Here is a 288,358-nt window from a genome sequence, read left to right as displayed (position 1 = left end):
CACATCCCTCCAGAGTCTTTAAGAGCTTACACTGGGGCAGCTAGATGGTGCAGTGGATAAAGCACCAGCCCTGGATTCAGGAGTACCTGAGTTCAAATCTGGCCTCAGACGCTTAACACTTACTAGCTATGTGACCCTGGGCAAGTCACTTAAGGCCAATTGCCTCACAAAAAAAAAAAAAAGAGAGAGAGAGAGACTTACACTTCTTGATTTCCCCTCCCCATTCCGCACCCCAGGGGAGGAATGTATAGGATGTTATTAGAGGAGGAGGGCCCTGGAGAGAGCTTGCCCATCTAGAAAGGTCACATTTTTCTGGGATTTGGAATTGTGGCACTGCCTTTGAAAGGCTTCTTGCCATTCGGCAGATTCCCCCCACCCCAAATCCCCTACCACCCCTGCCAGGTGTGAAATCAGGATCTTTGGAAACCATTGCCCAGGCCTACTATCCAGGAGGCCTTTCAATTTCCGCTTGCCCTGACCTTCTGCTGACCCAGGTGGTCAGACTGTGTCTGGCCTGAGGCTCTGCCTCTCCATGGTGATTTTCCAGCTGGGCTTCAAAAGAGGCGATCAGCTGCGGGGTCCCCCTTTCTTTCAAAGGCTGTGGGGTATTGAGCTTAGTGGAGCAACTGGAGGCTACCCCATAATGAGATCAGCCGGCCATTGTAAAGCTTTCTCCCAAGCTCCCATCCTCACAGCTGTCCAGGGAGGTAGGTGGGGCAGGTCTTAAGGAGGAATTCCTGAAATCCCTCATTTGGCAGATAAGGAAACTGAGGTTCCTGAAGGTGAAATGGTTTGAGTAAGATCCACAACTAATTAGGGAACTGGGTAGAATTTGAATCCAAGTCCAAATGCAGTGTGCCACAACTGCTTCTTAGTAACCTGAGGTCCATGTACTCAGTTTTAAATGGATGAAAGAAAGAAAGAAAGAAAGAAAGAAAGAAAGAAAGAAAGAAAGAAAGAAAGAAAGAAAGAAAGAAAGAAAGAAAGAAAGAAAGAAAGAAAGAAAGAAAGAAAGAAAGAAAGAAAGAAAGAAAGAAAGAAAGAAAGAAAGAAAGAAAGAAAGACGGAAGGAAGGAAGGAAGGAAGGAAGGAAGGAAGGAAGGAAGGAAGGAAGGAAGGAAGGAAGGAAGGAAGGAAGGAAGGAAGGAAGGAAGGAAGGAAGGAAGGAAGGAAGGAAGGAAGGAAGGAAGGAAGATGATAGAAAGATGATAGAAAGAGATAGAGATATGACTATATTTCAACAAAATGAATTTTCTTTGTAATCACATGTATTTTGTTTTATGCATTTAAAAACATGATTATGAGAAGGGGCCCACAGGTTCATGGGACTGTCCCTGGAGTCCACAACACAAACAAGGCTAAGAACTCCTACAGTAGTGGTAAGATGTATGAACATAGCCACAGATATGTATGTATATTTGCTTATATGCATACATACTTATAGCTATATGTTGCAAATGCACTCATAAATACATATGTGCAAAGTATAAATAAATATGCAAAGTATATTGCAGTGCATATACATGCATATGTATGCATGTGCATGTGTGAATACATGTATATATGTATAATATATATAAAGGCATTTGGCTTTGTGCGTATATGTATTTGTTTGTGCACATATGCATATAAGTATACATAGTATACACATATATTCTCATCTATGTATACAGTATTTACTTATCCATGAGCATATGATTTCCTCCACTAGAATTTCCTTTGCAACAAGGGCTATTTAGTCTTTTCTATCCCGAGCGCCCAGAGCAATGCCTTGCACACAGTAGGCATTCAACTGAATAGAACTGATTGACCCAAATTTGGTTTTCTCAGCTTGCCATCAGACACATTCTGTATGTGGAAGGAAGGAAGTGTCTGTTTTCCTCGACCTTCGAATTGCATTGAAAACACTCTCTAGACCTGATTCTTAATTCCTATCCTGACCTGGAATTAGGCAACGTAGCATGGAGCCCTAGCTGTAACACCAATGCAGTCGAGGATCCCAGTCGAGGCTCTGCCTGTCTTTGCCTCCCAATTTTTTCAGCTCTGTAATAAGGATAATAACACCTTCTCTAGCTACCTCTCAGCAATACTGTCACTTACTAAGATAATGTTTATGAGCTGTGAGCTTCTTGGAGAAATGCTATATAAATACCATGCGCCAGTATTATAGATGATCCCAACAGCTGCCCTCCAGGCACCCCCTTCTCCTTCCCCAACACACAGACATTCCTGCCCCGGAGGGGAAGAAAGATCAAGAAAAGCAAGTTGTCACAAAGGTGCTGGAGGGACGCCCTGGGCATCTCTGAGCCTCTCTATTAGTCTGCAAGCATCTGAAGAGCCTTTCTGGGGTTTGCCTTTCTTTGTATTCCCAGTGCTTAGCACAGCGCCTAGCACGGAAGAGGCACTTCATAAATAGTTATTGACTTAACTTCCAAATAATAGAAGCAGAATTGAGGAAGTGGAGCAAAGAAAGATCAGCATTTTGAAGTTGCCTTTGGTTCCAGGGAATGAATGCCCCAAAAGAAAATGGATTCAGAATGTGGGGAGATGGGAGACTTTCCAAGGAGTAGTCCCTGCTTCCCCCATGTCCTTACATAGAATTTTTCCTACCTGCACCAAAAATGCACACTTGACAGTGTGATAAGTACTCACCAGAAGGTGTGACTTTAAGGGGCATTTGCCAACTTTGCTTGCTGTAAACAGACACAGGCTGGACAACACCAAAGAAGGGAAAGGAACTCTGTTTTTTCTTGAAACCTGGAAGGAAACTTGACTGAAAAAAGAATTGAGTCTAATGTTCCCCATGGCCAAAAGGAATCATTAAGAATTCGATTCCAAAATTCAGTTTAATTCAATAAGTGTTTATTAAATACCGAGACACTTGGAACACTGAGACAATATCAAATAGTCTCCACACTCAAGGAGTTTACATTCTGGAAGTGGGGGGCAGGGTGACATAACAAGTTCACAGTACCTGAATAACAAAGGGAATCATTCTACACACTCCACTAACAGTCCCTCCCCTACTCTGTCCCCAAGTTTTCTCACCTCTCTACCTGTTAGAAGACTTTTATGCCCTTCCAGATGGACATGTTGTTTCCCCTTCAACCCAGATGAGAATAATGTTCCAACAGTACCAGCCCTCTATCCACACCAGCTTCCTCTGCATTAGTTCTTCCTTTTGCACCCCATTTTTTTTATTTTTGCAGGGCAATGAGGGTTAAGTGACTTGCTCAGGGTCACACAGCTAGTAAGTGTCACGTGTCTGAGACTGGATTTGAACTCAGGTCTTCCTGAATCCAGGGCTGGAACTTTAACCACTGTGCCACCTAGCTGCCCCCTTGCACCCCATTTTTATACTATAATCAGTCCCTTTTACCTTTTCCTACCCACCTTTGTTTTTAGAATCACCCCATCATACACAGCCCCAACCCATCTTTCAAACTACCTTAGTAATGCCAGTTTTAAGACTACTGTTAACATTTTCATATATATTCATTTATATAATATATATTTATTTATATAATAAGTGAATAGTTTCGCTTTAATGAATGCCTTATAATTATAGAGAACTGGTCTTAGAGTCAAGAGGACTTGAGTTCAAATCTCACCTCAGACACTTACTAGCTGTGTGACCCTGGGAAAATCACTTAACCCTAATTGCCTTTAAAAAAAAAAATTCTGGGTCCATCTCCAGTCATCCTGATATATATCTCACCACTGGATCCAGATGGCTCTGGAGGAGAGAGGGAGATTGGTGACCTTGCACAGCGCTCCCTACTTAAATCCAGTTCAGTGCAAGTCATGACATCACCCTGATGTCATGGTCCTCTTCAAGAATGAAGGACAAGGGGGCAGCTAGGTGGCACAGTAGATAAAGCACTGTCCCTGGATTCAGGAGGGCCTAAATTCAAATCTGGTCTCAGACACTTGACACTTACTAGCTGTGTGACCCTGGGCAAGTCACTTAACCCTCATTGCCCTTCAAAAAGAAAACAAAAAGGGGCAGCTAGGTGGTGCCGTGGATAAATCACCGGCCCTGGATTCAGGAGTTCCTGAGTTCAAATCCAGCCTCAGACACTTGACACTTACTAGCTGTGTGACCCTGGGCAAGTCACTTAACCCCCATTGTCCCGCAAAAAAAAAAAAAGAAAGAAAACAAAAACAAACAAAATGAAAGACAAACAACAACAATTAGTCTTTACTCTTTTCCTTACATTTCTGCTGAATCTTTTATATTGAATTCTCCATTGAGTTCTGCTCTTTTTGTTACAAATACCTGAAAGTCTTTCAGTTGATCAATTGTCCATTTTTTTCCCATTCAGGATTATACTCAACTTTGCTGGGTAAAGAAAGGCTTTATATAGAACACAACTGCAATTGTCTAAGAGAGAATTGAGGATATCAGTCAGGGTAGTAATTTTGTGAGTAGAAAGCAAAGGGGGAAAGACAGAGACATGGAGAGAAAACTTGTGAAGGAAGAATAGATAAAACTTGGTAGTTGATGAATGTTAATGGGAAGGGGAGAGTGAAGGAGAAGGAAGAGCTGGGAAAAGATTCTGGTGCCCACAGAAGTAATAAACAAGTTTAGGGAAGAGAAGCCTGAAGACAAAGATAGTAGAGGACGAGGGTGTGGGGGGGAGGAGATAAGTTCCATTTTGGATGTGTTGAAATTGAGATAGTAATGGAAAAGTGTAGCAGGCAAAACTGGAATTCATTAGAAATACTAGGGCTCGATATATCAATTTGAGTCAACAGTATACTAAAGACAGCTGAATCCTTGGTAACAAATGAGATCACCAAGAGAGACAGCCTTGGGTGGTACCACAATTTGCTAAAGTTGTGAAAGAAGAAAATTGGAGAACTTCCTGAACAACTAACTGGTATTTCCCATTGGCCTTGGTTTTTAGAACCAAAGTTCTAATTTGTGGTTAGAGATTGGTATTCTAAGAATGTTAGGGACATCAGGAGAGTTTTGTTACCTCCCATTGAGCTCATCTCTGATTTTGAACAACTTTATAAAACCCCTGAAGGAGCATCAGCTCTTCAAACAACATTCAAAGGCAAAAAACTGTGGGCGTGAAATTTGTCTTGACCCACTTCTATTCCACTGTCTTAACAAGACCATACTCTCCCCTGGCTCCTGCCAATCTCTTGTGTTCCTTTTCCAAAAAAGAAAATAGGTTTCTTAGAAAGGATAGGAGAAACTCCTTCACAGTAAATTGTAAATAACTGGTGATGTGTATAGAACTACTCTTCTCAGGGAAAATGTAAGCCAATGAAATGAATTCCAGGTACTTCCAGAGTGACCAGAGAAGACTTTGTGAGAGTAGAAGTCCTTCCTGATGCCTTTGAAACTCCAGAATCACTATTCTAGAACTAATAGTACTGAGTGGTAGTGGAAATATCATTAGATTTCAATTCAGAGGACCAGGATTTGAAATCTCCCTCTGCTACTTACTATGTGTGTGACCTCGTGCCTTGGTTTTCTCTTAGGGAAAAATGACCTGATCTCTAAAGATCTCTTTCCATTTTCAATCCAGGGATTCAATTCTGCCTCCTTACATAGGTGTCCTAGACAGAGGGATATTAAAGAAAGGATAACTATAACAGTATAGCGTGTATGTATTATACAATTGTATAATACATTGTATGTATTATACATACAATTGTATGTATAATAATATAGATTTGTATGTAATATCTGTAACTAAGTATAGAACTAAGGCTAAGACAATTAGGTAGGTATCACAGCAAATAGAGAACTGGAGCCAGGAAGATCTGAGTTCAAATCCTGCCTCAGATTCTTATAAGTTTTGTGACTCTGGGCAAGTCACTTAGCCTCTCTGTGCCTCAGTTTCTTCATCTGTAAAAATGAGGAGATTAGATTTCATAACTTTTAAGTTCCTTTACAGTGTTAAATGTACTATCCCATACTTATACAGTTCTTCCTGAGAAACTCATGACTTATAGTCTAGTAATATTTGATTAAGGATATAAAATGTCAAGCTCTGAATTCATAAAGCCTCAAGAAGTCATGGAAAATAATATACATAATGATGGCCACAAGAGAAATGGCAAAAACAAAAGGAAAAGCAAATACTGTGTAGCTATAGTGTAATAAGGCAAACTAAGTAGCTCAGTGGATAGAATGCTGGTCCTGGAGTCAGGAAGCCTCATCTTCCTGAGTTCAAATCCAGCCTCAGACACTAGCTTGTGACCCTGGGCAAGTCACTTAATCCTGTTTGCCTCAGTTTCCTCATCTATAAAAAATGAGCTGGAGAAGAAAGTGGCAAAACCACTCCGGTATCTTTGCCAAGAAATCCCCAAAAGGGATCACAAAGAGTGAGACATTACTGAAAAAATGACTGAACAACAACAAAGCAGCGTACTAACCAAGAAGATTGACTCTAGAGAATTAAGAAAACAAACCTTCCTGACTTCTTTGAATAGGTATAGAGTTAATGGATTTGCTTTGGAAATAGCTGGTACGGGGCCTAGGTCCAGTGACAGGAAGACTCTGGGAGTTCAAATCTCAAATCAAAGTGTCAAATCAAAGACCCTGGGACACTTTCCTTTTGTCTGCCTCGATTTCCTTAAGTGTAAAATGGGGGTAATAATAGCACCTACTTCTCAGGGTTATTGTGAGGATCAAATGAGATGATATTCATGAAATACTTTGTAAACCTTAAAGCACTATATTATTTGCTTTAACAGCTTTCTCTCTCTCTCTCTCTCTCTCTCTCTCTCTCTCTCTCTCTCTCTCTCTCTCTCTCTCTCTAATTATTACTGGATAGTGAACAGGGAGGGATGTATTTAGAAGTAAAAGTTATGTCAAAGCAAAAGACATAAATAATTTGTTTTCAAAGAGTCAAGAAAGGAAAGGACTCTTGGGTCTCTTAGCACATCTCCTCTTCATGCTTAGAATAACTCATATTTAGAGAGCTCATTAACTCAGAGTAGGGAATAGGGGCAGCAAGCTGTGGTGGAAAGAGTGATGAATGCAGAGTCAGATGACCTGAGTTTGAATTCCACCTCTGCCATTTACTATCAGTGTGACCTTGGACAAGTTCTTAAATCTCCTCGGACCTCAGTATCCTCATCTTTAAAATGAGAGGATTGAACTAAATCATCTCGAATTTCCCTTCCAGCTCTAAAGCTATGATCCTAAATTATAATACCCATTCTTCAGTGGAGGAAACTAGAGCCTAAAGAAGGAAAATGACTTGTCCAAGAGAACGCAACTAGTAAACCAGGATTCCAACTTCCTTCATGTTGTCTCTTTGAAGATAACTAGTAGAATCCTTGTCCTCTTGACTCATACAGTTCCATTTGCTTCCTTGGACATGGCTAATGAGGGGTAGATTCTTTCTCCCAAAGTCAGTCATATTTGAACTAGGAAGGTACTGAGGGATGACACTGAATTTCAGGCTAGGCTGCCCTGTATTCTGAGCCAGAGGCTCTTGAAAGAAGGATTCCTTATCCAGAGAAATGTATCTCTTCAAATAGCAGGGTTGTTTTTTTTTTTTTCACAAAGGAAGCCAGTCCTACTTTGAGATGTGAAAACGTTCTGTGAGCCTGTTCCTAATTGTTTTCTTTCCTTGTTACATTATCTGTGAGTATACAGATTACAGGGCTGGTTTGTTAAACACAGACACATCTGCCGACAAGAAACCAGGTAGGGAAAGATGTGAAGAATAGAAATGCAGCACCAATTTTCCAGAATAATATCTGCCTCTAAAGAGGCATAACTTCATGTAAAATCTGCTTCATCTTCTGAATAACAAAATAAGATATGCAAGCAGACTTCTCAGAAAACTGCCCTGTGAATGCAGGATGCAATGAGTACAATGATATAATGAACATTTCTTGGACTATTGTCAAAATGTTTCGTGAGAAAACAAAGTGTTTTGCAAGTAGAATTGACATATCTTCGTGTCCCCTACACCATCAAATAAGTTCCAAGGAAGATTTTTCTTTTAATTCTAAAATCCTGGGGGTGATCGCTAAGGCTGCCACAAAAATACATTAGATGAAAAGTAAATTTGTATTACAACTGACTGTCTCCAAATTGTCTGCCCTATTGGGGAGAAACCTTTTGTCAAACCAAACCTTCCCAATGTAGTTAACTTCAATGGAAAATCCTGGCATCATCTCTAGATATTTCTTCCCAGGCACTACACATTGTCACTCCATGGTTACCGTTCTAGGGAGCACCCCAAATTTGAGAAATAGGATGCTGGATCTTTAAGAACCTTCTTCCTTTCAAAAAGAGGCTGGAGAGGAGATTGAGAATGGAAGGGAAAGTTTTTCACCAGCCCACTTGGCAAGTCCTGAAGCTTCGATTCATTCATCTGAAAAATTCTTGCAGCTCTCTCAAGACCCAGTTGGAGAGCCTTCTGTGTGGCCTCTTGTGTGGTTTTAAAGTTAACCAACATTCAAGCCCAGTAGGTGGAAAGTACTGCTTTGTATCCTAGACAACAGAGTTTAATCCTTAGATGCAGTTGGAAGTCAGCATCCTGACTGCCTCCCCCCTCACCCCCAGCCAAACACACACACCTTTTTACTTGAAGAAGTTTTCTGAGAAAGAGATAAAGAAAATGGCCAGGAAACTTTGATAGCTAATATTTCAATGGATTTCCTCATTTCATAGGAGTGGTCATTCCTTACAGCAGAGGAATCCATGCTTTCCCATCTGCCCAGGAAGTTCTTCAGGGCCTTTTAAACATTTTATGGATGCTAGTGCATCACTCAGACTGTCCATCAGTTTCTCCCTCATCCTCAATAGATGACCAACCTATAGTACATGTCGACAACCAGGTGGCACAGAGGATAGAGCACTAGGCTTGGAATCAAGAAGACTCATCCTCAGGCGTTCAAATACCTCCTCAGACACTTACTAGTCATGGGACCCTGGGCAAGTCACTTTCAGGTTCCTCAACTGTAAAAGGAAATGGCAAACCATTCCAGTATCTTTGGCAAGGAAACCCTCAAATGGGGTCATGAAGAGTTGGACCTGAGTGTGAAATGACTCGACAACAACAACAACAGTTGTACATGTCTTCCATAATGACTTGGCCAAGCAATGCCTTACTATACAAATGACCTATACTAATTCCCAAATCACAGGATTTTAGGATTAGAAAGAGCCTTAATGCCCATTTAATCCAGCCTATATCAATTATAGTATATCTAGCCTCTGCTTGAAGACTTCCAATGTATGGGCACCCATTACCTCCCAATTATCCATTTCTACTTTTGGCTAACTATAATTGAGAGAGGTTTGGGGGTCATCAAGCCAAAAGTTACCCATTTGCAACTTCTACCCACTGCTGTTGGTTTTGCCCTCTGAGGCCAAAGAGAACAAGTCTAATCCCTCTTTCATGTGTTGTTGTTGTTTAGTTGTTTTTCAGTTGTGTCCAAATTTTCATGACCCCATTGGTGTTTTCTTGGCAAAGATATTGAAGTGGTTTGACATTTCCTTCTCCAGCTAATTTTACAGATGAGGAGACTGAGGCAAACAGGGTTAAGTGACTTGCCCAGCATCACACAACTAGGAAGTGTCAGAGGCCAGATTTGAACTCAGGAAGATGAGTTCCTGACTCTGGCCTGGCCCTCTGTGCACTGTGTCACCTGGCTAGACCAATTATCATATCCCCTTCTCCAGTCTTTTTTTCTCCATACTAAATATCTCCAGTTCCTCCTGGCAATTGGTACTCATGACATAGACTCAAGGTATTAGATACTGAAAAAATCTGTGTTCTAGCTTCTTCTGTAGTTAAACTGCAGTATTTATGGAATGACCATACCTGAGAATTACTGTCATCATTGTTATTAGCATTTCATTTTTCTTACCTTTCTTGAAGAAGTTCCCATAGAAATGGTTCTAGGACAAATCAATATGCTGCTATTATATATTTTTTATATTTAGTGTTCTTTCAAGTGCTACATGGTTGGTTAAAATAACTGCTTTTTGTAGTGGAATAAAATAATTCAGCTATAAGCTTATCCTCTGTAAGCTAACTGAAAGCATCCTCATTTCATTGTCTAATGGGACTGGGATAATCTCTACCATCTTATTCATGATTTTGATTTCCTCTACTAGACTGCTATGTTACTCTGAAAGCTTTTTATTCTATATAGATCGGAAATTAAGAGGATTTGGCACAACAATATCAATTTGAAATGTTGTTCTTGAAGTCCCCCACCCACCTATGGTTCCATGTGCATCCAAGCAATTGTGAGCAATAGTTAAATCTGTGATAATTGTCTGATTCCTCCTGTATATTTGGAGGTCTGTATTTTTGGTATAGAAATTTGTCAAGTTTGCATTCTAATGGGGAGTCAAAGGGTTGATATAAGCACCTCCAAGAACTGTAATGTCATTGGGATCACAGAGGGTGGGAGTCAGATAAGATGGAGGGCTTCCTGGAAGTGACTTTTATTTTGGTTTGTCAGTCTTAAAAAAAGAAAAGAACGTGAGGGAAACTAGGGAAGAAAAGGGGAAGATTGGGGGAGATTTATCTCATAAAACTGGAGGCCACAGGTAGAAATCCATAAAAATAAAGAGGGAGGTGCAGCTAGGTGGCACAGTGGATTAAGCACCAGCCCTGGATTCAGGAGGACCTGAGTTCAAATATGGCCTCAGACACTTGACACTTACTAGCTGTGTGAACCTGGGCAAGTCATTTAACCCTCATTGCCCTGCCCCCCAAAAAACAAACAAAAAAATATTGGGGGGGATCAGGTGTCATCTGAATTTCACTTTCATCTGAATTGGTCAAAGAAAAGTGGACACACAATACACACTAATGTGTGCCACACAGACACATACAAAATTTGGTGTGGAAATACATTCAATTCAACAGGGGGAAATGGGAATAGAGAGAGAGTTTATCTAGGGAGAGATTAGTCCTAAGTAAAACAAGAGGGAATATCAGGAAGAGGTTTAAAATGAAAGAAAGGGTAAAAACCTATCGCTGCAATCCAGATGAAGGGAAGAAAAGACAAGGCAGGCATTGGAAGCTGTTTGCATCAGTCTTAAACATTGAAAAGAAGGAAGGAAATAAGTATTAATGTAGTACTTACTGCTGTGCTAGGCATTGTGCTAAGTGCTTTACAGATATTATCTCATTTGATCCTGACAACAACCCTGGTAGGTGCTATTAGGATTCACATTTTGCAGTTGAGGAAACTGAGGCACAGGGGTGAAATGATTTTTCCAGGGCCTCACAGCTACTAAGTATTTGAGACTTCATTTAAACTCAGACCTTCCTGATTCCAGGACCAGTGCTCACCCCACTGTGTCACCTCTGCCATCATAGTGCTAAACACTTTCATTCCATGATCTTCTTCTTCTGTGTAAAGAGGGGTTATGGAGCTAAAAGAAGAAAATGTATAATAGGATAGAGTAGAAGTTTTTCTGCGAGCAAGTCTAATAAGGCTGAGATTAGAAAGGAAACAGTTAATTATGGGGGGAAATTTGCAGCAAATTTTTTTCTGATAAAGGTCTCATTTCCAAGGCATATAAGGAACTTATTCAAATTTATAAAAATAAGAGCCCTTCTATTTCCCAATTGATAAATGGTCAAAGGATATTAACAGGCAGTTCTCAAAGGAAGAAATCCAAATAATTTATAACTCTGAAAAAAACTGCTCCAAATCACTAATAACTACGGAAATGCAGCTCTGAGGTTCCACCTGCTACCCATCAGATTGGCAAATGTGACAAAAAAGGAAAAGGGAAATGGTGGAGATGCTTTGGGGACACAGGTACTTTGCTGTGCTGTTGGTGGTGCTGTGAATTGGTCTCCCCATTCTGGAAAACAAATTGGAACTATGTCCCAAAGTTACTTATCTGTACGTTCTTTTGGTTCCAACAAAACCATTGCTAGGTCTATATCCCAAGGATATCAAAGAAACAGGAAAAGATCCTATATGTTTTGGTAGAGACAAAGAACTGGAAATCAAAAGGGTGCCCATCATTTAGGGAATGGCTGAACAAATTATGGTATATGCATGTATTGGAATACTAATTGTGCATAGGAAGTGAGGAAAGAGATGGTTCCAAAAAAATCTGGGAAGACTTGTATGGACTGACGCAGAGTAAAGAGAGCAGAATGAGGAAGACAATTTATGCTATAATATCAACATTATAAAAACTAATGTTGAGGGGCAGCTAGGTGGCACAGTGGATAGAGCACCAGCCCTGGATTCAGGAGGACTTGAGTTCAAATCCGACCTCAGATACTTAACACTTACTAGCTGTGTGACCCTGGGCAAGTCACTTAACCCCAATTGCCTCACCAAAAAAACAAAACAAAACAAAACAAAACCTAATGTTGGAAGACTTAAGAACTCAAGAATCAATCATAATCCTAAATGATTGAAGATGAAGAATGATGCTCACCTCCTTTTTAGAGAGATAGTAGAACAACATGCAGGGGCACCTAGTTGGCACACTGGATAGAGTGCCAGGCCTAGAGTAAGGAAGACTTGTCTTCCTGAGTTCGAATCTGGCTTTAGACTCTTACTAGTTGTGTGACATTGGGCAAGTCACTTAACCCTGTTTACCACAGTTTCTTCATCTGTAAAATGAGCTAGAGAAGGAAATGGCAAACCAGGCCAGTATCTTTGCCAAGAAAACCCCAAAGTGGATCGTAAAGAGTCAGACATGACTGAAACCATGGAACAACAAAGGACTAATATGTAGACTAAGACACATGGTCAATATGGAAATGTATTTTGCTTGACTATGCACATTTTTACAAGGGTTTTGTTTTTCTTTTCTTTTTTTTCTTTTCCAGTGAAGATTGAGTAGTGATGGTGGGAAATAAATGCCTGATATATGAAAAAAGTGTTTAATTTAAAAATAAAATAATAGCCCTTCTGTCATTTGTGCTGACATTGACTTCATCCTGAATTGTCATCATCCTCCTGTTTCCATAAACAAATCTGAATGACTCATCCATTTGTTTGAAGTTTCTTTGTCAATCTATAGTAGGCAGAATTTATGTGTATATTACCTATGGAAGACTTTCTAATTCCATTCTTGGATCTTATCTGTTCCATGAAACCCCCCCCCCGCCCCCGCAAAATCCTTTTTTATTATCTTCAACAATATCAAATTATGTGTACCTATGATAAGTCATTGCTATGGCTTAGTGAAGTAATAGTTGCTTGTTCCAAAAGCATTTTTTGTAGATTTTTGACCTGCTTAACATTTGTTCTGAGAATATCTATTAATCCTCCTCCTTTTGGCAAGGAAGTGTTAATCTCCTCATAGCTGCCTTGGGGCAATAAGTCCCATGTTCCATTAATATTGTCTAGTTTTTGTTAGGATATTTTACACATCTGTTTTGACACACTTTATGGTTTCAAAAGTGTGCATTGTCTTATATGGTGTAGGCATAAATTGCTTTAAATGGGTTCTTGCAGCTGAGTTTTGAATTCAGAATGTCTGTGAGTCTCTTAACATATTTGGTTACAGGCTGCTCTTTGATATCTGTCTTGCCTCGAGAAGTCCAAGATATTTGCAGGCACTGCCTTCAACATGGGCTCTGGATTGAGATGCCTTCAGTCTCTTCAATCTTTTTGACATTTTGATATCATTGGGAACTGATCCCATGAAATGAAGGAACTGTTTAATATGTTTTGTAGTGAAGCCATATAGCTTGATGTCAATCACATACATCAAGGGATTGATCAGATGTTTTGGTTCAACTCCCTCTTTAATTTGGAAGTCATAATTAAAAGAGGTTCTAGTAGAGTGAAGTCTACTTAGAACCATAACCATTTAAAATATGTTCTGGGTCAATTGTTCTTGATATCATTCTGTTGGTGTCATATTTTAAATAAGATTTTCTGCAGGAATATCAAATCTCTAGTATTTTCACTATGTTTGGGTCTGTTTCATATATTTGCAGTAGATGAGAAAGTCATGAGTATGGAACTGAGTCAAAGGTATTGTAATGATCCATAAAGTCAATGCTGACATTATGCCACTTTGGGGTAGTTCAATAATTATGGAATAAGTAATAAATTGACCTTTAAATGCTTGGGACTCCTGCCACAATGTTTTTGTTTCTCTGCCAACATATGGTTTTCTTGTAAGTGTTGACAGATTTTGCTTTTAGTGATACAAGGTGTGAATGTTTTGTATAAAGCAAATAAATATACAGTCAGCCTATATCAGGAGAGATCGCTCACGTTCTCATTTTTTGGTACTGGAGATGTGTTCTTTCTGGTAAGAAATAGAGGATTAAAAAAAAGAAATATAGGATCAGGCTTACATCTGAGAGAATGCTGGTAAAATGCTTTCCTTATATTCAGACACCATTATGAAGTGCTCAAGTCAATTATTATGACTCTTATCTGGCCCACAGCTTTCGAGTTGTGCAGAGTCTAGACTTACAGTCACCTCCATTGATGTTCTGTCATTCATTATTGTAATGGTACCCTAACTTGTCTGTTTCTCATTTGACCCAACTTGCATTTTCCTAACCCTGGGCTTCTTGCAACCATATAGCCTACCAGAAATTTTCCACATCCTTCTTCAACTCTCTCACTTCTTTACTTCTCACACCTCTGCAATAAGGTTTTGATTGATGTTGAATTGCTTGTTTTATTCTTTCTACTGTTTTGAGTCCCTTAACCATTAGATTTTAATTTTCGATGACTGATGAGAGGAATGTGAAATTTTGGATATATTCCCATCTTTTGAATCTCATTTCCCCACATTCTATTTTTGTTGCCTTTAAATGGGCAATATGATACTCAAGTTTTCTAATGCAGGAACCAGCTAGTATAATCACCCAATGCCTTTTCACAGATCTTCACTAACTCTCTCAATTCATTTCTCTGCTGGTAGCATTAGGTGCCCATCCATTTCTTCCTCCTGTGATTCTTACCATGGCAACAGCTACCATCTATATTACTGTGGGCAGGTTCAGAAATGGTTTTTTATGCTTTCTGCCAAATACTGTTGAAGAATGAGTTCATTCATGATGCTTATAGCAAATGACAATTTTTTAAATGACTCTGATTTGGCTTTGGTCTGCTAATTGGATTTGTGCCAAGAGAACTGAAAAATCAGATTTCAAAATTCAAACCCAAGTATTCCCATCTACTTGTCAAAGTTATATGTAATGTCAATGCTGTTCATGATCTATTTCATCAGGTAGAATTTCTGGGGTTCATCCTAAATGAAGATCTTCAACAACTCTTGATTTTTCCTTTTTCACATTTTAGCCATGCCTCGATTTCACCTTTTACATGGTCTGACCTAGGCTTAGGGATGAAAGGTGTTGTTGTTTTTCCTTTCATTGGTTTTTATAATTTTTATAAATATTTTTATATTTAATATTAAAATATTTTATAAATATACATTTTATTGTTTTTATAATTGCCCTGTAGTTGTTGGCGATACCTGTGTGACTTGGAGTTGAGGGTACCATTGAAAAAAAGCAGTAGGAAATCCTTGACCATCACTAATAAGATGGTGTCTAATTTTGCTATGATAGAGTGCTGATACATAATGAAAGTATTCATGTCTTCAGTCCATTTCATGCCTGTTTGATGTTTGTCTACTTTCGTGGTTAGTGATGTGTGCACTGTAGGCATGAAGGCAGAAACAATAATTCATTAAGTGCTTACTATGTGCTGGGTACTGTTCTAAGTGCTAGAGATGCAGATACAAGCAAAAAGGACTATCCCTAATCTCAAGATCCTTACATTCTAACAGGTAAAGACAGCACATAAAAGTGAGCTGAAATAGAGGATGGGCAGAGTAAGGCATGGAAAGTGTCCAAGCAGGGCATGGAGAGTTAGAAGCACAGTCAGGGAAGGCATAAAGGTTTGCTTGGACCCATTCCCAAAATGGAAGCCCTCAGAAGGAACTCACCAATGGGACAAGGACTTGGCATGGTAGAGGGATGCTCCAGGATAAAGATCTTGGGTTTTGTTTGGTTGGTTGGTTTTTGTTGTTGTTGTTGTTGTTTGTGGCAACAGTTCACAAAAGGATATTACTATCTTCCTTGTCCAGCTGATATGCATCAAGACAGGCTTAATCAGGGCTTGCCCTTAGTCTTCCCATCCCTTTCCTTGACTTTTAGGAACAGTTGCATCATACTAATTGGGCTGCTAATCTAATCACTGTTATCCAGAGAGCTCAATTCCTTAGCATTTCAGATTTCCATCTAGTCTTCTCAACTGCCTTAAAGGTCTCCAGATCCTAGCAGACATCATGGATACTTCCCCAACTCAGCAGCATGGGTGAGCTTTGAAGGGATGACTATTTTGTCATTATTACTAACAACAATAACTCACATTTCTATAAGTTTTAAGGCTTACAAAGTTCTTTCCTCACAACAAGGTATGATAGTTCTAAGTCTTATAATCTCTAAGAAAAGAGACTTTCCCATCACCACCTATTAAGTCATTAATGGGGCCAGGATTTGAATCCTGCTCTCCAGACTCCAAGTCCAAGACAACATCTGCCTCTTTATAAGTGGCCGATATGATTGAGAATTCTTAGTAGTTTGGTAAAAGCTTCTGAGTTCACCTTCAGTCTCACCTCACAGGTACCTTTAGACCCCCAGCACCACCCCCCACACACACACACACACCTCTCCATCATCCCACCATTAAGCTCAAGATTTGGTTCACTTGATATGGCCTTCTTGTTTCTTCTCAACACCATTGCTTCTCTCCGAGTTTAGCCTAAAGGAGAAAACTAGAAAGGAAGCCACATTTTTCAGCCTGAAAAGACAAACTCTTCTTGATTTTTTTTTTTTGTTGTTGTTGATAAATATTATGCACTGGGGTAGCCAGGTGGCACAGTGGATAGAGCACTGGCCCTGGATTCAGGAGGACCTGAGTTCAAATCTGGCCTCAGACACTTGACACTTACTAGCTGTGTGACCCTGGGCAAGTCACTTAACCCTCATTGCCCCCCCCCCCCAGAAAAGAAGAAAAAGTAGTCTCCCAGACTCCAGTATAGGACAATAGATGTAAATTGTACTCATCTAGGCCCAATTAACTAACTTCTTATAGTGACTTCCCAATGGGCTATAACCAAATTAAACATCTTTCTTATTCTTCCCAATCCTCACCCTTTACCCCTACTACCTCAGATTATTTCTCCAAAAGAAAAAGCCACAGTCTAGTGTGGTCTCTGGAGTTGAAAACTAATTTTGGGGGGCGGGCAATGAGAGTTAAGTGACTTGCCCAGGGTCACACAGCTAGTAAATGTCAAGTGTCTGGGGTCAGATTTGAACTCAGGTCCTCCTGAATCCAGGGCTGGTGCTTTATCTACTGTGCCACCTAGCTGTTCCCTGAAAACTACTTTTAAAAATCAAAATGCAGATTTGCAGATTGGATAATGTTCCAGTAAAGCAGGGGTTCTTAAGGGAGTCATGGATCCCTTTCTCAGGCTAATGAAACATATGGAGCCTCTTCAGAATAATATTTTTAAATATATGAAATAAAACACAAAGGATTGCAAAGGAAACCAATTGTATTGAAATACAGTGACCAAAAAAAAAAAGGGGGTCATAAATCCCAGGTTAAGAATCCAGATCTAAATAAAGAATTTCCCCAAAGTCAGACTTTCCTAGTGCCTTCTACCTTTCAAGGCAGTCTCTGTCTAGGGACTGTGGAGAAAGAAGAGGACTCTGTTTATCTTTTTCCACATACCCTGTTGGGTTCCCCAAGTTCCTTCAGGTATATACTGAATGAGGTGAAACTGAGTCACTTCAGAGAGGGAGAGGTGAGTTGCTACCTATTTAAGCCAAGCAGCTGCTGAAATTGGCTAATGTCGCATCAATGAAGAGAAAGAAGGGAGATGAAAACAGTTGAGCAGGACCTGGGCTTGCCATAGTGCTTCCAAGAGCAGGGACTGTTTTTATCTTTCTTTGCATCCAAATCCAATGCTTAGGAAGGTGCCTGACCACAAATAGTAAGTGCTTAATAAATGCTTGTTAACTGGCTGAACAACATATTCCGAATTTCCTTTTATTTTTCCTCAGTCCCTGGGAACAAGTGGCAATCTTTTGATTTTTGTTTCTTTTGTATTCATTCTCTTAGTTCTCTTGATGTCTTTCTTCTTTTATATCATGGTTCACAACTATTTTTAAGGGAGCAAAAGGTGGTGATGCTGGTGGTGCAATATCTTGAGCACAATACAGTGGGAAAAGAATCTGCCCCTTTCTGGTCCAAGTTCATCATCATCTCTTTCACTGACCCTGGATAAGTGATGAACCTCTCTCCCAGCCTCTGACTCCTCATCTGCAAAATGGGGATAATAAAAGACCCTTATATGATTGCTGTGAGGCTCAAATGTGATAACGTGTCACATGCTTTGCTAACCTAAAAAACAGTATATAAACATTGGCACCCTCTCCCAAGTCAGCCCTGAATGGTCACAAACCAGAAGCTCCTTTACCAAGATTTCATAACATCAGCTAAGAAATCTTTCTTTAAACCCTGCCCACAGGGAAGAATATGTAAAGGTAAACCAAGTATGGTCCTTCCAGCCTCAAGACCGATGTTGGGCTAGTTTCACATTAGAAAAATGGTTGTGGGGATTGCTTATTGTTGTTTGTCCTTTATTTATTTTTTTAAGGCAATTGGGGTTAAGTGACTTGCCCAGGGTCACACAGCTAGTAAGTGTCAAGTGTCTGAAGCCGGATTTGAACTCAGGTCCTCCTGAATCCAGGGCCAGTGCTCTACCCACTGTGCCACCTAGTTGCCCCTGTCCTTTATTCTTAAAGAGGACCAATGACTTCAGGAGGGTGATGTCTTAACTTGAAAGTGAATTGGATTCAAGTGAGGCAGAGCTTTGCAGTCATCAGCCTCACCCTCTCCTCCAGAAGCACTGGAGTCCAGTGGGAAGACACGGATCAGAACTGCTGCAGGGTGTGCTAGTAAATATTTAACAACCAATTGGGGGTAGTGGGGCAGGGAATAACAATGACATACATATGGTATTAGCATTTTTTCCTTCACTTCCCTATGTCTAGACAGTCAACAAAACAATGAATCAAGCCCTGACTTGTAGCATTTGAGGATTTCTGAGGTGGAGATGCTCACACAGAAAATTTAAGAATGGAGCTCTCAAAAGCTGATAGGAGGTGGCTCCAGCACACCCCCGGGGTGGCTGGAAGGTTTGTCCTTACATATCCCCAACACCTAGCACAGTGTCTTGCACATAATATCGGCTCAATAAATATTGGTTGAATTGAATAAAACCAGTTGGGAGTCCAGATCATTTGTTTTCAAATTCCACCTTCAGGAAGCAAAAGGTTGCATGCATTAGGGGAACTGGCGCTGAAAATGAGAGCTTAAAGTTAATGCCTAGCCCACTCCCCAGGAAGCTGAAGTGAGAACTGGGCTTTCCAAGTCATATTTCCACTTGAAATGAACGTGACTCATAATCTACTAATAACTTTGCCCTGAATCTGCATTTTAAAGAGGAAGTATTATGTGGGAGGGGAGGGAAAGGGAAGGGGAACAAGGGCTGACTAATTCTACTTATTTCCAGGTTTTGGTTTTAGATGTCTCTTCTTGGCTGCTGTGAGCCTTGATGCCAACACCCTCCCTCATGTGCTTTGTACTAGATGTTAGGGAAAGAGGTCCAAATTAGTGCTAGATTTTAATGAGGTGTCAATCCGGAATAACCCAATCTGCCTTTACCTGAAAAGCAAGGTAGAGAAAAGGTATTATAAATCTTTATGTTGCATATATCCTCGTTACCCAAAATCGTAATCCTCTGCAATAATAATCATGATAAACAACACAGTAACTAGTTGATTTTTGCCTGCCTTGGCAAGATTATAAAATTGTACACCCCTGTTTTAACAACATGGTTTGTTTGGAATAACAGGTGCCCATTTTAGAGAGATTTAGATATGAATATGCATGCATGCATGTAGACATACATATATACATTGATGTATTTACATATATATGTAATGCATGCAACTTTTTGGTTTTGTTTTATTAATTTTTTTTTGTGGGGCAATGAGGGTTAAATGACTTGCCCAGGGTCACACAGCTACTAAGTGTCAAGTGGCTGAAGCCGGATTTGAACTCAGGTCCTCCTGAATCTAGGGCCGGTGTTTTATCCACTGTACCACCTAGCTGCCCCCATGCATGCAACTTTTTGATTCTTGAAGGTGAAATCCGAAAACAAGTATATAGTTATCCCTCCCACATTGTGGGGGTTAGGGGCAGAGGGTGCCCCTGTGATCTGGAAAACCCTCCTAAAATATTTTGGCTTTCCCTTCATACCAGAAAAGAAGTGAATTCTTATGGTATTAAAAGATCAAATATGTTGATTTTACACAATACTATACAAATATTTTATGCATTTCTGAGTTTCTAAACTTTTTTCTGTGTTGTCTGCAGCTTCCACAAAACACCCCCCAAATTCCTATTTACTTTCTTATGTTGGCCCGAGATATGTGGAAACCCCAGTGGGGACAGTTGAGATGTGGAAGGAAGAACCATGTGCATGTGTGGGTATACACCCACACATACACACCCACACATGCATATATATGTTTTGGGTTTTTAGACAGTCCCCCCCCCCATCTCAGCTTTGTGCGCCTCGGGCAAGCGTCTTGCCCCTTGTTCAGCCTCTGATAACTCTACTACTTACACATGGTCTGATCAACTGATAAATGGTTTGTGGTGTCGACTTTACTTTGTTAGTGGCTAGGGTGCCCCACTGAGAATGTGATCTCTGCATCTGCAGGGACACATTCCTGATTCAATGGTGAGGGACCCTCAGGCGGTAAGTGACAGGAAGCCTTCTCCCGTTCCCTGACAAGGGCCTGTGGCAAGTTTCTCGGGCTCCAGCTAGATTGATAAACTATTGTTTCCCCGTGCTCTTCAACAGAGTTTCTTTCCCCTGGTATGATAATTGAGAATTGGCTGTATCTTTAGTTTGTTTTTGGTATCTGGCTGCTAGTTCTTTCTTAAGACCTTTGTCTTAAAAAACAAAATTTTAAAAGACCTTTGTCTTTTTGTTTTATTTTTTCAATTAACAAAAACTTTGAGTTGTCTCACCTCGCTGGGCCTCAGTTTCTTTATCCATAAAAGTGAGGTCTTTGGACTATGTAACCTTTAAGGTCCCTTCCAGCCTGAAACCTGTGATTCTGTGGGCTCTTGAATACTAATCCTTCCTAGGAAAATATTTCAGCAAAGATAATCAACAGACAGCTCTCTCTCTCTCTCTCACACACACACACACACACACACACACACACACACACACACACACACACGCTAATTTGCTCAACTATTATATTAATGGTATAGCAGCTATGTTGGGTCTGGGGGGCATATAGGTGTCGCAGTGGATAAAGCACCGGCCCTGAATTCAGGAGGACCTGAGTTCAAATCCGTCCTCAGACACTTGACACTTACTAGCTGTGTGACCCTGGGTAACCCTCATTGCCTTGGAGAAAAAAAAAAAGAATGTTGGGTCTGGAGTCAGGAAGACTTATCTTCCTAAGTTCAAAACTGGCCTCAAACACTTATTAGCTGTGTGACCCTGCTTACCTCAGTTTCCTCATCTGTAAAAAATGAGCTGCAGACGGAAATGACAAGTCACTCCAGTATCTTTGCCAAGAAAACCTATGAAGAGCTAGATATGACTGAACAGCAATTAACATTAGAAGCAGACTAATATGTCTGATCACTCCTTTTCAGTCTCCTTTACTGCATCTTCATCTAGGTCATGTCCTCTGAGGGTATTCCCTAAGTCTCTGTCTTGGGCCCTCTTCTCTTCTCTTCTCTTCTCTTCTCTCTCTCTCTCTCCATTTCTTTTGGTAATTCTAACAGTTCATGTGGATTCAATTATACTCTCTATAAAGATGACAGGGAGCCTAGGTGGCTCAGTTGACAAAGCACCCATCCTGGAGTTAGGAAGACCTGAGTTCAAATTTCACCTCAGATATTTCTTAGCCATGTGACTCTGGGCAAGTCACTTAACCCTGTTTGCCTCAGTTTCCTCATTCATAAAATGAGTTGAAGAAGGAAATGGCAAATCCAATATCTTTGCCAACATAACTCCAAATGGGATCATAAAGAGTTGGACATGACTGAACAACAATAATCTAATCTAGCCCATAAAGATGATTCTCAGATCTATTTATCCAGTCCCAACCTCTCTCCTGACCTTCAATTATTGACCAGCTCAAAATGGAATGTCCTATAAACATCTTAAGCTCACCATATCCAAAACTGAACACATTATCTTTTCCCCCCACCCCCAATCTCCTTTCTAACTTCCCTATTACTGTTGAGGTTACCACCATCTTTCCATTCACCCACGGTCACAACCTAGATGCTATGCTTGACTCTTTCTCTCTGACTACCATCCCCATATCCAATCAGTTTCCAAGTCCTATCAATCATGCATATATTTCCTATATTTCCTTTTCTTCTGTGACATGGCCACTCCCCACCTCACACATGGACTATTGCATTAGCCTTCTGCTTAGTCTACCTGCATTGAGTCCATCTCCACTTCAGTCCATTCTCCACTAAGCTATCAAAAGGATCTTCCTAAGCCACAGGTCTGACCACGTCACATGCTAATTAATCAATAAACACCAGTAGCTCCCTATTACCTCCAGGATCAAATGTAAGTCCCTTGTTTGATTTTTAAAGCTCTTCATATTGGGGCAGTTAGGTGGCGCAGTGGACAGAGCACTGGCACAGGACTCAGGAGGACCTGAGTTCAAATCTGACCTCAGACACGTAACACCAGCTGTGTGACCCTGGGCAAGTCACTTAACCCCAATTGCCTCAAAAAAAAAAAAAAAAAAAAAAAAAAAAGGAAAGCTCTTCATAACTTGGTCCCTTCCTACCTTTCCAGGATTCTCATACTTTATTTCCTTCCATATGTTCCATGATCCAGTAGCACTAGCCTCCTTGCCATTCTTCAAATGAGAAACTCCCTCTCATGCATTTTTACAGGTTGTGCCTTGTGTATGGCATGATCTCCCTCTTCTTATCGTCCTCCTGAACTCCCTGGCTTCCTTCAAGTCTCTGCTAAAGTCCCAACATTGTGCAAAAAGCTCTTCTAAATCCTCCTTAGTCTTGCTGCTTTCCTACTTAGATTATTTCCAAGTAATTCTGTATATATCCCCTTCATACATAGTAATTTGACCTTGTCTCCCCTGTTAGGGCAGGAACTATTTTTTACCTTTCTTTGTATCCTCATAGTTTATTGCCTTGACCAAGAAGATCCTTGGCCTTGCATAAGAAGAAGAGTTAAAAATCTAGAGAAACATGATGAAAAATGTTATCCACTGACAGAGAAAACACTGATGGAGTCTGAATGCAGACTGAAGCATACTTTTTTTTTTTTCACTTTGGTTTTTTTTTTTCTTTTGACCAGTTTCTTCTTTCACAACATGAATAAAATGGAAATATGTTTTAAGTGATTGCACATATATAACCTATATCAAATTGCTTACCATCATAGAGATGGGGGAAATGAGGGAGGGAAGGAGGGAAAGAATTTGGAATTCAAAAGTTTTGAAAAATGAATGTTGGGGGCAGCTAGGTGGCATAGTGGATAGAGAACCGGCCCTAGATTTTGGAGGACCTGAGTTCAAATCTTGCCTCAGACACTCAACACTTACTAGCTGTGTGACCCTGGGCAAGTCACTTAACCCCCAATTGCCTCACAAAGGAAAAAAAGAAAAAAAATGAATGTTAAAAATTGTCTATATGTAATTGGAAAATAAAATTTATAAACTATTCAAAAAGAAAAAATCAAAATCTAGGGAAAGTTAAAAAGGGAGCAAACTTAGAAGGGAATAGAAAGAGAATCCCAGTAGAATGTAAGCCTTTGGACAGGATAATATCTAGCTTTAGTTTTTCCCTCATACCTACAATTCCTGCCATGCTGGCCCTGAGGACCTGGATTCAGATTCTGCTCAAACTGTGTGACCTTGGGCAAGTATATCTTGAGCCTCAATTTCCTTATCTGTAAAATTAGGGCATTGGACTAGATGCCTCCTGATGTCCCTTCCAGATCTGGAATCACGACCCTAAATGGGACTAGATGGTAGAAGAGTTGCTATCACTGGCTGTTACAATCCTTCCTCGGATGCCTTATACATGGCAGGCACTGCGTACTTAAATGCTTGCTGGACTAGATGGTGGTGGAGATGAAGTAAGGGAAAGAGTCCCCCAAACCCACATAGTTGAAATCAATTTAGAAGGTTCTATTTCTAGTCTAATGGATAGAGTGCTAACCTTGAAGTCAGGAAGACCTGAATTCAAATCCTGCCTTATATACTAAACTAGCTGTGTGATCCTAGGCAAGTCATTAATCGCCTTCAGACTCAGTTTCCCCATCTGTAAAATTAGGGTGTTGGACTTGGTGGCCTCCATGGTTCCCTGGAGGCCTAAATCTATGATACTACAAAAGCTTTTAAAATTCCATAGATCAAAATGGGCCATATCCTGGTGTTTTAGCTTCATCCTGTCCTGGTAATTGCAGATGCAAATTAGTTCAGTCTGCTCCAAGGTGATACTCTGACATTGTGAGGGAGACTATTCTTTCTGGAGCTTTTGGAGTGTCTAGTTTTAAAATAAGATTTTGGGGTCCAAATAGCTAGATACTCTAGGGATAAGTGCTACAGAAATAATCACACCTTATATTTACATCTCATCTGTCTCTAAGTAATTCAAAGGGATTTTATCTTAATATAACTAACTCTGGAAGATATATGGCAAAGAAGTTAGGGGTAGGAATTATTGGTCTCATCTCAGAGATATTAAAAATATCTTAAACTAATACATAAAGAAATGAAGAGACTTTCTGAAGGTTACAAAGCAAATCAGATAAAACTTTGACAAAATCTGGGGGAACTTACCTCGGAGTTTTCCACCGTTACTAGTTTCCTAATGTAAGTAATAGTCAAAGGTATATGATTATAAGGAAATAGTAGAAAAAACAAACATTCTCGGGGCTTTCTGTGCATTTAATTAAGAAAAGAACTGGAGGAAATGCTTTACTTTCCTCCAGTTCTTATCATATTCATTCCAAGGGCCATAGAGTTTGAGAAAAAGGAACAAGGTGGGCCCAAGACCTTAACCTTTTTTGTGTCTCGGACCCCTTTGGCCATCAGTCTGGTGAAACTTATGGATCCCTTCTCAGCACAATGTTTTTAATGGACAAAGTAAAAGACATTATAAAGGATTATAAAGGAAATGCGGTTACCAAAATATATTTGAAAAACAAACTCAGGAACACCAGCTTAAGAACCTCTGATAAGGGTTTATTCTGTTATGTTTCATGAGTGAAAAATTTGAGATCTCGGGGGTGAAACTTAAGGCGAACAGGAATCTCCCTGGTGTATGCTGCTTATATTACCAAGGGGAAGAGCCCAAGGGATGTATGGTTCAGGACAGGACCCTGGTCATAATCCTGGTGTGGAAGACAAAGGGGAAGCCATCTCAACCCTTGTGGGTTTTGATCCTTAAGTTATAGCTTGGGAAGTTGGGGCAGCTGCCCAGAGCACTGGTCCCACCCCCCAGGACAAACGGCGATGCTGCTAACATAGAATACTGATATACACACAAGTTTGGAGTTCTGGGTAGACCCTTGAGCTGAATGCCTTCATTAAACATTGAGCCTCTTAGAGGCTGACTCTTCTCACTGGGGCTGCCTAATTCTGCATACACTGATACCTTCTCCCCCAACCGACAATGTCAGGGTTGTTTCTATAGGAAGAAAGAAGACTTAATACATTTTCCAAAGGAAGGAGAAAGGAAAGGGGTCCTTGTATGCACCTAAAGATCTTTATTTTAGTAGAGACCTAAGTACTTAGAGCAAATGTGATATAGTAAAATGAGTCCTAGACTTGGCATCAGAAGACCTGGGTTTGAATCCTGGCTCAGACATTTACTAGCTGTGTGACCCTGGGCTCCACCTCTTCATCTGTAAAATGGAGATAACAGCATACATTTTGTGAAGAAAGAAAGAAGAAGGAAGAAGAAGGAAGAAGAAGGAAAAGAGGAAGAAGAGGAAGAAGAGGAGGAAGAAGAAGAGGAAGAAGAAGAGGAAGAAGAAGAGGAAGAAGAAGAGGAAGAAGAAGAGGAAGAAGAAGAGGAAGAAGAAGAAGAAGAAAAGGCCCATGAACAGGAGAATAGCTAAACAAGATGGAGCACATGAATGTGAAGGGATATTACTACCTTAAAAACAATAAATATGAAGATTACAGGGAAGCATGAGAAAACCCATATGATCAATTCACGAAAGGTGAGATAAGCAAAATCTGTAACAATGGAAATGGAAAGAATGAAAACCAAAACTGAGCCTTGTATGATTATGATGGCCAAGACTGACCTTTTCTCCCCTCCCCCCCAAATGATATGACAATTCCTATGCCTCTCTTCTCAGCAGAGGTACAGGGGGGTGGATGTGGAACAGTGTTGGGCTTAGATAATACCTTGGTTAGTTTTGCTGAAAATTTTTCCCCTCGTTGTTTTGTGTTTTTTTTTAATTCTTTGTTAGAGTTGAGTCTTTGGTTGAATGAAGCTACATCGAATAACAGAAGCGACATAAAAATCAATTAAATATTAGTCAAATACATTTTAACAATTAAAATAATGATTTTTAGTACTTTATTTTTATTTTTTCCAATTATATGTAAAGATAATTTTCCACATTCATTTTTGTAAGATTTTAAGTTCTGAATTTTTCTCCCACCCTCCCTTTTTCCTCTCTCCCAAAGCCAGCAAGCAATCTGATATAGGTTATATATTACATTCATGTTAAACATAAAAATAATGAATATTTTTTTAAATTATACTTGCCTGGGGCTTTTGTAAAAGAAATTCTATGTAGATGGGGAGTTATTATTCTTCCTTCAGGCTGGTTCCCTAGATCTGTAAGGAGGTGGTGGGGGGGAGGTCATTTGGACTGCTCAGACAGTGCAGTGTTGTCTCTATGTTTGGGTGTGGGCTTGGTTCATTCATTTCCCTCTTCCTCCCTTTTTCTCACACACCCCCACTCCAAACTCAGACAGTTCAAGGCATCTTTACATGGAGCCGTGTGGAAGCAGAAACACAGGAAAAAGCCAAGACACACAAAAATATCTGAAAGTTCAGTCTGAAGCTACGAAAGGAAGCTTTACAGGCGGATATTTCTTTTTTTTCTTTGCTAACAGGATATGGCATCTAAGGAATATGCTTTCCTAATATCTATGGTCCTTTTTTTTTCTTCTCCTTTTTCATAGACACATTTGAAATGTCACTGGGTGATATCAGGGCAGAAAACAAATTCCTCAGAGCAAACAGTCTAAGAGTTAGATCCTTACAACTCCATCTTCTTGCAGGGGCCCCCCTGGAGGAAGGCTGACCTGAAGAGAGAGATCCAGTGAAATTCAAACAGGCATTTGTTGTGCTAAGCCAAGTTCCAGCCTAGTTTAACCTTTGTTTACAGACAAGGACCAAAATTGTTGTTAAGGCCTCCAAAATGAATCACTTTTTTTTTCTTTCTTTCTTCCTTCCTTCCTTCCTTCCTTCTCCAACATTACAGGCTATCCTCTCTCTCCTCCTCACCCCCATAAAAGAAAAGAGCAAAAACAAAGGCCAGGATTATTAAGAGGAAAAAAAAAAAAAGGAAAAAAGGAAAGAAAAGTGTTTATCTAAAATCTGCCCTGGTCTGCCACTGACAAGAAATTGGAACTCCAGTGATCAGCTTTCTTTGTTCACACCTTCCTCCAAAAGTCCCCAGAGAAGTGCCCTGGCCTGGGCTAGAGCGGGGCCCCATCTTTCCAAGTAAACCAGATGGAATTGTTCAAGCTCTACAAAAATTCTGTTGTCCCTAGAGAGACAAAGACTCATCAGGAATCCTCTCTTCCGACTTAAGTGCTCAGGGATGGCCCATATTTTAGCTCCATGGATCAGCCTTGCTCTCCTAATGCCTCAGTGAATCTTGTCATTGGAGCAGCTGAGTAAGATGCTATCTGCATACCACACTGTGCGATAAATCCTGGCCTTGCCGCCCTAGTCATCCAGTATTTCAAGCCCAGGGAAACTTATTTCTACAGGGTGCTGGCAACTCACACAAGCCACCACCTTTCTGAGAGTACCCTGGCGTCAGTATCCCAGGAAACAAAGAATAACTGGAGATGTTCAATGCTGTCATTGGCTGATGACTGATGCAAGGGACTGCTCCACCTGAATATGCTGTGGGCCTCTTCTTGCTCTAGGGATGGAGGTTAAAAGTACATCCTATTCCACACCATTCTTTCTCATATACACACATCTCAAGTCTCATCACGAATCAAAATAGAAGCAACTGCATTGAGGAAATCCACAAAGAGAACATTCTAACCTTTCGCTTCCAGGTTTAAACAACCTTTCTGAGCTCCATATGACCCACCCTTCCTGCTCCACTCCACCCTGCCCCATTCAACTCTTCCAAGGCCCTTCTGGGACAAAGGGTGTAACTTGGCTTTTGTTGGGCTTTTTGTTTTGAATAAAAGTTCCTTATTCATGCTTTTTTGTAGGGGTTAGGGGAAGAGGACTACAATACAATTATTCTCAACCAAATAGTATTTAATCCACTGAAAGACATACTGAATAGGGAGGAGGTACAGTAGCTCCTGGCCTAAGAGTTAATGCAACTTTTCAAAAATGCTAGTCTCTCATTGTATGTAACCATGATGGTGGATCTTTCTGTGTATTTCAATCAGAGGTGTCTCTTTGTCTTCTCCAACAGAGACTAGGTAGCTCTAAGGGTTTAGAAAAGCTGAGAAACCAGCTCTGGTTCTTCTGGCCTAGACCTTAAGTTACCTATTCCCTAGCTACCACCCTTCCTCCTTCCTGGGCTCCCCTCCCTATCTAGAAACATTCTCTATCTAGAAACATTGATGACTAAGGACTTCCAGTTTCTTAGCTGATTGGTGCCTATAATTTCAGCAGTGGGAAACTAACCAGACCTTCCTGAGCAGGCTCCATTCCCTCTCTATAACACATTTAAATAGCTCTATTCCTAGAAGGGGCCATGGCATGGCCCTACATCTGGGAGTAGAGAGAACTTAAGAACTTGGAAATTAAGGCTAAAGAAAAAAAGCAGCAATGAACCAAATTATATTTCAGAAAAGGCTTTGAGATTATTCAATCTAACCCCCTCCTTCATTTTTGCAAAAGAGAGAAATGAGTCCCAATGACTTACCCCAAAATCATTAAACCACAAAATCAGAAAGGAAAAAAAAGGTGCTTTGAATGACATAAATGATGCAAATAAAGGGCTAGAATGTTCATGCCCTTCCATTCAGACCACTAGGTGTATGTCTCATTGATTAAAAAGAAAGACCCCCGGGGGCAGCTAGGTGGCGCAGTGGATAAAGCGCCGGCCCTGGATTCAGGAGTTCCTGAGTTCAAATCCGGCCTCAGACACTTGACACTTACTAGCCGTGTGACCTTGGGCAAGTCACTTAACCCCCACTGCCCTGCAAAAAAAAAAAAGAAAGAAAAAGAAAGACCCCTGGGGGCAGCTAGGTGGTGCAGTGGATAGAGCACCAGCCCTGGAGTCAGGAGTACCTGGGTTCAAATTCGGCCTCAGACACTTAACACTTACTAGCTGTGTGACCCTGGGCAAGTCACTTAACCCCAATTGCCTCACTAAAAACAAACAAACAAACAAAAACAAAGAAAGGCCCCACATAAACCAAAATATTTATAACAACCCTTTTTAATTTTGATAAAGAATTAAAAAGAAAGTAGATGCCCATCAATTGGGGAAAGGCTAAACAAATTATGGCACATGAATATAATGGAATATTCTATAAAATGTAACAAGCATGAAAAAGAAAACTAGTGAGTGCCTGGACTGGGGCAGCTATTCAAAATGCTGTGGAAAATGGTGAAGAGATTAGAATAAATAAAATTTGGGAATTGGTCCAAAAGCAAAATAAGCTGCCTCCTAAGCTAATGGGATCCACTTCATTAAAGCTCTTTAAACAAAGACCAGATGACCACCTGGTTGGGCCAGTTGACCACTGAGGTCCCTTTTCAACTTTGAAGTTTTGCAGAAAAACAGAACAGTAGAAATAAGTCAAATTTATATATCACTTTGTATTTTTTATTTTATATTATATTTCACCCAATTACACGTTAAAACAATTTTTAAACTTTCAGTTAAAGTTTAATTTAAAACTTTAAAACCTTAAAAAAAAAGTTTAATCTGTCCCTTCTCCTACCTCCCCACATTGAGCAAATTAAATTAGGAAACAACCCCCCAAACCCAAATCATTTAATACATATCTAGATAGTGTGGCAAAACAAATTCTCTCTGTCATGTCCAAGAACATATGTGTTTTTCTGGGTTCAAAGTTCAGCACCTCTCTTTTAGGGGGTGAGTGATATGAGTTAACATCATTCTTTTGGACTTAAGCTCAACACCATGTTTTAAAGTTTTTCTAGGTTGTTTTTCTCTCTAATGTTATCATTATATAAATTGTTTTCCTAGCTCTGTTCACTTCACTCAGCATCAGTTCATACAGGTCTCCCCTCTTTCCTTTAAAACCGTCCATTTCATTATTTCTTTATGGCACACTAATATCCATTCCATTCATATACCACAATGTGGTCAGTCGTTCCTAAACAGAAAGACAACCGGTTTGTTTTCCGTTTTGGGCTACCATGAAAAGAGCTGCTGCAGATATTTTTGCACACATAGATCATTTTCCTCTTCCTCTTATTTTTTTTTGGGGGGGGGGGGCAAAGCTGTAGCAGTGGTACAGCCTGGTCTATGGGTGTGGACAATTTGGTAACTTTCTGAGCATGGTCCCAAAACTGTTTTCCAGAATGACTGGATGAATTCATAACCACATCAACAATGCACTAAGGTACCTGTTTTCTCACAATCCCTTAAACATTTGCCATTTTCCTCATTTGTCATCTTTGCTAGTCTGATAGGTGTGAAGTAGAGCCTCAAAATTGCTTTAATTTACATGTCTGTGATTCTTAGTGATTTAGAGCATTTTTTTTCCAGATGATTGTTGATAGCTTGGATTTCTCCCTTTGAAAACTGCCTATTCATATCCTTTGATCATTTATTCATTGGGGAATGTCTCTTGGTCTTATAATTTGAATCAGTTCCTTAATATATCTTGGAAATGAGACCTTTATCAGAAAGATGTGTTGCAAAGATTTTTTTCCCCCAGTTACCTGTTTCTCTTCTAATTTTTGCTACATTCGATTTATTTGTGCAAAACCTTTTAAATTTTATATAATCAAAATTGTTCATTTAACTTGTGTGATCCTATCACTTGTTTAGGCATAAATTCTTCCCCTATCCATAGATCAAAAAGGTAATTTCTTCCTTACTGTTCTAAATTATTTAATCTCTGTGACTCACTTTCCTGATCTACAAAATGGGTATAATAATACTCTATACTCATGATAACTTGGTATGAGGGGTTATCATAAGCATCAAATGATATTGTAAGTGTGTATGTGTGTGTATCTTTCTAAACCATAAAGTGCTACATAAATGTGAACCATTATTATTATTGCTCTTTCACATAATGAGTAATATCCAAAAAGGAGAAAAGATGATTAAATTAATTAATTATAAGCAGCCTACTTTTTAATCTATTGAAATAAAATGTTTATTTCCATCTTTTATCCTAAACTGTTACTATCGAAAAACATTTGCTAGGAGGGGCAGCTAGGTGGGACAGTGGATAAAGCACCAGCCCTGGATTCAGGAGGACCTGAGTTCAAATCCAGCCTCAGCCACTTGACTCATACTAGTTGTGTGACCCTGGGCAAGTCACTTAACCCTCATTGCCCTGCAGGCAGGCAGGCAAGAAGGAAGGAAGGAAGGAAGGAAGGAAGGAAGGAAGGAAGGAAGGAAGGAAGGAAGGAAGGAAGGAAGGAAGGAAGGAAGGAAGGAAGGGAGGAAGGGAGGGAGGGAGGGAGAGAGAGAGAGAGAGAGAGAGAGAGAGAGAGAGAGAGAGAGAGAGAGAGAGAGAAAGAGAGAAAGAGAGAAAGAAAGAAAGAAAGAAAGAAAGAAAACATTTGCTAAGCAACTCTCTGAAATCAAGAAAACTGGCCATGTGACCTTGGGGAGGTCATCTGACTTCTCTAGGTCTCAGTTTCTGCATTTGCAAAATGAGAATTCTCTCATCTAAAACAATTGGCTTTAACAAACTTTAATTTTCAGTCAGCAGGCAATTTATTAAGCCTATTATAAGCATTTATTAAGGACTAACTGTGTGCCTGGGAATGTGCTAAGTGCTATGGATACAAAGAAAGACAAAACACAAAAACGGTCCCTACCCTCAAGAAGCTTCTATACTAATAAAGACCCAACATATAATAAATAGGTACAAACAATATACAGAGACAAAGTAAGAAGACGGTAAATTCAGAAGGAAAGGCTCAGATCAGGAAGGTGGTCTCTTAGGTGACGGAATGGTAGTAAATTGGAAAATGCAAACAGGTTTCATTTACTAAAATTCCCTTACTTTAAACCTTTGCAAATAGAAAAATTCTGCTTTCTCCATTAAAGTGCTACTCAGATAACCTCAGTGTGACATAGATTGGAGTCCAGGCTCTGGCAGCTTCTACTGAACTGGCTTTGAGTACTAGCCTGGCAACAGAATGTGTGACTGTTATCTGATGACCAGCCTAGCCAAGTGTAGAGAGGTTCAGATACTGAGGGTTGGCCAACAGGCTATAGTTTTTTTCTTCTTTTTTTCTGCCATGGCAATTTGTGAAGGCACAGGGGGGTTGCAATCTGTGTCAGTGAATGGAGTACCCACACTGATGAAATCACATACCCTTTAAGTACTGAAGTAGTAAACACTTCACTGAGGGAAAACACACTTCATTAATTTACTAATTATTCTTCCCTGCTGTGAACATGGGCAAGGACATGGCCCTAACAATTCCAGCCAACCAATCAGGCATTCCTGCTCCCCTTAAAGGAGCTGTGTGATAGAGCCTAGTGAGCATTAGACTGTTTATTTTAAAACCCTAGGCTCCTGGCTGTCAGCACCTGGCTGAATGACCTGGAGTAATTTATTTCATCTTAGATTCCTCAGAAGGAGGAGAAAGATGAGAAGGAGGAGGAGGAGGGGGAGGAAGAAGAGGAAGAGGAAGAAGGGGACAGAGTGGAGGAGGAGTGGAGGAGGAAGGAAGGAAGGAAGGAAGGAAGGAAGGAAGGAAGGAAGGAAGGAAGGAAGGAAGGAAGGAAGGAAGGAAGGAAGGAAGGAAGGAAGGAAGGAAGGAAGGAAGGAAGGAAGGAAAAAGAGAAAAAGAGAACAAAAGAGAAGGAGCTAGACTAAATAATTTCTAAATACCTTTCCAGTTCTAAAATTCTGATTCTCTGCTAGCCTATTTGTTCATTTGTTTAAAGAAGTGAAAAATGCTACAATGTTTTTATGTCCAGTAAGATAACCTCAGCAATTTTGTGATTTCTCTTCTTTAAATGTGCATTCAAGTGGAGTGATCTATACTCAACTCAATGAACATGTTTTGCCAACTATGTGCAAAGCACTAAGGATGCAAGGACTAGAGGATACATGTACAATCAAAGGAGATACATGGTAATGTGAGAAAGGAAAGTTTTTCCCAAATAGCTTTTGTCCTTTTCCTAGTAGTTGGTGTTTCTGGTTTTATCTAATAACAATAGCTAATAATAGCTAACATTTACCTAGTATCTACTATGTACCAGGCACTGGGCTAAGTGCTTTGCAATCATTATCACATTTGATCCTTACAACAACCTGGGAAGTGGGTGCTATTTCTATGCCTATTTTACAGGCAAGGAAAATGAAGCAACTAGAAGTTGAGAGACTTGCCCAGGGTCACATCATTCTGCCCCTAGATGCCAACTATACTACTATGTTCAATTCTTTCTGGCTCTTGTTTATTCAATCTCTTCCATTGTATCAACTTTTCTATTGGGGGGGGGCAATGGTGGTTAAGTGACTTGCCCAGGTTCACACAGCTAATTAGAATCAAATGTCTGAGGCCGGATTTGAACTCAGGTCCTCCTGAATCCAGGGCTGATACTTTATCCACTGCACCACCTAGCTGCCCCCTCAACTTTTCTATTTTTTAACAACATCATGTAGTTTTGATGATTACTATCCTATATTATAAATTGAGATTGTATGAAATATAATTTGGGATTATAAATGAAGCTAGGGTTGCTTCATTTCTAATTTTTCCCCATTAGTTCCCTTGAGCTTCTTGACCTCTTATTTCTACAGATGAATTTTGTTATATAGTTCTATAAAATAACCCCTTTGTAAATCTAGAATAACATTGAATCTGTCCATTATCTTAGTTATCATTTTTATCATATTGGTATGTCCCCCGCCATGACCAATTCATGACTCTAATTATTTGTCTTCCTTTATTTCTATTATTCTATTCTATTACTTAAAAAGTATTTTAGTCCTAACATGTAAATGTCCAAGTACTAAGAATATGTGCATGAACTTCTAGATATTTTATATATTTTGTAGCAATTTTCAATGGGATTTCATTTTCTCTTTCCCTTCCTCTTCAATTCATTTCAATACAAGTGTATCTGCCCTGTGCCAGATACTGCTACCTACTCAAAGGTCTAAAGATGAAATAAGATATATGCTTTCAGTATATTGCCTTCATAGAACTTATAGTCTAGTAGAGAAGATAAGGCATATAGATCTATATCTATATCTATATCTATATCTATATCTATATCTATATCTATATCTATATCTATATCTATATCTATATCTATATCTATACCCATAATACTCCTTCAGAAGAGCCTGATTCCATTGCTGCTCCTTAAGAAAAAACAGATAAAGAACTAAGAGACACACATAAAAAACTGTATGAAGTGATGCAAAGCAAAGTAAGCTGAAGAAGGAAAACCATATTGCAATGACTATAGTAATGGAAATGAAAACATTAAAAAGCAGTTAAACTGATTTTTTGCAATGCCCAATCTCGCAATATAATTGATGACAAAACACTCCTCTCTCTTCTCAGAGGAAAGGCGGAAGGCTACAAATGCTAAATATGGTATATGCTATTAGACCTAATCAATGTGTCAGTTTTGTTGCTGTTAAGTCATGTTTTAGTAGTGTCTGGCTTTCTATGACCCAATTTGGGGTTTTCTTGGCAGAGATACTGGAGTGACTTGCCCAGGGTCCCACAACTAGTAAGTGTCCGAGGCTGGATTTGAACTCATGAAGATGAGTCTTCCTAACTCCAGGGCTGGTGCTCTATTCACTGAACCACCTTGCTGTCAGTTAGTTTTGGTTTAATGCTTCCTTTGCTAAAAGTTTATTGGGGGGAGGGTAGAGAGAGTCCAGTAAGAGGAAATACTTTAGTGGAAAATGAAAGACATCAATAAAACTTTTAAAAAATGAGTCATGGGGCAGCTAGGTGGCACAGTCGATAGAGCACCAGCCCTGGAGTCAGGAGGACCTGAGTTCAAATGTGCCCTTAGACACTTGACACTAGCTGTGTGACTCTGGGCAAGTCACTTAAACCCAATTGCCTCACCAAAAAAAAAAAAAAAAAAAAGAGTCACATTTCATCCATAGTGTGCTCTTGGTTTTACCCCTTCTCTCCCCATCTCACAATTCATCATCTGCTTCTTAGGAGATAATAGTCTGTTTGCATCTTTTTTTCAAAACTCAAAACATTTCCAGCTTCGTAGGACCTGTCAAAGTTCATGTTCTGTGGGTCTAGACTTCAAGAATCTGGGGTCCCAAGAGGAAAAAGACCCATGGATATAAAAATATTTCTCACCAGCAGCTCTTTTATGGTAACAAAGAACTGGAAACTACGGAGATGCCAATCAATTGGAGAATGGTTGAACAAATTATGGCATATAGATGCATATTTATTGTAATATTATTGTGCTGTAAAAAATGATGAAAGGGGTGGTTTTAGAAAAACATTGATATTTGTGTGAATAGATATAGTGAAGTGAGTATAGCAAGAACAACTGTACATTAACAACATTGTGAAAATAAACAACTTTTTAGCCTTGAGCAAGAGCACCTTATCTCAGAAGACAAAGGAGGTCTTAGATAGTGTCAAAAGCACTGGTTCAGAATTAGGGAACCTGCCTCTACCAAATATTATCTGCATACATGTAAGTAAGTCTCCTAATCTCTCCAAAGCCTAAATTTCCTCATATGAAAATAAGGGGAGGGGCAGCTAGGTGGTACAGAGGATAAAGCACCAGCCTTGGATTCAGGGGGACCTGAGTTCAAATCTGGGCTCAGACACTTGACCGGTACTAGCTGTGTGACCCTGGGCAAGTCACTTAACCCTCGTCGCCCCACAAAAAAAACCAAACAGATAGATAGATAAGTAAATAAATAAATGAACGAATAGATAAATAAGTAAATGAATGAATGGATAATCAAATAAATAAATGAAGAGATAGATATCCTTAAAATAACAAAAAAGAAAAGAATGTTAGATGAGAAGGTCTATAAGGCCCTTCCAACTCTAAATCTTAAATCCTGCTCCTACTATTTACTTACCCCAGGAAAGTCATGCCCCTTGGTTTCTTCATCATTATCATCAACAACAATAACAAAAATGCAGGGGTTGAATTATGTGGTATTTAAGGAGGGTGTGGCTCTAAATCCTATGAATATATCTCTCTGTTTATTAGGAACAGACTAATGGAGGCAATATGGTATGGTCCAAAGAGAACTGGATCTAAAGTCAGAGGACATGGGCTCAAATTCCATCTCTAATGATTACTTGTTGTTGCTGTTGTTCAGTCATTTCAAACATGTCTGATTCCTCATGACCCCATTTGGAATTCTCTTGGCAAAGATACTGAGGTATTTTTGCCACTTCTTTCTCCAACTGATTTTACAGATAAGAAAACTGAGGCAAACAGGGTGAAGTGACTTGCCCAGAGTCACACAGCTAGTAAGTGTCAGAGGCCAGATTTGAAATCAGGAGGAGTCTTTTTGTTTTGTTTTGTTTTTTGTTTTTGTTTTTTGTGGGGCAATGGGGGTTAAGTGACTTGCCCAGGGTCACGCAGCTAGTAAGTGTCAAGTGTCTGAGGCTGGATTTGAACTCAGGTCCTCCTGAATCCAGGGCCAGTGCTTTATCCACTGCACCACCTAGCCGCCCCCAGGAGGAGTCTTTTTGACTTCAGGTCTGTCACTGTCTACTGTACCATACCAGCTAGCTGCCCTAATAATTACTACCTGTGTGACCTTAGACAAGTCACTTAATCTCCGTATACCCCAGTTCCCTCCTTTGCAAAATGAGTGGATTGTACTGGATGGCATCTGGGGTCCTTCCCAGCTCTAGACTTATGTACAGTGGTGGTAGTTATTTTACCAGCCCCTCAAATCTTGGCTACACAAGCTCTCTTCCCCTACTTTGGGTGAAAAGGGGAAGGAGGAACTGATTACTAGGGTTCACCCAAAAGGCAGACCAAGCCATGAAGTGAATGCTTCATGGTTGTAGCTAAAGACATAAAGTGGTGAGGGTGTAGGGTGATTTCCCCAATAATAAACACATTGGATTCCAGTGCAGGGAGCAGGAAGGTGGGTCTTGAACACACAGGAAGGCCAGGGAGAGTTCAGAGAATGCTTTGGAGGCACCAGGCAGAAAAGATGAATAGGAAGATGATAACCTTTGATCCATAAATATATTTTAGATCTGCCCTCACTACTGAGTTGGGATAAAGGCAAAATGGAGAGCTTGTCGGAACCTGTCTAACTTCCCAAGCTCCCACCCTCTACTATCCTCAGTCCATTCAAAAATACAAATGGAGATAATCCCAGAGGCTGAGTCACCAACTCCGTGAGGTCCCTTCCTTCCTCTCTACCTCCATCCCTCCACCCCTCAAATCCGGCCATCCTTTGCTGGTCCTAGGGCAGACACCATCAGGGTGTGTGCTCTGTTCTTCTATCCCACCCCACCCCCAGCACTTCCCTCTTGGAAGCCAAGCATCACAAGAGCCCTCTGTGTTTCCCAAGCCCATTCATCTGGATCTAGCAGTGGACTGCCCCAGCGAAAGAGGTCTTTCATCCATTCATTATCCCTCTACCCCAAACCTCAAACGGGGAGAGACTTCAAAGTGCCTGGCTGAGTTTGATTTCCATTCTGTGGCAGATTGGAGGCAAGCAGAGGCAGGAAGGAAAAGGGGGACTCCAGCCTCCATGAGCCCTACCTCAGCCGGCAGTGGAGTCATCTGTTCATAGTAACAGGCAGTCTGGTGTTTCCTTTCTCTTTTGGATCCCTCCATTAAGATGAAGTCTATTAGAGAAACAAAGGCTTCAAAGAAGGAATCCCCCACAGCTCTCTAACACACAGCCGGTTTGCTCTACTGAGAATCTCCTATTAACAGTACAAGTCAATCTGTTCCTACACTGAACTCCCAGTGGACTGTGTCTTACAACAGTGAGGCCCCTAGCTTAGCTCCTGGGTTTTTCCATCTTGTCCTTCTCCGCCTAGGATTTCATTCCTGATTAGAACCATATTTGTAAGAGCAAACTTTAAATGAGACCCCAGAACAATCAGCAAGTCCAAATAGGACCCCAAATAAAAGAAAAGAAAAAACCCAAACCCCTAAATTTCCCCCATCCTAACTTGAAATGTTTCATTAAGGGTTGCAGTTTTCTGAGGTTTGAGTCAACCTTGTGTATTTGACAGGGCTTTGGAGGACTTTCAGTGGTCTCTCAATTTGGCTCAAATGGATGCCAGAGTTTGGAAATAAAATCAGAGCATTTAGAGCTGGAAGGAACCTTGGAGTGAAACTAGTCTAATTAGAGAGTCATTAGTGAACAAGTATTTATTAATCATTTATCTATGTATTCATTCATTCTATATCTATATTCTATTATACATAATGATATATCATATTATAGATAATTACATATGTAGATATTCTATAGATACATATTATATGTTCTATTCCATGGATACAGACACGTTCTATGTCTATATATCAGAAGCTGTGCTAAACAGCAAAAATTCAGTCTGTGTCCTCAGCAAGCCTACATTTTAAACCCAGTCCTTTTATTTTGCAGAGAGAGAAACTGCAGCCAAAAGAGAAGAAATGGTTTGCCCAGAGTCGCATAGATAGCAAGCAGCAGCGCTTTGATTCCAACTTGGGTCCTTTAACCCAAAGATAGTGATCCTTCTAGCACACCATGTTGCCTGATGAAGGATGGCTCTCCTGCTCCCTTTTCTCCTTCTTGTCCTATTCGTTTCATCCCCCACCCCACATACAGCTGTGTATATTTGTTAATTGCTTACTATCACAGTCACAGTGTTAAGCTCTGGGGATACAAAGAAGCAAAAAAAAAAAGTCTAAGAAACACATTCCAACTGGAGACACAATGTGTAAATAACTAGATATGTACAAGATATATTAAAGCAGAAGGAAAGTAAAATGGGAAAGGAAGTCACTAGTTGCTGGAGTGGGGAGGAAAGATGAGGAAAAGCCGGAGAAAGGTAGGGTTTAAGCTGAATAGAGAAAGAAGCCTGGGAAACCGAGAAGGAAATGCAAAGGGAATGCATTCCAGGATCGGGAGACAGCCAACAAGAGAGAAGATAGATTGATTTCCATGAGGAACAGCAAGTAAACTTATGTAGGGTGGTGGAGTTGAGGAGTTCCAGCATCTGATTTGCATTTAGCAGCTGAATGGAGGATTGATTTGAGGAGAGATGTAAAGTAGGGAGATAAATGATAATGAGGGCCTCAACTAGGGTGTTATCTGTGTGCTTGGAAAGGGGACATACAAGGGATGTTTGGGAGGTAAAAAGTGACACAATTTGGCAATGGATCAGATACGTGGGGTACAAGTGAGAAATCAAGGATGACACTGAGGATTTGAGCCTGGGTGACTGGGAGGAGTGTAGTGGCATTAATGGCAAAGTCTTGAGGAGAGGAGACTTTGGGGTGGGGGTGGGGGGGTGGAAATCATGAGTTCTTCTTTAGACATATTGAATTTGAGATGCCTATAAGGAGATTCTGTTTGAGATATCCAAAGAGCAATTGATGATGTGGGACTGGAGTTCAGAAGAAACTAGGGCTGTGTTTGCAATTCTGTGACTCATCTGCACAGAGATAATAATTGAACCCGTGGAGATCACCAAATGACATGGTATAGACTATGGAGAAGAAAAGAAGGTACCCATACTCTGGACATAACATAGATGAAGAATAGGCAAAGGAGACTAAGAAGGGACAACCAGACAGGTGGGAGGGGAAGCAGTGTCACAAAACCTAGAGAGGAGAGAGCTCTGTGAGACAGAGGTGAAGGGGGAGATTCAGGGGGGTGAGAAATCTAAGTAATATGAGATGAGGAAGAGGGAAAAGAGTGATCTCTCAGTAAATGACCTCAATTTTTTGAGGGAAATATGAGTCCAAGTTCTCAATTGGTGGGGGGAGAGGGTGTCTTGGGAGGCTTGGGGAGAGGCATGAAAATTTGGAACAGCCTCTGTGAATAGTGGGATATAGGAAAATTAAGGAAAAATAGATTAATTACCTTTCTGCAGTGAGGGTCTAGTTGAGATTAGATACCATATATTTGCTGTGAACCCACTCAACAAATTCTCTTAATTTTCTTCAGCTCCATTCATCAGCATATGAATAGATGCAAAGAAGGAAGAGAGTGGGAATAATACGGTTGGGGTTTGGCAAGGCATAATTTGTGATAAAGGGGTAAAGGGTCCCAGAGTAGAGAATAATGAAGAGTTGAGTAGATTGGTTCTCCAAGGGCTAGAGATGAGGAAGGGAGGAGTGTAGCCAACATAGAGGCAACGACCTGGGAAAGAATTGAAGGGAAGAAGAAAATGGATATTACTGTGAGGACAAAGAAAGGGCTGGAAGGCATAGGAAACAGGGAAATGATACAAGATTATGATCAGATGAAGGGATTTCAGTCTGCGGACATGGAAGTGAAATACTTCTAAATGAGACAAAATCATGAGTATGACTGTCTCTGTGTGGAGATGAGGTATAATAAGGTGGAATAAGTCATAAGAATTGAGTAAGTTGAGGAATAGAAGTTAAGATATTTGAGGGAACATCAACATGTATGCTGACATCTCCTAGCATGAGGACATGAGTTGGGGTGGAAAGACTGTGAGCCAAGCACTAAACTCATTGAGGAGAGAAAGAAAATGTCTTGGAGGTTGACAGATCAGGATAATTGATGGCCATTGATGACTCACCATCATCACCCTGGATTATAAATTTGGATAGTGGGAACCTTGGTAATATGAGGTCATGATAATAAATGGAGAATCTAAAAGTGGCAATGGAGAGCAAGGAGTATTCTGACTTCCCCCACTCCACCAATGAGAAGGGAAGAAATGTAGGGGAAGGAATTGGGAGAAGGGGAGGATCTCATCCCAGGGACAGAACTAGAGAAGTCTTCAGGGAATGTCCTGCAGAATCAAGGGGTGGGTGACAGGGCCTCTTGGTAGGCTGGGAGATCTCATAACAGGATTGGGCATATTCTTTTGGGAAAGATAGCATTCTTCTTTTCATAATAAACATTTTTCATTTAAATTTTTGAATTCCAAATTCTATCCCTCCTTTCCTCCCTCCCCTCCCCCCTCCCTGAGGCAGTAAGCAATCAGATATAAGTTATACATGTACAATTATGTAAAACATTACCACATTAGTCATTTTGTATTAGAAAATTTGAATAAAAGAAAAAATGAAAGAAAGTGAAAAATAGCATGCCTCAGTCTGTGTTCAATCAATATCAATTCTTTCTTTGGAGGTGGATAGTATGCTTCATCATTAGTCCTTTGGGATTGTCTTGGATCATTGTATTGTTGAGAATAGCTAAATCATTCACAGTTCTTCATCAAACAATATTGGGGGGGGGGCAGCTAGGTGGTGCAATGGATAGAGCACTGGCCCTGGCTTCAGGAGGACCTGAGTTCAAATGCGGCCTCAGACATTTAACAATTACTAGCTTTGTGACCCTGAGTGAGTCATTTAACCCCAATTGCCTCAAAAAAAACCAAAACCAATATTGGGATCATTGCACAATATTCTCTTGGTTCTGCTCACCTCACTATACATCAGTTCGTATAAATCTTTCCAGGCCTTTCTGAAATCATCCTGCTTGTCATTTCTTAGAGCACAATAATATTCCAGAAAGATAGCATTCTTAATGCCCACATATATCATATCAGTGAAGGGTTTCAGTGCTGTCTCAACCTGTTCAGGACATCATGACCAGACATTTCTCTGACATAGTTGGCAGCTCAGTCATTTAAGCTGGTCAGAATTCAGAGGAGGCAAGCCGGAGAAAAGATGGAAGCATTCAGAATTCTCCACTGACATACTGGAAAACATCTAGAGGAAGAAATCCAGGATGGTGCCAAGCTTTCAGTTCATGCCATGTGAGGAGCCACTGAAGGAGCTGAGAATGCTTAGTTTAGGGGAAAAAAAGGACATGGGGGAAATATAGAGGGGAAACATGCAGAAGAATTGCTTTCTCAACATAGAACAGAATAAGAGAAAGTAAACCACAAACAAGGAGGTATGTGTAAGGATGTATAGAAAAATGGCCTTGAAACCAGGAAGAGCTGGGTTCAAGTTCTACCCTTAACACATACTGACTGAGTGACAGTGGGTATGCCACATAACTTCTGAGTGCCTCTCTAATAAGGGACAGAGAATTGCATTGAGAGATGGAGTTTCCCCTAATGAATAAGAAGTCCAGTCCTTATCTGCTATTCCTTAATGATAATACCCTGTATACCTTTATGAAGTATGAAGAAATTTTCTTGAATAGGAAGGGAAGGGGACCCTGGCCACTGGCATGAATGCAACATTATTCCTGGACACCCTCTCCCATTTACTTCCCAACTTATCGATATCCATCCCAAAATATAACACCAACAACTAAACCTGGCACTCCAGATAAGATTCAAGGGAAATGACCTGTCCAAGGTTACACAGTTAGCAAGTAGCAGAGTCCATGAACAAAGTGGGATTTCCTAAATCCAAATCCAGTACTCTTTCTACTACACCAGTAAGTGAGTCAGTAAATATTTATGAAGCATCTACAACATGCCAAGCACTGTGCTAAGTGCTGGAGATACAAAGAAAGGCAAAAGACAATCCCTGTTCTTGAGGAGCTCACAATCTCATGGATGAGACAACATGCCAACAACTGTCTGCATAATTATGTATTAGATAAATTATGTAGATATATTACACATATTATACATCTATATAATTATAATGTAAAAAATATATTATATAACAATATACTATATAACCTAGCTATTATATATAGATAATAGATAAATGATAGATGATGGATGGATAGATAGATAGATGATAGATGATAGACAGATGAGAGAGAGATGACAGACAGATCTAAAATAACCAACAGAGGGCTACTGCCTGCTTGGATGACTGGGCTATTCAGGGGCAAGCCCAAGGACCTTGGGTCTATAATGCTGCCTCAGAGATTGACAGCCAGCTTTCTTCCTCTGGTGTATTGACCTTTTGAGGATTTAGACTTTCCTCCCACCTCCCCCCCACACACACATACACAACCCTCTTCTTTTATGTGTGACCGGGTTAACTTGAAGAATCAGTTGCTAAGATAAGTGGGTAACAAGTTCAACTCCATCTTGAGGTGATCATGCCAGTCACAGGTAAGTAAGGTGACGAGGTGATCTCCCTTTACTTCTGAGTCAAGATTTCTAAACCCAGAAGGCCACTGTTTCAGGAGATGGTTTGGAAAAGGGCCCTCCAGAAAGGAAACCTGAGGACCCTGATGGAGCAATGGGTATTGGACAAGGGAGATTGCTGGCCCAAGGAAGATGACTGGGCTGCTCTCAGCATAACTGTCCTGAAGCAATATTCGATGACAGAGGGGATGGTGCACTGACCGACTTTCCACCTCCAAGAGATGTAAATGCCTCCCGAATGAATGGAATGCTGGACTAGATAACCTCCTAAGCCCTATCCAATCCTAAAATTCTACTATTTCAGACAGCAAATTCTAAATCTGGAAGCTATAATTTACATATATATTTTTTAATTTCTATATATAATATATTTTTAATTTCTATATGTAATATATTTTTTAATTTCTATATATAATATATATTTAATTTCTATATAATATATATATATAGAAATGCCCCATTCAATTTATAGGAAATCAAAAAGACAATTTAAAAATCCAACATTGCCAATTCATCGAGGAAGCATCACAAATGCTTTGCTCTGGAGCCTTCCTAAATTCTGGGATTATATGTCAAATTTTAGTTCAAATATGAATAAATTTTGTATACAAACATGAAAACATTTTTCCTGATGGTCAGGAAATTCTACAGGGATCACTTCCTGTCTGATCCTATGGCCTACACTTCAAATGTTTGGTGGTTTTTATTTTTCTGCAGGCATCAGAAATATATATGTGTGTGTGTGTGTGTGTGTGTGTGTATGTAGGTATATATATACGCATACGCACATATTATATACATACATATAATTCTATTTTATTATAATCGGTTTTCTTTGTAACCCTATGTATTTTATCTTATATATCAGGACAACTGGAGATGGCCCTGGATGTTTAAGGCAATTGGGGTTAAGTGATTTGCCCAGGGTCACACAGCTAGTAAGTATCTTAGATGAGTTTTGAACTCAGCTCCTCCTAGCTTCAGGACCAGTGCTCTATCCACTGAATCACCTACCAAAACAACAACAACAATGAGAAAAAAAAAAAAACAAACCAGGGCCATTTCCAGTGGTCCTGATCTATATCTTGCCACTGGACCCAGATGGCTCTAGAGGAGAGAGTGAGGTTGGTGACCTTGCATAAAATCCAATTCAGTGCAAGTCATGGGGCAGCTAGGTGGCGCAGTGGATAGAGCACTGGCCCTGGATTCAGGAGGACCTGAGTTCAAATCCAGCCTCAGACACTTGACACTTAACTAGCTGTGTGACCTCGGGCAAGTCACTTAACCCCAATTGCCTCACCAAAAATTAAAAAAAAAAAAAAAAGCAAAAACCAATGGTCCTCTTCAGGAACAAAGGACAAACAACAAGATTTTATCTTATACATTTAAAAACCTTATTCTACACACACACACACACACACACACACACACACACACACACAGAGTTAAGAACCCCTGCTTTGACTGTTTCTATCAGGTGTTTGCAAAGTCTTTCCATTCAAATCAATCATCTCTAATTAAGCACTAGAAACACCCACCTCTCCAAAATGCTAAGCAAAGAGACCAAGCACTTTTTAGAAACTTCGGGAAACCACAAGAACTTTTGGTAGCTGCTTTAGACTTTGAATTGGTTTCTAGGTTCGAGTGGGCACAGATAAGCAACAGGAAGCAATTTTTCTAAATTCTTTAAAGCACTAGACAAAATTAGATCAAAACAATAAATATCTATTGAGCCTCTACTAGTTTGAGCATTGTTTCAGGTCCCTGGAAAGGTTTGGGGGGGTTTTGTGGGGTTTTTTTTAATTAAAAAAGGTTTTAAAAAAGAATACTGAATTTAAAAAGGTAAAAAAGAATATAAAGGGTTATAAAACTCTCTCTGAGCCCTCAATCTAGTGGGCCCTGAATTTACAATCTAATTGAGGGGAGAGGGATTTTTTTAAGATGTTAAATAATGAATCATTTAAATGACAGTTCCAGATAATTTTTTAAAAATTGGAACAGAGTCCTTCCTACAAGCATCGTTAAGGCAAACCCAACTGTTGAAATCATGGAAAGCTTTAGAGAGGACTTGGGATCTGACTGAGCAGGCCTCTTGAAAGAAGGGTGGGATTTGGCTAAATGAAGAGGAAAGGGGAGGGATCAAAAGACAGGAGTCCAGTAAGGGATTACCATGTTTGCTTTAAATTTCTTTCCATGCCAGCAGCAATGTTTGATTTCAATTCTGGGTTGCTACCCATTTGGTCCTGCTAAAGAAGAAATACACTTTGATTTAAATCCACCAATCTTGTGATGTTCTGTCTAGCAGACATCTTGATCTACAGTGAAACATAGTTTTCATTTTTCTGAGTCTTTAATCAAATGGGATGATGTAGGTGGATGTCCGGGAGGGGGACTGATGGGATTGGGACAGGCCATGTTGGTGCTGGCTCACACTGGCCCTGGAGAACCAAGCGTTAAATTTTCACTGAAGCATTTACACCTCAGAATTATCAGATGCTATGAATCAGGGTTTGATTGATTAGTTTTGTTGATTGTCTAGACTTAAACTGATGGAGAAAATGTTAAATTTTCTGTTAAATTAATCTGTTAAAAACCTTAAATTTAAAAGTGTATCATATTTTTTTTTTCCAGAGAACCTGTCTATAAGCATTTATCAGTGCACATGCCCAGATAATTGAATGGAGTTATATATTGAATTAGGTACATCAGATCCTGATAGAAGATGTAATGGATTAGATAATGGGTTAGATATGATAATTCTATAATTTCTTATCTCCCAGATTCTCTATATATCTGGAATTTTAAACCTTTTCTTCTTTTTAAAAAAATTTTGCTGGTATGGAGAACCAGCACAATATAATAAATAGAGTGCTGGACCTGAAGTCAGGAAGACCTGTCTTCAAATGCCAGGAAAATCACTTATTAGCTATGTGACTCTGGGCAAGTCTCTTAACTTTTCTGGAACTTAGTTTTCTCATCTTTCAAATGAGGAGGTTGAACATGACCTCCTAGCTCAAAAGTGATGATCCTGTCATTTCATCATCATTGATGTATAGAGATTTCCTCCCCCACCCAACTTTTCTGTTAATTATAGTCTTAAAGAGTTGCCCAGGGGGGCTGAGATATGAAGTGACTTACCCAGGGTCACACAGCTAGTAAATATCAGAGGGAAGAGTTGAATTCAGATCTTCCTGATTTCAAAGTCAGCCCTTTATCTTCTACTCCATAAATGTAAGCTATTGGTTTTATAAGTAATTAATTATGATTTGAGGTTTCTATGACCCTATCTTTGGCTAAAATTAGAAGCCCCAGCATGCGCCTGGCAGGCCTCAGGCACCACCCCCTCCTTGTCAGCACGGTGCTCCATCCACCGGCTTTGGCAGCAGCCATGGCACTGCAGCTTACATCATTACCACGCCCCAATGCTTACATGGGCCTGGCCAATTTACCATAACTAGAAGCCTGGTGAAGGCAGTCAGGTGACCTTCAGTGTCTGGAAGCTGAGGGGGCTGGCATTTGTAGTAGTTGCCTGTTAGTTCTGTCAATCAAGGCTGCCAGCCAATTAGCTTGGGGCTGTGAGTGGACAGCCCGGTTTCCTGTTGGGAGGGGGGTTTTCTGGGAAGGAGAAGGGAAGATAGATTCATTCTGGCGTGGGAGAGGGAGGGACCGGACACAGCTGTTTGCTCTTTGGGAACTGCTGAGTCCAAGCAGTGGTGTGATTGCAGATCATATAATTTTCCTTCTCCTATTCCCTTTTTTTGTTTGTCCCTAGTTTTATTAATCTTACTTGTGTTTTAAATTTGTTCCTATCAGTAAACCCTGTTTTGTTTTTTCTGAAAAAGGCCTTTAATCCCTTTTCTTATCCCCAATATTATGGCAAGCTGCCCAATTAATTCCCCCATATTAAATTTGGCCCTTACAGTTTTGTAGGTACAAATGAGGAAAAGCTATGAAAAAAGGAAGATATATCTTGTCCTAAACTTTTTCATGTGACCCCATACTTTTGATAGGGTCTATGTATTCCTACATCCCCAGATACACAGAACCACATTCCTACTATATTGTCTCTACCAATAAGTATTAGGATTCCTGATTCCACACCCAGGTGCAGTGCGGAATTTGTGGGTTTAAGTCCTAGGATCATAAGATCACATTTAGAAATGGAATGGATCTCCAAGGAGACCTAGTCCAGTCCCTTCATTTTACAGATGAGTAAATTTTTCTTTACATAGAAATTAGGCGATTTTCCTAAGTTCACAAATTAGAAAGCAATAAAGCCAGGATTGAAGCCATGTCTTCTGATTCCAAATTCAGGTCTTTTTACTGGAGGGGCAGCCTGTTAGAGTGGAATAATATGGGAAGTGGACATAGAAGACTGATATCTGAGTCCCTGCTCCTTGACCCCCATATTAGACTAAGCAACTTTTGGCAAGTGGTTACATTGTTCAAAGTCTCTACCCCTGGTTTATAAAATGAGAAGGATAAGACTTTCACTCTCTACCTCACAGAGTTGTCATGAAGGAAGTGTTTTGTAAGCATGAGCTGCTATTGAGGTGATTGGCAAACATTTTGTCTTATTTTTTTTGCTCACAGTACAATATCCTTTGCTGTCAGAAATCATAGTACTTGGCAAAACTACTAAAGATTCATGCATGCAGTTTCTCTTCCAGGATATTAACATTTGTTGAGTTCATTGGGTGTTCAAGGCCTGTGTTTTTGAGGTTAGTGTAAAAGCAATAGAGTAGGACTGTTTATTTTGCAAATACTATATTCAGCATAATATACATGGTGGGCAAGTAAAATTTGTATCAAACAAAAGTATTTAACATTTTTATCAAGAGTAACACAGAATGTGATCATTTACTTGTGGTACAAACTTTGAGAATGTCTGTGCCATTGTTTTATCAACATCAGTGATCTCTGGAGAACTGGCTAGCTCTGGCATAACCCATGACCCCAAGGGCTATGTGATCAACCAACTGGGTGGGAATGTGGGTCACATTGTGAGGGCCAAAATTCAATATATGGAGCGTTATTTGGGTGACTTGCCTTAGTATTGGCGTCCTGGAAATATGAAGGACTCTTTTAGGTTTAATCTCCCCTTTGAACTTTCCTTTTTATATATTCCTCCCAGGCCAGTAAGTAAAGAAGCCTCTGAGCCTTAGTTCATAAAGGATCAGGTTTTATTACTTGGGAATTAATTAAACCACAAAAGTGAAACCAATTAAGGAAATAAGGAAGTAGAAATACAGATAGTCTTAACTCTAAGCTTAGCCTATGCAATCCCAGAGCGTTCCTGATTAAACTAGTTCAAAGGAATTTAGGGCTAAACTCACCAACCTCAGTCAGTCTACAGTTACTCGTTAGAAACACAGTCGCCTGAAACAGAGAAAAACAAGTGCCTCTGCAAGGTCCAGGACCCTCCAGAATCACCCACCGGGCTGAAAGAGCAAGAACTCTTTGAACAAACCCTACCTCCCAGAAGTTCCCTCCCTTCCGGTTGCGTTCCGTTTTTCCTCCCCCAAAAGGGGAGGTCTGGGGTTCCATTTTTCCTCCCCCAAAAGGGGAGGTCCTACTCAGTAGCATATGTAATCTCAGGGTGGGCCAGGTATGGCCCCTCCCAAATGATTCAGCTAAAACTTTCGATATTAATCTTTACCACAAATAATTTTCACCACAACATCCCACTCTCCCCATAATAGTCAGTCATGGGGTTTGTCTCCAACACAACTCCATCTACTCTCATTCCCCCATCACACCCCAACCCTGCCCCTTTTCTCTGCTATGCAAGCTCCCAAACCATCCCCTGAATGTGCACTGCTGATGCTATGTGGAAACATTTCATTTCTCTCCCCAACATTTTCACTCCTTTCCCTTATCAGGGCCTTAGCAGGTGGCTTCTATGTTCCGGGATAAGGAGTGGTAAGTAAGAGCCCTACCTCACCTTCCTTTTTCATTTCGGATGGGACAGAGTGAATAGAATGAGTCACATCAGATGAACAGGTATGGATGAATTAAAATCTTCAGTATCTTCCCCGCCACGCTCGCCATCCCAAACCCACCCCTCTTCTGACTTTCCTCTTATTGCCAAAAAGATCGCCAACCATTTTGGTTTGAGATCTCAGTGTCATCTTTCACACTTTTTTCTTCCTCAATCAGTTAATAAATCTTGTCTTTTCTACCTCCACAACATTTCTTTGTATACTACCCCCTTCTCTGCCTTCACTTAGCCATCATGCAAGTTCAAGGACTCATCACTTCTCTTCCGGATTATTAAACTTGCTTCCTAATTGGTCTCCCTTCCTTATGTCTCTCCCCTCTCCAATTTGTCTTCCACACAGCTACCAAAGTTATTTTCCTAATGTACAGTTCTGATTCAGAGGAAAAGCAAGGAGGATCAGGCCACAAACCCTGGACAAAGCCAAAACTCCCCCTAAATTTCTCATTTCAACACAATAAAGTGGTACGTGCCCTATTGAGGGCCTGTGTTCAAATGAGACACTTGCTTGTATCTGAGTGATCTACAGCAAGTTATTGCTAGATCTTAGTCTCTTCTGCATTGGAGAAGACCCTGATGTTGGGAAAGATTAAAGACAAAAGGAGAAAGGGACAGTAGAGGATATAATGCATAGATGGTGTCATGGAAACAATGAATATGAGCTTGGATAAACTTTGGGAGATAGTGGAGGATAGAAAGGCCTAGCAGGCTATGGTCCATGGGGTCATGAAGAGTTGGACATGACTGAATGACTAAACCACAAGTCTCTTCTATAAAAATGAACAGATGTTGTAGATACCAGCAGATGGGGCCCTTGGCTTCCTTGGTCTGCTGGACACCAATCTTTCTCCCCACTGGCTCCACGTTGCCCTTTGGCCAGCTATCTGTGGAACCTTCTCACGTGCTTCAACATCAGCATAAATAAAGAATCCTTGGATCAAGTCACTTTTGAACTGTTTGCAGACAATTTTCCAAAGCCAGAAGAAAACACCCATGCCCTGAGCAATGGAGAAAGGGGATTTTGGTTAAAAAGGGATTCTGCTTTCACAGAATTGTTCCTATGTTCCTTGCCAGAGGGGTGATTTCAAACACCCTAACAGCAGTGGCTGCAAGTCCATCTACAAGGCAAAGGTTCTCTGATGAATACTTCATATTGAAGCACGCTGTTGCTGGTATCCTGGCTGTGGCAAATGCTGGACCCTACCCAACTGGATCTCAGATTTACACCCATACCCCCTAAGAATGATTGGTTGGACAGATGACAAACATGGAGTCTTTGGCCAGGTGAAAGAAGACATAACCATTTCAAAAGCCATGACGTGCTTCAGCCTAGCAAGAAAATCATCATTGCTGATTGTGGACGACTCCCATGAATTATCTTTGTTTTGGTTTTTGTCTTAGCCATCAAACCTTTCCTTCTGCAGCTGGGGAGAGCACCACCCCCCACCCCATCTGTTCTCATAATCTGTAACTTTTATTACTCTCATCTGTTATGATTCTCTTTGGCTTTCATCTCTCTCTTCCTTCTACAAGTCTGGAAGCCTACAGAGTTAAGTATATGACTATAAAATGAAAAACTAAACTACAAAAAAGAAAAAGAACGGTAGGGGTTGTACTAGATGACCTTGGAAAAGAACTTAGAGGTCATTTAGTGCAACCCTGAAACTTCAGACATGAGGAAAATGAGGGGCAGAGGCTTCTCCAAGGTCACACCACTAAAAAGGGATAGAGTCAGGATTTGAATGTGTCTCCTCTGATTCTACATGTAGGACTCATTCTGTGACACCTGATGCTACCAGCCTATATGGTCCCCTGACCTAACAGAATAATTACTTTTTTGCTTCTCCTAAGAAATTCCCTCTGGTTCACAAGGCAGCCAGTCACTAAATATGTGCCGAGGATACAAAGAAAGAAAGGCAAAAGTCAGTCCCTGACCTTGAAGAGCTCCCAGTCTAAATGGGGGAGAGGATGAGAACAACTAAGTACATAGTTTCAATTCTGGTCGAAGTAAAAACAAAATAATAATAACAACAAAAACAACAACAACAACCATTTTAAAAAACAACACTAGGTCAAAACCCAAAAACCAAAAATGGAAACCCTTTGATCAGATCAGAGAGCAGCCTGAAACAAGCAGACTGGAATCTTGTGGGGGCAGCTAGCTCTCTGACAGTGTCTCCTTTGAGGTACTGATTCACTGAACACCACAACCACTACTCGAGGTGGAGAGGTACCATTTGGGAAGCTGAGTGAGAGACAGCTGTCTTAAAGTGCGGGTGCTTTTGTAGAACTTCGACAGCAAGCAAGTTTCCCTGCTCCTTTCTTTTTCAATCTGGGAAATTGCAGGCAATGAGTGTGTGTGTAGAGAATTAAAGCCAGGAGGAGTGTCAGAACAGAGGTTCTAATCTCAGGATCACTCAAGACTGACAAGTCAGCCGCTACTTAGCATGTTGAAGTCATTTGTCTAGCTGAGGGGTGTTGGTTTTCTCTGGTTTATTTCAGTGGTGGATGTGTTGGGATTTAGGGGGAGCTATTCGGGTCCTAATATCAGAGCCTCCCCTGTATTATCGTTGATTCATAACAGATCCGTGATGCCTGGGAAGTCTGGCAATTCTATTTACTCATGGATGAGAATTTCCCCTCTCCCTTCCTGCTCCTCCCCCACCCCATCTCCCACCCCACCATTTCATAACCCCATGGTAGATGGAAATGAAAAGCAAAATGGAAAAATACACTGGCAACAAAGACAGAAGGCCAGGAAGCCCAAGTAGAAACCAGGTGCAGTCTCTACAGTATGACTGCTAACTGTCTTTCAAACAGATGTCACCCTGCTCCCCTTCCTCCCCCACCCCCACCCCCATTCTCTTTGTATGGTGGAGGCAGAGAGTTCCAGCATGGGAGACAATAGGCATTAATATCCATTGGAATGACAGCTGTTTATGTCTTGCATAGCTCAGGACACGTGTCCTCTAGGCAAAATGATTAGCTGTGAAACACTCCAGCAGAATATGATATGTGGGCTATCCGGAGAGAAGGGCAGGGCAGACTTACTAAGGGGAGCCAGAGTGGAAAGAAATGGAGCCTTTCTAGAGGTTGCCCCAGAGCAAAGCAAGTCAGCAAGCAAGTAGATAAGTAAATAACTAGATAAATAAATAAATAACTCGATGCAATTAGTGCTAAGGCATCCTATTCCTTCTACTCATAATGTGGTGGATTTGTATAGCGTACCCCGGGAAAACTTACCTACCTCACTGGGGTGTTGTGTGGATTAATTAATGTTTATAAAGTACTTCGAATTCTACTGAAGAAAGGCACCTTGCGGATGCAAATTATTATCATTATATAGTGCCTTTCATGCCAGGATCTCAAAGTGCTTTCCCAACAATTAATTAAGCCTCACTACACCCCTGTGAGGTAGGGAAGCCTCCTTTTAAAGGTACTAGCACCGCACAGTCTCTGCACCGGAATCGCAAGCCCTAAAATTGAAGTCATCCTGCAGAAGGGGGAGAGATTCCATTAGCTGGGCATCTCTAAGTTAGTTGTGATGCGGCAGCCTCGAATAGTGCTAGACAGGCGTAGCAAATCAGTACCCGTGGCCAGAAGGACACAATGGATTTTGTTTGGTCCCAGATTTTCCAGCTCTGTGTATGTGTGTGTGTGCCCGCGTGTGTTTTTGTTTGCTTATTTATTTATTGAGCCTGGGTCCTCTTGTCTCACTCAGGCTGGAACTGAGACTTGGAAATTCCCTTTAGTGATAGAAATCATAACTGATCCCTGCCTGCTCATTCTTTACAACTCTTATCTAGGTTCTCAGATAAGATCATCCCAAGGGGTCCACTCTGTAGACCTTATTCACTTTCTCCTGTCATCCCAGCACACCAGTGGAGTCTTTCACACAGCAGGTGATGAATAAATGCTTGTTGAATTTGAATTTTCATTGCACATAGTTTGAAAACCAAGTAAATTCGTGGTTATTTTTTAAAAAAACAGGTTTTTTTTTAAAAATTCATTCATTCAATAAACATTTACTAAGCAACTACTATATGCATTGCACTTTACTAGGTGCAGGTCCTCAGCTTTAAGGCAGTCCCTTGCTGTGACTGTTATCAATGACCATCATCAACCCTGATAAAGACCTCTGAAGGGGCTCAAAGCTTCTCACAATCATTAGGCATAACTTACTGCTGAAGACCAGAGATAAATGGCTCCTCTTTGGGAGGTGGGGAATTTTTTCAGGGTCATAAAAGATAGTGGTTGCAAATGGTCCATTTATCCCACCCCCTGTGATAGGTGAAACAAATGACCTCAGTAATCTTCCCAGAACAGCTGAGAGGTAGGGAGAAAGAGTTATTTTGGGTGTCCTCATTTTTCAAAGGTTAGATGCTTAACCAAGTTCAAATAGTAAGTCACGAGCAGAAGTAAAAGTTTCTGGGTTCCCTCTCTTCTCCTTGTTCTGAGTCCTGTGACCTCATACATCCTTGCCAACTTCTAAACACCATTATAGTTTCAATGGTTTTTAGCTTCAATGTTTTCAATAGTTTTTTAGCCCATTATATCTACAAGTTTAGGTATCAGCACATCCTGGCTGGACTGTTTTGATTAGATTGTCTAGTTATGTCAGTCAAAGGTAGTCATTTGACTGGTTTTTTGATTATGCTTTCCACTGACTTACTAGCTTTGTGATGGACAACTATTTTATTGACTGACAGATTTTTATTTATTTATTTATTTTTGCAACTGACCAATAAAGTCAGTTAGTAAAAACAATCAAATTGGTTTGCATATATAAATAAACATAGTCTAACAAGAATGTGCTGGAGCCAGCTCATACCAGCTAGTGAGAGCCCATGGTTAAAATTACACTGTGAGCATTTTATACCTTGGAAATAGGAAATATTCAGAAGCTACAAAATAGGACTTTTGTTTGTTTTATTGACTATCTAGACATAAAAAAGTGATGGAAAGAATGTCACCAAGGCAAATAAAACTTAAAAGTGTATCCTTCAGACTTATAAAAAAATATATCCATTTCCAGAGAAAGAACTGATGGTGTCTGAATATAGATTGAAGCATATTTTTTAGTTTCTTTTTCTTAAGTTTTTTTGTCTGTTTCCTTTTACAAACTGACTAATGTGGAAATGTTTTGCCTGACTACACATGTATAACTTATATTAAATGGCTTAAGGGGTTGGGGGGAGAAGGAAGGAGGAAGAGAATTTGGAACACAAAGTTTTTTAAATGGACATTAAAATTGTTTTTACATGTAATTGGGGGAAAAATAAAATTCTAAATAAATGGGAGGAAAAAGAGGGGGGGAAGTGTATCCTTCAGAGGCAGCTAGATGGCTCAGTGGATAGAGTGCCAGCCAAGGAGTCAGCAGGACCTGAGTATAAAGCTAGCCTCAGACAACACTTACTAGCTGTGTCACCCTGAGCAAGTCACTTAACCCTGATTGCCTCACCAAAAAAAAAAAAAAGGCATTTTCATCTGAGAGCTGGTTGTTAAATATTTACAAGCATAACCCATCCAAAATCTCTCCTTCCATGCAAAGTTTTTGTAACTTTCATAATAGCCGATACTTATAAGATGCTGTTGATTCTGTGGCCAGATGATGCAATGAGCAGACTGCTGGGCTTGGACTCAGGAAAGACCTGAGTTTAAATCCCATCTCCAACATTTTTAGTGATGAAGCCATGGGCAAATTGGTTAATTTCTCTGTTGCTGAGAGAAAAACTAGTTGCTGCTGAAAGTTTCCCAGGGTGGTGAAAGTAAACCCAAAATTTGACAGAATTGTTATATTACAAATCATAAAGTGTAAGTAAGGTGTTTCAGCTTCACTTTTACCTATGAAGTCTGTGTGTGTGTATGTGTGCATGTGCGTGCATGCGTGCGTGTGTGTGTGTGTGTGTGTGTGTGTGTGTGTGTGTGCTTGTGTTTCTCTGCATTCTCTTGGTTAGACCCTTCAAGCATACTAATCAGCAGTATCCATCCTCATAGCATTGGCCAGGGAGTATTATGGTCCCTAATGCAAAGACCATTAAACTAGGACTCAGAGGTCCTGGGTTTGAATCCTGCCCCTAAGCCTCTGTTCTCTTAATCTATAACAAGAATAAATATACCTTCATTGCTTACCTTAGAGGGAAGATAAAATGAGATTAGATCTATGAGAAGATGAAGTAGATTTTAAAGATCTACAGAAAAGCAAAGTCTTATTATGGGTTTCATAGAAAATCTGAAGTGACACTTGCTAGCAAAATTTTTACAGAAACCAGGGCAGCAGAGATAGAGAAAGCCCTTAGTTCTTCAATTATGAATCACAGAGATCTTCAATTATGTTTCCTTTGGAATGCCTGTAATTGCTTTTTTTTTCTACCTTGTTACCTTTGTGAACATATATTTTTCCTTATCATGCATCCAAAAGAATGCTGACAGTCTCTCTATTTTGGGGACGAGAAATTTTGTCTCCCCCAATTCTGTTTGCCAAAATCCTCCTGATCTTAATTTTCATTTTTTTGTGTGTACATGAGAAATTTGAGTCCTTGCAAGATTCATAGTGGGTGAGAATGTTTCTCACGGTAAGTCAAGTTTATATGTCTTCTGATGTGTCTCACAAGGTAACTTCTGACCTTGGTTTATGGAGTTTCAAAATTTGTTCAACTTGTTAACAAGTCTGAGAGTGTTTACAGAGCAGAGATGAGTCAAATGGGGACCGTGAACAGATGGAGAAGAGCCAACTGTTCTGCTTGAACTGATTTCCCATATCTGAATGCATCAAGATTTGGCAGTCTATACCACAGTTAACTCACCCACATGCCATAAGACTGATACGATTTATTGCTTCACTCCCTTCTTCTGTCATTACGTAGGCAGTCCCAGTGACGCCAATTGCTCAGAAAGAGGGGGGCTCTAGAAGAATGTGAACTAGGAAAGGGAGCCAGAGAGTCCTAAGTTCTGATTTGAGTTATCACTCCTTCCAGTGCTCTATCATCACCCCCACCCTACCTCCATCAACCAACTAATGATCTGTGGTAATCTAGTTGTACCATTTATGAAATGGACAGTCCAGAATATTACATTCTGCTTATTTAGAGTTCTCATTCCATCTACTGCAATAGAGGTGGGGGAGTTGAGTGGGGGATAAGGATTATTCAGGATGCCACAAAATGTCTGAAAAATAAATAGTAGTTAATAACTGAGGCCAAGCTTATCTTCTGGCACCAAGGAAAATCATGGTTCCCCCTTCTATGCATCCTGCTATCTGTCTTATGATTACTCTTCATTATAGGAACTAAAAGGGATTTAGGACCTAAGATTCAGGACTTTTTTTTTTTTTTTTTTGGTGAGGCAATTGGGGTTAAGTGACTTGCCCAGGGTCACACAGCTAGTAAGTGTTAAGTGTCTGAGGTCAGATTTGAACTCAGGTCCTCCTGACTCCAGGGCAGGTGCTCTATCCACTGTGCCACCTAGCTGCCCCAGTTCAGGACTGTTTTTTTTTCTCTTTTTCTTTTCAGGAAAACCTATCAATAGATCAAAAAAGTTTGAAAATATATGCAATATATTTTACCAATGGACCTCCTACCTATGTAAAGGAATGTGGTATGGGTGGCTTATCATTCCTCTTATTTGGAAACATATTTGTTCTTCATAATTTTGAAACATCTGTTCAAATTGTTTAGATAATAAATACAAATATGAGGAAATATACTTTATGAGAGAAATTAATGGTTTTTGTCCAGGTGCTAGAATCTGGTTAGGGGATGGGGGCCAGGAAGGCAGAGGCAGCTAAAATGACTGGTGAATCCAAGAGCAGCCCCAGACAACAAAGCAATTGTAACAACCCCAGCATTTATCCTTGTTGACCCACTCATGATTAGCATATTCAAAGGTAGTACTGGCTTGCTTACTATCCTGAGGATAAAACACTACTACCCTTCATCTCCACAATACACTTGGATCTTGTGATTCTAGAATTCTTGGACATGTGAGTCTTCCAGAACTATAACAAACAACAGGACAATGGTAGGAGAAAGTCTGAACGTGTGTGTTCTCAATATCATTTAAATGTTCACTAGACCTATTTGTATAATATCAATAAATCCCATATTTAGATCAACTGAGAGTGGGACTCTGTTCCTGTTCCCTGAACCAGATTGAAAGGAACAACTTACAGAAGAGGAACCATGTTGTGAGTCCTCCACTGTCTCAATGGTAAACTTCCTACAAACAATGGGGACATGTAGAATAATCAACAATAACTTCGTTCATTAGGGCCCTACTTTTCTTAGGATTTCCTTGGACTTAAGATATTGTTTTATGGGATAGAGAGATCTTAGTAAGTTTGGTTTGTCTCTGTTAACAGTTATTTAAATTTCTGATATTAAAAGTATCAAGTGGTCTTATGTTTGAACCCTCAAAGCATTTTAGAGACTCAGAATGATTGATAAATAGACCAAAAAAGAGACAGACAGATAATATTAGAGAAAGATATGTAGAGAAAAGGGAGAGAGAGAGAGAGAGAGAGAGAGAGATGTAGAGAGAGGAGAGAGAGGGGAGGGGAGGGAGAGGGAAAGGGAAAGGGAGAAGGAGAGGGAGAGGGAGAGGGAGAGGGAGAGGGAATTTATGTGTCAGGCACTTGATGTTAAAACTTCTTACCATCAGAGATCTCACATTTTATCTGGAGGCGGTTGGAAAAGTGGGTCTAAAGCCCAACAGAGAGAGGTCAGGTATAGAAATGAAGATTTAGAGAGTCTTTACATAGAGGTTCTGGTTGAAGCTATGGATTGAAAGACCAAGGATAAAACCTTTCCCCTTAAGTCCTTGTCCAAAGTAATACTTTATGTCTGCAATGCCTTTCTCTTCTAAGTCAACCAAATAGGTTGCCCCTAGTCATTTAAAAGCCCTCCCAGAATAATCAGAGATGTTAGGGCCTTTCTTCATGCATTCTAGATAAACTCCCCTTTCTTCACTCAACTGGAGTGACAGACCTACTCAATTTGACCAATAATTCACATATACATATGTATGTGTAGGTATAGGTATATGCATATGTGTATGTGTGCATATGTATATGGTATATTGTGTTTTCTAAAATTATTGTTGCTACAGTATTTTATAAATTAATTGCTTGATATTTATATATTAATGGCTATTACACCAGTTTGGGCAGTAAGCATTTATTATTAATTAATATTGGATATCCGTATCTCCCTAACTTCTCATAGTCTCTCAGGCCTTCATACTATACATTGTCCTAAGAGGAAAGTGCAACACCAAGAGACCATATAAAGAGAGGGCCAGGAAGCTGACCCTGGCATGGCTAAGGGTTTTATCCTCTTTCAGTAAAGGTGGGTCATTATACTTTGATCTAAGCTACTTGGCTAGCATCATTCAGTTCCACTGATTGACATGACTTGAGGGTGGTCTAAATTTAAAATGGACTCAAGAAAGAATATGCAAAAGAAGGGCAAATTCTAGTATCTAGGTGTGGTTCCTCATTTAGCCAAACAAAAGAAGCAATCTCCATGTCTTTTGTTCCCTTGGATTTGTGCCAGACAAGATTTGCTGAAATTCCTCAAGAGCTCCACTTTCTGGAATGGGGTTGGGGAGAAAGGACTGAAACTGATTTCTGTGTCCCCCCAAGAAATTCATTATTAGCAATTATTTTCTCACAATATTGTATATATAGTATATGTATTATGTGTGGTATATATAATTCACATGTATATATATATATATATGTATGTTATGTGTATGTGTATGTATGCATCTATCTATCTATCCATCTATCTATGTCAGTCCATATGTGCAAACTTGATTATGTGGGAATAGGTGTGCCTACCTGAGAACAGCCAAAAAAATAATTAGGCCCAGCCTAATTATTTTCAATCATTCAAACCTCATAGCTGTGTGAGGGCCCTTTGAAGAGTAAAATGTCACATCGCCTTTGACTTTCTGTAGAATTTAAAATTCTAGAACTGGAAGAGTCCTTTAAAGGTAATTAGCCCAACCCATTCGCATTATAGATTTAAAAAACAACAACTGAGGCACAGTGAAATGAAAAGCCTTACTGAAGATGCCAAGTCTCTTGATTTCTTGTAAAGTCTTCCTCTGAGCCAAAGTGGACTCATAGGAAAACATTTTAAGGCTATTCAGTCTTGAAGAACTTTGCTCTAGTGATATCCCAAGGCATAGGAAAATTTAAGTTCCTTGAAGTCAAGGACTTGTTTTGTATTACCCTTATGGTCTGCCTATTTATAGTGAGTATTTAATAAATGTGTTAAAGAATGGATTAACTACTTCTACATTTGAACTTAGTTCAAGTCAGAATGAATGACTGATTTTAAATGGTCTTCAGTGTTACTCCCCATTTGGCTTGACCCCACTTGGTTCTTTCTACATTTGGGCCTTTGCAGATATAATTTATCATGCCCTTGTTTTGCATTAATGTTTATTTTACCATGTACTCACATAGTTGGACCGATATCACAGAGTTCTGAGAATAGGTAGCTCTTTCCTTGTTTGGTTCCTACCATGGTGCTATGAGACATAGGCATTCATAAATGTGCTGGCCTCTATCTGTGGAGATGATTATGGCTGTTTTTGCCTGTTATCTTATAATTATATTTTTGTCAGTACCCCAGCGATGACTTCTGGATTTCAAAACCATGTATCAGCTGCCATCTCATTCTGAGACTTCTCTCAGTGCCTGGAAACTCCTTGCCATTGAATACTTCATGGCCACCATCTGAATTGTTGCTGTCTGTAATGAAGCTAAAATTCTAGCTACTCTCTAAAAATCTAATGAGTGGTCGCCAGTACATTAGAAGCTTTAGCAAGAGTTTAGACTTTTAAGCATTTATTAAGGAGCATAAGAATTTGGTGAGGAGAGAGAAAGAGGCCTATCTATTTTAGAGAGCCAGCATTTTTGTTCCACTCCCCACGAGGTCCTGATGAAAGAGAGCCTGGCCCCTTCTTCATCCCACAAGCCTCCTGTCTAAACTGGAAACATCAAACGTGACTTCCTGACGCCAAGGAACTGACCTTCCAAGTCACATGGCTTGCCCTCAGATGCCTTCTCCTCATGGTGGAACTTTCCTACAGTATTTCTCTGTCAGGGGGCATCACTCCAATTGTCACACCATGGAACATCCAACTCTTTCTGTAGCCTTCTGACTGTGAAATATGCTTCTGCTAGGCCAGCTCCCTTCTTCCAATGGTGAGTTATTTTTGCAGTTTCTATTTTGTGGAGGGGCCCAGGATGACTAGCTTTGTTCTCTTCCTAGATCTGCTTCTGACTCCTGGACTTCAAAACCATGTCTCCATAATGGGTAGCCCAATCTTAGCTCCCTTTTGTGTATTCTCTTCTCCCATTAGAATGTTTTTTGGTTTTGGTGAGGCAAGATCACACAGCTAGTGTCAAGTGTCTGAGGCCAGATTTTAACTCAGGTCCTTCTGAATCCAGGGCCAGTACTTTATCCACTGTGCCACCTAGCTGCCCCCCCCCCATTAGAATGTTAGCTACATGAAAGCAGGGACTGTTTTTCTTTGTTTTCCTTGAATTTTTATTCCAGGCTTAGCATGATGCCTGGTACATAATAAGCATTTAATGAATGCTTATTTCCTCCCTTTGTTCCTATGTGGCTGATAAAGGTCTGTTGTAGGATTTCCTTTTGAAGTGAATAAAGTTAATCAATCAATCAATTATATATTGATAACTTATTCATTATTTATTAAAAGTTATATGCCTGGCACCTTGCTAGACACTAGAAACACAAATACAAAAATGAAACAGTGCCTGCCTTCAAGAAGCTAGCATTCTTTCTGTCAGGAGACAGTTGGACATGTGCATCTGTAACAGTAGAGAGAGAAAAGCTGGAGATAAATTGATATAAAGCATATATAAAACAAATACAAGGAGAATAAACACAAACTAGTTAAATATAAGCTAGTTTAAGAGAAGAGTACTGGCAGTTTGAGGGGTCAGAGAAGCCTTCCTGTAGAAAGTGGTGCTTGAGCTGTCTCCTGAGGGAAAAGAGGGGATCTGTGCTGTAGAGGTATAGAGAAAGTGAATTCCAGGCATGAAAGATGGCAAGCACATAAGCATGGAAATGGGAGATGGAAGATGGAGATGGCTATGCTGAGTGTAAGAACTTGGTGCCAAGAGCTCTGATTTTAATTTCCTGCTTTTCCAAGCACACTGTCATTTTCATGTGCCCACAGGTGGAAAGGAGAGGCTTGGGGGTGATTCATGAATAACACAAGTCCATGACCCTCTCCTCTGGAGAGCTGTTTATTTCATAATTTCCAAAAGACAAAAGGACCCTTTCTGAAATACCTGGTGCAGATTGAAGAAATTAATTATGCCACTGACTCCTTTCCTACCCCTTTGGCCCAACTCCCTAGCTCCTCCCCTAATACATGTCCCCATGCACATGTATATAAGTCTAAATATACATATGTGTATGCATGCAAATTTATGCATGATACCCTATACACACACGTGTGTGTATATATACACATATGTGTATATATGTGTATATATACATATACATATATACATATATGTGTGTGTGTGTGTATATATATATATATATATATAAAGATCCTGGGAAATCTTCATGGAAACTGACAAATGCTCTTATTATATTTATCTCAAATGTCATTTTTATCAGCTTCCCTAGATATGGGATTAATCCTTACATGTTACCTTTGAAGAGAAGGGATCAAAATACAAATGCTTTCATGACAAGAAATCCAGCGGGTGAATATTTTTAAAATAGCAGTTGTAAAAGGCTTTTGTTTCTTCTCATCATGATGCTGCAAAAACCCCCTAAATACAGCTTTGCAGTTGTTTAACTGAAAGCTGCCACTTAATGTCTCTGTGTCTCTGGGGCTTGTGCCTCTCAGAGTGACAGGCACAGGTACAATCAACTACCTTTAAGGAAAAAAAAACACCATGTAGCACAATTTCAGGAGCATGTCATTAATGAAATTATTCCAATGAGGATCCTAAAAAAAAAAAAAGGAAGAATGAGCTACAAAATGCCAAACTTACAGAAAGAAAAGAACCCAATGAGTTCAGATTGGATGAGTCCTCTTGAGTGGCTAAATCCAATTTCCTTTAACAGTGTCATTAAAATAATCACGACCATCGTCAGCATCATCACCATCATCATCAAAGGACATGTGCTGTCAAATTCTGTCATTGGATCTTTCTATTCATTGTACATTTCATATCTTGACCTGGGATTCAGTTTTCATACCATACCCAAAGACTCACAGAGGAAGGAGTTATAAAAAGATTAGGATTACATAAAAGATATATTTGGTTTGTTTCAGTATTACTAGAAGGGTTCTTTTGGCTAGCAAGCTCATTCAGTTTATTTTTCTGTACCTTGATTTATTTATAAAAATTTGGCCCCTATAGATCTTTGGGGGGAATGTGTACTCTTATTGAAGTTTTAAAATATCTGTGTTGATTCAAAAGACACACCTTCGGGCCGCTAGGTGGCACAATGGATAAAGCACCAGCCCTGGATTCAGGAGAACCTGAGTTCAAATCCAGCCTCAGACACTTGACACTTACTAGCTGTGTGACCTTGGGCAAGTCACTTAACCCTCATTGCCCTGCAAATCAATCAATCAATCAATCAAAAGACACACCTTCACCTGGCTGTTAATAACAACTCCACTATGATCTTAGGCCTCTATTTGGAGGGCAACCACAACAACAACAACAAAAAAAATCACAGATGATGGGAACATAGAATTTCAGAGTAGGAAGAATCTCAGTGCAGTGTGTGTGGTCCCCAATGGTTCTATTTGACACCCTAGCCTCTAAGTCAATTTGCCTAGCCATGGATTTTCAGGCAATTAAGGAAATGAACTTGAAAATTAACTCATGGGCATATGCTTTTGACTATAAGCTAGGTCCATTGACTCTCTTTCTTTAAAGATGATGTATCATTGATTGCTCAATGGGGTTTTCCGGCTCTGATTCTCCCATCCCACTGGACTGAAGCAAGAGTTTCCAGGGAGAAAGGATAGAAAAAATTGGGTCATCTATTTCTAATCAAATTTATATTTTTAAAAAATATTTGGTGGCTGAGAATCCTGCTACTTTAGTGTCAAGTAAGGGAGATTTTGTATTAAAGTTTAGAGTTTTAAAATTCTATATAAGGTGACTAAGGCACAAAACCCAGCTGAACAGGGGAATTTCTGAGGTCCCTAGATTAACTAGGTCCCTTAAGAACCAGAAAGAGGAAATTTTACAGACAAATTTCCCTCTTCCTTTGAACAGTCTAAAGGTTTATTGAATTACTGCTAAAACCAGGCAGAAAGCAATTTGGTGAGGAATATTTCAGAGCCTTTCCATCATAAGCCCGTCTCAGAAAATTCAAAGAAAAGGCAAGTCCAGGCATGACAAAGAGAAAAGGGACAATGTATTATGGGTTGTATGACTGATCTTAGGTGTTTTTTTTTTTTAAGCACAGATTATTTACCTCTTAAAATTGCATATGAGCTCCATGATGGGTCCTACTTGTGTAGATTTTTTAAAAATGTTATTTATCCTGACAGATGCAGCTTTAAAAAAAAACAACCAACAACCTTAGTAAGAAGTTACATTTGGGTTGGTGTGAGGTGCCCTGGGCTACAGTTTCATCTGTGTAGGGAATTTATGATGTGGAAACTGCCTCCACCTAAGGCAATAGACAACTGATGTATACCATATTCAAAGAGAGCTCACGGTCAGTGGTTTCAGTCTTGGCTAACTCTTTGTGACCCCATTTAGGGTTTTCTTGGCAAAGATACTGGAGTAGTTTGCCATTTCCTTCTCCAGCTCATTTTACAGGTGAGGAAACTGAGGCAAACAGGGTGAAGTGACTTGCCCAGAGTCCCACAGCTAGGAAGTGTCTGAGGCCAGATTTGAACTCAGGAACATAAGTCTTCCTGACTCCAAGTCTGGCACTCAATCTGCTGTACCACATAGTTGCCCTTCAAAGAGAGTTTTCTGGGGTATGAAAAGGTTAGGTGTCTTGCCTGAGGTCACACAACCATTGAGTCTGAGGAAGAACTTGAACCCCATCTTCCTGATGCCAAGGCTAAGTATCTTCTGTCAGTTTGCCTCTCCTGTTACTTAGTTAGCAATAAATATGTATTGAGAGATTGGCCAATTGGGGCTCAGTCTGTCATGCAAGGGAGGTCTGCTCTGCCTACTGACATCTGCATAGATTCTTAGGGAAGCTGCTTCTAGAAATTCACAGTGAACAGTAAGGATAGGGCCCTGTCCCTGATTCAGAGTATGGGCAGGTATTCTGTGACTATTTTTTTTTGTGTGTCCTTTTACTCCCTGCGGGCAGAAAAGCTTGTTAATTGGCTACTGAGCAAGAACTGAGTCTACACACAAAAGACCACAATGGTGGACCATCTCTGATGGCCATGAGGAAGAACTGCAATAAGGTTCTAGGTGCAAGGGGTGGGAAGAGCCGGCTGATTGGGCTGCCTTATGTTCCCACCTCAGCTATCATGTGAGCTGTGAATGCATGGCCCTATTCTCCCTTCTGTCTCTGTGGTATTTATCCTTTCCAAGTGTTGGAGACAGAATGACCTTGTGAACGTCTAAAGTTTAGAAAGAGCCAGAGACTGGAGTCCATGGCAGAGACTGACATGGCCACTACAGACAAGACAGGTGAGAAGAGAGCACAGGCTCTAGGATTGAGCAGTTCAACTCAGACCTATAGCAAATAAACCTATGGGAAAAGAGACTTGATGTCCTGCAAACATTAGTAATGATGGGAAGAATGCTGGTAGCAGCCACTTTAAATTTGAATCCACTTTTCCCAAGGACTGAGGTAGCAGCTGGGGGAGTGTTCCCCGGTTCAGGAGAAAATATATTCACATTTCTTTTCTTGCTATAGCAGCTCAGTCAATATCCTGTTGTAAAAGTTAATTGATTTTATTTACTTATTGATGATATCATGGAGATGTTACCTGGTTAAATGATACTTTAGTTGTTGAGTCATTGCAGTCATGTCCTACTCTTGGTGATCCCATTTGCAGTTTTCTTAGCAAAGATACTGTAATGATTTTGCCATTTCCTACTCCAGTTCATTTTACAGATGAAGAAACTGAGGCAAATAGGGTTAAGTGACTTAACCAGGGTCACACAGCTAGTAAGTATTGGAGGCTAGATTTGAACTCAGGAAGATGAGTCTTCCTGACTCCAAGCCCAGTGCTCTATCCATTGTACCACCTAGGTGATGAACCAAGGGGAGATGTAGCCTTGCTCTAAGGACTCAGCCTACCATTGACAGTGGAAGTTAGGAGACACCTTACATGCTACAAATACAATTAAATAAAAATGCATTAGGTCCTTGTTCTAAGATTGTCCTAGAATCACAGATTGACAGATGGACCATCTAATAGACTGAAGTCCAGAGAAAAGGGAACAGATTATATCAGAGGAGAAGACTCTTGACCAATCTCGATGCTAGTAAATCCCAGGTTAGTGAGCCTTCCACTGGACAGCACTGCCTCCCTCTATACTGTGGGATCCTCTTAGAAATGAGGCCACCATAACCCTGTAAAGACAAGGTTTTTAACTTCGGTCCTTATATTTTCTTAGATAAGTCCTGAGTTGAACCTATGTGATCACAAATGACATTTTAAAGAGAATGATGTTATAGGAATATTTCAAAGCAAGAATGAGATTAAACAGAATACAAATGTGATGTCACGTATTTTAGAAACGAGACCACTGAAGTACAGAGAAATTAAATGACCAGACCTAAGTCACTTAGAAACTCAATATAATAGACAAGACTAGACTCCAGATCCGCTGACTCTTACTTCAAGACTCTGAGCTCACTCTGTTATGTAGTCTCATAGTTAAGATTAAGGATTAAGATCCTTCCTGTTATTAGACTGAATTTTCCCAAGATACATCTTCTAGTCAAGTGCAAAACTTCCATTTTCCCAGGACAGGGGGAAACAGTAGCAGGAGGATTTATCCTATTAGCGGTAATGGAGTCACACAGGTATATAGCAAGTGGAAAATATGCCGCCAAGTGTGTGCAGAAAGATTAAAAGCTACTTTGGTGGGGGGACTTGACTGTGACCAAATGAAGCATCTAAAAAACAGATTTGTACACTAGCTCCTTGCTGAGTTCTAACAAGGGAAGAGGCAGCCACAGTTCAACAAGTTTATAACTAAAGCTGTGGGAGAGTTGTTTAAGGTGAACAAAATTGCTCCCTTAAGAAGTTTTGGTTTTTGTCAAGTTTCGGGTAAAAACGTAAACACTTCTTGGAGTTTGCAGGAACACATTTCAAAGGAGATGAGGACAGGAGGTAGAAATTCAGAGAGGAAAGTGAGAACTGTACTTAACACAAAATTTTAAAAAATTGTCACTGATTTCTTCTGGTTTTTTATCACCTAAATTTCTCAATATATATTCCTCCTCCTAGACCCTTCCAAAGAGCTATCTTAAACCGAGTTTTAGGTCACGGGGGCCAGTTCTACAAAATGATCCCGGCTTAAACCCCCCAATGATTTACTGGTGCAATCCACCAATATTCACAGCCACTCCTCAAGATGAATAAATCCATAATTACCTGACAAGTGGTTTAGGCTAGGACTGGGCAAGAGAATGGGAATTCAATTCCATTCAACAACAAGCACTTATTAAGCACCTCCTAAGTGTCAAGCATCATGCAAGGTGTTGGGAATACAAAAGAGTTTATATTCTACTTGGATTGGCACAATGGCTACTCAATAAATATCCCTGATGGGGGCAGCTAGACGGCAGTGAATAGAGCACCGGTCCTGGATTCAGGAGGACCTGAGTTCAAATCCAGCCTCAGACACTTGACACTTACTAGCTGTGTGACCCTGGGCAAGTCACTTAACCCTCATTGCCCCACAAAAAACCCCCCAAAAAACAAAATAAACAAAAAATATCCCTGATGATCAATTATGCTTGGGTCCCCAGCACCAAAATCAACCTTTGGATTTTGACAGTGACCTCTACCAAGAATGCTTCATTTTGGGAGAAAAATAGTTCAGACCAACTGAAAGGGGGAACTCTTGTTCTGGGAATCCTAGTCAAAGCTGTGACCTTCAGGTACTCTTTGCTTATTTGTTTTAAAGATAGGGAATATGGTTTTAGAGTCTAAGCTCTGGTTTTTTTATTGTAAGCTCTCACCTAGTACCAGTCCACTTTTTTCTTTCCCTGCTTTTGAACAGTGCCCGGAAGAGTGCCATGAATATTTTCTTGGTGCTGAATTCTGACTTTTTGATGATTAAAAATGGGCTCATCATTAGCAACTGGGAAAAAAAAATACGCCGAAAGCAGAAGAGGAAGAGAGACATTAACTAGAAGTAATTGTATTTATTGTATTTTAGAAGCTATTTTCCATTTCAAATATTCCAGCATAAGTGTTGCCCCTGCATTCCATTTCTCAATGCAAAACATCAGTGTACAGTACTCCCAGGGGGACCTGTTTCTGCCTAATGTACCCGGGGGGAACCTCGAAGACATTAAAGCAGTAGCTAGAAGCTTTAATGAAGTTAACCTGCTGAAACCAAGAGAGTATTTGGCTGAAGAGCACCTGAAAGCCCTGGATTATGGCACAGGTTTCCAAAGAAAAGCAAAGCAGGCCCTCATTGCCTATCGCTGCTGCATTGAGAAGTAGAATTGCACCTTTATATTCAGCCTAATTTAGTTACCTTCCAAAAGGCTGAATGCTATTCTGTCTTTATTTGGTTAATGCATTCTGAAGAGGCAGAATTTTTTATGGTCTATTTATTCCCTTCTTCTCCCCTCATGGACACACACTATCCCCTCTTTCCCATCCCCAAAGGATTCTAAACCCGAACCCATAAGAACATCTGAACTGGACTTTGGGCCCCAAATCAAGTCTTTCTGCATTGTCCAACTAAATTCTATACATTTGATTTAGACAGAGACTGTAAAAGTCACACATCTGAGTTTTCTTTTCACTTAAAAAAAATAAGTTTGATGTGTTCTGATTCTTCTTTCACAATATGACTAAGGCAGAAATATATTTAATATGACTGTACATATATAACCTATATCAGATTGCTTTCTCTTTTGGGGAGGGGGGAGGGGAGGGGGGAGGGGGGAGGGAGAAAAATTTGGAACTCAAAATCTTATGAAAAGAAATGTTGAAATACTATCTTTACATGTAACTGGAAAATTTTGTGACGAAAAAAATAAGTTTAAAATGCTTCAACTTTTTTTTCATTTTTTTTCCAATTTCTCCCCAGTTTCCTCTCCATTAATAGTATTTAGCTCAGTTTTATTTATTTATTTTCTTTCCCTTCTCCTTTCTTCTCTTGTTAAGTATGGCTCTATTTATTTATTTTTTTATTTCTTTTTTATCTCTCCTTATGATTCCTTGAGGGTTGGTGGGGTTTGGGGGGGGGGGTTTGTTGTTGTTTTGGGGGATTTTTCTGGGCCTTCATTTAGCCTGATAGTTTCTTCTTTGGTCACAGCTGCCCCCTGATGGTCTCTACGAACATTACCACTGTGCACTTAAAGAGGAGGAGCAAAGCAGTGAATGGTGAGATTTAGGGGGAAAGAAGCTTAAGGATAATAAACACATTTGCTTTTAACTTAAGACATAATCAAGGTTCGGAGGCTGAGAGGGGAAATACTTCTACAAATGATTACTCTTTTTATTTTATTATTTTTTTAAAAGTGAGCTCTAACACACTTCTCCCCTAGACACAGGCTTGATTGGCAGCTCAGTAAACTGCGTAGGAGTAAATATTAGGAAGGAGATTGGAGACTAATAATTCTGGTGGGTGTGAATTGACCCACCCTGAAGCATCTTCAGCATCTAAAGGTCAGCTCCCCACCTCTCTCCTTTCAGTCACTACTTTCAAGCTCAGATTAGCAATTCTTGCCATCATAATGCAACAATAAGCAGACATCAAGATTTCTAATTAAGGCATCATTAGTCACAGAATGCAACCTGAAAAAAAATCAACAACCCCCAAACCCCGATAGTTCTGTGGGCTTATATCATGGTGTCTTTGCATAGATATACACACACACACACACACACACACACACACACACACATTGGGGGTGAGGGGAGGAAAAGATAGGCATGGGGAGATGAATAAACACAACTTTGTAAGAAAATCAGTTTGTGAGTTCAATCAAATCCTGGAAAGTTTCAGACTTGAGAGCATTTTCCTGAGTTTCTTTAAAGGTCTTACAGTAGAGATGATTTTCAGAATTTAACTCCAAAACTTAGCTGTCACATTTTCATCTTCAGGAGTTTGCAACCCGACCTGTAAGACCATCAACCTTTACCCACTATCACCATAGTAATCTCTGGGATGGATGCTGGTCCTATACACTAGCTAAAAAGCAGACTCCCTCCCTGGCATCTGAAAGTCCTGAGAAAGGTTCCCCTGCTATAAAATATCTCTCCCAATTCCCTGTCAAGGTGTCTATAATTCCCACATTACTCACTCCTCTGAGATTAAGCACCGAAGGCCACATTAAAATGCAGACTCTATGTGGAAGGGGCAACAAATTCAACCCCATCTAGTCATTATACTTTATTGTAGATGTTTATCATTAGCTTCAATTACCTAGCAAGACCCAGGGGAAATGGGCCTAGAACTGAATAAGTTTTGAAATAGCTTGGAAAAGTTTCAGAGAAACTAAGCATAGCTGCCCTTGAGAGCAATATGTACCTGGATAAATATATCTTGTACATGCTTATCAACCCTGCCTCACTTAAATCCAGTTCACTGCAAGTCATGACATCACCTCCCCGATGTCATCATGCTCTTTGAGAATGAAGGACAAGCAACAACAGTGTGTAGATTTCCCCCAGTAGAATATAGCTTCTTGTAGGCAAGGGTTCTTTTGCTTGTGTACCTAGCACCTGGTCAATAAAGGTTTCTTGAGATTATTTGAAGAGCAAGTCCAGATGGTACCGAAGTTGACCCCAGAAAACCAAGGAGTGTGCTCCTCACTGTCTATTGGGCAGTGTAGGGAGGGTTCCAAAGAGGCCCTAAAAACATGGGTTGTCCTAAGAAGGTAAATATCATGATTTTGCCCACCCAACCCTCCCAACACTGACACAGCCTCCCAAACACTTTCAAATATGGTCCTAAGCAATCAGTGGTGCTGCTTCAACTAGCATTTCCTTCTAAGAGAACAGATGAGATAGTGTGGTAGAGTGGAGAGAGCTCTGGATTTCCAGGTATTCCCTACAGAAGCTCTGTCAGGGGTGGGGGTGGGGATTATCTTGTAGTTTGACTTTGATCTCTAGGCCCTTGCTTTCTCCCATGGCTCAGATCAGTAGGTGGGGATGCCCCATAGACCTGGTTCTAGCTCATGTCCAAGGTAGACCAGCCCCAACTCCCAGTGCCCACCCCAAGGGGGAAACAACATCTTCCTGGTTCATAGATGGGAAGGAATATGTCAAACATAGGCCTCACATAGCAGAGTGTTTATTGGAGGGGTGGGGTGTAGGAATTCAGTGACAACAAGTCAAGTGGCACACTTAATATGCAAGGTGAGAAGGAGGAGCACACCAGCAACATGGACCCCAGGTTTGGAGGAGTGCTCAAATGTAGGGTTTCTAGGGGATCAAATGATAGGGTTTTTTCTTGGCCAGGGTCCCACTTATCATGAAACAGATGGAGGCTCCCCTGGGTCCTGTCTATGCATTCACAGATCTAATTTTAGTTACAAAGCCAGGGTGAAGAGGGAACTGAAGAGGGAAACAGAGTCAGGGTGGGATACATCTCTGAGTGTCCGTAGTGCCCCTTAGTATTAGCTCTTAAAGAGCCAGAGTGATTCCATGATGGCATGGTCAGTAAAACCACCAAACCTGACTTATTACAGTGTGGATTCTAATTTAGACTCTTTCAAGCTGTGTGATTTCAGGCAACTTAGTCAACTGCTCTGGGTCTCAGTTTCCTTTCCTGTAAAATGAGGGACTTCCACTAGGAGGTCTCTATAAATGAGGCCATTTCTATTGTCTTCTATGGGAAATAGGATGCATCACGTTTTAGATTTTCTGCTGCGAAAGGTAGACTGAGGCCCCCTTTGTGTGAATAATGGTATTGCATACATATATTACTATGAGGGACAATAATGAGAGCTGAGAGAGCAGGTTTCTTAATTTTGTGCCCAATACTTCAGTGGAACTTGACTGAATTTTGCCAATTTAGCTTCATTTTGTTTTGTTATTTTTCCTCTCAGTCCTTTAGTTTTTCCTTTCTTCAGTTTTTTTTCTTTTACTCAGTGTGTTACTTTGAGGTAAACTAAGTCCTGGGACTTAGTGGAGGGCCTGGAGGTGTTATGGCTTCCATATTTTAGAAAAAAAACACAACCTTAGGGATCCTAGGAAGCCACCTGGGGAAATACTGAAGTAGAAACTTACTGGGTATTCATTGAGAATTACAGGAAAAGAAGAAAAATGCTATATATTTAAAAGGTGAATGAAACAACCTGCCCAACTTATACATTCTTGGGTAAAGCAGAAGGCTGGGTTTTAGCTACAACAACAGAGAAGCACATAAGAAATGAGCATCCATCACTTTGGAGGCCAAGCTTAGCCTCAGAGACTACTGAGGCTAAACATTAACAAGGGCAGTGTGGTCAATGAGAGATTAAAATGCAATTACACCTCATATCTCTCTCTTCCAGGGTTGAGAGCTTGTTGATGTTAGTACAAAGATAAGGAACCTTATCATGTGACTGGTGGCATGGTCTGAGTCAGTTGTTGACCTTTGAAATTTCAGGTCACAGACAAGGTGTTCTTGGGGCTGCCCCAGGAAGCAGGGACTGTGTCTGTTTGGTTTAGTTGCACACCATCCCGCAATGCCATGCATTCATGGACACCTAATACATATAATATGATGACTACAGACCAAAAAACCCCCACAAAATCCACAGGGTGGAGAAAAATCTCCATTGGGAAACATTGACTTAAACGGGCTGATGGTGAATAGGGGGGGCTTCTATCCTCAATAATACCAACTACTTTCTCTTCCAACTTTAGTTTTATATCTTATGACTTAACCATTAAAATCAAGCAGTTGTAAATTCCCAATGGGCTTCCTTAACTCTGCTGGAGAGAATTCTTGTACCTGGTCATAATGGTGACATGAGAAATGTTGGAGATCCAGTCCTGTCTTTAGGTGGTACCTTTTGGATCCCTCTGGGGCTAATAAGAAACAGTGTCACCATTTGTTTGAAAAATCTTTGGACAGCAAAGACATAAGATCATATGATTATTGATAGAGTGCTGGAAGAGACCTCAGAATTCATCTAATCTAATCGCCCTCATTTTATAAACCAGGAAACTTGAGACCCAGAAAGGTTTCTTAACTTGTCTGAGGTTGTCCAGGGAGAAAGAAGCAGATTGGAAAGCTGAATTCAGGTCCACTTTCTCTTGGGATTTCCTCTGATGGGTGTGTGCACGAATAAAACATGCCTCCCAGAGCACCTCACTTTCCATGAGGGTGTGGCTGATTGAGAAATAGCTTTCTGTTAGCATCCTCAATATGCTTGCTTCACCCTTACAACATCCCTTCTTGTCAGGGTGTTGGCTTGTACAATGGGATTTAAAATTTTCTATTCCTATGTTGCAATTCAGGGGAATGGTGCAAATTGCCCTAGGTAAGTCATTGATGTTACCAGTAATTAAGCATTTCACTACTAGTTCCAAACCACCTCTACTCATTAAACCAGAAACTCTCAGTTGGGTGCTTTCCCTAAGGCATTTACCCCCTCTCTATAGTCCCTACAGAGCTGAGTAAATGACCTCAAATTTTCTCTACCTCCAGGAAAGCTACCTGATTTCAGCCAAGTTGCTGGGATTTGAGTTTGCCATTAAGCTTTTCTAGTAGTTCTAACCAAGCCTTCAGGCTAGAGAATCTACATCAGGCTGAATTGACCTGGGAGTTTAGGTGAGTAGCTTCCATAGGATTGCTCTTAAAATCTTGATTTGTTCAAGGATTTTCAAGGCCAATATGGTCAGGTCCTGGAGTCAACTTGTTCTCCTGGGAAACCTCCAGACCAAGTACGACTCAGGATTAGATCATATCTCCCACAACCACAGATGACATTACCCATAGCCCCTTGGCCTGCCCTACAACCAGATAGAGGAGATCCTGGGATGATGGTGCTTTCCCGAGCATTTCCCGTCACTGTTGGACTTCCAATGTGGACCCTTCTTGCCTAATCAAAAACAGGAAGCTATTTGAAAGGGCCTAGAAAGCAGCACTGACTGCAATTTGCCAAAGATAAGAAATAAAGGAATCCCATGTGATGATAACCACTAGGCTAGATGTTACCATAATATAAATATAATCTGCAGCTCAAATCTTAGAGCAAGGGAGGCTTGTGTCCTTGAAAAGCAATGTCTCAGAATCTCAGTTGTTTTTCAGCTTGCTAAACAGGGAAACAATTCAGTGTCACTCATGGAAATTCATGAGCTAAAAGTCAGAAGACCTGGGTTCCAAATCCCATTCTGTTGCTAACTGAATTTTATGATATCTAGCAAATCACTTCATTTTTTCCAGGTCACGGTTTCTTTATCTAATTAAAAGAGAGGGCTTGATAGAATGAACCAAAGGGTCCTTCCACTCCTGGGATCCTACAATTCTAAGTGGGACTAGTGTTTCCTTTATGCAAAGTGTTTAGTGTTTGGAAATACTGAGAGACAAGCTTCATTGGAAATATATATATATATATATTTTCATTAAATCATTTAAATCATGGTATTACCATTATTTGTGTCAAGCTACGTCTAATTAAGTCTTTCCAGACCTAAAAAAAATTATCTGGCAATTTGACACATTCCATAATATTACACCAAAGTTACCCAGATGATGAACTAGCTTGATATAAAACACTCCCAAAAGGTTGGTCAGTTGTGTCTCAAAGGCTCTTGTGAGTAAATTAGAAATCTAGCTGCTAAGGAACAGGGAAAAAGGAGAAAGGGAAAGGAAACCATTGGGGAATGACTTCACCTATCATTAGAGTCCCTCCAGATGATCCAACTAGGAAACGAGACCAAGTAGCCTGTACCCATAATGGTCTACTCTCATTCCTCTGAGGACTCCAGGTCTTTACACTGAAGGGCAGGACAAACAGTCCAGGAATTTTCATTCTAACAATCTTCCAAATGGGAGTTAGATTCATCAAAGGCTCTAGGGCAACAGTTATTAACATTTTTTTCTTTGTCATGGACCCTTTTAGCAGTCAGTCTGGTGAAGCCTATGAACCCCTTCTGAGAATAATGTTTTTAAGTGCATAAAGTAAAAGACATAGCATTATGAAGGAAGCCAATTATATTTTTTAAAAATGCATGGACCCCTGAAATCTATCCATGGGATTTTTGGAAGTCTGCAGACTCCAGGTTAAGAACTCCTCTGGTAAATAAAATAAAGCACTGGAAACCTTAGTTAGGGGATGTGTGGTATGGTATAAAGAGGACTGGATTTAGAGGCAAAAGATGGGTTTGAATCCTTGCTTTGCTACTTAATGAGTAGCAAATGACTTTGAGCAAGTCACTTCTCTGCCCCATGGCCTCTCTGGGCCTCAGTTTCCCCATATGTAAAACAAAGGGTTGGCTTAGATGCTCTCAAAGTTCCAAACAGATCTAAATTCTATGAATATTTTCATAGGTCACATTTGCTTTCCTGTCTTCTTTCTTCCAGCTCCATTCCCAACATTCCTTTACTCCCTTCTCCAGACCAGTTGGCAGTAGCACTTCTTACATATATCTAAATAATAATAATAAGAGGGAATATAATAGAGTTGCCACATGTTGGGATGTTTGAAGGAGTTATCACTGAAATGATCAATGTCCAACTTCCCCTGGTGACTATGATGACTGTCATCAAAGCATGTGTTTCTCTTTTTATACTTTTGTTTGTTTTGTTCTGTTCTGTTTTTTTTTTTTTGCAGGGCAATGAGGGTTAAGTGACTTGCCCAGGGTCACACAGCTAGTAAGTTTCAAGTGTCTGAGGCCTGATTTGAACTCAGGTACTCCTGAATCCAGGACTGGGCGCTTTATCCACTGGGCCACCCAGCTGCCCCCTTCTTTTTATACTTTTAGAGGTATTTTTGTAGGGTTTAAAGCAGAGGATACTTTAGAAATTAGTTCGACTCCTTCATTTGATACTTGAAAAAACTAAGGTCCGGCGAAAGGAAATGACTTGTTCATTCTGTGACCTTCTTGCCCTCTGGGCTTATTCCTCTAAATCCAACTTGACCCATTCTTGGTTATCAACTGGAACTTTTGCTTATCAGGGCTGTCATTTGGATCACCCATGTTTTAGTTACCTGGTTAAATATCAGGGAGGGGGGACAAGGGAAAACCTCATACTTTCAAACTGAATTTGAAGTGGGAAAAATGTATTTTTAAAAATAATCTGGAGGCTTTTCTCCTTCCTTAAAAAAAAATGGCTCCTTTATTGAAGATGAAATGTTGCCTTTAGACCACACTGTGGACTGACACTTCTGGAAGGGCTCACTAAACCCTCTGTTCTGTGCCCTTTCAGAACAGGCATCTAAGATTAACAGCAGGATAGTCATCCAGGGGATTTACATGACACTGTAAAATCTGTGTTGTGTTTTGGATCAACTCTTTGCAAATCACTTTTGATTCAATTTTGTTTTCATTATCTAAGTGTAAATAGCAGTTAAGTGGGAGTTACAGATTTCTCAAACACTAAAAGTGATAAACAAAGCTAAAGCCCAGTCTAGATAAGGAGGTAAACCACCCAGGAGAATCCCACACTCCCAGTAAAGAAGAACATGAGCCAGTCAGAAGTGTGTGTGTGTGTGTGTGTGTGTGTGTATGTGTTTCTTGTCTCCAGAACTTCGATTTTTTTTCTTGTTCTGTGGAGTTTGCAGCGTATGCATATGTGTGCTATTATTTTGACTATTCCTGTTCTAGTCTTTATGATAATGTAGTAATAGGTGCTTACTGAAGCAAGACAGTTTGGAAGCCACAAAACCATTCTAAGAAACAAAGATACAAGTGTTTCCCCAACTGTTAGCTTGCGGCTCCCTCTAAACGGTTTTCACGCCTCCATTTAAAAATAGTTGGCATAATGCTGCTTTTTTTCCCCTTTCTCTGAGCATTTGTGACCACATTACCACGGGAAAAAAATACGAGCCATAAATGCGTAGTTAGGATGGCATTTCCAGGACCAGAGGTCTGCCCTCAGCACCTGTACTTTAAGAAAGAAAGAAAAAAAGACACTACAAAAAGCTACTGATTTCACCGATTAACGTGGGTGTGGGTGTTTCCTATTCCTTTCCCCACTTTTCCCCTTTTCTTGCTCTGATCTTTAAGGTGGGGGGAAGGACGTGTTTGGGATATGACAAAGGCTATGACTAGTAAACCCTCGGGGTGTTTTGGTTTTAGCCCAGCCTTGACTGATGGTTTATATGTCGCTGCCACGCACTACTGCTCTGCCTGTAGGAGTAGATGGATGGCCCAGGCTGCCCGCCCCAGATCACTCAGGCAACCCACCCCAAGCACTGCAGCCTATCCAACTTCTCTTGTCAACCGCATGTGTGGTGTTGTATTGTGCTGTGTTCCGTGTGGGTGGCGCCCGAGTCAACAAGGAATTTGTTTTGAATTTAGGGAGAACAGAGATTTATTCCGGTTCCTGCCGTTGTCTCGAGAGATGGGGAGCAAGAAGATGGGTCTTTGAAAGGTGCCCAGTCCTGAGCAAAGGAATTAATGGATTGACCGGCTGAGAGGAGGCTCTGGGCTGTTGCAGCAAAGGCTTTGCTCTCCGCCGCCAGTTGTGGATTGGAGGTGGAAAGAGGAGTCTGGGTGGGAGCTGGATTAACTTTGATCTTGCGGCTGGCTGGCTGGCTGGCTGGCTGGCTCGAGCTGCTGCTGTGGCGGCGGCTGCTGCCACCGCTCGGATGTTCGAGCTGGGTCTGAGCGCCGCTCAGTGCCGTGTGTCTCCGCGTTTGCCTCTTTAATCAGGAACACAGAAGGGGCGGGCCCTGAACCGGCGTGTAATCGGATAGCTCTGCCTCTGCTCTGACATCCACATGCTGCTTTGCCTGAAAAGGCTGCGAGGAGCTGAAGGGGAGGCAAAGAAAGAGAAGAAGGCACCGAGCCCACAAGCCTCTGAACATCTTCACACACACACACACACACACACACACACACACACAGACACGCACCGATCCGGGAGCAGAAGGAAGAGGAGGTGGAGGAGTGTGAACGGAGAGAAGACCCAACTCTTAGTCCGATCACCATCGTTCAGATGAAGGCAGCTTCCTCAGCCCTAGCAGCCGCAGCAGCCGCCGCCGCCACCGCAGCAGCAGCAGCCGCCGCAGTCTCACACACAGTATAAATCCCTGAGCTGCCTCCAGAAGCCTGCTCTTCCCACACACTGCCCCCTGAAACTGGTCAGACTGGGGGAACTGCGCCCAGCTCAGCCACGGACCTCAGAGGACAATCCCACTCAGGGAAACGCAGCGAGGGGGAGAACTGACCGATGCCGGCAGATTGTCCCTCCGCCGCGTGTCTGTACTGTGTTTCTGTAGATATATGTAAGTCTGTGTATCACTGTATGTGCTTGAAATTATACATTTGCTTGGGGTTTGTGTGATGCCCAAAGGCAAGCCTCTTTTATTTTTATTTTATTTTATTTTTTTATCCCTGGCTTTCGGGAAATGCTCGTGATATTATAGGATAAAGGCAATGACACTTTAAGGAACTGGAGAGAATACATTTTTTTTTTAAAGGAGGAAAGCAGTGCCCTCTTCCCTTTTTTCTCTCTTCTGATTTCAAGAGCTAACCTTCCTCCTGTTGAGGTGCGGTGGGTTTATAAACCCAAGCAGAAGGGTAGAAGACGGGACGTCAGAACCCCGGAGGAAGAAAACGAGACAATTAGGAACACTTGCGGAAGAAATTCTAAGGAGGAAAATAAGAGACACCCAAGAGAGACTTTCAGTTACCAAGGAAGACCTACACATCAGCTCTGGAGAAAGCCCCTTCTCCAAAAATGGATACATTTCAACTTCTCTGGGTTTCTTTAGCTCTCACCTTTTCAGGACCCGGAGTGATAGGAGAAGCAGGTAAGCCCTCGAAAGTTGTTTTTCTATGCGTTTGTGAGCGTTTTCCTTAAAAGCCAGTGCAAATGCAGGGGGTGACGTACACACAGCGCAGAACAAGACTTACTCAATAATTTAGACAGACCCAACCATCCCTTCTCCACCATCACCGCTTTAAAAATGCAACTTTTCCCTCCTGCTAGCAGTAGTGTGTGTGTGTGTGAGTGTGTTTTGAAACAGACAGTTTTTGGCGGTGTTCAGATGTCACATATGGACTGAATCAAAGGTTTAAAAATACTACAAAGCCTTCGCATTACAGTTTTAGGGATTTTTTTCCATGTCTTGAAGCAGAACACATCTCCCTTGAGTTTCCTGAACCTAGCCAGAAAAACATAAATCATTTGTATTCACCCCATTTAGCTACATGGAGCAAGGCGAAGTGAAAGGGTTGGAAGAGAGGGGATCTAGTTTTCATTTTCAAACGTTGCTCATTCTTTTGAAAGGGATAGACGGAAAACCCTCAAAAACTATATGGCTAAGACTGCTGGAACAGTCTGGTTTAAGGTATCAAATAGGGGCTGCAACTAAATGCTTTCAACTGATGAGTAGGGTTCCCTTTTTTTTAAACCTCTGCAATTCCACACTGTGTATATGAGTCTGTGTGTTTTCTGGGAAAGTAAATCACATACAATTTTTATTAAATAAAACAAACAGCATGGCCCTCAAAGATCTTGTGAAGGGCTTAAGAAACTTTTCCTTATGGAATTTACTCCAAACCAATGGCCAAAAGGGAATGTGGGCAAACAGCAGGCAAGATAAGCAGAGGCCACAGAGCAGAGGATGGGCCAGGCATTAATAGGGATGGGGGGACTGAAGCACGTGTAAACTTCGTGGGAAAAGGCTCATTTCTTAAGGGAATGAAGGGCAACTTTACTCCCTCCTTCCTGGGGAGAGTTTCCATGATGGATCTTTCTTTCCATTGATTACTCAATCGATCTGGGATCTGACAGCTCTTACCAAGAACTAACAGGTGACTGGGGAAGAAAAATCTACACCAGGACACACCTGATCTATCTGGAGGGTGTGTGTTAAGTACACACACTCCCCAGGTTGCTAGTTTACAACAGGGTCTTAAGAAGAGGCCCAAGCCTTCATGGGCAAACCCTGCCATGTATCTATCCATGGCTGAGTGAGGTTAGCCAGCCGCCTGGTAATTCGCTGAGTCTGTTTAATTTGACAGAGCAGCTTTCTCTACTTTATGTTGCTCCCCTTACCTCCTTCTTCCTTCTATCCTTTTAAATTGAGTGTGTTTGAGGGGGAGGAAGATTAAGGAAGCACACTTTCTCTCTGGCTATCTTCCTTTCCAGTTCTTTCCCTTCCATAAAAGGATCGACCCCAGGGCAACTACACCTTCAGTTTTCCCACCTGATGAGATAGGTAAGGATCCTACCTTAAGGGATTCTCACCACTCCCTTCTCTTTCCTTAATTCTAAGGTCACAGCATGAGGCAAAATTAAATTACTTCCCACAGACCTGGATGCTGCATAAATTATGTATGTTTATGTAATTTACTGTGTGTACTGGGAGCAAGCGGGCCCAAGAAACATTATTATGCATTCATACACATACTCACATAGGCCCAGGCTGGGGAAAAAGACACACACACACACACACACACACACACACACACACAACTTCTCCTAACGTTTCCCTTTATGGGGGGTGGGAGAAAGGGAACAGAAGGGGTGGTGAAGTTGGAGAGCAAGGGAGCATCTCACACCACAGATGTTCAGTACATCTGTTCCCCTAGTCCAGTGGTGTATCTGTCTGTGTGTGCCCAAGCGCGCGTGCCTGCGTGTGTGTAAACGCTGGCATCCGTCAGGGAACACACTCGAGCTGCAGTCTGGCTCCACAGCCCTTCCATCCCAAGTCCGGGCCAGGTTGCGTCACTTCTATACAAGTCTAGTGGCAAGGGGGACCGGCGATGCCTCTGATTACCTGCGCTGGGGACTCGCCATGTCCAGAGGCAGGTGGCCAGCTTGGGGTGCAAGCGACTGGGGCAAGGGCTGGGGTTGGAGGAGCTACCTCCTCCCCGTAGGGAGGCTTCTTGAAGTTGAGTTTTTCTGGGGTTTTCCAGCTACAAACTGGGCGGGCAAACCGGGAAGCTTGCACGGAGGGGTGGCAAGGGGTGAGGCCGAGTGAGACCTTCTGACTCATCAGAGTGTGCTTTCCAGTGTATGGAAAGCAGACTAGTGTAGATGCCGCCGCTGGATAACCGTTTCCGAGAAGGATGGAAATAAGGAGAAGGGGGTGGGGGAGTGAGGGAAAGGAAGAGGAGCGAGAGCTGGTGTAAGGTTAAAACCTAAATCCACCAGCTCCTTACAAGAGACCTTGGTCAAGGAAGCTGCTCCTGCGGCGGCGAGGCGCGGTTATATGCAACCGGTCTTCAGCTCCTCTCCAACTCGTGCCCTCCATCCCCTCCGCTTCGGCTCCGTGCCCCTCTCCAGAATCGCAGACTCCAAAGTCCCCTTTGCTTAGCCCTACCCTGCCTCCTGGGCTCCGGAACGCTCGAGCCGCCTTCTCTCGGCCGAGCTCGAGTCCCAAGCCGCGGACGCCCCCCCGCACGGCACTACGCTATGCACCAACTTAGCCCCGCGCTGCGCCCGCTGGAGTCCGGGAGCCGCCTATGCGGGAGCCCCGGGTCTTCGAGGGAAGGGAGGGAGGAAGGAGGCCAGCCGGCCTGCTGTTCTGCGGAGTGGGAAATGGGGGCTTTAAGAGGCTGCGATTACCCAGGAGGCCGGGAAAGAGGAGATGAGAGTCAGAGGGACTACGCCGCAGGAATGCGTAGAACTTGCATCGAGGCTGGGCAGCCAGTCCCTGAGCCCACTGTTGTTAGACAGGTGAAAAGCACGCCGCTGGGAATAAACGTGGTCCAGAGGTCTTGCCCCCAATTCCTCCCCAAGTCAGCCGAGCTACCCCCGCCATCGTCTCTTTCCCCCCAACCCCCACCCCTTGGCGGAGCCTGCATCGATTTGTTTGGGCCGCACAGCAGAAACCGAGCCAAGCGATCCATAAACATTCTATTAAGCAAAAAAATATTCCCGGCTAAAGCAAAACTCCGGCACAAACCCGGGAGAAATTAGCCCCAGGGACTTTGGCCGCGGTCGCCTCCAGTTCGGCCCTGCGCCCCATCCCCGCCTCCCAGGGACCCGGGACACTCCGGGGGAGAAGCTCTCGGCATCTCCGCGCTGCGGCCGGGGGCCAGAAAGTTAAAGTCGTAGCTGCAGTTCTCCTCCGGAGAAGCAATTGCAGTTGCAAATGAGTTTCCTCCGTCCCCTCCCCTCCCTTTCCCTCCCCTCCCGGTCCGCTGTCTCGCTCGGGTTTTTCCTCGTGAGGAAGAAATTCACGGCTAATGCTTCATTTGAACTGATTGATTCCTTTTTAATACCAACACGTTAATAGAGGCGAGGCGAGCTGTGATTAAGCGGCTGCCCCTGCTCGCCCCTCGCCTCGGTCTGAGAGCTCCTCCGCAGTCTTTCCCACCCGTGCAGAGCCCTGCGCAGCCTGGGGCAATGTTGACTGTGCCCGGGGAATCCCGCTAGCTCGGCGGCCCGTCAGTTGCCACGGGGGGGGGGGGGGCGGCGGCGGGGACCAGCTTTTTGTACTTCTATACCGCAGACCCCTCCCGTTCCCAGCAACCGGGTGTCTTTCGAGTGAATTGTACTCGGCGGGGGAGACCTGGCAAAGCCTCCCTGCAACCCGCGGCTCGCCCCACCCTCTAGCCGTCCAGCGCCCTCCGCTCCGGGCCGAGGGGTGGGCCCCCAGGTTCTGGCCGGCCCTGCCCTGTTCTTGGCCACCGAAAGGCTACCTCTGCCAGTTTCAGCCCTTGTCTGTGGGTTAGTGGGTTTAGCTAATCAGGCGTCATCTGTCAGGCGTCAGCAACTTTCTCCCTCTCCCTCTATGGATCAGGCTAGAAACAATGATTCAGGGTTTCTCCCCCTCCCTAAAACCCCTAACCCCATGACCATGAAGGTCTCCACACCTTATCTGTGAAGTTTTAAATCCTGTGTGTTTGATTTAAGACACTATTTCTGGTCTCGAAGGGAAGGCGGCCTGATGTGAAATGAACTCAGCATCTTGTCTGGGCTAAAAGATCAGAGCAGAGGTAAAAGCTGTGGCTGGGCTAGGGAGAGGCCTTGGTCGGAACAAAACTACATTAAAAAAAAAAAAACTAATGAAATGCTGTGTTTCTGCGTCTAAACTTATGTTTGGAAGGCTCTCCCATATGGTATGTCCCTCCCCAAACTGCAGTGGCCATGAGCAGTAATAATCATTCATGTAGCTCCTTTTAGCCTAAGGCAAAATTGTAAGCTCCCAGAATCTGGAGTGTAAACTGGCAGGGACGCAGTCTTTTTCTGTTCTGTAGTCTTCAGCTACATTCACATCCTGTGGATGCCCAATAAACATTGACTGATAAGCAGCCACCTGGGACTGAAAAGCTGCCGCCGCCCCTTGGTAACAGGGTGCATTGCATAACTGAAACCTGGCCGGCGGGGTATAGTGGGGATGGAGAGAGAGGGGGAGGGAGAATGTTGGGGAGGGGAGAAGACGTTGGGGAGTGGGAGAGGTTTTTCAGACCAAGGGCATCAGGGGGCAGGCCCTTGCTTGTTACAAAATGTGCTTCATGGAATTGTTAATGTCCAGGCACCACTAAGGGCTTTGATTTTTAAGATCTTATCCACGGGGCCTTCAAACATTTAGCTACACAGCACTCAATTAAGCTACCTTGTAAGAATGAAAGGCAGCGCTGCCCCTGCTGGGACCTGAACCTGTGCTATCCAGAGACGGGAAGCTACATGCTTACTATACACCAAATGACTCTTGTTTCTAGCTTTTCACTTTGAAAGGCACAACAGTATGATACCCTACATAGCTGAGCACTTCTTTATCAGAAAGAATAGGCCGGCAGAGTGCTTAAAGGGGCAGGAGGACTGGATTTCCAGGCTAAAGACCATAGTTTGAAGTCTGCCTCTCTGTTCCTTATTGTCTGTAACCTTGGTCAGATCACTTAACCTTTGGGGGCCTCATTTTCCTCCTCTGCAAAATGAGGGGGTTGGACTAGAAGATCTCTAAGGTCCCTTCTAGCACTAAATCTAAATCCTGATGAACCTTCTTCTTTGGAAATGTAAAAGGCCAGTAGCCAAAGACCAATTTACATGTAAAGAGCTACCAATTAAGATAAAGCATTTGAAGAGGGGTTAGTGAGTGGAGGGGGAAGAGACCCTGGAATGGAATTCTGATGACTCCACTGCTGTTTTTATCTTCTTTTGCAGCTCAGTACAAATATATACATATATATATATATATATATATATATAAATTGATATTTATATATTTATTTTTAAAGCTGACACAAATGTGGAAAATCTCTAACTTTTTAAATGCAAGAGTAATATTAACTAATATAACCTAGAGCCATTTAGAAATTATTTCAGTAGCTTAGACAAGATCTTCCAATTTTTGAAGAGATGGAACAGAAAAATAACACTTCATAAAGGTTCTTTAACCTATTTACTTCCTGGCAATGAGGTGTTTTCGAGGTCAGATAAGGTTGGGTATTCATTGGTGATGTCTTGAAAATGCTCAAGCTCGTTGGTTCCTTAAGATCCTACGAGAAGGTAAACATTATCCGGTCCAGGAAAAATCCTTGCAGCTGCAGGAGCAGTAGCATATTGCTTGAGAGGCAACCGGGTTTTTGTTTGTTTCCTTATTTTTTATCCCCAGAGTCGTCTTTTGTTCAATACTTCGAATATCTGTTCCAGGTAGGGTGTTCATTTATTTTTTGAAAAATCAACTTGGTCAGTTTTGAATCTGTTCCCTGACAAACTGCTGTGGAAAGGTGATTTTTGGAGGCCTCTTAGGCAGTTTTCAGAAGTTTGTCTGACTTGCAAGTTCCAAGGCCTGATGGTTTGCTTACCTAACCGGATTCAGTGGGGTTGGATTCCAGGACACTGTGGCCTTGTAGCACAGATAGCTGGGCAAGAGAAAGCATCCTTCTAAGGGTTTAGGAAGCTGTCAAGTTCAGATAAGGCTGAGATCCTATCCTACGGGACCTTGGTTGTATTAATAAGGAGAAATTAATTTTTAACCACTGGGAACATTGCCAAATTATGTGACCTTTGGCAGACCAGCTGTGCTATAAAAATAAATCCCACATATCTGAAAAATGTGCTCCTATCCAGTAGAACAATAAGAAATTGGGCATTTATTATACAGATAGTGGGGTTGAGAGAAAGGGGAGGAAAGTGGGAGTTTGCCTAAAACCTCTGTTTGTTGTAACATGTGGTTGCTGACACAGACATATCCCCACTGGGTTTCCAAAACACAGGAAAGAGGGACAGGATTACAGGGAAAAGCCTGCAGCACTGAGGGATGGGGAAGGTGTTAAATGCTTCCAGTCTACCACACCCCTAAGGCTTTGGAGACATTTTTCTTCACCCATACATGGGGATTATTGGCCTAGGTATAAAGCAAAGGGGATTTTCAAAAATGACAAAGCAATTGTCTTTACCCAGCCTCAATCAATCAAGCCTGCTGTTTAATCTGGGGGCTAATTACCAAGAAGCAGAGGTATCTGGCTTCTTAGGGCTTCTCAGTTTTTTTTTTTTTTTGGATAACTCCTCAGCTTTTCTATTAACACCTTCAAGTTTTTAAAAGCGGCCTCAAAGAGATCCATCTCATAGGTACTCTTGAGATATGTTTTGTACACCAAAGAGTAAAGATCTCCTAGCTTTTATCAGGTTGTAGGAGAAATATGTAAACATCTTAACTCAGCTTGTACCCCATCCACTGAACCAATGGTTCTTTTCATTTTCAAGTTATTCCTAGACTTTCTTCAAGGAAATATGATACCTTGGCTACTTTCAAATTCTTCTAGGGAACCAACATGCTTACCATTTACTCTCCTCTTTCTTACTTTCTTCATTGTCCTGTCCTCTTATTGTCTTCCTTCTTTCTAGTCTCTCAAGTTTCCTTTTCAACTTCTTTCTCCCTCATCTTTCTATCCTTCATCACCAAAGTATGCTCAGCAGACAACACTATATTTAAAGGCACTCTCTACAATGTATAAGAACTTCAACTCTGGCATAGAGGCCTCTCCACAGCTGAATTCAAGAAAGTCATCATAAAGACAAAATAGCTTTTACCCAGCAAGACTCTTTATAATCCCATCTCCCCCTGGGTCTTCATAAAAGAATCAAGATCTAATCCCCCACCCCCACCCCCAAAAAAAAGAAAAGAAAAGAAAAGAAAGATGTGGGTAAAATGACAATAGGAAACATCTCCACTGTGGCATGAAGTTGCTGGAGCTGCTGGACAGCATAATGCTAAACACTCAGAGTAAGGCCCTGATAACAACCTCTCTGCTTCAAAAGATCCTTCGATAACTAATGATCTTGCTTATTGGCAAGTCTTGGGGCTTCTACTTACTTGCCCTGTGAAAGAGGATAAAGGCAGCTGCAATTTACTGGATGGAATTGTAGCAATAATTGTTTTGATAAAGGAGAAAATAAAACAGATGTGCCTGAAAGGCATGGGGGAGGGGCGAGGGAGATGAAATAGAAGGAGGGAGGAGAGGGGACAGAGCAAGGGAAAAATCAATTGCAAGCACACCCTTTTAGTGCTGTCTTTGGTCTATTAGTTTGCTTGTATGTGGTATCCCCAAACTACTGACTACAGACACTTAAAGCTTTAAGGGTGGGGGGAACCCACAACCAAATGTTGATTTAATAATTTCATTTTATCAATACAATTTAAAAAATTTAAATAGCCTCTGACCTTTTGAAAGCTGGTTTTACTTAGGGCAGAAGCTTCCCGTTAACTCTGGTCAGAAATTCATATAGCTTATTAGAACTGGAAGGGACCTTGGAGTTATTTTAGCCAAGCCCCTTGTTCTTACAGAGGCCTACAGGGGTTAAGTGATTTGCCCAAGGTCACAGTCCATAGCCAGTTAGTGGCAAAGGAAGGTCTCTTGACTCCTAGACAGCCCCAGCTGCCTTCTTGAATCACTTAGGATTGTAGATTTATGACTGAAAAAAAGCTTAGGGATCATAGGGTCCAGCTCTTTCATTTTGAGAAAACCAGGGCCCAGAGGTCAAATGACTTGCCCACAGTCACCCAAGTAGTAATTTACAGAGCCCAATTTGAACCCAGATCCTCTGTCCCCACCGCCTTGCACCTACTCTGGTTAAAACGATCTGAGCCTTTGAAGTCCATTTTGGGTCTCAACTTGGGGAATTTATTTAGTATTTCAATAAACCATGTAAAGATTTGAGTTTAATAACACCTGTGGGGTTGTGAAGTGTTGGGGATAAGGGAAGAAAGCTGCAGGAGCCTTCGGTAAAACTTGTCACCAGGTTTCTTTGGCATCTGTAATGTGCCCTGGGGTCATTAGACAAATGAAAATGGGGTATTTCCTCATAAACCAGATTTTTCTGCCCCTTCATATTATTTCAGATCCCCCAAATCAAAATAAATATGAAAATGGTGCATTCAGCTTGATCTCCAAGTTATAAGTGCAGCAACCCCCTCTTCCCCTCCCCTGAGGTCTGCTGAAATGGTCAGGGTTTGTAATCCCAGATCTACCACTACAGAGACTAGAATTACATTTGCAGTAAGGACTGGGGGAAAGTGACCATAAATATAAACTAATGATATTATATTGGCTGCCCTATTGGAATTGCATTTGTTTATGATATAAGATGACAAATAACAAGGTTACCCCAGGTGGCATTATATGAGGTCAGAATAGGAAATCTCATCAAAGTTACATTTCAAAAATTAAATGATGATTTTTTTTCTTTTTAGAGTTTTGATGGGGGAAAAGAGGCTTTTAATAGCCCTTATTTCAAGAATCCATTTCCAAATCTTTTTTTAGGAGCATTTATTAGAGAAATTTTAGAAGGGAGAATCTGCTTTGTTTTCACCCCCATCTCTTCCCATCTCTCCCCATCTCTCCACACTCGCAGGCATGTGCCTGCTAGCTTTCCCCCTTCTTCCCTTTCTCCCCCTAAAGTTCTTTTATTCAGATTTTGAACTTTATCTCCGCAAAAGTTCACAAGGATTTCCATTTGCTGCCTTTTCAGGAGTTCATCATTCACTGCCACCCTGAACTATAAATTGAATAGATTGCATCCCTTCCCAGTTGCCTTAGGAAGTGGTCAAACGGCTGCATTCCTGGGCTGATGGATTGGCTCATTTCTTTCCAGCTTAAGCCAAGACACAGATTTTATGAGACTGTCTTGTGACAGGCTGAAGTCACTTTGAATAAAACAAAATCCCGCTTCAGATCACAGAAATGACTCCTAAAATCAGCTTATCCAGGGTGACTGGGTAAAATTTGGTTAAACCCTGAGCTAAGGACTTAGATGAGCTGGGCTGGGATTTGAAGAAGCTTTCTGGGTTTTCATTTTTTTGTGCATTTCCCTGCGTGTGACATGTTCCACGCAGAAATATGTATCCACAAGACATATAAATATGCAACAGCATGCAGGGTTGTACTGAAAAAAAAAAAAAGAGATGTGAGCTCCTCATAATCTAAGACAGAGCTCTTCTCTGCTCATCATAAAAGTCTAGGAAATTTTTATCACAGAAGCACAAGTCAAACAAGTGTGACACTTTGAATAAATGTGTTCTGCATCATAGAGGCTTTAGTGACTTTTAAAACTAGCTGTTTTATTGACTCGGGTTCCTCTCCTCACCAAAGTAAAAAATATTTGAGCTACAAGGGCCCTTAGAGCTCCTCTGTTCAAGCCCTCTCATTTCACAGAAACTTAGTGATTAGCTTGAGTCTAGCCGGGACGCCCAGCTCTACCCACTCCAGGCCCAAATGACTTGCCAAAAGGTTGGGCTACGAATTTTAACCTGGTATATTATTTTTCTTCCTAATGGGAGATTTTTTTTTGCTTTGCTACTAATGATGTCATGCAGTAGAAAGATCTTCAGTCTTCAGCTTCAGGTTTCTTGTTTTGGTTCTTAAAAGTTTGGGTGCTAACAGGTGTGTGGTGTACTTTTTTTTCCTAAAGTAGGCAACATATGCTCTTTCCAAGGGGGATGCAAACAATGAGTTTCTGAATCCCTTCTTCAGAACTGGGAAAAACCAGGAAATATTTGCTATTTGTTTCTCTCCCCGCCCCCACCCCCTGCAACAAACTACAATACAACCTACTCCTAGCTCCCCTAATTTGTATTTGCAAAGTGGATTTTGGGAACTCAAGTGTAGAGTCTTACATTGATCCCTATTAAATGTTTTTTTCTTTTTTTTCTTTCCCATTAAATTTTATCTTACTAGTTTTCTGTCTAACATTTGGGATTTTGGGGGATGGTCACTCTGGAGAGAGGCAGCATGGTCAGTGGGTAGAGCCCCAGATTTAGAGTGAAAGGACCTCAGTTCAAATCCTGCCTACTAATTATCTGAGCAAGTTATTCCATCTTTCAACCTCAGTTTCCTCGTCTGTAAATGGCTAGATTGGACTAGACACTGTCTGAGGTCTCTTCTGGCTGTGTATCTATGATCTGTTCAATTCAGTAAGCATGGTTTCTGGGAAGCATTCTGCTTCCATTTGCTTGTAGCTTTTGTACTTCACCATTTGCGGGGCAATAGGGGTTAAGTGACTTGCCCAGGGTCACACAGCTAGTAAGTGTCAAGTGTCTGAGGCCAGATTTGAACTCCTATCTCCAGTCCTCTTGACTCCAGGGCTGGTGCTCTATCCACTTCGCCACCTAGCTGCCCTACCATTTTGTTTTGATCCTTCTGCCTCTTTTTGAGAAAAACCACTTTAAGGCCCTCAGTTTAAATGTGTCACTGCTCACTTGCAGTGTGTGGAACTCTTAAAGAGTTCAACATATAGAACTATAGATCCTTCTTTTTGTTTGTCTGTTTCCCCAAATCCCAAATAAAGAACAGCAGCAACAACTAAACCTCTTTGAAAAGTAATAGGAGGCCTATAATGCCCTTCCCCTTATATCTTCTTTATGGTTTGGCACCAAATGATGACTGTTTTTACTATAGTTCAACATTACCAACCCATCTGACTTTCCTTTTCTGCTTCTGACACTGCCTGTGTGACCCTGGGTAAGTCTCTTAACCTTCCTGGGACTGTTTCCTTATCTGTAAAAATGAGGGGGTTGAATTTGATGGCCTCTGAGGTCCCTTCTGGTTCCAAACCTATAATCTCATAATCATTTATGAACCCTGGGACCTCTGTCAGCTTGCCAGTTGCCTTGAGTCATTAGTCAGAGGCTAATAGCAACTACATAACTCAGATTTATACTTTCACATTCATCATCCTTTTTGATCCTCTCAGCAAGGCTATGGGGTAGGTAGTACAAGTATTTATAAACATTCCCATTTCACAGATGAAGAAACAAGGTAAGAGAAGGTACAGTCACATAGCTGGCAAGTGGTAAATCTGGGACTTTGAAAGCAGGTTTGAGCATAATAGAGCAGGGCTTCTTAAACTTTTTCCATTTGCAACCCCTTTTTGCCAGAGAAATTTTTACTCAACCCTGGGTGTATAGTTATATAAAATACGTATACAAATCAAATATTTACTGCCAAATTTTTCACAACCCCCACATTCAGTTACTTGACCCATAGGGGGTCTCAACCCACAGTTTAAGAAGCTTTGTACTAGAAGAGGAAAGGAAATCAGCTAGTCAAACACTTGACACTAGCTGTGTGACCCTGGGCAAGTCATTTAACCCTCGTTGTCCTGCAAAAAAAAAAAAAAAAAAAGGAAAAAAGTTAAGAAATATTAAAAATCACACAACTAATTAGTGGTAGTTCTAGGTCCAGAAACCACTGTTGTTTTGGCCAAACTATTCCACTACAGGTGGGCTGTAACATTTTAGTTATGGCCCTTTTCCGCATCTAATTTTATCAACAAACAAACAAAAATATAATAATATGTTTCTTTAAAGGTTTTACATAGCATAGATTTAGAAGTGGAAAGAGCCATTGAAATCCATTGTTCCAAAAATGTCTTTTAGAGATGAAGAAAAGGAGGCCTAGAAAGTAAATTGGCCCAGTGTTATAAGGGTTGTGGGAAGCAGAGGGAGATGTTTTGTTTTTTCATCATTCTCTGTCACCCCAGCCTGCTCCGACCTTACCTAATATCCAAGTTTTGACTTGAACAAGAAACCAATTAATGCCTTGATTTTGCTTCTAAATTAGCTTAATTATACTTCTTGTAAGCATGGTGATATTAGCATGGAATCATAGGATTGATTAGGTCCTTGACAGTTTACCTGGTCCAGCTGACCACCTCCAGGCAGATACAACTCCTTAGAGGTTAATCCAGGATTTTGCCACTCCTCTTTGGGGAAATGAATTTGTCTTAGATGAAGAGGACTCACTAGATAGTTGTAGAATGTAGTCTCTTATCTAACTGACAAAGGCTGAGTAGTTATACATTGCAACAACTCCCTGACTTGGGAATGGAGATAATATGCCTATGGAGAGTGGCTTTCCCAAGGGATTCTTTGGGGTTGAGCTCTGTGATTCCTTGCTTGACATTTCTTATATATGTGGGCCATTTTGAAAAGTGATGGAAGCAACAAAGGCTTGAGATGATGCAACTTTTGAAAGGAGATTGCTTCATATGTCTGTTGTGGCTATATATGCATTTTAGCAAAGTACCTGGAAGTGGATTTTGAATGAGAGCATGGGAGGTGGAAAGGGATTGAGTGTGTTTTCTTTGCTGCCTTTACTTCTGTATTTCAAGAGTTCATCTCTTTCCAAGAAAAATACAGGCTGAAATTCCAATATTTATCTTTATGGGATGTATGTCTGTGCAAATGATGTGTGATATTTCATGTGAGGGTGTGAAAGTGTGTACAAGAGTGAAGTGTGAATTACTAATATGTATATGTAACTGATGTATGTTCAATATCTCTATTTGTGTGCATGTATGTGTGTGTGTATGTGTGTGTTTCAGAGAGAGATATACAAACAAAAATCTGCATTTATAAATGTTTGTGTGTTGAGTAAGCTCACCCCATGGAACTAAAACAGATGTTTTTAAATTCTCAGATATTTTTATGAGTGTCTTTCATTCAGATAAAGTAAAGGCAGAAAAAGACTGGTTGCTTCTCTTGTTTGGGTTAAGCAATGAATTTCTGGGAAACAACAGAAAATGTTGTATTCCTGCCTCAAGATAAAAATAGTTCAGTTTTTGGTGGCCAAATCTGAAGCTGAGGAAATGATTGCTCCCCAGTGTGGATGAGAAATAAAAACTTCCTATGAGGAAGTTTCCTGTCATTATAGCTAACTTTTCTGTGTTCATGGCCCATGGGAGAGAACGATGTTCTTCTAGAGTGTTTGGGAAGGGGGAGGAAATCAAGAGGAATGGAGGGACCTTTGAACATTCAGTCTTCTCTAAAGGAGGCCTTCCCTAAAGCCCCCGCTCCTTCCTAGAAGTAATCTCTATCCCTGCTCCACTAAATCTCTCATGATGCACTGTTTGACCTTTCCAAGGAAATTTCTTTCTCATTCCAACTCCTATTATATTTGTGTGTGTGTATATATATATATATATAAATTTTCTTTCTTCTTCTTCTTCTTCTTCTTCTTCTTCTTCTTCTTCTTCTTCTTCTTCTTCTTCTTCTTCTTCTTCCTTTGGCAATGAGAGTTAAGTGACTTGCCCAGGGTCACACAGCTAGTAAGTGTCAAGTATCTGAGGCTAGATTTGAACTCAGTTCTCCTGAATCCAGGGCTAGTGCTTTATCCACAGCACTACCTAGCTGCCCCTCCTTTCCTTCTTCTCAACCTTCTCTCCCCCAATAATCTGGAAACTCCTCAAGGGAAAGAAGCTGAGTTTTATTCTGATCTTTGTATTCTTGATGCAAAACCTAACATTGGGTAGCATAGCAGTACCTAAGTTTAAAGCTGGAAGGGAATTTAGGGGTTATCAAATCTAACCAGATGAGGAAACCATGGCCCAGAGAGGTTAAGTGATTTGTTCACAATCACACAGTTAGGAAGTGTCTAAGGCAGGATTTGTTTTTGGTTTTTTTTTTAGTGAGGCAATTGGGGTTAAGTGACTTGCCCAGGGTCACACAGCTAGTAAGTGTTAAGTGTCTGAGGCAGGATTTGAACTCAGGTACTCCTGACTCCAGGGCTGATGCTTTATCCACTACGCCACCTAGCCGCCCCTTAAGGCCGGATTTGAAACCAGGTTTTCCTGACTCTCAAATCTAGTACCATACACTATCACCCTATGCTATTTCTCTACTCTGATGCCTGCCTAATAAAAGAGATGTAATAGAAAGTTGCAGCAGCTAGGTGGCACAGAGGATAGAGCACTGGGCCTGGAGTCATCTTCAGAAGTTCAAATCTGGCCTCTGGCACTTACTAGCTGTGTGACCCTGGGCAAGTCACTTCACCCTGTTTGCCCCAGCTTCCTCATCTGTAAAATGAGCTGGAAAAGGAAATGGCAAAACCACTCCAGTATCTCTGCCAGGAAAACTCCAAATGGGGGTCATGAAAATTGGACATGCCTGAAAAATGACTGAATGACAATAGAAAGATCTCAAGAATGGGGAAGAGTGGTTTTTAGGGTCATAGATATAGAAGGGGGTTTTCTGGTAAATGCTTAACAACTAGCTCTCAGGAAAAAAATATACACAGGACACACTTTTAAGTTTGATATGAATTATTGAAATGTTCTCCCTTGGTTTCTTAAATCTAGGCAACAAAACAATGAATCAAGCCTTGATTTATAATGTGATTTCCCAGGTGTAAATAAATGCTCTCACTGAAAATTTAATAAGTATGAGCTGGTTCCAGCAGACCCCTGGATGAAAAGCTGTAAAGGGGCTCAGAGGTTAGCTAGACTGATCCTATCATTTTACAGAGGAGAGAACTGAGACCCAGAAGCATTTGGAGACTTGCCCCATGATCACACAAGAGTGACACAGTTAGGATTTGAACCCAGGGCCTCTAACTTGAGACTGGCCTTCTTGCCATTAATCTATGAAACCTGTCATGAATCTATGAAGAAGTCAGGAGTCCTAAGGGTTTTGTTGTTGTTGTTGGTGGTGGTGGTGGTGGTGGTGGTGGTGTGTGTTTATTTTGGTTTTTTGGGGCAGTGAAGATTAAGTCACTTGCTTAGGGTCACACAACTAGTAAGTGTCAAGTGTCTGAGGACAGATTTGAACTCAGGTTCTCCTGAATCTATGGCTGGTGCTTTATCTACTGCGCTACCCAGCTGCCCCAAGAGTCCTGAATTCTAATCCAACCTCTGCCACATATCAGCTGTGCAACTGTAGATGAATCCTCTGAGCTCTCTGGGCTGAACAAATGAGTGAGATTACACTTGTACTCCCACAGTTGTGAGCAAAGAACTTTACAAAATTCTCTGTAAATATAAGGAGGCATCTCTTAAATGGAGGGAAGCAAGCAGAGGGTACCTGGCACATGACAATGGTTTCTAATCAGGGGCCCCAATCAGCTTCCTGGTGAGGACTGTGATTTGGGGGTGTGTGTGGCGGGGTTATCGTTTCTGTGAAGTAGCTGGCAAAGGGACAGTCCACACTAGAAAATGATCTCCTCTCCCCAGCTCACTGAGCAGCTGGTGTTCAGAGTTCCCACACCTAAGCCTTTCCCAAAGGAACAGGCTCATTCCTCCTTCTGGTTCCTTCCCATTCATTAGGCAGCAGCAGTGGGACACGGTCTGTCTTAGTCCTCTGAATTATGCTGGGTGCTCTGCTTGAGAGTGTGGTTTATGGCGCCTGGAACCCCCCCAAGGAGTTGGTTGAGGAAGAATGGCCTCCTTTCAGTCCATTGATCATTTATGGTCTCATCTGTGCCTCTCTTCAAGGGGTCATGCCTTTGTGTTCTTGGGCCTAGTCATTAGGTAGAGGATGGGGTGTCCCTGCTAGCTCAGAGAGGAAATGGCCTGCTTTTTGTTTTCCTGCCCAGGAGGAAATGGCACCAGACGCCATTAGATTTTGAGATCCCACTCTCACATTCGAACCCCTCGAGGTGAACCGGTTAAAAGGCTACTACTTGTCTGGCTTTGGGTTCTAAGCACAGCTATGCTGTGTGCCCCATCTTTTATGCATTAAGCCCCGTCAGGCTGATAATCTAAAGCAGAGGTATGGAAGACAGTAATACCGACAGACATGGGGAATAGTAAACTGCACCTGTAGAGTTAAAAATGCATGACCCTCTCCCTGAAAGAGTGAACACACGAGAAAGATCCTGCCCTGTTGGGTGACTGCTGAGGCTTAATACATAATTCACAGGACCATGCTGGTTCATGCAGATGGCAATATTAAAGCATGATTGATGCTAAGAGAAAGGGGGAAAAAAAACCTCAGGAAAATTCTCCAAGAGACCTCTTCTATTGCTGTGGTTCTCATACTTTCCTGTCTTCTTCCTGTTCTACTATGGATATTAAATGAAAACCCCATGTTTCCTGGGAAACCCCCCAGGTGCTGTGGGATTTCATTCCCAGTTATTATATTTCCCAAATGTCACCAACCCAAGTGGGCTGAGGTAGCACACAAGTTCTCTCCCATCATCCCCCTCTTCTTCCTTTGAAGATTCCCCACTCCCCATTCTGTCATCTCCCACGAAGCTGTTCATCTCCATCAGTGTGCAGCCAGGGAGGGGAGGAGAAGTAATGCTCAGCTGACCGAGCTTCGGCTGCCTTTCAAGTGGTTGGCTGAAAGTAAATGAAGCAGTAGCACTCTCTTGTGGTGACCAGGTTGGGAGGGACAGTAGGAGGGGAAAGAAGAGGAAATCAAATAAGCCCAAAGCACCTTTTGTGGAAATTTCAAATTGGAAAAGAATCCGTACCCTTGATGTAGAGGGGTTTTTTTTCCCTCTTGGTAGGTAATGAAATAATAAATCAAATTTGTGGTGTATTTGAGATTAAATGTTTGGGGATTTTTTTCTCCTTATTTAAAAAAAGAAGAAGAAGAAGAAGCTGAAATCACTCTCCAGGGAAGGGTCTGCTTAAACCCAGAGCTGGAAAGTGCTTCCTTGCCTGGCTGTAATTGTTACCAGGCTGTTTGTGGGACAGCTCTTCAAAACCACGATGGTCAATTATAAACTGGAGCCTTTAATTCACACCGGTCGGGTGGGTTGGTGCCAAGCTAGAGAAAATGAAAGATTTGTGACATAAAGAGTGAGGTGAACGGCTTGGATGAGGAAAGGGAAAAGGGCCAACAAAGCCAGATATGAAAAAGTGTGTGGGGGGAGCCTGAGTTTCTGCCCCCCACCCTTTCTGCTATCTGAGGTTGTCTAATTAGAATATTTATGGCCTTTTCCTGGCATCTTTTCATTTGGCGTGGGTGTATGTGCATAGCTGGTGGAAGAAGAAGGGATGAGCTATAATAGTTTTGCCCACTGAATGAGTAAGTGGGTCAGCCCTGGGCCCTACCATAAAAGGTCTGTAAAATAGCGGCTAGGAGAAAGGAGAGAAGGAGAGAAAGAAAAAGAACCTGGCTGAAGTTCTTGGTTTTGTTTGCCTTCTTTTTCAGGCCTACCTTGCGGAGGTCGTTTGAATTCCAAAGATGCTGGCTATATCACCTCCCCTGGCTATCCCCAGGACTACCCCTCCCACCAGAACTGTGAATGGATTGTTTATGCTCCAGAACCCAACCAGAAGATTGTCCTCAACTTCAACCCTCACTTTGAGATCGAAAAGCATGACTGCAAGTAAGTGCTGCCTCATCCCTTTTAGTAACCAGAGCATCCTCCCTCTTACCACCACCACCACCACTGCCACCACCACCTGAAACCTACGACATAAGAAATCAATAAGTCCTGAAACCCGATTCTCCATGGTGAGCCTTGGCTCCAGAGTGTGTCTCCTTAGGCCATTATCTTTCAGGGTAAGAAGGGCCTAGTTAAGCCAATGGCATGGTGACATGTGCTTTCTTGGGTACAGAGAACCCAAATATATCAGAGCCTACCCTCATGGGTCATGGACACTGCTATGTTATCCACATGTGAAGATTTCATTTGATTCATAAAGTTGACCTTTCTTCTATCTGTGCTTTGGGGATGGGGACTAGAGAACAAAAAGTTACGTTGTCAGAAGTCGTCAGCTTCTATGAGTGTTTTGGACATTCAAGATCAGTTTTAGGGTCTATGGGACTGGTTATTGGGAAGTTCAGAGCAAAAACATGCCTACAGTTTCTTCGGGGACCCCTGACTTGCCACGTATCCATATTCAGACTGAAAAGATAATGTTTTGTTTAAAAAAAAAAGGTATTAGCAGATGATGGTTGGGATCCAAATATCAAATTAAAAAAAATAACCGGTGCTCATAGATTCAATAAACCTTGATTAAGCGCCTACTATCTTGAAGGCCTGTTTAAGGCTGTCAGATACAAAGATAAGAAGCAAACAGTCTTTGCCCTCAGAGATCTGGGATTAGAAACTGGGTCTCCTGACTTTCTGTCACATGAGGCATTTAGAGTTTCCAGTCCTTTCAAAGAGGAACTCTTTTTTTTTTTAAAGGAAAAAAAAATTCACAATAAGTAGATTGACCAACCAGGTCTTTTTAGAGTTCCTACTATGTGCCCTTCACTGAAGGTATGTTTGTTTGTTTGTTTGTTTTTTTAGTGAGGCAGTTGGGGTTAAGTGACTTGCCCAGGGTCACACAGCTAGTAAGTGTCAAGTGTCCAAGGCTGGATTTGAACTCAGGTACTCCCGACTCCGGGCCAGTGCTCTATCCACTGAGCCATCTAGCTGCCCCTGAAGGCATGTTTTAAAAGTTATTAGAAGGGAACCTATACTTTGATGAATAAATCAAGAAAGCCACATGGGTTATGCTGTTGCTAGTGATTTCACTGAAGTCCCATAACTTGATCATGCCATAGTTTCTGAATGGGTGAAATGGAGTACGAAGAGTACATGCAGGATATATTGTATAACTGAGTGAATTATTGTTACTCTTTGCCTCTGGCTATTTTGTATCTTACATGATGTTTTCCCTAACAAGACTTACTCTTTGCTAAGGACTGGAGGGGTAGTAGGATGGATTGCTGGCTATCCCGTGTGATTTAATGTCAGGAGAACCAGTTTCCAATCCCAGCTTCACCCTTGACTCCAAAGATGACTCAGGGTAACTCATTCAATTCCTTGCTTCATTGAAATCTTCCCACATCAACTTTAAAAGTTTCTTATTTGCTATCAGCTCTGCAGAATAGTCTGTAGGACCCTCCACCTGAGGCGGCCAATGCCTTTGTTTCTTTGGCTGGGAGTTTACCAGACGAGAGTGGGCATGGCACATGGGATCAGAAAGACCTGGGCTTGGGGCTGATGGAGCTCAGAGAAATTTGAGTAAGCACCTCTGCCTCTACAGAGGGCTCGATTCTGTTCTGCTGACGACAGCAGAGCTCTCCGTGAAATCTCTAGGAGGTCATCTTATGTTTATGCATCAGTGGTATAGGGGGAAATCACAAGTTCCTCAAGGAAAAATCTGGGAGCTAATAAGCATGGCACAAAGCAACTGGGCGGCATGAAAGGTTACATAAGCATGTTCTTGCACTGCTCCAGGAAGGAACATGGTCCACAAGGATTTCTGGATGATGTTGGCATTGGGAGCCCTTAAGGCCTTAATTCTTCCTCCTTTTCCCCAAGGGGCTCAGCAATGGGGGCTTTCAGCACTGATTTTGCCACTCTGCTGAGAACCAGGGGAGATGCAGGAGGGGTTTGCCCCTTTTTCCTGTTGCTTATTCAGCAGGAGCACATAGGTTGTGACTCATCTTCCATTTGCCAGGCTTTCTAGTCATCTTCCTTTTTCTGCTTCCCTCTATTTATCCCCCATCCACTGCCCCAGCCCCGACCGTGTTTGATGGATCCTAGAAGTACAGGGAGGTCAGAAGGAGGTCATACTGGGGTATATTATTTTCCTTGGGTACCCATTTGGGCAGGAAGGGATCAGATCAGGTCATTTCAAATTCCTGGCAACAGATATTTGATTACATCCTTCATTCCTTTCAAGTTCCACCCCCCCCTTTCCCCCTCCCCCCCTTTCCCCTCTTCTCTCACTGTGCATTTTTGTATTCTCATCTTTACCATTTGGGGAGGCACATCTGTTTCTTTCAAACCTTCCCTTTTTTCAGTTTCTATTCTTTTGGCTGACCATTTGCATTCAGAGGAAACTGGCTCTACCCCCACCTTTTTTTTACTTCATTATGAAGGGAATAATTTATTGTAATTGAAGTCCTGGAAGGTGTTTCTCTCTCTCTCTCTCCCTCCCCACCCCTCTCCAGCACGCTCTTGCTCTCTCTCTCTCTCTCTCTCTCTCTCTCTCTCTCTCTCTCTCTCTCTCTCTCTCTCTCTCCCCTACCTCCCTCCTTCCTCTATCCTCCTCCCTCCTCTCTTTCCTTTCCTCCTCTCTCTCCTCCCTCTATTCATCCTTCCTTCCTTGTCTTCCCCTCTTTCTTCTTTCTGCTTTTTTCCCTCCCTTTCTCCCCCCTCTTTCCCTTTCTCTTCTCTTTCTGTTTCCCTCTCTCCTCTTTCTCTCTCTCTCTCTCTCTCTCTCTCTCTCTCTCTCTCTCTCTCTCTCTCTCTCTCTCTCTCTCTCCTCCCTCTCTCCCCACCTTTTCCCTCTCTTCCCACCTCCTCCTTTCTCTCTGGGCTTCAGCTCTGTTCCAAGGAAGCTTGGAAGGCACTTCAAATCAAATGAAATCAGCTTCTTCTGTCTTTCGCTTTTGTGTGCATGTTACAAGCTGACTCTGGTTCTTAGTGCTTGGAGGATTGATGCTTCTGAAAATAAAACTTGGAACCCATACTGTTGCCTGAACTGTCCTTCAGATGAGAGGACACAGCAGCAACACCAAAGCAACAAGGGTGTGTGTGTGTGTGTGTGTGTGTGTGTGTGTGTGTGTGTGTGTGTGTGTGTGTGTGTGTGTGTGTGATAGGGGGTGGAGGGTAGGGGTGGGAAAGATAGGAATGAGTAAGAAGTTTATAGTTGGGTTTTTTGGTAAGCCTTTCTAGCTGAGGAAAAGGAGCTCAGATCATGTTGTCTGGACAGTTTTTTTCATGTTCCATCTTAAGGACTGAATCCAGCAACTACTTTGTGAGCTGGGAACTGTTCCCTGGTTTGAAAGGATTATCCAAGGTTATTTTCAAAGCAGTGGCCAGTGAGCCATTCTCTTCCCTCACCTTGGGGACTTGCATCCTTAAAGCTGAGGCAGAGAGCTCCAGTCAGTTACAGGCCCATAGCTCTAGGGCTGGAAGGGGCCTTAGGGGCTACCTGTCTCAGCCTCCTCACTGGAACAGGGGCATGTCTCCAGGCTTGGAGTCAACAAGACCCGAGTTCGAATCTAGCCTCAGACACTAGCTGAGTGACCCCTGACTTCTGTTTACCTCAGTTTCCTCAACTTTAAAGTGGGGATGATAATAAAACCTATTTCCCAGGGTTGTTGTGAGGATAAAATGAGCTAATAATAATTGAAAAGTGCTTAACACAGCGTCTGAAAGTTAGTAAGCACTATATAAATGTTAGCTATTATTATTTTTTCCCACTTTTCAACATTGAAAAAAATTATACATATATATAAAGTTTTATATATAAATATATATTGAGTTTTATATATAAATATATGTATATATAGATGTATGTATATATATATATATATGTGTGTGTGTGTGTGTGTGTATAGATGGATGGATAGATAGGTACTCTGCCAATTACATGTTCTTTTTTTTTCTTTTTTTTCTTTTTGCAGGGCAATGAGGGTTAAGTTGTCCTAGGTCACACAGCTAGTAAATGTCAAGTATCTAAGTCTGGATTTGAACTCAGGTCCTCCTGAATCCACTGAGCCACCTAGCTGCCCCCAATTACATGTTAAAACAATTTTAAACATTTGGTGTGTTTTTTTTAAGTTTTGAGTTCCAAATTCTATCCCTCCCTCCCTTCCCCCTTTTAATTTACATATGAAGAAACTGAGGCCCAAGAAGGTTAAGGGTCTTGCGGGAAAGCCATGCATGGCAGAAGTTGGATTTTAACCTACCACTGCAACCAATGGTTTTAACTCTGTTTTTTCCCCCTTTTGGAAAGTAACTTCATGTGAGGAACATAATTTGAGTTATTTTTCAGTGTTTTGTGACTTTAAAAGGAACACCTAATTTGGTTTTACTGTGAAGTTAACTTCTTAGTCATCCCCTGAGCCTCACCACCAATTGTGGATTTTTGCTCTAAGAACAGAGATTTTGGGCCATGAACAACTAGTCGGTGGATGGAAAAATTGGGCTCAGAAACCCCAGCTTTGCCCTTAGTCATTGCACTCAATGGCCTCCATCTCCGGTTGGCTTTCAGAGCATTCCCCCTCCCCTTAAAAAACAATCTAAACACTAAAACTCCAGGACTTCTCTTTGACCTGTTCAGTGGCCTAGTACAAAAACCAGAAACCATTCACTGCACTGACAGGTTAGGGTAGCTAAGGAAGTGTGTGTGTGGGGGGGGGGGGCAGAGTAGACAGAGCAGGAGGCCATATCCAAAGCACTCTGGGCAAACAGGGAGAAGCTGACTTCATGCCCAGCAGTGCCGCCAATGATGGTTTGGCTTGTTTGGCAGACAAAGGCTTTTCAGCTGAGTCATCACCCAATTGGTTGAGTGTTATTTATTTATTTATCTATTTATTTATTTATTTATCTATCTATTTATTTATTTACTTATTTATTTACTTACTTATTTATTTATTCATTTTAGTAGGGAAAAACACATGGTAAGTTCCTCAGGGAGAAGAAAAAAAAAAAGAAGAAGAAATCCTGAACTTAGAGATGACACAGAGTTAACTCACGAGGGACTAGATCATATCCTGCAGACAGTTTCACATTCTTAGTCATACCCTAGAGCTATTGGCCAGCAAGGAGCAAACAAAGACTCAAATCTCTCAAGGATCTGGGGCTTCTTAAAAATGAAACTTCAGTAGAATGCCTTGAAAACTCATTTTTTTTTTTTAAGAGAAGGCACTAACAGGCATTCATATATACCACCTCAAGACCAGGAAGACTTTAAGGGAGGAATCTGTAGGCCAAAAAACCCACAGAGCAATTTGCTTTATAAAGGCCCCAGACTGCATATTGGGAAAGTTAGATGGTATGCTGGATTTTTTTTTTTTGCAGGGCAATGAGGGTTAAGTGACTTGCCCAGGGTCACACAGCTAGTAAGTATCAAGTGTCTGAGGTTGGATTTGAACTCAGGTCTTTCTGAATCCAGGGTTGGTGCTTTAACTACTGTGACACCTAACTGCCCAAGAAATTCTAGTGTGTGTGTGTGTGTGTGTGTAGGAGGCAATTGGGGTTAAGTGACTTGCCTAGGGTCACACAGGTAGTAAGTGTCAGAGGCCGGATTTGAACTCAAGTCCTCCTGAATCCAGGGCTGGTGCTTTAACTACTGTGCCACCTAGCTGCCCTGTTAGAGTAGATTGAGTACCAGACCTGGAGTCAGGAAGACTGATCTTCCCGAGTTCCAATCTGGCCTCAGATACATCCTAGCTGTGTGACCCTGAGCAAGTCACTTAACCCTGTTTGCCTCAGTTTCCTTATCTATAAAATGAGCTGGAAAAGGAAATGGCAAACCACTTCTGTGTCTTTGCCAAGAAAACCCCAAATGGGGTCACAAAATGTTGGACACAACTGAAAAATGAATGGACAATAACAATGCCTTATTTATCTGGCATTGATAGTGAATGAGATATTTTTCATAAGTGAATTTTCCACATAATTGATGTTTATATCTTTAGGAGCCAAAACTTGGAAAAATTATTTTTACTCATTTTTGGTAGAAATCTTTCTGAAATGTGTAACATACTTCCTCATCTTATTAAGTAGATGATACTGATCAGTGTTTAACTTGTTCTTGATGATTCAAGGTTCTAATTATAAACATAATTTCTGGTACAGGACTATAATGTAATGGCTTCAGGGGTTATGGTAGTGTATTAGGTCTGTCTACCCCAAGTTGAAATGACTGCAAACTACTATGCTATTTGAATTTTTATCTTTGCTTCTCATGTCTTCTCCCTCTCAGGCTGTCAATTATCATTTCCCTGCTTGTGGCAACCTCCTCCTCCTAATTTGTTGCTTCTAATCTGTCTGTGGGCTTGGAAACCAGATAACAAAACCTGTTAGAATCATATGTAAAGTAAGAGTAAATTGTCTGTGATTTTGCCCAAGGGATTCTCTCTTGAAAACATTGCATAAGCTTTCTGGTTCATGGTCTTGATCATAGATCTAGAGTCAGAAGATCATCTAATCCATCTAATCCAACTCTTCTACTTTAGGGCAAAACCGAGGGTCAGGAAAATCAAATTATTTGCCCAGGGTCACACTGGTCCTCTGACTTCAAAGTCAATAATCTTTCCTTTGAACTAAATTGCCTCCTTATATTTCTTTCAATAGCACAAATGTTCTCCATTCATTCAATAACCATTTAAGAGAGGCAGTTGTTTGTAGCTGGCTCCACAGTCCTGCTTTTGATACAAGTTGGTTGTGTGACCTTGGGCAAGTCACTTAACTGCTCAAGGACTGTCAATGGGCAGCTCTCTAAGATGACACTAAAGAGAGGGCCTGATCTCAGTTGGTAGAGGGAGTCCCCTCAACAGGAGCTCTGATAGCTCTGAAAGCAGGGGTCCAGGAAAAAAAACCTCCAACCAAATACCCCCTATTTATTATATCCTATTTGCACAACAGTTTAATGCACCCAGAGGAGATACAAAGATCATGATGTGTCTTTTGCCCTCATAGAGCTTATAGTCTACTAGGGCAGAAGATAAAGAGTTAAAATATACTCAGATCTATAGTACTGACTAAGAAAACACAATGAACTATGGTGTAGAACACAGGATAATTTGAGTATGCAGTGTCATATGATATCACAGGAAGGAACAATCACTCTTGATGGGAAGGCAGAACCTGAAGTGGATCTTAAAGGATGGAAGAGGAGTTGTCTAGGCTTAGGGAATGGCACAAGGAAAGGCATAGAGGTGGAACAGAAAAGCAATAGCTGTTTGTGAACCTGTGCATTCTCTACTATAAGGTGGTAAGCTCCTCCAGGGTTAGGACTATGTCATTCCTTTTTGTTTCCCTCGGTCTCCAAGGACAGGGCCTTGCACATAGCTAGCATGCCCAGAGTTTGAATTTGTAAGCCTGAGTAAGCTATGTATAATTAGTTCATCTTCAGGTGCCTGGTAACATCTACTTCTTCTCTCTTTAAGAATTCTCCTTTCTGTTTCTATTCCTAGCGGTCCTGTGGTTATTACTTTTCTGGTTCATTGTGTATACTGCTTCAAATCCAGGGGAAGCTAGGTGGCACAGTGGATAAAGCACCAGCCCTGGATTCAGGAGGACATGAGTTCAAATCTGGCCTCAAACACTCAACACTTACTAGCTGTGTGACCTTGGGCAAGTCACTTAACCCTCACTGCCCTGCAAGAAAAAAACCCCAAAACAACAACAACAACAACAACAACAACAAGAGAATGAAACGAAGGACATTTTGTATATTGCTTCAGATCCTTTGTGGAAGTAGGCAGGGGTGTGCTGGAGGCAGCTGTGTAGGTTGGCAAGAGCTGATTGTTAAATTTTCAGTGTGAGCATTTAAACATTGACAAATGCCACATATTGGGGCTAGATGTATTGTTTCATTGCTTGTATAGACTTAAGAAAGAGATTGGGATAAATGTTAATAATTCAAATTAAACTTAAAAGTGTGCTCTGCATTTTTGGATAGCTGGTTGTTAAACATTTTATCAGCCCACCTCTAGAAGTAGGTGATTTATTTTTTTTTAATCGTGATGTTCTTATGTGTGTCCATTCTTGACTAGGTATTCTATATATTTGAACGGGGATGATTGCATAGACCTATCCTCTGCTTATCCCAATTTATGTTTCTTTGCTCCCCAGCATTCATCCTTCCTCCTCCTAACTCAGGTCCCTCAGTTATGTTGTTTCCACTCCAGAGAATTCCCTCCTTTTTCCTTTCTGATTATCCAGATACAATCTTTCCTTCAAGGCCCATCTTCAGTCCTTCACAATTGCCCATTCTTTGACCTCTCCAGCACTCAATGAACTCTTATTCCTTAATTTAGACATTTTCTTTTGTGGCCCCTTTTGAAATTTTCTTGGCAGATACTGGAGTGGTTTGCCATTTCCTTTTCCAGCTCATTTGACAGATGATGAAACTAAGGCAAATAGAGTTAAGTGACTTGCCCAGGGTCACATAGCTAGTAAGTGTCTGAGGTCAAATTTGAACTCAGGAAGATGAGTCTTCCTTACTCCAGGCCTGGCGCTCTATGCATTATGGCGCCACCTCGTGGCCAACAAACTTCCACTGACTAATAATAAATGTTGACTAGAATTAAGCACTTAGTTTCTGTCCCATGCTATGGCAGGTAATTATATTATCTAATATAGCTCAATATGATTTTATATTTCATGTGTCTTGTCTTCCCAACTGGACTGTAGACTCCTCAAGAGAAGGAACCAAACATGTCTTAGGCTGCTTCTGTTTCCTCCACGTCACTTAGCAAAATAGTCAGTCAGTCAATAAACATTTATTAAGTATTAAGTACAAATAGAAGTGAAAAGTCTGCCCTCAAGGGACTTGCCTTTTAATGGGGGAGGACCAGACAGAAAAGGGATCTGATTGATTGATTGATTGATTGATTTACTGAGAAGCAGCTTAGAGAAATGGACTTGGGAATCAATCAGACCTTAGTTCCAATCCTGTCTCAAACATGGCTAGCTATATGACTCTGGGCAAGTCACTTGGCTTCTCTGGGCCTCAATTTATTCCTCTGGATGATGGATATAGTATTAGTAGATACTTCATAGGATCGTTCTGTGGATCAAATAAGATAAATAAGTATCTATGTATAGCTCTTCGTAAGCCTAAAAGTACTATACAAATGTTCACTACCATTATTATTGTTATTATTGTTATTGCTAAATATATATAGTTAAATGAACCTACCCTTAAAGTTACTGGGGCTAGTCTCACCTAGTTATCCAGCTTATGTGAGCAGGAGGGTAGAGCATAGCTTCATATAAATCACTTCAATGACTCAGTTTCTCCATCAGTGAAATACCTACTTCCTGTGGATGTTACAGGGATTGAGGGACAATAAGAAAAGATTGTGAAGTTCCTCTTGATAAAGGAACTTTAAGAATAATTGGAAGAATTTTTTTTCTGTGTCAACAGATTACCCCACCTCCTTGGGACAGAAAAGTTGTGGTCAAGCTAGCCATGAAACAAGAATGACAGGAAGAATATCTTTCCATCTTCCTAATTCATAATTATTTTCCCTTCACTTTATACTTTAATAAGAATAGTAGCTAGCATTTAGATAGAGTGTTAAGGTATTCAAAGTACTTTACATACATTATCTCATCTGATCATCACTAGGAGTTGAGTGTTATTATTATTATCCTCCTTTTACAGGTGAGAAACCAAGTCTGAGAGAGAGAGATTCAGTGACTTGTCCTGGGTCATACAAGTACTAAGTGCCTGAGGCAGGATTCAAACTAGGGACTTCTTGTCTTCAAGCCCCACAGTATGTCTACCTACTTGCCTAACTTTCATTAGAATTATCTATTCTGTCCTTCCAAGGTACCATGTTCCTGCTCATTGCTATGCCCTTGTTCACAAAGTCCCCCTATCCCTGGAATGTTCTGCCTCCTATTTTTTCTTTGCTGAATTCCTACCTATTTTAAAACCAACTCATCTTCAGTCTCCTCCAAAGAGCCTTCCCTCATGCCAGTGATTAAGCCTCACCTAACATTTTATTTATCACATTTTCCCAATGTTCCTAGCATCCAAGTTGTGCATTCCAATTAACTATGTTGCTCTCTTACCCCACTTCTAGACTGGGTTTATCAAAAATTTAGATATCCCTTAGATCCTAGCACAGATCTTTAAATATTTCGCTGTTGGTTAGTTGTTTGGTTGTTTCTGACTCTCTGTGAGCCCGTATGGGGGTTTCTTGGCAAAGATACTGAAATATGGTTTGCCATTTTCTTCTTCAGCTCATTTGACAGATGAGGAAACTGAGGCAAACAGGGTAAAGTAACTTGCCTGGAGTCACACAGCTAGTGAGCATCTGAGGTTATATTTGAACTCAAGTGTTCCTCACTCCAGGCTCAGCTCTCTATCCACTAAACCGCTTAGCTGCCTCTCTTTGCACCTAGTAAATACTTAATATAGGATGAATGAATCAATTGTAGGCTTAAGTCCTATAGTCACATGTAGCCCTGTCCTGAAGCTTAAGGTTGGGCCAGAAATCATCTCTTTTTGGGGATTCTCTGACTTCCTCCCACTCATGTCGGGGCCTTCATTGATCAGCTCTGTGATAGCCTGCAAATCACTTGGCTTCTCTAGGCATCCATTTCTCCATCTGTCAAATTAGAGTGGAGAACTAAATGATATCTAAGGACTCCTTCTGTTCTAACTTTTTTTTTAATGATTTCAGAACTTCTTTGTCATCAGATACCAGAAACTTCCGGGTTGTCATGCATATCTATAGCCAGTAGCAAGCTGATTCTTAGGGAATCAGAAAAGGTAGAGTGTCCTCACTGCATCCCAGGAGGCTCAGCGTAAGGTCATCCTAAGCACAGGAGGGAGAATTGAGTTGATTATAAATAGCATTATTGGGGCAGCTAGGTGGCGCAGTGGATAGAGCACCAGCCCCAGAGTCAGGAGTACCTGAGTTCAAATCCGGCCTCAGACACTTAACACTAGCTGTGTGACCCTTGGGCAAGTCACTTAACCCCAATTGCCTCACTAAAAATAAATAAATAAACAAACAAATAAATAAATAAATAACATTATTGTTGTTGTTGTTGTTGTTGTTATAATCAGTTGTACTATCAAAATTGTCTGATTCCCACAAGGAATTAATAAGCAGTAATTCTTTTCTATATTTCAGCAACCTATATATCTATTCATTCCCAAGAGAATGAAGCCCAGCATGTAAACAGGTCTTGGATATGAATAAGGGCATGGAACAAAATCCAGTTCTAACTAGTTTCTGATTCTGGGCTTAGCAGTTCTGACCTAGAACTCCACCCCAAAATATGAGATTTCAGTGCGGGGAAACCCCTCCAAAAAAAAAACACCAAAAAAGGAAATCTCACAAATTGTTCCCCTTCTCTCACCAAAGTTAGAGGACAGGAGGAACAACAGTTATTTATAGCAGCTTGTTTGCAAATACACTCTGTTGTAATAGTGACTGTCCAAATGCAAGCTTCACTGCCGATTGCCCTCTAAACAATGCATTTTATCTTTTGATTGGAAAAACCAATTGGGAATTTCATAATACACAATCCTACTTGTTCTCACTCTCAACCCTGGCACCTCCTCTGAATCTGGAGTTTCCCTAAGGGCCAGCCTTTCACCCGATGTAATTCGATGTAATTCTCCCATCCAGTTACATGGGGCAAGGTTCTGTTTCAAGAAATTCAGTGGGAACTCCAATTGTGGAGGGAATGAGAAACAAAGGGAAATACACTGAGTGAAGAAAATAGAAGGAAAAAAAAAAGGAAACGGCTCATACTCATGAAGATTATAAGAAATATAACACATTGGATAGGGCCAAAAATCATAGATCTAGAGTTGGAAGGAACCTCAAAGGTCATTTAGTTTACCCCAACTCTTCTCTCAATTTTTCTTTCTGATGCTTTAAAAAAAAACAACTTTTTTTTTCTTAGTGTTAGCGATCCTTAAGCTGACAGAAATTCAAGAGAATGTCCCCCTGGATTTAGTTAAGGAACACATTCAAGCCTTCCCAGAAAAATAATGTGTTAACTTTGTTTAGAGAAATAGATTCCACAACTTCCTTTGGTTATAAGGTCATAGGACGATTTAGAGTTAGCAGGGATCTTAGTAGTCATCTAATATAACCCCCTCATTTTACAGATGAGGAAACTGAGGCTCTGAGAAATGGAATTATTGTTCAAGGTCACTCACGCTACCTTGTTCAGTAGTAAGGAGCAGAATCAGGATTTGAACCCATATCTTCTGACTCCAGATTCAGTGCTCTTTCCACTGTATTGGGTGCCTTGGGTGCCGGCATCCCACAATCTAGCTCCTTCGATTGCCCAATACAGGGTCTAGCTTAAGTTTCCTGTTCAAAAATTCTATTTTTACTCTTAGGAAGAAAACTCTGGGAAAGTATGTCATGCTCAGGTTTTTGTTTTTGCACCTCTTAAAACTATCCTGGAAAAATATAGTGTCATAATTAACAAGTCAGGCACCAGTTTTTATGATGCTAAATAGCCCAGTGATGCCTGGCATAGTGCCCAGTACATAGTAGATGCTTAACAAATTCAAATGATTGGATTGGTTGTTGATATAGGGAGAGCGAAGGGGCTGGAAGAAAGGGAGAAGAAAGCTGTCAAATGTTTACTTATCATTGAAGCTGCTGGGTATCTCCGGATTGTATTCTTTTTCTTGCTTATCACTAAGTCCTTAGGTCATGGATAGGGGCTGCCAACCACCTGGTATTTAAACAGCCTTGGCCTTTATTTTGTCTCAGGAGCTGGTTGCTCCTAACTGAAGTACAGCAACCATGACTGATTTATCTAAGTTTTAATTTGGGTAATTCATTTGTGGAGCTTGTGGTCTGTGCTCCTAAATGAGTAACCCTTGTGACCTGTGTCATAGAGACAAAACTGGACCCTCAAACCAGGGGCCCATTCAGACAGGTATAGAGTTATCATATTATGGTAAAAGACACGAAAACTCCCAAAGATAGTCTGATGGGAGTTGCCTTAGAAAAAAGTCAAAGAGGTAATACAAGTGGCCCAGAAGAGGCCATTGGGGTACTTTCCGAATTTTTTGTGCATGGCTTGTTGATGAAAGGTCTTGTTACTTTTTGTCTCCTTTGTCCCCACCGGTGACATATATATGTCTTTGTTCCTCTTCCCTATCAGGGATGGCAGCCAGGTGTGCTGTCTGTTACCCCAGTGCTTAAGCATGTGGGGCCTTTCTGGTCTCTTTGTAAACCTTTTGATTTCCTTCTTTTCTTTCCATTTCTTCCTCCCTGACTGCCAGAGAGTCACCTCCGGATTCCAGCAGGGCAGTCAAGGAAAGAGATGGCTTTCTATGGCATAAGTGAGGCAGCTAGGACTTTTTCTGTGAGGTCTAGATCTCAATTAGTAGCAAGAAACCACCTCTTCTTAACCTATGACCCGCCTCCCTCCACACTCTTCACCCCAATGCACCTATTTCCCACTCCCCTCAAGAGCACTCTGTCTCCCCTTCAAATTCCTTGCCATCCGCCCTACCACCTTCCGACCACATCTGGAATCAGAGGATGTGAGGGCGAGTAATAGAGTGTCAGTGGAAGTAATTGATTCCTCACACAGAGAGAATTCTCTCGCCTTTAGTGTCAATGGAGCTGAACCAGAGCTTGGGAGGGTGAGCGAGACTTGTAAACAGTCCATGGCTGAGCTGTCAGGGCCAAGCTAGACACACCAGAGAGTGAATGAGTGAGAGGGAAAACAGCGGAACAAATAATTGTTTTACTGCAAAGGAAAGGAGTAAATAATATTTCAGTCCTAGAATGGGCATTTTGAAAGAGGACAGTATCAGGAGCTGGAAATTGGAAAGGGTAGAAATAATAGGCTTTAACTAGAGAGATTTTTCCCCTCATCTCAAGGTGGGTGGTTTATCTCCTCTTCGTTGCCCATTATCATCATCATTATCATTAAAATAATTATTGTTATAATTATTTACTGATGATACCTCTGGTTTAATGGGGTACCTTTCATCCAAAGGGTTCAAAGCACTTTATCTCCTTCCATCATGCCTTGAGGAAGTCAGAGTGCAGGGAATTATTACTCTTTGTTTTATAGTCTGGGAACCTGTGGTATCAAGAGAGAAAAAACTTGGCTCAAGTCACAGAACAAGTTAGAGGCTCGAAGGATGCAGACTCTCCATCTGATTGTCTTTTTATTAGTCTTTGGTGCCTCCAAACAGTTCAGCTTCTATTCTGCCCCAGTCTCTCCTTCTTGCCCCTTGTTGTCTCAGCTCCCCCTCCAGCTAGCTCTTCCTGGCCCACTGTGAGGGACCCCATAGCTAAGGGGTGTTTGCAATTTCCATTTCCCAGGAGGACCGGCTGCTAAGACACAAAAGGGCCCCATGATGCCAAAGCCTTTCCTTCTTTCCTTGAGCGCCATCTTTCAAAACAACTACCATGTCAATTATGGAATGAAACAGGCTTTTGCCAATTCTGTGACAGTTTCTCGTTCAGGGGAAGGCCACTCACACTGTGTGCTTGGAGTTTGGGCAGGGGGAGGCTTTTCTGCAACCTGGGTAGAGGCATATGCCCCGGCTCCAACCTTCCATATTAGCCTCTAAGTAGATCCATCAAAAGCTCAAGCATTTTTTGCTATTTCCAAACAAACCTCCCAGTTTCCCCCTCAACTCAATGTAGCTAGCAAGGTGGAGTCCTCTCTGCTAGCAGAAGATCAGCACTTTAACCCAGCTTTGAACGTGTCCGGTCGCCTTTAAACTCAGCAGGAATAAGGTATTCATAATTCACCTTCCAGAAGAAGAGCCAGGATATGAATGGGATCAAAGCCCAGCGATTGCTGAGTGAGGGAAGCCATTTCAGCTGACTAAACCACCGGGCGACTACTCTTCTGTTCGGAGAACTCAGGCGAGAGCATCATTTTCCTGCTGCCATAGTTTTTACTCCGTGATCAGTTAATCCCAGGAGCCGGCATAAACTCCAGGCCATGTAACCTGAAGCCACATGTGAAATGAATCGAAGAGCAGCACTGGTCCCACCTGCCACGTATTGCTGAAATGCCTCTCCGGCCTCTGCGTGGAACGTTTTCAAGTGGCCTTTGCCTTTTCTAGGCTTTGTTGTGGAGACCGGATGCCAGAAAATTGGGGGGGGGGGGAGCAGAAAGTGACTAAAAGAACAAAGCATTTACAAATGAAAAGAAAAAAAAGAAAAAGAAAAAACCCAAACCTCTCCGATGCAAGTAATTCCCTCAAACCAGAGCACCTCTGCTCTCAGCAGGGATCCCATTTTCTGGACAGATGGAGAGGTTATGACTTGCTTTCACAATTTGATCCTCTGGGACCTGGGAGTAGTAAATGACTGTCTGGGAGCAAACTGTTCACCCGGGTGAAGGGAATGAACTCTCTTCCCTCACAACAGGGTACAGGAGAGTGCACTGGAAGAAGGGATTTGGTAAATTACCCCATCCCTTTCTTCGGCTCACCTTGGAATCAGGGCCCATATGTGCTGCCATTAAAACAGTCCTTTTGTATATCTCCACCCCCACCCCCCCCAAGTTGTCCTAGGTCATTTTATTCCTCTTCTACACAGCTCTCTGAGGTAGCTAGGCATAGCCATTATTCCCATTTTACAGATGAGGAAGTTGACACTTAGGAAGACTGGGGCGAGGCATCCAAGTTGCCCCATTCGGCCAAGCCAACTCAGAGCCCAAACGCCCCAGTCCCGTGGTGGTGAGCTGCTCCAGCTGTTTCCTGGTCCCTGGTGGCACACCCCTCACACATCCCCAGTAAGAAACAAGCCTGAAGGAAACGCCTGGGAATTCCAAGCCGCTCTTCCTTTTGTAGCTGTGGCCTCATTTCCAAACACTAGGGAAGGGGCCCTGGAAGTTAAAGAGTGAGGGTGCAGATTTTATAGAGTTTGTCCTGAAGACCAAAATAGAACTGAACAGCCATGTGTAAGCCCCGAATAAACAGCTTGCCGAAACGTATTAAACAGCACATTAGCACATCTTGTTTTCTTATGTAACGAATGATTTTCCAGACATGTCCCATCCGAGCTAGATTCTCATCGGCACTGTTCCTCCCAGGAGCAGGGTGGTCACACTGCCACAGGAATGTGACTCACTGGGAAGAATAATCAGAGAGCATGGGAGAGGCGCTCAGCCAGGGATTGTGTGTATGTTCGAGTGTGTGTGTGTCTGGGGGTGCTGGTGCTCTGCAGAGTGGGCTTCATCCGCCTAAAGTTCATCGGCAGTGAAACTTGTCAGACATAACTGTCTGAAAAGAAAAGTCTCCTTCCTTATGTAAGGCAATATTCTTGGCAGCAGGCTGTGTGAAGAACAATGAACAGTGAAAGGTTTTCCCCTATTGTGGGTCTTCTGCAGAAAAACAACCAACTGTTATAAATAGATGGTATTTGTAGTTTCCATTTTCTTCCCTCCAAGGTTTTAGGGGGATAAGTCCTTCAGTTTGTTTTGGGTTATACTCTCTACGTGCTTCCTTTGCTAAATAGCCAGATTTCACCATCACTGCCCCCCCCCAAAACCCTGGTGACCTTGACTGAGGGAGGATTGAGAATGAATAGCTAGGGGCAGCTAGGTGGCACAGTGGATAGAGCACCAGCCCTGGAGTCAGGAGTACCTGAGTTCAAATCCAGCCTCAGACACTTAACACTTACTAGCTGTGTGACCCTGGGCAAGTCACTTAACCCCAATTGCCTCACTAAAAAAAAAAAAAACAACCAAACAAACAAACAAAAAAAGAATGATGGAGAATGAATAGCTACAAATATTAAAGATTTGTGGCGGGAAGCAGTAAAGAGGGGGGAACAGGAATGACAAATAACAGTTATTTAAAAATACACTCAACATAGACACAAGTTCATTGACATAAACTCAAGATGTGTATCAAATACACGCAGCCCTCGAAAACATAATTTATCTCATTTCTAAATTATCTAATATCTGAAATCTCTAAATTTCTAAATTATCTAATATCTAAAACTTAAATTATCTAATTTCTTAGACCCATCATGTGACAGTTGGAAGGGATGACATCATCTGGTCCAATCCCTATTTTGTAGATGAAGAAATTGAGATCCAGAGAAGAGATCCAAGGTCACATTGGGACTTTGGACGCATATCTTCTGACTCCTACTATCTCGTATTCTTTCTACTGTATCTTACTACACAGCATTAATATGTGGGACCTTAGTAGACTATTGGTTGAATATATGTATATAATACCTAAATGTCCTATCTACATACTTCTTGTTTAGACATTTGCAGTTGTGTCTGACTCTTTGTGACCCCATTTGGGGTTTTCTTGGCAGAGATGCTGGAGTGGTTTGCCATTTCCTTCTCCAGTTCATTTTACAGATGAGGAGACTGAGGCAAATGGTAAAGTGATTTGTCCAGGGAGGGTCATATAGCTAGTAAGTATCAGAAGTCAGATTTGTGCTCAGAAAGATGAGGTTTCCTGATTCCAGGCCTGACGCTCTATTCACTGAGACCCCCCCTAGCTGCCTACATTTTCCTACTTCTATATAATCTATATCTCTTTATTTGTTACCTTCAATTGCTGTAGCCATATATCTCTATATTGTTATGGTTGTTGTTGGTTGTACTTTGTTCTTGAAGAGGACCATGACATCAGGGTCATGGAGATGGCTCCAGGACAACTGGACAACTGGAGATGGCTCCAGGTATTTTTAAGACAGTTGGGGTTAAGAGACTTGCCCAGGGTCACACAGCTAGTAAGTGTCAAGTGTCTGAGGCCAGATCTGAACTCAGGTCCTCCTGAATCCAGGGCTGGTGCTTTATCCACTGTGCCACCTAGCTGCCCCCTATTACTACTATTGTTGATGTTGTTATATCTGTAATCCTAGCCACTTCTTGGACTTTTTGTAGGAGGGGGAATCTGAAAAATGTATGTGTTTATGAAAATAGAACCCTTAAATAAAGGGACGCATATGTGTGCATACATATATGCCTTATATATCTATATTTAAACACATTTGAATGTTTACAACGAAATATAGGCTCAGTATTGGGCAAATTGTATTGTGTATTGAAGCCGTGAGCTCTAAATCCCACAAATCCCTTGGTGTTTATCTCCAGGACAAATGGCAAGAGACGAAAACTCTTCAGTTAGGTTCTATGCATCACTATCCATATAGTGAAACCTCCTAATGACCTGTAAGCTTATTGTGGGTAGCGGGGTGGGGTCTCCCAAGTACTTTCTTATGATTCCTGCTTGGTTCAAATCTGGTTGAAGCTTGGATCAGGCCCTACATGGTTCTCTGAACCTTGGCAGAGCCCATATGGGTCATTGGCCATGAGGTGCCCCAGCATAAATTAGGAAGGTTTCTGTATAAGTCCTTCACGATCTATCCTCAACCAGTTTTGACTGATTTTTTTCATTAGATGACTTTGAGTCAATTGAATTGACCATTTATTTCAGCGTCATGTCTATCATCTCTTTGTGTTTTTAGCAGCCTTGCCTTCTGAGGAGTGGAAATGCTAGTCCTCAATTTTTTTGCCACCTACCTTCCTCACAGTTTTTTTTTTTTAATGTAAGGATTAATGAGACAGTGTTTGTTTAAAAAAAATGTCTTTGAGCTCCTTGGAAGAAAGGCACTCCGGGAGGTGATATATTCCCTGGCCTGGGTAATCTACCCATGAAATATGGCACTTTGAAAGTGTGAGAAACATCTCAAATCACTCTGACAGCATTTTAATTATAGTTGATTTGTTTGCTGCTAATAGTGAAAATGCTGTCAAAGTGATTTGAGATGTGTTTTTTCCACTCATAATGTTATATTTCATGTTTTTGGAGTCATTGAAGCAGCGTTCTGATTTCAAGAAACACATGGAATGGCTCAGTGATTAGAAGGAGGTAACAGTGTGCAGGAAGTGGACATGGGTTCTTCAGATACCAAGAGCCCTTATCAAAAAAATAGGCGATTGTTAGCATAGTACAGCCATGCATTTGGAACCTAAGCCATGAAAAAGGGAAGGAGGGTGCTTGGCTGCCTGGCTGGGCCTATTGGATTTGAGTACAGCTGCCATCATTGAGATGTGTTTGCAACTTTCACTCCGTAGAAAGATCATGACTCTTTGGCAGCCATCACCTATGATATCAGTAGGATACTTAGGTTATAGGGTATCCAAGTACCATTGTACTCCATTAATGAGAAATGGGATCTATAGAATTCAGGGAAGAAGAGCTACCTTGGAGTAGGTTAGAAAATCATCCTGCCCTGTAAGAAATGTTATCCACTGTGCCCTTTAGCTTCTAACTTTTTGCTCTATTGATTGAGGCTTCCTTTGGTGTCCTACTAAGGATGGTTCAGGGGAGGTTGCCCTTCTGCAGAACAGAAGGTTTGCTTGGTAGCTAGGTAGTCCAGTACATAGAGTGTTGGACTTGGAGTCAGGAAAACCTGAGTTCAAATACTGACTCAGAAACTTACTGGCACTGTGACCCTGGGCAAGTTATTTAACCTCTCCACCTCAGTTTCCTCATCTGTAAGATAGCATTTAGGGCAGCTATGTGACACAGTGGATAGAGTGCTAGGTTTGGAATCAGGAAGATCTGAGTTCAAATCCCACCTCAGAAACTACCTAGTTGTCTGACTTTGGATAAGTTACTTAACCTCTGTTTGCCGCTGGAGAAGGAATTGGCAAACCACTCTAGTATCTTTGCCAAGAAAACCCCATGGACAGAAGTCCACAGGGTCACAAAGAGTCGGATATGACTAAAATGACTGAGCAACAACAAGAAGATACCATAATAGTAGTCCTACCTCCCAGGGTTGTGGTGAATAAACAAATGAGATAATGTAGGTAAAGTTTTTTGTAAACTTTAAAGTGCTGAATAAACACCAAATATTATTATTTAGAAACTTGGATACTTTCCTCTTCTTTCCTTGACACTCATCAACCCCAAGAAAAGCACTTGCTATAATAGCTAGCTAAAAGAGTGTTTCAGTTTGAGATTAGGGTATGTGAACGGTCTAGATCATACATGGCTCCAGTGACCTTCCCAATCCCCTTGCATCCCACACCCATCATCAACAGCCACCTTCTCTCAAATTGATCTGTGCTATTTGCATTCTTGGATCCACAATGTGAAATTAGGGAATGCAGCCCAGATCTGAAACTTGCAAAGAAAATGACGGAAATGTTCTTCAGGTCAGTGGTTCAGGTTGTGGTCATCAAAACCTGTGAACAGAAGAACAGGACACTTGAAGGAATGGTGTAGGTGAACGAGGACCAGAAACAGAGACATTCACACACTCTCTGCATGCTTTAAGCCTGAAGTTCAAAAGTGGTGCTCTAGATTTGCAAGGAATTTTTTCATTTTGAGAGAGATTATATACCTAATGAAATACAAACAGAGCAGTTAACATGTGTCTGTTAGTTGGTTCATGCTTCAGTCCTTAAGACTAATTGTGTGTTTTAAGAGGAGAAGCATTTTAGGTTTTGTGGAATCTCTTTGACTCTGCCCCTTGGCCAGGAAAGAACCCCTTGAAGAGCCACACAGGAAGATGGGGGTACCCAAAGTCCCTAATAGCCCTTGTCAGACAATGAGCTACATTTGTTTAGAAACCACAGACTTTCTAAGCACTACTGAGCTCTTCACAAATTCGCTTGATAATGTTGAAATATCTAAGGAGATTTGTTCCGTTTGTAGGAAATCCTTCAATAATGACACGTTTCCCAGAATGATTCAGTTGTGGCAGGAGGCAAACGAAGCATTCTCTATGTGATATCTGGATTGTGACTTCATTGTTTTTATTTTTAAAAGTGAGGATAGGATGCTGTGTGGTTAAATGGGTCATGCCCACTGTGCAGTTCAGCATAGAATGGATACTTCATGGCAGTGTAATTGTTAGGGGAAGGGTATGAAACAGGAAGGCAGTAGCATTATAGTCTAAACAAAAATAACATCTTTTTTTTTTTTTTTAGCAATTTTGGGTCGACAAAATGCTTTCTTAAAAACAGTTTCATGAGGTAGATATTACAGATATCACTCCCATTTTACAAATGAGGAACCTGAGGTTTAAGGGACTTGTCAGTGGTCACAGGGATTGTAAATGACAGAGACGGGGCATGAGCCCAGGTCTTTTGACACCCAAGTCTGGTACCCATTCAAATATACTGCATTGCTTGTTAAATGGTATTCGTGTGTGAAAACCTAGATTTGGTCAAAAGATCATAGGAATGGGCATCTAGGTGACACAGTGGATAAAGCACCAACCTTGGATTCAGGAGAACCTGAGTTCAAATCCAGCCTCAGACATGTGACACTTTATAGCTGTGTGACCCTGGGCAAGTCACTTAACCCTCATTGACCCACAAAAAAAAATATCATAGGAACATGGAGCTAGAGCTAGAAGTGATAGACCTCAGAGGCCATCTTGACCAACCTCTTCCTTTTGCAGATAGATTATTAAACAGATTCCTCATAGGGATCTACTTAAGTAATAAGCTATCCTACTCCATTGAAAGTATAACTTGATTTGCAAACATTTGATTTGTGTGTACTTTATCAAGAATACCTTGATATTTAAAACTTGTTATTCTCAGCATCCAACATGGTACCTTGTACACAACAGTCTTTTAATAAATGTTTGTTGATTAAAATGAAGGTGAAGAGGAGAGGAGGGGATAGGGAACAAGCATTTGTATAGGATCTATTATATGCCAGGTACTGTGCTAAGCCAAGCTTTTCAAAAATATTTCATTTGCTCTTTGCAACAATAGTGTGAGGTAGGTGCTATTAGTAACCCCATTTTACAGTTGAAGAAACTGAAGCAAATAGAAGTTAAATGACTTCTCCAGGGTAACACAGCTAATGTCTGAGGTTGGATTTGAACTCAGGTCTCCCTTACTCCAAGTCCAGTGCTCTATCCATTGTGTCATCCAGTGCCTACAGTAAATGGAATCTGATGATCTCTAAGGTCCCCTTCCAGTCCAAAATACTATGATTCTTTTTTTTTTTTCACCTTAAAAGTTGTGAATTTGGGGGCAGCTAGGTGGCGCAGTGGATAAAGCACTGGCCTTGGATTCAGGAGGACCTGAGTTCAAATCCAGATTCAGACACTTGACACTTAACTAGCTGTGTGACCTTGGGCAAGTCACTTAACTCTCATTGCCCTACAAAAAAAAAAAACCAAACGAACAAACCCCAAAACCAAAACAAACAAACAAAAAAGTTGTGAACTTAACAAAACAAATGAAATGTGTATTTCCATATACATTGTTGTTGTCTGTCCTTCATTCTTTTTTAAAATTTTTCTTTTTTAAATTTTTTTTGGTGAGGCAATCGGGGTTAAGTGACTTGCCCAGGGTCACATAGCTAGTAAGTGTCAAGTGTCTGAGGTCAGATTTGAATTCAGGTCCTCTTGACTCCAGAGCCAGTACTCTATCCACTGTGCCACCTAGCTGCCTCGTGTCCTTTGTTCTTTTTTTTTTTTTTTAAGTGAGGCAATTGGGGTTAAGTGACTTGCCCAGGGTCACACAGCTAGTAAGTGTTAAGTGTCTGAGGCCGGATTTGAAATCAGGTACTCCTGACTCCAGGGCTGGTGCTCTATCCACTGCGCCACCTAGCTGCCCCTGTGTCCTTTGTTCTTGAAGAGGACCATGACATTGGGTGATGTCATGACTTGTGCTGAATTGGATTTAAGTGAGAGAGGGCTGTGTAGGGTCACTAACCTCACTAATTCTCTCCTCCAGAGCCATCTGGGTCTAGTGGCAAGATATATCTCTTCCATACATATAGTAGAACAGAAAAAGAAGTTAGTACATAAAACTGTGAATCTCTAGTATATGCAGCTTGCTTTTCTTTTTGAAGTATATATTAAGTTCAAACTGTAGCTTTCAAAGCTGTCATCTCTGCCTGTGCTTCTTTCTGTCTTTCTTTCTATTCTCTGCATAAAAAAATAAAGATACCTCGATGACCCTCTTTCTCTTCTCCTTCCCCCCCCCCTTGCTACCTTATCCCTAACCGTCCTCTCTGTTCTACTTCTAGTCCCACCACAAGTGGGAAAAGAAAAAGAAAGCCCTTGTAAGAAGTATATATAGTCAAAGAAAACAAATCACCACATTGGCTGTGTCCAAAAATGTGTATTTTATTTGTATCTTGAGTCTATCACTTCTGTAAAGAGACAGGTAGAGAGCTTTAACTTTAGTTCTTTGTTGTAATTGGTCATTGCATTGATCAGGACTTAGAGGAGAGGATCTTAACTTGGTGTTCACACAATGATGTTAGGAAATTTGTAGGGGCAGCTATGTGGTACATTGGATAGAACACTGGCCCTGGAGTCAAGATCACCGGAGTTCAAATCTCACCTCAGACACTTACTAGCTGTATGACTTTGGGCAAGTCACTTAACCCCAATTGCCTTAAAGATCTGGGGCCATCTCCAGTCATCCTAATGTATATCTTGCCACTGGACCCAGATGGCTCTGGAGGAAAGAGTGAGGTTGGTGACCTTGCACAGCCTTCCCTCACTTAAATACAATTCAGTACAAGTCATGTCCTCACCCTGATGTCATGGTCCTCTTTGGGAATGAAGGACAAACCATAAGGAATCTATAAACTGTGAAAAGAAAAAAAATTACCTCTTACTCTTCACTAACCTCTATTATTTGTCATTTCCTTTTATTATGAATGGAGGCAACCAAAATGAATCTCAGAAGGGGACCATAGGCTTCACCAGACTGCCCATGGTGTCCTTGGTACAAAGAATCAGTTAAGAATTCCTTGCTTTAGGAGTAGGCTGTCTTAAAATTTAATGTCACAGACATAATCTCAAAGAAATGAGTAATTTACTCAGCTCCTTCTCACCCCATCTCCATCTCACCCCCTACTTCTGTGTAACTTTGAGAGAACCGTGTCACTTTTCTGTGTTTTAGGTAACTGCTAAGTGAAATGGGTCTCATACTTGCCCCTTGCTGTCTTGAGCTGGATGCAGTGGAGGGAAAGGAATGTGGGCAGATGTTAGAGTCCCCTGTCTGTCACTATTGGACCATCAGGCGTCACGAGGGAGGAGAAGCTCATGATCAGAAAGGCTTGCCACATTTTGGGACTAGCTGGTAGGGACTTTCCTTCCTGGGCCTGAGAAAAGCATAGCAGTTTTCTTGAGAAAAGTACCATGCTGACTTTCACTTTCCTTCTAGGTCCAGTCAAGTGCCCTTTGTTTCCAAAGTCAGGAAAGTACTGTAGTTGACTCAGTTAAGCTACCATGTGAAAATCATAAACTTGAACTAACTATACCCTGAGCCCCACAACCCAACTTCCTCCTTATTCTCATCTATTCTCTATCTACTGTTTGGTTTTTTTGTTTGTTTGTTTGTTTGTTTTTGCATGGGGCAGTGGAGGTTAAGTGACTTGCCCAGGGTCACACAGCTAGTGTCAAGTATCTAAGGCCGAATTCGAACTCAGATCCTCTTGAATCCAGGGCTGGTGCTTTATCCACTGCACCACCTAGCTGCCCCCCTCTATCTACTATTAGTAGTAGATAGTGCCCTGGGGCAGCTAAGTGGCCCAGTGGATAAAGCACTGGCCCTGAAGTCATGAGGACCTGAGTTCAAATGTCACCCCTCAGACACTTACTGGCTTTGTGACCCTGGGCAAGTCACTTAACACCAATTGCCTTTAAACATCCGGGGCCATCTCCAGTAGTCCTGATGTATATCTTGCCACTGGATCCAGATGGCTCTGGAAAAGATAATGAGGTTGGTGACCTTGCACATCCCTCCCTCACTTAAATCCAATTCAGTACAAGTCATGACATCTGTCATGGTCCCCTTTGGGAATGATGGACAGACAACAAGTAGGTAGTGCTCTACTATCTAACCTTAGCTTCAGGGTTTTTCTTTTTTTTTTGGGGGGGGAGGCAATTGGGGTTAAGTGACTCGCCCAGGGTCACACAGCTAGTAAGTGTTAAGTGTCTGAGGCTGGATTTGAACTCAGGTACTCCTGACTCCATGGCCGGTGCTCTATCCACTGTGCCATCTAGCTGCCCAGTGTCAGGGTTTTTCAATGAGGAGTCCAGTCCTCTTCATTTTGGGGAAGGAACTGAGCCTGACCCAATTCTTCCCTTTGTTCTATCTGCCCAACTCATTGAATTTGCCTGAGTTGGAAGCCATTGAGTGATAAGGTGTAGCTTGTGGGTCTGGGAGGAGATAGGACGCCATTTTGCCTTGAACAAGCTACTTATCCAAGAAGACTCTCTCTGTGTGTGACACAGTCCAGGGAAGGAGAGCATCCCGAGGAGAATAACATTTCCAACTCTTCTTGGTGCCCTGGAGGCAGAAATGAGTTATTTTAACAGGTTGATGTAAAACTAAATAAACAAGGAGAGGGAGGCAGAGGGAGATGGATAGTTTTCAGTAAATAATGGTACAGTGGCCAGCAGTTTAAAGGGAGCGGGTGGGAGAAGAGGTTTCTCAACTAAGCAGCTGTGACAAGAGTATTAACTGGGAGCCGAGGGGAAGAATGGAGAGGACACGAATAGCAAACTGCAGGTTTCCAGGCTGCTGTGGGCAGCCCTCCATTAGTCCTGGGTGCGGTTGAGGTCTTTAAGGGGCCATTTTCCCAGACCAGTGTAGACCACTCTCTTTAAGGGTGGTGAGACTCTAGGAAACGCCCTAATGCTGACATGTTGTCTTGCGGAAGGTTAATAGATGTACGGTTGTATCAAGAAGAGCCCAGTTCCCCAGAGATTCATCCTGGGCTCTTAGAGAGAGGGTTTTGTTGTGTTATTGAAGAGTTGGATTACGATGCTGATCCCTTTATTTTTAATGTTCTTGGCTGGCTGTCACTGATCATGGTGTAATGCCTCGACTTCTGCATTGTCATCTCAGGGAGGGAGGGGGCTAATTGCTATAGGTCTAGTAATATGTCTTTAGAAGAAGAGAAAGATGAGAACCAGCAAGAAAAGAAAGCTAGCGGGGAAGGGAGCCCTGCTAGGAAGGGAGGAAGTGGACATTTTCTTTGAAACTGTTTGAAATGTGGTGCCATTGCCTCATGATGAGGATTCAGGAGCTGAAGGTCTGGGTACTGTTCTCACCATGTCACTTGTTCATTTTGCAACCCTTGGTAAGTCATTTCACTGGTTTCAATTTTCCCATCTGAAAAATGGGCACAATAGCATAGCATTCCTTACTGACCTCAGACTAGAATATCTGAATGGAAAAGATAACTGTGAAATAATAGTAGGGGATAGGACCTCTTATAAGGACAAACTTCCTCTAGCAATACAGGTAAACACTTTCTCTGAAACATGCAGTCTTAGTGATAGTTGCCTAACTGAGAGAAGTTGAAGTGATATTCCCAGGTATTCCGTGTCAGAGACAGGACCTGAATCCAGATCTTCCTGGCTTTGTACTATGTTACACCCACTCTCCAAATAATAATAGCTAATATTTATATGGTGTCCTATGCTTTGCAAAACACTTTCCATATATTATCTCATTAATTCTCACAACAGCCTTATGAGACAGGTGCTATTATTATCTCATTTTGCAGATAGTAATAAGTAACAATTGTTAACATTTATAGATTACGTACTATGAGCCAGGCACAGTGCTAAGCCCTTTACAATTATCATCACATTTGATCCTCACAACAACTCTAGGAAGTAGGTGCTGTTATTACCCCCATTTTATAGATAAGGAAACTGAAGCTGAGATAAGATTTGAACTCAGGTCTTCCTGACTCCCGGCCCAGCACTCTATGCATTGCGCCAAAAATGTCTTTCAGGCAGGAGCTCCTTAGCTCCAAAGAGTCACCAAGGCAAAGTATTCTTCCTTTCATGATTTTTTTTTTCTTCTTGTGTGTCCCCTCACACCGTCATCAACTAGGTACGACTTCATTGAGATTCGGGATGGGGACAGCGAATCTGCAGACCTCCTGGGAAAGCACTGCGGGAACATTGCCCCTCCCACCATCATCTCCTCAGGCTCTGTGCTCTACATCAAGTTCACATCTGATTATGCTCGGCAGGGCGCCGGCTTCTCACTGCGCTATGAGATCTTCAAGACAGGTCAGTGATACCCCACAAGGAGCTGCATCCCCATTAGATACCTCAGTACCTCCGACAGGAGAAGGGAGGAGCCCCGGGGAAGGGGAGAGGGTGCAATCCTGAAAGAGAAGATGGGAACTCGGGGGACTGAAGGGACATTTCCTCATGTCGTCTGCCTAGGGGAGAGAATTCTAGGTCATGTGGGTGGGAGTATTCTATTTTTTGTAAAGGTGATAGAGGAGGGACAGCTAGGTGGTGCAGTGGATAAAGCACTGGCCCTGGAATCAGGAGGACCTGAGTTCAAATCCAGCCTCAGACACTTGACACTTACTAGCTGTGTGACCCTGGGCAAGTCACTTAACCCCCATTGCCCCACAAAAAAGGTGATAGAGGAAACAGAGGTATGAGGTCATATAGGAGAACATTGAGGATAAAAAATGTTTCTTCTGGCATCCCATACCAGGAAAGTAATGGTCAGAATGCAATTTTCTAAAGAATTTTTTTTTTTTAAAAAAAAAGACCCTTCGGGGCAGCTAGGTGGTGCAGTGGATAAAGCACAGACCCTGAATTCAGGAGTACCTGAGTTCAAATCCAGCCTCAGACACTTGACACTTACTAGCTGTGTGACCTTGGGCAAGTCACTTAACCCCACATTGCCCTGCAAAAAAAAAAAAAAAAGACCCTTCTCTTGCCTGTCTCCAGAAATCCCATTTATGCCACTCAGTTTGCACTGGGGCCCATTTCCATTTAGCACTTCCAAGGCAATGGAGTGAAATGGAAAGAACACTGACTCCTGAGTCAGGAAGCCTGGCTTCTGGTCCTGATTGCCACTCTGTGTATTCTTGGGAAAATGATTTCCCATTCATGGACCTCAGTTTTTCTCATCTGAAAAAATGAAAGAGCCACAACCAGATGGCCCTCTGAAGCCCATCCAGCTCTCAGTCTCTGGCCCTAAGAACACCTGCTGATGACTATAGTAAGAGAGCACCAACATCTGCCCATGGCATCCCCCCTCACTATTTCCCCTCCCATTCCCCAACACATAGAGATTGCTGTGAAAACCAATCAGAAAGGTGGTAGGAAGGAGAAGCAGAGAGGATTACATTTCTTAGCACTTGGCATCTGGGTCTCCTTTTGGTCCACCCTGGTTTCTTTTTAGGCCCCAAGAGTCTGGGCTGGTACTTGATTTTCATGGCAGATGTAGGGAAGTTTTCTTTTTCCTTCCTGGCATGAGAAGTCTTCTTCATTAGTTCAGCTCCTGTGCTTAAGCATCCCAAGCAAAGGCCTTTTTTCTGTGTGACACACATGGTGCTCATTAAGCCAAGGAGGAGTGAGACTCGTCCCTCCAGAGCTTTTCTGCTCACATATGTGGTCTGTTTCCAACAGGTCGGTGGCATCCTTGTACATCAGCGATGATGCATTTAACCTTCTTTTGCAGCTTGGGGGTTTTGTGACTAGTGGCATGCTAAGCAAAGGGCAGTCGTTGTCATAGAGGGGAGAAAGCCAGGCACCTCTGGAGTTCAGTGGAAGGTGAACTATTCAGATATATTCTCTTTTTTGCCAAACAGTTCTTGAAAGGAAGTGGTAGCTGCTAAAAGCACTTTTTATGTCTTCTCTGTCTAAATATTTGTCAGATTTGTCTGCATGAGAACAAGAATTTGCAGCAAAATAAAAGGGGAAAGCTATGGGAGTGAGCAGGAACATAGACTTTCACAGGTTGTGAGTAAGGAGACAGACAGACTTGCTCCTGAGGAGGTTAATGGCCTGTGGTGGTGAGCCCCAGGCCTAAGTGATGCAGTGGGGCTAAACATGCTCTATGGCTGAAAACAGGCCTGGCTCTAGCCTCTTGGAAATAACATACTGAGCACTGCTTAATTTCAAAAAGCAAGCTAGGATCAGCAGAAATAGGCCAGTTACCAGCCTAGAAGCAGTACTTACCATCGCTTGAAAATTGCATTGAGCAAAGTTTGTGTAGAAAACCTAGACACAACAACAACAACAACAACAACAACAACAACAACAAAACACACAAAAAAGCCTTAGACACATAGGGGCTAAAGGGTACAATGATGTCCCAGTCAGGGTGGAGGGAAGAAATAATTTTCTTTGCTTTCACATCAATTTTTTTTTTTGGTGAGGCAATTGGGGTTAAGTGACTTGCCCAGGGTCACACAGCTAGTAAGTGTTAGGTGTCTGAGGCTGGATTTGAACTCAGGTCCTCCTGAATGCAGGACTGGTGCTCTATCCACTGCACCATCTAGCTGCCCCTCTTTGCTTTCCAATTTAAACAAATGGTTATTTGGTAGCTTGTTTTTATATCACCTTCATCTCTCAACCCACGGAAGCATCTCTTGTGACAAACAGATAAAGTAAAACATCAAGTTAAGTCAATGTGTGTTTATTACGAGTCTGCTGTGTTACACACCTGAGATAGGAAGAAAGACAAAAGCCAGTCCTTGCTGTCAAGGTGCTCACAGTCTAATCGAGAACAACCACCACCACCACAATTAAGCAAAGTTAACCAACATATCCACTGTCTGACAGCATATTTACTCTTCCACATTCCCAGCAACTTGGCTCTGCAAAGAAGGAATGGAGGGAGGTACATTGTCGCAAGGACCAAGCTTTGTGGTCATTATAATTACACAGACTCTGTCTTGGTGTTTTTCTTTGCATTTACATTCTTGTGAGGCATCTAAATGGTGCAGTGGATAGAGCTCAGGGACTGAAGTCACGAAGATGAACTGAATTCGAATATGAGTTCAGATGCTAACTAGCTGTGTGTCCTGGGCAAATAAGTTAACATCTGTCTGCCTCAGTTTCCTTAACTGTATACAGGGACAATAATATCACCAATCTTTCATGGTGGTTGTGAGGGTCAAATGAAGTAATGTTTGTAAAGTTTTTAGCACAGTATCCACATAGTTTTGTTGTTGTTGTTGTTGTTTTGGAAGCAATTGGGGTTAAATGACTTACCCAGGGTCACAAAACTAGTGTCTGAAACTGGATTTGAACTCAGGTTCTCCTGACGCCAGGACCGGTGCCTACATCCACTGCACCACCTAGCTGCCCTAGTGTCTGGCACATAATAGGCCCTTAAATGTTTCCTTCCTTTCCAATTGTGTGGATCGTCCTCCTATTCTTAATCTCTATGTCTTCTGATAAGAAAATGACATTTAGAGGACTGGTTTTTACTATTCTTGAGCTTAGGTTGTTACCCTAGTCCCAGAAATTCTTCAGACTAAAATGAATTTGCATTCACAGCAGTTTTAAATAGAAATGAACACCATGTGTCCCTTTTCTGGTGGAGGGGTTAGTCAATGGAAGGAAGGAAGGGCGATTGTCAGGAAGTCGGATACAAGACAGAGGGTCCTGCAGGTTGAGCGTCGTTCTTTAAGGACCCACCAAAGCACAAATTCAAATGCTACAGCACGTCTTTGGACTGCTAGGACACAGTTATGGAGATCTGTATTCAAATACTGCCTCAGACAATATCTGTGTGACCCTGGGCAAGCCAAGTAAGCTCTCTGAAACTCAATTTTCCATCTGCAAAATGGGAAAAATAACAGAACCCAGTTCACAGAGTTACTTTAAGGATCAAATGAGTTAATATTAAAAAAAAAAAACAAAACCTCACCACCCTTAATATGCTATATAAATGCTAGCTATAAAAAAAAGTTAGTTATAGGTAGATTTTAATTGGGGAAACACTTAAGGTATATCTAGCATTTAGCCCTGAGGACTGGACCTATGGTCATGCAAATGTCAACAATACAAAAGGGACAAGAAGTGATTCACTGGACCTTCCAATCCCAAGTGTGGGCACAACAGGGCCATCGAGGGAACATCCCTGAACACCAGATGCAGCTGTGTAGATACATTGGTCTGCCATGTACAAAATGAAGAAGACTCAAAAAGCCATTGAGGTGCCAGGCCTTGTGCCCGTGTTTCCACTTGATGAAGTCCTGGGAAAAAACACACACACATACACAAGGTTTACGTCATCAACCGAACATGAAAGAAATGCATGAATATACTGAAGAAATCCAAACAAACACAGCTCTGTTTGCTGGCTAGTATTCTTCAAAGAGAGCAAGAGGGGGAAACTGTAAACAGAGATATACAAATACCCATACCAGAGGGCTTTGGAGCCCAGTGACAGTATATTATACCATTAGAACACTGCAGAAGAAAAATACCAACAGAGATAAACTCACAACTTCAGTGCAGACAGGGAACATTGTGGTGGGACTGGGAGCTTCATGTCTGGCTCCAGCTGAAGTAGGCTATAAAAAATCCTGTATCACTTGATCAGTTTTTTTATTCTCTCTTTTTTAAAAAAAAATTATTTTTAATTTATGAAATAAAACAAGAATTTCCATAACGTATCAGACTGGCTATCTGCACAGAAGAAAGTTAGAAGAAAATTTTGCAAATTTGAAAATGAGATATCCTATCATGGACAGAAACAGCAGTAGAAATTTCAAGTATCATTTCTTTTGGGGGGGGGCAATGAGGGTTAAGTGACATTCTCAGGGTCACACAGCTAGTAATTATAAAGTATCTGAGGCTGAATTTGAACTCAGGTCCTCCTGAATCCTCGGGCCTGTGCTTTATCCACTGCATCATCTAACTGCCCTCTCAAGTATCATTTCTTTAAAATCACCATTGGAAACTGAAAGAGTTAGAAGTTTGTTCCTCTCCTGCTGTCTTTGGAACTCGAGTTCAAGGTCAAGATGCCTTTTTCAGGACCTAGTGATGGCTGAGCTTGGCACCTCTGATGTAACACTTAACAGGGGGAATCCTAGATGTCCCTGGGTTGAGGAGCTGAGTTAACTGTAGTGGTCTAGTGGTCTGAGTTAAGTTCTACTTTCAGTATGTCTACTTTAGTTTGGCTTTTAGTTGGAAGACTTTCTTTTTTTTAGAAAAGCTCTAGATACTTTTGGAAATCCTTGTTCAGGGTTTTGTGCTTTTGGGGACTGCTGTTCCAATTATACACCAGCTAGGAAATCGTGCTGGGCTAAAGCTCTTTGGAAAGAAATAGGTCTCTGCTATAGAAATCTCTTCAGTTTCCCTGGCAGATCTTTGCATGCAGTGTCAAGAAGGGTGTCGGGTCCATCTGAATGGACTGAGTTTTTCTTTTCTTTTTTTTTTTTTGTCTCTGACCTTTTTGACATAAGGACTGAGTCAGACCTTAACTTTAGTCTTGAGAATGATTACATTTTTCCTGGTATATCTGACTTAAGAGAAGCAACATGGAATAGTGGATAGAGAGCTCCCTTCGGAGCTTAAAAAAAAACAAAAACCCTTGGTTTCAAGTCCTGATGCTGACCCATACTGGCTATGTGAACCTTGTCAAGTCACTTAACCTCTACGTATTCTAGGCAACTCTAAAGACTGCAGAGAAGGTGCTGACCTAGAGCAATGAAGTCATGGGTCCAATTCCTATCTCTCTGATTTGTATTGAACATTGAGTATATATCCCTTTCTAATATTCAGGCCAAGCCCAGAGCAACTGGCAGGTTTCAGGGTGCCATCAAGAATTAGGGATCCACAATTTAAAAGAAAAAGGGGGGACAGCTAGGTGGTGTGGTGGATAAAGCCCTGGCCCTGGATTCAAGACTACCTAAGTTCAAATCCAGGCTCAGACACTTGACACTTACTAGCTGTGTGACCCTGGGCAAGTCACTTAACCTTCCTTCATTGCCCCGCAAAAAAAAAAAGAAAAAAGAAAAAAGGTCTGGTTGTTGTGGTTGTTGTTGCTGTTATTGTTGAACATATCCAGGTATCTACCTGGACAAGAATCCCTTCTGAGCCAGAGGCAAGCTGATGGAATTAATAACTCTGGGGCAGAGACACGCCTTTCCTTTGAGTACCCAAACTTGGATAATTGGTCACGATCTTCTGGGAATCAAATGTATTTTAGAATCTTTCCTCTAGTCTTTTGTTTTGAAACAAAAGGAGCAAGTATGGGCAGGAGCTGGGGGCTGTGGTTTGGAAGAGACTGTGTTTGTGGTGGTGGTGGGGAGGAGCAGGAAGGAGGGGGTGTTTTCAGGAACCTTCTTTGAAACTGTTGGTAATTTCAAGTGAAATTTCCCTCTTGTGTGAAGCATCTGTTTCCCAATAGATGGATGGGACCAGGGATTTTACTTTAATTCCCTCCTCCCAAGGGAAATTCCAGCCCTCTTTAAAGAGAATTACAGTAAGGGTAGGCTCTAGGAGGGAAAGTCAATACTCCTTCCCTGGCTCTCAAAGCTGACTTGCAAGTTGAGAATAGAGATTTAATTTTCTCTCTGCCGTGCATGTGGCCCAGCCAGCCGGGCTACAAGGGGAGGCAGCTCAGCAGCAGCTAAACCCTAACCTTTTCAAAATTCCTCTTGGACCCCTTGAAGATCTGCCAGCTGGCTGTGCTCTACTGGGCTGCCCTGGATCTCATCATACTGGGCAAAGCAGGCGGCCAACTGAGGAAGCGCTACCGGAGCCCAGGATGACAGGAAACAAAGACAAGGCAGAGGATGATTTAGCTCTGGCCTCACTGGTCTGACTTCATGCTCCAGCGGCCCAAGGGCTTGCCCAGTTGGTGTGAATGTCCCTAAACGGTGGAGTGAGTGCAGAACCTCTGACCTGCTGTACTTGGAGATAGACCTCTAAAGAAATAAGAAAAGGTTCCTTGCGAGGTCTTTGGGGGTCTGATGTCCCTGCCCTGCCAATCTGCTTCAGTGGACAGGGGAGAGGGTGAGGGTGTATATGTGTGTGTGTGTGTGTGTGTGTGTGTGTGTATGTGTGAGCGAGCATTTCCTTCTCAGTTCTAAAGAAAAGAACGTCTCTTTCTTTCACATTTGCATGGCACCTTTTAAAAGTCAGCCGTTCACTGCTTTCCAGAGAACCATCATCAATAAAGATACTAGTGAACCGGTCTGCTAGGGAGCCTCGGATAAAGACATTGCCTCAGGCTAAGATCAGGTTATTGACATCACATAGTTATATTTCTGTGCGATCCCCAGAGGACACTTCCTTGCCAGTAAACACCTGGTTTATTGAATATTTCGGTGTTTTTCTTCTATGTTTGGAGAGAGTGTGTATGATTCTCTTCATAAACTCAGCTTACCTTTTTATCTGAGCTGAATGCAATCAATTCTAATTACTTAGCATTTGCATTCAATGTGTGGTTAGATAACTTGTGCTGGCTCTGGTGTGTGTGCCTCTGTGAGTGTGCGTGTGTATGTGTGTGTGTGTGTGTGTGTGTGTGTGTGTGTGTGTGTGTGTGTGTGTGTGGTGCTGTTATTGTTGTTGTTGCAGCCACAGTGGTGCCACATTACCAGATTGGGAAAACCGGTAGTTCTGTTTGGCTGCAGCAGGACATTTAATCCTGAGGATGCTTGCATTTTTCCTGGTATCCTGGATGACTCCACCTACAGGAACTCAGGGATAGGGTAGCTGTTGCTGTCTAAGCCCCCACCAGTACAGGAATGTGTGCCGCATGTAATGAGGAGGCCTCCATTCTTTCTAGGAAGACACCAACACGTGAGCTGACCAGTCATCTCCATCACAGAGAAATTCTGAAGCTTTCCAAATGATGTTTTTCTCCAGACTCAGTGGCGGAACAGCTTTTAACATCCATCCCCTATACCCTGCTGTGATTCAGCGGCTAAAAACTCCAATTGTTAATTGTCTGATCACTACAGAGCAACTAGTTTTAATATGGTCATGACATGAATGGGGACCCAAGCTCCCCTTTGCCCCTCCCCTGAGGCACCTTGGATCTCAGTGGGGAGAGGGGGGCACTTAGTTGGCCACGGTACAATGGAGGCCAGTGTTGAGGTCAGCAATAAATAAGTGGTAACATTGTTTTCCCTGCTGGCAATCGGAGAGCCTTCCTTAAGGATTGAAATAACTTACATTTCTGGAGCAGGCAGCTGAGTGAAATGAGAAAGGAGACTCTGTTCTTCTTTTCAACAGAATTCACACACATACACACACACACACACACACACACACAAATCCATATCCACATCTACTTCTCTTTATTTCCCAAAATGTTTCAGTTGTTGTTTCCCTGAGATGTGGATCAGGCCAGATGTTTCTCCCCTTGGTCTGTACTGGAGAAGAACCGATTTGGGGGCTTTAATTGTGGGTGCTGAGAGGGTGTCCTTCAAGGATCAATCCAATGGGAAACATTGAGACTTGAACTGAAATATCTGGACTCTCAAACACAACAAAGAGAGATGACTATTTTCTTTAATGTTGCAATTCTTTCTTACTCCCAGGCTCTGAAGATTGTTCAAGAAACTTCACTAGTTTGAATGGTACCATTGAATCCCCTGGGTTCCCCGATAAGTACCCACACAATCTGGACTGTACCTTCACCATCTTAGCCAAACCCAAGATGGAGATCATCCTTCAGTTTATGACCTTTGACCTGGAGCACGATCCATTGCAGGTGGGAGAAGGTGACTGCAAATATGATTGGCTGGACATCTGGGATGGCATTCCTCATGGTGAGTAAGGATGGGTCATAGACATTTCTCTAGGTATTTTGCCTTCTGTCTGCAAATCACCTTAGTAACAGCAAAAGAGAAACCAACGATTTTAAGACTGTAAAGAGTTCTCTCGTGCTAACTGAAGGGGCGGTTGACCCGACGTTCTCCACTAAAGATGGAATGAGAGGCAGTAGAAGTTGTTCAGTCTTCTTCCCAGGCGTTCTTTGAGAATTAGATAAGCACTATGTTTTTAGGTAAGTTAGAGGAAGTTTGTGAGGAAATGAGTGTGGCCCAGACAAGATGGTAACTAACACTAGAGAGAATATTGGCCCTGAAGTCAGAGGATTTGGGTTCAAATCCCACTTCTTAGACTTACTGTCTTTGTGACCTTGGGCACATCACTTATGCTCCCTAGGTCTCAGTTATCTCATCTATAAAATAAAAGAATTCAAAACCTTGTTTTAACATGTAATTGGGGGGCGGCTAGGTGGCACAGTGGATAAAGCACCAGCCCTGGATTCAAGAGGACCTGAGTTCAAATCCAGCCTCAGAAACTTGACACTTACTAGCTGTGTGACCCTGGGCAAGTCACTTAATCCTCATTGCCCTGCACAAAAAAAAAAAAAAAAGAAAAGAAAAAAACCCATGTAATTGGGGAAAAGGAAAATATTATTTAAAAAATTAAAAATGAAATGAGATAAAATGTAAGGGTTGAATTAGGTAGCTTTTGAGGTCCCAGTTCAAGATTTATGATCCCCTAACTTCAAGAAGACCATTCTAATGCCATGTCAACAAAAGTTGACTCCTCTCTGTTTAGAAGCTATACCTAAACAGAAGCATGCAGCTCTAGCCGGGCATGCTAATAGGTGCTAGAGATGCTCCTTATCCAACACTGAATGGGGGCAGCATTTTCCCCCCAAGAGAGCCATATAGGATGGCACCAAGTCCATAGAATGTGATTGCTGAGCAAGAAAGACCATTCTTACATTTTGCCTTTCAGTTTATACCTTATTCTAGTAAGGCAAATAGAGTGATTGCATGTTGAATTAAGTAAAATGATTTAAGGAGGGAGAAAATATTATGTGATTGACAGGAAGTTCACCATTTCCCTTCCACTGACCTCTCTTTCCCTCTCTCCCAGTGGGTCCTCTGATCGGCAAATACTGTGGAACTAAAACTCCTTCGAAGCTCCGATCTTCTACCGGCATCCTGTCTCTCACCTTTCACACTGACATGGCTGTGGCCAAGGATGGGTTCTCAGCACACTACTACTTAATTCCTCAAGAAACCCCTGAAAGTGAGTTGGAAATCTTGGTATTTTATGGATGTAATACTCATTCTGATATAGCCCATTACTGTTTGCAAAAATTTCCCAGTTTTGAGCATACACACTTGAACATATACATCTGGAATACACAAAAGTCAAATATAAATCTGCTGGGGCAGAGTGATAGGGATATGAGGTAGCCATGGGGTTAAGGAAGTAGTGAATACTGGCTCAGTTTTCTCTTGAGAGAAAAAGCATCTAGAAGGTGGGGGTCCCCCAACTCTTTTTTTGGTCTCTGTACTTCTTGGCTTTCCTGTGCTCCCTATTCATTATGAAAGGCAATAAAGTATAGAGTATTGGTATGGAGAGCCAGTCATGGAGCCAAGAAGACTTACATTTTCTGACCCATATTGACTGTGTGACTCTGGTTCTAAAATTTTTTTAATTTATGGAATAAAAAATATTTCTATAACATAGTATAATAACAAAGATGATTGTACATGACACTGCAAATCTATTATGTACATTTTGCTATTCCTTTTAAATATGTATATTAAAGTTATCATGTCAATTTCTTCTCCTTCCCCCCTTTTCTTTCTTTGTGACTTAGCATAGTGACTTAGCCCTCATTGGTTTTAGGTCAATAGTGTCAAACTCAAATAGAAACATCCCTGCAGGCTGTATATTGACCTAGAAAATCACAAATTAAGATTAGCTATGTTTTATTGTATTTTTATTTATTGTGTTGAGTATTTTCCAATCAAGTTCATCTAGTTCTGGCCGAACTCATAGACACCTTGTAGGTGACTCTTTAAGACTATAAGTTGCAGAAAAAGGGCTGACCTGTATTGGTAGAATGAATTTCATCACCTCAGAGTTCCCTCTAACAATGAAATCACAGATCTAGTATCTATCCTTTATGCACATAAGAAATAAAGAGCTTATGAACAAGACTGAGAATCCTGATTCTTAGAGATGAATCATTATAGATAGAATTAAAGCATTTTGAAATATTTCAATATCATACTATTGATTAAATATCCCTGTACCACCTTGGCAAGCTTCTTGTACCTTCAAGGGCATGCATACTCCAGATTGGCAATCTTTGACCTAGAGCCTTTCATATCTGTGTGTGGGTGAGAAACTTTTGACTTTGTGTTACTGGGGACCCTTTTTGGCTATAGGTAAGCTAATAGGGGTTGGTTGGAAACCTTAGTGGTCTTTAGTCTAAAGAAAATCTTAAAACTGTGGGTCACAACCCCAAATGGGGTCATGTAACTGAATGTGGGAGTCATGAAAAATTTGGCAACAGTAAAAGATTATATACACCTATTTTATATACCTATATACCTGGGGTCACGTAAAAATTTCTCAAGCAAAAAGGGGTTATGAATGGAAAAAGTTTAAGAAGTCCCAGTCTAGACTGGGAGGTAAACACAAAATCATAGACTGTAAACAAGCTTTATAAATAGCAGCTGCAACCACCACACTAAAGGATGCTGTTTTTAACATATGGGGGAAAGAATGTTGGTTCCTTGGAAGCCATAGCTTTGTGTACACCAGTAGTAATCATCATTGGTGGAATCTACATAGAAATGGCAACAATTTTTCCATCATAGAAGCAGGACCAGAGGAAGTAACTTCTAGGTCTATTTTTTATAGAAGTATGGTAAAAAAAAATTTACTGAATAACATGTGTGCATGTGGAGACTACTCTCAAACTTGAGATATATCTGTGCACTGTGACACCTGCCCTTTTTGCCAGAAACCAAGAGATTAAGAAAAAAGGAAGGCAGGTGGGAGGAATGGAAGGGAAGGGAAGGAAAGGGAGGGAGGAAGGAAGGAAGGAAGGAAGGAAGGAAGGAAGGAAGGAAGGAAGGAAGGAAGGAAGGAAGGAAGGAAGGAAGGAAGGAAGGAAGGAAGGAAGTAGAAGAAAGGGAAGAAAATAAGAGAGGGAAGGGAGGAAGGAGAGGAAAGGGGCAAGAAAAGAAGGGAAGGAAGGAGAGGAAAGAAGGAGGGAAGGAAAGATGGAGAGAAGGAAGGAAAGAGGAAAGCAGGAAGAAAAGAAGGAAGGAAGGAAGGAAGGAAGGAAGGAAGGAAGGAAGGAAGGAAGGAAGGAAGGAAGGAAGGAAGGAAGGAAGGAAGGAAGGAAGGAAGGAAGGAAGGAAAAAGGAAGGAAGAAGGAAGGAAGGAAGTAAGGAGGGAAACTCCACATGTTTATGCTAATAAAGTTGCATTTGCAAGATACATCAGCCCACTCAAATTGCCTCCAGTCTCTCACATTTACTTGTACGGTGGTAATAGTGTATCTTTTGGCAACAGTGAGCATCAGTAGCCTGAAGTAGGAGACAACCTTGTGCTATAAACTGCATTTTAAATTTGTATTATAGTTCTTATTTATCCACAGCCTGGTTTCTTTTATGGCTAGTTTAGTTTCTTCTGAGCCCAGCAGGGGTAGAACTATACAGCTATCAACCTGTGTATCATTTTTAAAATAAAGGGAAGAGTTTTGTTCTTGAGACCCAAGAGTAAAAGCCTTGTCCTGGGATTCAAAGAGGGTTTTGGGACTTCCGTTAGTCTGGGATCGAGAGGCATAGTTTTGTTTTCTGACTTTTTCAATATACTTGTGTGCCCTAGATTTCCAGTGCAATGTTCCTTTGGGGATGGAATCTGGCAGGATCTCCAATGAGCAGATTAGTGCCTCTTCTACCTACTCTGATGGGAGGTGGACTCCCCAGCAGGGCCGGCTGCATGGGGACAATAATGGCTGGACCCCCAACATGGACTCCAACAAGGAATATCTCCAGGTACATAGCCTAGAGGACAAAGATTGAACCTAAATCCCAATTAATATGATGGAAGAAAGAAACACTGAGTTGTATAGGGACACCAGACCTTGGAAAAATTTGTTTTCCCAGGCAATGATAATGGTAGAGATGTTACATTGGGCTGTACAATGATATGCAAGGAAATTTTTTTGAACCATCACATAAAGAGAGTGACAACAAGGACAGTGTCCTGAGAATGGGCATTCCCTTATCTAGATGGTAGCTCAGCATGGTAGCCTAGCATGGTGGCAGCTGCTTTGGTGGGAACCTCATCATGAAGGCCTTTTGCATGCCACTGGTAGACCAACACAATTGGGGAAAACCTTACTCCTGGAATGAAGCCAGGGTTGGTCAGGCTCTTCACTGCAACTCTCAAGACTGTAATTTTCTTTCCCTTTGAACAAAGCTTGCAGCTCATGCTGTGTAGCCAGTCCTTGCAACAAAGAGGTGACCCAACTGTGGCCCCTTGGAGAGAGGTCAGCTAAGCAGGGGGATGCTGTGAGCTCCAAGCAGGGGCAACTCATGCTTTTATTGCCCACGACAGCCTTGATTCCCCATTGACATATCACCACAAGCTCTGATGTGACCTTATGACCCCTGGCTCACGATGGACTTTGCAGAGCCCCCAGTGGCCAGAGGTAGAGAGAGAAAGACTACTTAAAAACACTGGGCATCTACAATGCTTCTGACAGCTGGCTTTCCAACCAGCATGAACACATCTAGGAGGCTATTCTGAAAACATTAGATGCCTTCCCTCTTCTTCACTGTTTGTCCAGTCACTACCCATCCTTCAAAGTCCAGCTCAGCTCTCACCTCCTCCATGGACCCTTCCTTCACTACCCCTAGATCATTGTTCCTTCCATTCTCTGAATTTCCACAGCATCCACTGTTAGCCCTGCTCATTTCTGGTACCTTCCACATGTGATCTCATTGTTCCTTAAATTCTTTGTATGTGTCCCTGAGTCTGTGAGCTCCTTGAGAACTCCCCTGATGTGTTTTTGGTAATCTCTAGGGTTTAGAATTGCTAAGCATATAGTAGATACACAGAAAACACTCGCTGAGTTGAATTCCATTGTAATGGCCAGCACTGGCTAAATTTTGCTCACTCAAGAAAAACAGGAGGAATAAGGGGATTACATTTAGCAATTTCCTAAATGGATTTGGCATCATGGACAAGTAGGTGTTTTAAAGAGTTGAGCACACACTTCTTCCAATAAATGTAAGATGGAGCAGAATCTTTATTCTTTAGGTTGGCACTTTGTGCATAAAATTTGACCCTTTAGCGACCCACAAAATTAATGGAGGAAGGAGCGATATTAGGGAGGGAAGAAAGGCAGGGATATTGGACATGATGATTTATCCACTTGGATCGGATTTATCCACTGCTGTATTAACGTGGCATTCATTAGCTATGGTCTCCCACAGTTTGGTTAATAACCCAATAATGTTAATATTGGAACAATCCTGTGCTATTGAGTTGTTTTGTACTCTAAAGCATCTCATTCTCCACTGTTCTCTGCAACCAAAGAAAGGTCACAAAAAAGAACAAAATTTGTCTCATCTATGTGGCTGATATAATGCCAAATAGTTATGTTTGGTTAGGAAATTAGATTCAAGACTGGCAGTAACCACAGTGGGCCATAAGCACTGGGACACATTACCAGTGTGTCAGCCGAGGAGGTAGAAAGAAAAGCAAGATGATGTCCTGTTATGACTGTAGCAGCGTCTCCCTCTTCTCATCCATCTTTATTGCCCCACAGGTGGACCTACGTTTTCTGACTATACTCACAGCCATTGCGACTCAAGGAGCCATCTCTCGGGAAACACAGAATGGCTACTATGTCAAATCCTACAAGCTAGAAGTCAGCACTAATGGTGAAGACTGGATGATGTACCGGCATGGCAAAAACCACAAGGTAAATCTATTTTCCAATCTCAAATGCATACTTGAACAGAAAGAAGGAGGAAAAATGGTGGGGGTGGGGGGGGGAGCAGTGGATGAGGAAAGAGAACCTAGGATAAACTTCACCTACTGGAAGAGGCTTTGTTTTGTGAAGCTCAAATAATTGATTGGTGGGTAGGGAGAAGGGAGGGGTGGAGGGAGTTGGGAAAGATAGGCCAGCCCTGAAAAATCCTCTTTCTTATGCTAAAGTGATTGGAAAATACAGTTTCTCAGACAACCTGGCTGGTGTTGCATCTCTCTGCACAGCAGAGAGAGCCTGCAGTATGTTCTCTGACTACAAATGAAGGAGAAAATGCTTTCACAGCCCATGTTTCACCATCCAAGATTCATTGAGCATTTATGGCCGGAGCCCCGTCCACATGCTGGGTTAACAATCACAAAGCCACATGTAGCTGCAGTTCAGGAGTTACTGAGGCCTGGAAATGAAAGGGCACAAATCCTAAGAGGGGATCACAATGTCCCAGAGAATAAAGAAGACAATAAATAACGAGGAGAAATTCGGTGTGTCAGAGAGTTGGAATCTGTGATAGCAATCATGCTTGGCAGTGATGCATTGAACCCTCTCTGCTTGTACCCACTCCAGCTGCAGCTCCTGGAGGTGTGGCCTGTGGGAGGGTTTTTAGTTTTCTGTTGTGCATATGGATGTCTGACACTCGGCTTCCTTAGGACACATGGCGTACTGTCTGCGAGCTGCCCCTCATATGGTGCTGGAGATAGGGTGGTGTACAGTATGCTTGGCAGGAGGCATACTTTGCTGAAAACAAAGCATGCTTTTTTTTGCCCAGGGGACAGGGCTGGAAAGGGCAGAGGGCAGACCCAAGGACTATGGTGCCATGAGGCGAGTTCAACTGTAGATCATCATAGTCCTTGGGGGCCTAGTGGGCTGGCTCTCTGAGTCATCATGGGGGAGAAAAAGCTACTTATTTTTCTTTATAACTTTATTTATCCCAGAGGGGTGGGGAGGGGGGTTAAGGAGGAAGAAGAAGGAGCAGAAAGTCTTTTCCTTTCCTCCCTGTCAAGTGGGATCCTAGTTTCTGAGAGCTTATGAGACCTTAAAGCAATCTAGTCAAATCCCCATATTTTGCAAATAAGGAAACCGAGTCCTGGAGAAGTAAAGTAACTTACCTGAGAACACACAGGTAGAAAGCCACTGAGGTGGAATGGAATCCAAGTTCTATGACCTCCAAATCCAGTCCTCTTTTTACCACAGGACACCCTAATGCCTCAGCATTTGAGCATTTGGGACCCTTATAAAAATTAACTCATTAGCGAGCAGCTAGGTGGCACAGTGGCTCTGGATTCAGGAGGACCTGAGTTCAAACCTGGCCTCAGACATTTGACACTTACTAGCTGTGTGACCCTAGGCAAGTCACTTAACCCTCATTGCCTGGCCAAAAATAATATGAAAATTAACCCATTAACTTGGGCCTTCATCTTTAAAATAAAAGGGTCTCTAAGGTGCCTTTCTGGCTCTAACTTTTGATAACTCTATGATAACCCTATAAAATCCTCCTGTTCTGGCTACAAAACATTGAAATGGGCAGTATACAAGCTATACTCCAAGAGGAAGCCCTATAACATTCTTATAAAAGATCCCGGGATGGGATTTCTGTTTTTCTGAACCCAGACCCAGGAGAAGGTGAACCAGCAGGATGTGTGCCTGCACTCATAAAAGGAGACACATTTAGAAACTGGGAATTTTCAGACTGGTGTGGCCCAGGGAAAGGCTACCTCACTCAGTGGGGCAAGGATTAAAAAAAGGATCTCTCTCTCTCTTTTTTTTTTTTAAAGGAAGCTGTCACAGTGATTGTATAATCTTCGTCAGGAAATCTAATTGGAGGGCTTTACGGACTTCACTCAATGGCAAAATGTTTTCTCCCATTTTATAGATGAGGAAACAGAATTACTGGGCCATTGGATGGCTTTGCTAAAATTTCTCTTAGGTTATGTATAAATCTGGGGAAAAGAGAGTCCGATTCCCCTTGTTGCAGGAGAGTATAAGATCCATGAGGACAAGGAGATCTTGTGTTTTTGTCTCTGTATTCTTAGCTCCTACAATCCCTGGCACAAGTAGGCTCTTGTTGAATTAAATTTAATTGAATGGGTTACTTAGAGTGACCACAGGGCTGGGGAGGTGTAAAGCCAGAAACTATAGTCAACAGGACACTGGATTTTGCTAATCAAATGGCTTGGGTTTGAATCCCCAAATTGCTATTTACTCCCTGTGTCATCTCCCTGCCCCCGCCAGGGTCTCAGTTTCCTTATACAATGAATGGGTTGGATTGATCTTCTCTGAGGTCTCTTCTAGTTTACATGAGAAAAGGGCTATCTGCCCGGGAGACTGGGGGAGGGGGAAATATCAAACCAAGGGGCTGCATTCACTCATCTCTTTACCTTTTTCTCTCCATTCTTCCCGAATCACCTTGTTGTTAGAGCCAAGGAATGTATGGGTCAGGTGGATAAGGAACAGCAAAATGCTTGGGGTGGATCTTGAAGAGAAAGGATTTGGGTCACCTGACTGAATCCAAGTCCAAGGCTCCATGACTAAGCAGTGCTGGCTAAAGGGATACTATACCGCGAGCTGATTTTAAAAGCATGCAGATGGATCTGGATGCTATTTAAAACACCATTTGTAGGAAACCTGCTTTTGGAAATGCCTTAGTGCGGCACATTTCAATAGGATGCGGTCCTCTCTAGCTTTAGCCATAGTGTCCATTCTACAGGGAAAACACTACTGACAACCGAATTTGACTAGGAGTATTCTTCCAATTCGTTTTTCTTCCTTTTAAACATTTTTACAGAAATGATTTCAATTTGTGGTTCTCCCTGTCCTTCAACCCAACCCTTCAGCTCTCTTGCTTCTATTCTAGGTTTGGTGACCTTCACAAGAGGTCTTCCCTCGCACTCAAGCTAGTTCAGAACTCTTGAACTCTTGGGTTCAGAACTCTTCTGTGTATGAGTTATCTCTAAATAAAGTGGGGAGGGGCAGTGGCAAAGGCAGGGCAGGGATGGAGAGGAAAGGATGAGCCCTTCCATCTCCCCACTTAAATTCATCCACTGAGAACCTAGAAATAGCTGCATTATTGCAAAGGCTTCTGGTCCCCATGAGCTCCATCACCTAACTCAGTTGGTCCAGCAGTAGAGACCTAGCCCTATTTCCTTTTCAATAGTAATCTCTGCTGTTCTTTCATTAGGAAAACTCCCAGATGTCTGTATTTAATGTGCAGATTCCACACGGCTCATGGTGCGTCAGTGCCGTACTCTGCACGGTTCAGGCTGAAATAGTTGAGTGAGCCGTGCCAAATAGATTTGTCAAGTCTGCCGCAGTTTGATTTGGTGCCATGAGGGAGAGGCGGGGGTGAGGAGGGGAGGTGGTGGGGTTGGTGGGGAAGCAGGGGTAGAGGTTGGGGGTGTGAGACTGGGGAGGGGAAGGTGAATGAGCTGGCTCCTTCTCTGTGTACACATGCATCTTTCTCCGTCAGCCCCCTAGAACCACCTCCCGAGCTCCTCCTCGCTGCCTGTGGATGAATGGGCATGGTGCCCATTGAACTGGTGCTAAGTGGTGGGTTTGAAAGAGAGATTCAGGCAGCAGAGCCTGTGAGAGCAGCAAGCTGAAGATGGAGCAGCCTGTTTGCTCTAGCGCGTGCTTAAAATCTCCTCCCTGGGCATGGAGTGGGAATAGGGGAATGTGACGTTTTCTGGGGAAATTTGGGAACGAGTTCCCCAGTTACTGTCAGCTTTGAGGAAACCTAGCAAAGTCAAGGGAATGAGGAACAGGAAAGGAAAACACAATTAATGAGTGCTGGACGGTGGGGGGGGAGGGGAACGCTGTGGGGTGGGGGGGTGGGGGTTTGCAAAACACCATTTATGCTGGGGAGGTGGAAAGAATCCTGAGGTTGATAGTAGAACAGTTGCCCTGAGGCTAGGGCAAGTCAGGACCAAGGAGACCCTACTTACCTTTCTACTGGCCAGCAAATCTGCCTCTTCTTGTCATTTTCCATTCAACTGGTGATGGTATGCTGCCTAAAGAGAGAAACGACTAACTTGGTTGGGGCATTTTAAGCATCCTACAGCAAGATGCAGCGCACATGTGTAACACAACCCCAGATTCTTGTCTGACTCTATATACAATGAATGTGAAACCTATGACTTTTTGTAAGGGGCAGACCCTCCTAATACATATTTATGGCTAAACCACAAGGCGGAGAGTTAATATGCCTGACGGAACCCATTTCCAACCCATGTGCACACTGAGATTATACAAATCATTTTGCATACTTTTTTTTTTTTTGCAAACCACAAAACAGAAACGTCTGCTTTGGGTTTTGCCAGCTCTATTAATAATGCCCTGAACACAGGCATTGAGTAGTAAATACTCAAGGAGGGGGTGTATTCATAATTATATATGATATACACATATACATATACACATGCATGCATGCATACATACATGCACAACATAATAGATACACATGCTGACAGAGATGGAAAGAGAGCAATATCTATCCACACAAAAAAGATGCAGAGAAGGAAAAAAAGGTTATAATTTCAAAGTATCATAGGTCAGACTTCATCAAAGTTGATCTTTAAAGTCACATTTGGTGACTGGGATTCTAAATTGGTGTCTGGAGGGCTTGTGGACAGCAAATTGTAGACTTGGAAGTCACAATAGCTGAGTTTGAGTGCTACCTTTGTTGCTAACAAGCTCTGTGCCCTCAGGCAAATCACTTACCCATCTGAACATCAATTTACTTATCTGTAAAGTAAGACTGCTTGCTTCAAATGGGTGACTGTGAGGATTAAATGAGATCATGCATGTAAAATGCCTTGTAACTATAGAGAGCTATATAAATCAACCAACCAACAAACATTTTATTGAAAGCCTGCTGCTGGCCAAACAACAATGCTAAGCACTGGTAACGCAAAGACAAAAGTGAAACAGTTTTTGCCCTCAGGGTACTTACATTCTGAGAGATAGGACACAATGTGTATATATTTAGGAATATTAAGGATGTATACAAAATGAATACAAGGTGGTTTGGGGAGAGAGTTCAGTCCAGGCATGAGAGGATCAGAACAGACTTCCTATAGAAGGGGGTGGGGGGGGGCTTGAGCTCAGCCTTGAAAGAAATCAGGGATTCTAATAAGCAGTGGTAGAGAGGGAGTGCATTTCAGACATGAGACACAGCCAGTGCCAAGGTATGGAGATAGGAGACAGAACAACATATGTGCAGAACTACAAGTTGGCCAATATGACGGGACTGGAGAGTGCATAGAGTAAAAAGACTGGAAAGGAAGGAAGAGTTTTAAATACATCATTCTGCATCCATCCCCCCATCCCCTTCATGCTATAAGAAAGGAGCCACATTTCATTAATTCTTCCTTGGAATCTTCACTGTTTTTTCAAGTTCAACTTTCTCTTTCTCTCTCTCTCTGGAGCAATGAGGGTTAAGTGATTTGCCCAGGGTCACACAGCTGCCAAGTGTCAAGTGTCTGAGGCTGAATTTGAACTCAGGTCCTCCTGAATCCAGGGCCAGTTCTTTATACACTTTGCAACCTAGCTGCCCCCAAGTTCAGCTTCTTTCAGTGATACCTACTTACATTGTTTTAGTCATTGTGTTTATTGTTCTCTTGGTTCAGCATATTTTATTCTGTATCAGTTCATATATATATATATATATATATATATGTGTGTGTGTGTGTGTGTGTGTGTATGTATACATACATATACACATCTATATGTTCTCACACTTCTCTGAATTCCTTATTCTATTATTCCTTATTCCATAATTTCTAACTGTACAATGGTATTACATTGTTTTTAGACCATAGTTTTTTAGCCATCCCCCAGTCTATAGGTACCCACTTTTTCTAGCTCTTTGCTTCCACAAAGAGGGCTGTTCTAAATATTTAGGTGGGTCTTTGACCTTTGCTTTTGTCTTTTGTCTTCCTTGAGGTTTAAGTTGAGCATTATTGCAAAACCTTTAGCTTATCTCATTTGACTTTTGTAACCAGATTGGTGCAAGATCTCTAAAGTGGGGAGGGTATGGGAACCGATATCCAAAGTAAGCTATGCCTTTTATCTAAGAAAAAAAAGTTAGAGTTCAGTAGAGGCTGAGCAGGTGGGGTGTGATGTCATTCTCATTGAAATAATTCTGGTTTCTGCTATTGATGTTTATTACCAATGGGGGCAGACACTGTGCCTTAATAATGGGGAAGAGGAAGTTCAGGGTGAGAGTGTCTGGGAACTTAATAGTGGCTTCTGGACAAGTAGCCCAAGAGGATCTAGAATATCATTGTTGAAAAGTGAGGAAAGAGGGTCGGTCAGAATCCAAGGAAGCATACTGAACTAATCATTTACCTTCAAGGAGCCTAGGGAGCCTTTTTAGGAATATCTTATCTCCCTTTGCAATTCTATAATGTACCAGGGAGACTTTATTTTTATGAAGGTACAAGCACCAAGAGGCTATGGGACTTACCCCATTTACACAGAACCCATGAGATTGCCTGTATTAAGCAGTATAATTTAGCTTCCTTCCTGATTCCCAAACTGATTCATAGTCCATACAGTCCCAGTATTCTCTTGTGAATCTTCTATCCACAGGGAACATATAAATACACTTGCAGGGCATTAAGCAAGAGGGCAGCTGTGTCTTCCTGTGACCAGATCCCTCTGGAATGGGAATCCAAAGGAAATCTTGTGCTATAGGCAACATGGTGAAATGCAGCAATTCCTAACCTCTTTGGGGCTTCAGTATCATCATTGTCTATTTGACTTTGTAATTCTTTTCCCTTTATTCCTTCTAATCCCACCCCCACCCCCAACCAAATGAGCTTTGGCTAATGATTACTTTCTAAGTTAAAGTGAGTTAATATTAATTTTGCTTTGAGATTTCTTTGAGAATTTCACAACACTCCATGAGCTACTTATTAGGACCAAAACCACTTGTAAAACCTTAGTCTAGTGGTTAGGACAAGTAATCTCTATTTCAGGCCTGGCTTTAAAAAACCAAACAAACAACTCTTCCAAGAATTTTATTCCCAAATGAGTCATAGAACAACTGCATACCTCAGTTTTTCTGTCTGGTGAAAGGGACATGCAAGTTTTGCTGTTAGCTAATGTTGGCAAAGCACTTTGAAATCTCTGGATGGAAGGCACTCTCTAGATATAATTAATGTATTAGCCCCACAAAGCTCTTCTTCAGCAGAGGCAAGTTATCAATTTTAAAGAGTAACAAGGCCCCATGGGATAGTTATCTGCCTCTTTTCAAATCATTGGGTTGGAAGGGACCTTGACAAGCCATCCAGTCCAGGCCCCTGTGTTTGTCCTGGGCCAAACCTGAGCCATCTCAGACAAATAAATATAGGCTTACCCTCTCCTCATAGATGTGAGAAAGAAGGCGATTTCTTTCTTGGGTCAGGAGTTTTATATCCTAAAGGAAAAAAAAAAGCATCTTTTTAAACTTTCTGTTGAATGGCTCACTGCCCTTTTTCCCTTTTGGTTGTAGTAATTTCATTTATTGTAAATAAGATTAGGATGATGTCTCAAACCATAAACTAATGTCCTGTGATGGGTATCAGCCTTCAGAAGTTATGACTATTGTAATATGAATACCCAGCTTAGCCTAACCTTGGTTACATATTTTTTAGAGTGGGCCTATGTTTTTTGATATCAGTATTTCCCAGTTTAATTCTACCTCCCATTTATCTGTACCCTCAATTATAATGGAGAAAAATCCAGTGCCTTCTTTCCTGATAATTACATTTACCCATTATCCATTTGTCATGCGATGAGCTCAGACACTTAGTGTCTCCCCTTAGAAAACTAAAGGAAAAACTTCCTGAGACAGTTTTCTGTATCAGGCCATTCTATAGCGGCTGAATTGTCTCATGGAGGGAAAGTCAGTCTCCTTGAGGTTCCCAGATTTCAAACAAAATTCATAGCCCCCATTTTGTGTAATGTTCTGTGGCTGAGGGACAATGATAAGACATGAAAAAGGACATGTCTAGATAAGAATGACCTTGCTTGGTCTTGGGATAGAGGCTCCCAACCAACAGGTCTCCCAGCAAATCTAGAACGCTCTCCAAGCTGGTTGTCACATTCAGCCTTCCCCCTGTCCCCCAATTCTAGTATTTGTTAAAATTCAGTCTGAATTTTGAGGCTACCTTGGTAGACCTCCCTCTGCTTCTCCTGACTAGAAAACTTAGTGCTCCCCAAGCTGTCCTCCTGCCCCAGAGTGAATGTCACTGGTTTCCCCGGTTTCTCTTCTGATCTTGCCATCTTTTTAAAAAACTCTTTCCACCCTCATCACCTCAAGGCTTTGGGGAATTGAAAAGTGCTTCTTCTTACTCACACAGAAACTCTTAAGGCCACTATCTTAGGATAGCTTTAGTCCAGGGAAAAGAAGTAGGAGGGGAAGCAGGACACTTGCCATCCCACTCAAGACTCTCCCCTGGACTGCCCCAGTAAGAATGCTTGGCACTGTTTTCTCTCCGGCTTTTAGAAAATCCATCTAGAACTCTCCTGGTCTCTTCTGCACCAAAAATACCGTGCTTATCCCCGCCCCTCCCCCCACACACTCATTCTCCTCTCTCTTGTTCTCTTTCTATTGTTCTTCCCTGCTCCCCCCCCACTTAAAGTCCCTGTACGGCACTCCTCTCCTTTCCCCCCTCAAGCTTTTCTGTCTCAAATCCTAAAACCCTAATCCTGTTAGCACGCTATGTTCCAGGGCTCAGCGTCTCCATAGGGGTAATGCAATCCTGCCATAAATCTAGTAGGCCTGGCAAGACACACACACACACACACACACACACACACACACACACACACACACACACACACACACGAGCACATCCGTCCTACCTCTACCCTTGCACCCAAAATTAGGATGCATCCCTCCTCCCATTCCCCCAGGATACACACTCTTGCCCTCTGCCCCTTTCCCTTTATTTCCTGAGAAAGTGCTTGATGACAATCCCAGCCCTACAATAAAGCAGTTAGGGTCCTTCCAGCCATAAATGACCATTTGGGTGTCACAGTCGTCATTCTCTAACCCCCCAAGTTTCCCTTCCGACTCTGCATCTGGCTAAATTCCCACATCTACTGGAACGAAACAACTATGAATAAAAAACAACATTCCAGCCCTGAAGGGGAAGTTTTTAAGAGTCAGTAACATGATTTACAAAGGGGAGAGAAAGCAAGCACCCTCTGTCTACCTTACCATCATTCCGCCCTCATGCTCCCCCTTCTCCTAGTTTGTGTAACAAATTAATTAAATGGGATGGCATCCATTGATTAACAATTTATTTTTACACGCAGACCTGATGGTTAGGCTTAAGGACAGTGTATGGAAAAAGTGTGGGGGATGGGGAGAAGACCAGCCCTGGGTCCTGAAATCAGGATGAGTCGTTGCTACTGTTCCTTGGACAAATTCTCTAAGTGTTCACCTGTTCCCCCCAGTTTCAATTTCCTCCTTTTCCCCTTGCTGTACTTCCCCCTCTCCCCAACCCAGCCCTGAAACAATTTCTCCTCTCCAGTCTGCATTCTCTTCTTTCTCAAATTCCCTGTGACAATAGATTGAAAAGGAGAACATTTGATGCAATAAAACATTTATTAGGAGGGAGAAATATTTATTAAAAAAAAAAAGAATAACCCCTGTACAATTTCTAACTCCAGGCTCCAAATTGTATAATATCTTTGGAAAATCTCCTCCTTCCTTTGTGGTCCTGAGAGTTAGGCCCACTCAGAGGGTTGCAGCAAAGTAGAAATAAGCAGTAGGTCATACCACAATTAATGAAAAGATAAGGGTCTGAATACTGAGGACTAGGAGACAGAGTCCACATAAGTAACTGCAGCTATCACGTTAACAGGAGAAGTAGGCCCATTTACATTATGCTGTGTGTTTACCCAGTTCCTGCTTTCCAAAAATCTCAAAAGCATGTGACAAGGATTCTCATTAATCTTCTAAGGTAGGTTGGACGGAACACAGTGCATACGTGGTACCATAGTGAAAATATCTTACATTTAAATCTGTACCCATGCTATCTCTGTGTCTGTGTGTATATACACACACACATAGACATATATGCACACACACAGTATCTATACATATATGTATAGATACAATGATTTACAAAACACTTAATGTACATATCTCATCTAATCCTCACAATAACCCTGAAGACAATCAAGGAAGGTTATTATTGCCCCCATTTTATAGATTAGGAAATTAAGGTTCAGAAAGTTTTAGCATTTTCCCCAAGGCCCTCCAGATCAAGTTGGAGGAGCTGGGAGTAGGGTCCAGATCTTCTGAGTCTTAGACTGGTGTTTGTTCCCTTCTGCTGCACTGCCAAATTTTATTTAATGAGGATGCCAGCATGGCCAGAAGGCAGTTAGAACAAGTGGGAAATATTCTAGGAGTTGAGGCAGCATGGTAGAGTGCTAGATTTGGAGCGGGAAGACCCCGGTTCAAATGCCGATTCTGCCACGTGGGACCTGGGTCAGGTCTTTCAACCTCTTGTGGTCCCAGGTTTCCTCAACTGTCAAATGAGGGGGTTGGACCAGGTGACCTTGAAAGCATCTTTTAGCTCCAAATCTATGGTCCTATGACAGGTAGGCCCGAAACATGGGTTTTCCTCTGTACTATATAGTTAATGGGGGCATAAGGGATCCTTCCTAGAATCTCTTCATCCACAAGGCTTTTTAACCATTTATAGGGAGCACAGGGAGATGAGACACATGACATTGAGTGAATGCTTCTGGAGAGGGGAATCTCATGGAACTATATATTTAATTAAACATTTATGTGCAAAACACAGCTTGGCACTTCAAAAGAAAAAAATAAACCCGCTAAATGGGATAGAGTAACTGCCTTAAGGCGTTTTCTCTCTAGTAGGAGGGATGCCACCTCTTATAAATACACCCAGAATTACAGCACAGGATATTCTGGACGTGCTCTGAGAATGCGAAGAAGGAAGAGATCATTCCGGCCGGTAGGATTAGGGAAAGCATCCATCAGAAGCACAGAGGCCCTCTAGTCCAATGGGTACAAAAAGAATCCTCTCCAAAACATTCTTAACACATGGTCCTTAGGCCTCTTGAAAACCTCTGGTAAAGGAGGACCAGCTGCCTCTGAGGAAGTGTTTCCTTTGTCCTTACATCAGTCAGTTCCTCAACAACTTCCACTTATTGTTCTTTATTCTGCCTTCTATGGCCAAGCAAAGTCTAATCCTCTGACGAGCATTCAAATACTGGAACTGTTCAGTCCTTTCAGTTGCATTTGACTCTTCGTGACCCCATTTGGGGTTTTCTTGACAAAGGTGCTAGAGTGGTTTGCCATTTCCTTCTCCAGTTCATTTTACAGATGAAGAAACTGAGGCAAACAGGCTCAAATGACTCACCCAGGTCCATACATCTAGTAAGTGTCTGAGACTGCATTTGAATTCAGTTCCTCCTGACTCCAGGGCTGGCACTCTATCGACTGTGTCACCTAGCAACAAGCAAATGCCTTCTAAATCTTTTCTTCCAGCTTCCTTGGATAGAGGACTGGACCTAGCATCAGAAAGACTTGAATTCAAATCTGGCCTTAGATTCTTACCAGCTGTGTGATCCTGGGCAAGTCATTTTCTGTCTACCTCAGGTTCCTTGTCTATCAAATGGGGATAATAATAGCACCTACTTCCCAGGATTTTTGTGAGATAAAATTAGATAACATATGTCATATGTTATAAAATATGTCATAATATAATCTAATATAACACATGTCATATGTTATAAAATTAGATAACATATGTCAAATGCTTTGCAAACTTTAAAGCACTATTAGCTACTATTCCCATTCCTACTCTCTGTTACTATTATTATTGTTAATAAGTAATATAAAGACCCTTCTCCATCTTGGTCATCCTCCTGGATATTTTTTGTCAGTATCCTTTCTAAACTGCAATATTCAGAATCAAATGCCAAGTCATTTGCAGTGAAAGGGACTCATTGAGCTTGCAGTCCACTAGAATCACCATTCCCTCCTCCCTTCAGAAGTACTGCTGATAGATTTAAGAGAGATTGTAGATGTCAGTTGTAAGCATTTCACAGTTTAGATGTTGGGTCTAAGGGAAAGAGAAAGGAATTTTTAAAAAATAGCACAGAGGGTTTCATCATGGGTAGCTAAGAGAATCACAAACCAAATTAAAGAAGGCAGAAAGAGGAGCTGGTTTTGCCTAAAAGGTAGTGATATATTGGGTTTGAAATGCTGGCAGGACCTCCATGTGGGTGGAATGTCTGCTAGATAGTTTCAAGGGGACTCTGGAGCTTAAGAGAGAGATTGTAGCTGGAGATATATGTAACTGGGAGAACGGATAGCATTACTACATATAAATTTGAGCATTACTCCCATAGAAATGATAGCTCAAGCTGTGGCAACAGATGAGCTCACTATGGGAAAAGTGTCGTCATAGTCATGGGAAAGGAGGGTCAAGGACAGGCAAGACCTTGGGGAATTTCTCTGTGGGTGGATGATGGAGTGAGAGAATACAAGGGCAAAGTACAAAGAAGAACCCACAAAGTAGACAAAGAAACACTTCTTAGAGAGGAAGGAGGACAACCAGGATCGTGATGAGGAAGAGGACAAAGAGTGGGTTCAATAGGAACAAGAGGTAAAAGGACAGGAGACTGTGGTTGTAAGGGAATTTCTGAGTTCAGGGTCTTAGAAATGGGGTATATCTAGGTGAGCAGTGAGGTGGTGCAATAGATAAAGCACCAGCGTTTGGAAAAGCTGGTTTCAAATCCGGGCTCAGACACTTCCTAGCTATGTGACCCTGGGCAAGTCATTTCACCCTGTTTTCCTGTTTCATCATCTGTAAAATGAGCTGGAGAAGGAAATGGCAAACTACATAAGGATCTTTGCCAAGAAAACCCCAAATGGCATCATAAAAAGTCAGACATGACTGAAACAACTGAACAACAATAAACATTTCCAGGTGATGCTATATATCGTATAAGAAGTTGGTAGCTGCAGCAGAATGGTGATGGTAGAGATCATTGATGAAGTCAAGGAGCTATGTATGAGTCAGCTGGTTAGAATGGTCCTTAGCATGTATATTAAAGTCCTGAATGATTATAGGACAAGTGGAGAGAAGACCAGGACCTCAGTACCAAACTCGCTGAGAAAGGTTAGGAGAGTGTCCTAGTAGAATTGGAGAGCATTGAGATGACAATGTACCTGGAAGGCAGGAACATCTGTCAGTCATTCATCCAGGATAATACAGTATCTGGCTACTCCTTCGATTAGGTGATGTCAGATTCAATCTAAAGAAGAACTTCTTAACAAGTAGAGCTCTTCAGAGGCAGGATGGGCTGCCTCAGGGGGTTAATGAGTTCACCATCACAGGGAGGAGAGAGGTCTTGATTGATGATGGCAGAACAAAGGTTTGGAAGGAGTTGTAACTGTACAAAAGCATGTCAACCCTTCCTGGGAGTTGTGAAAGTGGGAGGAGAGGACTCCAATGGAGAGAGTTTTGAAGGCTGTGTTGTCTTTAGGCTTCAGTTAGTTTGAGGAAAGAATAGAAAAACAAGTCTGAAGATACAAAAGAACAGGGATTCCATATTTGGAAACAGGCTAGGAGAGGGGATGAAAGGGAATAAAAAATAGGGCTGAGGGGGCAGCCAGGTGGCGCAGTGGATAAAGCACTGGCCCTGGATTCAGGAGTACCTGAGTTCAAATCCGGCCTCAGACACTTGACACTTACTGGCTGTGTGACCCTGGGCAAGTCACTTAACCCCCATTGCCCCGCCAAAAAAAAAAAAAATAGGGCTGAGGTGGACAGAGATGAGAGTTCAAAGGGAAGAAGGATACTAGAATAACATAATCTCAGAGATCTTCTAATCCAATCCAAAAACTGAGCAGGAATCTCCTCTACAATGTTACCAAGTAGTCAACCAATCCTTTACTGAAGACCTCTAGGGATGGTAAACTCATTACCCACTTTGAACATCTGTAATTAAGAAGTTTTTCTTTGAATTGAATCTAACATTCTCATCTAAAGAGCAAGGAAGCACTATACCATCCTGTACTGTTTAGATGATTGACCAATGTTAATATCTTCCAGATGTATTGTCACTATGACAATGGAAGGGTTATAAATGGTGTATTCTTGAGACCTAGATTTTAGGCACCTTGGAAGTCTTCCACAGACCATGGTGGGACAGCCTGTGGGAACCCAGAGATGATTTCAGGATTGGGGGACAAGGGAAGGAGATAACTAGGTAACAGGGAATGGGAACCCAGGAGATTGAGAGTTAGGCTTGGAGAAGAGGCAAGTTAGTGGCAGAGGAAAGTGAGTGCTTAAGTAAATTGAATTTTATTCATGGAGAAGCTGGAAAATTACTGGGTCCCACATTCTTAATTACAATGAGATTGGTTACGGCAAGAGTGTGTGTGCCTTTGCAGACCTCAATCCTGGGCAGTATCTTTGGCTTCCTTTAATGGCTGATTCATTAAAACATATAGGATTTAAATAATCTTATTTAAAGAGCTCTTTGCTTATGGACTCAGAACCACAGTAAAGAATGTTGATTTTCTTTGTGTGATGTGATGGAGCTCTATCCAAACTACTTTTATTAAATATTGACCAATTTAATAATCAGATAGGCCACTCATTGGTATAAATCAGAAAATCAGTGAGACACCACTGACTTCCCAATTTTCTCTCACTGAATATCAACTAAAGTTCTCAAAAAAATCAATTGGAAATGCTGGATTACATTTAAATTCAATGAGGCACAAAATGGATTAGCCAATCTACTTTGTATCCTGAATTATCCTGTTTATATCCTGTTCACTGAGATGTAATTGAAGGAAATCTTTTTGAGTACATCACACCATATTGGATTTTTTCAAAATATGACCTGTTAACTAAAATATAGTTACCACTACCTCCTCCACTTGCTATCTTGCTTAGGGAGTAAATTCACACTTTTACCCTCCCCTCCCTTTTCTTTGGGGAATGAAGAATCAATTTTAGGATGTTCTAATTTAAAGTTAACAAGAATGCGTATGCTCTGTGACTTCTGGTTTTTTTTTTTTGCTAGTAAAAAAATTAGATGTTTAAAAAAGTAAATTTGTCAAAATTTGCTCTTTATGTTTGCCTGTTATCGCACTCAACTGATTTTCGACTTAATATTACTGTCAGTTGATTTTATAATTATAGCTATAAGGGTTGGGGTTTTTTGTTTGCTTGTTTTTTATCAACAAGGTAGCACTTGGGGACCATTGGTTTTCAGCATCTTATTCCTCATTCTGTTCATCTATTAGTTCTATCCCCCTTTTAAATATAAGTTCCTTGAGGGCAGGAACATTTCTTTTTTTTTTCCTTCCTTCCTTCCTTCCTTCCTTCCTTCCTTCCTTCCTTCCTTCCTTCCTTCCTTCCTTCCTTCCTTCCTTTCTTTCTTTCTTTCTCTCTCTCTCTCCCCCCTTCCTTTCTTCTTCCCTCTTTTCTTTCTTCCTCTCTTTCTTCCTCCCTCTCTCTGTCTATTCTTCCTTCCTTCCTGCTTTCTTTCTCTCCCTTCCTTCTTCCCTCTTGTATTTCTTCCTCTCTTTCTTCCTCCCTCCCTTTTTTCCTTCCTTCTTTCCTTTCTTCCTTTTGTTGTGTCCCCAGGACCTAGCACTTTGCCTCATACACAGTAGGGGCTTAATAAATGCATGTTGAATTGACAAGCTCAGAACCTTATTATTATTATTATTATTATTATTTTGCTACAGTTTAGCTCCCACTGGGTTGCATAGGGCTAGCTAGCCTTGCAGGGAGTAGTGGTAAATTTGACTGCTTGTTTTTGAGTCTGTTACTAGCTATATGTTTCCAAAGGAGAAGCTGAGGCATTTGAGGTTTATCGATTTGCCCACAGTGATTCAGTGAATCAGTAAAGGGAACAGGGAATAAAACCAGTTTCCTGGCACCATTCCTCAGACACACAACCCTTACCTTGTAATGACTAGTTCGGGAGCCAAGAGCCCATCTCAGGGAATTTGATCAGGAAAAAAAATAGGAGAGGTGATTCTGAAACCACAGAAGCACTGAGAAAATCATAAAGATGTATAATATATGATGGCATTTACCAGCTATAAATAGGGAAGGTGCAGGGAGAAAAATAGAGACCTTATAAATCCATTGGGTCAGAAGAAATAGAAACTGCTTAATATTTCATTAAAAATGGATTCTCATAAATTGCACTTTGATATCTTTGGGTGAAAGACAATATGTAAGGACTGAGGCATTGTTATTCATTACTCTTAGTTGTTATTAATAATTTGAACTGTTATTGAACGAAACTGTCAACAAGGTATGTTTTTACTATTTATTGAGCCCCTATAATGGGCTAGGCCCTGATCAGTGTCTACACACCCACTGCAGTCTTTGTCCATGGGTTACTTGTACTTTGGGGAGCTGTGTGTTAATGGAGATGACTCTTGTAACAAGACAGAGGCTCCTTTTGCCCCAGGGAAGCTGTAGCTCAGGCTGTGAGTTAGATTAGAAAAGTCTTCATGTGAAGCAGGCCCCAGCTCACTAAGAAAGCAGAGGGCTGGAACTTTGAGGGCTGTGGAAAGGTTTAATGAAGTTAAGAGTGTACAAGTGGTTGGCACCTAGAGCAGAGGACAGATCTAAGCCTGAAGAAACCAAAAGTAAATACAAAACTAGAAAGAAGCTGGGGGAGACAATAAGGCATCCATAGAAATGTAGCTACTAAAGGGGTTTAAAACACCTTTAGATTTGTACGTAGAGTAGAAGAATATTTAGTGGGGGGGGGGGGAATAAGACAAATTTCAGTGGCTCCGATTAGCCAAGATTTTGTAGTCAATAGGACACTGGACTTGGAGTCAGGAAGACTAGGTTCAAATCCCATCTCAGACAATAGCTGTATGATCCTGGGCAAGTCACTTAACCTCTCTGTGCCTTGGTTTCCTTATCTGTAAAATGAGTGGGTTAGACTTTAAAATGTTTTTTAATTAATTAATTTTATTTTTAATTTATGAAATAACACAAGTGATATCCTCTAAGGTCCCTTCTAGCTTTCAATCCATGACCTTGAGATGATGGTTCAAGTCCAAGTCTTTCTTTCGATCTTCCCTCTTCCTTCCTTCTTTTTTCCTTCCTTCCTTCCTTGCTTCCTTCCTTCCTTCCTTCTTTCCTTCCTCCCTCCCTCCCAACGATTTCATCAATGTAGGGGGTTCCCAGGGTATAAATTCCCTCCACCCAAGCAGATCAACAGCTTGTCTAACTTCAAGTCTTAGGGATTAAGTTATTTGGGAGCACTGAAATTGGTTAAGTAATTTGTCCATGATAAGATGGCTAGTAGCAGTGGTAGAACCTGAACCCAGCTCATCCTGATTTCCAAGATAAGCCCTCTATTCACAAGGCCATGTTGTCTGTTGTTTACAGTTTCCTGATGAATGCAGGGGTCAACCTAAAAGCCGGAGACATTCTCAGGGAGCAGCCCCAACACTGAAAACACACACATCTACGCCGACCACACTCACAGGCCAATACTGAAATGTACAGGCATTCCTGCGTTCGCACACCCACCCTCTGCCCCTGCCAGACACAAACATATCTACATACCGCATCTCCATAATGCAACCCAAAGTAGAGATCATTCCCTCACTTAAGGGGGTTTGAGGAAGGTGGGAAAGGGAATGGTGTTTGGCATTGGCTGCCAAGACTGCCAAAGGAGGGGGGTCAAATAGGATAAAATAGGATATTAAAAACACATAAGCCATGCTGTGTTTCTAAACGGTAGCAGCGTGATATATATGCTACAGATTAGTAGCTGTGTTAAAGTTCAGATCTGCTCAAAACTTCAATTACATACTCACATTGGCAAAGATTTTTTTTGTCTTTCTGAGGCTACTTAGCACCAAGTTAATGAAGGCTAAATACACACAACACAGACCAGCACCCAATTCAATCTGTAGGGATCTTTAGGGACCAGACTGCCACCAGTGGCAATGGCTATTGACAACAACCTTTGGGAATACAGTACTGAATTCATCCCATCCTTGCCAAAAAAAGAAAGAAAGAGAAAGAAAGAAAGAAAGAAAGAAAGAAAGAAAGAGAAAAGAAAAGAAAAGAAAAGAAAAGAAAAGAAAAGAAAAGAAAAGAAAAGAAAAGAAAAGAAAAGAAAAGAAAAGAAAAGAAAATCTCTGCCTCAGTAAGTTGGATTCTAGGAGAGCTGCATTAATGTCTCTTGTCTACAGGCAAAATTCCTTCATCCTGCTCAAAGCTATAATGTGCACTAGGCAATGCAGATGTGAAAACAGGGTTATGGTGAGGGTCAGGGCTTTCTCTGGCTGCATCATCCCTCCCTTCAACATCAAATCCTAATTAGCTATTGAGATTTATAGAATACCCTAAACTCACATCCCAGGCCTCCCCCTTCCTCATTCCATCTTATAGAGAACTCCCTTATAGTCCCCTTCTCCTGTCCCTACCTTCCTTATCTTCCCTTTCCTCCATGCTCCTTAATCATTAGTAGAAAATGGTGAAAATCGTCATTTGGAAGAGGAAAATAAAGAGTAGCAGTACTATAGACAGCTAAAAGGTCAAGACCCTTGTGAGAATGGAGAAGGGAATTGGGGATGCTAGGAAGAGGAAGATAAAGACTCTCTTTTGTCCTCCACTTTTTATTCATCTCAAGAAAGTCACTTCCCTCTGTTTCATTTTTCCCTAGCTACAAAGTAGAGAAAGAGTTGTTGATTTTCTTTTCTTTCTTTCTTATTTTTAATAAAACAAATGTTCCATTGGTATTTTAATTTCTGCATTGCTGTTACTTTGCAATGATTGCTCCTCCCTTGTAACAAAGAATGATAGTTTTACAAAACAAACCAATACATTGACTATACCTTGTCACACTCCTCGAGTTTGCCACCTTTCTGCTGAGAGAAGCACATTAGGTTTCATCATCAGTCCTCTGAAGTTGATGGGCCCCTGAGTTAATATCTTTCATTGTTGCTTCCCTTAACATTATTATGGTCACTATCTAACATTGTTCTCTTGGTTCTGCTTACTTTACTCTGCATCAATTCATACAAGCCTTACAAAATTTCTCCTAATTCTCCAATTCATTATTTTTTGATACAATAATAATTTTATTATTCACATGCCACGATTTGGTCGGTTTTCAGTTTTTGCTACTACCATCAGTAAGGCTATAAGTATTCTTGCATAAATAAGATATTATCTTTTGGTTTTTACCTCCTTGGAGTATATGTCCAATAGTAGTATTTCTGGGTCAATGGGGATGTATGTTTTAATGACTTTTCCAGTATAGCTCCAAATTGTTTTCCAGTGCAATCTATTTGTAGCCCCACTAACAGAACACAAGTATGTTTGTTTTTCCCATAGCTTCTTCAAGTTACCATTTTTTTCCCTTCTCATCTTCACCAATCTGATAGGTGGAAGGTGAAGCCTTAGGGTTGTTTTAATTTGTAGTTCTCATTATTGATTTAAAGTATCTTTATATGGTGATTGATAGTTTTTATTTATTCTTATAAACACTATTCATTTTCTTTGACCCTTTATCTATGGGAGAATGGTTCTATTTATTCTGATATTCCATGTAAACATGTACCCCACAGCAGGTAGCTTTCATAATAACTATAACTTTAGTTCTGCCTTTGCCTAATAGCAAGTCATGAGTATTTTACAAAATGGTGCATTTCCAAGCATACTTATCAGGAAAAACTGTATTGTTAGGTGTTGCCTTCAATTCTAGGATAAGTGGATTAGCCAGAGAAAAGCTTAATTTCAGCTTCTGTTCTTCCTGTTTTCCCTGTAACCCAAGGCTCTTTTAAGGCTCAATTATTCCCCCTTGCTAGCGACAGACTGCCAGTCAGTTACCTGATATGCCCCCTACTTCCACTAAACCCATTCCTACCCAGTGACACTAAGGTTTCAGTGACTGGCAGCTGGGTAAGGTTCAAGAAAGCAGTGTGAGCCAGGTAACTATTCCCAATGCCTAGGAAACCACTAGTTTGAAACAAATAATGCTCCAGCCCCATGAATACCCTGGAAGCCTGTCATATTCTAAGAAACAGAAGTTGGAACATCTAGCTTTTCCTCTCCAAATAGAAATGGCTTTAGCATCCCAGCGATGATCATTGTGGATATGGAGACTCATTTAAAATGACATGCAAATTGGATAGTTTGGCTCTCCGATTTAGGTAGGGGTTTTGTTGTTGTTGGTTTTTTTGCCTTCTCTACCCTGAAGCCCTGAAAACCAAGACAGAAACATAAGTATACTTACCCCAGTTAGTTAAAAACACACACACACACACACACACACACACACACACACACAAGAGAGCACACACACAGAAAAAACATACGGTCCATATGGTAGTTATTGATTCTGGCCATCTGGTAAGTTAGGAGTTGGCTTCTACCATGTTGAATCAGAAGCTGCCCCCAAAAGCCTTCCCTCCCATAAGACGCATATTGGTCAGATGGGGACAGGGATGGATTTCATTACCTGGAGGTGACTTCTCGAGAAGGAAAGACAGGGCTGGGGCTCAGAGGGGTCACTCAGACATCTGACTGTAAAACAAAGACCAAGGAGAGCATGCACTGTTCTGATTGACAGAGGGTGGGACAAGCTGAGCATGGAGATGGGGGGGGGGGAGAAGTGTTGAGACAGGACTCCATACTCATACCCATGAATTTGTGTGGAAGTTGAGGAAATATATATGTAATAGATAGAAATGATTGGACAGATCCTTACAATGATGAAGTGCTGTGTTCACTCTTTAGGGTGCCAGACTCGTAGATGTGTTGGATCTGGGTGTTGGCATATATATGAATTTGTATATATGTTTGTGTCTGTAGCTGTATATTTGTGTGTGCATCTGTATCCATATATTTATATCTGTGTATATATCTGAAAAAGGTTGGGACTATATCTCTGTAGTTTTGTGTGTGTCTTGATGTGTTTTCATGTATCTCTATGTCTATGTATATCTGTCTTCATGTGTCTGTATCTATGTGTTTGTGTGTATCTATGTTTGTATCTATTTGTTTGTATGTATCTGAATCCATGTGTGTCTGTGTCTCAGTGTTTATATGTGTTTCAGCATCTGTGTGTATATTTTTATCTTTGGGTCTACAAAAGTGTGATTGTATCTTCATGAGCATTTGTGTATTCCACCTCTGGGTGTTTATGTATATCTACATTTGTGTCACCATTTCTGTGTTTGTGTGTCAGTATCTGGACGTGAATATATCTGTACGCATGTATCTCTAAAAGTGTACATCTACATCCTTGTGTTTTTGTATCTTTGTGTATCTTTGTGTGTGTTGTATGTATGTGTATCTGCCTGTATATAAGAAAGCTAAATTCCAATTCAGGTAAGTAAATAAGGTATACTATCCTTGAAAGGCAGAACGTTGCTTGTTTCTCAGGTTTCTGGGTATTTCTCCCTTTCATTTGCTTATGGTTTCTAAAATGCTTCACTTTTGAGCTAAAGCTTCTCAGCCCAAGGGCAAAATTCTCCTCTCCGAAAGTTTTTAGTGAAAACCATTGATTGTTTTAAAGTTAGAGAAGTCATGAAAAATAGGAAATTTTTCACAACGGAAAAGAAAACATTTGTGATGTTTGGGGGTTATGGGAAACAAAGCTAAACAGAGCTTTTTCAGATTCATAGACTCATAGATCAAGAGCTAGAAGGGAGCTCAGAGGTTTTCTGGTCCAAGCCAATCCTGTATTTTGCAGAGGAGAAAACTAAGACCCAAGGAAATCAGTGACTTGTCCAAGGTCACACAGGTAGACAGTGTGTGGTCAAGCTAAAGATAGATTTAAATAGCACATCTTGGTTTCATGTTACAGGTATTCCAAGCCAACAATGATGCAACTGAAGTGGTTTTGAACAAGATTCATACTCCAGTGCTGACTCGGTTTATCAGAATCCGCCCTCAGACCTGGCACACAGGCATTGCTCTGAGGCTTGAGCTCTTTGGCTGCCGGATTACAGGTAAGATCTGTTTGCTTTGCCCCCATCTCCTCTGTTCTTCCTTTGTTTAGCTCTTGACCCAAGTGAGGCTTTGGGAGGCAGGGGACGGAATCAAGTCATCCAGCTGTCTGGTGAGAACAGCTTGGGTTCCTCCCAGAGGCCTCAGCAATTCAATGACCTCTCCCACCTTTTCTATGTTCTAGTCTGAAATCCTGCCCAAGCCCCTATGGCCTAGTGGTCAGAGAGATCTCTTTTTCTCTTCTCCTAAAGGCTTTCTTCATTAAAAGAAGTAAATGATGCTTGGTACTTTGGGCCAAGAGTGGTGAATGCTTCTGTCACTTGTTGCATCCTAAGGATATCGAGAGCTTGGGGGGGTGGGTGAGATTGGTGCATCCATCCAAATACCTGTCCTCATGTTACATCAGCCCCATCCATACAACCCCCTTCCCCTGGAGAGGTGTCTTAGTTTAGTGGAGTAAGTAGTCTTGGATTCAAATCCTGATTCTGCCTCTTCTGCCAGTGTGACCTTGGCTAAGTCACTAAGCCTTTCTGGGCCTCAGTTTATTCATCTGTAAAATCATCTATAAAAAAGCCCCATGATCCCTTTCTAGCTTTAAATTGTGGACCTCCAATCCTTACCACAATGTGACACTGTTTACCTATTTACCTAACCTGCCTCCCCCCATACACACACATATACAAACCCTTAGCATCTTTCTCTCTCTCCAAGGCAGTCATTCATCCTTGGTGCATGACAGGGACAACATCAAATCCTCCTACATTGGCGCTCTGTTGTGAATGGTTATTCATCTCATATTCATGTGAGAAATTTGGTAGCCAGGACTCAGTTACATAACAGATAATTTGTAACAGATAGGCTTGAAGGAGGAGCCTGTGGCTGAATAAGAGACGGCAGGTCAGGAAACGAGGAAAAGGTGGAGGACCTCAGGTCTCCATTTTTGGACCTGACAGAAGTTGCTGTAATGTGATCTTAAGAATCAGCCCGGGGGCAGCTGGGTGGCGCAGTGGATGGAGCGCCGGCCCTGGATTCAGGAGGACCTGAGTTCGGATCCGACCTCAGACACTTGACACTTGCTGGCTGTGTGACCCTGGGCAAGTCACTTAACCCCCATTGCCCTGAAAAGAAAAAGAAAAAAAAAAAGAATCAGCCCAACAGCCAGGATCGATTAATTGCTCACTATGGGCCAAGCCCTGTGTTGGATAGTGGTAGTGGTGGTGGTGGTGGTGGTAAGGGGTGATGCCAAAGAGATTAAAAAGATGCTTTTCCTAGCTAAGACACTCAATGAAAAGACAACAAATGCACATGAAACAACAGTTTTTAAAGTAAAGCTTTATGGATTCTTTTTGGTTTTCCATCGCCTCCATTTCCCAATGGGTTCCTCCCCTCATCTCCAGTGTGATCCATTAGACGTGATTCATAGTATTCCATGCTCACTCTTCTACCTGGGCACCTTCTCATCCCTCTGATTTGGGGCCAGTGGTCATTATAATTCTACAGCTGTCAGTCAACAGTTTTTGAAGCAGAGAAAAATTAAGGGCTGAAGAGTACTGTGCCAATGATAAGTGCATGGGATTTCAGATGAGGTTGGTGGAGTCTAAAGCGATGCTCTACTGAGTGACCATGCATCATGATGATGATACAACAATAAACAACTTACACATTTACAGAATGCATTAAGATAAACAAAAACCTTTTATCACAATTCTGTGAGTATACATATAATTATCCTCCTTTTACAGATGGGGAAACCAAGGCTTAAAGAGACAAAATGACTTGCCCCAAGTCAGACTGACCAGTTAATGTAGGAGCTGAGATTTGAACCCAGATCTCTTGGGACTCAATTCAGTGTTCTTCTAATTATGTCGTGCCTTTGCTCTACTATTATACTGGTACAGGAAAGCATATTTCAGTTTGGAGCTAGAAGCTACTTCAGAGGCTAACTTCTAGTCAAACCCCTTCATTTTACAGTTAAAGAAACCAAGGCTAAGTGATTTACCCTTGGTCACAGAGCTAGTGTCAAAGGGTAGGTTTTGAACCCTGTTCTTTCTGACTGTCAGTCCAGCACTTTATCTGCTCCTCTGCTCTGTCTTGGTCCCTTGGTCCCTTTATGCATATACACTGTGGGATGTTATTCTGCCTGCAGGATGTCAACAGTGACTCAAGCATATGGCATTTTGTATTTTTCACATTCTCCACTCTCTCTGCAGATGCGCCCTGCTCGAATATGCTGGGAATGCTCTCTGGCCTGATCGCAGACTCCCAGATCACAGCCTCCTCCACTCGAGAATACCTCTGGAGTCCAAGCGTGGCCCGCTTGGTGAGCAGCCGCTCAGGCTGGTTCCCCCGCATCCCACAGGCTCAGCCTGGGGAAGAATGGCTACAGGTGGACCTGGGAGTGCCCAAGACGGTGAAAGGAGTGATCATCCAGGGAGCTCGAGGTGGGGACACCATCACTGCTGTGGAGGCCAGAGCTTTTGTGCGCAAGTTTAAAGTATCATACAGTTTGAATGGAAAGGACTGGGACTACGTTGAGGACCCAAGAACTCTGCAACCCAAGGTAAAAGAATGCATGAAGTCTAATCAAAAGACGGTGGGGTACTTTGGGAGCTGGTCACTCTTCCAGATCAGATATGTCAAACATGTATTACAATGCTTCCCAGTGGTGATGGTGGGGAACTAGATTAGAATGGAGTTGGGAAACATTTAACAAAATAAATAAAAATGCAATAGAATGAAAATAATGTTAATTTGTGGTTTTCTAAGCCAAGGATTCCCAGGGATCCTTACGGATAGTTTAGTGGCCTCAGTTTCTATTTGAGTTTGACACCACTGATCTAGATGGCTCTAATCATCTAACTCCTGTATTCTTGGGGGTTTTTTTTTTGTTGTTTTTTTTTGGGTTTTAGTGAGGCAATTGGGGTTAAGTGACTTGCCCAATGTCATACAGCTAGTAAGTGTTAAGTGTCTGAGGCCGGACTTGAACTCAGGTACTCCTGACTCCAGGGCCAGTGCTCTATCCACTGTGCCACCTAGCTGCCCCTAACTCCTGTATTCTTAATTGTTCAGTTATGTCCTTTTTAAATCCCTCCCCCCATCCTCCTTCCCTTCTACATTTTCATTGAGTTAAGGTTATGATGAAACAATAGAAGACAGATACTACAGATCCTACCCATGGAGGAGGCCACACCTCACCTGTAATATCTTGAAAACAATGGCTCTTTACCAAATGCCATCCTTGTGTCTCCATGGGATGGCCATCGCCAGCCAATACTGGACAAATGAACAACCCCCAGTGCTTCAAAGTTTCCTTACCTAAGGCTTTTTCACTGCTACGGTGACATTGGTGATTTAATTAGGCAATGAGAACTTTGTGTGCATCCTTCTGAAAGGAAAAGGGTAGAGGCACATATTCTTGGCTCAAAGGAGGAAGGAAAGGGAACAAGTACTCAGTAAGTGCCTACTACCTCATTTTATCCTCACAACAACCTGGGTAGTATTATCTATTATTATTATGCTAGTATTATTCCTATTTTATGGTTAAGGAAACTGAGGCAGATGGAGGCAAGATGACTTGCCTAGGGTCACACTGCTAATACATATCTGAGGCTGAATTTGAACTCAGGTCTTCCTAACTCCAGGCCAGGTGCTCTATCCCAAGGTTTTGAAGTAGAGGTTGGGGATGAAGTTTCAGAAACAGTGTTTTTCTGTTTTCTCTGTTAGTATGTTGGTGGTGGTGGTGTTGTTGGTGACCCTCTTTTGGGGATTTTCTTGGCAAAGATACTGGAGTGGTTTGCCATTTCCTACTCTAGCTCATTTCACAGATGAGGAAACTGAGGCAAAGAGGTTAAGTGACTTGCCCAGGTTCACACAGCTAGTGTCTGAGAGGAGATTTGAACTCAGGTCTTCCTGACTCCAGAACTGAGCCACTTAACTGTCCTTATTAGTTAGTTTTCATCTTCCCATTCCCCTTTCTATCCCTATCATTCCTATATCAAAGTGGAGGGTCAAACACTCTTCCAAAGATAAATTTTATCTGGGCTGAAAGTCAGGGTCAGTAATCTCATGTCTCTTTGCCCTTGAGAAATGAAGGTCAGGCTTTATCCTCAAGGTGAAAAGGCAAGGCCTTGGGGGTGAGCTAGTGAAATGGGCTCTCTTTTTGGGGGGAGGGAGAGAACATTTATCTCATTTGCCCTTTGGGCCAGCTAGTCAGTTTGTCTTAAGATTCATTTTTAAGTTGCTTTAAACCCTTTAGAAAATTAAGGGCCCCATGAAAGAAAGGGTAGAGCAGGTCTGCATTCAACTTCCTCCCCTTTGCTAATGTTTCCATTCCAAAAACTGAGGCCAGGGGTGGGGTGGAGGTTTGGGAACACTGATGTAAATTCCAAACTCCTAACTCCCGGATGTTGGCAGAATATATGGGTTGGTAACCCGAACTACTGCAAACTGTCCACCACAAGCTTCAGGCCTTGCTAGAGAGGACTGACCACAGCTTCTCCTGGGCCCCTCTGGAGACATGGGAATTGAGATGATTTTAGCTATGGTTAGATTCTTCCTTGTGAACAGAGAAAGTGGCCAACTTCCTCCATCTGTAAGTTCCCAAGACCCACAGGGGCGATCTGTTCCTGAAAAAAAAAAAAATAAGGGAGATAAAAATGTATTCCAGGTGCCTGGATATGCAGCAATGCACATGAATTGATACCTCTGATTAATAACCACACCCACCCTTCCACTCTCCCATCCTGTCTCCCCAACAGCAACCCCATCAGAATGGGAGAACTCCCTTTTGCCTAGGATGTCAGGATAGTTACCAAGGTTGTACTCTCAAAGCTAGAGCAAGGTTTTCATAGGAGGCTGGGGGTGGGGGGGGCGCAGGGTACAGTGAAAAAAAGGACTGGATTTGGCATCTGAGAACCCAAGTTCAAATCCTGACTGTTCCTTACTACCTGAGTGACTCTGGGAAAGTCAACCTCTCATGACCTCAGTTTTTTTCCATCTGTAAAGGAGCTGGGCTGGGCAAGGTTAGACTGGATGGATACCTGCTGAGCTTCTTTCTAACTCTGTGCCTATGATTTTGTGATCTCCTGCACCAAGGAATTGGTACTTTGGCTAATGAGCATTAGAGGTGATAGGCCATTTTCAATACTAAAGAACTCTCATGTAGTCACATCATGCCAAGCTCACTTTTATTCCTTCCAGCAAATTTCAGCATGAGATTTATTCAGACTCTGATGTGTATATTGGATACTTCTTAAGCTCCCTGTACCCTAAGGGCTCTGGGAGGATGGGTGGGGTGCCCTAATTCCACACAGATCTCAAAGATGTGAAAGCCCACAGCATCATCCCCACACCTCTGAGATACCCCAGGTCCTCAGACTCCATCCCAGGTTTAGAGAGTTAAGAGATAGAGGGGGGATGTTCCCTGCTTTCATAAATGAATAAGAAGAATAAATGAAAGAGAAGTATGGCATACTGGAAAGAACACGGACTCTGGAGTCTGAGGTCTTGGATTCAAATCCTCCTTCTGCTAACTTATTACCTGTGTGACCTTGGGCAAGCCACAACCTCCCTGGGCCTCAGTCTTTTCATCTGTAAAATCAGACTGGGGGAGAGCCCTTCCAGCTCTAGATTTAGGAGCCTAAGTTATTTAAGTCCCCTGACCCTTGATTTATTCATCTGTACAATGGGTTTCTCTAAGGTATATTCCATGTGTGGTCCTATAATGATTTTGGTCCTTTGACTGTGTGACCCAATGAAGAGAGGTAATGACTGGCCTCCTTAGATATCAATCCCTGAGAATATCATTCTATAGGGGCACCAGGTTGGGTGTGGGAGGAGAGAGTCTGAAGCACCTGGGGAGGAGTCAAATTGCCTCTATTTCCTCTGCAGCTCTTCGAAGGGAACATGCATTACGACACGCCCGACATCCGAAGGTTTGACCCCGTCCCTGCCCAATACATTCGAGTGTACCCAGAAAGGTGGTCGCCAGCCGGGATTGGGATGCGCCTGGAGATTCTGGGCTGTGACTGGACAGGTAAGGCTCCCTGAATCTTTCTAATTGATCTTGAACCAGGTTTGCTAAGGCTCCTTCTTCCCCAGGATTGCCCTGTGAGAGAAACTTCCATTCTTTGACTTTAGCTGGGGAGAGATTGAAGAGATTCATTCCTGGATTAAAATCCTATCAGATGAAAAGCCCCAAGTCCATTGTAGACTTTAGCCAATTTTAAAACTAAATTTTCATTGATATCCTTTGTTTTTAGATCGGCTTCATTTCCCAGTAATATTCTCTTACCCTCTGCCTCCCAGGGAGCCATCCCTTAGAAGAAAGAATAAACAAGAGTGGAAATTAATAGTTCAGCAAAACTAACTACCTTGTCGACCAAGTCTGATGTAATTTGGACTGTTCTGCACCTCTGCAAAGAACAGAGGTGCCATGGGGTCATTTCGTGGGCCCCACGTTTCAGACAGAGTCACAGGTTCAGCACGATTTTTCTGGGAGTCTTGAAAACAAATAACAACAGCCCACCGCCCATCCCAATTCAATTACGTCCTGACTCTTCAGGCCACAGGGCTGTTCCTGTTGATTTAGAAAAGGAGAGGGAGTTGGGAAGAAACCACCTCATAATAATAAAGTAATCTGTTTAAGGCGGAATCTGGCCTCCAGATGTCAGTGGTAAAGAGACTTCATGTTCATTTAGGAGCCACATCTGTAAAAGGCGTTTGCTGGTTGAGGGTTCCTGTGGTGGGGATCTTAACGGGAACATGGCTTACCCCAGGCTTGTGGCTGGGGCTTTGCTCATCTCTTCCTCTCTGTGGCAGCACCAGACGTCGTAGAGTTCCTTTAATTCACATTAATGATGATGATGAGGAGGCCTGCTGAGAGCTACTAGTCAGGTTGTCTGGGGCAGCCAGCATACCCATCCTCTCCTTTCTTCTGGGCTCTGGCCCCGCCCCATTCCATTCCCCAAGACTGGCACTACATCTTACGCTCTCCTCTCTCCCTGTCTGCCAAAAGGAACTCAGTCTAGCAAGAACAGGGGGGAGGTTTAACTTACAACTCTGGGAGGCTAAGCAGATTCCCTGTGCTGTCCAGGACACAGAGTATGTATAGTCAGGCCTGGACTTTCTCATTACCCGCTTCCTCCTGGGGACCCCAATGTCTTAATTTTCCTGTCCTGTGTCATACGCTACTGCCACCCTAGTAGGGATGTTGGGAAGACTGAGCAAAATGCTTTCAGCAACCAGGGAGGAAAGTACTGTATAAAATATCAGGCTGCTTCCATGGGAAAAGTCCAAAAGGGAATTGCCCAGAAAATGGGCCAGGACAGGTTTAAGGCTTTGCGTTATCATCCCTCACCTTCAAATTAAAGGAAAATCCCACAAAGTCATTTCCCTTCGGAAGAGATATCCCTAAATGTCACAGACACTGGCGATGAGTCTACCTGGTGGCCCCACCTCCAAGTCCTCTGCTTTCTGCTACTAGTTTTCATGTGTTTAAAATATAGCCTCTCCCGTTGACACATGATGACTTCATTTACAGAGCCAGGCAAGAAGATGCTCATACATCTTAGAGCCGAAACCCTGTTTACAACCAGCTGCCCAGTGGCAAGTGGTCCCCGTCCTTCTCCCTCCTGCTCCTCCCCCAGCCCTTCCCCAGCCCCAATTACACTGGTGACTGGTCAGCGAGACAAGCTTCTGATTTCAAAGCCCTGCCGACCTCCTTCCTCAGAAGGTCACAGCTGGAAAAGCCTTTCCCTATGACCACTCTCCCGACTTTGAAGTTACACACATCTGGTTTCAATTGTTCAACAACTTCACAGTTTGATGGGCAGTTGCTCCCTTAAAGTCCTTGGATGGGACAGACACCAGACAGTGGTTGGGACTGCAGGCAGGAGAACCTGATGCATCCTCTCTTTCCTTTTCACCACCTTCCTTTTTCCCCCATTATCTAACCCAACCATCGCTATATATTTGGATCTCTTGACCATTTGGGGGAATCTTTCCCTGGCCCATGTGGTCTGTTCCCTTTTCTTAGTTCCCTCCTGCTGCTGCCACTCTGCCCTAAATTACAGTACTCATGGGTTGTCCTCTCACCCCACCCTGCAAATGGTAACCAATCAGATAATGTCTCGGGTTAAGCTTGGGGCAGGTCATTGGACACATCACTTTCACCTGCCTTTTTTTTTTTTAAACTAAAACTATTTATTGCCCTTTTGCTTCCAGACTCAGTCTGAGGTTTTATGACATGGTAACAAATTTGAGCTTACAAATGAGAAAGCTTTGAGGTTATTTGGTATTTGCTGTGAGCAAGAGGCAAATGCTGAAAAGGAGAACATGAAGGTTTATGTGCCTGGCATTAACAACTAAAAGAGGGGGAAGCCAAGCATGAAAGACTATTCCAAGTATTTTGTGATTTTTTTCAGCTCCTAGCATTTATTAAATGATTTCTTGAAGGATGCTTGACAAAGGATCAGGACATAACCAGTTAGTTGGATAGAGAGCCAACTCCATTTATAGTCAGGAAGCCCTGAGTTCAAATCCTGCCTCTGAAACTTACTAGTTGTGTGATCCTGGGCAAGTCACTTAGCTTCTGCTAATCTCAGTTTTTCTTCCTTTGTAAAATAGTGAAAATATGTGCAGGGGGGAGGAAGGAGGGAGGGAGAGAGAGTGAGAACATTTTAAGGTTTACAAAGTGCTTTACAAACACCTCACTTGATCCTCACAACAACTGTGGGAAGTAGGTGGTATTTTTATTTTCATTTTACAAATGATGAAGCTGAGGTAGAGAAAGGTTAGGTGACTTGTCAAGGGTCATGCAGCAATTAAGTGTCTGAAGTGGGGATTTGAACTCAGGTTTTCCTGGTTCTGGGTCAATTACATACTACCCCACCTAAACTGCCTACCTTGTCTGTCTCACAGGGTTGCTTTGAGAATTAAATGAGATGTTAACATGTATTTGTGAACTAGCTAGTATTACTAATCCTGAATAATAGAGCAAAGGAACCTTTATAGAAATGGGAAGAATGCTAAGCATTGTTCTGCTTGCCATACCCTGGGCCAGCTCCTATGTGACGATGCCACACCACAACTAGTTGTTCCAAGAGCCCTCACACACTTAGCAATCAATCCTCAAGCATTTATTCAGTGCCTGCTTCCTGTCAGGCACTGTACTAGGTGTTAGGGAGAAAAGGAGAGCAAGAATTGATTCCCTGTGCTCAAAGAACTTACATTCTCAATAATGACATGGCTCTCAATTGTCTTTGTCACTAACTTCCAAGGAGGTTCCTAGAAAGAGGATACTCTGTCCCTTTAACCCTATAGTCCACTCCATGTAGCTGTGGCCCACAAGCAGACTGATGCCTGGCTGAGTGAGGGCAGGCACAGGTTATCTGGATTTATTTGTGACTTTGACATTTGTGGTTCAGGTTAACTTGTTAGAGATGAATCCAACTGGTGAAACACACACGCGTGTTTGGATATATATGTATACACACATGCATATGTATGTGCATGTATATATGTATGTATACACATATATGTGTATGTCTGTGTATTTTTAAATCCCCTTTTGGTAAGAGTGTGTGTGAGCATGTGTGTGTGTGTGTGTGTGTGTGTGTGTGTACACACAGAGATATATTTGTTGTTGTTTTTGTCATTCATTCTTTCATTTCAGTCATGTCCAACTCTTGCCATTTCCTTCTCCAGCTCATTTTACAAATGAGGAAACTGAGGCAAAGAGCATTAAGTGACTTGCCCGGGGTCATACAGCTAGGACATGTCTGAGGACAGATTTGAACTCACAAAAATGAGTCTTGCTGACTCCAGGTCCAGCCCGCTATCCATTGTGCCACCTACCTGCATACACACATATACATACATACTTACACACATACATGTGTGCATACATACACACATTATGCATACATACAGAGAGATAATTTCCCTTGTCTCAGGAAATATTCATCATCCAGTATAGAGAAGATCAAATAAGGGGAATCCTGCAAGTTATGAAAGTGGGTTTCCCAGTAGGCAAGGGGTCTATAACAGCACCACATTAATCTGGCATGGGTTGGGTGTACCACACAGACGTTGAAGTGTGAATTCATCTTTCCTCTAAAATTCACTCCATGGGCCAGAAGGGAACATCCCTGCACAGCATTTGTGTTACTCCTCTGCTCAAAAAAAAATTCTAAAACTTCCTGTACCTACCAAAAAGAGCTCAACTCCTTAGTGTGGCTTTAAGATCGTCTAGAATCTGGCTTCATTCTACCTTTCCAGGATTATCTCACATTACTTCCAAATACATACTCTGAAGTCAACCAAACTTGACCTTCCCAACCGCCATACCTTTGCTCACACTGTTCTCTATTCCTGGAATGTGCCCTTAATCTCTGCCTATTAAAATCTCACTTACTGGGGGGCAGCTAGGTGGCGAAGTGGATAAAGCACCAGCCTTGGATTCAGGAGTACCTGAGTTCAAATCCGGCCTCAGACACTTGACACTTGCTAGCTGTGTGACCCTGGGCAAGTCACTTAACCTCCATTGCCCCGCAAAAAAATCCCCAAAACCAAAAAAACAAAATCTCACTTACTGGGTCTCTCCACAGGGCAAGATGAATGAAAAAACACCAATGAATGAAAAAGCATTTAATAAGAACTGAATAATGGCAGGAATTCTTTTAAGTGTTTTGTGATAACTCTGTTCACAGGTCAAAGGCCCTTTGCTCTTCAGAATTCTTTTTTTTTTTTTTTTTTGGCGGGACAATGAGGGTAAATGATTTGACCAGGGTCACACAGCTAGTAAGTGTCAAGTGTCTGAGGCCAAATTTGAACTCAGATCCTCCTGAATCCAGGACCAGTGCTTTACCCACTGTTATACCTAACTGCCTACTGCACCACCTATCTGCCTGCTCTTCAGAATTCTAAGATGAGTTCTGAATGGTAGTGGGTATTGTCAGAAGTCTGACGTCCAGATAAATGGCAAGGGGGGAGGGTTACTGTATATGCCCACAAGAAGCTTTTTATCCAGTGGATGGAACGATTTTGTTACCTCATACCCCAAAACATTGAATTCAATAAGCATTTATTAAACACCTAATATGTATAGTAATGAGAGTGTTACAGATTTAAGCTATGATCCCTGCTCTTACAGTCTAGCACACCTTTATTATCATACATTGTTTCCCTTCATATATTCTGCTAACCAGGTGAATAGATGTTATTGTTGTTCCTTATACACAATTCCATCTTTCACCTCCATGTCTTTGCACAGTCTGTTTCCCTTGCCTGAAATAGACTCCCTCCTCATCTCCACCTCTTAGAATCTCTAGTTCTCTTCAAACTTAAGCTCATATCACCTTCTGCATGAAGCCTTTCCATATCCCCTCAGCCACTAGTGCTTTCTCCCCACAATTAACTTCTGGTACTTATGTAAATATTTAGATACACGTGTGATCTCCCCAATTAGATATAAGTTCCTCGAAGGTAGGGACTTCCTCTTTTGTCTTTGTGTCACCAAAGCCTGGGATGATGCCCAACACATAGTAAGCACTCTATTGTTAATTGGTTGATTTCATGTATAAAATAAACCTTAGAATTTGAATATAGATTGATGCATAATTTTTTGTTAGCTCCTTTATCTGAAGCTTTGTTTTTGTCTGTTTCCTTTCACAACCTGGCTAAGGTGGAAATGTTTTTCATGACTGCTCAAAAAAAAAAATAGGAGCATAGTATTCAGAATGCAGTGGTGATGGTCCCATTGAATTCTGCTCAGATCTGAGCACATGTTCAATCAGAAGTACAATGTTTAAAAACTGTTACATATTTAATGGGGTATATTTTACTTTAAAATGAAAAATAATAAAAAATTATGCTTTGAGAAAAGTGTTTTTTTTTAAACCCTTAGAAATGACTCCAATTATGTACCTTATCCTGCTAGGAAGATGCTTCTACTTTCTCTTTGGCTTCCTTTATCAGCAGGACAACCAGACATTCATCCATCTTGTATTTTCTTCCCACAGATACAAGGCCCACTGTAGAGACCCTAAGACCAACATTGAAGAATGAAGAGACAACCACCCAGTATCCTACTGATGAGGAAACCACTGATTGTGGTGAAAACTGCAGTGCTGAAGATGGTAAGTGTCCAAGGTCAGGCCCAATACCTGATAACTTCTATCCTGAGATAAGTTCCAGTTTTCAGAGTTCCTACCTGTTTGCCCCACAGGTTAAAGCAGAGCCAGTTTACAAATAATCCTGATGTCTTTTCCCAGCTAATCCACTCATCAACAAGAGGATTGAAACTCATTATTTTAGAGATAGACAAGGTGGGCAGAGGTGGTCATTCAACTACTGGTTAAATTAACTGGGTGCTTGCCTAATGTCCACTTCACTTTATATCATAGACTCTAACTGAAGAAAGCACAGTGGCATTGATTCTAGAAGAAATTGGTCCGATCCAATCCTCCTAAGAATTTCATGTGTGTTTATTTATCAAAGCTTAAACTAAGTCTGAAGAAGAGAGTCAGTTTTGAAAAAGGATCCCCCCAAGTGGTTTTTTTTTTCAAAAAAGAAGGGATCATCTATTTTTGGATCTGACAGTTCACATGGAGAATTTATGTTCCATTTTGGGGTCTTCTGAGTATGTCTCAGTTAAGGACAGTAATTGGCAGAGCTTGAAAATGAGACACGTTTTAAATCATACGCATAAGGTCACTAAGCTGGAGGACATTCCTAATAAACCACAAATTTTGGAACATCTGGCATTTTTGGCTAGAATTTAAAGCTTTGACAGCCTCAATTTACAGTAAATTACTGATCATTACTAAATGTTCATTAAATGAAATGAGGGAAGATTGGAGCAGGGACTTGGGAAGTGATGGAGATGTAAAGATGTTTTATAAGCTTAAGTAGGAGGATTATGAAATCTCCCAATTCTGCTAGCTCAGCCTTTGGACAGTAAGAGATATTGCTCTGATCAACTGGACTTTTAAAAAAAAGGATCAAAGAAGGATGGGAAGGAAGCCAACGAGAAATGCTGAAGTTGTGTGACTGAAAATGGTAATTTAATGCACATGCTTTGGGGAAGTCACTTTTGTTTATGTTTTTGTTTTTGTTTTTGTTTTTCATGATGGGGGGGAGGGAAACTATTGGTCAGAATAACTTTCTTAGTTACACAGTTCTGGCATGTTAATGAACTTAAGTTTTTGTGTGTGCACTTTGTTGAGAAGAGAGGGAGATTTAGGGAATCTTCTGGGATATGTTTAGGGTGGCTTGAGACCCCAGAGTGAAAGACATAGTGGATTCATATACAGTATGGGATTAGGAGAGTGAGCTCATTTTGAGAGGGGTTTTCTATCTAAATGGCAATCAGAAGGACATTTTGAGAGAGCTGCAGCTGAATCGAAGAACTCTATGATTAATATAATTGCAGAGTTTTCTGATGTGTTGGCTTTTTGAGGGCTTCTCTCCTCTCCTTTTTGCAAAAGGTCTATATGTGGGCTTTTGTTCTCGATGTACTGTGTATACACATAGAAATTGGAGGCAAATTATGGTAGATTGAATTACTCTCTATTTTGAAAGCAAAAAAAAAAAAAAAGCTCAGAAATTGAAAGGGGGTTGGGAGGTGGGGCAATTTAGAGTCCGGGCTGTCTCTTCCAAACCACAGGTTGCTGTTCCGTTAATGATTGCCATGTGTTACTTCCCAACTAATGCTAACTTTGGCCAGAGGGAGAGCCGGCCTCAAAATATCCTATTTTTGGAGGGAAACTTTGCAAACTGGTGGCCCTCTCCCTTCTGTCACTGGGACCAGCAGTGACCTTTCCCCTCTGACATGATTCCCAGCATCCCCACCCCTCACTCCACCCATCCATGGGAGAGCAATTAGTTTCAATAAAGTGCTCATTTTAGACTTCCCTATAACTTGCTTCGTGCCTTCCTTGAGAGCTTCTCTTCTCTGGCTTTCTAACTTCCCTTCCCTGCCACCTCATTTCCTCCCTACTGCTAACCTTTGTCAGTCATTGCTCTTTCTTTCTAGTTTGACTAGCCCTGGCAATGCTTGAAGTTCAGCATTTTCTTTCTTCCCCTTTTCTCAACCGTGTGATGTTTCCCCCACTTACATATAAGTCAGAATCCTGGAGTTAGGGAAGACTCTGAAAGGTCATTCGGTCCACTCTCCTGCTTTTAGGCAGGCAGGTGACTAAATAACATGAGGTGGAGGATTTATGAGTCTTTTGTGAAGAGAGGGCAGAGGAAAGCCTACCTCTGGGGAGACGGCTTAATGTAGTACTTGGAGGGACAGGACCTAGACTCAAATTTAGCTTCAGATACTTACCAGGGTGCTCTTGGGCAAATCGGTGAACCTTGTTGGGCCTCAGTTCCCTCCTCCATAAAATGAAGGGATTGGACTAGGTGCCCTCTGGGGTCTCTTCTGAGTCTACCTCTTTAACTCTGTGATCTATTACACGACCCTCCAGCCCTTGGCTCAAAGTGAGTTGGTACCTCACTCCAATGTTTATCCCCTGCTAGGCTGTGATCCTAAATCCAACTTCTGGCTGGTCCAGCAATTTTTTTTAACCATGTCAGTGGATCTTCTTCCCCTCTCCCCCATCCCCCCTTTTTTTGTTAAACAGCTGCAATCTTTTGCTGCTGCTGTAGAATTCACAACTTCCTTATTGTGCCAAGCTGCCCTTCCTGTCATATCTCACTGTAGGGATAAGAGTCTTTCTGCTCTGGCCTTCTACAGTTAGACAAATACTGAAGGGAGGTAAACAGGAACTTCCTCATTTCCTTCGTCCATGAGATCACTTTCTCCTCCGTGCCCCCTTGCACAAGGGCAAGCATCTTGAGCGTTCCTGGTGCTAATGGCCCGCTCCATCACTTATTAGAGCCAAGTTGGCAGGAGTTGAGATAATACCTTGGGGGACACAGACTACAACTGAGGCACTAGGGAGCCACTGATATTTAGGACAGGAGAGGTCTGCGCATTTGTCTTCCTTTGGACATGGACAGGAGGAGCTGAATAGAGACTGGAGTCATTTGGGGACCCCATTTATATTTAGTTACCATGGGAACTAGTGACAGATTTGGCACCCAGTCATGGGAAGGACAGGACCCAAGCCTGCTCTGGAGAGCTCTGATCACCAGGATCAGTTAAATGAATAAGCGGGGTGAGTGATTCTTCTCTCTCCTCTCCACTTAGGACTTTCCCACTCTTTAAACAGACTGGCATGGCTGTTATAGAAACCTAGTGTCATTTGTCTTCCTTTGGTTTATCTTTCTCTCTTAGACAAAGATTTTCAGCCTCCGCCGGGTTTCAATTGCAACTTTGATTTCATGGAGGAAAGCTGTGGCTGGCTGTATGACCACGAGAAGTGGCTTACAAGCACGTGGACTGGCAGCTCAAGTCCCATCGATAGCGCTCCCCCAGGTAAGCTTGACTTGGAATTAAGGATGGAGAATGAGGGAGAGGAGCCCACCACAAGGGGTCCTCCAGATGTTTTGACCTAAGGTCGTCATCTTGTAAGATGACCCCCTGCCTCCAGTGCCCATGAAAACTTATCAGGTGGTCCCTGGTCCCTCACCCCAGACTCCCCTAACTCGTGTTTGGGGTTACAGTACAGTTGGAAGCCTGGGCAAATGAGAGGAGGAAAGAACAAAGAGAGGGAGGGGAGGGGGCAAGGAAGGGAGGGAGGGAAGGAGAGAGGGAGGGGACAAAAGGATGGCATGGAAGGCAAAGGGAGCCAGACCCACTGTGGAATGTAGCAGACAGGTTCCCACTGCCAACATATGACAGCTTTGCAAGCCCCATCTCAACTGGCCCCTGACCCCTTCAGTGAATAGAGCCCTCCACGCTGACAGAGATTGCTCTAAGGTTACTTTTGTTTCGGTGGCAAACTGATGGGGGAAAGAAGGGGTTGGATTGAAATGCTCTAATGACTACTGTGTGTCCCGCAAAGTGGTTTAGTAATTTGCCTTCATAAGACCATTGTTGTTCCTTGAAACATTATTATTAAGCCTGTCTTTTTTTTTTTAATTTTGAACGGCAGCTTTTACAAATGTGCTTTTTTTGCTGCTCCTCTTCCTCCTCCTCTTTCTCCTCTTCCTCCTTCTCCTCCTCTTCCTCCTCTTCCTAGCCTTGCTTTCTGATCTTTTGGTAGATGGTCATGGGTTCCACTGGTTCATGACTAGGCCATAGACACAAAAATCACTGGGAATACTACACAGGCAGAAACATAGGAGAGTTGGTTGGAGCCATATGGGAGAGAAGTATGGAGCCCAGGGAAACAGGAGGATTGAGATGGGAAAGGGGCAACAGGGAGAAGAAAGGGGGGAAAATTGGTCTGGTGGAGGTGGGGGGTGGTTGTGCTGGTAACTAGAGCAGACAAAGAGGCTGTTAAGGGAATGAACCAGAGTAGACAACCAGTGCCAGGGTCTCTTTTTCTTAGAAGGGCTCCTAATCTTTTTGTATGTCATAGACCCCTTAGGAAGGCTAAAGTCCCTGGTCCTCTTCTCAGGATGCTGTTTTTAAACGCACAGAAGAAAATACGCAGGATTACAAAGGAAAACAGATTGATACAATTTTTCCCATCCAAATTCAAGGACCCCATGAAATCTATCCACATACTGGATTGGATGCATAATGGATACATAATATCCATATCTTTGGGGTTTATTGACCCCATGTTAAGAACCAGCTGGCCCCTACTTTCTTTTTCCTCTTCTCTCTACCTCTCCTTTCTTTCCTTTTCCTCTTTGACTCTTGTCTTTTGCCTTTCTGCCCATCCCCATGTTGTTTCCTTGCCTTAGGCCTCAGTAGAATGTAGCTCTTATTGCCCAGTAAAATATATCTCTTTGAAGTTAGGAAATCTTTCTCTTTTCTTTCCTTCCTTCCTTCCTTTCTTCCTTCCTTCCTTACTTCCTGCCTTTCCTGCCTTTCATCCTTTCCTTCTTTGTTTCCTTCTGCCTTTCTTTCTCTCTTTTGCTTTCTTTCACTCTTTCCTTCTTTCTCCCTTTGCTCCTTTCTTTCTTTCCTCATTTCTTTCTTTCTCCCTTTCTTTTTTCTTCCTTTCTCTTTTTCCTTCCTTTCTTTCACTCTTTCCTTCTTTTGCGTTTTTTTTCTTTCAATAGCCCTGAAAGGCCTCATATATAGCTGCCCCCTGCCCTTGTCTCCCTTGATACTTAAAGCTAAAAGAAAATGCAGACCCCCCGACGTAGAGCATGGCAGGTGGCATAGTCAGTATGGAAGAGACCTAGGGGGAAAAAAGAAATGAGGACTGGACTGTTCTTTCTAAAAATGCCCCCACAGCCCAGGGCTGGTGTTCAAGCATGCCTTTCCTCCTCCACTCTCTGGGTCTCATTCATTCTGCCTCAGGGAGGGACCATTATCTTAAGGACAGATGCTTTGTGGTGAGCAAAGACTGTAGGGCATCCAGTGTATCTGCGTCTGCTTTCCCATTGGGTCACAGTGTCTGTTCCAGAGAAAAACATTTTTGTATTTCAAGTGTTTATCTCTTCAGCATTTGAGTGCTCTGAAAGATTAATATCTGAAGATCATCAGGGCCTCAGGCAACAGGAGAGAACACTTACCCCAGTCCCAGACTTAATAGCCCTCCCCCATCTCACTCACTGTAATAATGTTTAATTAATATAATGAGCCTCCTGCAAGTAGGAGAAAAAATACTTATTTTTATAACCCAGACTAGATTTTTCATTTCATTTCCTTTCCCTTGAGACTTTCACCAATTAATTGGCTGCCTTTTTTTTTCCTTTCCCCCTTTTCCAAATGTAAAGGAGCCAAGCTTGGTGTGCATGTGTGAGGGGGGCAGAGGGTGAGTTTGAGGTCAGTTGCACAGAAACTCGGGTGAAGAAGGAATGCAACCATGGTTATGTGTGGTAAGGTTTACTAGTTCATTGGTCATAGATTTAGACCTAGAAGGACTCTTAAAGGCCAATTTGTCCTCACCCCCTCCTTTTACAGAGGAGGAAACTGAGACTCAGAAAGGTGAGGCAAGATTTGAATCCTAATCTTCTGGCTACAAAGCCAGGACTCTTTTCACTGTGCCCTGTGCATAAGGCCTTTTAATGAGGCTGCTAGTATTCATCAACATGACATCCAAGCCCTATCTCCCTTTACTAATTAGACCCTCTCTTGGTGTGGCTGAGCACATCGTCTATCCTTGAATAAGAGCCAAAATTCTCCTCACCAGAACAGATAGCGGGTGGGCCTTAGGGACTTCCTCAGGACTGTGTCCCTCCGGCCCTTCCTTCATCACCTCCCCTTCTTCCTCCTCTTCGTCCAGCTGTTGCCCCTCACCTGAAGGCCCCTGTCGACGAAATTTCGCTACTGGTTGGGAATTTCAGCCCTTGTCTTCACTCGATCTGATTCATTACCCCTGTGGTTTGGGGGGGGGGGAGGTTCTGGCAAGCTCACAGTTGGGCAGAAGTCCAACATATGGCGAGAGAAAGGTTCGAAAGAGAGTTCAACCATAAGGAATTACTAAGCCTAATGTTGTTTCTGCCTCAAGAAATTAGGAAGGAAATAATAGATTTTCCCATTCCATCTTCTAAGCACAATCCCCAAAGTTTGGAAAAGAGGGGCTAGTAACCCACACATGGGAGGGGGAGAGAAAGCATAACATCATTCCTATGTTCACTCCCTCCATCTTCTTATCCATTTTTGGTCACCCCTCTGTACTTCCCTTCTCCTTATAAAATTCACTGTCAGATTTCAAGTGAGAGAGGATAGAAAGCCTTTTCTGTTCGGGGGTGGTCTTTTCTTCTTCTTTAAAAAAAAAAGCCCCAAGGGTAAGCAGTTGGGAGAAGGAAAACAGCTGTGCTTAGTTTAGGGGCAGGGCAAATGCTAATGGAGTTCAAAGTTGCTGGCACCCTCCAAGTCAAACCTGAAAGCTTTTCTATGTTATCAAACACTCTTGCACTTCACAAAAGGGGGAAATATTCTGCCTCTTTAAGAGACGTGCACCATATGTCCCCCTCTCCCGCCCCCCCCCCTATTAAATAGGTACACCAAGATAATGAACTTTGAAGAGAGGGAGAACACCAGTCAAGTGTCACAAGGAGCCGGGCTGGAAGGAAAGGATGAGAAATGAGGAGAGGAAAGGAAAGAGAAGGGGGAACAGCCATCTTGAAACATCATCCACAGGACATTTGATTAGAAGTGTCTGGAGAAACTACTTAAATTCCGAAGATATTTTCTGGTTTACTTGTGCCCCGTGTTTTTTTTTTCTTTTCCCTTTTAAGTCTTTTTTTTTTTTCCCTCAGTGGTGAATACTACCCAAGACTGACTTATAACAGCTAGCATTTCTGTACAGCTTGTAAAGAACCTTACAAATATGATCTCATTTTATTCTTACCACAACCTTGGGAGGTAGTAGGTGCCATTATTATCCCCATTTTACTGATGAGGTCACTGGGGCAGACAAAAGTTAAGTGGTCATACACCTAGTAAGTGTCTGAGGGCAGATTTGAACTCAGGGCTGCCAGACACCTGGTCCAGTACTCCATCCACCGGGCTGACCAGGTGGCAAGATGCCTGAAGTTTCATTGTGCTATTTTTTGTTTTTCAATATGTGTTATCAGTCCACTCAATTTCTTATTTTTTAAGCTCTGTGCTTATATCCTGAGTTACTGAAATTTTTCTCCATTTCATTCCCTTGTTAGCAATTCCATGACCCCCATTAGTGAGAGTGAAGCCAGTCTCACCATAGGGGTTCCAAAATTGTAAGCTGCACAAAGGCATCTAAACCTGGTATTCCCTCTAGCACCCAGCAGCGATCCCCACATGGCTGGTGCTTAATGGGTGTTTGCTGAATGAATATTCGGTGACTCCTCTGAACTCTGGAATGGTGCATCTGTCATCCTGGGTTTTGTGGGGTTGATGGCACACAGAAATTCTTTCAATTTTCATGTTCCTCAGAGACAACATATTTTCTACCGACTTTCTCAGGCTTTCCATCCATAAACAGAATTCTTCATGAGACAGTTTACAGTATTTTCTACAAGATCAGGTTTTGGTCTCTAAGGGATGAAGCAAGAACTCCAACTGGATGCTATGGGGAATCTGAGAGACATTCAGATGATAGGCCACAGCCGTTTGTCCTCTGCAGATGATATCAGGACAGTTTGCTTTGGTGTAAACTAAGAAGCAAGTAATTGGGAGAATGTGCTTCCCTTGTTGGAGACAGAGGTAGATGTCAGTTGTGTGGTGCTGCTGGTGGAGGTGCCGGTGTAAAGCACTTGTTGAGATCCTCTATGTGAGGAAAACTACATATACTAAAGGGTTAGATGGTGCAGGGCTTATTATGAGAGGTAGCAAGGTTTAATAGAAAGAGTCAAGACCTGAATCCCAGTTATAGCCACGTGATTAAGGACTTCTACCTCTCTGAACCTCAGTGTCTTCATCTGCAAAATCCCCTAGCTGTTAATTCTCTTTTTCTCCTCAAAATTATCTTATACTGATTTATCTGTTTATGTTATATTAGAATGTATCTCATTGAAGTCAGAAGTTCTTTTCCTTCCTTCCTTTTTCTTTCTTTTCTCTTTCTTTTTGCTTTCACTCTTAATTTTTTTTTGCTTTCTTTTCTTTTTCTTTTTGTAATCCCAAAGCCAAACACAGTGCCTTTCATATAGTATGTGCTTCACAAAACTTGATGAAATGAATTGAGTTGAACCTAAATGTGCTATGGAAATTTTAGTTGTCATTGTCTGAAGACAAAAGGACCTGTTAAATAGGAATGTGTTGATGGTTGGGATAGAGGTATAGGGATAATGAGCCAGATTGAATCCATTTTGGTCATTGTTAGAGCACTGAAGTGGCTCAGCCAAGACTCCCTAAACATGAGTCTCGGAAGGACCTCATGTATCAAATCTCCTCTTAAAGCTGACTTATAGGAATATACCATTTGGATTACTCAGCATCTTAACAGGAAGAGCTACAAGGGGCACAGGCATTTGGAAGAGTGTTTCCTTATGAAAAGACAAGTTTGGGGTCATGGTATTTACACATGAAGGGGTTGAAAGAACAGGGCCTTTGCTTCAAAGTTCAAATATGGAGCTCAACTGGGAATGACTCAGGAATTCTACTGTACTTTAAGTGGGATTTGCTGATGCCTAATACCCTTGTGAAATATACACCATTGTCTTGTTGGCTCCTTATTTAGATTGTCTTGACTAAAAACTGAGTGGCTGATTGGGCCATTGAATTGATTCATTAGAGCAGGGGATGACTCATCGTGAGAATTGTGCACAAAAAAATTAAATGTGGGTGTGGGTGGATGGGTGTTCATGCAAAAGGTAAGGAAAGTGGTTTCTTAATTGGTTTGATTCTGACAGTGGTCTAGCAGTGACTCTGGGCAAAGGAAGCTCTGAAAATCTCCACAGGTGGGGCTGACAACCTAAATGTTAGATAGGGAAGGGGGAGCAGGGTGGGGATGATTGAACTGCCTTCAAAGAGACCATTGTGGTTTGGTGGTTTGGCTGGGGCACAGCCACTGAAAATACAAAGGGTTCAGTTTTGCAGGCAGTAGACAGTGGTGGATCACTAAAGACCAGGAATGGCTTGTCTAAAAGAAGGTCATTGTGTAGTTTGAATTGAAAATGGAAGAGAACTTTGAGACCTATGACCTCAAGGAGGTCAAAGACAGAAGGAAAGGTCCCATATACACCAAAATATTCGTAGCAGCATTTTTTTGTGTCATAACAAAGAACTGGAATAAAAATCTATCAACCGGAGAATGGCTAAACAAATTGTGGCTCATGAATGTGATGGAATATTAATGTGTCATAAGAAATGATAGCTATGAAGAATCCAGAGAAGTATGGGAAGACATAAACTTGATACAGACTAAAGTAAGCAGAACCAAGAAAACTATATACAAAACAACCCTGACCATGTTCTTTCCATTTAGATGGAATCCAGAATACTGTGTAATTATAATGATCAAGTTTGGACTCAGAGAAAACATGAGAAAATCTACTTCCTCTCCTCCTTTGTAGAGGTGAAGGACTGTCAGTATGGATTGTTGAATATGGTGTTTGATGTGCTGGTTAGTTTTGCCAAACTGATTTTTTTAACTTTCTTTTTTTATTCTTTGTTTCCTGAATAGGATAGGGGGAGAGGTGGATTCAAAAAAGAATGTGATGTAAAAATAAAAGATAAAAATGTCATTAAGACAGGAGAGCAGGAAGTCATTAGTGCCTGTGAAAGGAGGAGGGCAGGGAACGAAACATCCCTGGTTTTGCAAAAGAGACAGCAACTAAAATTTGGATTCTTTTACTTGGCCTGAGGTCTTGAAGGTCAGGGCTTCCTGCCAGTGTGTGGAACAATGAGGAAAAGGAAAGACAGGATAAGAAGGAGGTACCGGGCATGAATCTGCAATTACCAGATGAGATAGCAATAGACCCAAAGAAGGTGTCCTGTAAGATCAAACCTGAGGATAGTTGCTTCTCCACAAGAAGGCAGTGGGGGGGGGGGGGGCGGAACAAAGCAAAACCTTGGATACATACTGCTGAGATCATTCAGAGTCAATGTTTTCCTTAACTGAATATTAATTTAGGGACCTACGCCAATGCAGAATGACCTGGAGAAGCCAGCTGAGGGGCTAACTCATGTTTTACCCATGACCTAAATGAAGAGACTACCTCTCCCACGGCACCGAATATTCTTTCAGATGGCCCTACTAGTAGGAGGGCAAGATGCTAGCCAGGAGATGTGTGTGTTGGACAGATGGTGTGTTTGGCTTTCCAATAGCCAGGAGGAGCAGACCAGTGATTTATTTGAGAATTTGGTAAGGTGCAGACACAATCGATTGCATTGCTATCAGGCCAGCAGGGGTCACATGTTTGTGCTGCTCTCATTCAACCAAAGCCAGATGCAGCTATAAATCTCCAGGTGAAATATCAGGAGACCCCCCACCCCCCACCCCATTCCAGAGACGGCAGCAGGTTAACAATGCCTGCATGGCCCCGTCCTCTGAGATGCCTCTCTGACCTTCTGAACTTTTGTTGTCCATCCCCATGGGATTGTTTCCACGGTGTCATGGGCAGCAACAGATGTTTTGAGTCAAAGATCCAGTAGAATGCCTCCAAAGTATTTCAGGTTCTGAAGTAGAGGGATTGTATCTCTGGGTTGTTTTTTCTTTTCTTTACTTCAGCAACTACACATATTTCCTTTCAATTGTTCTTTCTTTGCTGGAAGCTGTCCATTAATGGCACAGGGACCATTAGCTACAAGAACAGTGAAGCTCAGGCATGCTGCTTTTTCCTTTAACTTGACAATTATCTTGTTCTGGTAGAGCTCCTTAACACATCTGTTTTGTTTGAGTTCTGTCAAGTTAGGAGAGTGGCCCTTTTGATTTCATGCCTACCTTTCCCCCAATCAATCAACAAGTTATTTATTGAACACTCCTTTTACCCAGCAGATCATCCCCTTGAAGAGGCTGTGTGGGGCTATAGAAAGAGCTGTCATGCATCAGTCATGCACTGTCATGATACCCCAGGCCCACTCCAGGTGCCCTGTTCTCAAATCAGACTTAGGAGGAGCTCCACAATCAATGATTTCTGAGACAGAAATGGAATCGGGCAGTTTTTTCATCCCAGCTTGTGCCTTGTTGGGATTCCTTGTCATGGGCATGGGTGAGAAGCCTGGGATGGGGATTCACCCTTTCCCATCCTTGTGCTCATATTCTCAGGTTAGGGCTCAGAACACAGCTGGGGCTTCAGGGCCCCTGCTTTCCTTGCTGTGCACTGGTTCATTCACTAGACACTCCCTGAGATCACCCTTACTCCAGCTTCACTCATCCTCTCACACCTTGCTACTCCATATACTGGCTTTACCAACCACCCAGCTATCCTCCAGGTACCTACCCAGCCAAGTTGAGCACAGCCATTGGACCTCAATATACATTCGTTCCTTTACCACTTTCATTCTTGTCTCTGACAAGTCACTCCCAAAGCCAGTCCTGAGACCATTTCTCTCTCTCTTTTTAAAAGTAATAAACATTTTCATTTATAGTCTGGGGTTCCAATTTTTATCCCTCCTTCCCTTCCTCCCCTCCCTCCTCCCTGAGGTGGTAAGCAATCAGATATGGGTTATATATGTACGATTATGTAAAACATTACCATAGTGGTCATTTTGTGTAAGTAAACTTAAATAGAAGAAAAAAATGAAAGAAAGTGAAAAATAGCATGGTTCAGTTTGTGTTCCATCAATATCAGTTCTTTCTTTGGAGCCACCTCCAAAGTATAGTATGTTTCATCAATAGTCCTTTGGGATTATCTTGGATCATTGTATTGTTGAGAATAGTTGTCATTCACAGTTCTTCATCAAACAATATTGCTGTTTCTGTGCATGATGTTCTCTTGGTTAAGTCTTTCCAGGCCCTTTTGAAATCATCCTGCTTGCCACTTCTTATAGCACAATAATATACCATCATATACCACATCTTTTTTGTACAAATAGGCCTTTTTTCTCTTTTGGGGGATGAGATAATTTCTTAATGCTTAGAAATAAGCCTGGAGAACAACAAGTACCTAGTTCTTCCTGAAGTATACCTTTTGGCCTGTTAGCACCCCCAGGTCTTGAATACTGGACATGAAATCGGAGTTTGCATTTCATATTTGGTGCTTCCCAGGTATGTGACCCTGGGCAAGAAAATGTATTTTTATGAGCATCACTTTCCTCCTATGTAAAATGGGAACCATAATCCATTCTCTCTCCACCTCACAGGGCCTTGTGGGAAATGTGCTTTGTAAACCTTAACACTCTTTGTATGAGTTGTTCTTATTATCTGACTGGATCGCTGTATCTCTAGATTTTTCAGATAACACTCATTCACAGGTCCTGTAGTATAGTAGATTCTCCCAAGAGTAAATATCAAACTTAAGGACTCAAAAATTAAGGTCAAAGTGTTGAATCTCTGAGACTAGACTGGAATTCTCAGGGTCACATTGAACTGGGATTTCTCCCACTCCCCCTTAGACTTATTCTTCACTGCAACCTTGGATCAGCTCTGGCCTCCCTCAGTGAAAGGCAAGAGATACTTTTCAGCTCAGCATGTGCTTGGCTGATGTCTTCTATTAATTCCTCAAATTTGCATATCATCTTTCTTCCCTAGAGCTCATAGCACTTAATAGGCAAACAGGGCACAGATGATTTAACAGAGATGACCAAATGATAGGAAAATAGAAATTCTGAAGTGCCAAGATCACATATCCTGGACAAGTGAAGAGAAAGGCACGTGGTACGGTAGAGATAGCACCAGCTATGGAGTCAGAGTTACTTAAGTAACCTTGGGCAGGTTACTTAAAATTTCCCAGGTTTTGATTCTTCTGTAAAATGAGAGGATTGGGGGCGGCTAGGTAGCGCAGTGGATAAAGCACTGGCCCTGGAGTCAGGAGGACCTGAGTTAAAATCCAGCCTCAGACACTTAACACTTACTAGCTGTGTGACCCTGGGCAAGTCACTTAACCCCAATTGCCTCACTAAAAAACAAAAACAAAAACAAAAACAAATGAGAGGATTGGACAAGATGGCCTCTGAGCTCCCTTCTGGCTCTAGCTCTATAAGCTTATAACTATGGGGGCCTTTACTTTTACCTATGTGAATGTTATAAATCGTATCTCCAAGGCATTTATTTAAGCACACATACCAGGCACTGTATTGGGGATACAAAAACATAAATGAGACCATTCCTCATCGAGGAGTGAGCTTACAGTTTCCTGGAGAGAAGCATGGTTTTGAGTGGGAGAGCACTAACAGCTGGAGGGATTAAAATGGTCAGACACTTTGTAACCCTGTCCCTTTCTCCCATACCCACCCATTTCTGAGATGGTAGCAGCCCATCTCCAGGAGCCAAGAAAAGAGAGGGGAGAGACCGGATGTTCTCCAGCATGGAGAGAATGAGAAAAATACAATGGATTTGAAATTACAGCAGGACAAATGGGGACCGGATAGAAGAATGTTCTCATGGTGAAGGTTGTTAGACAGCAGAGTGTACAGATGAACTTTAGGAATCTCCTTCTCCAAGAGTCAACATCTGCTTCCTTGGATGTTTAAGAACAGCTGCCTGGAAGCAGGGGGTGAACGACATGATCTCTGGGGATTCTTTTTTGTTTGTTTGTTTTGTTTTGTTTTGTTCAGGCAATGGGGGTTAAGTGACTTGCCCAGAGTCACACAGCTAGTAAGTGTCAAGTGTCTGAGGCCAGATTGGAACTCAGGTCCTCCTGAATCCACGGCTGGTGCTTTAACCACTGTGCCATCTAGCTGCCCCTCTGGGGATTCTTTTTAACCCCAAGATTCTATATTAGTGTAAGACTGTGCCACCACCTACTTGAATTGGATGGAAAAGCTATGGGGATACTTAGAGCCTAGTAGGACGTTTGGGGAGCAGGGAGGTCAGGAAGCTTAAGGGGTCCAAGGAGAATGGATCTTGTTTCTGAAAAAAAAAAAAAAACCAACTTGGACAACTCAGGGGAATCCAGTCTTCTTACAGACATCAGTCACTGAGGATTTTCCTACTTTGGTATGAATCAGCAGTATAGCGTGGGAGTCCAAAGAGCTAGTGAGCTTGTAGACTTTATTAATGGAAAGATAACATAACAAAACAAGAGAGATTATAATAGTCCTGCTTTACTCTGCCCTGGACAGACCACATCTGGAATAGTATATTTAGTTCTGACCCCCACACTTTAGGAACGATGTTGACAAGCTCCATCAGTATTCTTCTTGGATGCTTCCTCATGGTGTGAATGCTAAGTTCACAGAAGTTTATCACCAGAAAATTGGCCACCAGTTGGTGATTTTTTTTCCCCTGTCATAGCAACTTATAAAGATCATTTTGTGAGACACAGAAGGATTGGGATTTATGTCAATGAAAGAAATACCCGCACTGATGAAATAATGTATCCTTGAAGTATTGGATTATTATTGATAACCTGGTACACATTCAGAGGAAGGTAATGAGGATGATGATAGGGCTCAAAACCAAACTGCTTGGAAGAATTAGAGTTGCTTAGCTTGGAGACAAAGACATTTAGAGATTGGGGCATGATAGCTGTCTGAATATTTGAAAAGGTCTCATGCTGTAAAAGGATTAGACTTGTATTGTTTGGCCCCATAAATTCTACTAAGGATCAGTAAGTGGACGGAATAGAGAGGTAGACCTCAGACCCAAAAGAAGGAAAATGGTTCCTAATAATTAGAACTGTATGAAAGTGGAATGTATAGTTATCCCTGCCACATCTTGGGGGTTAGGATCTGGAAAATTGATGTAAAAATGAGTGGCCCTCCCTTTGTACCAGAGAAATCTGAATTATTGTGGTATTAAAAGATAAAATATATTGAAATTATACAATAATAAATATATTATGTATTTCTGAGTTTCTAAACCTTTTCTGTGTTATCTGCTGGCCTTCGCATGTTGTCTGTGGCTTCTGTGAAATTCCCCCCAAATTCCCATTTAATTTTTTATGCCGACCCGTGATATATTGAATCTGTGATGGGGAAAATAGCCATGTGGAAGGGATAACTGTACTGCCTTGGGATAGTGTGTTTAGAGTGTAAATTTCCTGTCACTCATGGACTTCAAGTGGAAATTAGATGACTTGTCAGGTGTGTTGTAGATGGGATTCCTGATTCGGTTTGGAATAACTCTCTGGAGTCTTTTCTAACTCTGAAATACTATGAGTTGGTCCATTCTAGATTCAATATAGTCTTGAAGACTTCTAGAAGTCTTTAAGTCAAACCAAACCCTCTTTCTCCCCTTCAGGCATATCAACTCCTGAGACCAAACCAGAATCCTCAGGGTGACATTGAAACGAAATATCTCCTACCCCTCCCTCGATTTGTCCTACTTTGGACTCAACCTCTATCATGACCTTGGATCAGTTCTGGTCTCCCTCTGTGAAGGACAAGAGATACTTTTCAGCCCAGCACGTGCTTAACTCATGTCTGCTACTAATTCCTCAGATTTGCATATCATCTTTCTTCCCCAGAGCTCATAGCACTTAATAGGCAAGTAGGGAGCAAATGATTTAACAGAGTGAAAAACCGTAGCACTGCTAGTCTCTGGATCCCACAGATGAGTGGATTAGCTTGCATGTCAGTGGTGAATTATGTTTCCGTCAGCAGCCTCCACAGTACTTAGCACTTCACCAGCATTAACTCCCTGGTTCTCAGAACTACCATACAAACTACAGTATTATCACCTTCCTGTAGAGAAAGAGAGAAGGCATCCCTGAATTCCCAGGGGAGTAACTCTGTAAGGTTTTGGGCCTAATGATGCCCTTTGTTTGGGTAGCAATATATGGAAGTAAAATAGACTCTCAGCAGCACCATCTTCCACACCTCCACACGGATTCCTTTTCCACCTAGTAATTTCTCACTGTTGCACTGTCTCCCTGCCTCTTAAGAACATAAATTCACACGAGTGACAGCATTTCTTGCCAAGCAATTTTTAGTCAGTAAGTAGGTCTTGTTGTTTGAGAAAAATATGAAAGAGAAAGTGGAATGCCAAGTCTTTGAAATCCAATTCCTATCACCCATGAGGAGAATTCTGCAAGTGATGACTTTTAAATTATATGGGGCAGGAGCGAGGACCTCTTTCATCAGTGGATGGCTTGTTAGATAACCAGATATTTGTGATGATCAGTCTCTGGTCATTCCTTTGCTACTACAATGGTCTGTTGACTAAGAAGAAAATGGGAAACAGCTCTAGAAGGCTTATATGAACTTGAAGGATACGCAGGCTCAGAAATACCCATTGCCCTTCTATCTCCAGCTATAATTTTTTTCCTATTCATTTATCATATATTCATCCAATGAGTATTTACTAAGTGCCCACATATATACGTAGATGCAGAGAGTGATTGAAAAGAAGTATGTCACTCATCCACTAATTCGCCAAGCATTTATTGAATACCTGCTATGTGTCAGACACTGGGCTAGGCACTGGACCCCCCAGAGACAAAAATAAAACAGTCTTCACCTTCCAAAGAGCTTACATTTTATTGGGGGCGGGGTGGGGAACAAAACATATACAGATAATAAAGACAAAATATATACAAAGAAAGTATAAAGTGAATTTTTTTCAGGGAGATGGCACTAGCAGCTGGTAGATGTCATGTAAGTGGTGTAACTTGAGGTGAAGTCCTTTGAAGGAAGCTGGGGACTTTAAGAGGTAGGGTTGAGGAAACAATGCATACCAGGTATGTGGAAGAACCAGCACAAAGACAAGTCATGGCTCCTGTCCTCTGGAAGCCTCTCATTTAGTTGAAAGTGAAGCTAAAAATCAAACAATTCAGGGACAGTGTAGTAATAGGCAATGTGTCATTACATGCCCAAGTGAATGAGTGATACAGAGCAGTTAAGTGCTAGAGAAATTGAGAGTAGAGAGAAATGCGTGTGGACTGGGTGGGATGGAGAGGGAAGAACACAGGCACTGAATAAATATAAAGTATTTGTGATATGGTAGAGTGAAACTATTCCAGCTTTAAAAGAAGGTTCATGTTAGTTGGCAATACCACGGCTGGGAAGAACTGGGCCAGATTATAGAGGGCCTTGAATGCCAAGTTGAGTCTTTTCCCAGGGTAGTCTCCTTCCCTAGAAGAGAATTTAAATGCTATTACCTTACTAAGATGGTTGTTTATTGATGTTGTAGTTTTTAGAATCTCCCCTGTGCTTATTTGAGTGTGAAATGGAAACCACTAACACTTTGTAAAGAGAGATCATGCTTGTTTTGGTCTTTGTTTTGTTTTGTTGCAACTGGGAGGGACAGGGAGGGGAGCCAGGGAGCCAAATTCAATTCAGGGTAATTTGGGGGGGGGAGGGGATAAGGCAGCAACAGAAGTCAGAGCATATGCTGTGAAATTTGTGTAATTTGACTCGAAGGCTGGAAACGAGGGGGGGGGAGGAATCAGAGAGAACGGTGTTTGACAGTGTAAGGGCATCATTCTTGAGGAGTCTAGGAAACAAGGCTGAACCAGAGGAGTGAAGAGGGAAGAGGCAGCTGCCTTCTCTGCAACTTCTGGGGCATCCACCTCTTGGATTGCCTGGTCCTGCCTTAGCTAGGATGCTGTTAGCCAAGGTGGCAGTGGCAGAAGTAGCCAATTACTCTAGCAATTACCAAGGCACTGCCATGCTGAGGTCTTAGGGCTTCTCAGCCTCATTCTTTACCTAACCCAGGATATCTATTTTACCTTCATGGCACCATCCAGCTGCTGATGCTGTTTCTGATGTTCAGTGCCGGCTCATCAGTGACAATAGTATTCCTGCCACTTAGCTGTAGATTTTTAGACATAGCTCTTGAACAGAAGGTATGCCTCTATGTTCTATGTTTACCCAGAGGCAGATGCAATTGATTTGCATCTGCAAGGGCCAACCTGTCCTTTGTGCAAGTGGTCAGATACCCCCATGAGTGGGGATGTGCAGGTGCAAGCCGCTGGCATCAGTTTCTTATTGGCTACACAACTGGCAGGCACGATACTAGCCCACGATATTGGGAACTTGGTATTCTGCTTGGTATTTGATTTGTATTTGAAACCAAACAGCAATTAAACTCATTTTCCAAAAATCTGGAAGGGGAAAACCCTAATTTTCTAGGATATTTATATTCGGTGCTAAAAGTGAAGCTCTGTTCTAGAGGCCCCCAGAGCTCATTAGTGATAATGATGGTTATTGTTATCATTGGATCTGTGTGCGTCTGGCTTTCTACAAAAAGGCAGCCAAGTGCAAGGGCTCCCCAGGCTGGATTGGGAAGGAGTGGAGGTATGTGCCCATTTGGTGGAACCCTTGCTGTGCCACCTCCTCCCCGAACTCCATCATTTCCCTAAACCCACCTCCTCTGCCAATAACTCTATATTGTGGTTTCTAAATGATAGGTGTCTCTGAATCCCAAAAGCCATCTAGCATCATTGTGCAGAGATGTGACAGCTAAAATGCTTCCTTTGTGATCAGAGCTAGAGGCAAGATCCTAGACAGGGGCAGCCTGGGGGAGGCAGTTTTTGAGACTTTGTGATCAGCTGCCACTATCCCATACACTTTAGGCGAGTTGTTGTTTGGGAAAAGATCAAAGAACCATCCTCTTGGCCCTATCTTTCACCTGGGGTCTTGGTCCATTGGGGTCCTATTTGGGAAAACAAGCTCTGAGCACTAGTATCACTGACAGGGGCTAACATTGCCATTCTGCTCTGGGTTTGTTTCTGGCAGATGGTAGGAATTATTAAGGCTTCAGAGTAATGGAAGGAGAGAGGACCAGCACGGCCCGCCTCATCAGCCCTGCCCTCTACCTGCCAGGAGCCCTGTCTGTAATGGAATTCCAATACCAAGCCACAGGTGGGAGTGGAATCGCTCTGCAAGTGGTTCGTAAAGCAAGCCAGGCCAGCAAGCTCCTCTGGGTCATCCGGGAAGACCAAGGCAACGAGTGGAGACAAGGAAGGATCATCTTGCCAAGTGATGAAATGGAGTATCAGGTGAGGTGATAAAAGGAGATTTGTGTGAAGATTCAAGGGAATCATCTTGAGCCTTATTTCAATATTTCAAAAGGGCTGTGCCCATTCATCATTAGGGAACGTGGTTAAGCTCCGCTGTTTTCATTGTGTTTCTCCTGTTGCCATAGCAACTAAATGACACTCTTATTTGTTATTCAGAATGTGCCTATCTATACCCCCAGACTTGGCTCTTTGTTCCTCCTATTGCTTCTCTATTGCTGAAATCTTCTCTGGACAAATGCTTCCCCCCCCCCCCCCGCCCCAATTTTATTTTAGATTGTTATCTGGTAGCCTGACAAAGGGACACAAAAGCCAGAAAAATAAACACAAACAAACCTTCCCCTCTAGAAAGGAAAAAGCAAATGTCTAGTTCTTAAGATTCTCTGAAGGAAATATAAACAGCCTTTCCTGACCTGCCTTAATGAATCTGAGCCAGGGAAGGGGAGTGGAAGCTGCTTTCTCTCTCTGTGGCCCTTGGATCAGAGCGAATCCTAAACTAATCATTTCTCTCCCAGTCGCTCTGGCTTTTATGATCTCTGTTGGAGAGAGACAGAGACAGAGACAGAGACAGAGACAGAGACAGAGACAGAGAGACAGACAGAGACAGAGAGAGAGAAAGAGACAGAGACAGACAGACAGAAAGACTGAGACTAGGACTGAGGTACAGGAGAGGTGAGAGCTGCTTCTGGCAGTTGTAGGCTGAGCAAAAATCACCCGAGGCACCCATTGGAATAGGTGACTCCATACCAGCTTCAGCATTAACCTTCTCCTCTCCAGCCAAGAAGCAGCAACAGATGGCGGGTGAGGCAGCCAACTGTTTGCTTAGCTTGCCAGAGGACATGTGCTAGTTTGTAGAGAGAGAGAGAGAGAGAGAGAGAGAGAGAGAGAGCTGAGTGAGGGAGAGAAAAAGAGTGATGATTTAACGTGGCAGAGCAAAGACACCTCTGTTTGCTCACTGCCCTTCCCTTCCCGGTGTTAGAGGAGTGTTGTTGAGTCATTTTCTCCTGGTTGTAATGGTGTACCCGTAAGGAAGCTGTGCCCTGGAAGCAAAGTGAATCCATATGCTCCCTTTCTCACAGTGTCCCAACCTATTCATTTCCTCTGAGTTCTAAGAATGCTTCCAAATACCCAACTTGGATATTGGGGGTGGGGGGAAGGAAAGAACTTTAAACATAGCTAGGGTTAGTTCCCTGCCTTTTGACACAAACCAATTATGGTCCTTTTTAATCAGCATGTTCTACTTGCTGGACATAAAAATTCATCACCTTGTGTGTGTTTTTTTCTCCCTCCACCCCCTCAAATATGCAGTTGATTTGAACCAACTCTTTAGAAATTAAGATTTCTAGCTGCTGCTGCCATGTGGTCAACAGATGCATACCAGGTGCAATAAATGAATGAATGAATGAACAAATGAATGAATAAGCAGATAGATAGATAGATAGATAGATAGATAGATAGATAGATAGATAGATAGATAGATAGATAGATAGAGATAGATAGATAAAGGCAAGTAGGGAGGAAATGATAAATCTTTGCACTGTTTGGTCATGGTAACTTCACCTAACCATGGGATTTGTTCTGATTGTTTTCATAGATTGTGTTCGAGGGAATTCTAGGCAAAGGACGCTCAGGAGAGATTGCCATCGATGATATCCGGATAGGCACTGATATCCCTCTAGAGAACTGCATGGGTATGTCAACATCTGTCTCTTCTTGGCTACTCCAAACTAGACAATAAGTGCTGGTGTATACACCAGAAGGCAGTATATCACTGTGTTAGATGCTGTGCTTCCTGGATTCAACTCAAGGCATAAAACACAGTTGTTACCTCACTAAAAGGAGCTGGCCATTCCTTTTCCTTACTACTAAGGGAGGGAAAAGGAAGAGTAAGGGAGGAAATGCTCTCTAGAGAATGAAGGCTCATGTGCTTGAGGTTAGAAGTGGGTGGAATTCCCGGGGAGTGTTTAAGATAGCTGGAATGCGACATGAGGCAAAGCTTAGTATTCTATATTTCCAATCAAAAATAGATGTACACTAAGTATAATGAACTTCTGAATGCCAAGACCCCATTGTCAAACTCTAGCTTTTAGCAAGGAAAATGCTACAGGATGAAAACCATCTGCCAATCAGGATTACATGCTCAGAAGATTTGATGGATTTAATGGATGCCTTCATGAGCAAGCAAAAAAAATCAACCCCCCCCGCCCCGATTTTTAAATAATTTAAAACCAACAAATATTTTTTTAAAAACCCCAACCAACTTAGACTGGGTTATCAACAGTATAATTACTTAAGAGATTCTTTAACCCGAATGGATTACAAGGAAAACACTGGCATTAAAAGCAAATTCTTGGAAGTTTGGTATCTTATCCATCAAGTGCATAAGCTAAAATGGTCCTTGGAGAATTGCCCAGTGTTCATTGAGTAGCTCATTGACCCCATAGAAGAACAAGGTGCAATACTGTTTTATTAGTCAGATGCCCTTACAAACCTCCATAAGAGACACACTTCCCACTCAGTATCTCAGTTTGGGGTTAATGTTTTCCTACCTGGGCTTTCCTGCTATTGCTTTCCTTGACAGTTTGTCTTCCATACCATGACAACTCACCATGGGCAATGGAATTGTGTCAGTATAGAAAACAGGTAGCATTTAGAAGGGACTAGAGCTTTTTTGGCCTGAGCAGTAGTAACTTTAATAACTCACAGAGTGCTTTTCTTGGCACATTTGTCTTGGGTATGTGTGTATGTGGTGATATCACCAGCACCTGGGATTGCCCTGGTCCCTCTGGGAAACTCCCAGCCTCCCAGCATCTAAAAGTGATCCAGGCTCTGAGAAAGTAATCAGTGGTAAGTAACTGATTACAATACTTTAGGGATCCATTAATCCATGAAGGATTTTTTTGTTCCAAAGAAACTTTAGGCACCTAGTTCCTCTGATGATGTGTTGGGTACGGTACAGAATATGTAAAAGATATGGCCCATGTGCTTTTGGGTTTACCATCTCTGAAGCAAAACCAGAGGGGTTACAGAAAAGTTACCAGAAATAATTTGGCTTCATTCATCTTATTCCATTGTCACTTTTGCCTTCCTCTTTCTAATTTAAAATATCTTTTTCTTCTCTGTCTCTTTCAGAACCTATCACAGCTTTTCCAGGTGAGAAATTTTCAGGTAAAAGATACTTTTAAAGTATACGTACATACTGTTCTTCTGCTTCCCCACCCTCCCATCCCATATAATATGAATTCGAAAAACAATATTCTCCAATCTTGACCAAATCTTTTGTGGTGTTACTTAGGGGAAAATGGGTGATATATCTTCCCAACACTAGATGGCACTAACTACACCTGCAGTGGTAGAAGGGATTGGGAGTCTTACTCTCTCTTGTTTAATTAAAGTTTAGAAGCCAATAATAAAGACAAATAGGTTACGGATAAACCTCTTGGCCCTACATTGACCAATGGAGAGCAACGAGGCTTGAAATGTATGAGTGGTGTGGAAAAAGAGCCAGTAGACAGCGTTAACAAAGAAATCAGTAGCAAATTAAAAGTGAAATGAGGTGGCAATGATTTATTTTAGCATGAAGATGGTTTCTTTCCAGTTTCTGGGCACCGAGACGGAGGTCTCAATTATTCCACAGTAAGGTATAATGGCAGGTGGTTTTGTGAAGGAAGAAAATTAGGAAGTAGACTCTGGAAATGACTGTCAGAAGGAAGGACAATTAGAGTTCAGAAGTTGATGTTTAAAAGTAAAAGGAACAAGGAGAAATGGTGTGTTTAGTGTCTAGAACCGAAGACTTCAAATATAGGGCTAGAGAACAGAAAATGTGATTTTTTAAATCTCCCTGTTAAAGTCAATTGAGTATACAGTGATAACAATAGAATTTAGGGAGCCCACCTCATTTGGAAAAAGAGGAACCCTTTTCAGAATCTGAATAAATGGAAATTCTCTGTGCTATGAAATTTTAGTTGGCTTTTTGTATCTCCCTACCCATAACTGCATAAAAGTGACATTTCTAAAGTCTTTATCAGTAGGTGATTAATGTATGTGTGAAAGGACAGGAGGCACCTGAAGTAAAGGATATTTAGCTTCCTACACTTTGCCTGTGTGTAAGCTGCTCACAGAAACACCCGCATACCCTTCTCTATATTTGCAGGATTTAATCATATCCTGTTCTATGCAAACAGAGTTGTGTGATACTATTATGCCCTGTTAAGATTTACTGGATCTCACCCCAGAGATGATAGCATATCAGAGATAAAGAAAGTCATTTTTATGTCCAAAGTATAGACTTTATCTTTACTTCCATTAATCTGCCCAACTCATGGCTAGCTCAGAGTCACTCAGGGACAGATAAGTCCCTGGTTTGTTACCTGCCTGCACTCTCTTCTAACTCCCTATTAGCTTGCCTAATTCGCGACTCAATAGTCTTGGCTCTAAGGCAGAAGAGGAGTGAAAGGTGGGAATTAGAGTGGGGCTAAAGTGGAAATAACAGGTTTCAATAGTAGGAAGTATCCTTCCCTATTATTCTCCTCTACCCTGTTTCCATCTCATCAAGACAGGTACATAATCACACACACACACACACACACACACACACACACACACACACGGACACATACACACATGTTCAAGATATTAAGTTTACTTGCTTTGGAATTATTTAGATGTGAGATATATGTAAACTTGAACAAAAAAATTTTGGAAGGATGTCCAAAAATTTGCTTGATGACAGTTTGAATTCAAGTTTTTACCTTTAGGGTTCCAGGTACAATATTTATCCGGGTAAAATAAAAATTGTATCTTCTTGGACACATGACTATCAGGTCAGGTCATAACTGTCATAATGTACTGAGATTTAAAATGGCCTTGTAAAGTTACGAAAAGACTTCCCAGTAGTGGCTACACATGCCATTGTGATGTGAGACCCCGTGATTTAGGTCATGACTGATGAGTGTGATGCCAAAGGCTTCACTTCTCTAAAAGAATAAACAAATAGGTGCACATGTGCTCTGTATTCAAGCTGTGAGCAACAATGTGTTTCCCACAAAGCATAACAATGTCTCCTTTAACAAATAAACATGTAAACAAATGTTAGGCCTCTGGGGTGCAAGGTTGGGTATAGTGAGTATTAAAACATCCCCTTTCGTGTGAGAGGGGAAAGAGAGGAGAAAAAAAAGTTATGCATTTCCAAACACAACAGGGTGAGGTTGGGAGCAAAGGGAACTGGTAGTGATAGAGAAAATGATGTTGGTAAAGTTCTATGATGAGAAAATGATGTTGGTAAAGTTCTCTGATAGCTGCTCTTCACATGGATCCCATGTCTTGGTGGATTGGGGTTTTTGTTTGTTTGGGCTTTTTGGAGGAGGGGGGAAGATTGACTGAATGACTCTTTGAGACAGAAATATTACCTTCTTATACTTTTAGTCCTGGGTCTTTGGGGCACTTTGAGATTTGGAGATGTCTTTAAAAGTTTTGCTTTTTTTCCTCATTTTCTTTTTCACCATGAAACATTTTCTTTTGCATTCAAATAGCCTCAAATGTGCTTTCTGCTTTGGCATGTTATCTGTGGCTTTATAATGGTGTGTGAGGGAAAGGGGAGAAAACAGATAAGTTGTGTGTTCATGTGTTTTAACAAAGTCCAATTTTTCTGTTGTTGTGAAATCACCTAGAATAACATGCAGTCTGAGTTGTATGTTTTTTAAAAGCAGTTCATACAAATGTGATGCGACCATGTATCTCTTTTATGAATTGAACAATTAAAGAATAAAAATGTGTCTTATACACAGAAAAGAATAAGAAAGCCCAGAAAAGTAATCCAGTTAAGATGATGGATTCTTTTTTGTTGTTGTTGTAGGGCAATGAGGGTTAAGTGACTTGCCCAGGGTCACAGTCAGTAAGTGTCAAGGGTCTAAGGCTAGATTTGAACTCAGGTCCTCCTGAATCCAAGACCAGTGCTTTATCCACTGCACCACCTAGCTGTCCCTGGATTATTTCTTCTTAACCAGTACTTGAAAACAACAACTAAGAGAAGAGTAATAATAAAGAGGCCAATAAAAATACATAAAGTAGTAAGTAATCAGAGTTCTGCAGTTAGTGGGCAGGTGGTTATTTTTAGCACCTTGCAGCCTGAGAGAGAGTTATTGTTACTGTTACATTATGTTTGTTTTGAAACAAGGAATAGTGGAAATGAATGTGTGTGGCTCACCAACCATTTGGCCCACCAGGATCCTAGACTTTGTGAGCTTGATCCTATACTTTTCTTTTAAGGAAGATGGGAGTGTCCTAAGAACCATTGCTATACCCATCAAGTATCCATGGAATGAATTGAAACAGTAAACTTTTCTTTGTTATAACTTGCTCATTTATCTTTGAAGTATATCTTACAGCCAGGGCCATCTTGAGGGGGTGGGGGGATGAAGGTCTGACATACTATGTGTTTTTTCCTTCTCTCTTTGGTCCCCCAAACCCAAGAACGAACCAACTGTGGATGCATTATGTATATTTAAAATGAACGTCTAGGTCAGACTTGAAGGAGGAACAAGTCTAAGCAGGAAGAAAGGCGATAGTCCCACTTTTATGAGAGCCAGGTTAGCTGATTATATACAAATGAACCTTAGGTTTAGTATCAACTGGCCTGCTAGCTTCTTCCTCGAATACCCCCATCCCATAAAGTGTAGGACTCTACACTTTGTTTGGCTCTCCCAAAGTGTAGGACCTGAGACAGTCCTCCTGTTTCAACATCATCTAGGAATGGCTCAGTTTGGAGTATTTTCAAGTGTTACAAGGATGCTTGTGAGGGTTAATTAGTGTTCAGCAGAGTGATTCTTTGATGAAAGGAAGGAAAGTATTAGTAATCAATCCATGCCCGTGTTTCAGATAGGCAGCTGTGGTGTGTGAATTGTTCCTGGCTTCTCTCTTCCACTCCTCTGACTGCCAGATTAAGACTAGGTGTTGCTGAGCAAGGAAGCATGGAGAACAGATATATGTAAACGGGGTAGCTACTTGGCTGACACTGTTTGCTTTTGGAGACACTCGTGGGTTATGTGTGAGGTATACGGTCCACCCTCAAAGAGGTCGCACACATTCCTCATAGTTTACCATTAATCCAAACAGCTGCCAAGGTCAGTTTGTCTGAAGGGATGGAAATTTCTTTCCCTGACCTCCCTCCTCCATGAACATAAAGGGCAATCCCTGGTTGAAAAAAAGGAAAACAAGCTCTAAGGATGGAGGGTGGGATGGGGGTGGGAGAGAAGGCAGAGATTTTGTGTTGCCATCATTGATCTGAATATAATGGTAGAGTTAGACCTCCAAAGATCAGGGCAACTTCTGGTGGCTTTGGTGAAAACCCTGTGATGTTTCTTACTCATCCCTTCACTGCCTGAGTGGCAAACAGAGATCAAGGGGAGATATTTGCCTCATTAGTCATTTTCAGGACACTTTGTACTTCTCCGTTCTCTCTCAAAAGAGATCAGTGGGCGGCTTACCTCATTCTTCTACCATCTTCTGTAAACTTTCTGTCTGGGGTGGAACCAACTGTTTTTTTTTTTTAATTACATCTAGCAAATTAAACAAACTCCTTGTCTTTGAAGCTCTTCTTCTCTAGGCCCTTCATTTCAACCTATGAAGATAGTGAGTGTCCTTATCCATGTTAGTTCACAGAGCAGATTTCACATGTTTTTAAGAAAAAAAAAGTTTTTGTTTAGAAAACATCTTTTTTCCCTCAATCATCACTGTTGTTGTTCGGTCATTTCAGTTGTTCTTCATGACCCCATAGGCCTTTAGCCATGGGGTTTTCTTGGCAAAGATATTGGAATAGTTTGCTATTTCATTCTCCAGTGGCAAACAGAGGTTAAGTGACTTGTCCAAGGTCACATAGCTAGGAAGTTTCTAAGACTAGATTTGAATTTAGATCTTCTTGACTCTAAGCCTAACATTCTAACCACTGTGCCACCTGGCTGCTCTATTAAATAACAAATTAATATAAAATAATTCAAGAATTAGAAGCAATTTAAGAATTTTTAAAAAGTTATATGAGTAATACAAATAACAGAAATCATGTCATCTTTTAATCTATAAAAATGAATTCTTAAAGGAATAAATAAGAAAAATAAAATCCTGGTATAACCCAATCAAGGAAAGGCCATGCCCACACATCACAACACCTGGACAAGACTGAAATCTCCAAAAAAAAAAAAAGATAGCTCCCTGCTTGCCCCACTCATCTCCTAGAGCAGAAGTTTTAAACAGACGAACAGTATAATTTTAGAATTTCATGAAGATCCTCTGAGGGTCTATAGTGTAGGCAAACATGCAGTGCAGCCCCAAATATAAAGGCTTTAGGTGCATGTCCTGAACCAGATGAACATGATGAACATTTTAAGTATATTTGCTTTTCTATATTTTGTCTCCTCCATTAGAATGTGAGTTCCCATCCTGAGGGTAGCTAGGTGACGCAGTGGATAAAGCACCAGCCTTGGATTCAGGAGGACCTGAGTTCAAATCCGACTTCAGACACTTGACACTTACTAGCTGTGTGACCTTGAGCAAGTCACTTAACCCTCATTGCTCTGCAAAAAAACCCAAAAACATAGAATGTGAGCTCTTCAAGTGCAAGGACTGCCTTAATTCTCTATTTCTATCCCCAACTTTGCATATAGCAAACACTTAATAAATAATTCATTCATTCACGTATGACCACAACAATAGCTCAATCCAACAATTCAGCCAACCAATTCAATTTCTAGAGTTCCAGAAGAGGTGTTCAAGGCAGACCTCAGAGACTAACCCACACCTGACCCAGAATCCCTTCTACAACTTTTCCCATGGGCAATTGACCAACCTCAAAGAATTCTAGTGAGAGGAATACCACTGCCTACAAAGGCAGCCATTTGGGGTTAATACTAATGGCTAGAAAGTTTATCCTTTTATCAGGTCTAAACCTGCCCCTCTCCAGTTTCCATCGTTTGCTCACAGTTCTGTCTTCTGGACACAAGCTCAACAAACTTAATTCCTCTTCTTTGTGTGAAGAGCTCTATGCAAGGCACAAGGGGAGAGAAAAGAGTTTAGATAAGATACATTCTAACTATCTTGGAGATTACATTGTAGTGGGGAGATATATGTGTGTGCATATGTGCATATATATGTATATATGTAGTATTGTACAATGTATTTTTATATTACGTATATTATTACATGCAATAATTTCATATTATATCATCATCACATACAAGGTTATATTATTACACATATTATATCTCAATGTATTACAGATATTGTATTATGGCATAATATTACATAATACATTATATATGTGTATATATATTAAACAATGTACAAAAATCAGTCAATAGTAAGCATTTATTAAGCACCTAGTAGGTTCCAGGCCCTGTGCTAAGCACTACAGATACAATGAAAGGCAAAAGACAGCCCTTGTCCTCAAGGAGCTCACAGTCTAAGGTTCAAAATAATATATGATGAATGTATTCGACCAGAGGAATGAAAGCTAGGTATTGTATGCGAGCCCAGCCCAAAGTCATCACTGACTAAGGAGCACAACTAGACTCCCTGAAGAAGGTGGAATTCTTTCCCAACAAAACACTCTTCAAGATTGTTAGGATCTTTTGCTAGGACCAAATGAAAGCAAGCAAGATAAAAAGAAGATCCACTGGTTGGCTCTTTTGTCTTGTACAAATTTTAAAAAAATTAATTAGCTTATTTTTACATGCATTTATAATCTTTCCCCTCCTCCTAAACCCACACACTCATTGAACAACAACAAAAACCCCTTCATTATAGACAAGCATAGGCCTGCACAGTAAATTACCACATTAGCCATGCCCCCAAAATGTATCTCTCTCTATGCATTAAGCCCATCACTTCTGTGGCTTGAGATGAGTGGCACATTTTATCTCTGGTCTTCTGGACACAGGTCTTTTTACCTTGCTAATAATGTCTGTCATCCCCTGAGAAAGTCAGGGAAAACCAAAAGAGGGTTTAGGTTCCATATGACCCAGGCTTTGTTTGGTTTGGGAAGAAAGAGCTGAATTGAATGCATTTCCATTCACTAGTTATCCCCAACCCTGAAAAGGAGCCAAGTATGGATAGTTGTGCTGATTCCATGTCTTGGTTACCCGATTATTCATTCCCTTCATCCCACCCCTTGACCAGAGACTAGGATGACAGGAGTTTTTGTTTGTTTGTTTTGGTCCAGATTTGTGATTTCTTCACTGTAAGAAATGTCTCTGTCAAAACTCCCTCCACCAAGGCCCGTGAGCAATTTGTTTACAATTTGTGGTCTTAGAGTTTCATAGAGGCGCAGAGATATTAAGTGACTTGTCTGTTGTCACACAGCTAATATGTATCATGGATGGGCTTGTTCTTCTAGAGTTCAAGGCTGGCTCTCTATCTTCCACACCTTATTGCCTTTCTGTTTGACTGAAATAATGAAGCCCAATGCCAGCCATCATAGGCCCATTGGCCCAAGGGACAGACAGTTCCCAGAGACTTAAGGGCTTCCTGGGTTCCTTTGGATTTCAGATCTTCTACATTGCCATTTAGAAGTCCAATGAGAATGGTATAGGTATTTTTTAAATGTTGAATTCTACCATTAAGCTGGAAAAATGCATTTTATTGATAATTTGGGGGATCTTAAGGGGAAGAGGTAGCAATAAGGTGAGACATTTGTAGCTGCTTTCTGGCTTGATAGAAAATTGGGCTGTTGCTATTGCAAGGTCATGTGGTTTGGATGTTGAGTTAATCCCTATTGATTCATTACTGTCATTTTTCTCTGACTGGGAAGCCACATCCTCATTAGAGAATGTCCCTCAAAGGCCATGAGAGCCAAATCCCAAATCAGAGAAAATACCTTCCCCCAGAGGATGCTGTTATGGGGAGCTCTCCTCTGAGTCATTTACTTCGGGCCTCTTCCTTCTTGTATCTTATTTTTCCTTTTGAATTCTTCTGAGCCTGCAAAAAACAAAACCAAAACAAAAGCAAAAAAACAGTGGCAGAGATACTTATCAGCCAGCCAATATTCTTAGGGACCTGAATAAATAAGTTGACACCATTTTGTTGAGAGTGTTAGGCTGGCCATCTGAAGCCAACTTTTCTCAGTTTCCAAATTTCCAGTATGCCCATAAAATTCTTTACCAGCTACAGTGATATCACTGCTGAAAGGCATAAAAGGTTCTGCCAGATGTGTGGGAAATGAGGAAAAGGAAAGAAGGTGAAAGGGTAAAAGTGAGATAAGAAGAGGACAATGAGAACTATAGCCTGGTGTTATTCATTCAGTCAAGAAATATTCATTGGGGCAGCTAGGTGGCGCAGTGGATAAAGCACCGGCCCTGGATTCAGGAGGACCTGAGTTCAAATCCGGCCTCAGACACATGACACTTACTAGCTGTGTGACCCTGGGCAAGTCACTTAACCCCAGTTGCCTCACCAAAAAAGAAAGAAAGAAATATTCATTAAGGGCCTCCTGTATACTAGCTGGGGTACTCTGCCATATCCTCTGGGTCCAGGAACCCTCATCAGTGGCTTTGATATCATTAAGTAAGGGTATGTGTGGTGAAGCCTCTCCTTCTTTTTCAGCTATTCCAGAAGTGCAGGTGATTCTGATTGTCTGAGAATTACAAAAAAAAAAAAAAAAAGGATTCCCTCTTCTTTGGAAAGAGAAGAAACCTTCTGTCTAGAGAAGCTGGCAAGTCACATTGATAAGACAAGAAAGTTAGGCTGTCTTTGACATATTGTCTAAGGAAAGAATATCTTTCTTCCACTATTGGTGAATGCATTAAGAAGTCAACTACATTTTATAAATCAGGAAGAAAAAGTCTGGCATAATGCACATTTCTGCTAAACCCTAACCACTGGAGAAGACTGTTGGGTAATTCATATGGTATTGGTTCAGATCTGAGCCTAAAAGCAAAAGTAACCCAAGCCTTTCTGCATGTCCACTAAGGAAGTTTGAGCAAGGCCCAATACCCTATGCAGAAGTGAGCACCCCAGGAACAATGCTTAGAATTGTTCTTGGTTGTGCCAAAGTATCTTGTGCAGAAGTATCAGGCACACTCTTGAACCACCACTTAATGTCTTGGGACTCAGAACTAGTTGCTAGCCCCAGGATGCAGATAGGGAGTTAGTGGTTTTCCTGAGGTCAAAGACAGAGATTATTCTTCAGTAGAGATCATTTCTGGTTTGAGCAATCTCAGAGGGGGCTCAGAAATATTGTGAACCAGATGCTTCTCTGATGGAACTCTCCAGGAGAAACAAGCTGTAACCCCACTTAACATCATGAGGGACTCTGGCCAATCCTCTCCTCAGGCTCCATTGGGTACAAATATGTTGCATCATCTCTATGGCAACCTGAGTCAGGCCACTGAACTTTGTGGTCATCTAAATTTTACTGTGCCAACTTCATTTTTGTTCAATAATTTTTCTAGGATTGTCTTTTTCTGTGCATGTGAGTGTGTGTGTGTGTGTGTGTGTGTGTGTGTGTGTGTAACTTTCCTGCTGTGCTTCTGCTTGGACTTTTTTCTCATAAGTTCTATTGCAACTCACTGTAAAAACCCTACCTCCAATTAAAAAAAACTAAAATGTGTTAGTCATTGCCTGACAACTGTAGTTGTCCTGTATAGACATGACTGGGCTGATTTTGATGGGCATAGCAGAGTTGGCAAGGTAGGGTGGAATTTGCCTTTAAGTCTAGCCAGGCTAATTAATAAACTGAGAATATTTACATGCCAGGCCAGAATTGGTATTTCCACCCAAATTGCACTTTCATAACTCATAACTCAGTAGTAGTTTCGGCATCGCTTTGTACTTGCATGCATTTCTTGAAAGCATGTGTGTGTTTTCTCTCTCTTTTCTTTTTCTTTTTTTTTAAATTAATTTTTTTTACTAGTGTGCATGCTTCCCACCTAGCAACACTCTTCTATGTCTCTCCACCAGGGGGCACCCTCCTACCAGGGACCGAGCCCACAGTGGACACGGTGTCAGTGCAGCCCATCCCAGCCTACTGGTATTACGTTATAGCCGCAGGAGGTGCCGTTCTGGTGCTGGTCTCCGTCGCATTGGCCCTGGTGCTCCACTACCACCGGTTCCGCTTTGCGGCCAAGAAGACCGATCACTCCATCACCTACAAAACCTCCCACTACACCAACGGGGCCCCTCTGACAGTGGAGCCTACCCTAACCATAAAACTAGAGCAAGACCACAGCACGCAGTGTTGAGAGTGGATCGGTACAGAGGACAAGGACAAAACCCAAATCAAAACAAAAACAAACGAAAAAGACTTCAAAAGCATTGCCTCGATTTTGCACTTTTTCCTCTTCGCCTAGTCTCTGTGTGGACTTCTAGACATCTCTTTCTAATATCCTTAAGCCCCACTCGATTTTCTAACCTGTGCTCTTGGGTTCCCATCTCACCCATTCTCCCTGTGTTGGGGTTCGGTGGGTTTTTTGGTTTGTTTGGCTGTTGTTGTCAAGCAAAAATAACTATAATGCTGCATCGTGGATTATGAGAAAAGCTATGTACCCCCCTTCCCTTAATCCCGACACAACCTGATATAACCCTTCACCCACCCACCCAGAGACTGATTCCTTAATTTTTTTTAGCCTATCCCTTGTACCTCCCCTCAGTGGGCAGTCTGCCAAGAAACTTGATGGGAAAGCCTAGAAATGTGTGTGCGTGCGTGTGTGTGTGTGTGTGTGTGTGTGTATGAGTATCTTATCTATATATGTGTGTCTGAGGGTATGTATGAGTATCTTATCTATGTATAAGAGATGGTGTGTGTGTGTGTGTGTGTGTGTGTGTGTGTGTGTGCGCGCGCGCGCGCGCGCGTGCGCCCACGTGAGAGAGAGAGACTGATTCAATGTGTGTGTCCAGTAAGGGCCCTCTTTCAACTCTTCCTTCTTTTACTTCTCCTGGGGGTTCTGTCTCAAGAAAATAATATGCTAGTTTGTTTACTTGGGGGAAGAAATGGAAGCTTTTTGTTGCCTTATCTAGCACTGGATGTGTTTCTGTTGGCTGTCATTATCATCTCTGGGTACCTAACAAAATAGAGAGGGCATAAGAGAATGGCACCTGGCCTACCGACCTTCCTGACCCAAAAGAAGGGTTCCCCCAAATGGATTCACAAGCATGATCTTTTTTTTTTGTCATGGCCCTTTCATAGTGGATACATGACAGTATCTTAGAGTGATAACACAGAACCATTGGGTGCTAAAGGAACCTTCCCTGCTGCCACCCCTGAAGCTTGAGTTGCCTTATAAAAGAAAAGCTTGTAATGAATGTTTAGCTTCTATTAGTTAAAACCAGCCTTGGAGTAAGTCATAAAGAACAAATCTGAGATGGGTGTTGGAAATGTAGTAGTTACATTGGAGTGGAGGAGCAAGAAGAAAGTGTGGGAAATATTGTACTTTCAGTCTGCTCACTTGGGGAAGGGAGTTGATTGAGTCCTGTGGAAGGGCAGGGGAGTAAAAGATAAGAGTCTTCCCGCTGTCTCCTTCTTTGGCATTATATTGAAATTTTGCTGGCACATCTTAATATTCAGATGGATTTGTGATCTCATTGATTAAAAGTCGTCTCTGCTTATGCAAAACATGGCCTATTGATGCCTACCCATCTGGTGTGACTCATCCTTGTCCTCCCCAAAGTTCACCAGAGAAGGTCCACCCAACATGCTGGAGGCTTTCCTCACTTTCTCCTAACATCACCAGGGTACCAGTAGAACACTCTGGCTGTCTCCCTGTCAACCCCTGAATTACAAAGCCATCCATCTGACTTAAAATATTATAGGAGTACTAGAAAGTAACCCTTTCTAAAAAATTTACCAATGTGCTACTCCTTAAAGCATCAACTAGCACCTGGCAGATGGACCTTATTTTGCATGCCTTTAAAATCCAGATGTTGATTACATCTTCGAGTAGCAAGTGTAGTAAACACGATTCTACTATTGCCCATTAAAGCCATCTAAAGCCATGTGGGGAATGACAACTGAGAGAAATCACCTAGTGATAAAATAATGAAATGGAATCTATATTCAAGTCAAGATGGTTTTTTTTTTCTGTTTTAATGTTTCTACTTATGTTGTCGTGTAGCCCCCTGAATTATCTGGGGAATTACCTGGGGAAGCAATGGATGGCTCTACCAATAAGGACAATTTGTGGTTATCATCACCTCTGTAGGGGAACAGAGACATTCTACTCAACGATGTCTCCTTAACCTCTAGGTAGCCACCAGTACACAGTACTACAGAGTGTTTGGATGCTTGGGAGAGAGAGAGAGATTTAGCATTTCTTCAAAATACCCAGCTCTGCCTCTAGACAGAAAAGTGATTCTTTAGGATTAAATGTCTTTCGTCCTTTGGAAAGGAAGATGCATTCCAGAAAGCATCGCTGATTGTACTTGAAGCATTCCTTTTCCAGTTTTCTCTACTCAGTAAAGAAAAAGATAGTTGAGCAGAAGGTGTCTTGAGATCTCAAGAGGTTTGCTCCTCTCTCAAAAGTCCTGATAGGAAATAGAGGTGAGGTGGGCAGCTGCATAATATGTGATGTGGAGGACTCTGTTGTGACTTCCATGTCAACAGTAGATCAGAAGGGGTTTGGCCCCAGTGATGCTTCTCTTCCTGTCAGTGAACAGTTTGGGTCAATTTTGTTTCATGAAGATGTTAGATATTTCTGTAGGTGCCCTAAGAAGATGATGAGTTAGGAAACACCACCCAGAAAATCCAGCCAGTGTTGTGGCTGGCTGACTTTTCATATACCCTCAGAGATTTTCCCTTCTTTAAAAGAAGATGACAGCAACTTTGTGAACTTTCTGCATCTTTATCAGATGCTCCATGTGGGAAAAATACATTGTCTTTATGCACATGTCAAGGTAGAGTCTATGGGATTGCTCTAGTCTTTGTGAATTCCCATGATGTACTTCAACTGGGGATGTCACACCTCTCTCTCTCTCTCTCTCTCTCTCTCTCTCTCCTTTCCCCCTTCTTAGTATTTTCCCTTCCTTCTTAGTAATTTTCAGGTACTGTGCAAAAAAGGCAGGTTACTCTACAGATGTTAAAAATATGCCACAACCTGCTGCTGCTTTCAGGAATGAAATTATGATTCTTCATTCAAGTGGGGGTGGGGCAGGGTGGGTTAGGGAAGCTAACCATGCTTTAGAGTTGAAATTGGACACGAGTACATGCATGTTGTAGCCCAGTTGAGTCAGGATTGAGAGAGACATGAGAGCAACTGACAGAATGCCACCTATCAGGCTTGTGAAGATTTTCCCACATGGAGGTCCCTTGTCAGTATCTCCTGCTCTTGAACATTAGCAAGATGGAAACATTTTGTCTCTGAGGTGAAGTTCCCTTCCTTGTTATTCTATTAGCAAGTGCTATCATATAGTTTTTGTCCTAGGGCAAAAAAAATCCATATGGTTCCCCTTGCTAAAATGTGATGCTGGAAGTGAGGTGAAACCTTGTCTTTGCCATGCACGCTCCCCACCCCAGCATTTTTCTTTAAAACCAGAATTGGGCAGGAAAGCAACTAGTAACATTTCAGAGGTTGGTATAGATACCCTCTCTTTAAAAATGAAACTAACAAACAAAAACAATATCTCAAATTACCAAAGACAAACCAAGAAAAGACCATTTAGAGATTTTTACTCCCAATTCTTATTCTCTAGAACTGTGACATCCCCTTTCGTTGCCCAGTTGCCTGTGCGTAAAAATAACTTGTGGACATTGGAAATTATTTGAAGATGTATTGTGTGGAATGTAATAAAATGATGATATTTTTATACAAACATCTGGGTTTTTTCTTCCTTGCCTGTGAGAACAAAGTCGGAGTGGAGACTTTGAACAAATTGGTGGTTCTAAAGTTAACATATTACTTTCTAAGCTACAGGGCATTTCTGTGGGAGGTAGGTGGGTTTACTCCTCAGGGCTGAATGCCAACTTTTCATTCCTTTATTTTTATAACTCCTTGTTAGGAATGTCATCCAATATATGCAGCTGAGCCAACTTTTATGATTGGTGTGGGATTTTGCAAAAGTTGCTAAGTGCTAAATTGGTAAATGTGATTCTACAAAATTTCATTTGATAGCAAAACCCTAGAGATGGGTGGTATCATTTCATAGGGCCCCACAGGAGAAGGGCTAACAAAGCTAAGTTAGACTCCCAGGTCTACTCAGATAGAGAGTTCACTTTGGAAAAGAAAGGGCAATGTCTTGTTTAACCCTCTCCTGACACTTGTGCATCTTGTCTCATCCATAACATGGTCCTCTGGTATATGATAGATGGTGAATGTACTAATCCACTTTTCTAAGCAAAAGATTCCCCTTAAAAGGGAGATAACCTTAGCCTGAAGTATGTCTGGAGTCCAAAGAACTTCTGGGTTGCATTTTCAAGAATTTAAAGTGACTGCTAATAAGATGCCTACTACATTCCCCTCTGTCTATCACCACAGTCTCCCTATTGAAATAAGCATCTAGTACACACAGGGGTCCCTAACTGGGGGAGAGGGGGGAGCATGAATTAGTTTTTTTTAATTATAATTTTATATAGTTGATTTCCTTTGTGTTTTATGCATTTAAAACCATTCTGAGATAAGATTCTACAGGCTTTGTCAGTTTGCCAAAAGGGTCCATGACACAAACAAAAGGGTTAAGAACTTCCATAAGGAGGGGGCAGCTAGGTGGCACAGTGGATAAAGCACTGGCCCTGGATTCAGGAGGACCTGAGTTCAAATCGGGCCTCAGACACTTGACACTTACTAGCTGTGTGACCCTGGGTAAGTCACTTAACCCTCATTGCCCTGAAAAAAAAAAAAGAACTTCCATAGGGGATTTGATGAATGGATAGTAGCTTAGTCAGAAAGCCAGTTCTTCAATGATTTCACCCAACCCTCTTCTATGGCACTTTGGGAGGTTCTGGTCATGTTAATTATAACTTCTATGATATGAGAGGTAAAGGAAAACCCCATTGTGAGAAAAGATAAACTCTCAGCTGATAGAGTCCAAGGAGTTGTTTCTAGATCAGGATCAAGGAGAAGGTGCAGAAGTATTTGACTAGTAGCTCTCATTTATTAAAGGTGATGAGATATTCCTTTAATCTAGGAGTTGTTCTTTGGGGTTCAGGGACTTTAGGCATTGTTCTCTAGTGTTCAGGCACTCTGTGCAAATAAAGGGGAAAGAAGTGGCTTGAGAAACACATTTGTACCAGATTCTCTCTTTTTTTCTGGTCTAACCCTTGCTCTAGATCAGGAGTTCTAAACCTGGGGCCCAGAAGCTTCTTTTGAAACCTGTACTTTGATATAATTGATTTCCTTTGCAATCCTATCTATTTTATTGAATGTATTTAAAAATATTATTCTGAGAAAGGGGTCTATAGGTTTTACCAAACCATCAGAGGGATCTATGATACAAAGAAGGTTAAGAACCCCTGCTCTAGAGACAAGTTCTTATGAAATATGCCTGTCTGGATTTTGGAACTGGTATTTTGAGACATGTTTCTGAGGGCCTTGCAAGTAAAAAGCATAGTTCACTATTAAAAAGAAGGCCATCGGGGGCGGCTAGGTGGCGCAGTGGATAAAGCACTGGCCCTGGATTCAGGAGTTCCTGAGTTCAAAATCTGGCCTCAGACACTTGACACTTACTAGCTGTGTGACCCTGGGCAAGTCACTATTGACCCACAAAAAAAAAAGAAAGCCATCATCCTCCAAGTACATAGACCTAAACTGATTATGTGTGGCTTTAAAATATAGATGTAGACGCAATTCTTATCTAGCAATGTAGAATCACAGCATAGAATTGGGAAGAACTTGGAGGGTATCTGGTTCATGACCCTCATTTGAGAGGATGAAGTCCTAGAGAAGTAACTTGTTCAAGGTCAGAGAACTAATGATTGGCAAAGATGGAACTCGAATACAAATCTTCTGACTTCTAGTCAAGTGCTCTCTCTACTGTAGTGTACTGCTAAGTATTATTAATGTGAGACTTAGATCTCAAAGACTATTGGATGCTTGCATGTCTGAATATCTTAGACTTAGACATTAATATCAATATTTGTGACATATCTTATATGTTTTATATATGTATGCATGTATATACACACATTTCTATACATCCACATTTATGTATACATACACATTGTGAAGAGGATTTCTGTTCAGGTATAGATTGAATAAAATGGTCTTTGAGGGTCTCTTCCAACTCTCAAATTCATGTCCTCAGCAGAAAAGAAAGAATAGAAAATTCCGTACTATTTGCACTTCAGTTGTCAAGGTTAACTGATTTTTAACCAAGATACTTTGCTTTTAGTAAAACTCTCTGTAGCCATTAGTAAATGATAATGTTCAAATTTTCATGAGGACATTTGAATTTTGTTTGCATTTTATGAGGACCCAAGGCTCAATCAACCCTTTTCATTACTGACCTTGTGATCAAGTTCTGAGGTCTTTAACTTGAATTTCCTCATTATTCTTCCTCCCTTGGATGTTAGCTGGATAGCCCTCCCCCGCCACCCTTCTTTGCTGTAATGTCACTACCACAAAAGGACAAAAGGCCTTCAGCCCTGTGGGATTAAACCCAGAGTGCAGCACTGTTGTAGGTAAAGCATTGTACAGTGTGGTTTTTCAAATTCTGCCAAAGCATAAATATTATAGTCAGAGTTTCCAAGGATTATAAATCTTAGGCCGCAAGTCTCCGAATAGCCTTTTCCTGGCCTTTCCCAGTTCTTTATACAGTTATACAAGAATTGAGACCCTGCTTGCTTTTAAACCCATTTAGATACTGAGACCACAGGAAGTCCACCCACCCCAAGTGGTGCCATACTTCTTTTCTTGCCCCTTCCCACTGACACTAAGGTTGTTTCACACAAATGTGGACCAGCCTCCCTGTCCCGTGGGGTGAAAAGGCCCACGTTTTTAGTGTTGATTTGTAGGATTGTGTCACGGCACAAGCCCAAATGGAGCCAAAGATCAGCGGTCGCATATTTTTCCTTTAATTGTGCAGATCACTGGGGCTCCCCCAGCTATAATTTGCCTTTCATCCACTCCAGCAACCATCCAAAGAAAATAGAATATGAATCTAAGGGGAGGGGGGAAGGGGGCTAGAAGGTGAGGAAAGGGCTAGCTAAAAGCCAATGGCCTTACACAAAGTGGGGGGATAAAGAACCTGCTTTAAGTCAATAAACTGAAAGCAAAGAATAATTTGGGATTTAATTAAGCCTTACATATAGCCTGAACCCAGGAACATATGTAAATGAGTAGCTGAGATCCAAAGACCATGCTACACTTAATAGCTTATGGGTAAAATCAGCCTCTGCTGCCTGAAAAATTCTAAGTCTATTGACCATTTGAAGGGAGCTCATTTGGGGCTCATTTGGACATCGCAGGCATATAGACAGTCCTGGAACAACAAAGAATAGGGGTTCTGATCCAGCATCAAAACAATCTCCCATTATTAATATAGCAAGAACACTAGGTTGGATGGAGCCCTGGATTCAGAACCAGGAAGACCCAGGTTCAAATCTGGACTCAGACACTTGACAGCTGGTGTGACCCCAGGCATGGCGCTAAACTACAGTCAGCTGGAGTTTCCTCATCTGCAAAATGGGGATAACAATAGCACCTACCTCCCCAGAGCTGTTGTGAGGATCAAATGAGATATTTGTAAAGCACTTAAAATAGTGGTTGGTCCATAGCCTGTGTGTGTATGTATGTATGTATGTATGTATGTGTGTACATACACACACATATATAAATGCTTAACAACCCCCTTCCCCCAATAATCCTATGAGGATACTGGGGAGAGGTGGAGGGACTAAGTGTTCTGGATCTGTGATTTCAACAGTATGGTGAATTCTCATTGGGCAAACCTCTTCTCCACCAGTGCAGATCAATAACAGCTTCGATTTCTAGTCATAGAGAGTTGCCTGGGGGTGGGTAGGGAGGTCAAGTGACGTGTCCAAGGTCTCCCAGCCAATATGTCTCTGAATCCAGATGCTTAGGCCTCTATTCACGATGCCAAGCTGCCTCTCCTGTGAGGGAGCTTGCAACAGTATTATTATCTCTGTTTTACAAAGAAGGCTCTTGGGTGCTGAAAAGTAGAATCCCAAAGTCAGCGTCAGAGTCAGGACTGGAACCAGATATTCTCACAATCTCCCCTCATGCCCAGTGCTCTGCCATTGAAGTCTGTTGCTTCTCCACTAGTCCATTAGGGTAACTGAAGAATCAACTCCTGCCCAGTGTGTGGTGGGCAGGAAGCCCACCTTGCTGAACTGCTAGACACTGTCTTCATATTTTTTGTTGTACCACTGAAATAAAGCCCAAGGGAGCCAGACCAGATACAACCCCAGTCAACACAGGAAAAGGATCTTGAGTGTTTTGGTCACTTGCGATGCTAAAAGAAGAAGGACTGGGGTTAGGGGGATAAAAACATGGGTTGTTTCAATGCCTTTTTGTCAAATCCTTTTGTGGAAGCTTCCCTGTTTTCCTTCAGGACTCAGTTAAAATCTTGCCTTCTTCAAGAATCTTTTCCCAGTTCCCCTTAGGACTAGTACTTGCCCTCTAAGATTACTTCCATGTTACCCTGCATCTTTTTTATACATAGTTGTGTGTTGTCTCCCACATTAGACTGTGAGCTCCTTGAGGACAGGGGTTGATTGGACCTTTCTTTGTATCCCAAGTACTTAGCACAATGCCTGGGTCTGAGGAAGTGCTTGTTGCCTTGACCAACAGAGTGGGTGCTGTTTCTAAACTAAAGTAGGGTCCCTGGATCACAGAATGTTAGAATTTTGAAGGATGCTCAAGATGATCTGGGCAAACCCTCTGATTTCATAGATGAGACTGAGGCTCTGAGACATGATTCACCCAGATTATGGGGGAGAGACTTACAGTGGCATATGGCTCCGTGTGTGTGTGTGTGTGTGTGTGTGTGTGTTTAATGGGCCACCCACCCATTTAGAGACCTACAGAGAAAGACTGGTGACTAGAACATAGGACATAGGTCATGCACCCTTTATTTCTCCCCGGCTATTGTGATTTGGTCAAACCCCATCAATTCTGTGACCATCTCCATCTGAAAAACGGAGGTTTGCATAGAATAGTATCCTGAAGGGAGCTTTATTAATGGAAAGCATCTCCCAAGGTCTTTCCTTCTGTGGAGCATTTGGTAAGCATTAACTAATCCACGGGTCGGGGAAGCTGATAAATTTAAATCCTACTTCTCTCTAGTCTTCCACCACTACAGCCCAACAAGTAGTTCCATCCCCAGGTCTAGGAGGACAGGGTCCTGTTCTCCATGATTAATGACTTTCACTTGGTTTCTTCAAAGAGTGACTGTGCTGTTTCCCTGCATTATTTATTTATGTTCCCTACTAAAAAATTCATGTAAAAAACATCCTTTAAGGTCAGTGAGATGTGGTTTGCCGCAGCTTTAAATATTCAAGTGAGCCACAGGTGGACCCACATACTGAGTGAGTGCCTAAGCTTGTGGCCTTCAAGTCACCCACACTGGCCCTGGAAAGATCCAGCCTTCTGGATGAAAGAGGGTCACTCTCCAGAAAGGCTTCAGACTGTGTGTTTGCTTTCTGGTGAGGTGTTTGTATTTGTAGGGACTGATGCTAGAACCTGTCAACTCTGACGTGCAGCAGCATATGGAAGAGAAACCAAGGGGCTTGTTAGAAACATCACTTATTCTACCCCTAATCTCCCTAAGACTAAGGGAGAACTCCAAAACATGTCTTCTGTAACTTATGGCTATGTCTATAGCCAAGCATGGGTATTATGAGCTTTCTCTGGCCTTCTAAGAATCATAGGCCATGACCCGCCTGGCTGCAAGGCACCTTAGAACAGAGGTGCCAAAAAGCGAAGTGGTCCATGCGCAGCCTGAACCAGATTAAGATGTAATTGGGAATTATTTAACAAAAGTAATAAAAATACAACAGAACAGAGATATGTGGTTTTCTAAGCCAATATGCAGTCAGAACAGATCTTTATGTATGGTAAAGGAGCCCCATTTTTGGTTTGAGTTTGACATCGCTGCCTTAGAAGTCATCTTGTCCAACCTCTTTGTTTGACAGATGAAGAAACTGAGAGATCCAGAGAGGTTAAGTACCTTGCCCAGCACCATCTAAGTAGAGAGCAACAGAGGCGGAATTCAAATGCAGAACTTCTGACACCATATTCAGAACTCTTTACAGTATAAGAATAGCATCCTAGAGTTTGAGAGCTGGAACGTAGTTTAGAGACAATTTAGGCTGGCCCTCTCATTTTACAGATGAAATCTGAAGTTTAGAGGTTCTCTATGATTGTCCAAGGTCACTCTCCCGGTAGCAGAGACAGGATGTGAGCCCAGTGCTTCTGACTTCAAGTTCAATGCTTTCTGTCCTGCTCTGAGGTACATGCTGCTGCTATCTCTGAATTGTGAACACTATGTAGACGGCCTCAGAAATCAGGCTGTGGGATCAGAGCGATAGATTGTGGAGAGACAGTCGATGCAGAAAGCTATCAGCGACTTTCTCCCCTTCTGTGCTGAAATAGGTTGCAATTCAACATATCATTTGCTATTAACTCATGTCCCCAAAGTAAGGATCAAAAGGGTTCCAGAGGGGGCCCAAAATGACGCAATGAGATGCTTTAGCTGTCAGCGAGTGGTTTCATCCACAACAGTAGGAATCATTAAAATGGCCATTGGGATGGAGCTCACTTGACTTGTTAGGGTCCAGCCATCCCCAATGATAATGAGGAGACAGAAGGGAAAGTGAGCTGCTTCTGCGCAAGTATCATTTCAGCTTCCTGCTGCTTTCCTCTTCAAGGCTTTATTCAGAAGGTGCTGGAGTATGAAGTTAGTATGTCTGTGCAAAAATCTTTTGTCCCTTTGGTTCTTAATCACTGTAGATAGACCGATAGAAGGGGCAGAGTATGGGAGTGTGAAGATGTGTTGGCTTTCTCATCTCTCCTTTATAATGAATGATTCATTTGGGGGAAGGAGGTCATAGAAGAGGAAGGAAGGAACTTACTCGATATTTACAAATATTATTTTATTTGATCCTCACTACAACTCCGAGAGTATCCCCATTTTAGAGGTGAGGAAACTGAGGCAAACGGAAGTTAAGTGACTTGTCCAGGGTCACACAACCAATACTATCCAAGGCTGGATTTTAACTCAGGTCATCCTGAATCCAGGCCTAGCATTCTACCCACTGTGCCAACTAGCTGCCTCAAGGACTAGGTTGGGAGAGCCAGAAGAGCCCTTGAGGACATCTCTCATTAAACTGTTAGAAACCGAGGAAGTAAACATATGTCCGTGGTGTCTTGTCCTCGTGCCTTCCTTTTATTCAGCAATCATTTATTGAGTACCTACTATGTGGCACGCACTGTGTCAACATTAGAGAAACAAGGACAAAAGTGAAACATTTGGGGGCAGCTATATGGCACAGTGGATAAAGCATTGGCCCTGGATTCAGGAGGACCTGAGTTCAAATTTGACCTCAGACACTTGACACTTACTAGCTGTGTGACCCTGGGCAAGTCACTTAATCCTCATTGTCCTGCCCCATCCCCCCAAAAAAGTGAAACGGTTCCTGCCCTCAGGGAGCTTACCTTCATCATCAATTCTTGATTGTATTTGGGGTCCAGTATAAGGGCTCCTGGGGGTAGGCTTGCACACATAGTTAAGACACTTCAAAAGGAGCTAAACGTCAGTAAGGGTAGAAAAGAAGCAGAAATGGTAGTGAGAGGGGAGGTGCTTCAGACAAGGACAAAGATGTGGGGCAGAAGAAGGCAAGACTGCCGAAGATAATAAAGATACCCTTTCTATATGGCTCCCCTCCAGGCCTCCTCCAACTCTCACTGCCCACCCCCACCATCACTGCCATGCACCAGACTCTTGTCCTGACTCCATTTTGGATAGTGTCCAATGTTCACTGGGCTACTTGGGGAGGAAGATGATGAGGAAAATGGCAGATAAAACCCTTTGTTCCTGTAATCTCTCATCTGATACCAAATTGAAAGCCTGAGGAAGAACTCACACCTGAACTATTTCTATCTGCTTCCTGCTTATAATAACGCATCCAAACAGGCAGAATCTTGTTCAGTTGTAACCTGGGGTGTCTATCCACAGTGCCTGAACCCTGAGAACTTAGCAAAAACCAACTTTTGGGAAAGTCTGATTCCTGCTTTAAACATGTGTGCATCAATATATGCATGTGCAAATGAAAAATGTGCATATAAAAGTGTTCAAAGGCTATAGTGTATGTATGTATGTACATATATACATACACACACACACACACACACACACATATATTGACCCTGGGCAAGTCATTTAGACTCAGTTGCCTTAGACATCGGGGCCATCTCTAGTTGTTCTGTTGTATATCTTGTCTTGGTTTTGGTTTTGGTTTTGTGGGGCAATGGGGGTTAAGTGACTTGCCCAGGATCGCACAGCTAATAAGTGTCAATTGTCTGAGGTCAAATTTGAACTCAGGTCCTCCTGCATGCAAGGTAGGTGCTTTATCCACTGCGCCACCTGGCTGCCCATGAGGTTTGTTTTGTCACTGGACCCAGATGGCTCTGGAGGAAAGAGTGAGATTGGAGACCTTAAACAGCCCTCCCTCACTTAAATCCAATTCAGCAAAAGGCATGACATCACCCGAATGTAATGGTCCTCTTCAACAATGAAGGACAAACAACAACAACTGACTAATGGCCCCTTCACAATTACTATAACTCCCCAGGCCAAAAGTCCCTGCCTTTCACCACCCTCACCTGTTTGTGTTGTCTCCCTCTTTTAGAATGTAAACTTCTTGAGGAACCTAGCAAAATGTCTGACACATAGTAGGTGTTTAGTAAATGCTTGTTCATTCGTTTGTTCATTCACTCCTTTACAAGTAGAATGTCTCCTTTTTGTAAAGAGAGTTAAAGAAATGTGTAGTCACTTCTACTGAATTTTACTCACCCTCATCATTAGGAGGCATCCTTATATCCAATAATTTCTCCATTTTCAACCTTTATTATTTACTTGGTAGCTAGGTGATGCAGTGGATAGAGTACAGGGTCTGGAGTCAGGAAGACTCGTCTTCCTGAGTTTAAATCTGGCCTCAGACACTTACTAGCTGTTTGATCCTGGGAAAGTCACTTCACCCTATTTGCCTCAGTGCCCTCATCTGTAAAATGAGATAGAGAAGGAGATGGCAAACGACTCTAGTATCTTTGCCAAGAAAACCCCAAATGGGGTCACAAAGAGTTAGACACAACTGAATAACAACAACAAAAGAGATGTTCAGCCTTTTCTTTTCGGTCCATTTTCCAATTAAATCCATCAGGCACGCATTCACTGTCTACCATTTGCAAAACAGTGAGACATAATGGATGGTCTGCCTTAATGTCAGAAAGACCGGAATTCAAAATCTAGCTCTGACCCATACTAGTTATGTGACCTGGGCAAGTTAGTTAACCTCCCTAATTGTCCCAGGCAGTTCTCTAAGACTATAAATTGCAGAACAGCTGTTGATGACCTGCATTGAAAGTGGGAGTTTTCTCATGCAGGATTACTTACAAGAGCAAAATAACAGGTCTGGACAAAGACCTGGTGTCAAAGGGGGCAGGGCAGGGAAGACAAAGATAAAAATGAAAAATAGTTTTTGCCTTCAAGGAGTGCACAAATGAGTAAATGCAAAATAATTTGAGGAGGAAGAGAACACAAATGGGGCCTCAGGAAGGGCTTTGTGTAGGAAGTTAGTACCACCAGTGTGAAGTCTTTAAGAAAGCTAAAAGTTCTAAATGGTGACTAGAAGGGAGGAGGGAGGTCCTTCCAGGATCTGTGCTCATTGGGCACCCTCTGCTACAGTTGGGGCATTAAAAGGGTTTCTCACAGTCTTCTCCTTTTTTAACTAAAAACTACATAAAATGATAGCTAAAATCTAGAATAAACTTTCCAAATAATCTCAAACTAACTTCAAACCCTTCCCCCCCCCTTCCCTTTCCATTCCTCACATCCTAAAAGACATTTGGAAAATTCCAAATAGAAATTTTCTTTTTCATGCCCTTGCATTGGTTTGGCTGGAGCCCAGGTGATAAAAACCCATGATAAAGGGTCTTCTGATGGTGTTGCTAAAATCAGGCCAAACACAGCTAGTGCTAAATAGCTCCCAAGGTGGCCTGACTTTCCACCAGAGGAAATTTGGCAACGTGGAGATAAACATCTGAACTTTTGGCTTCTTATCGGAACTGGGAATGAACAAGCTGAATTAGGAAAAGAAAGGGCAAAACAATGAGCCAATGCTGTACCTAATGCCAAACCAAATGAAACACTTTGAAGCCCAGAGACATCTCTGCTCAACCCTCCATCATCCTTCATTTTTGTGGCCTCCCTGCTTAGCGTTTCCTGCTACAAACAAAGGCAAAATGGATGAAAGCCCTCCCAAAGCTGCTTCTGTGTGAGCTCAGCAGGTTCAGAAACTTGGGATAAGCTGCAGCCAAAGATCCAAATGGCCAATGGTTGATCCCAGACATAAATCACTCGATCTTAGGAACAGGCTAGTGAAGATTGTCTAGAATTAGGTATTGATATTTCTTAGTTTTTACTTCCAATTTTACTTCTGTTTTTGCTATGATTGGTCTTATATCCTGTGCTATTCTGTCAGGTCATTTTTTTCATATTATAGTACAATAAGGTATAGTATAGTAAAGGCTCTAGAGTCAGAGGATCTCAGTTCAGATCTCCATTCTGACATGATTTGCCACGTGACTTTGGGCAAGTTACTTAACCTCACTAGGCCCTGGTTTCCTCCTCTGGAAATTGAGGGAGTTGGACTAGATGACCTCTGGCTCTAGAGTAGATCTAGATTAGCTCTACATCTGTGAAACTGCAGTTTCTAAAATGAGATGGTAAAAAACTGGCATCCTTGGGCGGCTAGGTGGCGCAGTGGATAAAGCACCGGCCCTGGATTCAGGAGTACCTGAGTTCAAATCCGGCCTCAGACACTTGACACTTACTAGCTGTGTGACCCTGGGCAAGTCACTTAACCCCCATTGCCCCACCAAAAAAAAAAAAATAACAACAAAAAACTGGCATCCAACTAGCCCCTATTGTTGTTGAATCACATCTGACTCTTCATGACCCCATTTGGGATTTTCTGGGCAAAGATGCCAGAGTGGTTTGCCATTTCCTTCTCATTTTACAGATGAGGAAACTGAGGCAAACAGGGTTAAGTTACTTGCCTAGGGTCACATAACTAGCAAGTGTCTGAGGCCTGATTTGAACCTGGGTTGTAAAGGTGAATGATTTGCTTTCTTTCATGGGCTTAAAGGTGGTTGGACTAAATACAGGCATAAAAGAAGCATTCTTAAGTGAACAGGGAAAGTCTTGACTTTTCACAATGTCTGATCATGCTGTAAAGAATAAATGCCAGGGGGCAGCTAGGTGGCACAGTGGATAAAGCACTGGCCTTGGATTCAGGAGGACCTGAGTTCAAATCTATTTATATAGACACTTAACTAGCTGTGTGACCCTGGGCAAGTCATTTAACTCTCATTGCCCTGCAAAAAAAAAAAAAAAAAAGAATCAATGCCAACTGGAAAGGTTCTGGCCCAAATTTAGCATTACCCTTCCTTCCACTGCATCTCTTTGTGTTGGACTCATCCCTGGACCCCTGAGATATGGAGGTGATGGCCCCTCTGCCTCTCTACCTGTTCCATCCATCCATGATTTGCTCCTAGGGATTCTCACCCCAGCCCCCTCTCTACCTCTAATCTCCCAGTTTTTCTGCCCTTAGCATGGATTCATTTAGTTTCTCTTCTGATAGACTTATTGTGTCTTTGAATGTTAGTTCTAAAAATCAGTCAATTAACAAGAATTATTGAGTCTGCTATGTGCCAGCACTATTTTAGGTGCTGGAGATACAAGTAAAAACAGTGAAACAAATGCTAGTCACAAGGAACTTCTGTACTAATGTGGAAAATAAGTACATATAGATAGATAGATAGATAGATAGATAGATAGATAGATAGATAGATAGATAGATAGATAGAGATGAATGGATAGATGGATGGAGATAGAGATAGATGTTATATAGATACATATGTGATATATATGTATACTTGTGTATATAACATGAAGTTAATAAATATCAATACATCTAAAGCAATTAAATACAAGGTAGTTTGTAATTGGTAGAGTCAGGAAAGGTTTCATGTAGAAGATGGTGCATCTTAAAGAGAGAGAGTGATTATAAGACAGGGGTAAGGAGGGATGGCATTCTACCCATGTGGGATGACCAATACAAAGCTATGGAGATAGGAGATGTAATGTAACGTGTGAAGAACAGAAGGAAAGCCATTTTGCCTGAATAGCAGACTCTAGGACAAGGAGGCAAATTTGCCTTCCTCATGCCCTTGCACGTGGGCCTTCACCTTCTCACAGCAGGCTGCCATTACACTGTGGAAAGGAAACAAAGCTGTGCCATTCTGTCCTCCCAGGCCCTAGTGGGGCAGGCAGCCCACGGTCTGAAAGTACCGTCAAGACAAGTTAGCATCTTCCCAAACCAAACTGCAAAAATTAAAAACCAGCAAAGGAAATGAAGCTCCCAACGACACCTCCAGTGTCGGAGCGGGAGGAAGAGAAAGGGGGAGCAGGAATTCCTGAGTGATGATGAGTCGGAGGTGTCTCTGGGTAGCCTGTGTGGTCTTACAACACTGGGCCATGTTCCAGGCCCCCTGGGGAGAAGCTCCTTTCATTAGATGAGGTTTCGTTTGTGAATGGATGCAACTCTTCTGTTCACCCCTTGTTCAGTAGTGTTGCAATTTATTTACAAAGAGCATGAGAGAATCTGCGTCTCTCCCGTAGGTTTGAGGGATTTCCTTGAAGAGGCTGGTGTGCATTTCGGTAAGCAGATGCTATGAGGTTTTCACTCTGAAGAATTATACTAACCTGAGATGAGCAAGGATCTGTACTGCTCTCTCTGAGTAGCTAGCATACTTAACCCTCCCCTCCAGTGATGCCAACTGAAGGGGCACTTAGGGAAACAATGGGGCGGGAAGGTGGGGCTCCTTTGTGGTCACAGCCTGGAAGCTTCCATCTCAATTTGAAAAGGCACTGTTTTGTTTTGTTTTTAAGCAGCAGCTATTTTGCCATACTTGATTACTCCAACTCTATTAAACTCCATTAGAGCCTCTCTGTTATTTCAGCTCTTTGGCTCACGGTGGGTCTCCAGTGGATGGTGAAGTGGTGAGGGAGTGAGAATGAGTGAGGGTTGGAGGGAGGGCTTACTTAATTAGGAAAATATGATGTCAAGAGTATATGGTGCTGGGACACAATCACTTTACATTTCAGAGAAAATTGGTTAAAAAATGCACTTGAACAAAGTAGAATCGAGCAATTAGGGTATTGGGTTTTAAAAAATGCTAAATTATTGTGTTTGAAACCATTCCTTGTGAGGAGACGAACAGAGGAGATGGGGTTTCCATTCTGTTTCCTCTTCACCCTCCACCCTCCCCCTCCCCTTCCCCCTGAGATGGGTTTTTTGCCAAGTTGAACTGTCCACTCATACTCAGGTATTCAGAGAGGAGCAGAAACTTAGAGGCAGAAGAAATCTTCAAAGTGAACTAGTTTCTCCCTCCATTTTACAGATGAGAAAACTGATGCCCAGTTACCTTGATAGGCAGCATGGCTAGGGAGTGACAGAGATGGGCACTCACTCACATTTTCTGACTCAATGGCTGGTGGTCATTCCACTGTACTCTGCCTTAAATACTTAGTTCTAGGCTGTCTAACAATGTTCTTTGATTACACTCCAAGCTACGTTTGGGGCTTGTCATATCTGCTTCCTCAAAGCATTTGGTATGGTGCCAAGTACATAGGTGTGCAATAAATATTCATTGGTTGGTTGGTTAACTAGGACTTTGATTAATATTTTCTTTGAAGAATAATGATGGTAAAGGCTCTAAATTTGGCAGCCTAGTCTATGTGGCCTGGCTGGGAAAACCAGAATAATTCTGGGTGTTGTAACCCCATATTTAAGGTCAGGTTGACACTCGATGAAATGAAAAACCTTTCCTGGTCCCCTTAGCTGTTAGCATTTTCTCTCTCTCTCATCAAATTCTCTTGTTTACTGATCTGTTCACATGTTGAATTCCATAGGAGAATGTAAGCTTCTTGAGGGCAGGGGAAGTTTCTCATACCTGTCTGTATCACCAAATGTCTAGCACAGTGCCTTGCACATAAGATAAACTGAATAAATGCTTGTGGAGGGGGCAGCTAGGTGGCACAGTGGTTAGAACACTGGCCCGGGATTCAGGATGATCTGAGTTCAAATCCGACTTCAGACACTTGATACTAGCTGCATGTCCCTGGGCAAGTCATTTAACACTCACTGCCCCACCAAAAAAAGAAAAGAAAGAAAAGAAGAAAAGAAAAAAAAATGTTTGTGTAATTGAATCTAGTACAACTCCCTCATTTAATAGGAGAAGAAACTGAGGACCAAGAAGGTCAAGTGCCCTATCTAAGGTCATCCAGCTAGCAGGGTCATGGCTGGAGCCTGGGTCTCCTGACTCTCAGTCCAGAAGGAGCTTTTCCCATCACTCCATGCTCTCTCTTATGAGTCATTGTGATTCAGTTTGTGATGCTGGATTGGCCACAAAGTCTTACCCTCAAGGCCAGGATTTCTTGGTTTACCTTATATAGTAAGAAAATCATGTTGCTATCTGACTCCATTCTCCTTTGGCCTCATTTGTCTTGCCTGTGTGCCAAAAGTTGTGGTCATTAGCCTAGAGGTTAGGACTGAGCATCCTATTACACACTTGTAATATTCTAATCTCTCTGTCTCTCTCTTTCTCTCTCTCTACATATATATATATATATATATATATATATGTGTGTGTGTGTGTGTGTGTGTGTGTGTGTATACATATATATATATATATATATACATAAAACATACATACACCCCTCCTTGAATTTCCATGTCTCCTTTTCATATCCACTCATTTGGGAGGATCATTCCACATGAACTAAAGCTGCTACCTCCCCATCCATCACCTCAGCCTTCATTCATGGTTCTCCTAATCAGTATCTATGAGAAATGTGGCCACTTTGAAAAGAATTGGTCATATTAATAGCCTCCTTTTGTCTGTCCAGCTCAGACATGTGTTATGTCTGTTACCCAAGGAGGCCTTGCCCTTCTTTTGCAGGGAGTTGGAGTTTGATCAATAAGTTTTCTCCTTACCTCAATATGACCTGGTCCATCTTCAGTGGTTTCTCAGTGGGATTTTCTCAGGGCAAGCTCCTAGCACTATAGAAACACTGTTCAAATGGATGCCCAGCAGTGTTAAGCTAAGGTTGCTCATCTTCATTTCGTTATTTTATCGTCTTTTCTTAAATTCCAGTAGGAGGCTACATGGTGAATTGTCAGCGTGTTAGTCAATGTTTAAGATAAGATATATTGGGAATTTTCTTTTTCCATCTTCTTTCTGACATCTTGTGGGGTGAGGCAAGTAGCTCCTTCCCTTCTCTATTAAACTGCTTACCGACACATGCGTGCACATGTGTGCGCACACACACACATACCTGCTACCTACCCTTTCACATGAAGCCCAGTACAAAGGAAGGTATCAGCCCAAGGTTTCTACCAAGTTTGGATACTACTTAAAAGAGACAAAAGCAACTATTCTCTCTGCCATTGTATTCCGCTCTTTTCTCTGTCTTTTCCTAGCTGCTTTGGCTCGGCCCCCACTCTTGTACCTGCAATAGTCCAAACTACTGTTTCCTCTATGGTAGTAACCACCTTGCTGTCCCCTGTCCCATCTCCCACCTCAGTGCCTTTGCACAGTCTGTCTCCCATGCTTAGCTGTTTTACTCCTTTATCTCTTCCTCTCAGAACCCTTAGATCCCTTCAAAGCTTACCTCAACTGCTGCTGGATCATTTTTAATCATCTTGACTTGTGTCTTGACACTCGATTCTAATGGCTCTGGAGGAGAGAGAATGAGGCTGGTGACTTTGCACAGTCCAACCTCACTTAAATCCAATTCTCTCTCATCATCCTCCTTATGTCATCGGTCCTCTTCAAGAATGAAGGATGAACAACAATATCACTTCCTGTGTCAGTCCATTCTCCACCTGCCGAAATTCTTTTGTAAATACTTTGTATTTAATGCTCTGTATACATGCTGTATCTTCCCAGTAGAACTTGAGCTCCCTAAAAGCAGGGACTAATGTCTTTCTTGTCTCTACTTCCCCAGTGCCTCAGGTAGTGCCTGGCACATGGCGGGTCCTTAATAAATGTTTGTGGATTTGAATGGAACTATCAAGAACTATCAACTGTCAACACACGCTTTGATAATTTCTGGCTCTTGACCCATGATGTTTTCACTCCCCTTCCACAGACACTATGGAAATCTCTAATGTTTTTGTCTTAAACTTCATGTCCACAGATGTTCTCCTTTCCTTTGGCTGCCCTTCCTTCAGCCCAGCCTTTTGTGAGATTTGAACTTGGGTCCTCTTCACTCTAAGGCCAGCACTCTATCTACTTGCGCCACCAAGCTTTAACTACTGGACTGAACAGGGAAGAGTAACTGGTGAAGGGCAGGAAGGCTTTTGAGGGAGAAAGCTCTTAATCAAACACAAATATCAGGGATATTAGCAAGGGGAATGGAGAAAATTGCTATCAAACTAAATTGCTTTTTGTATAAATGTTCTCTTTATTCAGGTTTTCCCCAGCGTGTGATTTTTTTCTTTAAGGCTTGGTGAACAGATGCTCTTTTGAAAATGTTGATTAACTGATGCTTTTTTAGAACCCTTCCCACTCACCCAAACAAAACTACTGGAATGAGTGATTATCAGAAGGGAAGGGGGGAAAAAACAGGGAAAAGTCAAGTCTCTGGGGCTTTCTTCTTCCTCTGAAGTGGCCTTTGATTCTCCAGGTGCAGGAATCTCAGCCACATCTGAGCAAGAGCTTTCAGAGAACCCCTCAGGACTGGAAGGGACCCTGTGAGGCTATCTAGTTCAACCCCATACCTCTAAACAAGACTGCATTCATTCAAACCTTCCCCTCGGAAGTGCTACCCTAAAGCATGGAAAGAGTCATTACTTTGTGGTCAGAAGACCAGGGTTGAAATCTCCGCTTTGCTACTTACTACTCATTTTGGTCCCTTCATCACTCAGTTTCCTGATCTGTAAAATAGATTGCACCAACTGACCTTTAAAGTCTCTTCCAGCTCTATATCGTTGAACCTAAGAACCTTTCCTTCCTTCCTCAGTATAGGAAGGTTGTTGCCTCCGGTCAGAACAAACTCTTAAAGTCAGAGTCTTTTTCCCCATTTTCTTAAAGGTGAGTGTTCTTTTTGCCCTTTTCCCTGGCATTAGTCACTTTCTGCTGAGTGATAACTGCCAGAAGGCTCCTGACTCTGATCCCTTTCCTGAGGGGAATGAAATGGAATAGGGCCACATTCTCACTTCCAACCATTTCTCCTTCCTTTGGTGGGGTCTTTGCACCTGGAAGCAGACGCAGATTTCATTGGCAAGTCATGCTGCTTGGTTCATGAGTGGATCCAGACTCTCATCCAATATCCCAGTTCTTTTAGCTGTGAAGATGTTAAGAAATGTGAGCATTCATCACCTCGATTATTGGTTGGAAATAGTGTATGGTGGGAGTTCTGCCAATCCCCTCCCCTCCATATTCTGTTTCTTTTTAAATGGAAGGGAAAACAGAAAAAGAGCTACTATTTGATTTATAGGGGAAAATCAGCTCAGCAACCTGAGCCTCCAGATTCATTACTTGAGCTTTCTGATGGACACAACCTGTCTCCTATTTGTGCCTGTTCACATTCTCCTTCCAAGTAAGCAATCTGCTTTGTAACAGCACAGAAAGAATAATGAAGAGGATGAGAACCGAGGTAGAAACGCCAGTCTTCCTGCTGTCAGAAGGCCAGAAACAGCCTGGAGATATAGAGGAGTGGTGATTAACATTGTGAATGGCAGACCTTCTCTAGGGCCTGGGACATTGGGATCTAAGAGAGCTTTTTATGGGCTCTGTCTCCATGAAGGTGGGAGAGAGTTTAAAGGAGTTCTTGGTACCTTAGTCAGAAGTCCAGAAGACTGTATTTTGACTTAAAGGCCAGGCTTTCAGGAAGAAGCTGGAGTTGGAGTGTGACAGTAAGGGATCAGACATCATTTTAGGTTGTGGGTGAGAAATCTCCCGGTTAATAATGTGGATAGGTTAAAATTCTGGGCTGTTTTGGGGATCTTCCGATGTGTGCTTGAACTCTTAGATCTTTTCCTTAAGTCCTTGGCATTAATCTTCAGAATTATGCTGAAATTCAGAAAGCACAATTTTAGGCAGAATGGAATTCTGAAAGGGCGACATGCACATGCAGTTGCAGGGGAGGGGGGCGGAATACTGAGTCAAAGATGTGGACTCTAAAAATTTGCATGTAAGATCCAAAGAAACAATAGCCGATTGCTTTTCAGGCACATATTTAACTTTCTTAAAAAAATATTTTACCATTTTAGACAAGTAATTTTCCTTGGCTTTTTCTTTTCTCTCCTCAGCTGTGATTTCTGTGAGATGGACAGAGTAGTGAATAGAAAGACCTGTATTATCCCCCAAAATTATCATATAAAAGAAAAAGATAGACAGTGATAATACTGGAGAAATTTCAGAGTAAATTAACTAAGCTCTATTCAAACCTGGGCTAGCTAGATTGGTTGCCAATGTTTGATCTATTCTAAATCATAAAGAAAGCCAACACACAGAGTAGCTTGGGCAGGAGAGATGAGTGATATTAATGCAGATATGTGGCTATGGATAGTCATTACGACATTCTTTTCCAATTCTGCTCCTACAGTAAAACATATAACGATGATACATGACTGGCTTAAATTACTTTAAATTTATTTGAAATATCAAGGAAAGAAGCCCTTTAGGCTTTGTGTCCACTTAGATGTATGCATATGAGGTGATGAAATCTGTGGTGCAAAAATGGCTTTAGCAATAATGGTGACTAATGGCAAGTGCTAAGACACCATTGAAAGGTCTAAGGATAATACCCAGGCTAATATTAATAATGAATGGCAGCTATTATGAAGAAAGGCACAAATGACAATATCTTTGCATGCTGGATACCTGGCTTTGGGGGTTGTTGGTTTTTTTTCCTTTTTCTTCTGGTTGCTGCACAAAGAGGGAGCTGGTTACTTAAAGGGGCCTGCTAGAAAAGAAATGGCCTGCTAGAAAATGATGGCATTTACTTTTGAAAGACTTAAGATCTGTGTTGAATGTGGTGACCGAACACAATTCTAGAGTCTGGAAGATGAAACATGTTGCTTACCTCTGGGGTGGGGGAGGGTGATGTAGAACAGATATATACATTATGTACATTTTTGGAAATAGCCAATGAGAGTCTTTGCTTTGCTTGACTAGGCATATTTGTTGCACACAAGGATTCCCCCCCCCATTTTTAAGGGAAATTTGGTAGGGAGAGAAAAGGCTAATAATAACTGTCAAAACAAGAAAAAGAAAAGAAAGAACTGAGGGTCATTGAAGTATTATTTAAAGATCTATAAAAGAGAACAGAAGGAAAGTCAGAAGGAAACACAGACAAGTAGGCAGCTCTACAAGTTACATGTCAAATAAATTATAGTCTTAAAAGGAAAAGCAAGTTGTACATAATAGAGATTTGCGATTTCATGTAGAATTCTATTTTTTTCTGTTATGCTTTGTAAAAAGAAATGCTCCTTTTATTTAGTGGTCATTAAGTCAATCATTTTTTAAGCACCAAAAAGGAAGAAGAAAATTATGATCTCTGTATATCCAAAGTGGCAACTACACAACTCTATAAAACTCTACACAACTGTACAACTGTACAACTGTACAACACTAAAGAGCTTGCCTTCATGTTTGTCTTTCATGTTTGTTTATTTCTCATTACAGTGGACATCCCAGAAATACCAAGAATTATGAACAGTGAGGGATATGAAGATGACGATGAAGGTAAACTAATTTCTACCAACCCCCTTCCTTTTTTTTTTTTCAAACAGTTTCCTATCTGAACTTAAGATTGACTTGACAGGAGTTTTAGCTGGAGTCCTAGAGGTTAAAGGTTGAAAAATAAAGGTCAAGAATGAAAATGGTGAAAAAGCTCAAAAATATCATATCTACCTATCAAGGTCAAAGTAGGGACTTTTTCATACAACTCTACTACTAACTAGCTATATGACCTTGGGCTGGTCACTTTCACTCTTGAAACTTCACTTTGCGTGGCTATTAAAAACAAAGCAAGACAGGTTTAATAACATTTGTTCTCCACAAGGTGAAAATCATGATCATCAAAATTATGTGGGGGGCAGCTAGGTGGCACAGTAGATAAAGCACTGGCCCTGGATTCAGGAGGACCTGAGTTCAAATCTGGCCTCAGACACTTGACACTTACTAGTTGTGTGACCCTGGGCAAGCCACTTAACCCTCATTGCCCTGCAAAAAAAAGAAAGAAAGAAAGAAAATTATGTGAGGCATACAATTTTATATAACCCTATATTCAATTTTATTGTTTTTATGATTGATTTTTATAAGTTTTATTGATAACTTTTGTTTTTTATACTCATTTGGGTCTGTGATCTTGATACTGGTGCTCTCTCCAGTGAGTCATAGCATAGTCATTTCTGGTTATAGCCACCCCTCCCACAAAACCCCCAGGAATTGAGTCCTCCCTAATAACCAAGAAAAAAAAAACAGTTAAGCAAGAACACTGAATACAGTAATTATGTCACGTATATGCAACATTTTACCCTATTAGTCCCTACAGGGAAGTGTGCTTATGAAACATAGTCTGTTCTCCAGGATTGTTTATTGCTGACATCTCAATTACTAGTGATCTTTTAATTTACATTGCTATGGTCTTTGTGCATATTGTCCTTTTAGTTTTGCTCAGTCCATTTTACAATTGTTCATGCAAATCTTCCCATGTTTCTTGGAATTCCCATTTTTGTCATTTTCTTATTGCCTGATATTGTCCCATTACATTCATAAATGACATTTAATTCAGCCATTCCCCAATCAATGGGCACCCACTTTGTTTCCATTTCTTTTCAACCATGAAAAGTGCTACTGTGAGCATTTTGTGATGTATTAAACCTTTAGTTCTTTCTTTTACTTCTTTGGAGTTTAGCCTAGATTTTTAAAAAGCTGTTGTAAGTGTTCTGAGCACCTACCTTGCCAATCTTCTTCCCTAGGTAACTTGAATCTACTCATACATGTCACCAATTACTCATTGGTCTGTCTCCCCCACTCCCCATGTACCTCTGGGTACTTTCTTTTTTATGCAAAGACTACACAGATCTATGAACTATGCAAATCAGATCTCTGATATTTGTCAGGGCTTGATCATTAGAGTAATGCCCAAACATTAGAATTTTCTTCATGAAGAACACCACTGGGATCCTGCAAGCTTCCATATCTCTGGCTGGGGACCCCTGGTGATCCATCACCTTAATTCTCAATCACCATAAATGAAGATTTGCTGGAGGAGACAGACCTCAATATCCAAAGACCTCCAAAACATTCTCAAATCTCTAGAGGATTCTGCCCTGACATACTCTTTTCTTCCCCTCAGCTTCTACACATTCAAGTTAACTAACCAACACTTGGGGGGGGGGGGGATGAGGATTAAGTGACTTGCCCAGGGTCACACAGCTAATAAATGTCAAGCATCTGAGGCCAAATTTGAACTCAGGTCTTCCTGAATCCAGGGCTAGTTCTTTATCCACTGCGCCACCTAGCTGCCCCCTAACTAACCAACACTTAACACTCTATCTTCTATATACTCAATTCATATTCCACACTTGGTCACAAGCAACCAGGGACTGGCTTCTAGACCCACCTATTCCACTGATTACCAGCAGCAGCAGGAGATATTCTGGTTTTTTCTTTAGAGCCAGGGTTTAAATATTCTCCAGCCTAAGTACGCAACTGCCCCCTCTTCAGAAGCCAGCACTAGGTGGTAAAGAATAAACTCTGTGTGCCTATATTAGATATAACCCATCTACCTGACATATGCTATATACAATTACAAAAAAAAATTTAGAAATACGTTGGTAGCTACACATGGAGTGATGAGCTTCCTTCTTTTGTATTGTAGATGAATACGAAGTCGATTGGACTAACACCTCCTCCCCGACGACTGGTCCAGCATTTCCCAAAGAGGACCGGGAGAAGAGCTGGCTTTATACTCTTGACCCCATCCTCGTTACGATCATTGCAATGAGTTCCCTGGGTGTCCTGCTAGGGGCCATCTGTGCTGGCCTACTGCTCTACTGCACGTGTTCCTACACGGGCCTCTCTTCCCGTAGCTGTACCACACTGGAGAACTACAACTTTGAGCTCTATGATGGCATCAAGCACAAGGTCAAAATAAACCACCAGAAGTGCTGCTCAGAGGCATGACTGATTGCACCTGAATCACATTTGACGTTTCATTCCAGCAAGAGTGGCTGGTGAAGATTACTTTTTTTTTTCTATGGGAACTGAATGCCATAATCTCGAATGAACCCAATCCAGAATACAGACAGTGAGGGCAAGGCAGACTGGGGGAGTGGAAGTGGGGAAGAGGGAGGCGTGGCCCACATGGGAGACTGGCTCCCACCCAGGACCACAGTGGCTGAGTCATGACTGTAATGAGGACTTGCTCTCTGCTGGGACAAGGACGGGAGCTTGACTCTTGGGATTTTCATTTTTGCCTTTTGTTTGAGGATTTTCGTTAAAAAAAAATTCCTTTTTAATTTTTCATCTTTGAAGGACTCAAAGAAGTAGAAGAAAAGAATGACCTTTGTGGTGTGAGAAGTCCAGATCGTTACTCCTCACTTTCTTTTCCTAATCGGTGGTTGAAAGGCGAGGGATTTTTCAGCTGGTCTATCTTTAGAAATAAAACACAAAGAGCCGGCCGGCTTATCCCCTTCTCAGATAGGCTTGTGATTTACGGGATTTGCTACTGGGGCAGGTTCCGCCAACTGAGCCTGTGTGCTGCCGTTTCCGTCAGTGCTAGAACTGAAATTGAATGTTGTTGCCTTTAACTTTTCTTATCCAGGGGAAAATTGCCGTTTGAGGGTCAGCAGAAACAGCAGCTCTCTCTTATGTGTGATTCGAAACAAAACAGAAAGGAAACTTCACAAGTCACAATCCATAGGAGCACCTCCTTGGGAGCCGCTGAAGGGCCTTAAAGTGCTTTGTGAATAGGAGCCATTTATTCAATCCAGAACCCAGTCTGTCATGATAGTGAGGCCTTCCTGACAAGGCCTCTGGATGTTGCTTTCTGTCTTTCTTTCTTACTTTCCTTCTTTCTTTTCTTTCCCCCTTACTCTTGTAAAAATGAAAACACCACAGACAAAGACAGTTGTAAGGTTTCCAAGCCTCAGGAGAAAGCTTTGTTTGATATTCTTGGGTGGGGAGGGGATGGAGAATACAAGCAATTATTGATTTCTCTATTAACAAGACATCGAGTATGGTGGCCACTAGAATCCTAGCATTTTGGGGCTGGAAAGAGTTAGACATTATGTAGTCCGAGTCCTTCATTTGACACAGGAAGAACTTACATACAGCCCAGAAAGATTATGTGCCATATCGAAGGTCGCACAGTTTGTTAGGAGCAGGGCCAGGAATACAAACCTTGGTTTTCTGATGTCAGGTGCTCATTCAGCTACACCATGGTGCCTCCTGACTAGGTAGAAAGGGGGAGGAATTGGACAAAGGAAGAACAGTTTAACCTCTGTTATACTATAATTAAGTAGGAAGGGTTGAGGGGACTGCCCTAGGGAGACATTTTGATTAATTAGTCCCTTCTCTAAGCTATGAGCCCTGATTTCTGCAGTGGGTTATATCCATAGCCTGGACTTTCCTGGGGAGTCAAAGTTAAGTCATATGAGAATCCTGCCAGAGGTTAGCAGGTAGTGTGAACCAAAATATGAACACTTCTACTTCATCCTCACCGCCCCCCTTCACCACGGGACACATCCAGCTTCTTACTCCTTCTCATACACACACTCGTTGATTTATGAGTTTTTGTTATCAAGTGCCTTGAAAAGTGAAGAAGAAGAAAAAAAATATTTTTTCCCTCTATCTAGAAATCCATGCTATATCATACAAGTAAGACATTCATCCTTCCCTGGCCCAGCTGCTTCTTCTCTGAATCCCTCTGACCCATCCACTAATGGAACAAACCCTGCCCAGATGGCTGAATGGGTCAGTAATTGCAACCCTCTACCGTACCTCACCTGGTTGCAGAAGTGGGGTAGGCGGGAATAAAAACTGTGCAGAGGAAAGGTTATCCAAATAAGAGAAGCTTGACTTAAGCTTAAATTAATGTGTAAGAATTTTCCTGTTTGCAGGCAACACTCATCCAAAAAGCCAACCACCATACCCAGCTTATCACATATGAATGGTAAAAGTCGTCAGACCATTTTTGCTGCTACTATCATGTACAATTTCATTCGTCTCACACCCAGGCTAAAGGGGAAGGGTGAATGGAACAGATCTGTTCCTATAAATGTTAACTTATGGACCTAATAGTTAAAATGGTAATGTCACAGTGTATTTGTATGCATACAGAGAGTGAGAGTTCATATCTACATAGATTTATACATATATATGTGTGTGTTTGCGCGCGCATGTGGGTTCTCTGTATGTACCGTGTATGTGAATGGTCACGTGGGACTAAATAGTGTTAATGTAACTTTGATCTAGGGCAGAAAAGTACTGCTGTTCTTGGCGTTCATTTGGCACAGTGTTAGTTAATGGTGAAGTACAAAGTTATTGAGCCCACACACTTAGCTCAAGGCTACCCTGTGAGCAGGGCATGTAGAAATAAGTTTCTAGTTCAACCCATCCTCCTCTTCTCCCTGCAGTAAGGCCTTGAGGGCTTCAGGTAACACTGGTTACAGGAGGGATGCTTGGGAAGTAAGGGAGCACCCAAGAATCTTCCAGACTCTCTTGAAGACAAAGATTTTCCCACACCTATTTCTGTGCTGACTGTCCCTCTCATGGCCTGGTTAATGGGGCATTTGGCCCCGTGCCACTCGCTAGCCTCATTCCAGGTTTGCAATTCATCTCTGAGCTGTACACAACAGAACAGACATCCACTTGAAGAGTCCCACATTCATATTTCCCATCAACTGGTACAGGGAATCTGACTGTGCTCTGAATGCAGAGCCAGAGCAGGCCATCCAGTGCTACAGTGTGTTATTGTAAACTCCAACAGGGAAAACTAAACAAAACATTGGTGCATTCGATTCATTGTTCTCTTTCTGTGCAGTGATGCTTTGCTCATCCTCCGTGGGGAGGTAAACCCAAACAACAGTATTGACACAATTTGATGCCTTGTACTGAATGACCTATTACCTCCACGCTCTCATGGACTGGATGGTCAGAAGGACCATGCAGTTGCTTTTCTCCCTTTGGTGGGGAGGGGATTGGTAGGGGTGGGAAGCTTAGGGATGAGCATGGGGTGGGGGAGGGGAAGTAAAAGTTAAGAAAACAGTGGCTTAACTTTTCCAAGGCTCACAGTTGAAGGTGTTTGACCATTCACTGGATGAGCCAGATCATAGGGGACTTGAGAGCTTTTACTGTGATTCTCCACAAGGTAAAAAAAAAAAAAAACTGCAACAACAAACTGTGTTTATATGATTTGTATAAAGCCTTTTTAAAATGACTATTTAAATAAACAGTATACCAGGGACTCTTTTTGCATCTTCTTTATTCAAGACCAAAGGGCTTTGGGACACAGTGGATGTTCAATAAATGGGGGTGGGTAACTCCTTGAGAGCAGGAACAATTCTGGTTTAAATTTTTTTTTTTAAGCCTTTGTATCTCTGGTGCTTGAATGTAGTAGGTGCTTAATAAATATTTCTTGAATTGAAATGGAAATGAATTGGTTGGTTAGGCGACTGGGGTGGGGGGATGGCAGAATGAAGCACTTGAGGGATGGGTAATAACTCATAGCAGTTCTAACCAGTATCTCCAAAACTTTATCTGAAAATCACTGAGCCAGTTGGCATTGCCAAGTACCATGCCTCTTCTTCCCACCTCCACAATATTCCCTTTCTGTAATTTGTCATTTGTTAGCACATCCTCCCCTTCCCTCTTCACCATCTTCACAGCCAGCATGTCTTAGCTCTACTTTACCCCCAGACCCCATACACAGTGATCTCAAGGCTTTGCAGGTAATGAAAAGTAAATCCTCATAAAAAGGTTGAGAGCCATTGTTCACCTTCCCATCATTCAGTTTCAAATGACCCTAGGCACTGATCATCTAAAGTCAGTCAATAGTAATAGGCATTTATTAAGCTCTTGGTGTAGATGCCAAGAAAGCTAATGGTTGTTCACCATTTGAGGATGGTTTTCATGCAATGCTGTTCCAGGCAGGTGCACATCTGCATTGGGAGAGGGAGTTTCCCCATACTTCAATATAGGCTAGATCCTTGAACTTTTTTTGTCTCATAGATTTCCTTTGGCATTCTGGTGAAGCATATGGACTCTTCAGAATAAGGTATACAATAAAATTATATAAGATTACAAAATATCAATAATGTTGAGATACAATTATCAAAAAATTTTAAAGCTCAGATGTTAAGAATAAGAATCCTTGGGGGCAGCTAGGTGGTGCAGTGGATAAAGCACTGGCCCTGGATTCAGGAGGACCTGAGTTCAAATCCGGCCTCTGACACTTAACACTTAATAGCTGTGTGACCCTGGGCAAGTCACTTAACCCCCACTGCCCTGGAAAAAAAAAAGAATAAGAATCCTTGTTTTTAATGCAAAATCTTCCAACCCCTATCTTGAATTTATCTGAAAAACTTTCATAAGCAAAGATCCTTTCTTCTTAAAATTTGTATCAAATTAAGCCCTCTGGTGTCCTGGTCCCTACTTCTTACTCCCTGTGGAGCCTCCCAAAATCATTATGTTGAGGCTATACAGGATGAATTAAAATTGTAGAGGCTTTGAATATTATGACTATCCACAATAAAGCTTGAGTTGGAAAACACTTGTCTAATGGCATCTGAGTAACTCTTAGAAGTTAACAATGGCACTATGAAAACATAGGTTAAAAGAAACCTGAGCTCTCTCTTCCCTACAGGCCTGGGATTAAATGGGGGGGGGGGATGCTACCCCTTCCTGTACTGTGTTCCTCCATAAATAAATATGGTCTGGTCTTCAATGACTGGTACTTTTTTAGCATTTGTCCATTTGTAGAAAACTCAAACTCAGATCTGAGCCAAGGTACAAAACCTTTGCAGGGGAGGACTCTTCATAATTAATTTAAGAGTGACCAATAGGGAGCAGCTAGGTGGCACAGTGGATAAAGCACTGGCCCTGGAGTCAGGAGGACCTGAGTTCAAATCCAGCCTCAAGACACTTAACACTTACTAGCTGTGTGACCCTGGGCAAGTCACTTAACCCTCATTGCCCTGCCCCCCCCCCAAAGAGGGACCAATAGAAGTGGCCCCATCTTCCTTTGAGTATCTGCAAGTAACACAACTTGTTTATGCTTCTACCCTTGTCTCCCCATCCTTATTTCTATCATTTCCTGTGTCTGATGTGATACCTGATTCCTTTCTACTTAATGCTTTTTCTTAACAAGGTATGAAAAAAGAAAACAAATCCCTTCTTTCTTTAAACTAGGCTTTGAGGCATTTTTAATGCACTAATAAGCCAATAAAATGTCCTGATCTCTAGCTATCTGTGTTTATATGGAACTTTTTTTCTCTTATCTGAATCCTTCTAGAAATGTTTAGACAATCCCTAGTGGAAAGGTTGGGGTAAGGGAAAAAGTGATGGCACTTAGAAGGGTTGTCTGGTATAGAAACAGAAGTGAGTTGAAGCTGGGGCAGAAGTACTCAGGAGTGAAACAAAGACCAGCTGGATGTCAAGACCAACTGTTTCACTTTGGCTTTGAAAGTGACGAGGAAGAAGCTACTGATGAAATACAAAATATTTTCCAATTCTCATAAATTAGAGGTGGTGCTTATCTCAACTGGAACTCACCAAAATTCTGGAATGCTTTCTCTTGGAGTGGAGGGGAGAGCAAAGAATGCAAAACATTTTCTGATGTATGACCTCAGGGACATGTTGCCTTTCACCCAAAGAACCTCAAAGTACTTCAGAAAGTCCATATTAAGAGCAACATTTCAACAAATGGGGAAATCAGGGTCCAGAGAAGTCAAGCAACTAACTTCAGACCACCTATCAAGTCAAACACAAAGGAGTAGTTTCCTTTGACCTTCAATCTTCTCTGAAATCTCTCAGTCTCTGCTTGTCTACTTCCCCCCACATGCCAATAACCTCCTGGGAAAATAGTCCCTGTTCCCCTATCCCTTGGATCAGTTTAGGTGGGAAGATCTGCCCTACCCTCTCCCCAAAGGTCAAAGCAGGTGAGGAGTGGAGAGTGGAGAAGACACAATTGCCCAGGGCAATCTTTTGGAGCCAAGAGCCGAACTATTTTGGTAGTCTCTTAGGGCTGTGTATTTCCTCTCCCTTCTTCCAGGAGAGGGAGGGAGAAAGAGAGGGGATGGGTGGTGTGTGTGTGTGTGTGTGTGTGTGTGTGTGTGTGTGTGTGTGTGTGTGTATGTGTGTGTGTGTGAGAGAGAGAGAGAGAGAGAGAGAGAGAGAGAAAGAGAGAGAGAGAGAATAAATGGCTCAATGGATGGATGTATTGGGGTGACTTATGACCAGGATCTGGGGGCTAGCTCACCCAAAGAATTGGAGGCTCATCACAAATCTTGTAAAATAAAAAGAGATTTCTTAGGAGAGAGGAATAATGGCTGAGGAACAGATCACCATTATGACTGTCCCACTGGAGTAAGAGAAGACCTGGCCTTTTGTATCTTTAGAAAACAGAGGGGATAGAAGGGCAAGATAAGTGTGAGGGGACCTTTGAATAATGGGGTATTGGTAGGATATGCAGCATCCATCCATATCATATCATCTTGCAGACCTTGGTATTGCTTATCAGTGTACCAAGGCTCAGCAACACCCATTCCTGAGGTGGGAGACAGAGATGTCCCTCCCCCAGTAGAGTTCAAGGATTCCTTGAGGGGAGGGGTGGAATCTTTAGGTTTCTTGGGGTCCCATTGCATTCCCTACTACTTTTATAGAGGTCCAATGGTGGTCCGATGAGGTGATCATCTGACTGTGGAAAGTTCTCCTATCGAGGGAGGACTATGCCCCCGGTGGTGGCTGGAGGAGTTGGGTGAGGGGTGGCTGCTGATCTCTCCAGCCATCTCCTCAGGACACAAAGGCTGCAGCCACACCTAATCTTATCTCCCCAGGGGTGGAGGAAACTGCAATAAAGGGTTGGGGTCCGGAAGCTAGCTCAGTCCGATCTGGTTCCACTTATCTCTTTAGGTGTGTCTGTCCTTTGGATTAGTTTCTCAAGGAGAAGGTTCCTTGATGTACCTCAGAGAACTACTGAGGTGCTCTGGGCCCATAACAGATAGATGATTAATGGATAGATATGTAGATGGATGGATGGATGGATGGATGGATGGATGGATGGATGGATGGATGGATGGATGGATGGATGGATGGATGGATGGATGGATGAATAGATAGGATAGATGCATAGATAGATAGATAGATAGATAGATAGATAGATAGATAGATAGATAGATAGATAGATAGATAGATAGATAGATAGATAGATAGATGATAGAGTGAGTGAGTGACAGAGCCAGGTTTTGAATCCAAATCCTCTGATCTGGATCCTTTCTCTTTTTATTCTATTACAAAGTGACTTTCAGGTGACCTAGGATGGGAGGTGGGAGTCAGTTCCCATGTAAATACATGGCTGTTTGGTATTACTCAAGGTCTTTTTGAGTTAACAGTATAATAATATCAGGTTGTGGTAGAAAAAGTGTTTGTGGAGGGTCTATTTCACTGAGTAGCTCTAAGTGCAAATATATAGTATATACTGACAAACACAATTGACTGAGAAATGCCCAACTTCATCTAGTTTCCTTCTTATGCCAATGAATTGTCTATGGCTGACCAGACTGTCAATTCTGGCCTCTGATTATTTTATAGAACTCTCAAACTCTCCCCTTCAAAGATTCTCAAGCTTTCTTTATGTACATTTGCTTGTTATGTAAAACAATTTACCTTATGGAACTATTCAATACTTATCCCCTCCCCACTCCCCCCAAAAAAAGGTAATCTCATCAGTCTTTCAGCTTGTTATGTAAAAGAATTTACCTGGTGAAACCATGAGGTAATCATCCCCAAAGGCAGGCTCTTCACTCACTATGTCTTTTGTAGCCTATATAAAACTCTGTTCCCAACCCCACTCTTTGGGTACTCCTAGCTCTTGCTGTGGCAGTATTATGAGTTGTAACTCCTCTGCCCAGATTAAAGACTTTAATTTTGTTATATTGATTGTTTTATTAATTTTCAGGGTGACAACACATATAAATGTGTATATGTACATATATATTTGCAAACTTAAAAACACTATATGGGGGAAGCTAGGTGGCGCAGTGGATAGAGCACCAACCCTGGATTCAGGAGGATCTAAGTTCAAATCTGGCCTCAGACACTTGACACTTACTAGCTGTGTGACCCTGGGCAAGTCACTTAACCCCAACTGCCTCACCCCCCCCCCAATTAATTAAATAAATAAATGATTTTTAAAAATTAAAACAAAAAAAACACTATATAAATGATATGGTTATTTTATATGTACATATGTATATGTATCCAGTCAAATGGAGGAATAGGGAGGGGAGGTGAAGAAATTAAGAGGATCATAGAAAGGGCTCCTCTGTAGAAAGTGTAGTTCAATGGATAGAGGATTGAACATGAAGTCAGAAAGTCTGAGTTTAGAATCCTGCCTAGCTGTGTAACCTTATCCAAGTCATTGAACTTATTCGATCTTAAGTTTCCTCATCAGTAAAATAGAGGTAAGTAAAGCACCTATTTCACAGGGTTTTCAATATAAAATGAAATAATATGTGCAAAACATTTCAATGTGAATTATAAACTATTATTATGTAGCCTTTGTAGGGGTTCTAAAGAGGAGTAGTAATTGTCCTTTACTTCATACTTTACAATAACATTAATATGTAATTTTAAGTTTTTGTTTGTTTGTTTTGTTTTTTTCAGGGCAATGGGAGTTAAGTGACTTGGCCAGGGTCACACAGCTAGTAAGTGTAAAGTGTCTGAGTCCAGATTTGAACTCAGGTCATCCTGAATCCAGGGCTGATGCTTTATCCACTTTGACACCTAGCACTTTAAGTTTTGCAAAGCACTTTACATATAGCCCTCCAGTGAGACGAGAGACCCACACCAATAAGCTTTGGGACTCAGATTAGGCATCTATTATTTCCTTTGAGCTTCGTAGCAATCCTGTAAAGTAAGTGCTATAGATATTATTATTCTCATTTTACAATTGAGGAAATGGTGGCTTAGGCAAGTCATATGCCCAAGCATCAGAAACAAAATTCAAACCCAGGTCTTCTTGAACCAGAATACCCTCCTATCTCTACAGCTGGGGCACTAAGACCAGAATAGTGTACTTTTGAGCCTGCTTTCTGTATCTTTATACTTCCCTGCTTCATCCATCACTTAAAATCACTTTGACTTCCTGACTTGCTGACAGAAAACAGCATCTTCTGTTTCAGGAGCTGAATGGTCTTGGCTGGAGTCCAACCTCCCCTGGTCTTCGGTGCCAATCCTGACCTTTTCCTCCTGAAGGCCTGACGACTGCCATCAAGAAAAGGTTCAACTACTCCCCAAAGAGCGATCCTCGCTTTGCCTTCCTCGTTTAGCCAGTCCTCAGCTTCCCCACTGCTCCTGCCTGACCTTTGCAGGTATTCCAATTCTGACTGACTGAGTGAGGGCAGAAGCCAGGGAAGCCTTCAACCTTCAGTGACTGGGGATCACAAGGGCAGGGGCATGAGGAGGGCTATTTATTGTCAAGACCCATCCAACTATCACTACCATCATCACCACCACTACCACCTCCGAACATCAGCAAGATGGTAAGTCACTGCAGTTCCCATCCTGACTCTGCAACTCCCCCTGTCCAGGGTGGTGACTCCTGCAGCCAGACTTCTGTGATTTGGAGGAGTAAGTCTCTAATAAATCCCCTTGTTCTGAAGTCCTTGACTGCCCCTGCTGTGAATGAAAGAGAAGCCCTTCAGTGTGCACGAACCCCGCTGCTTGCTCCCTTTGCCTCTGCCAGACTCGTATTTGTGCTGTCCTCTTGCTGGCTCCAAGTGTGAGCTTTGTGACACGGCCACGAGGTATTTCTGAGCCGGCTCTGCTAGATCCATTTTATGAACTCCCCTTGCCCTCCTCCAAAGCATTTAGAAGCCTACTTCTGACATGTAGCCCCACCCCAAGCATTAAACCCAGCATTTAAAGGATCCACGTTCCATAAGTTGCCAAATCTATCAATTCTAGCTGAAGAATATCTCTTGCTTCTGCCTCCTCTCCTCTTACAAATTCATCAGTCCAATTCGGGTCTTCATCACTTCTCACCTAGACAACTACACTAGCTTCCTAATTTCTCCCCCTCTTCAATCTATCCTCAATGAATCTGCCAAAAGAATTTTCTATAGACACAGATCTGACCATGGAGGGTGGCAGGGAGGGTCATCTGTTCAAAACTTTCAGTGACTCCCTATGGCCTCTAGGACAAAACACAAATTATTCAGTTTGGCATTTAAGGACCTCCGCAGTCTGGCTCCAATTGACTTTGCCTACCTTATTTCTCAATACTCTCCTTCATTCATGCTCTATTTCAAAAAGACCCAAGTTCAAATATGGCCTCAGACACTTATCTATGTGACCCTGGGCAAGTCACTTAACCTTGCTTGCCTCAGTTTCCCCCTCTAAAATGGAGATAACAATAAAACCTACCTCCCAGGGTTGTTGTGAGGATCAAAAAAAAAAACCTTTAACACAGTGCTTGGCATATAGTAGATATTATATAAATGCTTATTGCCTTCCTCTTTTAGGCACACTAAAAGGGAAGCAGTGTGGCACAGTGGAAAGAACATTGGCTTTAGAGGCAGAAAGCCTAGTTTCAAATACACTTTCTGAAATTTACCACCTGCATGACCCTGGACAAGTCATAACCTCTCAGAGCCTTGGTGTTCTCTTTTCTAAAATTAGAGGGCTGCACTAAATGACCACTGAACATCCATCCAACTCTAAATCCATGATCCTAACAGATATTCCTTAAAGCTCCCGATCAACTGCCTTCTTCTGTTCATTTATTTGCCCACATGTCCCCAACCTTACAGTGAAACCCCTCATCATCCAAAATCTTTCAAATCCCTTATTATCAAAGGGTCAGGTCTTTCCCTTCACAAATGGTCTCTATACATTGTAGCTCCATCCTCAATTTACTTTTGTAAACTCCTTAAGGGCAGACACTATTTTATCTTTGTAGCCGTATCCCCAATTCCCAACATGGCACCTTATATATAGAAGGTACTTAATAAATGGAAAGGAATGAAATTTGACAATCATTGATTAAGGGACTATTCTGGGCAGGTTATGGTGTTAGGGGTTGAGGAAGATACAAAGTTTAGGCAAGACAATGCCTATACCCTAATGGAGTTTAGTGGGAAATGATACATACACAGATAACTATAACATATAATACTGTAAGCTAAGTGAGTCAGAGGAACATAAATTAAGTGCTTTGTGAGGGAGAAAAAGGTTATTTCAGATTTCAGACAGGAAGAAGATCTGGGAAGGCTTCAAGAGGGATGTAAAATTTAAGTTGATTTTTAAAGAAAGAGGTAGAAGAGATACTCCCTCCCTGGATCACTGCTTTGTCCTGATGGAAGGGCTTTCATGGAGGGGTTCAATGAAACTATGAGCTGTGCCATGCAGGGTTACCCAAGATGGACAGGTCATAGTGGAAAGTTCTAACAAAAGAGGACCCTCGGGAGCAGCTAGTTGGCAAAGTGGATAAAGCCTCAGCCCTGGATTCAGGAGGATCTGAGTTCAAATCTGGCCTTAGATACTTGACACTCACTAGCTGTGTGACCCCGGGCAAGTTACTTAACCCTCATTGCCCTGCAAAAAAAATTAATTAGTTAATAATAAAAGATGACCCTCTAGGGAAGGAAATGGCAAACCACTCCAGTATCTTTGCCAAGAAAACCCTACGGACAGTACTAAAATGATAAAAGAGATATCAACATAAGATGAGCCCCTCATGTGGGAAGGTGTCCAATATACTACTGGGGGAAAGCAGAGGACAACTACAAGTAGCTCCAGTACTAATGAAGTGGATGGGCCAAAGCCAAAAGGAAGCACAGCTATGGATGCATCTGGTGACAAAAGGAAAGTCTAAAGTTGTAAAGATCAATACTCCATAGGAACCTGGAATATATGGACCAAGGTAAGCTGGATGTGGTCAAACAGGAGATGGAAAGATTAAACATTGACATCTTGGGTGTCTGTGAACTGAAATGGACAGGAATGGGTGAATTTAATTCAGGTGATCACTATGTATACTACCATGGGCAAGAATCCCTTAGAAGTAATGGAGTAGGGGCAGCTAGGTGGTGCAGTGGATAGAGCACTGGCCCTGGATTCAGGAGTACCTGAGTTCAAATGTGGCCTCAGACACTTAACATTTACTAGCTGTGTCTCTGGGCAAGTCACTTAACCCTAGTTGCCTCACTAGAAGAAGAAGAAGAAGAAGAAGAAGAAGAAGAAGAAGAAGAAGAAGAAGAAGAAGAAGAAGAAGAAGAAGAAGTAATGGAGTAGCCCTCATAGTTGATAAAAGGGTGAGAAAAGCACTACTTTTATAGGCTCAAAAATGACTGAAAGATATCAGTTTGAATCCAAGGCAACCCATTCAACATCACATTAAGACAAGTCTATGCTCCAAGCAGTGATACAGAAGAGGCCTAAGTTGGTCAGTTTATCAGCATCTTCTAGAAATAACACCCAAAAAATATATAATGGTCATCATGGGGGGTTGGAATGCTAGCATAGGCAATCAAAAGATAATTGGAATAACAGGCAAGGTGTGGGGGGGGGTGCAGAGCCAAGAGGGTGAAGGAAAGTCCATGACACACCTGAGCTCTCCCCCAAACCCCTCTAAATGCCTTGAGATACTGCCATAAGACAATTCCTGGAGCAGCAGAACCTTACAAAAGGACAAGGTGAAATAATTTTCTAGACAAAAACAACTTCAAATGGTTGGCAGGCAAGGTCTGTTGCACCCAGGTGAGAGTGGAGCACAGTCCAGTACAGGCCCCACCAGCACAGAACAGAACCCAGGAAACCAGGACAGGCCTTGGGAGCCACTGAATCAGCAGCAACAGTAGCTGTTTCAGGAGCTTTCAACTCAGGCAGTAACGGGGGTCAAACAACTGGTCAGAAGGAGATTATAGGGGTCACTTTGCTAATACTGAGGCAGGACTTGGTTGTGTTGCCCATACTTGGATCCAGGTTACAGTCCTGGGCAGCAATCCTGAGACAAGGAGAACTAGCACACCAGAGATTGTGGCTGCAAAGACCCTCTTTACTGTTCCAGGGCAGAAAAGAGGGCTTGTGGTCTCTCACAGAGCACAGGCCAGGAGAGTAGTAAACACACCTCTCCTTAGAACACACCAACTTGGAAGAACTGAAAACTTACAAGTCCCTAGAAGTATCTTTGAAAACAGTTTCACAAAACCCCTGAAGCTTGGGACAGTGCATGCTCCAGCCTGGAAGCAAAGCCCAACTTTAACAAAGAGTTAAAAGTCAAGAAATAGACTGGGAAAATGAGCAAACAACAGAAAAAATTCTGACTGCATACCGTTACTATGGTGACAAGGAAGATCAAAGTATACTGTAACGATTGGAATGATGTCACCTGCTGGAGACCAACTGTAGGAAAGCTCCGCCATGAGGAGAAGGCCTCTGAGGGCAAGCCATGCAGCTTTTCTTTGGTGTCAGGAAGTGACATTTGCTTGTGGGAGGAAGAGGGGGCTCTCTAGTGCTCTTTCACCAGGACTCTCGAGGAGAACAGTAGCTCCCTGAAATAAATAGCTGAATCTAGGCCTCTTTCTCTCTCTCTTCACCAAATTCTTATTCTCCTTAATAAATGCTTAAAAGTCTAACTCTTGCTAAAGCTTATAATTTATTGGCGACCACTCATTAGATTTTAAATAGTATAGCTAGAATTTTAGCCCCTTACAATACCCTCAGGACAAGATAACAAAGGAAGAACAGACAAGTTTGGTCTTGGAGTACAAAATGAAGAAGGGTAGGTACTAATAGAATTTTAGAGATATTAAGGGAATATTTCATGTAAAAATGGCCATGATAAAAGACAGCAATTGGTAGGGACTTAACAGAAATCAAAAGATTAAGAAGAGGTGACAAGGGGGCAGCTAGGTGGTGCAGTGGATAAAGCACTGGCCCTGGATTCAGGAGGACCTGAGTTCAAAGCCGGCCTCGGACACTTAATACTTACTAGCTGTGTGACCCTGGGCAAGTCACTTAACCCCCATTGCCTCTCAAAAAAAAAAAGAAAAGAAAAGAAAAGAAAAGGAAAGGAAAGAAGAGGTGACAAGAATACACAAATGAACTATACAAGAAAAATCTTAACATCTCTGATAACTACCATGGTGTGGTTAATGCTCTAAAGTCAGAATTGCAGAATCAATCCCTGAGGCAGTAAGCAATCAGATATAGGTTATACATGTATGATTACCATATTAGCCATTTTGTATAAGAAAACTTGAATAAAAGAAAAAAATGAAAGAAAGTAAAAATATCATGGTTTAGTCTATGTTCCATCAATATAAGTTCTTTCTTTGAATGTGGATAATATGTTTCATCAATAGGCCTTTGGAATTGTCTTGGATCATTGTATTGTTGAGAATAGTCAAGTCTTTCACAGTTCTCCATCAAATATTATTGCTGTCTCTGTGGACAATGTTCTCTTGGTTCTGTTCACTTCACTGTACATCAATTCATACAAGTATTTCTAGGTCTTTCTGAAGTCATCCTGCTTGTCATTTCTTATAGCACAATAATATTCCATCACCATAATATACTGCAAATGTTTAGCCATTCCCCAACTGATGGGCATTCCTTTGATTTCCAATTCTTAGCCACCACAAAAAGAGCAGCTATAAATATTTTTTGTACAAATAGGCATTTTTCTCTTTTTGGGGATGTCTTTGGGATATAAAACTAGTAGTGATATTGCTGGATCAAAGGGTTTACACAGTTCTATAGCCCTTTGGGCATAGTTCCAAATTGCTCTCCAGAATGGTTGGATCTTTTCACAACTCCACCCACAATGGATTACCAGCTGAGCTATTTAAAATCCTAAAATATGATGCTGTTAAAATGCTGCACTCAATATGCCAGCAAACTTGGAAAACTCAACAGTGGCCACTGGATTAGGAAAGATCAGTTTACATCCCAATTCTAAAGAAGGGCAATGACAAGGAATGTTCAAATTACCAAACAATTGTGTTCATTTCACACACCAGCAAGGTTATGCTTAAGATTCTGCAAGCTAGACTTCAGCAATATGTGAATCAAGAATTACCAGACGAACAGGCTTGTATTTTAAGAGGTAGAAAATCTAGAGACCAAATTGGCAAACCTTGCTAGACTATGGAGAAAGCAAGAGAGTTCCAGAAAAACATCCATTCCTGCTTCATTGACTACATTAAAGCCTTTGACTGTGTGGATAACAACAAAATGTGGCAAATCCCCAAAGAAATGGGAGTACCAGATCATCTTACTTGTCTCCTAAGGAACCCATATTCAGGGGCCAAGAAGCAAAAGCTTGAATTCAACATGGAACTGATTGGTTTAAGATTAGAAAAGGCATATGACAAGGCTGTATATTGTCACCTTATTTATTTAACTTATACATCATGTGAAATGCCAGGCTAGATCAATCAAAAGCTGGAATTAAGGTTTCTGGGAGAAATATCAACAATCTCAGATATGCAGAGATACCACTCTGATAGCAGAAAGTGAAAAGGAATTAAGAAGTCTTGATGAGGGTGAAAGAGGAGAGTGTGAAAACTAGCTTGAAGCTTAACATCCAAAAAACCCAAGATTTTGGCAACAGGTCTGATCATTTCCTGGCAAATAGAGGCAGAAGAAATGAAAGCAACATCAGATTTTATATTCTTAGGCTCAAAGATCACTGAAGATGACTACAGCTATGAAATTAAAAGATGCTTGCTCCTCTGGAGGAAAGCTATGGCAAATCTATACAATGTACTGAAAAGCAGAGGCATCACCTTGCCATCAAAGATCCATGTAGTTAAAGCTATGGTTTTTCCTGTCACAATATATGGCTGTGAGAGTTAAATTTTAAGGAAAACTCAACACCATAGAATGGATACTTTCAGATTGTGGTGCTGAGTCCCTCGGACAGCAAGGAGGTCAAATCAGTCAATACTAACATAAATTAATTCAAGCTATTCACTGGAAATTCAAACACTGAAAATTGAAGCTTAAATACTTTGGCCACATAATGAGAAGATGCGACTCATTGGAAAAGACCCTGATATAGGGAAAGATTGGAGGCAAATGAAAAATGGGACAGCAGAGGATGAAATGACTAGATAGGGTCATGGAAACAATAAATATGAACTTGAATTACTTTAAGAGATAGTGGAAGATAGAAGGGCCTGACATGCTACAGTGCATGGGGATCACAAAGACTGAATGACTGAATGACTGAACAATAGCAAGAGACATTGTGGATATAACTCCACAGGTCTTAGTTACTGATTGTATATGAGATTTAGCACCTGGAAAGCACTCTCCATTTACATGTGGGTCCCCCTAGACAACGGTACATAAAATTCAAGGTATTCTGTGGGTCTACATTCATCCAAAAGCCATGGAGTATAAGCCCCCACTGATGTGTTTACTTTTGCTAAGCAGCCAGAGAATACAATAAATTCAAAACAAAGGGTCTGATCAAAATGAAATGACAAAATAGCACTTGAACCCTTACATACACTATCAGTGGAAAGAGCAAATGCACCTAGGGAGCAAGTAGGGTAAGGCGCACATAAAGAGAATATATGTGACAAAGGCACATTTTTTCTTTGGTTGTTTTTTTGTTTTGTTTTGTTTTTTGTTTTTGGTGAGGCAATTGGGGTTAAGAGACTTGCCCAGGGTCACACAGCTAGTAAGTGTCAAATGTCTGAGGTCAAATTTGAACTCAGGTCCTCCTGAATTCAGGGCCGGTGCTTTATCCATTGCACCACCTAGCTGCCCCCAAAGGCACATGTTTGGAGGGGCAACTTATGCCTACAACACTGTAGGACCACTAATGTCTCCAGGTAATGTCATTGTGATCCCACTGGGGCTGTTCCCTCTGTCTCTGATGGGCAATTCGTGCCAGATAAGTAGTGTATTCTTTGCTTGGAATGTGGGAGTGGTGTGTTGTTTCTGCTGAATATTGCTCACTACTAATATGATATGGCATTAATGAATGGTGCTCTGTAGCAGAAGTGTCAAACACACAGCCTAAGGGCCACAACATTCCTGAGTGCAGCCTGAAACAGATTAAAATGTCATTGGGAAATATTTAACAAAATAAATAAAAATACAATAAAACATAGATAACATTACATCTTAAAAACTAAGCCAATATGCAGCCCATAGAGATCCCTAAGTATAGATTAGTGTGGGGGCCGTTTGAGTTTGATGCAGATCTTATTGGTTGGTGGTATGGTTGCTGAAGCCTCTACTAATATCTTCTGGGCTTCTTTTCAGAGCATATCCTGGCCATACCAGCTCCTGTCACTAGGGTGCAGTTACTAGAAAGCCTCTACCTGTTAAGTGTGTACTGACAGCTCTTTAGATAATTCTGTGAGTCATTGCGCCTTCCTAAGTCTCAAAGCAGGCATAATGGCCTCAGACTAAAATTATTTTTAAAATTCAATTTCCTTCTGTTATAAGGGTCCTTGTTCTTCTCCCAGGCTTCTGTTTAAATTAAGGCTTAGAAAAGGCTCTTGCCACTCCTCCCATAATTCCTGTGCATGAAACCCAAATCACAGAGCACGGAGAGGTGGTGTTCTGCCAAAGAAACTCTACAGGGGTCTTATGGTTTTCTCGATCCTAAAACCCTTTGCTCTTGAAAATGAAAGGAAGGGAAAAGGTCAAAGGCGAAAAAACCCTCAGTGGAACAACACAGAGGCACCATAGACCACCTCAGTCCTTTGTTCCTGATTCTTGACTTTACTATGTATATGTAACTGGCAACAAGTAGAGGTAAGAGTAAAGGAAGAGGAGGCAGCTAGGTGGCCCAGTGGATAGAGCACTGACCCTGGAGTCAGGAGGACATGAGTTCAAATTCGGCCTCAGACACTTGACACTTACTAGCTATGTGACCTTGGGCAAGTCACTTAACCCCAATTGCCTCACCAAAAAAAAAAAAAAGAGTGAAGGAAGAAAAAAAATAACCTCCAAATTCAGAACATGGAAGACAGGGTGAATAAGGATGTTACAGACTGAAGTAGTGTAGTCAGAAGGAGGAAGCAGATTAGGGAGAAAAGATAATTTGCTTACTTTTGGACATGTTAAGTTTGAAGTGCTGGGAATAGCCAGGAAGAGATGTCCCATAAGCAGTTCAAACTATGGGTCTTTCAAATGAGAGAAGAAAGGTCAGGTCTCTAAATTGAGGAGTCATTCACAAAGGTGGTGGCTGAAGTTGTAGGAGGAAATGAGTTTGTGAAGGAAGAGAGTAGAGCAAGGTTCCTTTGGGGAATATTCATTAGAAGAGGTCAGGAAGAGGATACAGAGCAATTATAGAACAAGTGGGGATTTGTAAAAGAAAGAAACACACACACACAACAAATTTCTAAAACTTTCTAACCATCTCAACTCTTCTTCCCCACGGTCCCCCTCCCAACCCAAGTCCTCTTCAGTAATCTGTGTCTATGTGGAGCTCCTCAGAGAAGTGAAGACTTGGAAACACTTACCCCACCATGACCTGATATTAGGTAGGGCAGCTAATGGATAGAGTATCAGGCCTGGAGTCAGGAAGACTCATCTTTGTGAGTTCAGATCAGGACTTTTAAACTTGTACTAGCTGTGTGACTCTGGGCAAGTCACTTCACCCTGTTGACCTTGGTTTCCTCATCTGTAAAGTGAGCTGGAGAAGGAAATAGCAAACCACTCCAATGTCTCTGCCAAGATAACCCAGAATGGGATCACGAAGAGTCAGGAATGATTGAACAACCAAAAAACCCCCAAAACTCAAAGGGACTGTGGGTAAAAACCAAACAGCCAAGGGGGCAGCTAGGTGGTTCAGTGGATAAAGTACTGGCCCTGGATTCGGGAGGACCTGAGTTCAAATCTGGCCTCAGACACTTGACACTTACTAGCTATGTGACCTTGGGCAAGTCACTTAACCCTCAATGCCCTGCAAAAAACAAAAAACAAAAACAAAAAAACCCAAAAAACTGCCGTGCCCTAACTGGGGAGCTAACCTCCAGATCCCATCTCACCTGAGAGTCACTCAGATCTGGTGTCAGAGGACCTGGGTTCAAATCTGGGCTCTGTTACTTTAATAAGTATGTAGTAGACTGTGAGCCCTTCCATTAATTAGACTGTGAGATCCTTGAGAACAGGAACTGTATTTGTTATCATTTGTATCCCCAGCTCTTAACACAGTGTCTGAAATATAGTAGGTATTTAATAAATGCTACTATAAGGGAAACAATGCTTCCTACATGTGCAGCAGCTGTTTAGTGTAAAGAACATATTCTGGACATCAAGGCAGGTAGGCCCTGCCACATCCAAAATCTACTTACTAGGTGACTGTGTTTGTTTTTTGGTTTTTTTGTTTTGTTTTGTGGGGCAATGAGGGTTAAGTGACTTGCCCAGGGTCACACAGCTAGTAAGTGTCAAGTGGCTGAGGTCATATTTGAACTCAGGTCCTCCTGAATCCAGGACCAGTGCTTTATCCATTGTGCTACCTAGCTGCCCCCCTTACTAGGTGACTATGGACAAATTACTTAACCTCTCTAAACCTCAGATTTCTCCTCTATACAATGGGGATAATAATACATACATACCTGCCTCCCAGAGGTGTTGAGAGGGTCAAATGAGTTAATGGAGATAAAATATTTTGTCAACCTTTAAGTGTTAAATAAGGTTGAGTTTTCATTATTATCTCGGTCACCCTGAGCAACTCAATTTCTCTGCTTCCTTTTTTCCATTTATAAAATGAGGGGGGACAGATTAGATGATGTTTCAAGGTCTGAGATTTGGCTCTGAAGCAAATGATATTTTAAACTCTGACCATCTGAGGAATATGCCATTCCTCCTATGAGAACTGTCTAGTTTTTGGCTGGTAAAGGGGACCATAGTGGCTTCTTGCTCAGTGTTACTGAGAAGAAAATGCAGAAGCAAATCCTCTAGTGTCAGAACTTAGTCCTTGCATGAGCAAAATAAAAGTAACTGATTCTCTCATAATACTTTTTTGGGGGGTGAGGCAATGAAGGTTAAGTGACTTGCCCAGGGTCACACAGCTAGTAAATGTCAAATGTCTGAGGCCAGATTTTAACTCAGGTCCTCCTGAATTCAGGGCTGGTGCTTTATCTGCTGTGCCACCTAGCTGCCCATTCCTGATACGTTTAAAATTTATTTTTGTTTGTTTGTTTGTTTTTTCATGAGGCAATTGGGGTTAAGTGACTTGCCCAGGGTCACACAACTAGTAAGTGTCAAGTGTCTGAGGTCAAATTTGAACTCAGGTCCTCCTGACTCCAGGGCCAGTGCTCTATCCACTGAGCCACCTAGCTGCCCCACTTTTTTCCTTTTCTTTTCTTTTTTTTCTGTAGGGCAATAAAGGTTAAGTGACTTGCCCAGGGTCACACAGCTAGTAAGTATAGTGTCTGAGGCTGGATTTGAACTCAGGTCCTCCTGACTCCAGGGCCAGTGCTTTATCCACTGTGCCACCTAGCTGCCCACTGCCCCACTTTTAAGATTTGTAAAGCACTTTACATGCACCATCTCATTTGACTCTCACAACAAGTCTGTTAGGTGGGTACTGCCATATAATCTATACTTTGGAAGCAACTAGATATGTTGGTATATATTAATGCATGTGTCATTTGTTATTGCATTTTTCTGACTTTTAAAAAGTGGTTTTGCTGTTACTACTTACTTGTTAATGGGCTATGTTTGTGCAGAAGGTATTTATGTCTGTTAGGGATGCATTGTTTTGCTATTCATGTTTGTGTACATACTAATGATTATACATGCATTGTTACTACAGGGGCCTATTAGCATGGTTTCTATTAGCTATGCACTATTTGCTCCTAGCTATGCATTGTTTTTTGCTGTTCGTGATTATTTACTTATGTATTATGGGCGTGCATGCAACATCGTGATGCATGCTTGTGACTAATCAATTAGCTAGCTTATATTAACCACCTACTGTGTGCCAGGCATCGTGATAGACACCAAGTTTGTCCTGAAATATACTATGTACAATTCAGATATGTAGTCATCACTGAAGGAACCTATTGAGACTGTTAAGTGATGCTTTTTACTGTGCTATGTCAATGCATGTGATATTGCTATGGATATGATGTAAACAGTTCTTGGGATTATTAAATCTGATGTCAGAATAATCATTCTTGGTATGCTGAATATTATTATTTATTAGTTCAGAATCACAGAATTTGGGAGTTGTTAGGGATCTCAGGGGCTGTCTTGTCCAACCCCATTATAATACCTCTTGCGGTGGCTCATTTTATTTTTGGACACTTGTAACTGTTAGGAACTTGTTTGTTTTTCTGATATGAGGCTAAAATCTGATTTTTTTGCACCTTTGAATTGCTCCTGTTTCTGCCCCCTAACGCCAGACAGAACAAATCTAATCCCTTTTCTGTATTTCAGGCTTTCACATAAATGAAGCAAGCTTTCCTCTTCCCTCTGAGACTTCTCTTCACCAGGCTAACCATTCTTGTTCAAGGCTCTTTGCCAACCTGGATGCCCTCCTTTGGACACTCTGAAGCTCACCAAGGTCTTTTTAAATCCGTGGTGCCTAGAATTGTATATTGATGCTCCAGAAGAAGTCTAATGAGGGCAGAGTACAATGGGACCATGACCTCTCTGTTACTGGAAATGGTGCCTCTTTTAATGCAGCACAAGAAAGTATTAGTATTTGTTTGTCACAGCACTTACATGGAGGCTCTCAGTTGATTAACCCCCCAGCTGGGAACTTTTTTCAAAATAACTGCTGCCTAACCATGTCTCTCCCAATCATATACTTGTGAAGTTGTTTGGTTTTTTTTGTTATTCAAATGAAGACCTTTACACTTATCCTTATTGAATTCTTATTAGAGTCTGCCCAATGCCTGTCCTGATCCTGTTGGGATCCTGATTGTCACCCAGTATATTAGCTCTCTCTCTCTCCCAGCTTTGCTATCTGCACACTTGGATAGTATTACATAAAGGTATGCCCTTATCTGAACAATTGCTAAAAATGTTAAAGAACAAGGGGAAGATTTCTAGGGGTGGAGTCAAGATGGCAGAGTAGAGAAAGCACTCAGCTGAGCTCTTGCAACATTTCCCTCCAAACAACTTTAAAATAACACCTCATGATTAAGAGTGAAGGGTGAAGGATCACATTGAGAAAATAAATCTGGGTTACTGGGAGGAGGATGCTACCCTCAACAGTAAAAGGGAGATTTGGAAGAAGAATACATTTGTTGGGGAAAGTAATGAGTTCCATTTTGGACTTGTTGAGCACAAGATGCTTATGGGACATCCAGGTTGTTGTCCAAGAGGCACTTGGTGATGGTGGCTTGGAGCTCAGGAAAAAGGTTATATTTTGAAACCATAACCAGTTTTGAGACCCTAAGTGGAGGTGAAACAGTTGAGGTATGTGCTTATTCTTGTCTTGGGCCACCAGATCTCTTTGTATCCTATCCAAAAATCCCCAGAGTTGGGGCAGTGATCTGTAAGGCTTGTCTTTGTGTCTTGAATTACTAGAATACAATGTCATATTCCCATTTTATAGAGAAGAAAACCAAAATTTTGAGGTTTGAATTATTTGCCCTAGAAATACTGATAACTGAAAGTCCATCAACCCAAACCTAGGACTTCTTATTCAAGGCCTAGGGCTACTTTCCATTAACTATTTCTGCCTCATGTTTCAAATTCATTTTCCAAAGTCAAGTGCACTTGGCCCATTCTATTAAATTGACACTGGAAAATCAGGATTCAAATCAAATAAATGGGGTTTTGGTGGGGAATAAGTTCTATTTTTTGTTGTCTTTTTGGTAAACCCAGAAATGCATTCTCCCATTTTGATTGGGGGATTCTTCACAGTATATTAAAACTAAACCCAATAATATTATAATAATATAATAATATCTGTGAGAATTGCTGCTAATGATAAAAATGATTCTGAACAAACTACTCTATGGGGTTTTTTGCTATTATGTTCATGAATATAGAGCATTTCAATCAATCATTCAACAAAAATCAATTAAATGACAACTATGTGCCAAGGACTCTGCTAAATGTTAGGGATACAAAGACAAACCAAAAACCAAAAACCAAAAAAACCAAAAAGCCAAGTACCTGTCCTTATGAAGCTTACATTCTCTTGGGGGAGGGAGGGGGTGTTGCTTTCATGTTGTAAGCTAAGCCATTTCCTTTATACTGATCTTTGTTCTTTCTCTCTGGAAAAGTACAGTTTACCCATATACATGGATATTTCATTGTGTCCCTATGTTCATGGTTTGAGACAGCTCAGGAATAGTTGTGATAGTTTGTTGTTGTTGTTTTTGGTTTTGTTTTTTGTTTTTTATTTTGTTTTGTTTTGTTTTTTATTTTGTTTTGTTTTGTTTTATTGCAGGGCAACAGGGATTAAGTGACTTGCCCAGGGTCACCCAGCTACTAAGTGTCAAGTGTCTGAGGTCAGATTTGAACTCAGGTCCTCCTGAATTCAGGACTGGCACTTTATCCACTGTGCCACCTAGCTGCCCCAGTTGTGATAGTTTTAACCACACAGGGGAACACTGATGGAAAGAACCTTCCTGGTTATGGGCTAGGAATCCCATTGCTAGAGAATCTCTCTCTAATTGGCAGCAAGTATTATAAGCTACTTACCCTGTATTTCCACATTCTAGGATATAGTTTATATGGGCCAAATGAATTTGTCAAAGGCAATTAGGGCAGGGGTATGCAGGCAAGTGTTTAAAAATGGTCTCTCAGAGCAGCTAGGTGGCACAGTGGATAGAGCACTGGCCCTGGACTCAGGAGGACCTGAGTTCAAATCTGACCTCAGACACTTGACACTACCTGTGTGACCCTGGGTAAGTCACTTAACCCCAATTGCCTCACCAAAAAATAGAAATTTTAAAAATTTAAAAATTTAAAATAAATAAAAACTCTCAAAAATGCATGATATACTTTTAAATTTAATTGCATTATTAACATTTTCTACACTATTTTCTTGTCTTGAAATTAATAAAACAATATATCAAGCAACAAAAAATAACACCTCAACTAGAATTCTGGAGTGGCTGTAGACCCAATGAAAAGGTCAGAGAAAGATACTCTTTTAACCCAAGACAATTCAGGAGGTCAGAAAGAGTTCTGTGACATGGGGTAAAGGTTGGCCCAGAACCCATGTGGATGAAACACCAACAATGGAGGGGACTAGGTCATGGCAACAGAAGCTCCAGCAGCTGCAGGAGCTCTCAAGCCAGAGATAGTAAGGGGACCTGGCAACTAATCAGAAAGAGTCTATAGGAGACTCCTGTTCTATCCCTGAACATAGGACCAGATACTGTTTGGTAAATCCATTGCCTATATTCACCTTTGAGTCCTAGTTCAAGGGTAGAGAGGAGCACTTTCAGAGGAAGCAAGAACCCTTAAGAGCAGTATCGGTTGCAATCCTAAGGGATCAGGGGCCTTCTTACATAAGGACCAGAGTGCAGACCAAGAGAGCAGTGACCACACCTCTCCCCAGATCATACCACGTTGGAAACTTCCAGAACCAGCTTTGAAAACAGCAGTGTAAAAAAGCCTGAAACTTGAAACAGTGCCCCTCCACTCCAAAGCCAACAGCAGAACCTAACTTTAACATAAAGTTTTAAATCGAGAAATAGGATAAAAAATGAGCAAACAACAACAAAAAAGAACCTGATGATATACTGTTGTGAAAGGGAAGATGAAGATGCAAACTCAAAAGATAATGAAGTCAAAATAGCTACCAACAAATCCTCAAATAAAAATGTGAATTGGACACAAACCCAACAAAATTCCTGGGAAGGCTAAAAAATTATTTTCAATATCAAATGAGACGGGTAGAGGAAAAATTAGGTAAAGAAATGAGAGCAGGGGAAGCTAGGTGGTGCAGTGGATTGAACACTGGCCCTGGAGTCAGGAGGATCTGAGTTCAAATCTGGACTCAGACACTTAACACTCAATAGCTGTGTGGCCCTGGGCAAGTCACTTAACCCCAACTGCCTCACACACACACACACACACACACACACACACACACACACAGAAATGAAAGCAAAGGAAGAAAATTATGAAAAGGGAATTAATAGCTTGGTAAAAGAGGCATGTACAAAAAATACTAAAGAAAATATCACCTTAAAAACCAGAATTGGCCAAATAGAAAAAGAATTACAAAATTCACTGATGAAAATAATTCCTTAAAAATTGGAATTGGGCAAGTAGAAGCTATTGACTCCACGAGACATCAAGAAATAATAAAATAAAGTAAAAAGAATGATAAAATTGAAGAAAATATGAACTATCTTATCAGAAAAACACCTGAACTAGAAAACAGGTTGAGGAGAGAGAATGTAAGAATTATTGGGCCACCTAAAAGTCATGATCAAAGAAGAAGCCTAAAGATCATATTTCAAGAAATTATCAAGGAAAATTACCCTATTTTAGAACCAGAGAATGAAATAGAAATTGAAAGACTATACCAATCATCACCTTAAAAAGATCCCCAAATGAATATTCCCAGGAATATTATAGCCAATTTCCAGAGATCACAGACCAAAGAGAAAATAATTCACACAGCTAGAAAAAAAAACATTCAAATACTGTGACACCAAAGTCAGGATCACACTAGATTTAGCAGCTACCACCTTAAAGGAGAGGAAGGCTTCGAATATGACATTCCAGAAGGTAAAAGAACTGGGATTATAACTCTGAATAACCTATCCAGAAAAACTGAATATAATCCTTCAAGAGAAAAAGTAAATAGTTAATGAAATAGAAGACTTTCAAGAGTTCCTAATGAAAAGACCAGAGCTAAATAGAAAATCTGACTTTCAAATATAAGACTCAAAAGAATCATAAAAAGGTAAACATGAAAGAGATATCATAAGAGATTCAATGGGATTAAACTGTTAACCTTTCTATATGGCAAGATGATGCATGTAACTTCTAAGAAGTTTATCATTTTAGGGCAGTTAGAAGAATTCTACAAAGAAAGAAAGGGCAGGAGTCAATCAATTATGGTGGGATGGTGAAAAAAAAAATGGATGAGCAAGAAAGAGGGATATCCTGGGAGAAGGGGAAAAGGAGAGGGATAGTGGGGAAAATAATCTTACATAAAAGAGTAATGCAAGAAAGGGCTTTTACAGTAGAGAGGGAGATAGGGGGTATGAGAAGGGAGGCTATGCTTGAACTTCACCAATATCTAAATTGGTTCAAAGAGGGGGGGAAATGTGTGTGTGTATGTACACACACACACACATATACATATACACATATGTAAATATACTTGTGTGTATATGTGTATACATATGTATGTGTGTACACACACGCGCAAACTAAACCCAATGAGGAAGGAGGAGGGGAAGAGGATAAGAGAATCAGGAGGTAATAAAAGGAAGGGTGGAAAAAAAGAAAGCAGTGATCAGAAGCAAAAGAGGCTTTAGAGAAGGAATAAAAAGAGAGAGAAGGATAAATATAAGAAAATAGGATTGAGGGAAATGTTCAGTTAGTAATCATAACTGTGAATATGAGTGGGATGAACTCCCCCATAAAACGGAAGCAAGATAGCAGAATGGATTAGAAACCAGAATCCAACAATCTGTTGTTTACAAGAAACATACTTGAAATAGAGACACACACACAAAGTTAAAAGGGACTGGAGAAGAATCTATTAGGCTTCAGCTGAAGTAAAAAAAAAAAAAAAAAAAGCAGGGATAGCAATCATGATCTCAGACAAAGCAAAAACAAAACCAGACCTAATTAAAAGGGATAAGAAGGGAACTACATCTTGTTAAAAGGCACCATAAGCAACAAAGTAATATCAGTACTAAAGATATATGCACCAAAAGCAGAGCATCCAAATTCTTAAAGGAAAAGGTAAATGAATTACAAGAAGAAACAGACAGTAAAACTATACTAGTGGGGGACCTCAATGTTCCCCTCTTAGAACTAGATGAATCTAACCATAAAATAAAAAAGAAGTTAAGGAGATGAATAAAATCTTAGAAAAGTTAGATATGATAGATCTCTGGAGAAAACTGAATGAGAACAGAAAGGAGTATGCCTTTTTCTCAGCTAGACATGGAACCTTTGACAATGTATGAGGGCATAAAAGCTTCATGACCAAATGCAGAAAAGCAGAAATATTAAATACACCCTTTTCAGACCATAATACAATAAAAAATACATTCCATAAAGGGGTATCAAAGCATAGATTAAAAATTAATTGGAAACTAAATAACATACTCCTAAAGAATGAGTGGGTAAAAGAACAAATTATAGAAACAATCAATAATTTCATTAAAGAGAATGACAAGAATGAGACATATTACAAAATTTGTAAGATACAGCCAAAGCAATACTTAGGAGAAATTTTATATCTCTAAATGCATACGTTAATAAAAGAAAGAGTAGATCAGTGAATTTGAGCATGCAACTAAAAAAATGTAGAAAAAGAACAAAATAAAAATTCCCAATTAAACACCAACATCAAAATCCTAAAACTCAAAGGAGAGATTAATAAAATGTAAAGTTTCATAAAAAATTGAACTAATAAATAAAACTAAGACTGTTTTTTTGTGGAAAAAAACACAATAAAATAGATAAACCATTGGTTTAAAAGAAAATCAAATTACTAGTATCAAAAATGAAAAGGGTGAATGTACTACCAATGAAGATGAAATTAAAGAAATTTTTAGGAGTTATTTTGTCCAATTATATGCAACTAAATGGCAATCTAAATAAAATGGTTGAATACTTACAAAAATATAAATCTCTCAGATGAACAAAAGATGAAATAGAATATTTAAATAATCTTATCTTAGAAAAATAATTCAAATAAGTCATAAATGAACTCAGTAAGAAAAGATTCCCAGGACCAGATGGATTTACAAGTGAATTCTACCAAATTTTTAAGGAATAATGAATCCCAATACTATAGAAACTATTTTTAAAAATAGGTAAAGGAGTCCTTCCAAATTCCTTTTATGACATAAATATGGTTTTTGTTGTTGTTGTTTGTTGTTTTTTGGGTTTGGGGTTTTTTGTTTTGTTTTGTTTTTGTTTTGTTTTGTTTTGTTTTTTGGGGGGGTGAGGCAATTGGGATTAAGAGACTTGCCTAGGGTCACACAGCTAGTAAGTGTTAAGTGTCTGAGTCCAGATTTGAACTCAGGTCCTCCTGACTCCAGGGCCGGTGCTCTATCCACTGCACCATCTAGCTGCCCCTATAAATATGGTTTTGATACCTAAACCAGGGATGGCAAAAACAGAGAGAATATATTATAAGCCAATTTCCTCAATGAATATCTACACAAAATTCTTAAATAAAATACTAGCAAGGAGATTATAATAATATATCACAAAGATCATATACTATGGCCAGGTGAAATTTATACCATGAATATTGAACCTGAAGATTCAGGTTTTAAAATGTTTTATTTGTAAGAATTTTATTTGCTATACAGTATTTATGATCTTGTAGATTTCATGTTCAATGAAAAGTGAATATTGTCTGAAATCAATATTTCAGTTTTTTTTTTTAAATTGAGATGCTAGCAAAAAAAAGGTCACAGAATTCTAGGGATTTACTAGCAAGAAATGGTTTTGGTTTTATTTTGGGGGGGTTTTTTCAGGGCAAATTGGTGAGGCAATTGGGATTAAGTGACTTCTCCATGGTCACACAGCTAGTAAGTGTCAAGTGTCTGAGGCCGGATTTGAACTCAGGTCCTCCTGACTCCAGGGCCAGTGCTTTATCCACTGTGCCACCTAGATGACCCCTTGTTTTTATTTTGTGTACTGCATTTTACGGGTTATTTCATGGTTAATGTGTAAATTGTATTTTCAGCAATCTCTAGCAAAAAAATATTCTAGGTTTTTGGTAGTTACAATAACCTAACCGCCTATTTCTCATAGGTTCAATGTATTAACATTTGCATTTTTGACTTTCATGCCATTTTCTAGAACTGTCTAGGACCATTACACCTATTGACATTGAGGACTGACTATATGTTACAATGCAGCAGTCATCAAAACTATCTGGAACTGGCTAAGAAAAAGAGTGGTGAATCAGTGGAATAGACTAGGTAGACAATACATTGTAGCAAATGACTATAGTAATCCGTGTTTGATAAAACCAAAGATCCAAACTTTTGGGGCAAGAACTCACCATTTGACAAAAATTGCTGGTAAAACTGGAAGGCAGTTTGGCAGAAACTAAACACAGGTCAACATCACGCACCATATATGAAGATAAAGTCAAAATGAATAAATGATTTAGAAATAAAGGGTGAGATCATGAATATATTGGGGAGAACAGAAAATGTACTTATCAGATCTATGGATAAGGGAAGAGTTTATGACCAAGCAAAAGATAGAGATGATCCAGAGAAATAAAATGAGTAATTTTGATTACATGAAATTAATAGGATTCCATAAAAACAAAATTAATGCAATCAAAATGAGAAGGATAACAGGAAACAGGGAAAAAATTAGAGGAAGTTTCTCTGATAAAGGCTTCATTTCTCAAATATATAGGAAACTGAGTCAAATTGATAAAAATAAGAGCCATTCCCCAATTGAAAAATGGTCAAATGATATGAACAGGCAGTTTTCAGAAGATGAAATCAAAGCTATAAATAGTCACGTGAAAAACTGCTTTAAATCACTATTGATTAGAATAATAATGTAAATTAAAATAACCCTGAGATACCACCTCACAACTATCAGATTGGCTATCATGATAAAAAAAGGAAAATGATAAATACTGGAGGAATATGGAAAAATTGGGATACTAACGGTGGTTGGTGGAGTTCTGAACTAGTTCAGCCATTCTGGAGAACAATTTGGAACTACAACCAAAGGGCTATAAAATTGTGCATACCCTTTGGCCCAGAAATATTACTACTAGGTCTGTATCCCAATGAGAACGAAGAAAAGGGAAAAGGACCTATATGTGCAAAAAATATTTATAGCAGCTCTTTTTGTGGTAGCAAAAAATTGGACATTAAGGGAATGACCATAAGATGGGAAATGGCTTAACAATTTGTGGAAAATGATTGTGATGGAATACTATTGTGCTATAAGAAAGGATGAGCAAGATGGTTTCAGAAAAAAACTTGGAAGGCTTATATGAACTCATGCAAAGTGAAGTAAGAAGAACCAGAACACTGTACACAGTAACAGCAAAATTTTAAGGATGATCTATTGTAAGAGACTTAGACTACACTGATCAAGACAATGATCCAAGATAATTCCAAAGGACCCATGATGAAATACTATCCAACTGCAGAGAGAGAACTGATGAACTCTATATGCAGATTGAAGCATACTTTTTTTAACTTTCTTTTTTCTTGTTTTTTGTTTGTTTGTTTTGTTGTTGTTTTCTCTTTTCTTTTGCAACATGGCTAATTTGGAAATGTGTTTTGCATAACTTCACATGTATTATCAATGTCAAAGTGTTCACCTTTTCAAGGAGGGGGAAGAGGTGGAAGGAAGGAAGATAATTTGGAACGCAAAATTTTTTAAAAGGAATTTTAAATATTATATGTAATTGGGAAATATTAAGAAAATAAACAAAAATGTACTTTAGAAAAAAGAACAAGGAGCCAAGTATGAATTCCTAGAGTACTTCACTGGAGACCTGTTACCATATTGACATCACACCAATAAAACAAAGTAAATGAGTGAACTCAGTCATCAACACAGTAGCTATAACTAGGGTTGCACATAGCTCTCCTTTTCTATGAGGATCCTTTTATAGAGCCATGAGCAGCCATTTGGGAAAACTGTGTTCTATTATCTTTTTATTTCTTATAGCAAATGTACCTAAATATAATGTAACTGTGTTTTCTTTTGGGTTACCCAAAGCTCAGAGGTAGATGAAAATCTTAATGGGAAACTGATAAATGAGCTATATTTGGAGATTTCACCATGGTTTTTTTTTGGGGGGGTGTAAATATAAACTGAATTTATGATAGATTTATATGAAATGTTATGTGCAAGTGATTCTTTTCCATTTTAAAACTCTAGACTTAACGTAGAGGAAAGGGTTTTCATTTTTTTGTGTCATAGACACCTTTGGCAGTCTGGTGAAATCTATGGACCTTTTCTCAGAATAACTTTTTATGATAAAGTAAAATATATAAGATTACAAAGAAAACCAGTTATATTAAAATGTAAATATCATGATTTTTTTTTTAAGTTCTCAGAAGTCAAGTTAAGGATCCCTGTTCTAGAGGAACTTGGGCTAAAATAAGGCTGGGGGTGACTATGATGGGGAGGGCCAGAAGGGCAGGTGTTTGGAAAAGTTAGGATAACTGCCTAACTCTCTTACCAGAAAGGTGAGGTAAACTGTAATTTCTCTACCTACCTTTAGTGATGGAATTAAATCCCTCATTTTATGAGGGTCCATGTGAGATACTGTGGGATAATCATCACCTTATAGACATTATGGATCTCTTCTATATATGTATAGACATGCAATATAAGAGCTAGAAGGGATCTTAATACTTATCTACTCCAACTTATTCATTTTACAAGATGATGGGGAAACTTAAACTCAGACAAATGAAGTTTTTTGAAGAGGGGGTTGTTTTTGCATTTTCATTGTTTTTTAATTAAATTTTATTTTTTTTAATTATCAAGTTTTTTTCTCCCTCCCACTTCTGCCATCCCACAGGAAAAATAAAACAAAAATAAATCCCTTGTCTAATCCCAGTCCAAAAGCCCATGGGTATGGGATTCTCTCCTCTTTGGTGTAAATCAATGCCCTGTGCCTACATGACATGTAGAGTAGAGCTGGTGAAAGTGGAGGAGAGGCTTTTAAATGTCTTCTCTTCTTTTCAAGCTTCAGGTCTCTTTGGAGGTCTCTTCAAGTCTCTTTCAGTTCTACAATCTCTTTGGGTGCTTCTGGCTTCTAACCTTGAGGGAGAAAATGGAAGAGGCCAACCCCACACTAAGTAAATGGAGGAAAGGACTCTGGGAAGAAGCCACCATGAGAGGAGCTGTCTCCATCACATCTCTCCCCAGCTTCCTACACTCAAGATGTTGGGGAACCTCTCCTCTGGTGAGATCTGAAACTCTTTTTCTTTATTGAGCTGAATTAATGGGAGAGGTTCTTCATTCTGTATTGTCTGCTATATATTTTCCTATGAATACTTTCTCTGATTTCTGTTTTTCTTTTGATTTGAATAAATGAGTTTCTTGGTTAAGTGCTATGTGTGGTGGAAAAGGGGTCAAGCCTTGGCTCTAAGCCTGGGATCCTGCTTTCTCCTAATAATGAAAAAGCAATCAGAAAATAGATTGAACCTGAAAATCACATCTCCTAGAATAACAATATTTAAGGAAGCAAATAGATATACTTCTAGCTCAGCATTCCCTTTCCCTGAGAGCAGAGTGACCTTTGGCCCCAACCCTTTACTTTTCCTCCTGGCAGGAATTAAACTCTCCCTTAGAGAAAGGTAGGGGCAGAAGAGGCTAGAAATATCTATTCTGCCTCCCTTCAAGCCAGACGATACCACCATGCTCAATGTGGAGGACAGCTATCACCATGTTTGTAACAAATAATCATAGTGTGCCTAGTATTCATCCTCTCTCCCTCCTAATTTAACCTAATTTAACTGAACTTATTTATCTTTTTATCTCACTCAGTTGAACTCACCTGTGGCCTAGCACAATCACTGGCTGTCTCGGAACCATGAGATATGGTATGATAACCTTTCCATAACATTTTCAGGTGTCATGAACACATACTAAATTTGACTTTGATCCAGACACATGGTGGTAAAAAGTGTTACTGATTGCAAAATGCTATGCTAAGGTTTAGTAAAAAAAAAAATACAGCAATTCAAACAGTTAAAGAAGAAATCCAGCTTTCCAGACCAGAGTCCAGAGTCCAGAATCCAGACCAGAGTCCAGAATCCAGTTTTCCAGACCAGAATCCAGTTTCCTCCTGATGACATCTTACCACTTCAAGAAGACAAGAGAACTCAGAGACTTTATATGAACTGTTTTGCTTTATTAGCTTTTACTATCTCCTTTCTGTTATATACTATCTGTAACATGTACTCTCTGCAGAGGCTCTCCCTTTGCAAGACTAATGTCAAAGCGTCGGTTCATGAGGAAAAAAAAAAAAATCGCCCCTCTGGACAAAACTTTCCTCTCTTCCTTTTCTGTATTGTTGTTCGCATATTATTAGTCAGCAAAAGTTATTATATTCTTTTTACTGTTCCATCAAGGAAACATTCCATTTCTTGAGGAAGCAAAGGGGGGAAATGTGGTAAAATATGAAAGTTTTTAACAGTCGGTTAGGATAACTGAAAGACGCCAGTTTTTCAAGGACCACCCTTTTGGGGAGGAGATGAACAGTCCGCCTGCTGCGCATGTCAGACTGCCTGCCGGGTTTTTTGACTTCCGGGGTGGAGAGAAGGAGAGTAGGCCTTTTTGCCTGCTTGGCGGGACTCCTGGCGGCTCGGCACAGACGGTCTCCCTCACTCCAAAGGTGGCCTTTTTGGTTTGGTGAGTTTTTATAAGGAATATAGACTAAGCCTAGATTTAAGACGATTTGTACTGTATTTCTATTTTCCTATCCTTCTAATCAACAACACCTTATATACAATAAAGGCTCTATCTAGAAAACCAGAAGCTTCTTCCATTTACTAGTCTGGGAGATAAATTAAGGGAAAAGTTAAGTAGGGGAGATTTATGATCTAATATCCAATTTTAAATCTCACAATAGTCAAGCAAAATAAATTCGCATATTGGCAATGTGCCAGAAATTTGTATTTCATTTCAAATATTAGCTCATCACCTCTCTGTCAGGAGGTTGGTAGTATTTTTCATCATTTTTCTTCTGGAGTCATGATTGGTTAAAATTAGATAGACAGACACAGTAAACAAGAGCTTGAAGGATAGTTACAACAGAGATAGCAGACAGAAGATAGATGGATGGATGGATGGATGGATAGAGAGATAGAGAGATAGATAGATAGAACATTTATTGATATGCTCTTTTTTTTCTTTTTTTTGCGGGGCAATTAGGGTTAAGTGACTTTCCCAGCATCACACAGCTAGTAAGTGTCAACTGTCTGAGGCTGGACTTGAACTCAGGTCCTCCTGAATCCAGGGCCAGTGCTTTATCCACTGTGCTACCTAGCTGCCCCTGATAGAACATTTATTAAATATTTACTCCATGTCAGTCCCTGGCACATAAATGCTGAAGATAAAAAACAAAAGAAAAGACAAGAAGATATTTCCTACTGTCAAGGAGCTTACATTCTGATTGGGGAAAAGAACTTACAAAAAGAAGATGGAGTGAACAGTGTAGCTATGAGTCATCTTTAGGGATGGGAGCAAGGCAGCTGGGATATATTTGGGGAAGACCTGAGAGTGAGACAACAGGGAAGTGGGCAGTGTGTCTAGGACATCTTATGAAATGACAGTTCTTAAGTATTTCAAAATTATTCATTTTTATAATATTTATGATATAGTATCAATTATTCTCCTGGTTCTCCTCATTTCACTCTTATCAATTTGTGCAAATCTTCCCAGGTTTCTCAGGAACTGCCTCTTCATTTCTTTTTCTTTCTTTCTTTATTTATTTTTTTTTTTTTTTTGGTGAGGCAATTGGGGTTAAGTGACTTGCCCAGGGTCACACAGCTAGCAAGTGTCAAGTGTCTGAGGCCAAATTTGAACTCAGGTCCTCCTGAATCCAGGGCCGGTGCTTTATCCACTGCGCCACCTAGCTGCCCCCTCTTCATTTCTTATAAGCTCAAAAAGCATTCCATTACATCCATATGCCATATTTTGTTTTACCATTTCCCAATTATTTTCTAGTTCTTTACCACCACTAAAAGAGATGCTATAAATATTTTTATTTATATTTTCCTCTCTCTTTGATCTCCAGGTTACAAGCCTAATAGCGTATTGATAAGTCAAAAGATATGTACAGTTAAGTAACATTTTGGACATAGTTCCAAATATCAGTGTGCTAGTCACCATTCAGCCATACTGCCAACATTGGCTATTTTCCTTTTTTTGGTTAATTTTGCCAATCTGATAAGTGTGAGGTAGAACTTTAGAGTTACTTTAGCTTGCATTATTAAATTATTAGTGATTTAGAGCATGGTTGTTTTTTTTTAATGAGGCAATTGGGGTTAAGTGACTTGCCCAGGGTCACACAGTTAGTAAGTGTTAAGTGTCTGAGGCCAGATTTGAACTCAGGTACTCCTGACTCCAGGGCCAGTGCTCTATCCACTGCGCCACCTAGCTGCCCCTAGAGCATGTTTTTTAACCTATTATTATTAATATTATTTTACTTGACATTATTTCATTCCCTCTCCTGGCAGGGGAGATTCCCACTTAGAAATTTCAGACTCCTAGTTATAAGTTAGAGCATGTTTTATACAGCTAACAATAATTTGTATATCTTGCTTTGAAAACAGCCTGTTCATATCTTTTGGCCATTATCTACTGGAGAATGACTCCTAATATTATAATTTGAATCAGTTCCTTATATATGTAGTTTCTAGTAATATGTCAATACTTCTTAAGATGTTATAAATTCTCCTCTTTCCTTTTTGACACTGTTAATTTTATTTTCTTCTCTCTTCTTTTTAATCAATTGCCCCTTGATTATTAGGTTTATAGCTGAAGAATGAGAGAAAACAGAAGACATTATGGAGATTTGAGAAGGTTTTAGAATTGTGAAGAAGGCCAGAGACTTAACTTGGAAAGGAGAAATCTGGGAGAACTTTAAGAGAAGTTAAAAGAGGAAAAAACTTGAGTTGAAGGAGAAAAAATAATTTGTCCATGGTCTCACAGCTAATTTAGTGGCAGAGCTAAGCCTAGAAAATAGGTCTCCTGACTCTTGGTCCAGTACTTTTTCCATTACAACATGGTGGTATTACTCAATGACTTATCTCTTGCCCTAAATCTTCTCTTTTTTTTGGTACAGAAACATAGTAAAAACTTATAATTAATCCTCCTACCTCTGGAGCAGTTAAGTTATACTAAAGTTCAGATGATGAACTTATTCAACTCCAAACCCATTCTTAAGAATCTACTATATATAGAACATTATGGGGGGCAGCTAGGTGGCACAGTGGATAGAGCACTGGCCCTGGATTCAGGAGGAGTTCAAATCCGGCCTCAGACACTTGACATTTACTAGCTGTGTGACCCTGGGCAAGTCACTTAACCCCCATTGTCCTGAGGAAAAAAAAAGTGATGGCAGAACATTATGCTAGGCACTGGGAAAGAAATAAAGACATAATCCCTAGCCTCATAGAGCTTATAATTTAATAAGGAAAGGGCCACACATTTAAATAACCATGTAGCAACTACCCCGCTTAAAATTCTGAAAACTGTAGCCCTAATAACCCTTATTACTTTCCCCAGGATTCAACGTGGGGTGTTTTGGGTACTCGTGTATATCAGAGTTCAGGGCAGCTAGGTGGCACAGTGGATAGAGCACTGGCCCTGAAGTTGGATGGACCTGAGTTCAAATCTCACCTCAGACACTTACTAGCTATGTGACCCTGGGCAAGTCACTTAATCTGAATTGCCTTTAAACATCCAGGGACATCTCCAGTTGTCCTGATATCTATCTTGCCACTGGACCCAGATTGCTCTGGAGGAGAAAGTAAGGCTGGGGCCCTTGAACAGCTCTCCTTCACATGAATCCAATTCGTGGTCCTCTTTGGGAATAGACAAACAACAACAACAATATTAGAGTCCAAGCCCCCACCAGAGCAACGTTCTTATAAACCATAGGATATAATAATAAACATGTTCATTAAGATTAAATTTTAGTACAATCAAGAGGGAATCAAGTAGAATGATTCTCTTTCTCTGCATACATATGGGCACAAAATTCGGAGATCAGGCCATCATGGAGAGGGCCATCATTGAAAAGGTTATGAGAGAGTCTCTCAGAATGTGAGGAGGTTGTCTATCATCTCCACTCCCTAACCCATCTCCCTTCAGTATGCTTTCACTGGCCAGTACACAAATCTCTTGCAGTCCCTTGGTGCTAATTTTGCCTCAGCTCTGGTGCTGGGCTGTCAGTTCTCTCAAAGTGGAGTCATTCCATTTGGTTCTTATTATCCACTTTTTCTACATCCTGAACACACTAAATATGTCTTATACATCTCCGTTCTTACTATACCAAGTCCCAGGACATCAGAATTTTTTTAGTTTGGGTCTCTGTCTACTGTAGCTAAGGGCCTTCCTATGTCCCCAGTCCACAAAGTTCTTTATATCTTTTTCTTTCAGGGCAATGAGAGTTAAGTGACTTGCCCAGGGTCACACAGCTAGTAAGTGTCAAGTGTCTGAGGCCAGATTAGAACTCGGGTCCTCCTGAATCCAGGGCCATATCTTATTTTTATTCTCTTTATAGCTCATTTCCTCTTTCTTTTTTCCTCCTCCAGTTCTATCATCCTGACTCAATTCCTCCATCCAGGTACAATGACCCTCAAGATTTTGACATGTTGGAGCTTCTAATGAACAGCATCTCCCATGCCTTACCATTTCAGGGACCTGAAATCACCCTGGACAGTTCCCATTCAGGCCTACCTGTCCCTATTCTATCTAAAATACAAAAGGGATCTTGTTAAGTGTATAAGAAAAGTGGAAAGGCACAAAGTGCTATTTGAAGTCTGAGGGGGAAAAAAGGATCATTTCAAATGAGAAGGAGAGGGCGGGGATGGGATAGAAAGGGAAGGAAGAGATGGCATTTGAGTTAGATCTTACAATTTGGGTAGTGACTCTCATTCTTACAATTCTGACATTATCCTTGACACTACACCAGCATCAAAATGGTTAAACAATGCTTGTGGAGAATCCGTCATGTTTGCAAATACCCAATTACACCCTCCTTCACCCCCATGCTTGCCTTTTAGTTGGAGGAAAAATGCATCTGCACCTCATTATCTATGCAAAAACAACAGGTGCAAAATTCAGAGGCCACTCTGGAGACATTCGGGCCAAAGAATGTACTTTAGTGTGCAGTGCCCACAGACTTGGCATTTTGCTGCTGATCTTCCTGTGAGATGTGCCGGGAATTAGTCCACAAGCCCAGCTTCTCTCACAGCAAGAGCAGGTGGTCCCACCTACTCCTCCCTTGAACACAAGACAAAAGGCAGCTGGGAGGGCATCTGATGAAGAGCTGGTTCATGCCCAATTTGTTTTTACGACCTTCTGACAAGTCACTTGCAAAGCCTGGAAATATGTATCACAGCCAAGACAAAACACACACACACATACATGCATATATAAATAGACAGACAGACAGACAGACATATATTCTTCCCTCCCTGCACAGGTCCTAATGTACTACTGAATGATTACCAGAGAAAAAAAATTTTTATAATAAAACCCCCCATTCAAGGTCCCCACAGACCTCTCCCTGGGCCAGCCCTGAAATGGTGCCCTGTGTTTTCAGATTTTGTTTTGTGATGAAAGTGGAGCCCAAATTGAGAAGAGTTGGTTCAGTCATGCATCAAAAAGACAGCAATAGCAACAGCAGGAGTCAGTCCTGCCAGCATCCAGGACAAACACCATACAAAGTCCCTTCTTCTTTTCCATCTCTGTTAGTGCACAATAATGTGTGCCCACTATAGTCTCTACCCATAGAATGATATCTTTGGCTGGCATTCAAACAAGATGATGTTTGTGTAAATGAGCATGATTTGCTTCCTCATCAAGGAATTAAATAGGTCTTTGTTAATGTAACTGCCCCCATTGGCAGTCAGACCCTCTCTCATCCATTCACCATTCATTCATTCATTCATTCATTCATTCATTCATTCACTCATTCCCTATTTCAATATTTATTGAGCATCTATGATGTATAAGGCATTGTGCTTGGAAGGAAGGGGCAAATAAATGAAACATGGCCCTACCCTCAAGATGTTTACAATCTAGTAAGGGAGATAAAACATATGCACAATTAACTATAAACATAAATCAAAATATGGCAAGCATCATAAAAGATCAAATAGCATAATATATGTACAGCACTTTGTAAACTTCAAAGCCCTATATAAATGCTAGTTAAGGAATAATAAAGCACTGGCCCTGGATTCAGGAGGACCTGAGTTTAAATCCAGTCTCAGACACTTGACATTTACTAGCTGTGTGACCCCGGGCAAGTCATTTAACCCTCATTGCCCCACCCAGAGAGAGAGAGACAGAGACAGAGACAGAGACAGAGAGAGAAGGAATAATAACCCAGTTTCCTCATCAGTAAAAGGGGTGTTAGTAATTCTTGTATAGGGCATGAGAATCAAAAGAAAAATGCAAATATGTTCTGTAAACCTTAAAATACCATATAAATGTCTGATATTTTATGTTATACTTGTAGATGTTCTCCAAGCTCCATTTCTTTTGAATTTTTATATTCTCCAAGCCTCTGGCACAGCGCTCTGCACATAGTAAGCTAGACTGTATGATCCCTTCCAGCTGTAAAACCTATGATTCTATGATCCCAGGCACTTAATAACAGTTTGTTGAACTGAATTGAAATGATCAGTGGAATTTCCACCAAAGGTGGTATAGCAGGAGTGAGGGAGGGAAAGACATGAGGAAGGGTGCAGAGGAAGGAAAGTCTAAGGCACATTCAGCAAATGTTATGGGAACATCACTTTTTCGAAGATGGTGATGTTAGGTATAGTGAGTTTGAGGTGCCAATAGAACATATAGGTAGGGCTATCCAACTGACAGATAGAAATGTGAGACGAATCTCAGGAGAGATTCTGAGGATGGAGGTAGAGATCTGGGAGTCCTTTCCCCATGGGTGACAGCTGAAGCCACGGAAGTGAATAAAAACTTCCTGAGAGAAGACAGAGAGAAAAAAGAGAACAAGGGGCAGAGGCATTAGGAAAGTCCATGAATCAGAGAAGACTACACTGGAATCCCAATTTAGAGTTATAGGAGGAGAAGTTCCAAGAGTGCAGTATTATCCGAGGGCTCAGAAGAAGATTTGGGGATGAGAAGTCACTGATTTCCTTCGAGAGAGCAATATCGGGAGAGTGGTAGAGTTTAGGAGCAAGTGGGTAGCTAGGATATGGCGGCAGTAAGTGAAAGGCTCCTCTTTTGAGACTTTTAGCAATAAAGAAAGGCTTAAGACTGGACAGTGGCTCAAGGGGGAAGCAGGGTTGAGGGTAGCATGCTGGCAGCTGACCAAGAAATGTGATCCTAGCTTCTTTATGCAGGCTTGATGCTGCTGATGTGATATAGTGAAAAGAATCCTCAAAACAGCAATTCAGAGAAAAGGAAATTTTAAAGAGCATTAAGGTTTTCAGTCCTCAGGTAGATGTGATATAGTGGAAAGAATAATGGATTTGGATTCAAAGGACCTGGGTTCAAGTCTTGACTCTGCCATTTACTGCCTGTGTGTCCTTGGACAAGTCACTTAACTTCTGTGTGCCTCAGTTTCCTTATCCATAAAATGAGAGGTTAGATTAGATGACCTCTAAGGTCCCTTCCAAATCCAAATCAGTGATTCTACAATCATTTTCTTGATCCTATTATTTTTTTTCTGGGGCAATGAGGGTTAAGTGACTTGCCCAGGGTCACACAGCTAGTACCCGTCAAATGTCTGAGGCCACATTTGAACTCAGGTCCTCCTGATTCCAAGGCCAGTGCTTTATCCACTGTGCCACCTAGCTGCCCCTCTTGATCCTATTATTTCATAGGATGTACTAAGTGCCAAAAGTATACAAAAATAACTAGGTCCCAAGCCACCCAAGTAGGGATGATAGGGACAGCTAAAATCAAGTCCCCCTCTCTGTGTCTGTTTTGTTGTGGCGGAGTGGTGCACTAGAGATTAAGTAGCCTTCAGTATCTCACCATTCCTGTCACAGGCAATTATTGTTTTATTCTTCTCTCTAATCTTTCTTCCCCAATTACTGCCTCCTACATTAAAGAATCAGAGGCCCTAAATGGAAGGTTAGCCGGAGAGTCAACACTGCCTAGACAGATGGGTCAATAGTTCTTCCTTAATGGGATTTCTCTCACTCCCTACTCCTTCAAGATGCCATTCACCAGTAGAGGGGCCAGTCAGCCGCATCTGCTTTTAAAGTCAAATGCAAGATGGGGCTGGAGGACCTGCTTTGTAATGTGTTGGCTCTGGGCTCTCTTGATGTGAATGGGGATAGCCTTTTACTGATGCCTCCCCTGAGATACCCATAATCCCCTATTCTCCTCACTCTGTGAGGGAGACAGGGAGAGAGGGGGAAAAGGGAAGAGAAAGATGATAAGGAAGAGATAGAGAAAAAAGACTGAGAGCCAGAGGGACGGAAAGAGGGGAGAAAGGAGAGAGAGAGAGAGAGAGAGAGAGAGAGAGAGAGAGAGAGAGAGAGAGAGAGAGAGAGAGAGAGAGAGAAACACCAGCTGAGCCCTTGTTCCAAATGTCAACCTAAAGAGAGGATAAACTCACCCTGGCATACACACCAGCCAATAAGATGTTAAATATTAAACCTCCCAGCAACCTGCCTATGCTGAACATGGTCGTTTTATTATGCAGTCTTCTCTGGGCTTAAGAGAAAGAGATCATATCTCTTCAAGAAGCACACCACAGAGATTTGCACTCAGCCTCCTCTGCACCAGGGAAGCCTTCAAAACTGTTCAATTTGTCTAAATCCCATCCATCTTTAATGTCATCATCTACATTTTCTCCTCTTTTCTTCTTTCAAAGCAGCAAAAAGGAAAATGTCACTGCAATTGGGGCCAATTCAAAAGGCAGGCTTAGACATATATTGTATTTTGATTCCCATCTCCCCTTGTCTCCTCTTGTCTCAGGTCTCCCCATACTCCGTAAAAAAAAAAAAAAAAATGGTACCCAGTCTCCTCATCAGTCCTGCTTCCTTCGGCCTTTGGGATCATCCTGCCTTTTTTCCTCTCTTCTGTCCTTCGCTCCTGCCCCATCTTCTAAAGCCCAGGATAATGGCAATGGAGTCAAAAGGGACTCTCCTTCTTGGACCAAACTCCTCATTTTAGAGATGAGGAACCTGAGGCTCAGAAGGGTTCATTGACTTGTCCAAGGTGATCAACTACTAAATGATAGAAATGAACCTGGTTCTCTGACTCCAAATCTGGTGCTTCCTCCACTTTGCCTTCATGTAAACTGGTATTCTCTTTATCTGGACATCCTATTTATTCTTGTTTGTTTGTTTTTGCAGGGCAATGAGGGTTAAGTGACTTGCCCAGGGTCACAAAGCTAGTAAGTGTCAAGTATCTGAAACCGGATTTGAACTCAGGTCCTCCTAAATCCAGGGCCAGTGCTTTATCCATATCCTATTTACTCTAATTGCATCAGAGAAGATTCCGTCACCCACCAAACCAAATTCTGGGGAAGGAGACTTGTAGGCTGGGCAGCCAAGAATGGGGGGGTGGGGAGCCTTCTGCTCCCCCCCTTTAAAAGAAAGGAAGGAAGGAAGGAAGGAAGGAAGGAAGGAAGGAAGGAAGGAAGGAAGGAAGGAAGGAAGGAAGGAAGGAAGGAAGGAAGGAAGGAAGGGGATAGTCCAAAAATGTGGTAGGGTTGTCTTTGTTGTTGTTTTCGATGTCCCCCTTCTCCTCCCCACCCAAACACAAGCTACCTCAACCTAGGTAAAAAAGACTCTTTAAACCACGAAGGGCAGGTGGCAGTTTCAATGAAGACGACAATCAGAATGCCTGGCTGACAGCAACTCTCTCACCTAGGAATAAAGAGCTGATGCACTGATTGATACCTGAGGGAGAGGCTGTCATCAAGCAGGACACCGACGGCAGATAAGCGACTCAATCAGTGTCAGACCCGTCCTGCCATAATACCTCCTGTAAATCACTTCGGTTAAAGATGCGCGATTGCAAAAGCAGAAAGGGGAAGGAAAGGCTCAGAAAATCTGGTGGGGAGAGGTCAGCCTTAGCAAAGAAAGAAAGGGAACTAAACTGTTCAGAAAAAAAAAAAAAAACACCCAACACCTCCTCCTCTGCATTTTCAGAGAGTGAAGATTCCAGTCTTCCTTTGCTTGGGTGGATTTTCAGAGATTAAAAATAAAAATAATAATAACCCCAAAGACTCCAGTGACAATCCACTGTGTGGGAAGGAGTGAGGGGGTGGGGGAGAAATTCTTGTTGACATCACTGCCCTGCTCTTCCCCCCTCCTCCCTAACTCTGGGAGAAGAGGAGCTAGTTATGCCATATAAGGAAAACAATAATCAAAGTCTCAGCATTTTAATGAGGAAAGATTTCCCCAATTTTCAAACTGCCTTGAGATTGGGCTCCAGCAGCTCCAAACCATGCCGCCAATTTGATTAGCAGCTACTACACCCATTTTAGAGATTGCTTTTCAATGTATTTTAATTAAGCATTGAAAACAAACAAACAAAACCCCACCACCATCACAACAACTCACACGTCTCCTTTTTTTCCCCCTGGGGACAGAAAAGGAAGAAGCCTTAGGTTGGAAATAATGAACGGATTAGTAATTAATTAATTGCTGGAAGGGACGGGGAGAGCAGTCTATCGCTCCTTGCTTGCTTTTCTCCCCCACCCCCACTCTCCTAAAAACTCTCTTTCTTACTTTAATTAATTTTTTTTTTTGCTACCTCGGCACTTCTTTTATCAAATATTCAAATAAATAAAACAAATGGAGTGCACACAGCCCAAAGTACTCAGTAGGGCTTTGAATTGGAAACACAGTCCTGGTTTATGTTTGTATTGACTCTAGATGCCCAGAAGCTTTCTCTGACATCTTCTGAGGCTCCAAAGGACACCGATTAGCACCTTTGCTAATTTTCTTCTAGGGTGTTTCAAGGATGTTCTGTTTAAAAGAAGGAGGAGCGCCCAATGGGGTCTTGGTTTAGAAAGGGGCTGGCCCTGGAACCCAGGATTCCTCCCTTTTCCACCCTGATTCATTCAGACACAAATCTTCAACCCCCAGTCCCTCCTCTGAACCTCTCCTGCAGTTGTGGATGTCTTCTTGCTCCATGATCCAGCTGTTTTATAAGCCACTGGCTCAGGGGAAGGAAGACACATTCTATCAGCTGCCAATTTTTCTCTGGGCTTGGCAGAATGGTGGGGATTACATTTGGCTCTCTCACATTAGACAAGTAAGCCAGGGGGGAAAAATCCAACTAATTCCCCTCCCCCAAAGCCCCTGCCCTTGTACAGGGAGGAGCAATTCACAGTACTAGGCTTCTCTCCTCCAAGAGACCATCTCTACTGAGCTCTGGCAGGTGTCTAAAATCAGTGAAAATTGAAAATGACTGCCCAGTCACTTACTACCTTTGTGACCCTGGACAAGTCGCATAACCTCTCTATGTCTTAGTTTTCTCATCTGCAAAATGAAGGAGCTGGACTCCATGATCAAGGTCTCTTTGAGCTCTAAATCTATGATTCGGCTGATCTCAAGAGACATGATCTTGGAGATGTTAACGGTGCAACCAGCTCACTAATAGATGGGCGTGAATCCTGGATTCTAACTTGGAATCTAACTTCCAGAGAGGACTTTAGGGACTTCCAAATGCCTAGAAAGAGTTATTTCTTCTCAAAATGAATTATCGGTTACATCACTGTGGCCACAGTCTTAGTGTCTCATGGCTTTGAAGGGAGGTGGAAAGGGAGCTTTTTTATTTTTTTGGCAGGGCAATGAGGGTTAAGTGACTTGCCCAGGGTCACACAGCTAGTGTCAAGTGTCTGAGGCCAGATTTTAACTCAGGTCCTCCTGAATCCAGGGCCGGTGCTTTATCCACTGCGCCATCTAGCCGCCCACACCATCTAGCTGCCCTAAAAGGGAGCTTTTTAAAAGGATCTGAACAATAACTGACATTTACACAGACTTCTAGCATTTCCATAATCTCACTGGAGCCTCATAACAGCCCTACGAGGGGCTCCTTTCCTTTGGAGAGGGAGGAAACTGAGGCTCATAGAGGTTGTGATTTTCCCAGGATCATATGGAGACAGGATTTGAACGCAGTTTCTTCTAACCCCAAGTCACATATTCAATCAGAGGAGGTGTCCAAAAGGGGAAAAGGGTAGTTCAGATAGAGTTTTGAAATGAGTTTCTGGTTGACTCTTGAGCACTCCAGCCCCAAAAGATTTTCTCGACCGATAAAAACAGACTTATTTTGCAGGGGCAGATTGAACTTGGATAACTTCTTGTCAAGCAATTCAATAATACTTTATTTGTTGAAAAGCAGAGGAGGGGGTGAAAAAGCACAGTAAAGGAGTAGTGAGTTACCTGTTGTCTCCCAGGTTGAAGAAGCAAGAAAGAAAAGTCTATAATATAGTGAGGCAGAGAAGAGTTACTTGAAGTCCCAGAAGTCAGCTGCAGGAAGGGAATTCCTCAGGTCCTATCTAGAAAGCCCTGTCTGTCTCAGACCTTGTCTAATCTAGAAAATCAGAAGGCCTCATATTTTATGAATGAAAAACTCTCTGGGTCACAGAACAGACTCCAGACAAAGAATCCTGAAGCAGTCATGTGAATAGCTTAATACGATATCAACAAGGACAAGGTAATGGCACTAAAACCGATGCCTGGTCCTATCTACCTGTAAGGACCAGGGAATGGTCAGTGAATTGAGTGGTTAACCAACAACATGCTAAACCCTACCTGTCATGTGAAGCAATTAACACCAGAGGGAGCTCTGGGGTAACCACCAACCTCCTTGGGTCTTTTTAGCCATAGGAACATTGAACTGTTAAATTTCCTCTCTGATCTACCCCTCTTTGTAGGTGATGCCCTGTTCTTGCTTACTATGTAGGTTAGTGTGAAGGATCCAGGCAAATCAATAACTCAGACTCTAACTAATTAGCCCCATTCTCTTTCTTGTCAATCATCGTTGTTCAGCCATTTTTCAGCCACGTCCAACTTTCCATGACCACATTTGGGGTTTTTCTTGACAAAGAAGTATCTTTGTAGTGGTTTGTTATTTCCTTCTCCAACTCATTTTATAGATGAGAAAACTGAGGCAAACAGGGTTAAGTGATTTGCCCAGTATCACACAGCTACTAAGTGTCTGAGGCCGGATTTGAACTCAGGAAGATGAGTCTTTCTGAATCCAGGCCCAGCCCTCTATCAACTGCACTGCCTAGATGCCATCGTCAATCAAAGACCCAAGCCCAAATCATCATTTATATCAGTGCGCTGTTAAATTTCATTAGGTTAAAAAAATGGGGCAGTAAAACAAACAGCATATATTTCAGAAACAATCACCATCCATACAACTTATTCTTGCTAGTTCTCATTAAAAAGCTGAAATAAATAGTTCAAATGTTGAGGCAAACCTCCCATCTCCCACTGACACAAATCAAGAAGTATTTATTAAAAGCTTACTATGGGGCAGCTAGGTGGCGCAGTGGATAGAGCACCGGCCCTTGAGTCAGGACTACCTAGGTTCAAATCCGGCCTCAGACACTTAACACTTACTAGCTGTGTGACCCTGGGCAAGTCACTTAACCCCAATTGCCTCACTAAAAAAAAAAAAAAAAAAAAAAAAAAGCTTACTATGTTCCAAGCACTGGAAATACAGATTCGAGCAGAACAAAAGATAGTCTCTGTAATTAAGAAACTTACACTTACCACATAAAAGAGAGCTGAAAAGGGTGGGGAACAGGGATAATGTACCTGTGCATGGTGGAGAAAATAGAGTCAGGCGTGGAGCCCAGAGAGGAAAGAAGAGGCTGGTGTGGTCACTTTCCTCAAAATAGAAGTTCTGGGAGGAAATAACCCATCAGATGAAAAGGCTGCAGGGGCCTAATGAACTTTCAGAGTGAGGAGGTTAGCCTGGTGGAGAAAGTCCAAAGAGTCAGGAAGACAGCTCAGTAAGGAATGATACAAAGAACAGTAGATTGGAAACACTCACACAATCCACATAGTGCACACCCATGGGTGCTGGGCATTGAAAGGCTGCAATTCTTGCTCATTACTATCAATGGGCAGCTGAGTGGATTGAATGCTGGACCTAGAGTCAGGAAGACTCATTTTCCTGAGTTTAAATCCAGCCTCAAACACTAACTAGTTGTGTGACCCTGGGCAAGTCACTTAGCCCTGTTTCCTCAGTTCCTTTTCTGTAAAATGAGCTGGAAAAGGATCAGACAAAACTGAAAGAACTAAACAAACAAAAAACTAACTCAGCAGGGACCTTGATCCTACCCTGACTCCTTGCTTATGGACTGAATTATATATGACCTGCCAGTAGCCTTGAAATTATATCGCTGCTGCTTGTTCATTGGCTGACATCTCCACTAGTGGAATAGCAATCCAGGTACAAGGGCAAGTAGCAGCTAGACAAAGAAAAAGCACCAACACCTTCCCAGTAAGTCAAAATTTCCCTATTTCCCCATGTTAAAACTAGTCCTTTTAAAACCTCTCTGCTTTTGGCTTCCTCCATCAATTGGTGGGGTTCCTCCATCAGTTCCTTAGTTATAGACACTCTCAGCCCTGATTATGTCCAGAACTCAGAGAGAAGGTACAGTGTTAATATGGAAAATCATTTCATTTACAAAAAGCTCTTCGGGACTAGAAAATATGAATGGGCCCTCAACTACTTTTACCAGTGATAATCTCTTTATCTTTACTTCTTTCAATATAGCAGTTGGCTAAGAAAATGCAAGCATCTATCTATGCAGAGACCCCACCCTCAGCCCCACATATAGATTACTATGAAAATTAAGCAAATTTGGGAACACCCTAAGTGTTCTTTCTCCTTCCTGATATCTGCTGGGTCCCAGGCACATTGGCCAGTGATTACTTCCCCCGCCTGTCATAGGAGGTAATCAGATCCAGATGTGTGAGCAGTGGAGCTTCAAATCTCAGGAGATACATTAGCTGCAAGACAATACCAGTAGCAGCACCACACTTCTGGTTTAAGACACAGGAAGCTCCCTTACTTCTCCAGAAAAGAGCAGTCCACAAATGACTAGAGCAGAATGTGGGATTAGTTTAGACCCCCAAAATACAGAGACACTCCCACAGTGTCATAGTTAGGAAGCCCTGATTTGAATTTAAATGGTCAGCTGAGGTCTTTTGTAAGAAACTAAAGCTTATTAACTCTTCTTCCAAGTTGCTAATCTCAAAGGAATCTCCAACCCTTCAGTACATGACAGAGCTAGTTATAAAGCATTAGCCACCTGTTTTCAATTGGGTGGAATGAATCATCAGGGATCACTATGAACTTTTTTTTGTCTCTAAGTTAAATGAACGCCAGAATTACCACCATTGTTCCGGCCAGTGTTGAAATCTGGCACAGGCCTCACACTCAGCTTGCCTCTGGGACAAGGTTTCCAAAGCTATAAGACATAACAGTCATTAAGAGTCACTATCTCAAGACTACCTGAAGCTTTCTGGATGTTTTAAGGGGCCAAGCCTATTTGAAGGGCGAAACCAATCTCATGAAAGTTTGTGAGTCTTTAACAGAGCCAAGGGAGGGGGAAAAATGCCTACAGGCCAATAGGAAGTTAGGACCAGAAAAAAGACTGTTGGCTTTCCATTGCCCCAAGGAAACAATGAATTATTCAACAGCTGCAGTTTATTAAAAATTAATAACAAAAGATCATAGGATTTTAGGCTGGAAGAGAATAAAGTCAATTCAATTCAACATGCATTAAGTGCCTACTGAGTACAAGGCTGTGTGCTAGGTGCTTGTGACACAGACAAACAAAATAGACCTTGCTCTGTATTCTACTAGGGAGGGAAGGAGGGGAATTCAACATTTACACAGAAGATTAACATAAAGTCTACATGCGGTAATAAAAAAAAAATAATTTCTTTCTTTCTTTCTTTCTTTTTTTGGTGAGGCATTTGGGGTTAAGTGACTTGCCCAGGGTCACACAGCTAGTAAGTGTTAAGTGTATGAGGTCAGATTTGAACTCAGGTCCTCCTGACTCCAGGGCCAGTGCTCTATCCACTGCACCACCTAGCTGGCCCCCCCAAAAAAATAATTTCAAGAGGGAGAAAGCACTATGTAGATCAGGAAAATAAGTATAAGACTATATAAGTAAATGCAAGGTAATTTTAATTGGGGGAGGGCACTAACAGGTGGATGCAAGGATGTGCTGGTAAATACTTAACCACAAGCTCTCCAAAAATGTGCAGCATATTTTTAGTTTAATCTGTATCATTAACATTTTATCCATCGGTTTTTTAAGTCCAGGTAATAAAAAATACATAAATCAAGGCTTTATTTGTAGCCTGTATTAATTTCTGAAGTCTAAAAATTCACATTGAAAATTTAACAGTTGGCTTCTAACCCATGCCACCTGAGCTGTGCTTTGAAGGAAGTTAAAGAGTCCAAGGGGAAAAGGTGAGTAAGGAGTTCATTGTAGAAATAGGGTCCAGCCAGTGCAAAAGCACAGACATAGGCTATACTTAGAGATCATGTTTTGTTAACTTGGAACTAAGTCTAGATACCAAAACTAACAAAACTAATCTCAGAAAAGGAAATAGAATTGGCTGTCAAGAAACTACCAATGGATTCACAGGAAAAATTCTATCAAAATAAAAAACAATTCATATTCATATTATATGAAATTTTCTTTAAAATCGAGAAAGAAAGCTCCCTACCAGAATCCTTTTGTCATGGGGAAAATTGATGGTGGTGGTGGGTCCTTAGGTATTTCTCTTTTTTTTTTTTTTTTTTAGTGAGGCAATTGGGGTTAAGTGACTTGCCCAGGGTCACACAGCTAGTAAGTGTTAAGTGTCTGAGGCCGGATTTGAACTCAGGTGGTATTTCTCTTTAAAGAATTACACCATCTGGGGCAGCTAGGTGGCACATTGGATAAAGCCTTGGCCCTGGATTCAGGAGGACCTGAGTCCAAATCCAGCCTCAGACATTTGACACTTACTAGCTATGTGACCCTGGGCAAGTCACTTAACCCTCATTGCCCTGGGGGAAAAAAAGAATTACACCCTCTCACACACAAATCCAATTAGAATAAAATAATCTTTTATTTAGGCACTAGAGAAAGGAGACCAACAAAGAAGTAAAAGACTTCTCTCAAGGGGAGATGGTTCAGAGACATTCTCTGAGATACCTGTTTCCTCAAACAGGAGAAAGGCAAAAGCTTTTATAGATAGTAGATGGAGTGACCTGATGGGATCACCACTTGACAATGGAAAGTTCCCTTTGGGGGTGGAGTTATCTCTGTCCCCTGGCTCCCATCAGGCAGCAGCCATGTCTATCTCCTTACTTGTTAGGTGTGTCCATCCTGATAGCTTAGCTTCTCAAGGACAGTTACCCCAACCCATGTCCTTTAGTTTAGCTGGCCAGTTTAAACTTTAATAGTCCCAAATTCCTTGATATGTCCCAACCCCATAACAGCTCATATGAAACAAATATTGTCCTAATACCTAATCCAGGGAAAGATAAAACACAGGACAACAGTAGAGCAATATCCTTAATGAATGTTGATTCAAAAAGTTTAAATAAAATCCTGTCCAAGAGACTATAGCAAGTTATCAAAGAAATCATTATGACTAAATTGTATTTATACCAGGAAATGCAAGAATGGTGCACCATTAGGAAAATAATAAACACAATGATATTTAAAACAAAAATATTCAAAATCACAAGCTTATTAGTAGATGCAGAAAAAGTCGTTGACAAAGTAGAATACCCACTTATGCTAAACCACATCAACAACAACCTATAAAGTATAAGGCATAGAGGAATTTTAATATCATAAAATATATCTATTTTATACCCAAAACAAGTATTACATTCAGTGGAAATACATTAGAACCTTTTCCAACAAATATAGGAGTAAAGCAAAGATGCCTACTCTCCCCACTATTATTTGAACCATTTCTGGAAATTCTAGCGATAGCAATAAGATAAGAGAAAGAAATTAAAGGCATAAAGATAGGTAAAAAGGAGATAAAAGTATCCCTATTTGATCATGATATGATCACTTGGAAAATCCTAGGAAATTAGATACTTACAAAACAAAGATACTAATTGGGACAATAGCTTTGGCAAAGTTGCAAACTAACGCCAAACAAACGAATTAACCACACTCAAAGCAACTGCATTTCTGTATAATAATAATCAATCCAAGAGTCATAATAGAAAGGGAAACCCTATGGCAAAAAATTACAAAATGCATTAAATATCTGAGGATTAATCTAGAAATGCACACAAAAGACTTGTATAGATTAAATTAGAAAGTTCTTAAAGAAATAATGAACAACATGAATAGCTGGAGAAACATTCAGTGTTCCTGGCTGGGCTATGTCAATATAATAAAAAATGACAATGTTGTTAAAGTTCATTTATACTAGTAATGTTATACCAATCAAATTGTGAATTAGTTGATAAAAACTGCTGGGAAAACTAGAAAACAGTTTGGTAAAAAAAATAGACCAACATCTTACACCTTATTCCACAATATATTCTAAATGGATATACAATCTTATATTAATGATCAAACAATAAAAATAAATTAGACGAGAAGCAGATCATATACCTCTTACATGGTAGGAGATGTATTCTTAACCAAGCAAGGGATAGGAACAATTATAAAAGATAAAGCATAAAACTTTGATTATATGAAATTGAAAAGCTTCTTCACAGACAAAATTAATATACCTATGATATGAAAGGAAGGGATCAAATCTTTGCATCAAATTTCTCTGACAAGATTATTCAAGACACATAAACAACAAATAGAAAATACACATATACACATACATATATATGTGATATGTATGTAATATAAATGTGTAATATGAATATAGGCATGCAATATAAATATATATGTATAATATATATAAGCAAAAGTAATTTTGTAATCGATAAATGATCAAAGAATATAAACAGTTCTCCAAAAAATCCAAACTATTAACAAACACATGAATATTGTAAATCAATAATAAGAGAAATAGTAAGAGAAAAGAGCCCCTGAGGTTTCACCTCATATAATGCAAATTGGAAAAGATGACAGATGATGACAGTCAATGCTGGAAAGGTTGTGAGAAGATAGGCACACGAATGCATTATTGGTAGAGCTGTGAATTAGCACAACTATTTTGGAAAACAATTTGAAATTATACAAATAAAGTGACTAAAATGTCCATTGCCTTTGGCCCTGAGATTCCATTACTAGGTTTATACTCCAAGAAGACCATTGATTAGAAGAAAGTTCCCATACATACAAAACATTATAGCAGTGCTTTTTGTGATAGCAACGAAACAGATGCCCATTGATTGTGGAATGGCTAAATAAATTGTAAGTGGATGTAATGGAACATTACTGTGCTATAAGAAATGATGAATGTGATCAATGCAGAGAAGCATGGATAGATTTAGATGAACTGATACAGAATGCAGTAAGCAGAGGCAGAGAACAATATACACAGATGTGAGATTTAAAATTGGATATTAGATCATAAATCTCCCCTACTTAACCTTTCCCTTAATTTATCTCCCAAACTAGTAAATGGAAGCAGGTTTTGGTTTTCTAGATAGACCTTTTTATTTATAGTTATGATAGTCACAAGGTGATGTTGGTTAGAAGGATAGGAAAGTAGAAACACAATACAAATCGTCTTAAGTCTAAGCTTAGTCTATATTCCTTATAACAACTCACCAAACCGACAAGGCCACCAACCGACAAGGCCACCAACCGACAAGGCCACCTTTGGAGAGAGAGAGTCCGTGCCGCGCCGTCAGGAGTCCCGCCAAGCAGGCAAAAAAAGCCTCTCTCCTTTTCTCCACCCCGGAAGTCAAAAAAAAACCCGGCAGGCAGTCTGACATGCGCAGCAGGCGCACTGTACCTGGCAGGCAGTCTGACATGCGCAGCAGGCGGACTGTACCCGGCAGGCAGTCTGACATGCGCAGCAGGCGGACTGTTCATCTCCTCCCCAAAAGGGTGGTCCTTGAAAAACTGGCGTCTTTCAGTTATCCTAACCGACTGTTAAAAACTTTCATATTTTACCACATTTCCCCCCTTTGCTTCCTCAAGAAACGGAATGTTTCCTTGATGGAACAGTAAAAAGAATATAATAACTTTTGCTGACTAATAATATGCGAACAACAATACAGAAAAGGAAGAGAGGAAAGTTTTGTCCAGAGGGGCGATTTTTTTTTTTTCCTCATGAACCGACGCTTTGACATTAGTCTTGCAAAGGGAGAGCCTCTGCAGAGAGTACATGTTACAGATAGTATATAACAGAAAGGAGATAGTAAAAGCTAATAAAGCAAAACAGTTCATATAAAGTCTCTGAGTTCTCTTGTCTTCTTGAAGTGGTAAGATGTCATCAGGAGGAAACTGGATTCTGGTCTGGAAAACTGGATTCTGGACTCTGGTCTGGAAAGCTGGATTATCTTCTTTAACTGTTTGAATTGCTGTATTTTTAAAACCTTAGCATAGCATTGTCAATGATCAAATTAATAAATTCCATTACATTCCCTCCTTTATATGGTTAGACTTGTAATAGAGGGTTGAGGTAGTTATGCAATGTGTAACACTTTTTACCACCATGTGTCTGGATCAAAGCCAAATTTAGTATGTGTTCATGACACCTGAAAATGTTATGGAAAGGTTATCATACCATATCTCATGGTTCTGAGACAGCCAGTGATTGTGCTAGGCCACAGGTGAATTCAACTGAGTGAGATAAAAAGATAAATAAGTTCAGTTAAATTAGGTTAAATTAGGAGGGAGAGAGGATGAATACTGGACTGTGCCTAGTAATTGTGCTCTACATAGTCACCATCATAAGCAAACCATGGACTTACGTATACCTGTCTCTCCTTTTGTTGCACATATATTCTCTCCAGGGCCTGCGTCAGAGTTCACAGCAAGTTAGTCTCTGAAATGATAAGTTTCCATATTTCTGAAATCTCATTAATTTCACCAAAGACAATATGATGGTAAAAATGTGTGCTATGCTGCATAACTGAGAATATATTAGTGATATATACAATAATTCCAAACCATACCCAGAGTATAATGACATATAAATAATAAACGAATGTAAATAGCTGATTATATTAGACATTGTTACATAATCTTCTTTTAGACATTATTACATAATCTTCTTTTAGCAAGTAGACCACATCATCTTATACATGAATTCTCTGGTATAACAGTAGCAGATACTTAAAGTGGTGATTAATTCATCAAAAAGAAATAAGACTTCAATTAGCAAGATTCAATATTCAATGTTTTCAGTGAGGTATCAAGCAATTTCTGGTACTTTTTAGTTAAACAGAACAACATACAAGAGAAAGGAGAAAAATAAATAAATAAAACAAAACTCATTAGAACTCATGGTTCTCTCAAAAAGAAAGAGTAAATAAAAAAAAAGAAGAATTCTGGTAGCTTCTGAGGCCCGATAGCCTCACCCACAGCATATACTTAAAATGTCTTTGAATAATCACTTAGTTTACAAAATTTAGTTTTAAAGAAAAGCAAAAGAAACAAAAGTAAAAAAAAAAACCAAAGCAAAACCAAAAATAAAAAATAAAAAGCAAAAGATTCGCTAAGCACCCTTTTGTGCTCTTAAAGAACTTAAAGGTGCAGTCAATTCCAGGTCTTTTCAGTGCCTTTCAAAAGTCAAAACAAAAACAAAAAAACCCAAAAATTAATAAAAAAAAAAAATAGTTGAGGTAGGCCAGAAAACTAGGCCATGTACTTCAGTGCTTTTGCCTGTAGAAGGAAATGCTTGTTAAATTATAAGGTATTTAAGCTGCTAGAGTTTGGGGTATGCCACATTGTTTTAACTGGTTCCCCAATTCTCTGCATGCCAAAGTGGCAGGGGTTTCTGAATTGTCATTGATCTTTCTAATGCTGTCATAATGTTCTTTATGGTAGAAAATGTGGAGTTCTGTAGCATCAGTTTTGTCTGTGCCACTGATTTTCAATAAAGGCTGATTTAATTGATGAACCACAACATTCAGCTGATGCTGCTTAGCAAATGCTACAATTGTATCATTTCCTCCCCACTTTCCAAATTTCTTTAATTCATCAACATATTCTTCAAAAGGGGAGTCATTTACTATAAAAGACTCAAACTCTTGTCTATGGTTAATCATATAAGAAGCAGCTTCTTGTCTGTGTCTGAGATGATTTCTACAGTGACCTTCTAGCTGGTCTGCTAAAGCCCTAAAAAGGCAATTTCCGTCTCCTGATACTTTACGAAGACTGAGTCCCAAAGCATTTAACTGATCAGTGGGATTCTTAAATGGGAACTTCCTGTTTCCTCTGAACTTTCTTTGCTCTTTAACAGTTGCTATCGTTAGGGTTTTTACCTCTTTAGTGTCTACCTCAGGTCTATCTGAAATCTCTTCACCTATGAATGGTGCAGGCTTTATATGAGAGCAATGAATCCATGAGTCTTTTTCACCAATTTTAATGGCGGTAGGAGTTGTCAATAATACCTGAAAAGGTCCTTCCCAGGCAGGTTGAGTTCCACTGGTTCTCTGAAAATTCTTTACATATATTTTATCTCCTGGGTTGAAGTTATGCAATGAAAAGTCTAATGGTCCTGCCTGGACCACAGCTCCTGCCTCATGGAGTTCACGTAGCCTGGTCTGTAATTCCTGTATATAGGAAGCAACAGAAGTATCACCTCCCACCAGTGATGTATAAACTGGGGAAAAAGTTTTAGCTTGGATAGGAGGGTGACCAAAAAGCATTTCATAAGGAGATATATGAAGTTCTCCTCTTGGTCTACTTCGTAGATAGAATAATGCCAATGGTAGAACATCAGGCCATTTCAAATGGGTTTCAGTACATAATTTGCCAATCATACTCTTAAGCTCTTTATTCATACGTTCGACTTGGCCTGAACTTTGTGGATGGTAGGGCGTGTGGAATTTTGGAGTCACTCCCAAGAAAGAGTAGATTTGGGATAAAATCGAATCAGTGAAATGTGTGCCTTTGTCAGAATCGATGCGGGCTGGTGGGCCAAAACGAGGTACTATCTCTTTAAGAAGAATTTTGGCAACAAAGGCAGCTGTGGCTCGGGGGCTGGGAAAGGCCTCCACCCACCGAGTGAGCTGATCAACTATAACAAGGCAAAATTTATAATGTCCTGCTTTTGGCATAGTAATATAATCAATTTGTAAGTGCTCAAAAGGTGTATATGCTAGAGGACGCCCTCCATAAGCTTTGGCCTTAAAAGCATACTGATTATAAGACTGACATGTGGAGCAGCCCGAGCAGATTCGAGATGCTGTATTAGTCACACCTGGTGCTATCCAGGTTCTCTTAATAGAGTCTACAATGCCTTGTGTACCAAAATGGCCTTTTCTGTGAACAGAGAGGCATACCTGGTGGTAGAATTTCCGGGGAAGAAATGGCTTACCTTCCGGAGACACCCAGATGCCATTGATCTGTTTCGCCTTAAATTTCTTTTTCCACTTTTCTACTTCAGAATCGTCATAGGTTAGGTTGGAAGGAATATCCTCAGAAGGTGAAAGGTTAAATACATGTTCAGGAGCTTCTAATGCAGCAAGCTTGGCTGCAGAATCGGCTCGTGCATTTCCCTTTGAAACAGGGTCACTATTCCCTGTGTGGGCAGGGCAATGTACAACGGCTAGGGAAGAAGGCAGTTTTAGGGCATCTAAGAGGTCCTTGATAAGGTCCCCATTGGCAATAGCCTTGCCCGAGGATGTTAGAAAGCCTCGTTGACGCCAAATCATACCAATAAAGTGGCATATGCCAAAGCCATATTTCGAGTCAGTAAAAATGGTGGCACTCTTATCTTTAGCTATATTACAGGCCTGTGTAAGAGCCACAAGTTCAGCAGCCTGTGCACTAAAATGGGAAGGCAGAGAAGCTGCCCAGAGGGTGTCATAATCAGAAACTACAGCAGCTCCAGTAAAACGGGTTCCCTCTCTCATAAATGAGGAACCATCTGTATAGAGGACAAGATCAGGATTTTCTAAAGGTGTATCAAAAAGATCATCACGGGGTTTTTCAGCCATATCAACTAAAGAAGCACAGTCATGCAACGGTTCCCCCGAGAATGGTAAATTAGGGAGTAGTGTTGCTGGATTAAGAACTGTGCAGCGTTTTAAAGTGATATTCTCATTACCTAACAGGGTTATTTCATACTTAGCCAGCCTTTGATCTGAAAAGGCTTGTGTCCTGTGACGTAGTAAGAGAGCCTCCACTTCGTGAGGGCATTGCACAGTTAGAGGGTTACCTAGGACCAAATCAGAGGCTTTTTCTACCAAAAGCGCTGTGGCCGCCACTGCTCTAAGGCAAGGTGGCACTCCAGCCGCTACAGGGTCCAGCTGAATTGAATAGTAGGCTA

The 288,358-nt window shown here is 41.5% G+C and overlaps 1 protein-coding gene across 1 annotated transcript; it reads left to right on the top strand.

The window, feature by feature from the left end:
* The first annotated feature begins 77,747 nt into the window (after nucleotides 1-77,747).
* Nucleotides 77,748-234,507, top strand: NRP2 (neuropilin 2). The gene is given in 19 exon segments (XM_043994885.1): nucleotides 77,748-78,828; nucleotides 96,352-96,529; nucleotides 123,455-123,636; nucleotides 131,883-132,113; nucleotides 133,237-133,392; nucleotides 136,000-136,169; nucleotides 137,951-138,106; nucleotides 160,022-160,166; nucleotides 162,375-162,724; nucleotides 166,054-166,198; nucleotides 172,185-172,301; nucleotides 175,451-175,591; nucleotides 191,384-191,395; nucleotides 191,398-191,438; nucleotides 191,440-191,646; nucleotides 193,259-193,355; nucleotides 194,797-194,817; nucleotides 228,573-228,632; nucleotides 230,776-234,507. Coding segments are annotated over 19 exon segments (2,787 nt in total). The 5' UTR covers nucleotides 77,748-78,755; the 3' UTR covers nucleotides 231,081-234,507.
* The last annotated feature ends 53,851 nt before the right edge of the window (nucleotides 234,508-288,358 follow it).

This window comes from Dromiciops gliroides, chromosome 3 (genome assembly GCF_019393635.1).
Source record: "Dromiciops gliroides isolate mDroGli1 chromosome 3, mDroGli1.pri, whole genome shotgun sequence".
Lineage (NCBI taxonomy): Eukaryota > Metazoa > Chordata > Mammalia > Microbiotheria > Microbiotheriidae > Dromiciops > Dromiciops gliroides.
The sequence above is the reverse complement of the archived record's forward strand: the minus strand, read 5'-3'. Positions and strand labels throughout refer to the sequence as shown.